This window comes from Arvicola amphibius, chromosome 1 (genome assembly GCF_903992535.2).
Source record: "Arvicola amphibius chromosome 1, mArvAmp1.2, whole genome shotgun sequence".
Taxonomy (NCBI): domain Eukaryota; kingdom Metazoa; phylum Chordata; class Mammalia; order Rodentia; family Cricetidae; genus Arvicola; species Arvicola amphibius.
The window spans coordinates 130,686,096-130,974,453 of record NC_052047.1 but is presented as its reverse complement, the minus strand read 5'-3'; the positions used below and the strand labels follow the sequence as shown (position 1 = coordinate 130,974,453).

General features: G+C 43.5%; 3 protein-coding genes and 1 long non-coding RNA gene across 6 annotated transcripts; 2 read left to right on the top strand and 2 right to left on the bottom strand.

Moving 5' to 3' along the window:
- Positions 1-48,346: 48,346 nt before the first annotated feature.
- Positions 48,347-93,673, bottom strand: LOC119812347 (SEC23 interacting protein). 2 transcript variants are annotated; one of them, XM_038326947.1, is made up of 19 exons: positions 93,412-93,671; positions 83,031-83,560; positions 80,328-80,538; positions 78,627-78,820; positions 75,754-75,843; positions 72,884-73,004; positions 70,968-71,057; positions 69,887-70,028; positions 68,655-68,863; positions 67,288-67,406; positions 65,622-65,774; positions 63,518-63,613; positions 61,630-61,827; positions 57,687-57,842; positions 57,214-57,316; positions 55,222-55,407; positions 54,441-54,603; positions 53,549-53,650; positions 48,347-50,063 (listed from the first exon to the last, which is right to left on the bottom strand). In XM_038326947.1, exons 1-18 carry the CDS (start codon positions 93,563-93,565, stop codon positions 53,569-53,571), a joined length of 2,997 nt encoding a protein of 998 aa, XP_038182875.1. In that variant the 5' UTR covers positions 93,566-93,671; the 3' UTR covers positions 48,347-50,063; positions 53,549-53,568. The 2 variants fall into 2 exon arrangements, with proteins under 2 accessions (XP_038182875.1, XP_038182884.1); XM_038326956.1 differs by lacking the exon at positions 48,347-50,063 and adding an exon at positions 50,472-53,431 and having other exon boundaries at positions 93,412-93,673.
- A 5,266-nt stretch (positions 93,674-98,939) lies between these two features.
- LOC119822025 (minichromosome maintenance complex binding protein) lies at positions 98,940-149,489 on the top strand. Of its 2 annotated transcripts, none has more exons than XM_038341115.1 (16): positions 98,940-99,263; positions 112,801-112,886; positions 113,485-113,625; positions 113,749-113,790; positions 117,769-117,870; positions 123,130-123,274; positions 126,357-126,508; positions 128,044-128,144; positions 134,681-134,853; positions 135,450-135,573; positions 137,427-137,544; positions 140,515-140,680; positions 141,733-141,866; positions 143,829-143,993; positions 146,317-146,405; positions 147,644-149,489. In XM_038341115.1, the coding sequence occupies exons 1-16, from the start codon at positions 99,206-99,208 to the stop codon at positions 147,768-147,770; spliced, it is 1,923 nt and encodes a 640-aa protein (XP_038197043.1). In that variant the 5' UTR covers positions 98,940-99,205; the 3' UTR covers positions 147,771-149,489. The 2 variants fall into 2 exon arrangements, with proteins under 2 accessions (XP_038197043.1, XP_038197034.1); XM_038341106.1 differs by having other exon boundaries at positions 134,681-134,859.
- A 1,537-nt stretch (positions 149,490-151,026) lies between these two features.
- Positions 151,027-241,720, bottom strand: Inpp5f (inositol polyphosphate-5-phosphatase F). Its single transcript, XM_038326494.1, has 20 exons — positions 241,376-241,720; positions 212,827-212,907; positions 192,796-192,932; positions 187,258-187,386; positions 186,899-187,066; positions 186,738-186,794; positions 183,092-183,290; positions 182,293-182,472; positions 181,339-181,406; positions 175,625-175,749; positions 174,414-174,491; positions 173,065-173,185; positions 171,013-171,141; positions 168,624-168,741; positions 162,212-162,410; positions 157,091-157,162; positions 155,977-156,050; positions 154,727-154,855; positions 154,144-154,231; positions 151,027-152,247 (listed from the first exon to the last, which is right to left on the bottom strand). The coding sequence occupies exons 1-20, from the start codon at positions 241,470-241,472 to the stop codon at positions 151,098-151,100; spliced, it is 3,399 nt and encodes a 1,132-aa protein (XP_038182422.1). The 5' UTR covers positions 241,473-241,720; the 3' UTR covers positions 151,027-151,097.
- LOC119812103 lies at positions 196,449-208,498 on the top strand. Its single transcript, XR_005285046.1, has 3 exons — positions 196,449-196,536; positions 205,334-205,482; positions 208,177-208,498. It is a non-coding gene; the product is annotated as an uncharacterized LOC119812103 (long non-coding RNA).
- Positions 241,721-288,358: the final 46,638 nt, after the last annotated feature.

The window sequence follows — 288,358 nt, the reverse complement described above, 5'->3', positions numbered from 1 at the left end:
AGAGAGACAGAGAGACAGAGAGACAGAGACAGACAGACAGAGACAGACAGAGACAGACAGAGAGACAGAGAGAATTTAAAGTTGAAATGTTTCCAGGCAGGGCTGGAGAGATGGCTCAGGGGTTAAGAGCACTTGCTGCTCTTGAAGAGGACCCACATTTGACTCCCAGCACCCACATAGGAGCTCACGACCATCCATGACTCCAGTTTCAGGGAACCCAATGCCCTCTTCTGATCTCTGAGGGCACCACACATGGGCAGTGCACAGACATGTGTGTAAGCAAAACACTCATACATATAAAACCTTTTTAAAAATACTTTTAAGTTGAAACGCTTAAAAAAAAAACTTTAAGTTGAAATGTTCCCCAAAAAAAGATGTGTTCCTGTCCTAACTTCTAGTATGCGTACACACAGCTTTGTTAATGAGTGGGATCTTGGCAGAGTTGATCAAGCCAAGATGAGGTCACATTGGATTAGCGCATGGAGAAGCTAGGACACAGAAGCTCACAGAGGGGGACCCCAGGTGATAAAAAGAGAGAGGGGGGCCCACCAACTAAGGAATACCAAAGATTTCCAGAATCTTCCAGAACTCAGGGAAGCCCTGGACCAGAGTTCCCTCAAAGACACCAACCTCACCTCCACCCTGAGTCGGACTTATACCCTAACATCTCTGAGAGACTAAGTCACGGCTGTGGTGACCCACTCACCGTGGTATGCTGTCATAGCAACCCGAGGCAGCTCATGAAGAGGCATGGGACACCACTGTTGGTTAGCTGCCCCCAGTGGAACAGGAGATGATGGGATGCTGTGATTGGCGGCTCCCATCCATGGTTGAAGGATGGGTGACTTTTCTCCTCAGAGAACCCAGGCATGGGGGCACACACCTTTAATCCCAGCACTTAGGAGGCAGAGGCAGGTGCATCTCAGTGAGCATTTCCAGGACAGCTAGGTCTACATAGAAAGACCACGTCTTAGGGAGAAAAAAGAATGTAAGGGAGAAAGGATTTATTTTCTCAGTTTTAGAACTGTCTGTGTATCACGGCAAGAAGGATGGGAGGGGCCTGTGAGGCTCATGGCATTGTGGGAGAAGAGAACACAGATGTTTCTCAGGCTTCCCCTTTTCCCCTCTCTCTCTATGTGGACCACTAGCCCAAGGGACAAGGCTGTCTATATTCGGGGTGGGGCTTCATCCACTCAGTCCACCCTCACACACCTGGAGTTTCGCCTCACTCGTTCTCTCGGGGAGTCCACATCCAGTTGAAGAGCTGTCCTGAAGAACAGCAAGAGGATCCAACCTAGAAGAGGGTGAAAGACATTGGTCTATGTAGAAACCACTGAATCGGTGAATAGAGTCATCCACTTTGTCTAAATTTCTCATCTGTAAAAAGAAAAATATAGTTTTGTTTCATAAAACAAAAACAAAACCAGTACGTATTCTTTCTCCCAGCTGCAGTGTGGATTCTGTCATCCAAAGCTAGGAATTCATAATCCGCTACAATCTGACCAGTTTTTACATTTTACTAGGATGGAAGGATCTTGATTTGCTTTGATTTCCAGGAAGCTTACAAGATTCATCCTGTGATGTGTTCTGCTATAAAAAAAAAAGTTTTATGAATTATATACTAAGGAATATGAAATATTAAAGTGAAGTTCATGATCTGTATTAACCGTCTATCAGCTTTAACTTTATTACAGAAATAAAATTCAAATTTATGCATCAAGTCTGATAAAAAATGTTCTATATAATTTTTATGTACTATATCCTATGAATTAAAATGAGTTGTCATGTTAATGTGTTTTTAAACGGTTTTTAATTGTTAGCATGCGTGTATTAAATGGTTGGTTCAAAGTTGGGAAGGTGTTACTTACAAGGAGGAATCTTCCACAGACACCATCAGATGGCCTGTGCTTAAAGATTCTATTTCAAGACAAGCCCCGCTGCTGTTAGAATCCTAATGAGCCTCACAGACAGAATCCTCCTGGGAGGCAAGGAATCTCCCCCACAGCCGTGCTATCTTTTAAAATGCAGATTTGTGATAAAAAGGGAAATGAATTAGTTTCGAGAATATGCATCCAGATCCTTCAACTAGCAAACCACCTACTAGATGCTACTCCCCATAGTCAAAGAGCTGTATGAAGGTAAGAAGGACCACGTGGAAGGACAGATAGGAGGATTGGCTTAGGATGAGTAGGATCCATATCTCATAACTGCGAGTCACTTTTGGTCTATTCTTTGACAGAAAACAGTCATTGTTTACTGTCATTTTGCTGGACCAGAACACACACATCACTGGAAAATGATAAAAAACCATCTGGTGACTAGATGGCTAGCTCAGGGCATCATCCAATCCAATCACTACCAAATGGATCAAAAAGTGGATAAAGGGTTAAATGCTTTCTCTTTCTTCCTCTTTCTTTCCCTCTCCTCTCTCTTTTCTTGAGCTGGGACACACAAGCGTTCCTGCCTTGGATATTGGGCTCCTGGTTCTTGGGCCATCTGTGCTGGTGTGAGTGAGAATAGCCCCCATAGGGTCATATATTTGAATGTCTGGTCCCTGGTTGATAGAACCGTTTGGAAAGGATTAAGGGGTGTGGCCTTGCTGAAGGAGGTGTGCCACTGGGCAAACTTTGAAGTTTTAAAAGTCCAGGTCATTCCCAGTTATCTCCTCCTCTCTGCCTCATGCACATGGATAAGATGTAAGCTCTGAGCCTTTGCTCTGGCATCATGCTTGAGCCTGCCTGCCTGCCTGCCACCTGCCTGTGCCTGCCTGCCTGCCACCTGCCTGCCTGCCTGCCTTGCACCTGCCTGCCTGCCTGCCTGCCACCTGCCTGTGCCTGCCTGCCTGCCACCTGCCTGCCTGCCTGCCTGCCTGCCACCTGCCTGCCACCTGCCTGCCTGCCTTGTACCTGCCTGTGCCTGCCTGCCTGCCACCTGCCTGTGCCTGCCTGCCTTGCACCTGCCTGTGCCTGCCTGCCTGCCTGCCACCTGCCTGTGCCTGCCTGCCTGCCTGCCTGCCTGCCTTGCACCTGCCTGCCTGCCTGCCTGCCTGCCTGCCACCTGCCTGCCTGCCTGCCTGCCTGCCTGCCTGCCTGCCTGCCTTGCACCTGCCTGTGCCTGCCTGCCTTGCACCTGCCTGCCACCTACCTGCCTCCCTGCTGTCATGCTTTCCACCATGATGGTAAAGGACTCTAACCCTCTGGAACCAGGAGACCCAAATTAAATGTTTGCTTTTCTAAGGTGTTTTTATCACAGCAATGGAAAAGTAACTAAGACACCACACAACTCAAGCTAGAACTTCGTTGTGTGGCTTTTCATAGGGAGATGGGAACAACACATCTATTCTCCCCAGATAGGTCAACAACAGATAAAAGAAATGACCCACCCACGTCTGGCTCAGTGAACCAATGAGATTATTGGGATAACTTTCAGGAATATAGATGAGGTTACTTGTATGAATGACTCAAAAGCAGCCACATCACCAGTAAGAACATCTAGCATGGCAGGAGGGGGCCGGGGGTGGCTGCCTCCCTGGAGCTCCCTGAACAGCTAGCAATCCGCTCCCACCCCAGGCTGGAGAGTCTCTGCTCCCCAGCAATTCTTGCTTCTTATATAACCTTGGGTAAGGGCTTTGTCAATGTCGTGAATTTCAGCTTTCTGGGACTTGTGAGTTTTGTTTATTCCTGAGTCTTAAGATCTTGCTCCCTCTTCCCTCCAGGAAGGAGTGCTTTAACTCAGAGAAAATCACAACATAGCAAATTTTCCTTGTTGGCTCCCCTGGTCTTAAGGCCTTTGGACTCAGGGGAGACTTCTCAGTCTTATAGCTTACAGAAGACAAGTCATGGCTTCAGAATCACACCAGCCAATTTCAATAACAATCTCTCTCCTGTCACTTCTGCTTCTCTGGAGAATTTGACCAATGCATCCCTCGGTAGAATAAAGTCACCATACCCTCTGAGTCTCGGCTTATCCCAGCATTGCCTGGGAGAAGCTGTAGGACCTTCAAGGAATCCCCACCTCCCTGCGTGCCCAGTTTCTCCACATGTAAAATAAAATTTCTTCAGATAAGCCAGTTTTAACACTAGCAACCAAGAAATCACTTCAGCTAACAACATTGCTAGAGGCAGGTCCTACCCACCCCCCAGTACATACATACATACACACATACATACATGCATGCACTGTGAACACAAGTACAAAGCTTTCTTATGCAAGGGTAATTTTTCACTTCATTTTTCATTTTAGATTTGAATTAGGGGCCAGAAGAGATGGCTCAGTGGAGAACCTGCGTTTGGATCATCAGCCCCCATACAGAAAGCCAGTGACCATAGGACACCTGTGGTCCCAGTAGCGGGGAGGCAGAGATGGGCCTGCAGGTCAGTTCATATAGCTGAATTAGAGAGGAAGACATCTAATGGGCACTTTTGCTTCTGTATGCATGTATGAGTCACCACACACACCTGCACACACATGGACACAGAGTGATGAAGTCATTTGAAGTATACTGTCAGATCAATTTAATCATTGTTTTTAAGGATTTGTTTGTTCGTTTATTGGGAGGTGTGTGCTCACGGAGCCTAGAAGGCCGCATCAAGTCTTCTGAAGTTGGAGTTATAGGGAGTTGTGAGCCACCAGGCATGGATGTTAGAAACCAAACTCGAGAGCTCTAAAAGGAGCAGTAAATGCTCTTAACTGCTGAGCCATCTCTCCAGTCTGTCTCTAGAGCAGTGGTTCTTAGCCTGTGGGTCGTGACCCCTGCGGGGCTTGAGCAAACCTTTGCTGGGGTCACCTAAGACCATCAGAAAACATAGATCTTTACATTACTATTCATAACAGTAGAAAATTTCAGCTATGAAGTAGCAACAAAACTAGTTTTATGGCTGGGGGGGTCACCGCAACATGAAGAACTGTTTTAAAGGGATCGTAGCACTAGGAAGGTTGAGAACCACTGCTCTAGGGTTTTAACATGGCCCCTAATTTACTACCCCCAGCCCTAATCGGTTTCTCAAACTGTGGTGAAGAGTGCCTTCAGAATAAACGAGTTAGTAAAACTTCAGGATCCTTCTCATGTGTAGCGGCCCTAGGCCTTGGGAAGGCTTGGCGGGTGTGGTCACCACAGCCAGTGGCTCTTGCCTGAGTAACTGGCCATCCCAACCCCACCACTGTGGAGCGAGCTCCTACGTAGCCACGTGAAGACAAGAGTAGAATTTGTCTAATAGACTGATTATGAAAGAAATGTAGAGGGAATACCATTCAAGCTAACAAAAGTCTACTGAGCACGGAGGCCACAGGGAGCCGAGGCTCAACCAATGTAGCTGAAGCATGAACAACTTGACTTCAGTAAAGACAAACGCTTGCCAACTCTGCTTTCTCCGTCCATGCTGAGAGCAGAGAAAAGGCTGTACCAGGTTCATAGGGAAAGAAGGTTTCCGTCGGGTTCAGGTAACTTGATGAACAGTGGACCCTGTGATGCACCCCCTCTCCCTGGAGCCCTGCTCTGACTGCTCCCGCTCTGTGTGACTCCAGAGGAACAACACCAACTTTGATACACGGTCTTTGTTTTCTGAAACACACCGCATACGCAGAGAATAGATTGGAATTGTGAACGCAGGTGCCCTTTGACCTGACTCAGCTCTGCACTCAGCTCCTGGGTTCACTTCACAGAGACAGAAAGCAAGCGGCAAACAAAAGCCCAATTCTGTTGGCCTGTCCTCTGAGACTCCCCGGGATGTGGTTCATAGTTAAGGTCACACTGCCAATCAAAGACAGAAAAATTGGAACCTGAGCAACTGAGAGCGCCAATAAATATGTTCACTTTTCGTAGCAGCAAGAAGGACATGTCTTCCTTCTAAGTCAGTTTTCTTACACAGAGAAAGTAGTTGACCCCTAACATGCCGGCTCCACTGGGGAGCAAACATTCACTTCCTGCTGAGTCAATCTATAAATTCATTGTGAATGTTTGGGATTTAGATTGCTTTAGGAACCCCTAAATATGGAGGTATCCCTGACTTAGGATGTCTTAAAGCATTGTAGAAGCAACTTTATAGACAAACCTCATTGAGTATTTAGTTCCAGAATAAAAGCAGAACCGTGTGTGCCACTAATCCCAGCACTCCAGAGACTGAGGGAAGAGGCTTGGCAACCTGCATTCAAGGCCTGGATGCGCAGTAAGACCCTGGCTCAAAAACATAAAGGAGTTCGTAAGTAATCCCAGAATAGAAACTGAATAGAGTGAATAGAATAGAGTGAAGTTGTCATGTGATTTGGGACAGTCTAAGAACGCTCTCCAAATCAAGATAGGAAGGAAGATCAGGAATTTGAAGCCAGCCTGGGGATTCTGTCTCAAAGTGGAGAAGGATAAGACAAAAATAAATCATTTTTTTAAACAAGAGAAAGTGAGGTGAGCACAAGTTTTCATGGGTCTCTTCCTGAAACAATGCAGGTGGCACTTGGCAGGAAGGGCACCTACTGCCAAGCCGGAGGATCTGAGTTCTAGTCCGGGGACCCACCAGGTAGAAGGAGAAAACCACTCCCACCAGCTGATCATGACTTCCACTCGCCAATCATGGCATGCGTGCCCCTACACACACACACACACACACACACACACATGCACGCACGCACATACACAAAATAAAAATGAATTTCGTTTAAAAATGATTAAATAAAATAGTGTGGCATCTGTGGCACAAATAACATAACACTCGAATGAAATAGAATGCGACCAGAATTAAATACACACTCAGATGGCCAGCTGTGTCTTAACAAAAGTGCCAGGGCGAAAAACCACCTTTCCAATGAAGAATACTGAAGCAACTGAGTATTTTATGTGCAAAACACACACCAGGAAAACAATCAAACATTGCATCACACCATATAGAAAAAGTAGCTCTCCTAAGACCTAAACGTGAGGATCAATATTATGAAATTTATACAACTCATAGTATTTGATGAGTTGTCAGTCTTTTTCATCTTTATTTATAGCATTTGTTGGTTTATTTGTTTAGGAGTGCATATGCACCCATGGCATATGTGGAGGTCAGAAGAGAATTCTGCAGAATCAGCTCCTTCCCGGTGCCTCACAGTTGGGGACAATCCACTGGTTTAGATCCTCTGCAGCTCAGATGTGCACATTGCCAGCCCAGACTCCAGACACAGAAGGTCTGCACACAACCAGACACGACAGGGGCCCGCAATCCCTTGTGATGGAAAGGTTAGTCTTTCCTGCGAAATTGCTCTCTCCAGCAGGAACTCTTCTCCCTCCACTGTGGAGCCACTAGTGAGGTTCTGGCACAACCTCCCAGCACCACCCCACCAGGCTCCCTCTTGCTTTGCAGCAGCAGCAGAGCACACAGGTACTACTTACTTCACCTGCGAGTAAGCACTCCACAGAAAGAAGAAAGCTTCCTAAACAGGAGGGGAAAGACTCCCAACATGATTCAACAGGACCAGGAGTAACCACCAGCCCCCTGGGGACAAAGTGAAAGTCTGTCGTGTGGGTGAAGAAAAAAATGCATAGCGTAAGGTACACCATCTTTGGATCTGAGTTCTGCCACTCGCCTGCTGTAGGACCCTGAGCATCTCTGCGGCTCAGCTTCCCATTCGTGAGGTAGGGGTGACAGCATCAACAGGTGACTCATAGATCTGTTGTAAGGACCAAGTGAATGAGTGTAGGTGACCCCCTTAGTGCCCTGCGGATGTGTCCTGTTGTCATCCATCAACAGATGCCCAAGACAACTAGAAACAGCACAAAGGCATAGGAGACACTACATCCCAGGGCCAGGACAGGCAACAAACCAAGTCCTTAGCAGGTGGCTTGAGAGATGGCTCATCAGTTAAGAAAGAGGGCTTGCTGCTTTTCCAAGGGATCCAAGTTCAGTTCCAGAAGAATCAGCTCACAACCGCCTGTAACTCCAGCTCCAAAGATCTGGTACCCTCTCATCATTGATCATAATCCATGTAGCATCGGACTCACTCACAGTTCTTAGCATCTTGAAAGCAAGTCAATCCCCAGAGCATTTCCTCCTGGAGTCTGAGTAGTTTCGGGGGGTGGGGGAAATATGGATTTTTCATGTAGGTGGTGTGTAGGGGGATCATTTGTTCTCATCTTTTTCTCCAGAATTATCTTTCATTTCTCGGCAAAGAACAGTGAACACTGGTAATGGAGAGAGATGCTCCACGGCCTTTAGCTCTGTAATTTGTGCTGTCATTGTACCGTGCAGGGGAATGATACCATAACACACAAATCAACTCAGGCTGGATTCACTTCGGAGAGGTAACACCGCCACTGATATCTCCATCATAAACTGAATTTCTGGTCTGTCTTTTCCCCAGACCTCACAAGGCACTCCTTAAGCCAAAGTCTTGCTGGCATACCTTAGTTGTACATCAGTTCATGTTTTGTTTTCAGGGTCTGAAGTTGCCCATTTGTCCTCTTAGACTGAGTTAAAGGGAGTTCAAAGTAAGAACTCTGATCCGATCATAATTCAAGGCTACAGACAAAGCAAGGGCTTTGGTACTTCAGAGATGACATTTTCAGTTTACGAAAAGATAGAAAAGATAAGAAAAATATTACCAGGGCTGGAGAAGATGGCTCAGTGGTTAAGAGCTGCTCATAAGTAACTCCAGCCCCAGGGGATCTGACGCCCTCTTCTGGCCTCCACAGGCACTTCATGCACACGGTGCCCAGACACACAGGCAGGCAAAAACACCCACACACATACAAATAAACTTTAAAAGAACACATAACAAGGTGATGTGGTGGAAAATTCCCAAACTGTCATATGCTAAAATAAAAATTTCCCCCCATGCTGAGACAGTTGCATTGAGCCAAGCCCACCTGACTCAGAGTGACTCCAAGGACCCCAAGCACTGAAGGGGTGGGGTAGCTGAATTTTAACCCTGACCAGCCACCGTTGTTTTCTGTCATGTGCATGGTTTTGCACTTGTACTCTCTGCTTGTTCCCTTCTGTTCTCCTGGATATAAAAGGATGCTGAATTTGAGGCAGGAGGCCAGCACCATTACAGACATCTGAGCAGGGCCCAGCTGCTAAATAAAAATTTCTTCTTCCAAACTGAAATCAACTCAGTGACTCAGTTTCCCAGAAATCCCCACAATATTCTGGAGACCCCCATGAGATTACATCACAGCATCTCTCATTGCCTAGAACGGCAAGAAGAAGGGTGAGTCTGATGACCCATGGCCCATTAGTCCCCTCTTCCGAGGTCACCAACACTGCTTTTAGAAGTTTCAGGGTGCAGCTCTCTATTAACTGCTTTGAGCTGACCAAAGGAGTAATGTAGAAAGGGCAGTTGGGGTGTCTTGGAGGACTATCCATTCAAGGGGCCCTAATGAAATGTAACAGATGGCAAAGATCCAAGCATAAGTCAGCCATTTGGTGATAACACATATTTGTGGGTTGTGTTATGTGAAGGAGGCAATAACTCGACACTCTGGTGGGGAACATTAGGAGACACAGTTAATGAGGAAAATGGTTTACATCAAGACTAACATAAGCTTTGTTTGGTAAGATTAAATGCAGTTATGCAAGGAGTTGGACCCTGTACCAGAGCTCTGTAGAAGGAGAAGGCAACTGTAACAAGCTTTGTGCTACATCAGAATCCTGCATGAGGCACAAGCACCTGGAAGCTTTGTTAAAAAAGTCAGGTAAATTTAGCATCTAAGTGACATTGAAAGATAAATAGAATCCTACCTTTTTAAATTTATTTAACTTTATTTTATGTGCATCACTGTGAAGATATCAGGTACCCTGGAACTGGAGTTACAGACAGTTGTGGGCTACCATGTGGGTGCTGGGAATTGAACCCCTGGTTCTCTGGAAGAACAACTAGTGCTCTTAACCACTGAGCCATCTTTCCAGCCCCTTTGACTTATTTTTAGAGGATTGTCTAGCAGTATTCCAAGAACATCACTTAGCTGTCCTGGGATAATTTTCCAAAGCTGTGTTTGTCAATAGAGTATCTGGCAGCCTCCTGTAACAGGGTCATGGGTAGTGGAGGTATGGACCCTAGAATTAGATTTTCTAAGAGAAAGAACTGAATCCCAGGGTATAGGGCATAGCCAGTTGAACTAGCATATAGATCCTGTACCAGTCTGGTGGTAGCTTAGGAACAAGGTTCCCTGTTCACAGCACTTCCCTAAGTCCGTTGGGAGGCACTGAAGACAGAGTCATTGCTGTTTGCCTCTCTGCTGTTTAAATGTTTAGGATATGAGTACAGACTCTAAGGTCATTCACTGAACAAGAGAATCCACTCCCCTGTCATCTTCCCTAGAGATAAGAAGGAGGTTTTCCTAGTCAGGCCTACATATCCAGAGCTGGTTCAACCTACACAGCTGAAAACAGGAGCAGCAGACTTCTGCGAGGTTCTATTTCCCAAGCATCCTTATCCCGTAATGAAGCAAGCATACGATCTACTCTGGATGGGTTGCACCCCATCCAAGGGAAAGGGTAGCACTTGAGCCTGGGGATGTCCTGCCATGCAAGTGTATTGTAAATTTAACACGTTTTACTCAAATGTTCAATTTTTTATAACCAGCATTTTTAAAATATACCTGGTTTTAATATTATTTTACACTAAATAAGCTTTAAGTTTACTTTAAACTTTTTTGAAGTTGCTTGCTTTAGGCGGAACTTTAACAACACATACAGAGAACTATAAAATGGAAGATGTAAATTGGCCTCTATAAATGAATTGCACTTAGGTTAGCATAACTAAGAGCATAGTTCCGAGCACATTAGCGACATCTGATGCCTCTAAGGTGAGTGGAAATTAATTTTTATGTCTTAATTATCTTAACAGTTTTCAATAAATCAGGTACTCCCATAAGGTCAGGATTTTACCGTTTTATCCCTGTTAAGATTGTGAACCTTAAAATTTGCAGTTTTGGACTGAAGCTCTTTTAGTGCCAAAATCAACTTTAAAACATTGGTGTCATCCTTAAAGAGACAGGGACTTCATTTTCCTGATCCTTTTATACTGTCTCCAAAACATCAGTCTTTTATGTGACTCAGTTTCTCCAAATAGCTAAAGCTTAACAAAATCAACAAAGACATGTAATTAGACACACATCTTTTTTAGTTTGTTTTTCTTGAGACATACATCTTTAAGTTAGTTTTTATTAATATGAATAGACAATTAAAAACTTGGGAATTTATAAATGCTAATCACCAAGCATAATATTCTCAAGTCCCATCTTCTATAGACTTTGTATGACTTATTCAGGCCTTCTGAAACTTGATTTTAATTTTTTATGGTTTTATCCTGATCTGTTATATTTTTTATTCTTAGTACAAAATTTCATTTTATCATACAAAATTCTATCCTTCTCCAAAATAGCTTTTAACTATTTTTAAACAAAAACATACAGATGTCTTTGTGCTCCTGTAAGTAACCCCTTACCCATATCCCTGTGAGTAACCCCAATAAAGTTCATTGGTTCACCAAGCTGAACTTTGGTGGTGTCTGGCCTGGGCTCCCTATGTGGGATGAGTAGACATGATTATGTAGCATCTCCACAGGAAAAGTTTGTCGCTCAACATCCATGCCCTTGCAGGAGCGTTCAGAGGCCAGAGGGAAATGCTGGATGTCCTGCTTGATCAGAGACAGGGTTTCTCACTGAACCTGGAGCAAGGCTAGTGGCCAGCAAGCCCAACCTAGGAATCCTCCTGTCTCCGCCCATCACAGCACTGGGTTTACAAGCTTTTTTTTTTTTTTTAACATGGGTACTGATGATTCAGACTCAGGTCCTCACGCTTGTGTGGCAGAATTACGTAGCTACTAAGCCATTTCCCCAGAATCTGAATTTTTAAAAACGATGTGGAAGGCCAAGTGTGGTGGCATACATTTAACCCTAATACTCTAGGAGACAGAGGCAGGTGGATCTCAGTGGGTTTAAGGTTTGGTCTCTATAGCAGGTTCTAAGCCAGCCAGAACTACGAGGTAAGACTCTGCCAAAGAAAGAGAGAGAGAGAGAGAGAGAGAGAGAGAGAGAGAGAGAGAGAGAGAGAGAGAGAGAGGGGGAGGGAGGGAGGGAGGGAGGGAGGGAGGGAGGGAGGGAGGGAGGGAAGAAGGAAGGAAGAAAGGAAGGAAGGAAGGAAGGAAGGAAGGAAGGAAGGAAGGAAGGAAGGAAGGAAGGAAGGAAGGAAGGAAAGACAGACATACAGAAGTACCTAAAGTTAGAATGTTGACTCTTGGAGAAGAGGAAGATGAGCAGAAGGGGTGATGGGATGAAGATGATCAAGGTGCATGATCGCTTGTATGAAAATCTCCCAGGGAAACCCACCGTTCTGTGTAATCATTTCCAGTGTCTTTGCCCAGCCTCTGCTTAGCCCACTCCAGGGGCATCTCTTGCTGATTCTGCAATTCTTCAAACTCTGGCTTCAAGAAAAGCCTTGAAAAGATGGCAGGATTAAGGGGTTAACAAGAAACCTGGCACCAGAGAAATTCCCAGGAATCCACAAGGATAACCCCAGCTAAGATTCTAAGCAATAGTGGAGAAGGTACCCGAACTGGCCTTCCCCTATAATCAGATTGATGGCTACCTTAACTATCATCATAGAAACTTTATCCAGCAACTGATGGAAGCAGATGCAGAGGTCCACAGCTAGCACTGGCTGAGCTCCTGGAGTCCATTTGAAGAGAGGGAGGAGCGATAATATGAGCAAAGGGGTCAAGACCATGATGGGAAACCCACAGAGACAGCTGACCCAAGCTAGTGAGAGCTCACTGACTCCAGACTGACAGCTGGGGGGCCTGCACGGGACTGAACTAAGTCCTCTGAATGTGTGTGACAGGAGTGTAGCTTGAGCAGTTTGTGGGGCCTCTAGCAGTGGGAACAGGATTTATCCCCCAGTGCATGAACTGGCTTTTTGGAGCCCATTCCCTATAGTGGGATGGATGCCTTTTTTCAGCCTAGATGCAGGGAGGAGAGCCTCGGTCCTGTCTCAATGTAATGTAACAGACTTTGTTGACTCCCCATTGGGAGGACTTACCCTCTCTGAGGAGTGGATGGGTGGTGGGGTGGGGAGAAGATGGGGGAGCTTGAGGAGGGGAGGGAGGGAGAACTGGGATTGGTATATAAAATTTTTTTTAAAAGATTGCTTTTTAAAAAACTTAAAAATTAAAAAAAAGTAAGAAAATGTGGTACGGATCCATTTGGGAGTTGTACTGTCCTGGGCTAATACTTGCAGAAAGTTCTGGAAACGTGTGGTATCATTTAGAGGTCCCTCCCTGACCATGTCAACGTATCCTACAATACCTGCAGGTCTGAAGACACTAAGGGCCTTCTTGGGAATTTTCCCAGTCTGGGAGGAAAAGCATTGTTTCTCCCATTTTCAGGGAATACAGGGGTCAATGAGAGCAGCCCTAGTGGAACCACCATGGAGACCCTGGGTTCTTTGTCCACCTTCATGGACAGCTAGAACAAGGACAGGAGTCTAACTGACACTCTTGGTAGATAGAGACCTCAAGGAGCTCAGCTTCATGTCTGCTCAGCTCCTAATCCCATTCCCAGCATTTAAGTCATCAGGGAAGTCCCAAAGTAAATGGGTAGAAGATGAGGAACAGCTCCCAGGGCTAGCTGGGGGGCAGGTCGCAGGAGAGTCCCCTTCCCTAAACTCCCATTTCCTTGAGTTCCTGGTACTTTCTAAAGCTTTCGTCAACCACTGAAGAAGCCTCAATGAATGGTGGCCACCCCATTTCTCCTCAATGCCAGCTGATGAACTTGGAGCACATTAGGCTAACCGCCTGCTGTCTGAGCGATGTCATGGCTTCCCTGGACACCATATCTACATGTGCCAAAATTTCATATAATTCTTGTTTCTCCTTTAAAAAATCACAGAACAATATGGAGAACTTTTAGATATTTACTTCAAAATTATGTAGGAATATTCAGTCCTCCTATGTACCAGGCATTGCTTGAATGACTTATGGACCTAGGAATATGACCCTAAGAATCAGCTGTTGCCTTAAAAGTGAAGACAAGGAAATAAAATATTATTAACTGTGTTTTACACAAGAGTAAAGTAAAGTGCCAGGACATTAAGAACATACATAACAAACTCTTTAAGTACTTGCAGTACAAGACATCATTCTGATCATGCATCTTAAGTAAAAACATAAATGTGAGGGGGTGTAGTGACACACACCTCTCATTCCACCACACAGACAGCTAAGACAGAAGGATCCTATCAATCTGAAGTCAGCCTGGGCTAACATAATGAGCTTCAAGCCAGTCTGGGCTACAGCGTGAGAACCTGTCTCAAAACAAAGCAAAAAGTATGTGCTGTGCTGTGCTGTGGTGTGTGTGTGTGTGTGTGTGTGTGTGTGTGTGTGTGTGTGTGCACGTGCGTGCACTCGTATGTATGTGTGTATGCACACGTACGTGTGCATGTGTTTGTATTCATATATGCCTGGTACAACCTAAGCATTAGATATTTGTTGGCACCTTGGCACTGCAGGGGCCCCTTGCTCCGTTCTCCCAACAGCCTAATGAAGTAGATGCTTTTGTTATCCCCACTTCATACATGAAAAAAAAAATCATCCCAGAAAGATTAAACATATTGTACTGCTCACATAATTCCCAAGAGGGAGAACACAGATACACCCTTGAGGAACTAGGTCATCAATGGCTACAATGCTCCGTCCAGGGTCACCACTGGTAAGCGGCAGTAAGTCACATCTGCCTGACTCTACATCCCACCCTCTTGATTGATCATCCTGATAACTTGTGAGGGGCCTCAGTTCATGCACTTGGAAGAACCAACTTTTAGGGCTTCATAAATAATACCCATGCCCATCACGTGTGACTCGTTCTGCTCCCTAGAGCACACCTGATTATCTCACCCAGTGTCTTAGTTTTATTTCTGCTGCTGTGATAAAAATAACCTGACAAAAACAGCACAAGAGAGGAAAAGGTTCATTCCACTTCTAATCCCAGGCCATCGTTCGTTACTGAAGGGAAGTCCAGACAGCAGCAGCTCAACTCAGCCACTTAGATCCCATCCAAGAGCAGAGAGAAAACAAATACAGATATGCTCTTTGCTGGCTCGCCTGCCCTCTCCTCTCTTACACAGTCTGGGGTCTAGCCCAGGGAATGGTGCTGTCCACAATGGGCTATGCCCTCCTACATCAATAAACAACCAAGGCAATCCCCCAAAGACCGACTCGGTCCAGACACTCCTTCAATCATGCTCTCTCCCCGGGTGATTCAGGGTTGTATCAAGCTGACACTTAGAACGAACTGTCACACCTAGCAGACATGAACTCTTACTCTCCCAAGCCCTCAAAGCATTCATCAGCCTCTCCACAGGATGTCTCGTATTCTGACACACACAAACATTAGCAGAGGCTCACTCCTCCAGTCTAGAGCTAGCTATGTGGTTAGAAAATAGATCTGGCTGCTGGGGAAGAGATGCCTGAAAACAAAAATGGTGTAAGCAAGAGGGAAAGATTGTAGGTGCAGCTACAGAGATGGGGCAGAAGAGAGGCTCTTCACCACAATGCCATGCAGAGATCCAAGCACCTCTCCTCTGTGGCTCTGCTACACACAGAGGCCTGTCCCCATCTGTCTACGGCAGTGCTTCTCATCTTTCCCAATGCTCTGACCCTTTAATAAGGTTCCACTCCATAACTGCAATTTTGCTACTGTTAGGAATTGTAATGTAAATATCTGATATGCAGGATATCTGATACGTGATCCACAAAGGGGTCATGACCCACAGGTTGAGAACCACGGGTCTATAGTCATGTAGTCTATAGTCACTGTGACTACAATCCACTGAGAAGGAGAAAAGGTGGCAGGAGGAGGCCAAGCCCTTGATTTTGAAGCTGTGGAGGTGGTTTAGCAGCAAAGAGCACCAGTTGCTCTTGTAGAAAACCAAGGTTTGGGTGGGGCAGTGTTATTGAGATTGCTCATCATTCAGGAGCAGTTGCTGCTTTTGCAGAGGACCTGGATTCAACTTCCAGAACCAATATGGTGCTTCCTAAGCAGCCATAACTCCAGTTTCAGGGGACCAATGACTTCTTCTGACCTCCTCAGACACCAGGTACTCATGTGTTACATATATATTCATACAGGCAAAACATACATGTAAAAAAATCAGGTTCCTGTGGAATATTCCTTCACACTATATGAATATATGTCACTGTGATTGGAGTAATAAAAAGCTGACTGGCCGGTGGCTCAGCAGGATTTGGGGCAGAGAGAATGCTGGGAGAAGGGCGGAGTCAGGGGAGACCCCATGAGACACAGAGAGAGCAGGGTGGAAAGTATCCATGAGCTAAACAAGTCTCAGGGCAGCACACAGATGAATAGAAATGAGTCAATTTAAGATACAAGAGCTAACTAAAATTTATCCTAAGCTATCAGCCGAGCATTTATAATTAACAATAAGTCTCGGTGTGGTTATTTGGGGAGTGGCTGAAAAGTTCATTTGGTGACTTACAACCATCTGTACCTCTAGCTCCAGAGATTCAGCACCCTCTTTCTGTCATCCACAGGCACCAGGCACACACTCAGTGCACATGGATACATGCAGGCAAACACTCATACACATAAAAGAAAAATAAAGTGAAGCATGGTGGTGCACACCTTTAGTTCCAGCACTCAGGAGGCAGAGGCAAGAAGATCTCTGTGAGCTCAGCCTGGTCTACATAGTGAGACTCTGTCTTAAACTCAACAACAAAAAGATAGATAGGTAGACAGACAGACAGACAGACAGACAGACAGACAGACAGACAAATAGATCATAGATAGATAGATAGATAGATAGATAGATAGATAGATAGATAGATAGATAGATAGATAGATAATGGTAGATAGATAGATAATGGTAGGTAGATAGATAGATAGATAGATAGATAGATAGATAGATAGATAGATAGATAATGGTTGGTAGGTAGATAGATGGATGGGTGAATGGATAAATAGATAGCAGGTAGATAGATAGATAGATAGATAGATAGATAGATAGATAGATAGATAGATAGATAGATAGATAATGGTAGATAGATAGATAATGGTAGGTAGATAGATAGATAGATAGATAGATAGATAGATAGATAGATAGATAGATAGATAGATAGATAGATAGATAATGGTTGGTAGGTAGATAGATGGATGGGTGAATGGATAAATAGATAGCAGGTAGATAGATAGATAGATAGATAGATAGATAGATAGATAGATAGATAGATAGATAATGGTAGATAGATAGATAGATAGATAGAGGTAGATAGATAGATAATGGTAGATAGATAGATAGATAGATAGATAGATAGATAGATAGATAGATAGATAGATAGATGACAGATAGATATTTTTAAATGTCTATTGGGCTAGGGATATCTCAGGGGATAAAGATACCTGCTGCGAGGCCTCACAACCTGACCTTAATCACTGATGCCCTCATGGTTGAAGGAGAACCTGACTCCTACAACTTGTCCTCTGACCCCACAAATGTGCAACGGCACATTCACACACGCATAAATAAATAATAAAATACTTTCAAAGGTGATAAAACTGTTACTGTCAGCAGCAAGGAAGAACATACAATTTTTTAATTTAGCCACATGGAGAGTGACCACATCTTAGGCAACACATTCAAACAATGCTATCTGCATCACAATATGTGTGCAGCACAATGCTTCTCCATTCAATAAAGAGGTAAAGACACCACCATGTGCAAGATGAGGACTTAATCATCCAGAGTCCAAGGCAAACTCCTAAATCATTGGATGAATAAATGAATGTAGCCTTCTTACAGAATCACAACCTAGAGGTCGAGAAATGAAAGTTTCAGGAAGGCAAATAATTTAAAACACGGACAAGAGTAATTTCCTCCCAGAGAGGGTCATAGATAAAAACAGACATGTTCAAAGCTGAATTTCCTGTGGCCTCCTACAAAATATGGAAAATCAATTACAAAGCAAACAAACAGCTCTGGTTCATTAGGCTGTGCTGCCACTGGCAAATGTATTAGAGTCTCAGTCCTGGGCTTTTACTCTAGAGACTTTGTCTGTGTCACACTTTGAAACATTTTTTATTTCCTCCACATACAAAACAAAAATAAGTCACTTACTGAATTTAGATAAACATGAATCAAAAATGGAACTCTTTTCTGTGTCTTCTGCAAGACACACATTCAAGGAATTTAATCTGGAAAAAGCTAAAGTTCAATTTATGATTATTTCTAAATTATTTATAACCCATCTCCAAATCCTTTAATGTCTTCATCAGTTCCCCAGCTCACCTCGGCTGAACCCCCAGATTCCATTAAGACTGACTTTCCTATCTTCCCAGATGTGTTACCCTCCACTTCTCCAACCATAAAGTCATCCAGTGACCAAGGGGAACAAACTAACCACCCGTAGCTGTGTGCAGAGCAGTCTTAAAGCAGAGAAAGCTGAATTCCATTATTAAGGAATGGTACAAACTCTGCACTGAGTTAAAATATCGTGCCTTGTACTGAATTAGACTGAACACAGGCATCAGGTCACACAGGGGCAGCAGTGAGGCTAGAATTTGAATGTTTGGCCCACATGGTTAACTCATTTTGTTTTTCTCTGCACACACTACTCCTGAGAGATCTGAGCTGATTTCTGCTGTCTTGTCTTGCCGGGCTTCAAGGAACTGCAGCTAGAATTATCACTGTGACCATTCTGGAAGCCTTTTCCCTTCAGCTGAGTAGAAACATTGATTCTCAAGAACCAAACCAGATTTTTCCCAGTCCAGGTAAAATCCTCTAGACAAAATTTCGTAACTCTTATTTTATGTAACTGAACTGAAGAAATACTAAATTAGTGTAGGTAAAACGCAATATGCCTGGTGCACAGCAGTTATTACCTGTGGAAGCCTTACTGCAATCAAACCTTCTCTTTTATTATTTATTTATTTAGGTTTTTGAGACCAGGTCTCAGGAAATTCTACAAGGGCAAGAAGTACAAGCCTCTGGACCTGCAACCCAAGAAGGCTAGAGCCATGTACTGTGCAGGCTCACCAAGCTCAAAGAGAAACTGAAGACGAAGAAGCAGCAGCAGAAGGAGAGGCTGTACCCACTGCACAAGTATGCAGTCAAGGCCTGATGAAAAGGCAATAAAGTACAAGACTGGCAAAGATAGATAGATAGATAGATAGATAGATAGATAGATAGATAGATAGATAGATAGATAGATAGATAGATAGATAGATGATAGATAGATAGATAGATAGATAGATGTTAGATAGATAGATAGATAGATAGATAGATAGATGATAGATGATAGATAGATAGATAGATAGATGATAGATAGATAGATAGATGATAGATAGATAGATAGATGATAGATAGATGATAGATAGATAGATGATAGATAGATAGATAGATAGATAGATAGATAGATAGATAGATAGATAGATAGATAGATGATAGATAGATGATAGATAGATAGATAGATAGATAGATAGATAGATAGATGATAATAGATGGATGGATAGATAGATAGATGATAATAGATGGATGGATAGATAGATAGATAGATGATAGATGGATGGATAGATAGATAGATAGATGATAGATGGATGGATAGATAGATGATAGATAGATAGATAGATAGATAGATAGATAGATAGATAGATAGATAGATAGATACGTACCTACATACATAGACTGGCATAATAAATACATTTTAATTTAATGCATTGAGTATTAACATATGGAGTGTGCAGGATAGTAGTTCTATGTCAACTTGACATAAGCTAAAGTCGTCAGAGAGGAGGGAACCTCAACTGAGAAAATGCCTCCATAAGATCAGGCTGTAAGTGAGCCTGTAGAGCATTTTCTTAATTAGTGATTGATGGGCGAGAGTCCAGCCAATTGTAGTAATACCATCCCTGGGCTAATAGCTCTGGGTTCTATTTAAAACAAACAAGCAGGTTGAGCAAGCCCGTAAACAGCACTTCTCCAAGGCCTCAGATCCAGTTTCCAGGCTATTGCCCTGTTTAAGTTCCTGTCCTGACTTCCTGCAAGGTGAACAGAGACATGGAAGTGTAAGTCAAATAAACCCTTTTCTCCCAAGTCTCTTTGGTCATGGTTTTTCATCATAGCAATAAATGTAAAACATATGTTAATTTTTTCTGCATATATTAATGAAGTGACTGTGTACCAGGCATCATGCAAAGATGGTAAAAGCAAGGATGGTTACTTCTTCATGATCTTTTCATCTCCTGGGAAGGCAGAAATCAAATACTTTGGTAAACAAATAAATAATCTATTAGTGAATGGAATAAGTGTTGCAACCGGTATGAAGTCTGGGTCCCTGTCAAAGAAATACAGCAAAAGTACCTTCAACACATCTCAGAGCTCTGTCAAGGTCGTGGCAAACAAGGAATCATCAAAATCCTGTTGCCAGAGGTAGGTGACCCTCACTCTCTTTCCTGCTTCCCAATTTCTGGTCTTGTTTCCAGCCCTGTAGCATCCCCCCCACTGGGGCTTCTCCTTTTTCTCTGTTTCCCTTCCCAGGGTACTCCTCAGACCTTCAGCCTTTAGCCATCCTCCCTCACCCCATCCCATTATTTCAGGTGCCAGACATCCACAGGCACTCGCTGCCTGGAACCCCACGGGCTGCTCTGGTCTGGAAATCCTCCCATTCCAGTTCTGTAGTCTCATCCCCTACCTCATTCTCTGAGGACTCTGCAGAACCTTAAGGTAGACCCAGCTTTCCTTCCCTGGACCCTTTCAGCCTCCTGTCTAGCTCCTGCCCATTCCGTTATGTTAGCCCACAATACCTAGAACTAGCATTCTACCCCAGACTCCAGTGGCCACTCTGGGAAGTGACTCAGAAGCACTCTCTACTGGGCAGTCCACAGCCACCACACTCTTCTAAGATCCAGAGAAGGCAACAGAAATCAAGGAATGGAACAAGCACCCAAGCAAGACTAAACCAGATATCAACAGCTAGAACCATAGTCACCCCGAGCCCAGATGCCTAAACACCAGCGCAAAAAACACAATCAGTAACAACTAAGATAATACTCCTGTACCAGCAAGCCTACTACAGTAGGTACCAAGAAATACAATATAGCTGAAGCACAAGACGAGTACTTCAAAATAGCTATTATGAATACGTTCAAGGACTTTAAAGAGGAAATAAACAAGCCCACTAATGAAATCTATGAAAACACAAACAGTGGAACAAAAGGAAGCGGGACGGGGGAGAGGGGCAGCGAACGGGACTCAGTTCAAGACATGAAAGTAGAAATAGAACCACTAAAAAAAACCCAAACTGAAATAAAACTGGAAATAAACATTTAGGAAGTCAAACAAAAACCCAGAGGTAAGTCTCACCAGCAGAAGGCAAGAGATGGAAGAAAGACTCTCAGGCACTGCAGATAAAAGAAATGGGTATGTTAGTCAAGAAAATGTTAAATCTGAAAAGAAAAAAATCAGGGGCAAAACATTCAGGAAATCTGGAACACTAGGGAAAGATCAAATAAAAAAATAGGATAGAGAAATAACAGGAAACCCAGGTCATAGGCACAGAAAATATTTTTTTAAAAAAAATCAGAGAAGAAAATGGCCTGTAGGATTCTAGGACTATAGGCTGTGCCAAATTGGCAAAAAATTAGCCAGCATACTACCCAAACAGGTTGTAAATGTGGCTCTCTGGTAGAATACTTATGCGGTGGTTTGAAAGAAAATGGCTCCCAAAGGGAGTGGTACTGCTAGGAAGTGTGGCCTTGTTGGAGGAAGTATGTCACTGGGAGTGGGGGCAGGTTTTGAAGTCTTTTTCTTAAGCTTCACACAGTGTGACAATCAGTCAACTTCCTGTTTCCTGGAAGACATAAGACTCTCAGCTCCAGCATCACATTGACCTGCACACTGCCAGGCTCCCCATTCATGATCTTAATGGACTGAACCTCTGAAATTGTAAGAGAGCCACCCCAACTAAATGGTTTTTTCATAAGCATTGCCTAGGTTATCGTGTCTCTTCCCAGCAATAGAAACCCAAACTAAGACAACTTATATACAGAACATGCCAATTAAAAGAGGACCCAGTTGGTTGGGTAGATGACTCAATCAATAAAGCAGTCACTATGCAAGAATGAGAACATGAACTTGATCCCCCTAGCAACCCATATAAAAACTAAATATAGGGACTCTTTGCACCTGTAATCCCAGCTCTGGGGAAGGGGACCCCAGGGACTTGCTAGCCAGCCAGCCTAGCCAAATCAGTGAGCTCCAGGTGGATCAACTGAGAACACCCATTGTTGACTTCTGACTTCTACATGTTTACACATATGCAGACACACATATACATACAAACATACAAACATACCAATAAAAAGAAAAAATAATATTGTGGTGGTCTGGATGGGAATAGCACTCATAGACTCATGCGTTTGAATGCCTGGTCCATAGGGAATCACATTATTAGGAGGTATGGCCTTATTAGAGTAGGTGTAGCCTTGGAGGAAGTGTGTCACTGTAGAGGCGGGCTTTGAGATCTCATATATACTCAAACCATGCCCAATGTAACAGTCTTTACTTCTGTTGCCTGTGGGTCAAGATGTAGAACTCTCTGATCCTTCTTCAGTACCATGTCTGCCTGCACGCTGTCATGTCCTGCCATGATGATAATGAACTAATCTCTGAAACTATAGGCCAGCCCCAATTAAATATTTTCGTTTATAAGAGTTGTCATGACCATGGTGTCTCTTCACAGCAATAGAAACCCTAACTAACACAAATATACAAATGAAAACGTAAAAAGAACTGAAAAGTCTCCAGGGTTTGCGTGGGCTCCTCTCCCCACCATGCTGTCTCAGTCCACCCGAGAGTGCTACATTGATTAAATGTGGGCAATTTAATTTGGTCTAGTCTGGTCTAATTGGAGTTGTTTGTGTTGATGCAGTGACTTGTCTTAAGATTAAACCAAACAATAGCCATGGCTGCTCTGGACTCTTCTAGATGCCTCTGGTTGTTCTCTCTCATCTCCACCTATGGGGCAGTCATTTCAGGGGCTCCATTGTGCTCTCAGCTACAGCATGGTGGGTAAAAATCACCGGAGTTGTAGCCCCGGGACCCATGTTAGAAGCTGGATGTAGCTGCATGTGTCTGTGGTTTCAGTGCTCCTGGCATAAAATGGGAAGTGCAGCCAGGAGAATCTCCTGGAAGCATATGGGCCTGTATCTGCAGTAAGTGTGGCAGAAGCAAAATGGACCCTGCCTTGGGAAGGTACGAAGCTGTAGCAGCTCCTAAAAGTTGTCCTCTAATTGCATGTTCACTGTGGCATGTGCATGCCCACACTTAAACACACATCACACATAGGTACAGAATGCTGAGTTTCTTACTCTGCTCTTGCTCTTGGGAATCAGCTCCATTGCTTTTGGGACTTTCCTCAGCATCATGTCCTGCTTCTATAGATGTTGTCTTAGGGTTTCTATTGCTGTGAAGACACCATGACCACAGCAGATCTTATAAAATAAAGGTGTAATCGTTAGAGAATTAGGTCGGTGAGATAAATAACCAGACCAGCTCAAGAATCACTGTTATATTTTAATAGTTGAAAAGGGGAAACTCGCGCTACAAGAGTGGGAGGTCTGACGTGTCTTATATGTCCAGCGGGCACCGGGCCGAGAGAGTGCATATCTGCATACCCAGGCTTTTCTACCTGGGCTCTAGGTGGCCACACCCTAACTAAATGTGATTGGTTGAAACTATCAGTTGGTAGTTTCCCCATCATAAAGGTTTTTCTAAAGATTCTTTTAAAAAAACACTGACTTACCTGGTAGTGTGGGTCTCCTTGTCATACTTCTTTTCCCCTAAAAAGTCTAGTTATGGGCTGGAGAGATGGCTCAGAGGTTAAGAGCATTGCCTGCTCTTCCAAAGGTCCTGAGTTCAATTCCCGGCAACCACATGGTGGCTCACAACCATCTGGAATGAGGTCTGGTGCCCTCTTCTGGCCTGCAGGCACACACACAGACAGAATACTGTATACATAATAAATAAATAAATATTTTTTAAAAAGTCTAGTTATTCATGAAACTTTGTTCATCCATCTAGTTTGTAGAATTCTTTTAGTAAGTCCCCTAAAAACAGTCTTTGAAATTTTAATTGGGATTGCATTGAATTTATAGACTAATTTGGCGAGCCTCAACAGGGTTATAATTGTCTTTCCACCCACTACTCCTCGTTTATTTGCATCTTATTTTATATCCTTTCATTGTGTTTTAAATTTTTCTTCATAAAGGTCTTGAGACTTTTTATTATACTAATTCCTAGAAAATTTACAGATCTGTTGGGTCTGGGTATTTTTGTGATTTTAATTGGTACCTTATTTTCTTTTACATTTTATGATGGGTTATTTCTAGATTAAAAGGTGCCACTAGTATTGGTCTTTTCACCCTCACATCTTGCTGAACTTTTATTAATTTTAATGTCTTCTCTATTCTCTTCAGTTTACCATATAAATTCTCATGCTATGTAAAAATTATGAAAATTTTGCCTCAGTCCTGTATTACTTGTGATATAGATTCAACTGTGTATACAAGAAACACAAATAACAATGGCTCCAGGAAGATAGAAATTCAACCAGACAGGGTGGTGCACATCTGTAATCCAAGCATTTGGGAGGCTGAGGCAGAAGGATTGAGAACTAGAGGCCAGCCTAGGCTACTTAGTGAGTTCACAGCCGGCCTGGGCTATAAAACAAACTTGGTCAAAAAAAAAAATGGTGGGGGCTGGAGAGATATAGCTCAGCGGTTAAGAGCATTGCCTGCTCTCCCAAAGGTCCTGAGTTCAATTCCCAGCAACCACATGGTGGCTCACAACCATCTGGAATGAGGTCTGGTGCCCTCTTCTGGCCTTCAGGCATACACACAGAATATTGTATACATAATAAATAAATAAATATTTTTTTAAAATGGTGAACAAAAATTTCATTCCTATGTAAAAGTCTGGGCATAGTAGATTTAGGATGATTCAGTAGCCCTGCAGTCCTCAGGCCCCTGGCTAGACCACCTCTCTTAGATGTCCTTCTCACCATAGCACTGAAGACATGGTCTCCTCATACCTTCCATGTTCAAAGACATGGTCTCTTCATACCTTCCATGTTCAGAGGCGTAGGACAGACTGGGAAGTGATACGCAAACTCTTACTTCTAACACACTAGGCAAAATCTAGCTTTAGAGGTTGTGAAATCATGTCACTCCTTTATTTTACTCTCCCACGAATTTCTGCTCATCATCATTTCTTTCAGACTTCCTGTAGTTTTTTTTCTTTCCTAGTTATTTGAATTGAAATCTGAGCCCACTCATTATCTCTCTTTTTTGCTTCAAATTACAGTCATATCTATGAATATCCCCCTTAGCCTAGTTTTAATTTTATCATAAAAATTCATCATGTGCAACTTTGGTTCATTCAGTCCTAAGAATTCTGCATTTTCCCCTGTGGCAGGGTCCAAAAGACTACGACTCCCCAGTGTCCTGTCTGCCTTGCTGTAACATTGGAGGACCTGGCATCCCTGACAAGTCACTAGGGAGGACTGCTTGAGAGGTCAGAATCCTGCCACAGAATGTCAACCTCAGACCTCCACATGTAAACATATATCACACATACACACCACATACACCACACACACACATCATGTACTACATGCACCATATATCACATATGCACACACATACACACACATGCACCACATATGCATGCACCACACACCACATGCACCACACACATACACATCATATAGTACACACATCATATACCACATACATACACACCTCACATAACATGCACACACACGCACAAAAACACACACACACACACAAAAACACACAGAATTACTTAGGACATGAAACTTCAGTAATATATAAATGTGGGTGGCACTATTTCATGGGCTTGGTCCCAGACTGAATAAAAAAGAGAAAGTTGGGGCTGGGGAGATAGTCCAGTAGTTAAGGACTGTACCCCGCCACGCCTTCCCCACCAAGGTGGACTGTACCCCGCCATGCGTTCCCCACCGTGACAGACTGTACCCCACCAGGCCTTCCCCACTGTGACGGACCGTACCCCGCCACGCCTTCCCCACCAAGATGGACTGTACCCCGCCATGCCTTCCCCACCGTGATGGACTGTACCCCGCCACACCTTTCCCACTGTGATGGAGTGTATCCAGCCATGCCTTCCCCACCATGATGGGCTGTACCCCGCCACCCCTTCCCAACCGTGATGGACTACACCCTAAAATTGTGAGCCAAAGGAAACTGTTCCTTCCTAAAGTTGCTTTTACCAGGCGTTTTACAGAGCAACATTAATCATTAATATATTCCCACAGCCACATCTCCTTCTGCCTCCAGCTACATAATCCAGGCAATTCCCCCAACCTCGACCACATCTACCTTTACCATGACGGACAACACAGTCCAGTCTCTATGGGATTTAGGTGTGGATGCCCAAATGGGCAAGCCATGATTCCTCCTGCTTCATCCCCCAGTGTCACTTTTTGTGGCTTTCTTGTATTTCCACCACAACATACAGATCACACAAAGTCATATCCACAAACTCACTGAGACTTTCTTGTGGCATCATATATACACACAGATAACTTTGCAGGTCTTCTGGATGTACTCGGATGAATATATTCTCTGTCTAGACTGTAATGTTAGATTTACCTCCACTAAATTTTTTAAAAAAGCAATCAATGTTGCTAAATTTTCTCTGTTGGAGGTGGCAAAGTTCTGATTTGTCAGCCTTTGAGAACACGCTGAAATCCCCAACTGTGACCCTTGGCGTCTGTTAATTCTATTACAAGGGGTTTCGTAGATGTCAAGGCTGTAATGCTTGGGCCATACGCTGATGATTAATGCATCTTCTAGGTTTGTTCTTCCTCTATCAGCATGAGACACCTTGCCTTGCCTGACATTTGATTGTCATTTTGCCATAAAGTAGTTTGGGGATATTGGGGGATTTTTTTTGATGGGGTTCTGTAGCCCAGGATAACCTTGAACTTGACCTTCTGATCCACCTGCCTTTACCTTCCAAGTGCTAGAAGTACAGGGATGTGCCACCAACCCAGTGTTACGTAGTCCTGGGGACCCCCACCTAGGACTTTGTGCACACAATGCCAGAACCCCACATCCACAGCTCTAATACATTTTGTGTGATGCTAGCTCACTGAGTTTTACTTTGTTCATATTTGACGGACGTATCTCTTTTCATTTATTCATTTCCATTTTGACTATGACTTTTTATGTAACAGTGTAGATGATGTATCGCTGTGTCTCAGGATTCGTTCATTCAGCACATCAGAGCCTCTCTGGTATTCGGCCACCGTCTTTCTTTCACAGAGTCTGCTCCTCGGATACTTAATTGGGTCTGACTTGGCCATGATTCCATTAATGTACGTTGTCTCTTGGCCCATGTTGGTTCTTGGGTAGACAGACAGGAGGAGTCTAGGTGCTACTGTGAACCTCTCCCAGGAAGCCCTGGTGGAGAGATAGCCCCTCTGCCTGGTTTTTGTCCCTAAGGACATCTGCCTAAGGACTCTCTGTCACTACAGAGTAGTAGCGATGAGGTAGATGGGCATATAATCGGTGTGACTCCATTTGTGTGCTCGTTGGCCTGCTGATTGATGAGCTGTTGGTGATGATGGCTTTACCCCAGTTCTGAGTCCCCCATACAAACCGAGCTCTCCTTCCACACGTGCAAGCTGTGCGCCTCTTCTACCAACACAGTCTGCAGGAAAGATGGAACCCAATAAAGCCAGTCCTAGCCCATCCCGCCTTCAGTTTCCTCCTCTACCAACTCCGCATGCCTGGCCCCGCATCAAATAACACCCTTTCACCAAAGATTTGGAGGACCAGGTGCCAAATGAGACTTGAGCCCCATCGCCCTCCTTGTCTCTCCTGGGGCACCTGCAGAGCAGGGGATCAGAAGGTGCTGACTTCCTTGATCAAAAGGTCAATTCTGCAGAGCTTTTATGATGGATTTGCTTTTCTTGTAAGAAATCATGCAGTTCGTCGCCTATAAACCAACCGAATTTAGATATCAAGAATCACTTACAGTGAAGCTGTCTGGGAAACAGAGGCCCTTTATTCTTATTTTCAATAAAAGACATGTTCACATGACTCAAAACGAAAGTACATGTGTGAAATGCTAATGTGAAGTCCCCCTCCACATGTAGCCACTAATACTTGTTTCTTATTCATCTTTCCGGGGTCTCATTAGATGAATACAAACAAGAATAAGAATGAATTAGAGATGCAGGCTTGCAAGCGCGTGCACGCGCGCGCGCACAAACACACACACTTATCTTCCCACAAATGCTGGCTTACTACCCACCCTTAGACCTTTGCTATAACTCTCTAATGGATCTTCCTCATCGGGAAGAATCGTCATTGTTTGTCACAGCTGCATAGGACCCTGGGGCGTGGAGAGCTGTCATTTATCTAACCATCTCTCTCTGACAGACATTGAGGCTGTTCACAGTCTTCTGCCATCACCATGCTACACCGAGCAACACATTTTAAAGAATGGGGTGGGGTGAGACACACTGATCAGTCTCGGCGTTTCATCGCGGGCACGTTTGCCAGTAGTCTCGCTCCCCCACTACCGTTTCTTCACCCTGCATTTTTATTTTGCTGGTATGTCAAATGTTGATGCTTTATTGCAGTTTGCACATTGCTCAGGGTCATTTCAGTGGTTAGACATGCACAATAAAATAGAAAAATGTGCATCTGTGGAAGTCTTGAAAGTTAAGAGCAACCACAACAAATCTCCCGTTTGCTGGATGCCTTCAGCAACCCTGGGGTGAAACAGCAAGGGAACAGGGGTTCTGCAAGCTCAACACAGGGGGCAACTGGATGAATATGCTTCTTCTCTGCCACAGGGCACTGTGCCTGCCAGTCTCCGCGCAAAGGAGAGAACAAAACACATAGGAACTTTCTTCTCGGTGCTCTATAGCTTTCAAAAATCCATTGCTGCACACTTGTAATCCCAGTGCTCAGAAAGCTGAGGCAGGGGCATTGATTTTAGGCCAGCGTGAGCTACATACCAAAACCCTGTCTCAAAAAGACAAGGAGAGATAATGCGGACTGACAAGCAATAGGAACAAAACACACTTCCTGTTTGCTAACAGTAACCAATCTGTATATATTGTTTTGTTTTTGTTTTTTAATTCATAACAGGGACTGGGCAGATTGACCTGGACCAATAGGTCATTCTTCAGTGGCAGGGTCCTGATGGGAAGGTGCCAGGGGATGAGAAAGATAGAGAAGATGTCTCATGCCAAGGGAGATTATTAAGAAGTACAGCGTCGAATATACTGTTTGCAGGGGAAAATGGCCAAAATCAGCATAGAGCTACGTCAGACAATGTTGACAAAGAGAAAACAGGATACCTCAGACACAGCTGCCTTAGGACTGATAATCACAGGCCAGGAGATGAGTTGAGTTCTCAGAAACAGTGACTAACTCCTTCAAGTCAATGGCTCCAGTCTCAGACTGGCCTTGCCAAGTCCACCCCTGGACAAGGACACAGAACTAAAGCTCCCTTTGTCCTTTCGTCAGGGACTCTGAGAAAGTCTTAGACTGGTCCAGTGACCCACAGCAGATGGCTCAGTGGATGTATGCACGTGTGCCATACACACAAAACAGTAAGGAAAAAATGTTCACAGGTCAAGACACAAAATACCAAAAAGGGGTTATAAAAAATGTACTGAATTTTAAAAAAATAATGAAAACAAGATAATCAATGAGAAAAGTCACCTTTTACTTGGCACATGTTCATACAGGTGTACAGTTTTCTAACAATTGTTTTGGTAACAACAAGAAAAAAAGGAGAGAGAGAGAGAGAGAGAGAGAGAGAGAGAGAGAGAGAGAGAGAGAGATGAAATTGAGAGGGTTTGTGGGAGGGGACTGTAGGGTGATTGGGAAAGGGGAAGAGTTGACAATGATCTAAATATTATTAGTATTAATGCAGGAAATTAATTAGTTATTAACTTAATTAATTAGTATTAATGTATGAAAATACCAAAAAGTACATTTAAAAATCATTCAGAGATAAGAGTGGCAGTAAATCAGTGTGAACTCAAAGGCCATTCCTTTCCACTCCGCCACCCTGGCATTCACTTAGGATGACCTTTGGCATGGATCATGTTCTGTCCTGAGAGGACAAAATGTATTTGAAGACACTGAGGGCATAAGAGAAAGACTTGACTAGACTGTAGGCTCGATGGGAGGTTCCGCTGGCCCCGTAGGGTTTCCCCTGTTGATGATGTTTATGCTGCTGTTGGAGTTTCAACATACAGCATCAACATACAGACATGGAACCCAGTCCTCCCGTGGGACATCAGCAGCAATGCACTTACTCCATGTGAACAGTGAGGCTCAGTTTCCCTGGCATGACCAGGACACCAGACGGTACCTGTGAGCAAGCTGGCAGGGCACTGTGCTGTGGTGAGTGACAGTCCCTGCACCGGCTTCTGTCCTTGCTAAAATTCCTCCCTAGAGGGAATGTAAGGCAACAACTACCTCTTCCCAACAACAAACCAAGGCACCATCCCACCCAAGTTCACTTTGGGGCAACAGAGAATGTGCTGGGCTTCCTTACAGAGCCTACTGCAAAAAGCCAGCATGGCCTAGGCAACTCTAACAAAAGCAAGCTTTTAGTTAGGTGCTTGCTTACAATTTTAGGTTAGTCCATGGTCATCATGGCAGGAAGGAGACAGGCGTGGCACTGGACTGGTATCTGAGAATTTTCCATCCTGTTCCACAGGGAGCAGGCAGAAAGAAGTAACATGAGCCTGGAGTGGGCTTTTGAGACCACAAGCCAATCTCCCCCAATGGCATGTTTTTTCCAATGCCACACCTCCTAATCCTTCCCAAACTGTTCCACTAATTGGAAGTCAAGCACGTAAATTTATAAGCCTATGGTGGGCATTCTCATTCAAACCACAACATTGTACACGCTGGCCCCCATAGGCTGATAGCCATATCATAAAGCAAAATGTGTTTAGCCCGATTCCAAAAGTCCCCATAATCTCTAACAGTCTCAACACTATTTAAAAGTCCAAAGCTTCTTCTGAGACTCAAGGCAATCTCTCAGACTGTAAAACCCTATGAGATCAAAATCAAAAAGCAGATCACATACTCCCAACATGCAGAGGCGCAGAATATACATTATCTTTCCAAAAGGGAGGGAGAGGCACATAGTGAGGAAACACTGGACCAGAGGATGGAAACCAGCAGGTGAGACTCCAAACTCTGTAACTCCATGTCCGATGATAAAGGGTTTACTAGATGGCTCTTCCCTTAAACATCTTCTCAGGCTGGCTCCACACCTGGTCTGTAGCTCTCCTTGACAGGTACCCCACAGCTCTGTTGGGATCACCAACATCTTGGGGTCTCCAACGCAATGCAGGCTTGAACCTTCAGAGTTTCATGCAATGGCCTCTTTGGATCTCCGTACAGGGACACCCTTGCCACACACCTGGCCTCAGTGGTTTTCCTTCACTGCAGAGGAAGATTCCACAACCCCATTCCTGTATGCTTTTTGACCCTAAAGCCAGAACCACATGTCTGAAGCTGCCAAGTTCTTCTGCTTGCTGGGGCTAGAACCCAGGCCCCTTCTTGAATTTCATTTGCATAAGTTTTCCATTGTTGATGGTTTCCTTTGCTGCTTAAACTTTCCTTTCATTCCTTTTCACAGGTTAGAAGCTTGGCTAGGTGGGGCCTTGAGCTGAAGGGACTACTCCCTTAATTCCATCTTTAATCAGGCCTTACTTTCAACCTTTTATCTCCTCAAGCATAGGACTTGACTCCAACATTACATTTCCTGATGCTCTTTTTCTCCTCAAACTGGACATTTTGTCTTTCTCTTCACTCCACTTGCTCCTTTTCATTGTAGATTGTCACAAGTATAACAGCTGATAACCACGTTAACACGGTCAACACTAGTGTAATGGATCAACTAAAAATGCGCGGATCCCCGAGTGGCTGCAGCGGTAGAAATGCTGCAGGTCCCTGAGCAATGGCAGTGGGCCATGTGGCAGCAGGCAGTGAACAGCAGGTCCCAAAAGCAGCCAGTCCCGGGCAGGGATGGCGCAGTTCCCCGTATGGCTGCAGCAGGTCACAAAGAGAAACAGACAGATGGGCATGCCACAAGACCATGCCATAGGTCCCCCAGCGGGGGCAGGCAGCAGGCCTCAGAGCAGTCAGTCATAGACAGGTACAGCACATGAGACCACACTGCAGGTCTACAAAGGCAGCTGGTCCCAGGCAGTGAGCCACATGGCAGACAAGAAACAGAAACATGGATAGGCATGCCCATGTAGAGTGAGGTTGAATATTTATTTAGTGGGTTATGAAGGGGGAAAGAAGTGGAGAAGAGCAGAGAGGCAGAGAGGGAGAGGACAGAAGGGGAGAAGTGAGGAGAGGCAGAGAGGGAGAGGGCAGAAAGGGAGAAGTGAGGAGAGGCAGAAGCTGCCTCTCTGAGAGGGAGACAGAAAAGGGAAGAGACTCAGGCTGCAAGCAGGAAGGAAGATCTGCCTGCCTCAGCAGACAGGGGAGGGAGTAGGCGTGGATTGTCTCTTAAAGGGACAAACAAATCATTACATTCCTATCTCTTTTTTATAATAAAAAGGCGGGAGGTTAGGCACCACAGTTTAAAGAAATTGGGGCGGTGGATTCTCAAAACTGCTTCCTGCTTTTTTGTGGGCATTGTCTTTGTGGGGGAACCTGAGAAATCTGGGTGCTGGTCAGATCCTGGTGTAGCTGGTCTGTTTGTTCCTGTCCAGTATTTGTGGTATGAAAATGTCTGGTGTCTCTTACACCTGTTTAAGGTATTGGCAGAACAGAGGACAAAGTTAAGAAAAAAAATTTAGGACCAGGGAATTGAGAGGAGTATATCTGACCTGTTTAAGATGGATCCTTCAGGGCTGGAGAGATGGCTCAGTGGTTAAGAGCATTGCCTGATCTTCCAAAGGTCCTGAGTTCAATTCCCAGCAACCACATGGTGGCTCTCAACCATCTGTAATGAGGTCTGGTGCTCTCTTCTGGCCTGCAGCATACATGCAAACAGAATATTGTATACATAATAAATAAATAAATATTTTTGAAAAAGATGGATCCTTCAATTAGGCTCCCTGGAACTCACAATAATTCTTTGGGTTTGTAAAAACAGAAGTTTTAGAGATATACAGTGTATAAACAGTAGCATATCTATGTCAGAATGACTGTGACAGATGTTTTTTTCATAGTGAAAAGTATTTTTAAGACTATGGAAGGCAGCGTGAGAGAGGAATTTGATAGCATGCACTTGTCCTCACACCTCTATAACCTGCAGTTACACACCTTAATAACTTGTAATTGTAATTTACTGAAATTTGTTTGGTTAGGCCAAACTGCATCAGAGATCTTTGAGAAGGATAAAATTTTACTTGAGTTACTGATTAAAAAATGACAGAGAACTTACTTGGTTGGCACCCAGAGCTACTCCTCAGGGTCCTCCATGGTCGCTGAAGGTTGCATTTGCCTTTTGCTGCTTAGCGCAGGGCCTGCCAGGCTCCATAAAATCCCGCGGGCTAAGAAATCTGTAGGAAGACAAGCCTACCTTGACCTGAGCAGCTAGGCTTCTGTCCATGTCTGAAGATCTTCAGTTTAGATGAAAGACAGTTTTTCCCAATGGTCAGTGCTTGGCAGTTGAATCGAGTTGCCGATGGATGTTGTTCTGTGCCCATTTGTCTTCTGTCTTCTTTGGAGGAAGTAGAGAGCTGCTGCTAGGAGCCAACCTGTCTCTTTTTGTTATGAAAAGTTTTTTAAGAATTAAATATTTAAATGCCATATTCTCCAGATCTCGGAGCATTGAGGGCTGTTTATTAGGTGTAACTACAGTATAGAATCTACCCGGAGGGCTGGGTCTGAGCTTGACTGTACTGGCTCTCAATTTAACAGGTAAGATTTACACTCGTAAAAAGACAGAAAGAAGAAAAAATTGTTTACAATAATAGAAGGTTAACAGCAGAACTGACAATAGTAGTTAACATATTTTAAGTGAGGGTTGGATTAAATATAAATTATTTTTGTAAAAGAATTAAAAGTACATACCAGTTTAAAACAGGAGACTTACTGTTTTTATAGTCTGAAATGAGATGCAATCAACAGACAATTATAACATTTAACAGCAAACATAGGTACGTTTAAGTTACATGTATGATACACAGACACACACACAGAGTGAATAGGAATTGGGTGAAGTGGATGCTCTTGGTGGGCCACTGCACAAAACACACATGCAACAGAGTCAACAAGAGGAATTTAAAGACAAAAACATAAGTAAACTGGGGGACCAGGCAGAGTATACTTTAGCAAAGATGGCAGGATTTGGTTACCTGACCTGGCTCTCAGTTAAGATGGTGGTGAAGTCACCTGACCTCAGTCAAAATGGCAGCAGTCACATATTGTATGGAAAAGACACTCAGTTAAGATGGCGGTGGAGTCATTTGACCTCAGTTAAGATGGTGGTAAGGTCACCTGACCTCAGTCAAAATGGCAGCAGTTACATGTTGTATGGAAAAGCCACAATTTTTGAGCTGCAGGGTTTTTAAGCTTAATAGTTAGAGAGACCTAGAGGCATGATTCGCCCTGTCACTGAGCTGCCATGCCACAAGCCGCAGCAGGGAACTAAAGGCTGGAATTAAAAAAGCCACCTCGTGGATCCGACCAATCTTGTTGGCAGCAGTAGTGGTGGCAGGGTCCATTTGCCTGTGTGCTGACAGTAATTAGAAAGCTCCCATAAAAGTGGAGCTGACGGGACAGCAGTGGAGTCAAGGTAGGAGCTGAAGAAGTAGGGCATTAAGGCCTGGGGCTTTAGAGCCTCTAAAATGCATCCATGGGGGGGGGAGACATGAATGACTTGGAATCCACAACTAAAACTGTGAAAACCCATGAAATGGTGGCACCACAAGGCCTCCGAGTGGCCTTTACCAAAACAAAAACAAAAACAAGCAACACAGCAGGGGGAAAAAAAGAGAAAGAAAAACTGAGGGACCCTGGGCTCCCAGCTGCATGCACTGCACAGAGTGTGCAGTGTTAGCATGGGAGGACTAACCCTGGGTCAGTCCAGTCACAATTTTAGCTAAGGGAAGCAATCCAGAGATGAATGTAAGCTGACAAGAATGGGGGAAAATCACCAACTGAAGCCAGCGGTGTGTGGAGAAATCACGCTGTAGATATGCTCGGGCATATGGAACACGTGGTTATTGTGCCAAAAAAAAAAAAAAAAAAAAAAAAAACCTGTTTCTGGATCCCGAACCCGGAAGAGGGGCTCAGGACAGGAGAGCCTTCCAAGTCTCACGGCACCAATTAAACTACCTGGGCACGAGTGAGAAGGGAACATGGAACAAACCAACTTAAGAGTTTATTAGAGGGGGTATATACAGGCTTGGGGAATCAGTGTGCAGAGAGAGAGAGAGACAGAGAGACAGAGAGACAGAGACAGAGAGAGAGAGACAGAGAGACAGAGAGAGACAGAGACACAGAGACAGACAGAGAGACACAGAGAGAGAGACAGAGAGAGAAAGGGGAGAGACAGAGAGAGAGAAAAAGGGGGTAGAGAGAGAGACAGAGACACAGAGAGAGACAGAGACAGAGAGAGAGAGACAGACAGAGAAAGAGACACAGAGAGAGACAGAGAGAGAAGGGAGAGAGAGACAGAGAGAGAGAGAGAAAGGGGGTAGAGAGAGAGACAGAGAGAGAGAAGGAAGAGATAGAAGCTGTCTCTCTGAGAGGGAGACGGAAAAGGGAAGAGACTCAGACTGCAAGCAGGAAGGAAGATCTGCCTGCCTCAGCAGATAGGGAGGGAGTGGGAGTAGGCGGGGCTTGCCTCTTAAAGGGACAGAACAAATCATTACAACTAGGCTATCTTGGACATCTCTGCCAACAACATCAACCCAAATTCTTCAATTTAGCCTCAAGCACATTTTTAGGGCAAGGGCAAAGTAAAGCCACATTTTTTTTTTGCCAAAATATCACAAAAATAAAAATGGTCTCTGGGCCAGATGGTAATATCTTCTCTGAATTTCTTGAGCTGGGACCTCATAGTACAGATTTCCCTCAGTACTACTGTCTTCCATGTTCCTACTGAGATGGCCCATGAAGCCCTACTTAAAGCATTTAACTGATTTTCTAGTCCAAAGTCCCAAACTCTTCCATATTCCTCCAAAGGACACTTGGTCAGGTCTGTCACAACAGTGACAGTTCCTGGTATCCCAGTCCCTGGTACCAATTTCTGTCTTAGTTATTGTTCTATTGCTGTGAAGAGACACCATGACCAAGGCAACTTGTAAAAGGAAGCATTAAACTGAGGGCTTCAACACACAGGTGTACACCATCTGACCCCACAGAGAGCATCTACTTTGTCTGCATCCAAAGGTGTTGAGTGTGACTATCTTATCTAGTCTCCTGATATTCCCTACTCCAATTTTGTCATGTGAAATGAAAACTGCTACTAGAGGAAATTGAGAGCAAGCAGAATGGCCTCCGCACCATGGGGGAAATGGTGGTTCCTGTTGCCATGACTACTGACACTAGTGGGCTGGAGAAAGCAATCACTCTAAGGGGCCTTCCCTGCAACCTTACCTGCCTCAAGACCCAGCATGTCACAGTCCTTGGGCCAGTAATGGCAAAACAACCAGTACCACCATTGGGTTTGAAAAGTCCTTTGGGATAGAAGAGTCTAATCCAAATAGGTAAAAGTCATTCAAAAGAAATAGTATTTTGTTTTTAATTTGAACTTTTTCAAAAGATATTAAAAAGGAATTCAATTATTACCTCCAGCAGTATTATCTCACGTCCTATGCTGGTGACAAGATGACATATTAGAATCACTTAGGAGACAAGCCTCTGGGCATGCCTGTGAGTGGTTAGTAGGTTAGGGTAGTGAAACAGGAAGGGCCCACATTAACTGTGGGTTAATATCCATGAGTGGGGGTCCTGGGTTAAACATGAAGGAGAATGGAGTTAAACTTGTCTGGAAGCAGTGTCACAGGCACACCCCAACATGCATCTTCAATGTTACTACTTGTGTCCATTGTGCCCAGCACATTTGTGACACCCATTGTGTCCCCACGTCTTTAGTGGGTCTCTGTTACCTTCAAACAGGGTTTTCCTTCCAGACTATACTTCGTAGTTGGTTTTAGCGGCAACCTCACGTGTGATAAGCTAGTTCACTGAACATGGAAATCCCCTTGGGGTACTGCAATGGAGAATTCACTGAGTTGAGTACATGCATGAATGGGAGGAAAGGCCAGAAAAGATGCACCCTCAAAGATAAAATTCCTCAGCAAAGGGGAATACTGCATGAATGACTTTGATCTGTCTCCTCTTTGATGCATAATTTGGACTCAAGATCTTGTGGAAGGAAAACTAGAAGTTCTGAGCATGTCTGTCAGGGATATAATAATACTGTGTTGGTCACTTTGCTTATCCTGTGACCGAATATTTATAAGAGCCAACCTAAGGGAGAAACTATTTGTTTTGGCTTGCAATTTGAGAACAGCTCATTGCAGTGCAGAAAGCAGGGCAGGCTATGGTGGAAAGAGCTTGCAGCAAGGCTATGACATTTAGGGAATCAGGAAGATGGAACCAGAATGGGCTGAAAGCCTCAAAGTTGGTACTCCTAGGGACCCACTTCCCACAGCAATGCTTCCACCTCCCAGCGGGCCCATAATCTCCCAAAACAATGGCACCAGATGGGAACCAAGCATGCAAGCACTTGAGCCTGTCGGGAAAAATCGTACACCCCAAATACGACAAATACCTGTAGCTAATAATTAGATTTTCCTTTTGTTAGCTTCTTGTTGTTTACTTGCTTGTTTTTGAGTCAGTCGATAGCCCAGACTATCCTTGAAGTTATGATAATCCTCCTGCGTCCACCTCCTGATGCCAGGATTACATGTGGGAGCTGCCATACCCAGTTTTACTATTAGATTTTCTAAAAGTAAGTTGTATGTTTGAGGGTGGCTTTCATTTCAACATGAGAGGAAATCAATGAAATACCAGAGATACAGTGCAAAGAATTAAAAATATCTCTGACACTAACTATATGAATCAGACGGAAGATGAAAATAAGACACTTGCGTTGGAATAAAGCAAATAACAATGATATAAATCACAATGTAGAAAACACTATTTAAGAGATTATAATTCAAAACTTCCCAGAGCATAGAGCCTCTCCAGAGATTCAGAGTGGTTCAGACACAAACCCATTAGGTTTACGAGAGCGTGTGCGTGAGTCAAGGGCAGACTGGTTTGTACAGTTGGGTGCTTCTTTTTGGTAAACTCCTCTGGCTGAATCAGAACGGAAAGACACTCCAGCAAGAGTGTTTGCTAATGGCTACCACGTTCTAGTACAGAGTGCCCGCTGCAGTCACTTGACTTTTCTGACCTATTTCTCTACAGAGCAGGCCTAAGCCATCCTGGGCCAGAATACCCAATGAAGTTGCTCACCGGTTTTAGATACAAGATGCTCAAAAGCCATGAACGGACTTGTACTCAGAAGAGTGTCCCTATGGTCCTGAAACTGTTTTGTGGTGGCCATACCTGCTTCCCTTTGGTTTCCCAGAACCAGTTATGACGCTTCCTGATCCCACTTCAGTATGAGTACAGGCTAGAAATATAAATGGTTCTCCTGAGCTGGTCTGCTTACATGCGAATGGCAACCTGGTGTTCCAGGTGACTCTCTCTGTCTTGTAATGATTTCCTTTGTCTATTTGGAGTGCTGGCTTTTTATGTTTTGTTGCTGTTGCTTGAGCCAGTGTCTCCTATATCTCAAGCTGACCTCCATCTTGCTAAGTAGCCTAGAATGGCAGGAAATGTCATTTTAAAGTCACTTTCCCTCTCCTTCCTCTGATTTCTTCCCAAACTTTTTTTTTATTTACTTTATGAGTGTTTTGTCACATGTATATAAATGCACCATGTGCTTGCTGGTGCCCACAGAGGTCAGAAGAAGGCATCAGATCCCTTAATACTAGATTGCTGGAAATGGAATCCAGGTCTTCTATAAGAGCAACAAGTGCTCTTAACTAAGCCATCTCTCCAGTACAATTTTCTCAAACTCATATAATCACTGAACATTTCCTGCTGTGGTTTCCACTGTGTAACTCTCCTAAGCCAAATAATCCAACAAGCTTTCATCTTTGTTGGTTTCTGGATCGATTCTCAAAGTGCAGTTATTAGACTCAAAGGTACAACCACCGCACGGTTCTGGTGTGACCTTGTGTGCACATCTTTCTTTTCAATTACCAACATGACCAGGGTCTTTATTTGTTGTTTGTTTATGACACAGTGTGGTGGTTTGAAAGAAAATAGCCCCCACAGAGAGCGACACTATTAGCAAGTGTGACTTTGCTGGAGTAGGTGTGGCCTTGTTGAAGGAAGTGTGTCACTGTGAGGGTGGGCTTTGAGGTCTCCTATGCTACACCCAGCTGCTTCTGCCGCCTGCGGATCAAGAAGTACAACTCTCAGCTCCTTCTCCAGCACCGTGTCTGCCTGCATGCCACCATGCCCCACCATGATGATCACGGATTAAACCTCTGAAACTATAGACCAGCCTCAATTTGTCCTCTAAGAGTTGCTGTGGTCACAGTATCTCATCACAGCAATTGAAAGCCAAAGACACACAGGGTCTCACTAAGTAGCCTTAACTGGCCTAGAACCTGCTATTTAGACAAGGCTGAACTCAAACTCACAGATATCCACTTGTCTCTGCCTCCCAAGCACTGGGATTGAAGGTAGATACTGCCATGTCTGGTTATAAGCATGTTTGGGGTTTTGTTTTGTAAGAAGAGAGATAACTCCTTTTAAATTTTATTTAATTAATTTAAAAGTTTGGCAGTTAAAGCTGATGGAAAAAGAAAAGTCCTTTATCTTTAAGGGCATGGCCCCTGGTAAGCTGAGCACACTTCAGGGGAAGGCCATACATTCGAGAATACAGGCAGCATAACTTGAACTTGATGGTGTGAAAAAAAAGAGATAGAGAATGCAAAACCGGGTGGAAGGAGAAATGGATCTGGGAGGGGGAGGAGGAAGGAGGGAAGGGTCTGGGAGGTGGGGAATGGGAAAGGAGGGAAGGATCTGGGAGGCGTGGGGGGGGGTGGGAGCGGGGTTTCTGGGAGGTGGAAGTTTGAGGCAGGAGCAGTGGAAGGGTTTGGGGGAGGAGTGAATACGATCAGGACACTACAAAATTCTCAAAGAACTGATAAAATTTTTAAATAAAAGTTTTACATTTAAAAAATGCTTTATATCATACATGTGATTACATTCACACACACCCCACAGTCTCCTCTCCTGATCATGCTCAACTCCCAAGATTTAGGCAGGCAGTTGAGAAGCCACTATGTATTCAGGACTGCAACAGCTTTGCCATGCCTACAAGACAGTACCCCATCACATTCCTCCCATCCTTCCCTTCCCATGGCCCTTTTAGCCTCTTTTATGTGATGCTCCCTGGGCCCCAGAGAGAGTGATAGAGAGATTCCATTTGGAGCAAAACTCTAGTAATCTCTTATTCTCAGTACTTTGACTAGCTATGAACCCCTGTTTAGAGTGCTGCCCAATACTGAAGAGGCTTCTCACCAAAGCCAACAGCCTCACCAGTCTATGGGTATAAGTAAAAATATTTAGAAGGCAGTTTAATGACATGCCCATCTAGGAAAACATCAGTAGAAGAGTCCTCTTCGGGGACTGTGATATCCCTGGTCATAGGACCAAATTACAGTGCCAGGCATGTATTCCGTCCCATTGAAGGCACCTCAGATCCAACCATGACACCACTTTTGTCTTAACTACGGTTTCTATTTTGTAATAAAACCTCATGCCCAAGAACAGCTTTGGGAGGAAAGGGTTTATTTCAGCTTACAATTTATATGTAGTCCATCATGAAGAGAGGTCAGGGCAGGAACTCAAGGCAGGAACTGAAGCCGAGGCCATGGAGGGGTTCTACTTACTAGTTTGCTCCCCAAGGCTTGCTCAAACTGCTACACTCCAGGACCATCTGCCCAAGGGTGGGGGCTGAGCCTTCCCAAATTAATCATTAATCAAGAAAATGTCCTACAGACTTGCCCATAGGCAATCTGATGGAGACATTTTCTCAATTATGGTTCTTCTTACCTAATAACTCTAGCTTGTTTCAAAAAGCTAACTAGCATAACCTTTCTCTTCAAAATTTTGATTATAATACTGAGGTGAGTAATATAGATGAGCATTTTAAGTTCTCTAGATTTTTCATTGAACTAATCTTTCCTGTCATTTTCATGCTAATTTACTAAAAGTTCACTGTAAGAAAACTTTGGAAGCCACTTCTCCCACAGCTAAATATATGGGAGACTTAATTCTAGAAATTAAAAAAAATAGCCTAGCAGGTTCCATTCTTCAGGGCTGCAAAAGAAAAGTAAATAAAAGTAAATTTATTTTTACTCTCATAAAAATGAAATTTTTCATGTTTCAGTTAAGTTTCCTTAAATTGTGCCACTCAAACTGCTAATTTTAAACATTTCTTCCTTACACTGAATTAAAACCATAAACTTTCAGAATTGCTTTGGGGACATGGAGACATGACTCAGTAGTTAGTTACTGTTCTGTTGCTGTAATAAAACACTTCGACCAAAGGCAGCTTACGGAAGGGTGAGTTTGCTTGGCATCTGGTTCCATAGGGGTAGGAGTCTCTGTCATGGCAGAAAGGCATGATAGCAAGCAGCAGGCACGGCAGGGGAATCAGAAACTTAAGAGCTTATGACTTCAGCCGGGCGATGGTGGTGCACGCCTTTAATCCCAGCACTCGGGAGGCAGAGGCAGGTGGATCTCTGTGAGTTCGAGAGCAGCCTGGTCTACAAGAGCTAGTTCCAGGACAGGCTCCAAAGCCACAGAGAAACCCTGTCTCGAAAAACAAAAAAAACAAAAAAAAAAGAGCTTATGACTTCAAACAAGCATGAAGCTTTTACATCTCTCAACCTTATACACTTTACACCTTTTCTGTGAGTTTCTTTTCTGAATTTAGTACAAAAAAAAAAAAACTGTACCGTAACTGCCTCATTGTCAGCTCCTTCAGAGACCTGAGAAAGATATACTATTACCAGAGTAAACAAGAAGTGCAAAGCAAACAAAACGCAAAACTATAGGAATGACAGAAACAGCTGGTTTCCTGGATAGTCACCCAAGGTTCCTCTGTAACACTGCAGCATCCATCCTCAGACAACAGGCCTAGAATATCTGATAGACTTTTCTGTGAAGCAGGAATTTTGAAGGACTGTCCTATCTTGTCTGAGCAAAGGTCAGCAGTCATCTTGTTTTCTGCCCTGCTTGTCCAATTTGGACAGCATACTGTCAGCAGTAGAGGCAAAGAAAGTTTCTTACTTTACCACAACAAAACAAACTCCATATGGAGGCTCTTTGATGTCCATCATCTTTTTTTGAAGCAAATTGATGCTGCTGGAGCGGATGTGTCTCACTGTCATGAAAAGCCTTATATTATTAAAATGTTTTAAATACTATATTCTGTAGGTTTTTGAAGTGCTTGAAGACCATCTATTTAAAATATATCTGTTTGACCTTGAAAATATACCTTACATGATATAAATTGATTGTTATAAATGACTATCTACTAACCTGTCTTTCTTTATTATCCTAAATAGCTCTCAAGGACTAGAACTTTACATTACATTTTAAAATGATCTTTATAGGTATAATACCTTAAACAACTATAAATATATATTGCAGAGGAAGGAGCAGCTTGTTCATCCTAGCCGCCAGGCTAGCTTACACCTGAAATAACCATACAGAAACTGTATTAATTAAATCACTGCTTGGTCCATTAGCTCTAGTTTCTTACTGGCTAATTCTTACATCTTAATTTAACCCATTTCTATTAATCTGTATATCACCACATGGCAGTGGCTTACCAGTGTCTGTCTCTGGCAGATCCATAGCGTCTCTCTGACCCCGCTTTCTTCCTCCCAGAATTCAGCTGTCTTCTCCGCCTACCTAAGTTCTCCCCTATCAGGTCAAGACAGTTTCATGATGTCATCTCAACCAGGTGAAGTTGTTGCTGTGGAGCCCCATTTTCTTCCTGGAAACTTCAAAGATTACCGTAGGAAAATGATCTGTAGGAAACTCTATTGCTCATTGTGGAAAACTTAAACATTATTTATATAGACATATATTCAATGAAGAATACAATATAGACAAAACAGACATGAAAAAAAATAAAATTTTTCCTAAAGCCTTCCTTCTGTCCCATACCAGATAGCTTCTGACATAAGACAGAAACTCTGAATGTTCCTCTTAACAACACACTTTGATTTAGAGAAGTACAGAGCCATTGTCTAACTCCAAGTCCAGCTCTATTTTTTATATATATATATATATATATATATATATATATATATATATATATAAATGTATATGTTTTGATAACCTGTCCTCATAAGTCATATTCTTTTCTCTTGATGATCCTTATTGGATAGTTATTTTTCCTTCTGTCAACATTCAAACATTCATAGTCCTTGAATTTTTGAAGATGTGAATTTTCCTGTAAAGACAAGAGCAGATCCCTGCCCCAACCCTATATGGTTTCCCTACCACCTGTATGGTTGTTATCATTGTGGATGAGCTGTCATTTCTCTTTTTTAAGAGGTTTCTCTTTTTTAAAACAAATCTTTATTATTTTGATGGTATCCATAGTTTTTCCCCCTGTGGAAACAAGAATGAAACCCGTTCCCCAACGTAGCACATCTCCTGGTTTCCACTGCAAGGTCAACATATCCTTGAAATACATTGGTTGATTCAATTTAGAAGTTTTTTCCAGCCAGGAGGTGATGGTGCATGCCTTTAATCCCAGCACTCGGGAGGCAGAGACAGGCGGATCTCTGTGAGTTTGAGGCCAACCTGGTCTACAAGAGCGAGTTCCAGGACAGGCACCAAAGCTACAGAGAAACCTTGTCTCAGAAAAAAAAAAAAAGTTTTTTCCATTATCCGATGTCTCTCTGCTGCCTTTGTTTCTTTCTCATTAGCGTTAAGAAAATTCAAAGTTAATAAAGCATTATACAATCTATTTCCGGGGGTATTTTCCATCCCTTTTTGTTTGTTTAGCATATCCTTTATAGTTTGATTTGACTTTTTTATAACTGCCTGACCTGTAGGATTATTTTGTATACCTGTAATATGCTTTATATTTAAAAAAAGCAAAAAAAAAAGGGTTTTGTTGGGTTTTTTTTTTTTGTTTTTTTACTTTATGTGAATTGGTATGAAGGTGTCAGATATATCCCCTGGAACTGGATTTTTAGACAGTTGTCAGCTGCCATGTAGTTGCTGGGATTTGAACCGGGGTCCTCTGGAAGAACATAGAAAACATGAATAAGTGTCTATGGTGTAGTATACATATTTTAATTTTCTAAACTCCGTAAAGTGGAACACATCCATCTGCCAGGTCTCATTCCTTTGAATACCCTTTGGGTTACTCCCTGCAGGCAATGGTGTTTGGTTATAGAAAGAGTAAGTAGGATGTCTCTTTATAATCTCTTTAGCTTGTTTCCATGTAATAGAAAACTCTTTGTTTTAACCTTTGCTATTGACATGATGTTTTTATGAAATTCTGAGGCCTGCAACATACTTCCAATCAATAATTGATCAATTTCTGCATTACCTTGTGCTAGAGGATTTGGCAGACCCATATGGGATCAGATGTGTGTTATGTATATAGGACAAAGCCTATTCCTGATTATGTCTTGCACCTGAATGAATAATGAAGTTAATTTTGTATCATCTGGTATAAATTTAGCAGTTTCAATATGTAAGAACTCTTTCTGCATATTGTGAATCAGTAACTATATTAACAGGTTCTTTAAAATCCCTTAGTACCATAAGAATGGCATATAATTCTGCCTTCTGGATAAATATAAGGGCTTGGTTCCACCTTACTTAATTTTTCTGATTTGTAACCTGCCTTTTCTGGTTTATTTGTATCATTTATAAAATGTACAGACTCCAGTTACCAGTGCATCACGTACAATTCGAGGAAGAATCCAAGAAGTTCTCTTTATAAGGTTAAGTCTATTGCTTTGGGGATAATTACTACATATTTCTCCCAAAAATTTAGCACAGGCTCTTTGCCATGGTTCATTGTCTTCTCATAATGTTTTTATTTCATCAGTAGTAAAAGGCACTATAATCTCTGCTGGGTCTATACCTGCTAATTGACAAAGTCTCAATTTACCTTTTATAATTAATTTAGAGACTTTTTCATATGTTTTTAATTTTTTACTTGCTTTGTGTGGTAAAAAGATCCATTCTAAATCAGGCAATGGTGGCACATACCCTTAATACTAGCACTCAGGAGGCAGAGGCAGGGGAATCCCTGTGTGTTCGAGACCAGCCTGGTCTACAAGAGCTAGTTCCAGGATAGGCTTCAAACCTACAGAGAAACCCTGTCTCAAAAAAAAAAAAAAAATCCATTCTAAGGTAATATCGTCCCTCTGTATTATAATTCCTGTGGAGAAATTCTGGAAGGCAGTATGACTAGAATACAATTCAGATTTGGATTCACCCTATCCACATGTGCCTCCAGAACTATCTCCTCAACAATTGCCAATTCCTTTTCCACTTCAGCTGTTAATTCTCTGGGACTATTCAAGTCTTTATCACCATCTAAGGTTTTGTTTAAGTGAATTATTAGATCAGGTTTTATCCCAACAGAAATGTCTCCTAACAATCTTTGAAAGTCACTAAGAGTCCGCAATCAGTCTCTCCTAATGTGTGCCTTTTGTGTTCTAATTTTCTGTAAAACTATTCTGTAACCTAGGTAATTAACAGAATCTCCTCTTTGAATCTAGTAACAACATGAAGTTATTTTAAAGTGCTCTGTAGAGTCAATGTTTGGGGGGAAAAACTACAAGAGATTTTACCCTGGAAATAAGGAAAAGAGGACAGAGTTTTAGAAAAGAAAATCCCCTCCTGATCCTTACCCTGAAATGAGTCTAAAGCACCAGAGCACACGGACTACATTACCAATGGTGTTCTGTGAGAGTCCTGACCTGCATCAAGGTGGGCACACAAAGACCAACCCCACCCACCCAGTTCCACCCACTTCACCTTCCCTTCACCCCACATGCTGCGCACGCCCAAGCCCCAGCCTCGGAGACTTCTGTAGGCACAGGAAGCTTCCCTCTGTTGTCACCCAACTACCAGGAGCCTGGCCAGAGCAGCACCAGAGACCAAGTCATTTACCCTTCTCCCAGCTGGTAAGATGTACTAGGGAAATCGAATCCCAACATACGAGTGCCTGCTGAGCACTAGGGGAAAACACCATAGTAGCTGTATGCCTCAAGTCAGATGCTGTTACCAATGGCAATACAAACACACAGGGCAGCCATGCTGGCTGTTTAGGACAGTTCTGGTCTCCAGCATGTCCCACACAGTCAGACCACAGTCCTGACCTCCAGCTTGTCCCCCACAGTCAGACCACAGTCCTGACCTCCAGTATGTTCCCCCAGTCAGACCACAGTCCTGGTCTTCAGCATGTCCCCCACAGTCAGACCACAGTCCTGGTCTTCAGCATGTCCCCCACAGTCAGACCACAGTCCTGGTCTTCAGCATGTCCCCCACAGTCAGACCACAGTCCTAGCCTTCAGCATGTCCTCCACAGTCAGACCACAGTCCTGGTCTTCAGCATGTCCCCCACAGTCAGACCACAGTCCTGGTCTTCAGCATGTCCCCCACAGTCAGACCACAGTCCTGACCTCCAGTATGTCCCCCCAGTCAGACCACAGTCCTGGTCTTCAGTATGTCCCCCCAGTCAGACCACAGTCCTGGTCTTCAGCATGTCCCCCCAGTCAGACCACAGTCCTGGTCTTCAGCATGTCCCCCACAGACAGACCACAGTCCTGACCTCCAGCATGTCCCCCCAGTCAGACCACAGTCCTGGTCTTCAGCATGTCCCCCACAGTCAGACCACAGTCCTGGTCTTCAGCATGTCCCCCCAGTCAGACCACAGTCCTGACCTCCAGCATGTCCCCCACAGTCAGATGAGCTCTGTGCAGGACAGGGGACCTATGTCTACCGTCCTCTTTTCCAGACTTTACCTGCACCCTGCCCTTAAGGAAGCACACTTTCCTCAAGTGTCATCATCACGCATCCTTTTTGTGTTTGTTTGTTTGAGGCAGGGTCTGACTTTGTAGCTCAGTCCTCCCTAGTGCTGCAATTACAGGCACAAACAGAAACACACTGCCTGGGACACTTAAAAACAAGAATCAGTCCAGCTTTGAGAGATCACGTCTATCTGGCTGGATTCATGCAAGCAGCACATACCAGACTTAGAAAACTACCTATCGTTGCAGACATTTGTGTGTAAACATGACTGGCAGCTGCCCCTCCCCATGATTTTGTGACTTTTACCTTCAAGTGCCTACTTTCTAAGGTCTTTGTCACAAACCCTACCAGGAAACACATCTGGAGACTTCTTCCCTCACCTGAGGAGAACAAGAGCACCAACCGAGGAGCTGCCCCAAAGCCCAGCAGTGGTCTCACCTTTCCAGATCTGAGCCACCTGCACTGGGGAAGGGGTTGGCTCACAAACCACTGATCTGGTGATCCTCCAAGGTCTCTTCCAAATGTTACTTGACTTTACAGTTTTGATTTTTAAATTCCCCGAATCAACACACGTTTGTTAAGCACCTTACTCAGTGGCAAGCTCTGAGGTCAATAAACCAGACACTAATACTGAGACACAGGAACCACAGAGATGGGACGGGATGTAGCTCAGAGACACTAATATTGAGACACAGGAGCCAGAGATGGGATGGGATGTAGCTCAGAGATGCTAAAATAAGACACAGAAAGCACAGAGATAGGGCGGGATGTAGCTCAGAGACACTAATACTGAGACACAGGAGCCCCAGTGACATTGCAGAATGTAGTTCAGACAGTATGGTGCTAGTGCAGTATCATCAGGTCCTGGGTTTGATCGCCAGCACTATATAAACCAAGTGTGGAAACACATACCTATAATCCTAGCATTTGGGAGAAGCAAGGGAATCCAAGGTTCAAGGTCATCCTCAAATACACATGGAGTTCAAGGGCAGCCTGTGCTATGTCTTGGAGGGATTAAAAAAAAAAAAAAAAGAGGTAACAGTGATAGAAAGTATGTATCTAGGCAAGATCACTGAAATAGTTTATTTTATGCTCCCCAACTATTAAAATGAAGTAGCAACAAGGGGCACTCGGCTGGCATGGACTCCTTCTCCAAATGCTCCTTCCCTGCCCACGACTCACAGGACACAAGCAGAATGATACAACTCAAACTTGTTACAAGTTTAAAAAGCTAAATATTTTATTAAAATACACATGAGGAACTTCTGTTTTCCCCTTATTCTGACAGTATTCGAAGTCATATGGAAACTAAGTGAACAGTAATTGTCCTGGTGGAGAGAAACGAAGGTCAAAAGAAACCAAGAGAACCCAACTTGGCTAAGTGCTTCCCTGGCGGGGACAGTGTCCTCATCTAGAGGAGGTGACTGGAAACTGTGCTGCCTGGGGTCAAAGGAAGCGCTATACAGAGTGAAGCTTCTCCACCTTCCTGACACTGCGTGGTCAGCACAGCTCCTCATGCTGTGCTGACCCCAACCATACAATTATTTCATTTCATAATCCCAATTCAGCTACTGTTATTGGCTGTAACACAAATATCTGATATGAAGGATTGCCTGATATGCAACCCCCGTGAAAAGGTCACTGGACCCCAGAGGGGTTGAGAGCCACTCTCTACACCCTCAGTTTAGAGGCTGCGGGGTGACAACACTTTAAGAAAGGTGAGGAACAAGTTTGCAGCTTGAGGGAGAGCACTGATGTCGCTGCTTTATTCACACCAATTACAACACATACACAAAAATGTGTATTGTATGTTACTTTAAAAAAAAGTCCATGTTCCATGAGAACTATGTGAATGACATAAAATGTTTCTGCTATGTAACAAAAGAGGAAGTCAGCATTCCCAGTGTTTGTTAGGAAATAGTTAGACAAGGAGTTTATAGTAAACAAAATGATGTTACAGAGCAGTCTGCACCAAGCAGCTCTACATCCCAGCAGCAGGAAATCCACCCTTTCAAACCCTTTGGTACAAGTAAAATTAAACCAAAGAACGTTTCGAAACCTCCCACTCTGGTTGTCTGTTAACTGGAAGCTCAGTTGTGGTGCCGGCACAGACACCTCAGCTGACAACAAAAGCCTGCCACGTGCTCATCTCTCCGGAGGTGGACAAGCAGGGGGCGGGGCCACATCATCTCAAGTGCTTCACTCCTTCTGCGACCAGGCTCTCAGTGATGGCGTTCGGCTTCATAAACTCAGGTCAGCTTGGCTGAGGAGCCTACTGCCTTGTCACGAGCAGGAACAACTCCACCAGGACGGCTCAGAGCCATTCACATTTAAAGCACAGCGCAAGCTTCTTTTCTTTTCTTTTTTGTTGTGAAGTGTCTCTCTGTGTTGTCCTGGCTGTTCTGGAACTTGCTATATAGACCAGAGATCTACCTGCCTCTGCCTCTGCCTCTCAAGTGCTGGGATTGAAGGCATGTGCCACCATGCCCAACGTAGCATATATAAGCTTCTGAAAAATCATGTTAGTACAGTTTCTCAAGAAGTCCATATTTAAATAAAAATAACATATTGCATTAATACAAAGAAAAATGTAGGTTTAATAGCCAATCGTTTCGAGAAATAGAAATAACCATTTGCAGCTACAAATATCTCTTCATTAGGACACACCTAATTTTGGTAACTACACAACTAAACGGATCTGAGAAATTTCCACAGCATTATTTTATGGTTGCAGATTTTCTTCTATACTGTCCAAATGTGGTACTGACTTTCTTCCCCGGTATCATTCTGTTCTGTGCCTTTTAAAATGAATTCCTACATCTGAGAAGCCGATGTCAGCAACTGCTGCTGAGTCACTTCTGTCATCATCATTGGAGCCAAGAGGGTGGGCCACCATGGATCCTCCCAACAATGGCCCTCATGCTGGAACTTCCTGTAAGACAACAGAGTCTTTAAAAACCCTGAGCGACTGTCACAAACCCCCAGTAATAACTGCTCCCTCCCATCGTGAAGTCAAGCCAGCCACATGCTCGACTTGACTAACCAATGCTGCTATAGTTCCAGAGCGCCATCAAGCACAGGGCCTCCCACACACCTTCCAAAAGGATCTGTGGGGTCTTGGGGATCAGTGAGGTCAAGAAGCACAACAAAGCTGGCCGTGGTGGAGCACACATTTGATGCCAGCACTGGGCAGAAGCAGGGGAATTTCTGTAAGTTCAAGGCAGCCTAAGTTATATAATGAAACCTTGTCTTAAAAAAAAAAAAAAAAAGGAAAAAAAAAAGGCTGGGTGGTGGCAGCACACGCCTTTAACCCCAGCATGTGGGAGGCAGTGAATCTCTGTGAGTTCTAGGCCATCCTGGTCTACCAATTTCCAGGACAGCCAAGGCAACACTGAGAAACACTGCTTTGAAAAAAACAAAAAGATACTAACATGTAGCCCTTGCCTCCAATGCCATATGATAAATTGATCAGAATGCCCAGAAAACGGATACTAGGCAAATGATAGAGGTATCAAGTAAAACATTCAAATACAGTACAGGAAACAATGACTTATTCAGGGAAAGTCAAGTCCCTCTCAAAACCACACGTTTTTAGAGTTAAATTAAGAACTAAAAGCAAGCAAAAGATATCTAAGAAGTAATTAGTTTTAAAAAACGTACTCCCAATCTAACCTAAAAATAAAAGACAAGTAACAAAGCAGAAAGAAACTGCAGGATATCATCCATCAGCTTCACTAAGCAACACATCGCACAGCCTCGGGCACACATCCAACAGCCCCTACCCTATACCTCCAGGAAATGCATCAAGGTCAAGAGGCAATTGATAAAGAAATGAAACTGGTAGGTTAAATCTAGCAAGGCTACTCAAGTTCACTAACAAAGGGAAAACAAACAAGACAGCTCAGCAATTTCTGGTGCTCAACTGCCAGAATTAAAAAATAGTCACCTTAGTGTTAAGAGGAAATAAAAACTGGCATTATACATTAACAGTAGATATGAAAACTGAGGGGCTTCTCGAGAATGCAACTGAGCAATAAGAGCAGACTAGAAAGCCTTTCAAAACGTGTGATATTCTAGATCTAACAGTGCCACTCACAGGCTTATCGCAAGTCAGAGACAGGCAAAAGCACGTAAAGCTACATGTCAAAGTTATGTACAATAGTGAAGGTGTATATGTTGGGGGGAGTTACCTAACACTCAAAAATGGAGGATAAACTAATAAAAAATATAACTATGAAATAAAATTTGATAAACCCATTCAAAAAGGGCCAATGAGATGGCTCAGAGTGGATAAAGGTGCTCATGACACCACCTTACAACCTGAGCTTGAGTTCTGGGACCCCATGCTGCAAAGAGAATCCTTACTCCAGCAGGCTGTCCACTGGCTTCCACATATGCACCATGCATGGCACATACACCCAAATATAAATACATAAATGTTAATTTAAAAGCTTTAAAATACCTAAACAAAATAAAGAAGTTGAACCACATGTTTGTATAATCCATTTATAAAGACAAAAATCGTACACAGGGCTGAGCATGTAGCTCAGTGGTGCAGTACCTGCAAGGCACTATGTTCAATCTCTGTACAACAAAGATGTCCATGTAAATGTAGACCCCAATGGGAAACCTAACACAGAAAGACAGCAAACAACATGAAATACATAAACGTAAGAGAAAAGCTGGGCTGGAGACATAGTTCAGCCACTAAAAATCTGATGCTCTTGCAGAAAACCAGCTGTTCTCTTCCCAGCACCCATACCAGGCAGCCCACAACCACCTGTACTCCAGCTCCAGGGATCCAACACCCTCTTCAGGCCTCCACTGGCTCCTGCATGCACATGGCACGCGCGCGCGCGCACACACACACACAATCATACATATAAAATAAATCTAAAGAAAGTTTGAAAAAAATTGCTTCCAAGTACATGAGGTATTTGTTGAACAAAGTAAGACAGCTCCAATGGACCATGTCACAGGGAAAACCAGAGCCTCAGCAATCGCTACTCCACACACACCATCCTCTGACCAAAGCCTCCCATCCTTCATATGTGGTCAGTGAGTCTCCACCCTCACTCTATCTTGCCTATCCCAGGCAAACACAAGTATTTGCTGACCTTGCCCAGGTAGCTGAGCATGACCAGAGAAGCCAGGCCACTGTAACAAAGTCATTAACTTCAAATTTATGATCAAATTATCAGCAGGCATTCCAACCTGCAATAAAATCCAATCATACTGGGCTGGTGAGTTCCTGTCTCTCACAGGAAGATCCATCGCCTCTTCTCTCTGCAACTGTCCCAGCAGGCCCCTAGTCTTACTCTCTGCTGATGACCTTTCCACACACTCCACAGAGTCAGAACCTGTCAGAGAACGCCTCCCTCCCCCGTCCAGCCTGTACCTGCACCCACATCACCCACCGCCTTGCTCCTTTCCTACAGTTCAGCTCTTGGCCGCACTTGGCTGCATGCTCTCTGCCTTTCCAAATGCCCACACCCCAATAACCCCTTCATCCAAAATTATCATTCTCCTCAATTCTGGACCATCCCTACTGGCAAGCTAACACCTTCCTATCCCACCTATTCCATTCCCCACTGCCTTACTTCTGACAAAACTCTCTCTCGTCACCTTTAACCTCTGGCCTGACAGTAAAGCAACTCTGATCCAGGTCACCAGCAATGACCTGCATCTGCACCTGCCTGAAGCCTGTCCTCTGACCCCTGCCTGCAGCAGTCCTCCCTTGCCTGGGCTCGACTTCTGGAGTCCTTTCACTCCAGGCCCTGCTTCACTCCTTCAAGGTAAACTGAAGGAGTTTAATGTATTTTAATACATAAACTCAACTAACTGAGTCTTTGGATGGCAAATTCATACTCATGCCTCTAAAGTCATCTTTAGCGCTCAGATTTCTTTTCACCTTCAGACCAACATTATCAACTACTGACTTAACAAACCAGAAGTGATTACCCACCACCCCACACCCAAACCCCTGCTCCCCCATGGGCCCTGCAGGAAAAAGCACCACCACTCAGTTCCCATTAAAACCCACAGGCATCCTCCGTAACTCTGTTGCTTTACATCACAGTGACTTCGTTAGCGGCTCTGAGACCCAAGTTCAGTCGTCTCTCATCAGTCGTCTCCTGTGGCCAGAGTTCAAGTCACCACTGTGCCAGCTTAAATGGCCTTTTTTTTTCTTCTCTTTTTTCCTTCTCTCCTCCATTCTCCTCTTAAGCTGGCATGGCCTGGTTTGTCTTTTAAACACCAGTAAAACGTCCTTAGGCTTCCAGCTGAGTCCACTCCTAAATTCTAAATGAGAGTGAAAATTCCGAGAGGACCTGATTTCCCTCTATCATTTATCACATGGGACCTACAATTTCAGCAACACAAACATCAGCATTACACATTTAATAAGGATTAACTCACCCAGTAAAATGCAAATCTGCTCAGTGCTGGGGCTGCTCTGGACTAATGTTCATTGTTCGATAAATTTCTTTTAGTAACAAGAGGGCAGTATCTTCAGATTCCCTAGCAGAAAGAAAAAAGTAAGAAAGAATTAGTAGGGAGGTAAGTGCCCCACATGCTATTCTATTCAGTTCTGAATGGGCAGATGACAGCAAAGCATGGAGCACAGAGCAGTCTTTAAAGCCTGTATAGACTCACTCCAATCAGTTCCAAAACAGTCATGCTGGAAATCTCCTCAGTGATGGGGGACATATGGAAAAATGGCTTTTAAAGACCTTAAACTTCTGCCATTAAAGATACCCCTATAGGGGCTGGAGAGTTGGCTCAGCAGTTAAAAGCATTGGCAGCTCTTCTAGAGGTCCTGAGTTCAATTCCCAGCAACCACATGGTGGCTCACAACCACCTGTAATGGGATCTGATGCCCTCTTCTGGCATGCAGGTGTATATGCAGATAGAGCACCATATACACAGAATTAAAAAATCTTAGGGAAGAAAAAGGATACCCCTATAAAAACACTGCACAAGCACCAGTGGTCTCTGGTCAGGGCAGATGACACGCTGACACACTGCCACCTTGTGGATTACTGAGTTCTATGCAGACTTAGAAAAGTTGCCAACAAGTCAGAAATGTAAACTGCTGGCCAAGTCTCTCCTCGATATCTGCATCTGGATTTAAAAGAAGCAAGCAAGCAACAACAAAAACCTAAAGGGGGAAATGTTTTTGACTGTATGAGTTCAACAGGTGAATCTATTAAGTCCTCACAAGTAGGTAATTAGTAAAAGACTCCCACTACAGTGAAAATATTGTACTAGTTAAAGCCATTCAAGGAGAATCAAAGTGAAAAATACTTACCAATAGCATAAGTGACTCTGAAGAGCGAAAAGATATTCATTAAAACTCTCTATTGGCTTTTCTTGAAGAACGTAATCAATCCGGCGGCCTCCATTTAACATCCCAACCTTGCCCACATAGTCCTCATCCTTGGAAAGTTCTGGACTTTCAACAATCTTTTCCGCTAGAATTTAAACCATTTCAATATCAAAGTCAATCATTCTCTAACTTTAGCTGACTCTCTGGGTTCAATGAATATCACTTGACACTCATAGCAACCGAGGAGCTATAAGGCTCACTCCCCAGTCCTCCAGAGAACAGGGAAAGAGGGCTGGTTCCCCGAGATAGAGAGAGAGGAGAGAGAGCCAACAGCTGACAGAAGTTGTGAAGGGGTGAGAGAGCATTGCAGAAAAAAAAGAAACAATTAGAATCCAAAAGTCACAAAGAAGGATGATCTGGCATTGCATACAGAGTCTCAAAACCACAGTTCAGCAGGAGCAGAAAGATGAACCCTCATGGATGCTTTACAAAGCCTGAACACAAATTTAGCCTCAACTCATAGTCCACCCTGGCTTAACGACCCAAAATAAAATCTTAAAATTGCAGAGAAAAGCCCAAGAACTATCAGGTAAAAACTTATTTAACAGTTAGTGAAGGGTGATGTGGAATCCAGAGGACATATTCTCCTTCACAGGAGTTACCCAATCTGACGAGGTGAGAAAGGGAAACTGTCTCCCACAGATTACACGCATTATGCTCTTCAACAGCATGGCAGAGAAAACGCTTCCAACAGCAAACATACCTTCCACTACTTGCTTTTCTTCCTCTTCTTTGATTTGATTGGCCACCTTTTCCAGTTCTTCTTGCAACTGCGTTGAAGAGGTATGAGCACGTGCAAATTCGTTGAGTGTCTGCCAAGCACTTTTCAGAGAGCTGATAAAGCCCTGCTTCAAATCGGATCCCATTCGAGAAAGGCTCTCTTTCAACTCTAAACAGATTCAGATGACACACCAAGTTAATTAGCCACTGGAATTCTGTGCCATAGAAATTAAAAGTAAACATGTCACCAGACAAGTAAGGGCCTCCTTCTCCCTTAAATCTTATGGGAGACTCTTGGAACCAGGAACTCTCAATAGAGTAAAACGCTGATTTGCACTGTCCTAGAGCCTGTCCTGGAACTAGCTCTTGTAGACCAGGCTGGCCTCGAACTCAGAGATCCGCCTGCCTCTGCCTCCCAAGTGCTGGGATTAAAGGCATGCGCCACCACCGCCTGGCTTGCACTGGATATTTTTGAGACAAGATCTCACTCTAAAGGGCTGGACTTGAACTAGAAATCCTCCTGCCACAGCCTCCAAGCGCTAAAATTAGACGTATACACTACCATGCCTGGTTTTTTGTTTGTTTGTTTTTGACGCAGTGTCTTGGAGCTTCAAGCTTAGGGTGCTCCTCACATCTCAGACTGCTGAGCATTGGGGTTACAGGCATGAGCCACCCCAACCAGCTTTTTGGGTTTTTTGTTTTATTTTGTTTTGTTTTTTAAACAATTTGATCCATCCCAAACCTACAAATTTTTTTCTCAAAAAGTTCAAATACCATAACATAGACATAATCCTATCAAATATAACACAGACATAATCCTACACTTTATTTATTTATTATGTATACAGTATTCTGTCTGTGTGTATGCCTGCAGGCCAGAAGAGGGCACCAGACCCCATTACAGATGGTTGTGAGCCACCATGTGGTTGCTGGGAATTGAACTCAGGACTTTTGGAAGAGCAGGCAGTGCTCTTAACCTCTGAGCCATCTCTCCAGCCCAATCCTACACATTTTTACCAGAAATTTTTAAAACAGTCCTGTAACAGCTGGGCATGGGGGCACAAATCTTTAAATCCCAGCATACAGGAGGCAGAGGCAAATAGATGGATCTCTAAGTGCAAGGCCAGCCTGGTCTACAGAGCAAATTCCAGGATAGTCAGAGCTGTAACACAGAGAAACCCTGTCTCAGAAAAACAACAACAAATGGAATAAAGGAACTGAGGAGACAGCTCAGGGTAAGTGCCTGCCGTGCGAGCGTAAAGGCCTCAGTTTGAAGCCAGGAATCCATGAAACCCGTTCAGAGTAGCATGTGCCGTGTACTGCGGAGCTCCTGAGGATATTCCAATTTTGAAGATAAGCCCCACCCCTTCGATACCTGTTTGTCTAATATTTAAATCACTCTGCAAGTTAACAAATTTCTAATTTTAACTTCTAAAAATTTTATTTCTTTTTTTTACATTTATTTATTTTTGTATGAAAATATATACCTTTTTAATGTTAGTCTTCTCCTTTTCAAAAATGACACACTACCATAATCTAATCACAAGAGGGCTGGAGAGGTGACTCGGTGAGTTAGAGCACTGGCTGCTCTTGCAGAGGACCTGCATTCAATCCCAGCATCCACGCGGTGGCTTACCACAATCTATAACCCCAGTTCAGGGGATCCAACACCCTCTCTTGACCACCATGGGAACCCACGATGGAAGCTCTCCTCTGACCTCCAGATGTACACAGTGGCACATCACAAAGACATCACACACAACAATACAGTTTTTAAATGTTCATAATTCACCACAGTTTACAATATCAACAGGAAAGGACAACTATGTGGGGGTTTTGTTTTTCTATTGTGCTTTGTGTGGCAGGGTCTCACGTGACTCAAACTGCTTGTGACTCATTTTGTAGCCAAGCACACCCTTGAATTCCTAATCTTGCGTCTGCTCTGCAGTAAGTGCCCAAAGCAGTTGCTTCTTACCTAAGTGAAGCCTCTTTCTGCCTTTGTGATGTGGAATGAGAACAGCTTTCAAGTCCAAATCTGGAGCCACCATGGGTTCTAATCTGTATGCCACCGGATCAAGCTGCGAGGAGGAAGAGCAGAAACCCGTGAGTGCTTATTTGGAGTTACATGCCACAGTTAGGGAGGCAAACCGCTAACTGGCAAGCCAGAGACTGACTTCTTGCCATACCTTACTCAGCTAATGGCAATTACAAGATTTTCAATTTGTAGGTGAAATTATTTTGCAAGCAAAGCAAGCAATATACATTTTCCTTTGAACAAAAGCTTTCTGATAGAAATACCTATTGAAAAGTGCATCGGACTCTTAGGAGGGACAGCTGAGCTCTGCAACTTGTGCCTGCCATTAATTTCCAAGAGCCTGAGAATCTCTTTGGAGGAAAAGGATAGAGCTTTCATCTTTTTAAAGTGCAAAGTAAATTCAAGCCGCTCACCGGATGGTAAATGTTGAAGAAGCCTTTGCAGGTAGGGAGGCGGTAGTTCTCATCGATCCTGTCTACACCGCGGAGAGTGAGGAACATGCCGATTGGAGAGCCCAAGGCAAAGAAAATCTCCGGCTCGAAGTCTAACGAGTTGTAAGTGACAGAAACCTAGGAAGGAACAACAATAAAAACCATTCTTCCATGGTCACAGAGACAAACTCTTTGAATTTTTAAATGTTCTTGGATCAGGTTCAAACTGCAAAACCTACAGTCACCCTGCTTGGGCCTGCTTCTACTCTTGGTCAAGTTTCTTTTTTTTTTTTAATATTTATTTATTTATTTATTTATTTATGTATGTATGTATGTATTATATATACAATATTCTGTCTGTGTGTATGCCTGCAGGCCAGAAGAGGGCACCAGACCCCATTACAGATGGCTGTGAGCCACCATGTGGTTACTGGGAATTGAACTCAGGACCTTTGGAAGAGCAGACAATGCTCTTAACCTCTGAGCCATCTCTCCAGCCCCCTTGGTCAAGTTTCTTAATGTCTTTTGCCTCTGCCTCAGTTATAACATGGGGATTTTCACTGTACCAAACTCAATATAGTGAAGAATGAATAACTAAGGCCACAGAAAGCACTCATCAAAACAAAGAGAGGTTCTGTGTTAATGCTATTACAATTCTGTCTTCTCCATAGGGAGTTAGAGGCAGGAGAATAAGAAAGCTCAGGGTCATCCTTGGATACAGTGATTTAAAAATCAGCTAGGTTTGGGATGGAGAGATGGCTCAGTGGTTAAGAGCATTGCCTGCTCTTCCAAAGGTTCTGAGTTCAATTCCCAGCAACCACATGGTGGCTCACAACCATCCGTAATGAGGTCTGGTGTCCTCTTCTGGCCTGCAGGCATACAAACAGACAGAATACTGCATACATAATAAATAAATAAATATTTTTAAAAGATCAGCCAGGTTACATAAAACTCTGTCTCCAAAAAAAAAAAAAAAAAAAATCACTTACAGCAAGTTCCCTGTTAGAAAATGGTTTGTCTAAAGAGCTTACTTAGGACAGCTTGCATGAAGTGTCCCAAGGGAAAAGCAGATATATGTGTGATGACATGCTATGTTTACAAAGTTTATTATTTATTTTATTTCAGGAGCAGAAAATGTTTTGCCATGTTAGTATTTTGGGAACGAAGAGCATGATCCAAGAACAGAAGTCCACTAGCAGACCAGATGAGAAGACCATCATGCCCGCTTCACAGGTGAAGACAGCGGAAGCCAGGGAAGTGATAGCCCTCACCGAGAGCGCAGTTAGTGAGTGACACAGTGCAGACTTAATCAAGTCTTTCTACAGACACTACTAGGCTGCCCTCCTAAGAATCAAACTTCACATCCTTACATTTGCCTTTATCTCTAAAAAGTCAATATTTTTTAAACTGGACAGTGGTTTCGCACACCCAGCACTTGGGAGGCAGATCTCTGAGTTTGAGGCCAGCCTGGCCTACAGAGTCCCAGGACAGCCAGGACTACACAAAGAAACCCAGCATCAAAATAAAATAAAATGAAATTCAAGTTTTGCTCCACCATGAGGAAAAAAACAAAGCGAAAAGAAAAATCAGTATATAAAACAAGTACTTACAGCTCACACAAGAGGCCACAGCCTTAACAGTTCAGGATTTCTTTCTTTTTCTATTCTTTTCTTTTCTTAAGATAAGTCCTCACTACGTAGCTTGAGCTAACCTCAAAGTGCTATGCAGCCCAGGCTGGCCCGGAGTGCACAACCTCTTGCTGTAGTAGCCTTCAAAGTGCAGGGATTACAGGCATATATCCCCATTATAGTCTGGAGAATTTGTGTAAAGGGACATGCAGTTCAATAGCAATCAGATAAAATTGATACTTTGTAATAGAAAAAAAATGTCTTAAGAAACACAAGTGAGGCTTGAGGGTGTCTGGATAGGGAAAGCATCTGCTTCTGATCCCTAAAACCACACAGAGATGCCAGATGTGGTGGTGCATTCTTGAAATCCCAGTGCTGGGAGGCAGAGACAGGAAGCTTGCTGGCCAGCCAGTCTAGCCAAATGGGTGATTGACAGATCAAGAAGAGATCCTGTTTCAAAGGAAGCAACCATTGTTCCTGAATATCCTATCCAAGGTTGTCCTCCAGACAACACACACAAACACACAATATGTTTTGTTTTGTTTTTTTTTTTAAAAAAAAGTGCTCAATAAATACAGTGTGATACCATGTTGCCATTTTCCTGTAAGGTCATCAGAAACATAAATAAAACACAAAAAAGAGAAAAAGCAATTCAATTTTTATGTTTAAAAACTACTTCTTAGCTGGGCAGTGGTGGCTGCCCTTACTTAGCTAGCCCTCAGGAGGCAGAGGCAGGCGAATCTTGGAATTAGAGGTCAGCCTGGTCTACAGAGTGAGTTCCAGAACAGCCAGGGCTACACAGAGAAACCCTGACTTGAAAAAAATAATTCTTCTAGAAGGAAGTTAGAAAAGTGATCCTAGAGGCTGGAGAGGGTGCTCAACAGTTAAGAACACTTGATGTTCTTGCAAAAGTCCTGAGTTTGGTTCCCAGCACTCATGTGGCAGCTAACAGGCATCTGTAATTCCACTTCCAGAGGATCCAAAGCCCTCCTCTGAACTCCAAGGACACCAGGCACAGAAATGATACTCATTCACACAAGCAGGAAAAATATTCACACACATCAAATAAATAAATCTAAAAACAAACAAAACCATTGTGAAGGTGATCCTATAAGCACATTTTTAAAGGAAAAGGAGGGCCTGGAGCATGTCATTTACCTATCATAAATATGTAAAGCACCAGTTTTCATTTTAACACTGGAAAAAAAAAGAATAGGGGCCGGAGAGATGGCTCTGTGGTTAAGAGCACTTGTTCTGGAGGAATATCCAGGTTCTATTTCCAGCACCCACATGGTGGCTCACAACCATCTGTAACTCCAGTTCCAGGGGATCTGACACTGACTTCTGGTCTCTGAGGGTACTGCATATAGTACACAGACATACATGCACACAAAACACCTATATACATAAGTAAAATATATCTTTTGAAATAATAATAATAAAAAAGACAAAAAGAAGACCGCTAACAATGCATGGCAAGGTCCAGGTGGGAGGTGCAAGCCCAGACTGCCAGGAAGACTGGCACTTTGTACCAGCAGCAGTAACTGAGAATTTTCAAGTGTACATCACCAGTCCAGCTGCACACATAAAAACAAACAACCGCCGGGTGGTGGTGGCGAACACCTTTAATCCCAGCACTCGGGAGGCAGAAGCAGGTAGATCTCTGTGAGTTCGAGGCCAGCCTGGTCTACAAGAGCTAGTTCCAGGACAGGCTCTAGAAACTACAGGGAAACCCTGTCTCGAAAAAAAGATAAAAACAAAAACAAACAAACGAACAACCACAAAAAAGGCTTAAAATACTGATCACTGGACTGCTCTATTAAAGGGGTTTAAAACTAGAAACTATATGTTCCATATGTGCTCAATTGTGTATCCCACCCCCAAAATACGTGCTGGAGCCTAATCTCCTGTAACTCAGAACGTGGCTTTATTTAGAAACAACGAATGAAGGAAATTAGGCTCCAGCATATATTTTGGGGTCCTGAGTTTGAGCCCCAGGTCACACACGATAGGAGAGAACTAACCCCCACAGGATGTCCTCTGACATCCATATTGAGTGTCATGACATGCATACACACACAATAAAAAAATCAATTTTTATAAATACAATCTGACCAGGCGGTAATGGCTCACACCTTTAATTCCAACACTCAGGAGGCAGAGGCAGGAGGATCTCTATGAGTTTCAGGCCAGCGTGGTCTACAGAGTGAGTTATAGGACAGTCAAGGCTGTTACACAAAGAAAATCTGCCTCAAGAAAAAAAAAACTTAAACCGTTAGCTGTCAGCACACACTCACCTGTCCCGTGCCAACGTCAAAAGACTCATACTCAACTTGCACAGAAGACACGCGTGCCCCAACTGACAGCTTCCTCTCCGACGCGTTGTTTTCTGGAGAGGGAAGAGCCACCTCCCTGGTCTTCAGGACACCGTCGTCTCGTCCTTTCGTCGCAGCAGCCATCGCTGCCTTCTTCTCTGACGCTGCTTTCCTCTGCTCCTGTGGAACAGACCAGTTGAGACAATCTTGAGGAACGGCCACTTCGTAGCTATCACTGTAAGAAATGCTGTCATGCAATTAGGGAGTTCTTAGTAATTCAGGCAGAGTAACAACACTGGGGCTATTGGGAAAAGCTACTTCTTAAAAATTATTTATTTTTTAAGCTGGGCATTGTGGTGTACACCTTTAATCCTAGCACTAGGGGACAGAGGCAGGCAGATCTCTGAATCTGAGCCAGCCTAGTCTACAGAGTTCCAGAACAGCCAAAGATATAGAGAAACTCTGTCTCAAAATGAAAAAAAAAATTTTTTTATTAGCTTTGATATGTGCATCTGTGTATGTGTCACTGTGTGAGTGAATGTCACATGTGTGTTGGTTCCATGGAGGCCTGAGAAGGGCACTGCATCCCTTGGAGCTGGAGCAATAGGAAGTTGCAGCTGCTGTGCAGGTGCTGGAAATCTAAACAGGCTCCTTCTACAAGACCAGCCAAGCTCTCTTAGCTGCATGGCAATCTCTCCAGACTCCCAAGAAAATGCACTTCTTAAAGACACATACTATCATCAGGAAAGACATGCCATGATAGTTATAATAAAATGTATAATCCTTAGAAAAATTAACATTACAAAAGACAAAATATAGCAAAATAGCTAAAATTCAATCTAATATTGGCTATCTTTGAATCTCAAAATTATTAAATATGGGAAGGCAGATACAAAACAGTACATTCTACCTACTCTACTTATGACTGTCTAGACAGAAACATTTCTATTAAAAAAGAAATCATGTCGGGTGGTACTGGCGCAGGCCTTTAATCCCATCACTCAGGAGGCAGAGGCAGGTGGATCTCTGAGTTCGAGCCAGCCTGGTCTATAAGAAGAGCTAGTTCCAGGACAGGCTCCAAAGCTACAGAGAAACCCTGTCTCGAAAAACAAACAAACAAATAAAAAAAGAAACCACAGTGGTGACGGCCAGAGGCAGGAGTAGTCAGTAAGCAGCGCAGTGGCGCTGAGACAGACACATTCCGCTTCTGTGCTGACTACACAGGTGCCTAGTTGTCAAACTTCACTGCCCAGAATACCTCAAGAGTTATACATTTCCATAAGCAAACTGCAAAAGCAACGGGGAAAATACATAAGCGATGCTGTTGCTAATGAGGTAAAGCCCATGCCCAAAGGCGGGTAAGCACACCCTGACTGCACACACTGTCAAGAGAAGGCCAACACCCTCCTCTGACTTCCACGAGCACCAGGCGTGCACAGAGTACTCATGCATACATGCAGATAATCAGTCACCCACATAAAATAAATCTTTTAAAGAATTTTTAAATAAACTAGCAAAAATGAAAAGCCCCTTTTCCGGGGAACCCTCTGTCCCTGGAACACCAAGCTGTTCAGTCAACTGCAAGATGGATATAGACCCAGTGCCAACGGACTCTGGAGCCTGGGCTTCCGTTTGTGCTCCTGGTGGAGATAAACTAGTTTGCCAACCACAGGGACTGCAAGCTTCTAAGACAAGAATGGGAGTGAAGCACGGCGCTGGGGCTGAGGCAGAAGGATCGCGCTGATGTGAGTTCTAGGCTAGCCTGGGCTACAGTGTGAGTGAGACCTTGCCTTAGAAAATAAGAACAAACAAACACAAAGGGCGGGTTACAAAACGTGCTCATTTTCTTGAGGACAGAAATGAGCCTTACCAGTTTGGCTGCTTTAAGCTTTACGAAATTGGCTATCTTCTTCCTGGGCCCAAGGGGGATCCCCATCTCCTTCAGGTCCTCAACTGTACACATAAGCTTTAAAGAGAAGCAAAAGCATATGAATTAATCAGTCTAGAGACAGATAAGCTGAAAATGGGATACAAAGAATACTACAAGAATGAACTAAACCAACCAAAAAGTCAGTCAACCTTCAAAATAGCTAGGGCTTTTTGCTTGAAATATAAGATTATTTTAAGCTTTAAAATGTTCAATCTCAGTTTGCTGGTAGGGCACTTGTCTAGCATATGTGAAGCCTTGGCTTCAGTACCTAGTACTATTTTTTTTAAATGTTTTTTGTTGGTTTTTTGAGACAGGGTTTCTCTGTGTAGCCCTGGCTATCCTAAAACTTACTCTGTAGACCAGGCTGGCCTTGAACTTGCAGAGTTTCACCTGTCTCTACCTCCCAAGTGTTAGGATTAAAAGCATGCACCAACACTACCTGGCTTAAAAAATTTTTTTATTTAGCCTCTCTATTAAAAATTCTGTTATTTTTAATAGAAAATATAATGTCATACAAAACTCTGAAGTTATACTGTTAACATAATGAAGCTCTCCCCTCAGACCTCTCCTGTCCATCCTGGTCCCAAGCACCCAGTTCCTTCAGTGGTAACTGTAGCACTCTGCCTCTTCAGAGATCTCACGTGCACACAACAGCAACATGCTCTTCAGTGTATGTCGACCTCAAGCTTTCCTCTTTTCAACCACGCACCTGACAGGTCAAGATGGATGACAGTATCCATCACTCAAGCGCAGCGAGTCCTGCTGCAGGGCTGCACAAATGACGCCACTACACCGTCCGTGTGCACTGTGGCAGCTAAGGTTCACGCTACTGAAAACTTCAGTGAGCATCCTGCAGGTATTCCCAGAGGTTTCTTAACAGAAAACATTTCTAGCAGTAAAGCCAGCATGGCAAAGGGCACACGACTTATTTTTGAAGACATTAGGAAACTCTGCAGAGACTGTGCCCATTTATACTCTCAGTAACCAGAGCTAAGTGCCAGCTCCCCCTCCTCCTGCCACATAGACTGTTACCAAGATGGGTTAAAACCAGTATCGCATTACTCTTAGTGAGCATTCTGTACTTGTTCTCCCAAGAAACAAGGTCACCTGTTCTTTCCTGCAAATCATGCTCCTGTTTCCAATGCCTCATTGCCTGCTGCTTCCTTAGCTACACAGAGTTCTGTATAAACTCTGACCATAAAAGCTGCCTGTGTCGGTGACCAGGTGCTTTTCTAATCCATCTCTGCCCATTAGGTATTGTCATGCTGTTTACTACTTTGAAATTCTTGTCCATGTATGATTTCTGAGTTTTGTCTCATGCATACCTTTAAGCCCAGCACCCAGGAGGCAGAGGCAGGCAGATATCTGAGTTCATGCCTGCCTGATCTACAAAGCAAGTTCCAGGACAGCCAGAGTTGTTATACAGAGAAACCCTGCCTCAAAAAAAACAAAAAAAAAAATAAAAAATAAAAAAATAAAAAAGCTTCACACATTTAATTTTTTTTCCTCAAATTTTAAAAAAGTTGTATTCAGAGCCAGGCCATAGTGGCACAGCTTTTAATTTCAGCACTCAGGAGACAGAGGCAGGCGGATCCCTGTGAGTTCAAGGCCAGCCTGATCTGCAAAATGAGTTAAGGGTAGCCAGAGCTACACAGAGAAACCCTGACTTGAAAAACAAAAACAAAACAAACAAACAAACAAAAAACCTGCTGTGTTTATTTTATGTGTACACATGTGTTCCTTCGGTGTATATGTGTGCAGTATGTGTGTGCTGGTGCCCACAGCAGCCAGAAGAAGGCACTGGATCCTGGAAAGGAGTTACAGACTGTTGTGAGCCACGTTGTGAGTGCTGGAAACCAAACCTCAGTCCTCTGCAAAGAGCAGCAAGTGTTCTTAACCTCTGAGCCATCTCTCTCCCCAGCCCCCTTTTCTGTTTTTTAAACATTAACTTTCTGGCTTATGTGGAATAAGTTCTGCTGTAAGAGTGCTTCATCATTCTTCAGCTTTCAACCTTAAACACAATGAACCAGGTTATTAGCAGTACCAAAGACTCCATATCCATCTTTTCCTTCTCAAAAGTGCTAATGTAATCAAGGAGGCTGAGTGCTTCCAGGGTTCCATGCAAAGTCAGGGGTTCTTCATTCTCAACATCAAGTCCACAGGATTCATCTGACATCAGCTTTGGCTCTTCGGGTACCTTAAGAAAAGAGGAAAATATTACAAAGCTCAGAAAAAGTTCGCATAAAATGTCTCGTGATCTACAGAAATCTGAAAGGGCTTTGCTCTACAAATCAACTAAACTTCAGCACTTTGCCATCTTCACCTGGACTTTAAGGAATATTTGTTAGTAAATCACTTATGCTTCCACTTTCTGTAATAATTTACTTTAAAACCAGGTGGTGGTGGTGCACACCTTTGATCCCAGCACTTGGGAGGCAGAGGCAGGCAGGTCTCTAAGTTCGAGACCAGCCTGGTCTACAAAAGAGAGCTCCACACCTTCTCCAGTTGTTTTCCCCACCTTATTAGACCACATCTGTGGCCCATTTTCCACGTTTGGTAGAGAAAAGTTAAGTGCTAGGAAACATGTTCTTGCAAGCAAGCATTGCACCAGCCTTTAAAGCAGTGAATTCATACATGCATGGACATTAGTCTCAATAAACTTTGGTTTTGTTGAGAGAGAGAGAGAGAGGGGGAGGGAGGGAGGGAGGGAGGGAGAGAGAGAGAGAGAGAGAGAGAGAGAGAGAGAGAGAGAGAGAGAGAGAGAGAGAGAGAGAGAGAGAGAGAGAGATCCAAGACAGGGATGTTACACAGAAAAAAAGTTGTCTTGAAAAATCAAACAAATAATGATAATAGTTTAGCTTTTACAATTCTAAGCCTTCACATTTACTTTATAATCCATGAAGAAAATGAACAAGAAACTCCTATTTTTAGAGATGGCATCTCACTGTGTTGCCCAGACTGACTTTGAACTCATCATCTTCCCATCTCAGCCTCCAAAACAGTCAGGTGTAGGGGCATTTCTATTATATTTTAATAAATAAAGCTTGCCTGAAGATCTGAGAGTAAAACAGCCCCACTGGTCAGCCTTACAGACCAGGTAATGGTAACACACACCTTTAATCCCAGTAACACACTAGTCTGCCATAGAAACCAGGCAGTGCATGCCTTTAATCCCAGCCCTAGAAAGGATTATAAAACGGAAGGAAACAGCTCTCAAACACAGTCTCATTCTGAGATTTCTGGAAGCAGGATCGCCATTTTGGACTGGTAAGAGCCAGTGGCTGGCTGCTTTGCTTTTCGGATCTTCAGGTTGAACCCCAATTTCTCTCTCTGAGTTTTTATTAATCGTGCTTCAGTCAGGATTACAGGTGTGTGACCCAACTTTTCTACTGTACTTCTGAGCCTCAATGTACTTTGACAATTAAAAACAATTAGAGGAGGGCTGGAGAGATGGCTCAGCGGTTAAGAGCATTCCCTGCTCTTCCAAAGGTCCTGAGTTCAATTCCCAGCAACTACATGGTGGCTCACAACCATCTGTAATGAGGTCTGGTGCCCTCTTCTGGCCTTCAGGCATACACACAGACAGAATATTGTATACATAATAAATAAATATTAAAAAAAAAAACAATTAGAGGAAACAGTACAGGTTTTGGGGAAGAGCTCAGGTCTAGCTCTAAATCTCAACGCCAACAGGATAGCAATAAACTTACCTGCTTTTCCTGAAAATCTGGCTGTTTCATAACTCCATTAGCAACACTTATAGACCCCGGAGACTTAGAGACACTCATATCTTTTTGATTAGACAAGATGTCAAACAGTATCAGAGAACCTAAGGAGAAGATATATTAGCTTTATAACAAAGTTAACTACCCCACATATTTTTCAACACTAAATAAATCCTCCTGCTTTTATTTTTCAGTCTCTAGCAGAAGTCATACAAAGATGAGCAGCTGATTAAAATCTAATAATCAGAACCAGCATGATGGCTCAGCCAATCAAAGTATTTGTCATGCAAGCTTAGTAACCTGAATTTGATCTCCAGAGCCCCTTTGTATTGGTTCTTAGATTTCTATCGACCTGCCAGGAGCTAGAGTCATCAGAAAACAGGAAGCCTCAACCGAGAAAACAACCTATCTGACTGGCATTGATTCAAGCAGAAAGACCCATCCTGCTCTGGGTGGTACCACCTCTAGGCAGGTGATCCTAGGATGTACTGTGTAGGCCAGGAGGAACAAGCCAGTAAACAGTATTACTCCAAGGTCTCTGCTTCAGTTCCTGCGCACTCAGGAAGCCCTGCCTGACTTTCCGTCATGATCAACTACAACTGTAAGCTGAAATAAAATCTCCCCTCCCTGCCAAGTTGCTTTTGATCATGGCATTATCAAGGCAGCCGAAAACAAACTAAGGCACAGTGCAAAGGTGGAGGAGAAATGACCCTACAAACTTGTGCTCTGACCTCCACACAGGTGCTGTAGTACACATAAGTACACATACCCATGCATGTACATGTGTATGTATGACTCATATATGCCCTACGTTTAGCAGCCAGAAAGACACAGAGCAACTTCTGAACAAACCAACAATCAAATCTGAAATTACATGGGACAGCTTTACCTATACATTTTTTCCTAAAGTTCTAGTAATATTCCTGTTCCATCTAAGAACAAAACAACACAGTCTAACAGCTAGAGAGATGGCTCCATGGTTGAGTGCATCCTGTTCTTCCAGAGGATCTAAACTTGGTTCCGAGTACCCACATCCAGCAGCTTATACAAGCACCTCTACCTCCAGCTCCAGGGATGAGATACCCTCTTCTGACGGCCAAGGTCACCCACATAAACATGGCATATATTCAACAGACTCACACACACAGAGATAAATAAAACAGAACCTGAAATCAACAACAACGAGAAGGCACAGCCTTCCTCCGCTACCGGACATGAAGAACAAAGGCGATCTAAACAGAGATCATCGGTTTTATTCACAAAGTCAAGCTCCCTATTTTTGCAGACAGAGGAACACAAAGCAATGACCAGCAAACCAAACAGGCACATCTGAAATTATGTGACAGCTTTACCTAAACTGTGACCAGCAACAGAGACCTTTCCTTTGAAGTTTGGGTTCCGACTCAAAAAGAGAGAGTGTAACCGGTTTATCTCCACTCCCACTTTCTGCACAATTGACTGACAGTAGGTAGGGCTGTTGTAAAACAAGACATCTAGCAGGGTGTCATTAGTGAAGTGCCGAAACCGACCAATACTTGGCAAAGTGATCTTCTTGATATTCCTGTCGTAAAAGAAAAAACAAAGTTACTGTTAGTATTTACCTTCAACCTCTAGATTTTTAACAGTTTAGATTTTTATTTCTAAAAAAGAAAAACCAGTATAAAGGAGAGATTACACATTAACTAGTACAATGAACGTGTAACTGTCACAGGCCAACTTTGACATAGAAAAGCCCTACTGCCCACTTTCTTTTGACCAACTGAAATATGGATGCCTGACAAGAATTATGGCCAGCAGACACAAGAGGCTGTCACAGTGAGAATATGAAAGGAGTTACCTGAAACAAAAATTCTCAGCATTCACTGAGGAAGCAAGCACCTCATAGCACAGTCCAGTGTGGCCAGAACAGTCCACAGGGTTAGCTTTGTTAAAGCACGAGCCCCAACACAACACAGTGGCCACTAACTGGAATCATTTTACTAGCCACATGTGGCAGCACAAGCATTACGTGTGCCTGCGGCTCTGCAATGGGAGCATTCGAAACTGAGTGGGGAGCTTCTGTCACAGTGCCGGGTGAGTGCTGCTCACCATAGGGCACCAGGGATGTTAAATGGTTCCACACCAAGAGACTAACAATCCAAATCCCAAACGGGTGGCTTTTTTGCCCCATGGGGGACATCACCTGGTAAAGGAGACCCATGTGGCTGTTAACTAGAAAAGCATGCTGCTGAGCATTCATGACAGGCCCCACCCGACCACAGCAGGTCAGAGGGTGTTTTAAAGCCAGCTGCAGAGCCAGGTGTGTTCACCACACCTGGGACTCCGAGTCCATTTTCAGCACCAAAATTAAACTGTCTAAACTTTCCTAGATCCCCTTAGATGCCTACAATGAGAACAAACCCACGAGAGACACAGGGAACAGGCAGATATTTATAGCACACCCAGCACTTCATCACATCGGAGCAAGACGTCATTCACATAAAGGCCTTATTTGCTCAAGCTAGAATAAGCCAGTTTGCATTACAGTTTAAATTTGCCTCTAATTTTAGCTACTCTTAAAAACACAGTATCAAACCCTGCAAACCTGTCAACGCCCGTGGCATGCCCACCCAGGGCGCTATGCCAGTGAACGGGAAGGAACTCCACTCTGCTGACTTTCCCTTCCTCAACAGACTTCTTGAAGTGTGTCTGCAGTAACTTGAGAGAAACCACCCTAAAGTCATCCACTAAAAAAAAAAAAAAAAAAAAAAAAAAAAAGAAGAAAGAAATATTATTTTAGCTTGGTAGCTAATAAATTAACTGAAATGTGTTGCCATTTTAATAATATAAAGATATATACATTTTTAAAGATGTATTTATTTGTTATATATAGCATATTTTCCTACACACCAGAAGAAGGCATCAGATCTTATTACAGATGGTTGTGAGCCACCATGTGGTTTCCGAGAATTGAACTCAGGACCTCTGGAAAAGCAGTCAGTGCTCTTAACCTCTGAGCCATCTCTCCAGTCCCAAGATATATACTTTTAAAAATGATGACAAAATAGTAAATAAACAAACGCCCAACTGCTAGAAAGTTCTTTTTAATTTTCGATATTTTTGAGGCCTAAAGGCCAAAAGATTGGAATCCAATTCCCTTCTCAGCATCAGGTTCCAGAACCAACTGTGGCAGCAGAGCACCTATCTAGCCAAGGCCTTTTCCTCACCTATGCTGGAGGTAACAGTGCACACCCACACCCAGAGGTGCATGTGTGAGAGACACACACATGCAACACCAAGTAGCCAGTAAATACAAACTATTACAGCAGACCTGTCTTTACATTCCCAGCCCAACTGAGAAGGCTGGTCGTCTGCATGTCCTAAACAGCTTCTCAGGCTCCCTAGGTGTCAGCTCGGGGCACAGGAGTGCCCCGCTGCAGCTGGCGCTCACGCGGGAAGGCTGTCTACCAAAGCGGTGTAATTATTCTCACAGTCCTTTCTAATTCTTCAGAATCTAGGACTGTATGCCGTAAGAGCAGATCAAACACAAATTTATACTTTCTACTGACCACAGAAGTCTCCTCAGCCACGGGTACACAGCTAGGAACATCATAAAAATGTATACTAAAGAGCCCCTCTATCAGCACTCAGTTTCTCCTATGAAATGAAATGTGACTTGCACTTACCACATTCAATAATGCTTCTAAAGCGCAAGTCACACACGGGTCCAATGCCATGCACCATGAACACCAAATGGTCAACTTGAGGCATTTCCCCTAGTAAAAATAAACAAATAATAAAAATCATCTCACACACACACACACACAAAACTGAGAATTTGGTATTGTTAATTAAATTGCTATATTCTTGACACCCCTTTTATCATAAGCTAGCCAAAGATTTCAGGGACAGAGGCAGGCAGATCTCTGTTGAGTTTGACGCCAGTATGGTCTACAGAGAGAGTTTCAGAATAGCCAGGATTACACAAAGAAATCCTGTCTCGAGAAACAAAATAAAACAAACAAATGAAAACAAAACAAAAAAAAAAAAACAAAAACAAAAAAACCTAGGCAAAGAAATCCATTACCCTTCCAATAAAATATTCCTTATTGGCCTGTTGTCAAATTAGAACAACACGTCTACCTGGGCAAATAATGGCAAACTAAATGGAGGTCAAGGAACAGCTGTTCTTCACAGCCTGTGGACCCACCACAATGTGTCATCTTCTCAGAATCCCACAGGAATAGGATGAAGGTGTGGCTTAGGAACATAAAGTGTGCACATGAACATGGCCCTGAGCTCAGTCAAACAAAACCAAAAAATCTTGCTGGTCTGGCAGCATGCACCTTTAATCCCAGTACTCAGGAGGCAGAGGCAGGTGGATCTCTGTGAGTCTGAGGCCACCCTGGTCTACAGAGTGAGTTCCAGCCATGGGTGTTATACAGAGAAACCCTGTCTCAAAAAAATAAAAAATTGAAGACCTACAAAAGATAAAAAGTAAAATACTTCCCCAGAGCACTAAGTCCGACATGGACAGCACTCTGCCAATATAAAACTTTAAATTAAATCTTTGTTCCCAAAGTCCTTCTCCTTAATTCAAAAATGTTCTAGGAGGGCCAAGCATGGTCCTGCACACCTTCAGTCCCATCACTCTGGAGGTAGAAGCAGGTGGATCTCTGAGCTGGAGGCTTGCTTAGTCTATATAACCAGTTCAAAGCCTATCGGGGCTATACACTGTGACCCTGCCTCCAAACAGAACAAAACAAAAACCTCTATGAGAATGGTTTGAATAAGAATGGTCATCCTAAGTGCATATATTTAAATGCTTAGTCACTAGAGAGTGGAAATTTTTTTGGGAAGGAATGGGAGGTGTGGCTTTGGGGGGAGGGGTATCACTGAGAATGGGTTCTGAGGTTTCAAAAGCACCCACCAAGTCCAGTCATTCTCTGTCTTTGGAACAGGATCTAAAGTTCTCAGCTATTTCTCCAGCCCCACACCTGCCTGCCTGCCTGCCTGCCTGCCACCATGTTCTCCATCATAATGGACTAACCCTCTGAAACTGAAAGCAAGGCCCCACAAATAATTCAAAACCTTTTTATATAAAGATAAAAATGAGCTGAACATTTTGGTTCACACCTTCAGTCCCAGCACTCAGGATACAGAGGCAGGTAGAGCTCTGAATTGCAGGACTACACAGAAAGACCTTATCTCAAAACAAAAAGATAGAAATGTAGGGCTGATAGCTCGGGGTTCAAAGTGCTTGCCGTTCCGGCAGATGACCCAAGTTCGGTTCCCAACGCCCACATGGTGGCTCACAACCAACCCTAACTCCCAGAGGAGCCAATCCTCCTTCTGACCTCCACTGGCACCAGGCACACACATGGTACATGAACATATAGGCAGGCAAAACACTCATACTTGTAAAAATAAATCTAAAATTAAACAAGGAACAATAAGAAAAAAGACATGTATGGCCAACATATATGCTGGATTCTGAGCACTCTGGCAGTAATTCTAGCAATGGCCTCTTTCCTTCATAGTGAATGGCGACAGTAACAGAGCAGCCCAAACAGATCTTTCGCCTTAAATGAACTAGACATACCATCAGGAATTTCATCAAGACTGTCATCAATCCCACGCTTTACAACTCTGGGCCTTGTCTGTCCATCCTGTGTTGTTCCCCACTCATCTGGCACTGAAGAAGGCTGGAACTGGACAATAACCTTCAAGACACAAGATTATGACAAGGCTCATTAGCAAAATTATTTCCCACAATAAGTTAAGTAATACTGGGGGGAGGTTGTTTCATTGGTTCTCAAGATGGGGGTCTACACATCCCCTGACTGGCCTGGAGCTTGTTACCTAGACAAAGTTAGACCAGAACCTGCAGCCATCCTCCTGCCTCTGCCTCCCATATGCTGGGGTTGCAGGCATGTACCACTAAGCCTGCTTCAGACTAATATGTTTAATAATCCTGTGCTTCACAGTACGGCTGGTTACAAATGAAGTAGAACTGTTCCCCAAGCAAATTCTGTAAAGGTCCAGCTACCATTAACTATCATATTATTATTTTATTATTATTTATTATCATATTATTAGTTTATTAAACTAAACATATAATTACTTGCAATACTTATGCTGGAATGCATATTGATTTCCTGAGTTTGTCAGCACCACAAGAATGGGAAGGGGTTAAAAATGTGTGAATGCATATCTACGCACATGCACATAGATATAAGATTTAATAGAATAGACATCACTGCTGGATGGGGGTAGGGGTCTGGATAAGGGGGTGGGGATGGAACAGGAGGGATCAGGTATGGAGAGGAAGGAGGAAGAGAGGCATCTCTGGGGTAAGCTAGAAACCTAGTGCAATTGATACTCCCAGGAATCTATGAGGGTGATCCTAGCTAAGACTACAGGGGATATGGAGCCTGGACCGGCCATCTCCTATAGCCAGGCAAGACTTCCAGTGGAGGGACTGAGACACCAACCCAGTCACAAACCCTTCACTCTACAATTAGTCCTGCCTACAAGATATGCAGGGGGTAAAGGTGGCACAGAAAGTATAAGAGTGATCAACCAATGACTGGCCCAGCTTGAGACCCATACCATGAGAAGGACTAACCCCTGAGGGCCAGGACCCAGAGGCGGAACAGTCCAGAGACATAGACTAGAAACAAACACGACTGGCAAAAAAAAAGTCAATGATTTTTTCCTAATGAAAGGAAATGATTCCTAATGATATTCTACTATATTCAGAGAATGATGCTTGGCCCAACTGTTATCAAAGAGGCTTCACAGAGCAACTGCTGGAAACAGATGCAGAGACCAGACCCAAAGCTTAGGTGTAGCTTGATGAATCCTGTGATAGAGGGGAAGAATGACTATGAGAGCCAGTGGCGTCTAGGACACAAGAAAACCCACAGCATCAACTTACCTGGACTCATAGGAACTCAGAGACTGAACTGACAACCAAGGAGCCTGCATGGGACAAACCTAGGCCCGCTGGATATATGTTACAGTTATATAGCTTGATCTTCTTGTGGGACTCCTAACAGAGGGAGCAGAGACTGTCTCTGACTCTGTTGCCTGCTTTTGAGACCGTTTCCCCTTACTGGACTACCTCGTCCAGCCCTAAGAGAAGAGGAGGTGCCTTATTGCAGCTTGACATGCAATAGCTGGATGATATCCATGGGAGGCCTGCCCTTTCCTGAAGAGTAACAGAAGAAGAGGAACTGATGGGCGGGAGAGGGCTGGGAAGAGGAGGAAGGGAAAACTGTATTTGGGACACAAAAACATACATACATACATACATACATACATACATACATACATAAATGAGTGATTGAATGAAAAGGAAAAAAAATCCACATATAACTTTGACTCTGAAAACTACTTAAAAACAAATAAACAAACAAAAAGATTTAAAACTTTAGGTAATGCTAGCATAGTGGCATATGTCTTTAATCCTAGCACTCAAGAGGCAGAGGCAGGTAGATCTCTGTAAGTTTGAGGTCAGCCTGGTCCACAAAGAGAGTTCCAGAACAGCTAGGACTATTACACAGAGAAACCCTGTCTCTCAACATTTCTACACACCCATTGGTTTACAAAATGTTGCCCCCAGCTGCTCTCACAATACAAGAGCAGAGCTGGTAGCTCAATGGAAAGCAGATAGATTGCAAAGCCTTGACTGTTTTCTCTGGCCCTCTGTAAAAGAACTGACTTCACCAAACCAAGTAAAAAGATTCACCAAGCTTCTTCTAAGGTGAGACTCAGTATCAGTAACATGTCACCAAACAGACACTTGATGAGAAAATGTTGAATTTCCATGATTAATAATTAAATTATTTCAAAACATACTTGCCAGGCATGGTGGTTTGGGCCTTTAAGGCAAAGGATCTCTGAGTTCAAAACCAGCCTGCCTATTCTGCATAATGAGTTCCAGGAGAGCAGGGTTACATAGAGACCCTGTCTCAAAAAAATAAATAAAATAAATAAAAAATAATGTTTATTACAAAGGAATCTCTGCAAAAACACAAAAAATGAAATGTTAGGGCTGGAGAGGTGGCTCAGTGGTTAAGAGCATTGCCTGCTCTTCCAAAGGTCCTGAGTTCGATTCCTGGCAACCACATGGTGGCTCACAACCATCTGGCCTTGCAGACATACAGACAGAATATTGTATACATAATAAATAAATATTTTTTTTAAAAAAAAGGGCTGGAGAGATGGCTCAGTGGTTAAGAGCATTGCCTGCTCTTCCAAAGGTCCTGAGTTCAATTCCCAACAACCACATGGTGGCTCACAACCATCTGTAATGGGGTCTGGTGCCCTCTTCTGGCCTGCAGGCATGCATGTAGGCAGAATACTGTATACACAATAAATAAATAAATCTTAAAAAAATGAAATGTTATCATACATACAGCAGCATAATGTTTAAAGGAACACCCCCCATCTCAGGAAACGCCTCACCTTTGGGTTGTGCATAACGATGGTCTCTCCACTTGGAAACTCTAGTCTGCGGTGCCACTGATTCGTGGTTACAGCTTTTTTGTACTCAGCCTGCAGTGACAAAACAACACATAATGCAGTCAGTCAATCTGACCACATCAGACGTACTGGGGGGAGGGGGTAGGATTATGCTGGCGACGCAGCACAAACACTAGTCTGGCTTATGGACTACCATTCTTTCTATCCTTTTACATAAAGTACTCCAGTGTCTGCTCTCATACATTCGCCATTACTGGGGGAATATAATGGAGGTTTAGAGAGTGTATAGTATTCAGGGCTCAACAAGTCAAGTGGCATAAAATGAACTTATTGTCTCATAGTTCTTGAAGCTACCACTCCAAAATCAAGGTGACAGCAGGACACCAATCGCCACGAAACCTGCCCAGAACACCCTCCTAACCACCTTTTACTTGCTACAATCAAGGCCATTCCTTGATATAAGCCTATCTATCTCTAAATTCTGCCTCTATCAAACCCCAGCATTCTGTCCATCTGAACATGTCTGTCTGGTTTATTATACACAAAGACACTCGCTATACGGAGTTAGGGCCACCCCACTCAAGTAACTTCATCTTAACTGATTTCATCTGCGACAACCTAGTTCCTCACAAAGTTGCATTCATGGATACTGGGGTTTGGGACTTCAACAGTATTTTGGAGTAGAGGGGGAGGAAACACATTAAATCTCTCAAGGACTCTGAGAGGACAACTTTGATGCTTTGACATGCACACATGGTATTCAGCTCTACTCCTGAGGCTACTCTGTTTAATGTGTGAGAAAGTTTTTTTTTGTTTGTTTGTTTTGTTTTGTTTTTCGAGACAGGGTTTCTCTGCAGCTTTAGAGCCTGTCCTGGAGCTAGCTCTTGTAGACCAGGCTGGTCTCGAACTCACAGAGATCCGCCTGCCTCTGCCTCCCGAGTGCTGGGATTAAAGGCGTGCGCCACCACCGCCCGGCTAAGAGAGTTTTGCCTGTGTCTGCATGTATACCATGTGCACACGTGGTGTCCTCAGAAGTCTGAAGAGGGTGTCAGATGCCCTGGAACTGGAGCTCCCAATAGTTATCAGCTGCTATGAGGGTGCTGGAAATCAACCCTGAGTCCTCTGTAGGATCAGCCAGTGCTCTTAACCACTCAGGCACCATTACAGCCCTCCCCCAATTTTTTTTTTTTTTTTGGAGACAGGGTCTCAAGCTTGCTATATAGACCAAGCTGGCCTCTCACTCAAGAGACCTACCTGCCTCTGCCTCTTGATAGAATTAAAGACACAGGCTACCATACCCAGTCAATTTTTAAGCTCTTTTTATACCTTCCCTCCAAGAAGATCACTTGTGGGTACTAATCTTGAATTTCTGCGCCTATCAGCTCATATCACACAGTGTCCAGCTTCTGCATATCTTCTCTGCTCAGAATGCTGGAGATCAGATCCGGGGCCTTGTGAATCCTAGGCAGACCTCCTACACTCAGTTGCAAAAGCCCTAGCCCTCAGAAGTATCTTTTATGGACTTTCCTACAAACTCTGGGGTTTCCCTGGCGTTATAAACAGTGTCCTCTATCATGGTCCAGACCAGCTAGTTCTGCCGCACACGAGCGCTGCTGATTCACACAGACGCTCTCTGCTCCTACCTGTAGTGGGCTAACCGTATTTCTAAAGGTTCGCCTGGCTTTCTATAGACAGTAGTGTCTGTTCTTTGTCCTGGTACTCAGACAGGACACAGAGAATCGCATGCAGCATCTGTCTCTCACTTCCCTCCTCCTTTGCCTCTACTAATGCTGTCGGTTTCTTGGGAAGCTGGGCAGGAGCTTATGCCTCGTGCTGATGGGCAGGACTTGGATAACAACCCCAGCCTAGAGCCTATGTCACCCACAAACAATATTATCATTAAAGAGAAAGTGCTTATTCTGCTTTCAGATTCTCATATTTGAACACTGTAATTTTAGCTTCAAATCAATAAGCCTAAACATCTGACTTTGGGATATTACAACTACAGTAGGACCCTATCTAAAAGTACTAACAATTATAGTATATCTTCAGTTATTTGCTTGTTTAGATTCAAAATTAAGCACTAGGAATCATCACCCTGTTACACATTTCCCTTTATCGAACTAACTAAAATTATACTTCAAGGGACATCCAGAAGGCTCAGTGGGTAAAGGCACTTGCTGCCAAACTTAAAGACCTGAGTTTTATTCCCAGGAACCACATGAAGGAAGGAAAAGAACTAACTCTGGCATGTTTTCCAACCTCCAGTCATGCACCACAGTGGGCACACACACACATAAATAAGTGCCATAAAACTGTTTCAAAAATTATGCTTTAAGAGATTGTTTTTGGCCCAGCAGCAATGGCACACACCTTTAATCCCAGCACTCAGGAGGCAGAGGGAGGCGGGTCTGTGAGTTAGAGGCCAGTCTTATCTATAGAGCAAGTTTCAAAACAGGCTCCAAACCTATACAGAGAAATCCTGTTTGGAAAACCAAAAGGAGATTGTTTTTGTAGACTGATTCTCTATCTAGCCCAGGAGTCCTCAAACTCATGATAGCCTGCCTTGAACTCATGAACGCTAAGATTAAATCAATTGGTACCATGCCTGGTTTCTACCCAAATTTGCATGAAGGCTAAGTATGAGCAGCTCAGCAGACGTGGAATGCCCCCCAAACCCCCCGATAGTCTTGACACTGGGTTGTTACATGCAGCACTTCCTGAATGACAAAACCACCTAAAGACCCTCTGTGACCAGGAATCAAGACAGGCCAGCTTGTAACAAAACCACCTGCACTGTGGTGCTGTCATAGGGTCTGCTTTGTACAAGAGCACACAGAGGAAAACAGTCGTACCTCGAGCTTCTCACTGAACTCCTCTGTGTAGGGGATAAATCTGCTATCTGTGTCCCCCTTGTAAAACCAAGTACAGCGTCTCACTTCAGCTGGCTCCTCGTCCCAATACACAGACTTCCTCATGCGGTCATAGAGGTAGACATCATAGCGCCCTCCATCCGTGCCGAGAACCACACTTTCAGGATCTGGCTGCACTAGGAACCAACAGAGGACATTTTCCCCTAATGTTACTAGGCACATTTGAAAATGCAAAGAACATTAACAATAATATTCATGATGCTACTAGTCAATACTCAAAGACAATTAAGCTTATTTTATTTAAAAATACAAGATAATCTGTAATACTCAAAATTATGACATACATTTATTCATTTGTTTGTTTGTTTTTGAGGTAGAGTCTCACTCTATAGCCCAGGCTGTCCTTAACCTCCTAGCAGTTCTCCTGCTCCAGCCTCCCATGTACGGAGATCACAGGAGTGAGCCGCCATACATACAACACGGCTCTTCAGCCTCCCACGTACGGAGATCACAGGAGTGAGCCGCCATACAGCATGGCTCTTCAGCCTCCCGTGTATGGAGATCACAGGAGTGAGCCACCATACAGCACGGCTCTTCTTGAGTAGAAAGAAAGAATGAGGGCAAGCTTTAAAAACACAACCAAGAAATAACTGAAATAGTTCATGATTTGTTTAATCAAACCATATGTACTGCCTGCCATACACCTGTAATCTCAGTACTTAAGTATGGAGTCAGGAAGATTATGAGTTCCTGGCTAATTCTTGCAACACGGTGAGTTAGAGGCCAGCCAGAACTGAATAAGATCCAATTTCAAAAGTAAAACAAAGCAGTAACATCAATGTACCACAGTGTTCCATGAAATATAGTGCTAGAGAATACTGAGTCAGGCAGTGGTGGCCTTTAATCCCAGCACTGGGGAGGCAGAGGCAGGTGGATCTCAGTGAGTCCAAGGCCAGCCTGGTCTACAAACTGAGTTCCAGGACAGCTAAGACTGTTACACAGAGAAAGCCTGTCTCAAAAAACCAGGGGGTAAAAAAGAGAATACTGACTGATATTTAAGTCCCATAATCAAATAATATCAAGATAAAAGAATCGTATCTGTACGCAAGACTTCTTAGAGTCTTAAGATACAACTATGTAGCACTCTCTCAAGAGGTAGACGTGAAAAAAAAAAGAGGTAGACGTGAGAATAATTATTTCCAAAACTCATCTGACCTCAGAATAATTTTTTCACAGAGCTTTTCCAAAGTCTACAGGAAATATTTGATGTCCTATAACTACAAATGAATAAGGAAGTAAGAAAACTAAAACTTGGATTATGTACGAACTATACTTCTCTGATTTAAAACAACCTTTTGGTTGTTTTGTTTCAATAAGACAGGGTCACTTTACTATGTAGACCAGGCTGGCCTCAAACTAACAGAGCTGCTTGTCCTAAGTGCCGGGGAGAAAGGTGTATGCCACTGTGCCCAGCTTAACAAAAGAAACTGCTAAACTATTTCCTTAAGTTCTTTGCTTAATAACTCAGGATACATATGAATCAGAAGTACCATCTTAAAGTGGGGTCTGGAGATCTACACAGACCAAGGAATCCGACAGTTGCAAAAAGTAGGCCACATGGGTAAGTACGCTTCATCTTTTCTCTTCCTCCAATGAGAAGGAATAATGCAAGTGGGTACTTACCCGAGTTATAGATCTCTTCAAGATTCAAAGAGTCAAGCTCACTGAAAGGCATCCACAGCTGTTTATATTCCACCTCCTTGCAGTAAAACCAGTGAGGCTGAACAGGTTCATACTGGTTCTGAAGCACAAAAGGAGATGGCCCCTGTCCAGGGGGTCCTGCATGTCTGGCGGGCACCTGCTGCTGTGCTGGTGACTGCACTGATGGAGGGAGCTGAGAGAACAAGGGAACCGTCACATGTGCCCAAAAGGAATTCTCTAGCTGCGTCAGAATCTAATCAATAATAATTATCTCACAAGTATTTCTAGGTAACTATTTAGTGTTATAAGTAGTTGCAAAGTAAACTGGACTTCTGCACACTAATGGCAAACTGACACCCACAAAGACATTTCCCATATTCTTAAAAATTTTCGTTGTTGTTTTGTTTATCAAGACAAGGTTTTCTCTATGTAGCCCTGGCTGTCCTGGAACTCACTCTATAGACCAGGTTGGCCTCAAACTGCGAGATCTGCCTGCCTCTGCCTCCTGAGTGCTAGGATTAAAAGCGTGCGCCACCACTGCCTGAAAATTTCTAAATTTGTAATAAATTTAGTCTTAAATATTTTCACACAATATATTATCATATTATTTCCCTCTCCTGCCCCCCCCCCAGTTCCCATCGCCCAACTAAATGCTCTTTCTCTTTTAAAAAAAAAATCCCAAAATAAAAAAAAAAAAAAAAAAATGGAGTTCATGTGATACTCAGTGTCACTCCAGGGAAGAAAACTGCTTTCCCTCTCCCAGCAGCTACCAAGCACAAACAGCTTCGTGGTTGGGTGGAACTTTGTGCCCACTTCTCCTTCTCAGTGCTGGGGTTTTGTCTGGCCTGAACTCGTGAAGCATGCACAAGATCGACGTGGTTCCCACATGTTTTTATAGGTTTATTAATATACATGGTTCTGCATCCATGTCTACAGGCCAGAAGAGGGCATCAGATCTCATGATAGATGGTTGGGAACAGCCATGTGGTTGGTGGGAACTGAACTCAAGACCTCTAGAACAGTCAGAGCTCTTAACCTTTGAGCCATCTCTCCAGTCCTAATTTTTTTTTATTTTTTATTTATTTTTTATTTTTTCCCACGCCACAAGGCACTGACGGGACACAGACGGCACACGTCCGCTCTGTGACAGAATCGGGAGAGTCGGTCGGAACCCGGGCCCTTGGGATTCGCAAGCACCGCGTTTAACAGGCTGAGCTAACGCTCAGCTCACTCTCCAGTCCTAATTTTTAAAATTGTTACAACACCCATACTTTTTGACCAAGTCATTCCACTTCTAAGTATGTAAACATGTAAATGTTAATCAAACATACTAGGATATGTGTAAGTTTGGTTGGCTACAGCCAAACTCTATAAACATTAAAATTAGTGGCAGAATCACTTGTAGTCCCTGTCCTGAGCGCTCTCACTAACTAGTATAAGATGAGAAGCAGCGGGCAGTCTGTTAAGACTGCACTGCCACACTTCTCACATCCTTAGATAATATTTGATATTATACACTAAAATCTGAGAATATCAGCATGTACCCAGGCAATTAAAATCAACCATTACTCCATTAAATAGGTGATATAAACTTGAATATGAACTGTGTGATAGCTACCCTAAAACAAATTTATGTATTTTATTTATTTGGGTGGGCATTGCTGCGCGCAAAGTGTGGAAGTCAGAGAAACAATTTGTAGGAGTCAGTGTTCTCCTTCTACCACATGGCCCTGGGGATCTGAACCAAGTCCTCGGGCTTCGTGGCCAGTGCCTTTACCCTGAGCCGTCTTGCCAGCCTCCACTTAGCTACTGTTAAAGGGTTTACCTCAAAGCACGCAGTTCACAAACAAGAGCCTCTGCGACACAGACCCAGAACACCAGTTACTTGGAACTGAGGCAGGAAGATCAAGAGTTTGAGACCAAACAAAGCAATTTAGGAAGACCCTGCCTCAAAATTAAAAGGTGTACTGGGTGTATAGCTCAGTGGGAACGCTTACCTACCACATTCATCACCCTGGTTTTCATCACCAATAACACACCAGTAACACCCTCTGTAAAAAGCCAGCCTGGCCTACAGAGCAAGTTCCAGGACAGCCAGGGCTAGCTACACAGTGAAACCCTGCCTCAAAAAACAAACAAAAAATTTTATCCTGGTGTGGAGAAATGGCCCAGTGATTAAAAGTACTTATTGTGGTTACTTACACACACACACACACACACAAAAAAAAAAAAAAAAAAAAACTGGGTTAATTTCCTAGGGCCCAAACTTCTAGGAATCAGACAACCTGTTCTGGCCTCCTGGGACACCAAGCACAAATGTGATGTAGACACACATTCAGGTAAAACACCTCTACATATAAAATTAAGTTAAAAATATATTTTATACTTAGCGTATGTTAGAATGTATAAAATTGAGCTGGAGAGATTACTCGGCAGTTAAGGGCATTGACTGTTCTCCCAGAGGACAAATCCCAGCACTCATATGGTGGCTAACACCTGTAACTCCAGTTCCAAGGAATCTGATGCCTTCTTGTGACCTCCAAGGGCATTGCATGCACATGGTACACAAACACACATGCAGACAAAACAATACACATAACAAAAATAAACTCAAAAATTTTCTTTTATCATACAAAGTTTTTTAAAACTTCTCTAAGAGAGAAAACTAGTATGGCGTCCACGTACCAGTGGCATCGGTCCTGGAGGCATTTGGTACGTCTGCACAGGGGGTCCAGAAGGCGGAGGGTAGGAGGGATGGCCTGGTGTCTGGCACTGCTGCAGCTGTGGGGGTGTAATGTAGGGATTCGCCCTGCTGCTGACAGGAGTGTGACGATATGGGTTATGTCCTTGTTGAGGAATCCCTGCGGGAGGGCTCCCAAAGTTTGGAGGGAGACTGCTCGGCTGAGAAGGCAAATAGGTATTTACTCCCATCTGTGAGGGAGGTGCAGCACCATAATGAGCCTTGGAAACCGGTGGCATAAATGCATTCGACACATCTTGGGATCCAGTTGTGAAAGGGAGTGTGGCTGGGGGCTTGGAAAACGCCGACTGTCCAGCCGACACGGCGGTAGTTGTTGAGGGCGACTGTCCAATGTTCCCAAAAGGGTCACTACTGCTTGGTACCTGAGAGAAGTAACTGAATGTCTGAGGGGTGGAGGTGACAGCAGAAGTCTGGCCGAGGAAACTATCTTCCTCACCAACATCTGTGGAGTCCTCTGCAATACAACAGGAGAGCAATGGAGAACAACGGCTTAAGAGCAGCACCACCCTCTGTGGGAGGCTCAGTGACGAAGGCGGAGCAACTAAGCCTCTTGCTTTGGTAAGCTAACTTGTATTTTCTTTTTTTTTTTTTTAAAGATTTATTTATTTATTATGTATACAACATTCTGCCTCGATGTATGCCCGCACGCCAGAGCAGGGTGCCAGATCTCAGTACAGATGGTTGCGAGCCACCACGTGGTTGCTGGGAATTGAACTCAGGACCTCTGGAAAAGCAGCCAGTGCTCTTAACCTCTGAGCCATCTCTCCAGCCCCCTTGTATTTTCTGCATTAGAGGGAAAAAAGAAAATCTTTCCCTCAAAATCTTTTCTCTTAACCAGAGGCCTCAAACCAGACCAATGACTCTTTGCAAGTAAAGACACATGAACAAAAGGATATACTGTGTGCCTTGCTATAATTTCCACAAGATTTTCTCCTTGTTTTTCTTCTATTAAATTTCCTTTCATTTCACTGTGGCAGGGAGGGTGCAAGGGCAGAGAGCAGATACAAAGGAATAGGGTGGTAAATGGGATCAGATGCGTGATGTGAAAGACGGAGAATAAATAAAAAGTTTTTTAAAAAAATGTTCTCGCCGGGCAGTGGTGGCGCACGCCTTTAATCCCAGCACTTGGGAGGCAGAGGCAGGCGGATCTCTGTGAGTTCGAGACCAGCCTGGTCTACAAGAGCTAGTTCCAGGACAGGCTCTAAAGCTGCAGAGAAACCCTGTCTCGAAAAACAAAACAAAAAAAATAAAATAAAATAAAAATAAAAAAATGTTCTCTTGGGGGCTGGAGAGATGGCTCAGATATTAAGAGCACAGGCTGATCTTCCAGAGGACCTGAGTCCAATTCCCAACAACCACATGGAGGCTCACAACCATCTATAAAGAGATCTGGTGTCCTCTTCTGACCTGCAGGCATACATGCAGGCAGAATATTATATACATAATAACTAAATACATCTTTTTTAAATATTTATTTATTATGTATACAATGTTCTGTCCCTGCAGGCCAGAAGTTATTATTGTGAGCCACCATGTGGTTGCTGGGAATTGAACTCAGGACCTCTGGAAAAAACAATCAGTGCTCTTAACCACTGAGCCATCTCTCCAGCCCAACTAAATACATCTTTAAAACAAAAAAAAAAAAAAAACTTTTTAAAAATTTGAGAAGAAAAAATTTTATTTGAAAAAGAAAAACTAAAAAATAACAGAAAAGTTATGAATTCCTCCATCAGAGACAGTCACTGTTAACATTAACTTTTGGAAAGCCAAGAATAATGGTCCATGACTTTAATCCCAGCACTCAAGAGGCACAGATAGTTCTGAGTTCCAGAACAGCCATGGCTACACAGAGAAACTTTGTTTGGGGGGGGGGGCGGTGGCATGAGCCTTTAATCCCAGCACTCAGGAGGTAGGTGGGTCTGTTAGTTCAAGGTCAGCCTAGTCTACAAAGAGAGTTCCAGAACAGCCAGGGCTGTTACATAGAGAAACCCTGTTCAAAAAACCAAAACAAAACAGAAAATGTTCATGTTTACATAAGGATTTTTTTAAAAGAAGCAATTTTTTTACCTACTTTTATATGTTAAACCTTTTCCTTATATAATTCAAATGTTACCATATACCTAAACATACCTAATTATATTTTAACAGTCATAAGAAACTGAAGCACAGGTATTAGTTGTATTGACAAGTAGAGGGTATGTCAGGGTCTCAATTACAAAGTAACTATTGTTCAGGTTGGAGAGGTGGCTGGCTCCTCAACCAGAAGACCTGGGTTCAATTCCCAGCACCCACATGGTGGCTCACAACTGTCTATAACTCCAAGACCTGATACCCTAATACATACATGCAGGCAAAAACACCAATGCACATTAAATAAATAAAAAGAAAAGAACAAACCCCTGTCTGTGAAAAAGTACCCCACAGCCTAGTTGCTGAAGTGACTATATATACTATATACAAATAACTATTGTTCAAATGAGTATGTATGGAATATTTCTTTACACTATGTGAATGTCACTGTGACTGGCTTAATAAAAAAGCTAAACAGGCTGGACACTGGTGGTCCAGCCTTTAATCCCAGCACTTGGGAGGCAGAGGCAGGCAGATCTCTGTGAGTTCAAGGCCAGTCTGGTCCACAGAATGACAGACTCCAAAGTTACACAGAGAAATCTTGTCTAGAAAAACAAAACAAAACAAAAGCTAAACAGCCAGTAGCTAGGCAGGATTTTGGGGGTCAGAGAGAATGCTGGGGAGAAGAAGAGCAGAGTCTGAGGAGTCACGAGCCAGACTCTAAAAAAGCAACACGGAAAGCACACAGATGAGGTAAACAAGCATCAGGGCAGCACACAGATTGATAGAAATGGCCTAAGTGGTAAGAGCTAGCTAAAAACAATCCTAAACTATTGGCTAAGCTTTCATAATTAATAAGGAGTCTCCATGTGGCTATTTGGGTACAAGTGAACCTACCAAAAAACTCTGCCTACATATGGTGGTGACTACAGGGCACCTACATCCACATAAATCCTGAGAAAAATGGCCAGGTAGTAGTGGCACAAGCCTTTAATCCCAGCACTTAGAGGAGTTGGTAATTAATGAGATTAATTGGTATGGATTTTGGTTTACTGATACTAATTTAAAGTTGATTTTGTTATAGTGTATGTATATTTCTACTCTTTTTTTGCGTGGTATTGTGCTTATGCAGTTCAATTAAAAATGTAATGTATAATTAAGAAATACAAATTAGTAGGTATCTATAATAATCAAATCTGTATTAATAATAGTTATGTTTTCAAGGTTAAACAGATTTAGACAGATGATCTTCAAATACTTCAAAGAGCTACAGAAAATGGCATTTAAGGTGTTTAATAATCTAAGGCTTTCCATGACAATAAGATACATCTGCTCCTAACAACACCAATTTGCTTCAAAAGAGAATGATGGATATCCAAGAAACTCCCTATGGAGTTTGCTTGCTTTATGGCAAAAGCTAGCCATTAGGATAAAACAACTACCCCTGTCTCAATTGCTGACAGCATACTGTCTAAACTGGACCAGTAGGATATAAAAGAAAGTGACCATCAAATTTTGCCAAGACAAGGTAGGACAGTCCATCAAAATTCACTAAATGTTTGTCAGATATTCTAGGCCTGTAGGCCAAAGTTGGATGCCCCAACATTACAGAGGAACCTTGGGTGACTGTACAGGCAGTCAGATGTCTCTGTTGTTAGGTAACATTATAATCTTTTGGGACCTTTAATGGAGTTAAAAGACTTAATGTTTTCCTTAGTTATGATAAAAAGTAAATTAGGTATAAAACTTTAAATTCACAAAGATAAATAATGGAGTATTTTCTCCACACATGCCAAATACAAATGGACTGGACATTGTAAATGTAATTCTTACCTGAAAATTGTTCTTATTTTCTATAGTTTTATTACATTAAAACCTTTCTTTCTTATTTAGATAAAAAGGAAAAATGTGGAGTATTCCTTTACACTGTGTGAATATGTCACTGTGATTGGCATAACAAAAAAGCTAAATAGTCAGCAGCTAGGTGGGATTTTCAGGGAAGAGAGACTGCTGGGGAGAAGAAAGGCAGAGTCTGAAGAGCAGCATGAGCCTGGGGCAGCACATAGAGTAATAGAAATGGGTTCATTTAAATTATAAAAGCTAGCTAGAAACAAAACTAAGCTATCAGCCAAGTTTTCATAATTAATAAGGAGTCTCCATGTTGTTATTTGGGAGCTGGTGGTCCCAATGAAAAACTCTGCCTACAGCACGTGCTCTTTGTGTTCCCAAGGCAAGGTAGGTAACCCATTAACTGCAGTCCCTAAAATGTAAGTAGTAATCAAAACTAGGTGTTCAGACATTACAGAACACCAAGTCACAGCCTGGTAAGATGGCTCAGCAGGTAAAGTTGGCTGCCCCAGAACCAACTCCCACAAATTATTCTCTGATCCTCCACATAAAACATACACAATAAATAAATGAATGAAAGAATTAACAAAACAGCAAGTCACTAGAAAATCATTTTTCTAAGGGAAGGTCTCCTGACTTCTCTCTGAACAACTTCATCTTCATCGTATTTTCAATTTAAACAACACCTCTGCTATCAAGTAATTCATGCTGGGTGTAGGAGCACACACCTTTAGTCCCAGCACCCAGGAGGCAGATCTCTGTGAGTTCGAGGCCAGTCTGGTCTACACAGTGAGTTCCAGCATAGCCAGGGCTACACAAAGAAACATCGTATCAAAAAAAAAAAAGGAAAAAACAAGTAATTCAGAAAAAATCCTTTTTTTTTCTAGTTTATTGTCAAGTAATTCACAAAGAATCATCTTCCTATTAACTCACCTCAAGACCTTCACCCTACTCTTCCTTGTTCCACATCAATAAACAGTTTTCAGTTTTCTCCTTCCTTCCCTTGCTTTGGTCACCTTTATCTGCAGCTGCTGGAGGGCTACAGTCCATCAGATGTGTAGTCACCCCAGTACACAGGCACGTTATGGTCCCTGCCCTTGGAAAACTGCCAAAGCTCTGGGCTCTCTGTGACCTCATGGTGATTCTGCCTTCAGCTTCCAGGCTGTTCCAATTATACTTCACACACCAATGTAGTGAAGAGACTCCACTCCACAGGTTTGTTCATAATTGCCCAAAACACAACTCTGTACAATCAGAGAATAGAGTCCGTGGTTGTCTTTCTGACCTATGATAGAAACACTGCTCAAAAGACATGCCTACAGCCCCAGCTTCTCAGAGACTGAGGCAAACAAAACACTTGAGTCTAAACATATTTGGCAACATGAAGTGGGACAGTTTGAATGTAACTGGCCCCCATGATCTCACAGGAAGTGGCACTATTAGGAGGTATAGTTTTGTTGGAATGGGTGTGGCCTTTGAGTTTTCCCCGCACTCAGGATAACACCTAGTGTGTCAACTGACTTCCTGTGGCCCGCAGATGCAGCACTCTAGCTCCAGCACCCTCTGCTGCAATGCCGCCATGCTCCCCACCATGATACTGAACTTCTCAAACTGTAAGCAAACCACCCAGTTAAATGTTTGCTCTTTAAGAGGTGGGGAGCTGGAGAAATGGCTCAGTGGTTAAGAGCACTGGTTGTTCTTCCCAAGGACCCAGGTCCAATTCCCAGCACCCACATGGCAGCTCACAACTGTTTGTAACTCCATTTCCAGGAGATCTGATACCTTCACACCACTGCATATAAAATAAAGTTAAATAAATTATTGAGTTGCCATAGTCATGGAGTAATGGTCTGTCCTGTCCCTTTAAGAGACAAGCCCCGGGCTGGAGAGATGGCTCAGAGGTTAAGAGCATTGCCTGCTCTTCCAAAGGTCCTGAGTTCAGTTCCCAGCAACCACATGGTGGCTCACAACCATCTGTAAAGAGGTCTGGTGCCCTCTTCTGGCCTGCAGGCATACAGACAGAATATTGTATACATAATAAATAAATAAATAAATAAATAAATAAATAAATAAATAAAAAGAGACAAGCCCCACCTACTCCTCCCTTCTGTGGCCACCAAGCAGGTCTTCCTTCCTCTTTCAGCCTGTTCATGCTCTCTCTTTCTTTCTTTCTCTCTCTCTCTCTCTCTCTCTCTCTCTCTCTCTGCCTATCTCTCTTCAGAAGAGGTGGCTGCGGCCTCTCCTCCCCTCCCCTCCTCTCTCTCCCTCCCTTCCTCCCTCCCCCCCTCCCCCTTCCCTTTTACGAAATAAACTATATCCAAACCTCTCTCTGGGTGGCATGCTTATCCTTCTCTGTCTCTCACCGCCATGGCTCCTCATGGGACCCGGCTGCCCCTCGGGGAGCCAAACTGTTTTATCTAAACCATACACAAGGTGTCTCTTTACAGCAACAGAACCAACCCTAACATGAAGCCAATCTAAAAATAAAAATAAAATAAAATAAAGAGGGGGGAGAAAAAAAGGCTCAGCATACCTCTAACTTCCCCCATCCCCCTAGGAGCACTTTCTAATTTTACACAGACACAAATGGATCTAGACCCATAGCTTTAGTGAGGAGTCTATACTTGTGACTCTGCCATCCCATCTCAAATTCAGACTGTCCTCCTCTGGTCCACAATTCTCACAGCCAAGCGGTCAAACTTAGTGAGCCTCACAATGAATTTATTATCTTTAATATTCCCGTCTCAAACAGAAGTTCACCAACAACTGCCCAGATTTTTATGGGAAACCTCACATCCATCAGACCGGTGTGGTCCTTCAGAAGTTCATTAAAGAGCCATGAACGCAGCACCCACTCCATGCCTGCTGCAGAGCCTGGACCTTGACACCGACACAGAACTGATAATTTCATCTCCAATGAGTCAGGAGACCTCTGTAACTTTCGAATATAAACACCTCTACCACAAATGCACCTCAATGGTAGACTGCTTGCCTGGAGGGGCGAGGTTCTGTGACTGTTCATCATGATTAAATAAAATACGTCTTGTGACTGCTCATCATGATTAAATAAAATACGTCTATCTGTCCCTTATCCCTCAATGCGGCTCACTTGGGCTAGGGTGCCATCTACTCCTGCCTGACATACAGGAGATAAAAACTGACCACATCTATGATGGTCAACCCTATTCCAGTGCAATCTTAAAAAACCCAAGCCTTTCTAAAACACACTTCTAATTTCATTGTTTTGTTAAAAATCCTTCAAAGGAGATCAGGTGTGTTGGTACCTGCCTTTAATCTCAGCATTCAGGAGGTAAGAAGCAGGAGGATCTCGGTGGCATTGAGGCCAACTTGGTCAAGAGAGCAACTTTTTATGCTCTAGACCAGTGAGAGCGACATAGTGAGACCCTCAAGCAAACCCTTCAAAGGCTCCCCACAGATCAATGAAGTACAAACCTTTTAGCATACTATGAGCCCCACAGCCCACTGGGCCACACCCTGCACACTCTAGTCAGCTATCTACACGAAGGGGCGGGGCGTGGAGAGTGCAAGAACAGTACCGGGAGAGGGGAGGGTCCGTACTGGCCCTTATCACTGCCAACTCCTGCCAAGCCTGCAGATTTTTCTCCCACCTTCAGACTCCCTCATTCTTACGGATCCTTCAAGCTCTGCTCAGATCACGTTCTATGAGACTCTGAGGCCTTAAGGGACATCATCCCTCCACTCCAGCAGCTGAGACTCACAGTGGTGGGCACAGCCTGTCCATCCCATCTCCAGCTGGGTAAACTGTGCTACAACAGATCATGGAGGCAGGTGTTGGTGTGCACAGACACACTGGTCTGTTCTGTGCTGCTCTGACCTCCGCAACAGGGTCTGACAGAGAGAGGTTGCTCAGTTCCTATCTGCTGGATGTATAACACTGCCACCTGTGTGTCTCTTCCACTGCGAGGATTTACTGTTGCTTCAGAGGAGCTGGGATCTCCTTTGTCTCCAGAAAAGCTTTGAAGAGATCTCTAATCATGAAATCTTTTAAGTGTAGGAAGCACTTGTTGTGCACTTGGGAGGCAGAAAAAACAGGGATGTGAGTTCAAGGTCAGCCCGGTTTGCACAGGGAGTTCCAGGACAGCCAGAGATACAGAACAAAGAGATCCTGTCTCAAAAAGCAAAACAGAAAAATGTACTTGTGGAATGGCAGTTCTAAAAGCTATCTATGTGCTCTCACCAAAAAAAAAAAAAAAAAAAGTTTGTATCTAAGAAGCAACGGCTTTCAAGATGGGATTGGAGAGATGGTTCAGTGACAAGGGTCATGTGGCCTCTGAGGGCAACTGTACTCATGTGCATGTACATACACACATAGACACAACATGTACACACACACACATACACAAGTACACATTTTCAAAAAGAAGCCTCCAAGAATTTAAAGAAAGCATAAAGTTGGCTCATACCAGTACTCACAGCACATGAGAGGCTGGGACAAGCAGGCTACCACAAGCTACCCTGGGCTACAAGGACACCACGTCAATTAATAAACGAGCAAATCTAAACGTAGGCATATTTATCTTAAACTTGAAAGTAGAAATGTTGGGCTGGAGAGATTGCTCAGTGGTTAGGGGCACTGGCTGCTATTCCAAGAAGGACCTGGGTTCAGTTCCCAACACCCACATCATGGCTCACGACTATCTTGCACCCCAGTTCCAGGGAGCCTGACACCCTCACATAGACACATATGCAGGCAAAACATAAACACGCATAGGATTTTTTTAACAATAAACTGATAGTTCAAGCACTGACATCACACAAATCGATTACTACACAGCAAGGAAGATGGGTGGGCATCAAACAACACTCGAGAGACAGAAAATCCGAAAACCCCAAGGCACAGCCTTCTTCATTTCTGGATCCTTCCACAGCACTCTGATCCGGCCACCACAGTTCTTTCCCAAAGGAAGCAACACCTAACCTTTCAACACTGCTTAACCCGGACAGACACACTCTTGGTATCCGTCCCCAACACTGCTTAACCAAGACGGATGCACTCGGCACTCTTGGTAGTCCCTAACAGTGTGTGATTGAGACAGACACACTCTTGGTAACCTCCCCAACACTGCTTAACCCAGGCAGACGCACTCTTGGTAACCGTCCCCCCACTCACTCAACAAATCGCCACCGGATATTATGGATCCTGTTCTCTAGGCAGTGGGCGACAGTGTTTGATGTCCGGTAGGGTAAACAGGTGTGCACACGTCACACCGCTACAAGCACCGAGAATCAGGACAGAAAGGGGAGCCTCCACAAGCAGGTACTTTCAGTTTGCCTTTCTTCCCTTCCCCAGGAACCTTCCCTTAGTCTTCCAAACAGGAATCATTTAGTGGGGAAAGGTCAGACTTGATAAGGACCTATGTGCTAGGCACTAAAGAAGACCCTGCAAATAAAAGAGGCAAGAAGTTCACAGTCCAAATGGGGAGGCAGAGGTACTCAGTTCACAAATATTTACACAACACTGTGCGAAGCACCACATTTAGAGTTCTACAAAAAAAGAAAAAAAAAACGAGACTGGGCATGGTGGTACACGCCTTTAATCCCAGCATTCAGAGGTAGAGGCAGGTGGATCTCTCTGAGTTTGAGGCCAGCCTCCTTTACAAAGTGAGTTCCAGGACAGCCGGGACAAAGTAGAGACCCTGTTTCAAAAGTGAGGTTGGAGGGGGGGGTGCTGAAAACATGAAACTTAAGCAGACGGGTAAAATGTCATGCCTGAGACCACCACAGCAAGTTAGGGGCAGGGCCGGAACACAGTCCGAACATCAGACTGCCCAGACATACACAGAGCCTAACCAAAAGGAGGTGAGAGCCGGTCTGGACGCCTAAGAGAAGGAAGAGCTCAGAGAAAGTGATACCTGGAAAAACGAGAAATGCATTCCGGACCTACACTTCATTACATTCCCGTCCTAGCAGGACGCACTGTCTATCCTAGGAGGTATCCTCCTGAGTCGTCTTCTAGCAGAGACTTTACAGTACTCTACCAGCGGGGCACTGTCCCCCTCTGAAGACAGCGTACTGTCTCCTAGGTGATGGCCTGCCCTATCACTGGGGTTTCCCAGTAAGAGGCTAGCTTGCTGTATTCTAGCACAGGGAAACTGTCTAATTTAGCTGCATTCCCTGCCAGCACTCAGCACACCACTGGGGGTACAACAAAAACTTGTGCAGTGGCAGGGGTTCCTTGACCCAAGAGCAAGCCTCATCACCTGGGCCCCTCCTCCAGGAGCGCACGGTCCCTGGCCCTCTGGAAGCTGCTCACTATTGGCCCTGAAAAGCGGCCCAAGAAGGTGTCGCTCCTGTCCCACCCTCCTCGGAGCATACACTGGCCCCCAAGCGCCCTCGGCTCACTACCTCCGGGCAAGAGCAGGGAAGCCGGGGAGGCGGCGGCCTGCGTGACGGGGATGAAGGGCACGTTGAAGCTGAACTCCGTGGCCGAGGAGGAGAAGAGTAAGTTGGTGCTCGACGAGGCGGACGCTCCGCCACCGTTAGTCTTCCTATCCGCCATGGCTGCAGACCCCCGGCCGTTACGTGGCTCTACTAGCCCGGTGCTGCAGCACAGGCCGGAAGCCGGTCAGCCAGAGTGCCACCGCACTTCCGAATCTGCGCACGGAGGCCGCAGGCTGAGGAGCCACTCAGGGACCCGTCTTCTTCCGGAAGCTGACTCCGCCCGAAAGCAAAAAGGTGGAATCGGCTTCAGGACCAAGCCGCTCACGTGACACCCTCGGCCTGTCGGGACTAGGCCAGACGCTGGAACCACAGCGAGGGGAGTGGCCGTGGGTTCTGAATCCAAGCTCGGTTGCGCTGGGCTGCATGAGTTTCTCATGGGCTGTTTTGTGGCTTGGGTTTATTTGCTTGCTTGCGAGGCCGAATCTCGCTAGGTGGCCCAGACTGGCCTTCATCCTCCTACCACCCCAGCTCCTCAGCTCTTTCAGTCCTGAGATTAATACTACCCCACGCAGCAATTCTCAAATCTTTATGGCCGGCAGTAGTAGGAAATGGCAGTAAGAATTACTATCTCCTTGGGATTTCTTTTGTTTTGTTTTTTGTTTTTGTTTTGTTTTGAGACAGGGTCTCATTATGTCGCCTGGAATTCTCAGAGATCCGATTGCCTTGTCCAAGTGCTTCAACAGTGTGTGCCACCACTCCAGGCTACTATCTCCTTGAATATATGCATTAAAAAGTGTCTTTGGAGCCACACGGTGCACTCACGCCTTTTATCCCAGCACTCAGGAGGCAGCGGCAGGTGGATCTCTGAGTCGAGGCCAGCCTGGTCCACAAAGTGTGGCAAACTCTTGTCTCTATCTCGAAAAACAAAGTGTCTTTAGTAAGGCAGTTCCAAACGGTAGGCAAGTTGCCTTTCAAAAGGGCAGAGAAGAGATTTATAATTAAAAACATTCTGCCTATTAGCAGGTTTTGGCTGGAAGAAAAACAGTAAATTCCAGCAGGGCAGTGGTGGCGCACACCTTTAATCACAGCACTTGGGAGGCAGAGGCAGGTGGATCTTCGTGAGCTCGAGGCCAGCCTGGTTTACAAAAGCTAGTTCCAGGACAGGCTTTAAAGCTACAGAGAAAACCTGTCTCAAAAAACAAAACAAAACAAAACAAAAAACCAGTAAATTCTGAGAGTTTTGAGCTTCTTTAGACAAGCATTTTAACGGGGGCTGGAAATGGGGAGAGCAGTATTGAGAATGCCTTTGGGTGAATCACAGGTAACATGGCCTCAAGCTGCTAGAAGCCATGCTAGACTAGAAGCTGGTCAAGAAGATTCTCCTGTCCTTGTACTGTACACCAGAGAGTAATGTAGGAAACAGACTTGAGATCCTTCCTTTTGGGGGGATTTACAGTCTGGCAAATCAATCAACTAAACACATAATAACAATAACCTGCAGACTTTCCTTAAGTGTGCTTCCTGCAGCACTGACATCATCAGGAGACAGAGGTATAAACATTCCATGAGAAGAGAACATGTATCTCTCTCCATCAGACCATTAGCATAGAACTTACTCACCCTGAAGTGAATAAAAAAAAAAAAAAAGCTCCCCTGAGAAAGAAAAACTAAAACCAAAACCTAAAAATTAGTTCCTCGGTCTCTTTATAAGTGAAGGGACAACTTTGTGGACAGCTTGCCTTATATGTGCCCACCTCAGAAAAACCCAAATTCCAAAACTATCACTTTGAGATTTTTGTTTGTTTGTTTTTCAAGGCAGGGTTTCTCTGTGAAACAGTCCTAACTGTCCTGGAACAAGCTCTTGTAGACCAGGCTGGCCTTGAACTCACAGAGGTCTGTCTGCCTCTGCCTCCCAAGTGCTGGGATTAAAGGCATGTGCCACCACCGCCCGGCTCTCACCATATGATCTTTAAAAAAAAAAGTTAGACCACAAAAGAAAGAAAGAAAAGCTAAATAATAATTAAGGAGAGGAAAAAAAAGACCAAAAAGGGCTCAGAACAAGATGTACCCTTCAACGTCATGTCTGCAGTGGTCTTCCATCCGGTTCCCCTTCGTGGACTCCACTCCTCCCAGTAATACCATCAGATTAATAGTTCATTGATGAGGTGGTGGCTCACACCTTTAACCCCAGTACTCAGGAGGCAGAGACACAAGCAGAGTTGCAGGACAGCCAGGGTTACACAGAGAAACCTTGTCTTGAAACTCCCCCCTCCCTGCAACAAAAACGTGTCCACCGACAGGGACTGAAGATGTAGTTCAGCCTGGGCTACATAGAGAGTTTCAAGGAAAGCTGGGCTACAATGATATAAATAAGTAAATAAAAATCTCTGTAGCCAGATATCTTAGAACATAGTTTTAATTTTTATATTGTGAGACACAAAGCTAAAATACGAAATTTCCTCATTCAGTTCCAGGAATGTGACTACTCTCTCTACTGGATGAATTAATGAATGAATGAATGAGGTGGTGATATCATCTGTCTTAGTTATTTTTCTATTGTTGTGATAAAACGCCGTGACCAAGACAATTTATGAAAGAACGCTTTTCATTGGGCTTATGGCTTCAGAGGGTCAGAGTCCATGATGGCAGAGCAGAATCATGGCGATAGGACCAGCTGAGATCTCACGTCAGGATCCGAAAGCAGAAGGCAGAGGGAGCACGCTGGGAATGGTGGGAAACTTCTGAAGCTCCCAAATCATGACATGGAGACTTAATAATAGTTATGAATGCTTGGCCTTATCCTATGCTTGTCCCACTAGCTATTAAAACTTAAACTAACCTGTTTCTCTTCATCTATGTTTTGCCTCAGGGTTTTTTACCATTCTTCATGTGGTATGTCCTACTCAGTGTCTGGCTGGCAGGTTCCAGGAGTCTCACGCTCTCCCTCGTTCTCTCTTCTCTCCCTCTAGCCTGATTCCTCCTCCTACTTATTCTCTCTGCCATCAGCCCTGCCTATCCCTCCACTGCCTAGTTATTGTCCATTCAGCTTTTTATTAGACCAATCAGGTGTCACAGGCGGGCATTGAACAAAAGCAGCATAAACAAATATAACACATCTTTACATAGTTAAAGTAATATTCCATGCCGGGCAGTGGTAGTGCACTCTTTTAATCCCAGCACACGGGAGGCAGGGGCAGGTGGATCTCTGTGAGTTCAAGGCCAGCCTGGTCTACAAGAGCTAGTTCCAGGACAGGCTCCAAAGCTACAGAGAAACCCTATCTCGAAAAACAAAACCAAACCAATTTTCCACAACATTCCAAACTCTGCCCCCATGACACATCTCCTACAACAAGACCACACCTCTTAACCCTTTCTAAACAGTTCCACCAACTAGAGACCAAGTATTCAAACTTTTTTTTTTTTTTTTTTGGTTTTTCGAGACGGGGTTTCTCTGCAGCTTTTTTAGAGCCTGTCCTGGAACTAGCTCTTGTAGACCAGGCTGGCCTCGAACTCACAGAGATCCGCCTGCCTCTGCCTCCCGAGTGCTGGGATTAAAGGCGTGCGCCACCACCGCCCGGCTCCAAGTATTCAAACTTATGAGCCTATGGGGACCACATTGTCCTAGCCTTGTTTCCCAACTCACAATACCAGAAGTAAAGTCATATTGAGATGCCAAGTCCAAATTACCTCTTTTGTCCTGAAGCAAGCCAGGAAGCGCTCCAAATCATGATATTTTGGCATAAGGATTAGCTTGAGCAGAATCATATATAAGAAACACCCCTGCCCTCCCACTGTTTGTATAAAAACAGGACATGGGTTTCCAAGGTATCCTCCCTCCCCTTTCTATCAGTTAATACAGAAGCTAATTACTAGGGAGAACTTTAGATCTTTATCAACCCAGAAGTGGAAAGATTCCACACACTGCTAAACTATAATAAGTCTTTCATATTTTGATTTGTTGCCTTTGAGGACTGAAAACCACTTTCTTCTGTTGGTTCTCTACAAATGTATTGTTCTTTGTGGATGACTGCTAGATAGCCCCAAATTATGAACCACCTTAAGTTACTCTTCCTTGGTTGTTCATAAACTTGTGGTATACATGTTCATAAACTTTTTTTAATTTTTTTTTCCGGGACAGGGTTTCTCTGTAGCTTTGGAGCCTGTCCTGGAGCTAGCTCTTGTAGACCAGGCTGGCCTCGAACTCACAGAGATCTGCCTGCCTCTGCCTCCTGTGTGCTGGCATTAAAGGCGTGTCACCACCGCCAGGCAAACTTTTTTTTTATGAGACAGGGTCATATGTACCTCAGGCTGGCCTCAAACTGGGTAAGTAGCCAAGGCTGACTGTGAACACCTGATCTTCCTTGCCTGCATCTCCCAAGTGCTGGAATTTAGAGACAATGCCTGTCAGCTTTCCTTCATCAACCTGTGTGCTGTTAAGAGCAGGAAACCAAGAAAGGCAGAGCGGCAGGTTTTGTTTCCTTTCCCTACAGCTCTATGGAGGTCTCTGGGTTCAGTCTAGCTGTCTCTGATTATCTGTTGTCACCTCTCCTCTTGTTAAGGACGGGATTAAACCCAGGCCTCTTGCATGCCAGGCAAGTGCTCTACCACTGAGCCGTTCTTATTCTTCAGCTATCTACTTTCTAGATTCCATTCAGACATTCAGAGAACCTTTTTTTTTTTTTTTTTTTTTTTGGCCAAGTAGATATAGATGATGAAACCAGGGTTTTCTGAGGTACATCCCATACAGTGGGGGAAATGGTTTCTTTATGAAAACTTGGACAATTCCTAAATTCCCTGGCTAAAGGCGTTGCCCTTCTGGGTTGGCCCTCTAAGAGTATCCTGCGCTCTCTATGTGCGTGGGTATCGTGCCACAGCTCCCTAGTTGCCAGGTTGGAGGTAGACGCTCACTTGCGTGTTTTCAGGTCAGAAACTAAACTGGGCCAGAAGAGAGTTCTGAGCGCTTGCTTCTCCATGAGGAACCAGTTCCTCTGCAATACTGAGATACCCACAAAGCCTGCATGCAATGCCTCCTTGATTTAAAAGCCTCCTTAATTAAATCGTTCAGGAAGAACTCATTGAGCTGGGGACAAGTTCTTACATAGGATTTTGGGCAGGGTGCCATAGAATTCTAGTGCCAGAAACAGATGGAAAAAAAAGTCACAGAGAAATCAGGTTATCGGACACCAAATAGAGAGTTTCACCCTTTAATTTTGTTCAGAGATGACTCTGAGGCCTGGGTTAGCTTGTGCCATTTGATCCTTCCGCAGGGACGCACACTTTGAGCCAATGAGGTAGCCTGGTAGGGTTTCCCATCAACGCGCTCACACCGCGACTACTCTGCACAGCCCAGGCTCTTCCCTGTGCCCATCTCCAAGATGGCGGCCGCGCCACTGCCCGGTCTCTACCCGTTTCCAAAATGGCCGCCCCGTCCCGCCCACTCCCTCCCCTCCGGGACTGCGCAGCACGCTCCCGCCGCCCCTCCCTCCCGAACTCCACCCAGGTCGCTGGCTGCGCGGTCGGTGGCCGCGATTTCCCGCCATTGTGAGAAGTGGAGGTGGGGACCACCGCGCCGCTACTGTCGCGGGCCAGCAGCTCCGAGGCGCTCGTCACCGCGGCAGCGTCTCCCAGAGGCCCGCGGCTCGCGACGACCCGCGCGTGGGAGGGCGCGGACGAGCCCCCGAGGAGCCGCCGGGTTCCGAGCGCGCTCGGCCCACGGAGAAGCGCCGCACGGGCCGCGCTGGCCCCGGCTCTCAGCGCCATGCCCTGTGGAGAAGACTGGCTGAGCCACCCGCTCGGCATCGTGCAGGGCTTCTTCGGTGAGTGGCGCGCGGCGAGCGAGTTGGCGTGGCCGGGCCTGTGGCGCGGCCGCCACCGGGACGACGGTCCGAGGGATCACCGCCGAGGTGATCGCGGGGACCGGGGCCTGGCAGCCGAGCCGGGGACAGCCCTCTCGGGTCGCGACCGCAGGTGCCACCACCTGCCCGCTGCCCGGCTCCCGCTGGCGGGCGGCGGGGACGTAGCTGCGAGCACTGGCTGTGATTGACGGCCTGGCTCCTGGCTGGTGGCCTACCTAGCCCGGGTGCTGCAGGCGCGGACAGGTCCCCTTGCCCACCGAGGGCCCCGAGAGCGGCGGCGGAGGGAAGCCACTCTGCCTGGGGGAGCCCGCAGGATATTTCAAAATTTCCGGTGTGTGTGTGTGGGGTGTGTGTGTGGGGTGCTCGATCCATCGCGCAGAAGTTCACTGTGCCCCTGTTTCCACATGCCCCCCTTGAGATAGGTGGCAATGCCTCGTTTTTCTGCCCTGTTGACTTTAGAACGCGCCTGCTTTGTGACCCGCTCGCGTGCCCCTGCGGGGGCTAGCGAGAGATACTCAGCTGTTTACAAGCGTTTCTCCAGAGCGCGAGCCGGGAGTGCTGCAGGCAAGCGGAGTAAATGTTAGCTGTCATTGTCGTCGTTACTCTTGTTGTTAACTAGACCTTCCGATTCCCACTCTCATCCCTATTTTCGTTTTGCTCAGGGACGACGGAGGCGGACTTTACTCGAAACCACTGATAGATCGGCAGCATTTGACTTGCATGGAATTAAAGGGCTGTGGGATTGTCTCACATCATTTTAAAATATAGTGAGGAGGCAGAGGGGTGTTTCATTGTAAAGTCCATAGTTAGGATGTGCAAAGGCCCTGGGTTCAATCCCTACACACACACCCTGACATGTTAGCGAAGGGTTAGTAAGAAACTACAGTCCTCAGCAGCCCGTAACCGATGTCATGAAATACATTCTTTTAGTCTCCTAGACAGCTGCAGACTGGCCTGGGACTCATCGTATAGCCCAGGCTAGTTGAACTCCTGTCATTTCTCTTGCCTCAGCCTTCTAAGTGCTGGGCTCTCAGTCCTATGCCACCTCTCTCCGTGGAAAGTCTCCTGTATTAGGGCCTTCATGCTCCCGCAGCAACCGTTCATTCTGCCTAGAATTCTAACCAACCCTGTTGTTTCCCAGGGTGAAACTATAAAGCCGCAGATAGAAGTACTGTAGTCAGAGAACACAGACTCTGATGAAGAGGGGGAGGCGGTGTGCAGCCCCAGGAAAGACTAAAACATAGGCATGGGATGTGCTCTATGGGAGAATGTGCCTGGCTTGCCGGCTGGTCTGGCTACAGTGCAGGTGGAGAGAAGCAGATTCCTATGTAGCAATCTAGGGTGGTTTTCAAAGGGAATAGGTGGCTTACCTGTGATTCTGGCACCTGGAAAACAGACCTATTTGCTAGTTTGAGACTACCCTATAAGGGGAGACCCTACCTCTAAGAAAAGGGGAGAAGTATGTTCTTTCACTTAATGCTAGTAATTAAAGTTCAAAATATTAAACCCAACAATTGGTGTTGAGAATAATAATGGCTCCAGAATGTCAAGTGAGGATCCGATTCCACACTGGCTGAAGGTGCAAATGGCATAGACACGCTTTAGGACAAGTCCTTCCATAGTTAAAGGTTTGGGCCATAAAGGGTTAAGTTCCCATGACTGTTATTCAAATTCTCTTCCCATTTCTCTGAGACAGGATTTCTAGCCTCAGCCCATGGAGTGCTGGCATCACTAGCTGACCACCTTGCCCATCCAGAGAAATGTTCCAGTACCCTGGACTGCTGTAGGGATAAAGTGGTTTTAAATATAATACTATTAGATATATTTCTGTCATATTTTGTTCCTTAAGTATGATCCTAAGGTCACACATCTCTTCATAGTGCAGAGAAACCCATAATTTGGTTATAAATACTACAGTATTTTGCATATTGAATGAAAAGCAAATGGAAGGACATGACTGGTTCTTTGTATGGTGGAGAGAGTTTATTGTAGATAAAAGGAAGAGTGTAACCAGAGGCAGGGACATCGGGAAGAGTCCAGAGAGGACATGACCAGACTGAGCTGGGCCTTGGGAGGCGGGGGTTGGGGGGCACTTTACCAAAAGGCAAGGAAGGCAAAGGATAGATGAAAGAGACCCAAAATGGTTGGATTGTGTAGGGAAGGGCAGCTTGTGAAGTTTGGGTGGCAGGATGTGACAACCACACTCTGTAACAGGTGGGGACTGGGAGATGCTGGGAGAGCCTGGCAACCAGGTCCGCGTTGATATGTTAAATAGGCACCTTGTCTATGTATCTCGGGTTTGAGACCTAACATAAATCTTGTGGCTTGTTTTGGGGAGGTCATCCTTGTCCTTAGAGTGACTCTCCAGAGAAGTGTAGTCTGCTCTTTGTGTTGCTGTTTTCCTGTCTTTAGGGTTACACTAAGTTACACAGAAAAAGCCTGTCTTGAACAAAAGGATTACATTAAGCACCTGCATAGTAAAAGCATTGAAGGCAATGTATGCGTTAAGCTTGGAGACAGTGTTTGGTTTGTGTTTCCGGTGCTGGGGATTGAACCAGGAGCAGGCACGTATTCCACCTCTCAAACCATAGCCTCTGCCTCGGTAGTTTTAGCTCTCTCGTTTGCTCTTCAGATAGAAAGGTAGTTGGTGTCTGTTGTGTTGTTTTAAGTGGGGAAATAGGAAGGCCTCTGTCATGTTTAGGGTAATCACTGGTTTATTATGGTTGTCTATTTTGGCTGTGTTGGGATTGAACCTAGGGCCTTGGGTGTGCTAGGTAAAGACTCTACCACTGAGCCATACCCCTAGCACTCAGTTTCTTTTCTTTACGTGGAGTTAGCTTGTAACAGTTCTAGATACAGAACCCCAGAAATTCACACGTGCTAGACAAATCCTCTATGACTGTCACATCTAGTCCTTGGCTTTTTGAGATAGTGTCTCTCTTTGTAGCCCAGGGTTCTAACTTGTCATTCTCCTGTCTCCAAACTGTGGGACTACAGTTGTGGGCCATTATACCCTGTTCTAGAGCTTCTTAAAATTGAAAGATGTGATGTTTATGTTGTCTTGATAGATGTTTTCATATTTATTTATTTTTGGTTTGGGGGGGACAGGGTTTCTCTGTATAAAAGTCCTTGCTGTCCTGGCACTAGCTCTGTAGTGTCCGGCTGGCCTCGAACTCTCTTAGATCAATATGCCTCTGCCTTCCAAGTGCTAGGATTACAGGCATCCACACCACCCAGCCAAAAAATGTGTTTCTTAGTGTGTCTTAAACATCTTCCCATTTTAGGGAATTTATTTCGGCATTCTGAATGTTCCTGGTGTATATTGTTAAGCAAATTTATTATCCTGTCATATATTTTAAGTTAGGTGACTAATCCAGAACTGTTGTCTGATACAGCAGCCACTTATTTAAATTAGTTAAAATTACACAAAATTAAAGGTTAAATTCCTTGTTGTTACTAACTACGTTTTAAATGCTTATTAGCTTCTTGTGGGTAGAGACTGTAAGAGGCAGCAGAGCTGTAGAATCTCAGACATGTTTTTAACTGTCTGTGTGCTAGTGTGTGGATCTGTGCCTGTGAGTGGAGTTGCCCCTAGAAGCCAGAGGTATTGGAACCCCTCCCCCCACATGCAAAACACACTACTGGAGTTACAGGCTGTTGTGGGCTCCCAACATGAGTGTTTGGGAACCAAGTTCAGGTCCTCTGAAAGAGCAGTTCTCCATCTTAACTCCAGGGCCATCTCCCTAGCCGCATCCTGTGCTTGTAGGTGGGATCTTGCTGTGGAGTCCAGGCTAGCCTTGAACTCAGTGTGTAGCTCAGGCTGACCTTAGACTTCATCTCATCTGTCTCACCACCTAAATGCTGGTATTACTGGCATGTGCCTCCACACCCAGTATCACCTTTAATTATTAAATATTTCTTGTGCAACCACACCCAGCTTTGGTCAGTGTATTGTATCAGCTTTAGATTTACTAAATATCTCTTGACCCTGTCCAGAAATCTTCATCTTCAACAGTGTTGTCATAGCCCAGGATCTGCGACAGCCTCCTTTCTTTCTTTTTTTTTTTTTTTAAATATTTACTATTTATTTATTATGTATACAATATTCTGTCTGCGTGTATGCCTGCAGGCCACAGGCCAGAAGAGGGCACCAGACCTCATTACAGATGGTTGTGAGCCACCATGTGGTTGCTGGGAATTGAACTCAGGACCTTTGGAAGACCAGGCAGTGCTCTTAACCACTGAGCCATCTCTCCAGCCCGACAGCCTCCTTTCTTGTTTCTAGTATAGCTTCTCTGCTGTACTGGAACCAGTGGCTTTGAGTTGCTTCTAGAGACTTCTCCCCTTGAGTTTTATTTTCTTTAGGTAGCCCCAGCCCCATCCTTCCGCTTCAGCCTCAGTGCGGAGGTTATAAGCATACCCCCCCTACACCCAAACTTTTGTTGAACGTGGTATATTATTACATTAGTATGTGATCTATTCACCTTTTCCTTCTCTGGTACCCACTACCTAACCCAGGCTGGTCTTGAGCCTTCCTACCTCTGGGATTCTAAGCATGCACCATCACTTCTGGCTTTTATCTACATGCCTTCTGAGGTGTTTTTTATATCTACTTGTATATTTCTCTAAGGATATATGTCCATGCCCTTGGATAGCAAAAGTTACAGGCAGTTGTGAGTCTTTCTCTGTGGGTGCTAGGAAACATTTTTTTACTCTAGCTTTCCTCAGTTTTTTTTTTTTTTTTTTTTTAGACACTGTTTGTGGAGCTCAGGTTGGCCTCCAGCTCACTCTAACCAGTGATGTTTCTGCTTCCATGTGCTGGGAGGCATGTATCACCATGCCTGACCACTCTTCCCCTGTATTAAATATTTGGATTATTAACCATTCATTTACTTTGAGGCCAGATCTTGTCAGACTGGCATCCAACTCCTTCAGCTTCTAAGTAGCTGGGACTAAAGGCATGTGCCACCTCCTATCCATAACTTCTTGGGGAGGGAGGAGGGAAGACTGTGTGTACACACATGCATGTGAAGACCAGAATACAGCTTTTGGGGTTAGTTCTTTCTGTCCCATGTGGCTCCAGTGTTTGGACTAGGCCCTCAGGCTTGACAGCGAACAGCTCGACAGCGAGCAGCGAGCGAGGTCTTGCTCACAGAGCCATCTCAGAGGCCACACGGTGGCTGGCGTGGTGTCTTGGTTGAGTCTGGTGTTCAAGGCTGGCAAGCCTGTAAAGGAGGGGAAGTTTGTCGGGTCACTGGTCCTTTCAAGCGTTCCAAGCAGTGCCGAGACCCAGTGAGAGCTAGTCTGATCTTGTTCACAGTCTCACCGTCTCTGCCACTCTGTTCTCGGTGGCACTAAACACTAATAGTGGTAAGGCTAGAGCCCCAAGGCCGTGGGAAGGGACCTGGGTGTTTTGAGGAACTGAGCAGAGTCAGGTCCTAGGTTTAGGAAGAGGAAGTTCAGGCAGCTCTCTCAAGGACGCTCAGTTTTGTTTTAACTTGCTGTTTTTCTTCTCCATAGCCCACAGATTCACTTGTTCTCAGTTCCAGCCCACACCTACCTTTGTCCCCAATTCTAGATTTTCTCTCTTCTTGGCCCAGCAGAGAGTCAACTGTTACCTCATGATTACTGACAGCTCTGATGGCTGTAAGAGTTCTGTGGGATAGTCACATCTCTCGAGGCCTGCCTTAACAGCGGGGAGAGTCTCAAAGGAGTGAATTGAGCAACCATGGCAAAATGCATATTTAAGTTCTAATAAAATCATGTGCTTAAAAGGCCAATACAGACCTGTTAAGTAAGTTATGTTCTCCTGTTGAGTAAAACTCCTTTTATCATTTGATTTTTTTTTTTTAAAAAACAGGGTTTCACTTGCTATGTAGACCAGGCAGTCCTCAAACTCACAAGAGGTCCATATACTTGCCTCTGCCTACCAAGTGCTGGGATTAAAGATTTGTAGTACCAAGCCTGGCCCAGGTTGAGCTGGAAACTTTCAACTGTTCTTGCTTTCTAGTGTTTTGGGGGTGGCAAAACATTTTCATTCAGATATAATTCACATAAAATTTGAAATTTAGGTGTGTATGTTTGACCTGGTGATATAAGGCCTGCCTGGGCAACCAATGAAAATCTGTCTCAAGATAAAACCCTGGGGATGTATTCTCTTGAAGCAGGGTCTTGTACCAGACCCAAAGCTTCCAGCTTTGGCTGTAGGGGCTGACTCGCCAGTTCCTGACCCTACATGTCTCCACTCCTCGTGTTAGGGTTGTAGGCTCCCATGGCCATACCCAACTTTTTTGTGTGTGCTTGTGATTTGAATTCAGGTCTTAGCCTGGGTCAGCAAAACCCCCATCTCAAAAAATGACACCTGTTATCCTCTGGGTTCATACACATATAACCTGGAATCCCAACCCTCAAGATGGAAGCAGTAAGAATGCTAATTTCAAGGCCAGCCTGGGCAACACAGTGAGACTCTAAATAAATAGGTTGGGTGAGAGAGGGTGGAGATTGAGGACTGCAACTTAGTGGAGCGTTTGAGACCCTGGATTCCATCTCTAGCATTCTAGGGGAGGGGCAGCTAAGCCTTTGCTGTTATTGCTTATAACCATTATTCTAACCAGTACTTGATTTTACAGCCATTTACGACTGCTTCCATCCATTCTAGTTTTTGTTATTTGTATATGATTTTGAGGAATTTATTTAGAACTGTTTTAAGTTCACAGGAGATATGAAAGGTAGAAGATTTTTGTGGAAGACCTTCCCTTCCTCCAAATGGTAACATTTCCAAAGAGAAGTGTATTTGTCATAATGAAGAAATTCTCATTGGGCCAGGAAAATGCTCACTATGCTAAATGAATGGCTTGAATTCCATCCCTGGAACCCAGTCTAAAGGTGGAAGGACAGAATGAATTCTAGAGTTGTCCTCTGGACCCGGATTAGATTCCCAGTAACCACATAGTAACCACGACTCCAGTTCCATGAACGCGAATGCCCTCTTCTGACCTCTGCCAGCCCTCACAGTGCTACACATACATTCAGGCACCACAGCTACATATAAATAAAATGAATAGTTATTTAAAAACTTGTCCTGTGATTTGGGGCATACAAGGCCCTGCCCCAAATATATGTATATAAAGCCTCCATTAACATGGTGCCATCCAAAGTCCACAGTTTCTCTGCATCGCTGGGGTAGAGTGATAGGAATGCATTAGCCAAGTGCCAGACTCCAGGCTGTCTACTGTAGCAGCACAGCAGTGAATGAAAACTGCTGCTCTTCACAGCTCCGGCTGCCAAGGCAAAGCGTTCTTTGCTGATCTGCATCCCGGGACTTGTTCTTTTTACGGAACAGTTTGGACACTTTCTCATCTGCATGTAATGTGGTTGGTGTTCTGTATAACCACTACTCTATAGTGCTTACTCTCAATCTGTGTATGTGTGTACACATGTGCACGAAAGTGCACGCACATACATGGATACATGTCTCTTTTTTTTGACAGTTTCCTTCATAGAAGAGAAAAGTAGTAAGTCTGTCTTATCCTTATTTTCTTTTGTGGAGTGTGTCTTTGTTGTCTTATTTGAACAGTTTTAGCCAAATTTTTGTCTATCTAGGTTTTCTTTCGTGTGATACTTTACGAGTTTTATAATGTTACAGTTTTTTTGTTTGTTTAGTTCTGTGATCTATTTATTTATTTATTTTTTTTTGGTTTTTCGAGACAGAGTTTCCCTGTAGTTTCTAGAGCCTGTCCTGGAACTAGCTCTTGTAGACCAGGCTGGCCTCGAACTCAGAGATCCGCCTGCCTCTGCCTCCCAAGTGCTGGGATTAAAGGTGTGCGCCACCACCGCCTGGCTTAGGCTATTTATTTTGTTTCATTGATCTGTCCTTTTGCCAGCACTATACTTGGGCTTTTTTTGTTTTCCATTTTTTTTTCTTTTTGGGGACTAGTTGTCACATAATGCAAGCTTGCCTTGAACTTGTTAATAGCCAAGAATGATCTTGAACTTGATCCTCCTGTCTGCCTAATGCTTCAATTACAGGTATATAAAAGTGTTCATCACCATTACTCAGTATATTTTAATTAAATTGTGTGTGTGTGTGTGTGTGTGTGTGTGTGTGTGTGTGGTTTTTCGAGCAGGGTTTTTCTGTAGCTTTGGAGCCTGTCCTGGAACTAGCTCTTGTAGACCAGGCGGTCCCCAAACTCACAGAGATTTACCTGCCTGCCTCCCAAGTGTTCAAGTGCTGGGATTAAAGGTGTGTGCCTCCACCACCCAACATTGTAATAAAATTTAAAAATAGAAAAAGTCAAGTGTACTGGTGAACAATTTTAACCCCAGCATCTGGAAAGCAGAGACAGGTGGATCTCCGAGTTTAAGGCCAGCCTGGTCTATAGAGCGAGTTACAGCCTGCTAGGTCTGTACACTGAGATCCTTTCTCTTTAAAATGAAAAGAAAAAGGGAATGGTCTTTTGGCCAGCAAGCTTGCTCAGTGGATAAAGGTGCTGGCTGCCATCCCTGATGACCTGAGTTTAATTCCTAGGACCCACTTAGGAGAGAATTGACCCTTGAAAGTTGTCCTCTAAACACACACACACACACACACACACACACACACTCGCTTGCTCACCTCGGCAGGGTTTCTCTGTACAACAGCCCTGACTGTCCTGGAACTCACTCTGTAGACCAGGCTGGCCCAGAACTCCCAGGGCTCTCCCTACCTCTGCCTTTGGAAGGTAAAGGCGTGTGCCGCCCGGGAGCCTCCCTTTAAAATAGTTTTCAAAGCTGACTTAGATGAGAATGAGAGACAGCTTCACGGTGGGTCTGTTCACCAAGAAGATAAGACTATATGTGTACCATCAGCAAAGCTTCAGAGCTCACACAGATGCCGGCGAGCTGATGGGTGTGGAAATGTAGCCACAGCTGAAGAGTTTGCTGCTGCTTATAGTAGCTGGAAAATTCGTAGAGCTCCTGAAGGTCTGAGAGTGCCCATCCACCAAGCAGCTCATTTAGTGTGCTCACCTCCCAGTCCCAGAACAGGCACTGTCCAAGCGCACATGCGACTTTGGCCAAAATAAATCATTCTGAGTTATGAAGGGAAATCATGGTGTGTGTTCTGCAGGAAGAGGATTGGAAATCAGAAAGATGACAGAAAAATTCAGACTTGTAAAACATAAACAGTCAACAGATCAAAAAGAAGTTTCTATGAAACTTAAAATTATTTTCGTTTTCTAAGCACAATCAGAGACATTGCTGTATGTGTGTTTAAAAAGAAAGCTTCAACCCTTAACCCCAGCACCTGGGAGGCAGAGGCAAGTGGATCTAGAACTCACAGGGACCCACCTGCCTCTGCCTCCTGGGTGCTGGGATTAAAGATGTGCCCCACCACCCGGCCCCTTTCTGAGTCTGGCTACGAGACAGGGAAACACTCAGTTGGGAAAATGCTTGGCTCACAAGCATGATGACCTGAGTTCAATCCCCAGAGCTCCCGTATAAAAGCGGGGCTTAGAGTGCACGTCCTTAGTTTCCACACTGGGGAGGTGAAGTGGAGTGAGGCAAATCTCTGTGGTTTGCTGGCTAGCCAGCCTACCTACTTGGCAAGTTTCAGGCCAGTGAGAGACTCTATCCAAAAAATAGTGGACAGTGCCTGCTTGACAAATAACTCTCTGGGTTGTCATTTGTCCCTTACACATATGTGCACACATGTGCATACACACATGAATGCACAAGCACATCACCTGTCCCATAAGAGTCTGCCTATGTTAAAATGGCTTGGGCCTCTTCAGCCTTTAAAACCAACAAATTGTGCCATTTTGCTATCATTCTGACTTTTTGACACAGGTTATATCTGTAGTCTGGGCTGGACTGGAACTCAGCCACCTCCTCCACCTGTTACCTAGCTAGTTTGTCACACATCCGTCCTCAGTTGCCCTCCTTGATAATTTCTTTGTTTCAGGGTTGCTGGTTTTGGACTTCAGATATGGGGAGTAAGCACTGCCGGGGCATTCTGTGTACCATAGTCACAGACAATCCAGCTACCTTTCCCTCCCTCCAGCGTCTCACTAGTCTCCACTGTGCTGTCTGTCTTTAGGAACTGGCCTGGGCTAGTTCCCATGTTAAGTGGAACCATCCTGTTTGTCTGCTTAAGTCTCCCTTTAGCAAAATGTTTTTAGGATCTATCTCTGTGTCCGTCCGTCCGTCCGTCCTTCCTTCCTTCCTTCCTTCCTTCCTTCCTTCCTTCCCTAAGGAACACAGGGTAATCCAATGAATAAAGAAATTTTTTTTTGGAGATAGGGTTTGTTTGTATAGCTTTGATTGTCTAGAAACTTGCTTTTTAGACCAGGCTGGCCTTGAGCTCATAGAGATGCGCCTACTGGAGTCGAGCTTTCTTTGGACCGCCAACTCCCAAATATCGACAGAGACTTTTTATCAATTATGATGAAAGCTTGGCCTTAAAATATGCTTGTTCGCAGCTAGCTCTTAAAACTTAAATTAGGCCATTTATATTAATCTACGTTCTTCCACATGGCTCAGTACTTACATCCAGCTTCTCTGCGTCTAGCTAGCAAATCTCCCCACCCTCCCACCAGATTTCTTTCTAGGGTTCCTATCTGTCCCCGGAAGTCCTGTTTATCCTCTCCTGCCTAGCTCGTTATTAAACCAGTCAGAAGGTACCTTAAGCAATGAGGAAGGGCAGAGACACATCTGCACACCATTTACAAAAGATTATCCCCAGCAGCCTACCTCCTCCTCCTGAGTGCTGGGATTAAAGGCATGTGCCCACCAGGTGTAAGGATATTCTTTGACGCAAAACTGAAACTATACGCAAAAATAGAAATCTCAACCTAAACCTCATACTTTACCTAGAAATTAACTCAGCTGGTCATAGATCTAAGAACAAACCTGGAGTAGGACACTCAAGTTGTGTGTTCTTCATTTCTAATTGAATTGTATGTGTGTGTAAATGGTGGTGCACGTGTGGAGGTCAGAAGACAACCTGGGGAATTCACTTCTCTCCCTCCATCCTGTAAGCCCCGGGGATTGAACTACAGTCCTCAAGTGTAGCCCAGTTAAGGGGAAAATGTTTGGAAACTGCGAAAGCAAGGTTTTTGTGTTTCTGACAGACTCAGCTCCATCACAATTAGAAACAAATTCCTCTTATTTGGCATCTACTTAGAGCAACCATGTGGTAAATAAAAAGGCTTGCCAGACATGTGCGCTAGGGGAGTTAGTTGTATCCTGTCGATAACTGTTTGGTCTTTTCACCACCTGTAAGCCGCTCCTGCAGATGGCTTACTCATGTAAGAGCTGAAGAGATACTGTATGTGGAGTGGAGAAATGGCTGCCACTTTGGGTGACGAGCCCCCCTGCTAGACAACAACAGACATTCTGCCTCTTAGCACTGCTAGAAGGCTAAACCATCACTTACATGGCTGTACAATAGGTGCTGAAGGGCAGAATTACAATTTTCAAGGTTTTTTTCTTTTTTTTCCTGTTCTTATTTCATTTGATACTGGCTCAAGTAGTTCAGGCAGGCCTTGTTTATACCCACTATATAGCTGAGGACCCTCCTGCTGCCGCCTCCCAAGTGCTGAGGTCACAGCCGTGTCATTCACACCCCCGCTTCTCTAGGATTGGGAGCTAGACCGCGGACCTACATCCATAGCCCTTATTTGGCCTTATTTTTGATTTCTAGAGTCAGGCAACCCAACATAACTTAGTATGGTATGGTTACTGGTGTCAAAAGACAAAAGTACAACTTTAGTTTATTGATTAACTTAATTTTTGTTTTGTTGTTATATTTAGAATTCTAGGATTGGGCAACACTTTATATTCCATTAGATAGTTAAGATTTTGATAGGCTGAGGAGAAGAATTTGTTGAATTTTATAGGAAGCCTAAAGAAAGCAGAAATAAAGGGGAAATAGATTGTTCGTTTCCAAGGTACTTCCCTTGGCAGGTGGGCAGCAGGACTGGACAGCTGAGAAAAAACTGATTAGTGTTCGGAGGCCTAAGGCCACTGGTATAAAGAATACAATGAGGGGCTGGAGAGATGGCTCAGTAGTTAAGAGCACTGGCTGCTCATAAGAAATAAATCTTTACAGAGAAAAATGAATACGATGAGAGAAACTGAACGCCAGGCCAGTTCAAACTGGTTGGTTGGAGATTTGTCTGTGCTTTTCTCCTGGCTTCTTGGAAGATCCGGCAAAAGCTTAGTTTCCTAGTGTTTTGGTGACATAGAACTTTAGGTTTTAGCATGATGATCGCATTTTATTTTAGTCATGCTTTCTGTGCATTTGCCTCCTCAAATGGTTGAACGGTGGTGGTGTGGATCTTTAGTCCCAGCCCTTGGGAGACAGAGGCAGACCTTGGATTTACTGAGATCCACCTGCCTTTACCTCCCAAGTGCTGGGATTAAATTCTGGCGCTCCTATCACCCAGCACGAGGAAAGTATTAACTGACATTGCGACATACATGGTTGGTTGTATCAGGGCCTGCAGAGATGTTTCAGTGGTTTAGAGCACCTACTGCTCCTGCAGAGGATCCAGATTTAGTTCCCAACTCTTACTTAGGTAACTCACAGCTGATTGTAATTCTATGTCAAGGAGATATGATTCCTCTTATGGCCTCTTCAGGCACCTGTGCTCAAGTACATACCTACACATATACACATAATTTAAAAATACATCTTTTAAAAAGTATTTTAAAGTATTATTACAGCTGTTTAAACTACGATAATCTGAAGAAACACACTGAAATATTAGAAGGCAAGTGTACATAATGCATGCAACTTAAATGGGTTAGAAAGACTTGTGATAATCAAACAAATGATAAGACAGGCAGAGCAAAGATAGGTGTTCTTTTTTTAATAATTTATTTAAATTTATTTTATGTGCATTGGTTGTGAGGGTGTCAGATCCCCAGGAACTGGAGTTACAGGACAGTTGTGAGCTGCCATGTGGGTGCTGGGAATTGAACTTAGGGTCCTCTGGAAGAACAGTCAGTGCTCGTATCTGCTGAGCCATCTCTCCATCCCCCCGATATAGGTATTCTTTATACTGTTTATGTAGGTTAAAGCTTCAATTATTGCCAGATTCCCTTAGTTAGATCCTCAGAAAACCAACTCTGGCAAATTGTTCTCTGGCCTCCATGCATGTGTGCGTGCACATACACACACTAAGTAAATAAGTGTGATTTAAGAAAACTCACCATTTTCCAGTTCAGGGTGTATTACCATAAATAAAAATAGTTTGAGCTGAATGTTTATCTACTGTAGCTTGTGCTGGTCTAGGTGAACCACATATTCCACAAGTGTTGGCTCTCAGTTGTTAATGCTGGAGAGCCATGGGGCCAGCAGCCTGCGTTTGTGGTACCCAGAGTCCAGCAGGGAAGCTCCTTGGCTGCCTGTGGATGTCCCAGTTGCACTTGTATGAACTATTAGGCTTACATGGTACTGACTTGAACATAATCTCTCGGTCTTTGTTGTGCTTTGATGATCATATTTCTCTTTCAGCCCAAAATGGAGTTAATCCTGACTGGGAGAAGAAAGTTATAGAGTACTTCAAGGAAAAGCTGAAGGAAAATAATGCTCCTAAATGGGTGAGCTGGCTGGCTATAGTTTCTCTCAGCAGAATAGAACCCCCACCCCCACCCCAGTGTGAGGAGAAGTGGTTTAGTGAGCGCTGCTCCTGTGCCCAGTACATCCTCATTGGAAGGCTTTGCGCTGATGCTTGTGTTGTGCCTCTAGGTGACAGTAAATGCTTCTTCCTGGTGAGCTGGTTCTAGTAGCTGTCACCTATGTTTCTGTTCCCTCCTAGAAGAATTGGCATGTTGCTAATGTTCAGAGGACTCATAAGGTGCATGCCTTTCTGTTGATTGAAAGGATCAGGAGTCCTTTGTAGTAGGGGATGTTTGTAATCTGGGGCCTTGGGAGACACAGAAGGGGCTAGCCTCTGCTATTAGTGATTTTCAGACCATTCTGAGCTACAAAAAGAAGTCTGTCTCAAAAGAAGGAAAAGAAGAGACAGAACATAAAGAAGGCAGACTGGGAGGGTGCACATGCTATGTTGCTTTTGGAAGGAAAAGCATCCCGTATGGTCAAGTGTTACCACAGGAACAGGGCTAGATTTTGAATGTGTGTGCGCTTAACAGTTACAGATGACAACTTTGCTGACTTCCTTGTTTGTTTTCTTTGAAGGTACCGTCATTGAATGAAGTTCCCCTTCATTATTTGAAGCCTAATAGCTTTGTCAAGTTTCGTTGCATGATTCAGGATATGTTTGACCCTGAGTTTTACATGGGCGTTTATGAGACGGTTAACCAGAACACAAAAGCACGGGTATGTGTTGCTTTCTTGAGATTTTCTGTTTATAATTTGTAATATTATGTGTGTGTGTGTGTATATGTGTGTATATATGTATATCTATCTATATATAATACTTTTTGTTTGTTTTGGTCAAAGGTTCTTCATTTTGGAAAATACAGGGATATAGCAGAATGTGGGGTATGTATCTTTTATGATATTTGAACTTTTTTTAGCATGATTTTTTTCACCTAAAAAGAGAATTTATTTTTCTTTGGTTTGTCTTTAATGTTGTTGTTTTGTATGTGAATGAGTTCTTAAAAAATCAGACAGAATTTTCTTTTTGTCTTTAAGAGTTTTCTGGGGGGCTGGAGAGATGGCTCAGTGGTTAAGAGCATTGCCTGCTCTTCCAAAGGTCCTGAGTTCAATTCCCAGCAACCACATGGTGGCTCACAACCATCTGTAATGAGGTCTGGTGCCCTCTTCTGACCTTCAGGCATACACGCAGACAATATTTTATACATAAGAAATAAATAATTAAATTTTTAAAAAGAGTTTTCTGACATAATTTCTTACTTGTCTTTAAAGATTCCTAGCAAGATTGTAAATGGTGAGATTTTCCCCCAATATTTGTGACTAAAAGCACGATGTATGATTGTTTCTTTTTCTTTTAAAGGTTTATTTATTTGTTTGTTTGTTTATACATACAGTATCCTGCCTGTAGGCCAGAAGAGGGCACCAGATCTCATTATAGGTGGGCATGTGGTTGCTGGGAATTGAACTCAGGACCTCTGGAAGAGCAGTCAGTGCTCTTAACGTTTCTTTAAACGAAAGGGAAAGATGAACTTAGACTTAACACTTTCTTGATTAGATATAATTAAATGTTTGTGGGTTCTGTTGTATTTATTTATCTATCTATTTAATTTTGTTGGGGCAGAAGATCAGAGGTATTCATATAGGCTCTAACTCAGGTAATTAGGCTGGACAGAAAATGCTAGACCGCTGAACCATCTTGTCACTCCCTTATAGATACGAGTAAGTCTCACCCTGTTTTCTAGGGTAAGGTTGTGGGGTTTTGGGGGTTAGCGAGTGTCAAATTAAAGAAGCATAGGCCTTACTAAAGTAAAGCATACACTTTTGGTAAGTTGAGCAGTACCCCCCAACCTTAAAAATACACCGTTTTGTGTGAGGATCTCACTGTGTAGCATGGCTGGCCTGCCTGGAACTTGTATTCTTCTGCTTTTACCTCCCAGGTGTTGGGTCTGCAGGTGTTACTAACACACTTGACTCTAGATACAGGTTTTAAAACAAACCTTTCATTGATAGAAAGAAGTAATGAAAGCGCTCCTCCATATACAGGGAAGGGTGTCATGTGGCTGTGCGGAGTCGGCTGAAGTTCATTTTGACTCAGCTGGAGCTGTGAAAGCTAACTTTTATTTTAACAGTAAAAGAGACCATTAGTGTAGCTAAATAAACCAGATAGCTAATAATGTCTCCTGTCGTTTGCTTTGTGTTTTTTTCATGTATTCTGTTTAAGCACATGCCCTGATTTGCAGTTGTTGACGGGAAGAAAATAAGAATTCCAGGCAAGGGTTAAGAACACTGGTCGGTAGGAAAACTGAGGCCTTTGCTGTTACTTTTTGGGATCTAGCTTTCTGTTTTATGGATCCAGAATCTTGTTCCATCAGTTTTGCGGGGAGCTTTTTACTTTTTATTTTCTCAGATCTCCCAGGAATTGATGGCTAACACTAATTATAGCTGTGTTTACAAGTATTAGTACACTTCTGAAGAGCTGATCTGGCTGAGTCAGTGCTCTGGTTAATGGGCGCAGGGACAGAACCCCAGCTCTTACTGGGAAACTGCGGTAGCTTCGGACAGTGACTCAGAGTCGTGGACTCAGTCAGAGATGAATTTTCTTGATCTCACACATGATGAACTTCAGGCTGTGTTTGTTGTGTCTTTTCCATAAGACAAATGTGATGCCAAGTTAGTGGATTGACTTCATCGATGCTTCCTTAAGGATGATTATATTACTATTTAAGGTTCCCTCCTCAGGGTATAGTAGCATAAATTGACAAGTCACTAATCTTGGCATGACATTGCCACAGACTTAGTTTGTGTATCTGCCTCCCCTCCCCCCCAAAAAAAATTCTTAAATGAGAAAGCCCATTCTGATGATAGGGACCTTGCCCCTAGAGAGAGAAAAAGAAAAGCAAAAAATTTAGTTTGAAGGTGAAGAATATAACTGAGAAAATAAAATGCTTGCCTAACATGCTGAAAGCACTGGGTTCAGTCCCCAGCACCCAGGAAGTGGATCAGAAACTCAAGGTCACCCTCAGTACATAGTGAGTTTGAGGTCAGCCTGGGGTACATAAGACCTTGTTTCAAAAACATAAAAACAATTTCTAACTTAAATATAAATAAAATATGTGATACATGTGTGATGAAAACAGTGTGGCGAACTGGTTGGTTTATGTGCCTGTTTGGAGAGGGGTAGGTTTTCAAGAGAGTTTCTCTGCGTAGCCCTGGCTCTCCTGGAACTTATTTGTAGACCAGGCTGACTTCAGATTCACAGAGATCCACCTGACTCTGCCTCCCGGGTGCTGGGACTAAAGGCGTGTGTTACCATGGCCCAATTTATTTGCTTTTTTAAAAACCCATTTTGTGTCTTATCTCAGTTTCAAACTTGCTGTCACAAGGGACTGGTTTTCCATCTTAAGGCTGTTTCTTTTTTTTTTTTTTTTAGCAGAACAAGGCAGATTTATTAAGGAAAACTCACAGCTTTCTAAGTATTATTTAAATAGAGTGCCTTCCCTGGGGAGTAAGGTCTGAATTTTAAATCCATTTCAGAGGTAACTAGAATGAGTATTTACTAAATTTTGCTGGCAGAGGCCCGAACTGGATGGTTCCTATAGAGAGAGATTATTGAGCACTTTGTCATTTGGGAGGCTCAGTATGCTGGGCATCAAACCAGGGCATCATACACATTAAGCAAGGACCTCTTACCCACCGAACTCATGCGTTATCTTTAGAAGGATTTAATTTCATAACTGCGGTACTGTGTATCACGGCTTTGAGGAAGGCATTTTTTGGGCTATTGTGTTTGAAAGATTTCCCTTGGTCTTGTTTTTAAAATTGGTACTATGAGGGCTGGTGAGGATGACTCGTGGGTGAGAGCAATTGCTGTCAATCCTGATGGCCCTGAGTCAGGCTCTGAAACCCACTTGCTGGACTCCTGCAGGTTGTCCCTCTCACTTCTGTGTATAACCATGGCACACACGTGTCCCCTGCCACAATACGCAGTAAATAGGTGAATGAATGTAGTAAAAGTGGATGTTGGAAAGCTTGATGTAGTGACTACACTTCTGTAATCCCTGACTGTGGGAGGCTGATGCAGGAGAATTGCCAAATATTAGAGTCCCAACACTGGTTATCATTTAGAAGAGGTGGGACCCCAGGCCAGTCCATGAGGGGCATGCACAAATAGATAGGCCATGCACAGAGAGCTTGGGTATAGAGTTTATTTAATGGGTTAGGAATGGGGAAGGGGGGGAGGAGAAGAGAGAGTCAGAAGCTGCCTCTCCAAGAGGAAGGTGGGGAGTGAGGGAGAGAGGAAGGGAGGAGTGTTGAAGAGAGGAGGTGGGTGATGATCTTAGAGAAAGGAGGGGGGCGGCTGGGATGTGGGCAGAGCTTGTCTCTTAAAGGGATAGGGTACCCCAAGGGGTGACAGACAAGGCCAGCAGATTAAACAAACACAAGCTACCGAGTGACAGCCCCCCGCACCAAGAAAAGAAAGGAACGGGAAGACGAAAGAAAGAACAGAAGAAAAGAGAGGGAGGAAAGAGGAGAAAGAAGAGAGGAAAGAAGAAAGAAAGAGGAAAGAAAAGAAAGGACAGAAAGAAAGAAAGAAAGAAAGAAAGAAAGAAAAAGCAAAGAAAAGAAAGAAAGCAAAGAGGGGTAATTTTGGAAGCATGTGGGGTGTGGTAGCAGCATCTGCTTTACTACTCGTCCGGTACTTGGGAGTCTGAGGCAGGGGACCACAACTTCATGCCAGTCAGAGTTTGAAATTAATTGCTTGTTAATTACATTAACTTGAGATAACAACATTTATTTTGATTTTATAATATAAAAATACATATTTCTTAACAAAACTTTAAAAATGCTTTCTGTATATCACAGCCTCAACAGGAGCTTGACTTAAACTCTCCACGATCTACCACGGCAGAAAGACAGACCTTCTACTGTGTCCCAGTGCCTGGAGAATCTTCATGGGTCAAAGAGATATCCTTTATCTGAACCTTACTATTTGATGAGTGATTCTTAATTTTTTTTTCTTAATTTAAAGGGTAAGTTCAGATTATAGATTTGTAATCCTTTTACCCTGGGTGACATTAGTGTAGGAAGAAAAAAAGTGTTTATATACAACATATGTCCTAATAAGACATAAATTTAAGTATTTATTACAGAGAAATGCCTAAATTCTGGCATATCCCAATAGTGAAACACTATTAAAATAGGTTGAGGTAGATTTATAGGTACTTAAATATTATGATAACAAGCGAAGGGTACAATCAAATTAGAATGCATTCTCATTCTTAAAGATTATTTTATAGTTTTTAAAGGTGTTTGTTTGTTGTTTCCTAAATGAAGTTTATGTGCACTACACACTCACAGCAGCCCAGGAGGAAGCCGAAAGAGAATTTTACATCCTTTGAACTGGAGTTAGGGTGGCCAGCTGGGAAGAGAACCTGGTCCTCTGCAAGAGCAGCAGTGAGTTCTTAGCCAGTTGAGCCGAGTCTCCAGCCCCAGTAAACGGTATCTTGATATGTTTCAGTCATTTAGTAAAAACGGGTTGGGTTTTGGGGTATGGTTTGTTCTGTTTGTTTTAGTGGTGCTCATGTTTTGAGGCAAGGTCTTACACAGCTCAGGTGCTGGCCTTCAGCTCCTGATTCTCCTCCAGTGGCTGGGATTACATCCTATTGCCTCCAAGCCTGGCCAGACTTTCCCCCTTAACCTTGCATAGCCCTCCCTGTCTCCTCTAGTGCCCATGGGTCTCTAGTTCTAGGCTCTTTCATTCCTCAGTGCTGTTACTTTATTTCTCTTCCCTGATCTGTGTTGCAGGAGTTTGTCAAATGTCCTCTCATTTTTGCTCCTCTGACTCCTACCCTTTCCTTTGTGTTTAGCTTTTCTTTTTTTCTCTTTTTACAGAACTGAGGGTTGAACCTAGCCCCTTTTGCATGCTAGGTAAACCTCTGTCCCTGACCTCCAGAGTTTGGTTTTCTGGCTTCTAAGCCAAACAGTTATTGATTTCAGATTCTCTGGTATTGGCAGAATAAAAATAAAAATAAAAATAAAAATTTCCTCTCTAATATTAGAGCAATAGATCCCTGTCTAATCAGCATTTGGTTTCTAATCTTCCTTGTGATCTCTTTGCCTGTCTTCACAGTGTCATTCTGTGATTTCCCTCCCGTTCTTTGTGTTACTGTCATCGTGTATTTCATTGTATATAAGCTATAGAGCCTATGTTAATGGGTATTTATTTGTTTATGTGTATGGTTTTTTTTATTGCTTTCATGTGTCTGTGCACCATGGACTTGCCTTTTGCTTCAGAGGCTAGAGGGGTAATAAGGTCCAGCCTTGAAGGGGTTCACACATTTCACCCATTACAAGGTAGAGGCATACAGATTAGAAATGTCGGTAGTGCACACTTTAGTCCTAGCATGCGGGAGGCAAAGGTAGGCGAATCTCTGTGGTCTGAGGCCAGCCTGGCCTACAGAGCGAGTTCCAGAGCAGGCTCCAAGCTACACAGAGAAACCCCGTCTTGAAAAATCAGAAAAGAAGGGAGGAAAGGAAAGAGAAAGAAAATGACAGACAGAAAGAGCAGAGATAGTAAAGAAATACAGAGACATAGGATAGAATCGGGAGGGCAATTCAGTGAATACTGAATTTGCCTGCGTTTATTTTCCATATGCTCATATACCCCAATTCAAAAAGGGGAGGGAAGAAGGCAATAGACTGCTTTAACATGATACAGAGAACAAACAGGGCAATTACCTCTTCCATATCTGAAGCATACCCTGTTGATTTAGGAAGGAGCAAGAATAGGCCTGCGCCACCACCGCCCGGCTCAGAAACTGTATTCTTTTAAACACTGCCTGGCCCATTATCTGTAGCCTCTTATTGGCTAATTCTCACATCTTTCTTTAACCCATATTTAGTAATCCATGTAGCACCACGAGGTGGTCGCTTACCAGGGGAGATCTTAACCTGCGTCCATCTCGGAGAGGAGAGGCATGGCGACTCACTCTGGCGACTGCCTGAAGCGTCTGCCTCACTGCCTTCTACCCAGCATTCTGTTCTGTTTACCTCCGCCTACCTATTTTCTGTCCTATTGTGGCCAAGCAGTTTTTTTTATTAATTAACCAATGAAAGTAACCTTCTCCATCATACGGGTGCTGGCAGTGGAGCCACGGCCCTCCACAAAGAGCCGTCAGTACTCTTAACTACCGAGCCTCCTCTCCATCTTGTTGTAAATTAATCGATTAATCAGTTTGCTTATTTATTTCTGAAGTTACATTTAGGAGAGGGCATTGGCTACCCTAGAGCTGGAGTTACAGGTGGTTTGTGAGTCATAGTCAATGTGAACACAAGGAACTGAATTGTGGCCTTCTGCAAAAACGGCAATAGGTGTTCGTACTGTTAACTCTGGCCCCCTGGTTTGTTTACCAGTACAGTTGCTTGTCTTCTATATAAACTGAGAAAAAAACTACATCATCTCTACTTGTGAACAATATATTCACTATCTGTTTCTCTTTGTTCTTTGTGTGTGTGAAATTATTGCCCTTAGATTCTGCCCTCCCCCCCCCCCCCGCCTCCTTCTTTAAAACAGGGCTGAGGGTGGTGAATTCCTTCATGAAAGTTCAACTCTTTTCACCTTCACTTTGAAGATTTTCACTACATGTAAAAGTCTTGATTGACACACTTCACTAGTGTGTTAATGGTACAGAGCTGTTATCTCTTAGCCTTCATTCTTTTTTGATGAACGGTTGGCTATCATTCTTATTCCTCTTATATAGTATGTCTTTTGCCTCTTTTCGCTGCTTCTAAAATATTCTTTCTATTTTTAGCCTTTTAACTATGTTGTGCCTGGGTGTGGAGTTTTTGGTTTGGGAGTTTGGGGTTCCCCTGCTCTTTTTGGGGGGAGACATATACTTCTCTTAGTTGGATTTTGTTGAACTTTCCAGTTTGTGGATATTTTTCAGCAACAATTTTAGTCATTTCTTCAAATATTTTTTTCTTTTCTAATCTCAGTACATGAAACACAGACTAGACTGTATGGGCGGCTGTGTGTGCCCAGCTGGAGTTTGTTTGTTATTGTGAGCTCTGGGGAGGCAAGCACTTTACTGGCTGAGCTCTCTTCCAGCCCCTTTGGGGAATGTCCATCACATATTATAAGACTATTCTATCTTTTCTTTTGACAGCCATCTTTTCATTTGTGCTTTTTTTGTGTTTTATCCCGTTGCTAGAAGTCGAGCCCAGTTCCTTCGAAGTAGGCAAAACATTCCTCCACAGAGCACACCCCAGTTATTGTTTTGTTTTATTATTTGATATATCCCCCCTCGTTTTGCTTTAGTTGAATTGTTAATGTTAACCCGAGTTCATGGTCACTGAATTTTTTTCTCCATCCCTGGTTTATAAGCAATCACTTGTGTCTGTGTGTGTTTCTGAGGGGTTTGGGTGGGGGCAGGGTCAATAGAAGTAGTTTGAGTTTTTGTTGTTTTTTTTTTCCCCCTTGTTTCACATCTTTTATTTTTTGGTTTTTCGAGACAGAGTTTCTCTTGGAGCCTGTCCTGGAACTAGCTCTTGTAGACCAGGCTGGTCTCGAACTCAAAGAGATCCACCTGCCTCTGCCTCCAAGTGCTGGGATTAAAGGCGTGCGCCACCATCGCCTGGCTCACATCATTTATTTTCAGATCTTATTTTCTTCTGCTTATTTCAACGTTTCTCTTTCTCTGTGAATATTCCTCATCTGTTTGCTCATCATCTCTTTTTTTTTTTTTTCCTGGCAGTTACCCTGTAGATCAGGCTGGCCTTGAACTCACAGAGATCCCGCACGCCCTCCTCCCCTCCCCCAGTGCTGGGATTAAAGACGTGAACCACCACCACCCGGCTCTACTTTTTGTTTTTGAGATAGCACTTCAGGTCACCTAGCCTGGGCTTGAATTTGCCTTATCTCCAAGGATGGCATTAATTTCTGGTCATTCTAGCCCTAGAGAGCTGGGATTCCAGACAGGCACCACCTAGGAGCGGCAGGGAGTAACTCAGGGCTTTATATTCCTGCTGGGCAACATTCTGTCAGCTGAGCTGCACTCCAGCTCTGCCCTGTAACACAGCGAGTTACCTTTCGGTTAAATCCCTGCCCGCTAATTCTGTTATCTCTGGGTTTGTTTGCATTGATTTAAAAATCTGATAGCAGGTCTGATTTTCCTCTTTATCTGCTTAACTACTGTTTTATTATCTGCTAGAAAGCAAACATTGTGGTAGTGCTTTGAGTTTCCTGCCTTCAAAAGGGTTGACTTTGGCTTTGGCAGTTTGTATGCTGGATAGATAGCATTTTTTCTTGTCGAGGAGTGGTGTAGAAATTGATCAAGATGGGTAACAGAGTTCCTCTGGTTCCACAGACATAGCCCCTAAACGACCACACAGGCTGTGCCAAGCTCTTAGCTGCCTGCGATGCTCTGCAGGTCCATGTGTGGTGCTTGCGTGCACAGTCTCCCTTTGAGTGCTCTGCTAGACCTTCAGGAATGAAAAGCTTGAGTTAGAATCTGCAGCTTGGTGCTCGGCTAAAGATCAGAATTCCTGGGTCTTGTGTCTACAGCTGTTCCTCTGGATACTCTTTTGTAAATTTCTGCTGCTTCTGTAACTCTGAACTCTGGGCTTTGTTTTCTCCATCCAGCAAAAGATAGACTGCCACTCATCTTTGCTACAGTTTGGAAGGTCCTCCTGCAGCCAGAATGATATGGAGTTTTTCCTTGGGTTGTGTCTCCTAATCAAGGATTATGACCTTAGGTTCATTGTTGTCCACTGCCTGAGGACAGATACTTTATCTGTGTTGTCCAGTTTTGTTGTTTTTACCAAGAGGATGTGCAGCATAGAGAAAAACCTCTTATTTCATAACCCAAACTGTCTAGCCTCCTTTCAGAAGTGTTTTAGGATCTGAGAGTTGACTCAGCTATTAAGAACAATGGCTGCTCTTGCAGACCTGGGTTTGGTTTCCAGTATCCAATAGCTGCTCAGAATGGCTTGTAATTCCAGGTCCAGGGAATCTGACATCCTCTTCTGACCTCTAAGAACAATATATGTATGTGGTTTACAAACATAATTTTTAGACAAACCACTCAAAAGAAAAATAAATAATTTTTTTAAAAAAGTACTTCCTTTAACTGAATTGTCAAATTGGTGATGTTTTAGAACCGTGTAATTTACATAATTTAGGATAATCTGGTTCAAGATTATTGTCTTCTTAACCTTTTATTTAACGCCTATGTCAATGCAAACCAAGCTCGAGTCAGTCCCTCGACTTCCTATACTCCCAGTCGGCACAAGAGGAGTTATGAGGATGATGAAGATATGGACCTACAGCCCAACAAACAGAAAGACCAACATGCAGGTGCCAGGCAAGCAGGTAATGTGTGCTTTCACCTTCCTCCTGACGTCAAAGTTCGCTTTCAGGCTTGTCCTCTGACATAGTTCTCTATCTGGGAGCTGTGTGGTGTGAGAACCCTCCTTTCACCTCATCATCGTGGGATGGTGTTGGTCGGAGTGACGCTCGGGAGTAGAACTTTGCCCTTAACGTATAAGGCCCCTGTTTCCATCCCTAGCCACTTTTGAGCATTATTACAATGAGTTTCCTCTTGGAAGCTCTGCTGGATGCTTTTACTTTCAAGTGGTTGAATGAAGGAGATCTTTTACTGTCTCGTAATTGTTATCCCGATTCTTGAACAATAGAAAGCATGGTGTATGCTCTATCCTACAAGTGACTTAGCTGAAACCATCCTTTCTCGCTTTCCTTTTGGAACTACAGTATTTCTGTTGATTTTTGTTGTTGATATTGTTTGTTTTGTTTTTCAGGATAGGGTTTCTCTGTGTAACAGCCCTGGCTATAAATTTGTGGAACTAACTCTGTAGACCAGGCTGATCTTGAACTCTCAAACTCACAGAAATCTGCCTAATTTTTTTATTGGGGGTAGGTGGGTGGGAAGGTGTTGTGTTGTTTTTCTAGACAGGGTTTCTCTGTGTAGCTCTGGCTGTCCTGGAACTCACTCTGTAGTCCAGGCTGGCCTCAGTCTCAGAGATAAAAGAATTAGCTATACTTAAGAAAAATTGAACTACAAATTCATCCTGCAGTTTCACACTTTTTCCCTTGATATTTCTGCCCCCCCCCAAAAAAAAAAGATCAACAAAAGCCAGGTGGCAGAAGGCATATGCCAGAGGCAGACAGATTTCTGTGAAATGAAAATATTGAAGTTAATATTTTGTTTGTGATCTTTTGCCTGCATGCCTGTCTGTGTATCATGTGAATGCTCTCAGAGGTTAGGGGTCCCGGAACTGGAGATAGGGGATGACTGATAGCCAGGTCCTCTGCAAGAGAAGCCACTGTTCTAGCCCTGGAACTGTTTCTAGACCCTGAGATTAACTTTTTTTTTTTTTTTTTTGGTTTTGTTTTGTTTTGTTTTTTTCGAGACAGGGTTTCTCTGTAGCTTTTGGAGCCTGTCCTGGAACTAGCTCTTGTAGACCAGGCTGGCCTCGAACTCATAGAGATCTGAGTGCTGGGATTAAAGGTGTGTGCCACCACCACCCAGCTAGAGATTAACTTTTTATTTAAAAAAAAAAAGTATATTTTATTTTATTGCTTATTTTTAAGTTTTTTTTAAATATTTATTTATTTATTATATATACAATATTCTGTGTTTACACCTGCAGGCCAAAAGAGGGCACCACACCCCATTATATATGGTTGTCAACCACCATGTGGTTGCTGGGAATTGAACTCAGGACCTTTGGAAGAGCAGGCAATGCTCTTAACCTCTGAGCCATCTCTCCAGCCCTTAAGTTTTTTTTTTTTTTTTTTTTGTTTTGTTTTGTTTTTTTGAGGCAGGGTCTTACTGTGCGGCACTGGCTGTCTTGGAGCTCACTGTGTAGAGGAGGCTGGCCTCAGACTCAGAGATCCTTACACCTTTGCCTCCAGTGTGCCAGGATTAAAGGCTGTGTTACAATGCCTGGTTAAGATTGTATTTTAAATACATTTCTCCCTTTTCCTCCCTCCAAACCTACTCTTATACCCGTCCCCGTTCTCCTTCAAATTCATGGCCTCATTTTCCTCAGCTGGTATTTTGTGCATTTATGTGCTTATATATACATATGTCTTCCTAAATACAACCTGTTGGATATATACAATGTTGATCGTATGTATGTTTTCAGGGATGACTATTTGGCACTAGATAACCAATTTGTGTGCTCTTCCCTGGTGAGGGCCAGCTCTCTGTTCCCAGTTTTACTCAGTTGTATGTAGTTCTTTGTGTGGGATTGAAGTCCTCTGGGCTTTTTTTTTTTTTTTTTTTTTTTTTTTTTTTGGTTTTTCGAGACAGGGTTTCCCTGCAGTAGAGCCTGTCCTGGAGCTAGCTCTTGTAGACCAGGCTGGTCTCGAACTCACAGAGATCCGAGTGCTGGGATTAAAGGCGTGCGCCACCACCGCCCGGCTCAGTCCTCTGGGCTTTTATCCCATGCAATTTAGTGTGCTCATTGGTGTCCTCCTTGTTCAGCTCACATTTATGTAGTCATATTGGCGAGAGTTTACAGGTGTAGTTTCTGATGTTATTAGAAGACACAGTGTCACTGCAAAGTCCCCGATCCTCTGGCTCTTAAAACTTTTCTGCCACCTCTTCTAGAGTGTTCCCTGAGCCTTGGGTGCAGGAGTTGTTTTGTTAGATGCGTCCATTGGCATTGGCCTCCACAACTGCATTTTGATTGGTTGTGGTTTTCTGTAGTGGTCTTCATCTGTTACAAGAAGTCTCCTTGAGGAAGAGTGAGACTACACGTGTCTGCGGGTGTGAGGATATCTTCTTATAGGTTGTTAGTACGGATTAGTGCTGCTTTAGTAAATCAGTGGTTGTAGCTTCTCCTTCAGGAGCTATAACTTCACTAGCACTGAGTAGTTAACTAGGATTCCAGTACCAGGCTTGGTCTTCTTGTTTCCAGAGAGGGTCTTAGGTCCGATTAGAGCTGTTGGTCACCACCAAGGTGTGTGTGCCACTACTGCCCCCTAGGGTTGTCATGTTGTCCTGGTCGTGCATGTGGTTCATAAGTGTCATAGCGGGTGGAATGAAATGAACTTGTAAAAGTACTGACCTGAGTTGGGCATCATAGCTTGATCTGAAATCCTAACACTAACGCGACTAAGACAGGAGGAAGGCCTCGAGTTCAGTGCCAGCCTGTACTACATAGTGAGACCCTGTCTCAAAAAAAGGAAAAGAAACAAAATCCTTCCAATATGTTTGATGAAGTATTTGTTGCTATTTCACAGTAAGAAAGCAATGAAATATTTTATGTGTCTATCTTTGTTCTGGTCTAAATCAAATAATGTTATTAAAACTTGACATGAGCCTTTTCAACTCATAAACATGATTTATGTCAACATGAAAAGCACTTTTAGAATGTTCTTTTCTTTGGGCTTAGAAGTGACCGCATGCAATGCTGTTTGAGTCTAGGGGGCCTCGGTGGTCTTCACTGGTGCGGAGAGCCAAAACGCTTAGAAACTGAAGCTTCCACTGGGCAGCAGTTGAACTCCTTGAACCTCTCTTCCCCATTCGATCTGAACTTCCCCCTGCCAGGAGAGAAGGGTCCTGCCTGCCTCGTTAAGGTACAGCCTTTCTTAGTTCTTTCCACAGATGCTTCTACCTCAGAAATGAGGCATTAGAAAAGCCTCAGCATGTCTACAGGCTGTGCTGTCCTCTGGAGGCTCTAGAGGGATGGAGAGGGCATTAGAAAAGCCTCAGCATGTCTACAGGCTGTGCTGTCCTCTGGAGGCTCTAGAGGGATGGAGAGGGGACAGGATCTGGTTTGCTGTGTCTTTTCCTTGGTCCAGCTTCGAGAGGCTGCCTGCATTCCTTGACTTGTGACTTCTCCATCTTTAAGACAGCAACACTGTGTCTATCTGACCATTCTTTTGTAGTCACATTTCCATCAGAAAAGGTTGTCTCTTTGACACTGAGCCCACTCCAGGCTATCACCACCTCAGGGTCCTTGAGTACAACTGCAGGTTTCTTTCCATGTGAGGTCGTGTACTCAGCATTCAGAGATTGTGCTGTTGTCCATCTTGGGGCTCCTTATTTGGCTGCCACAACATTCTTAAAGAAACTGGCCAGTGGGAATCTGGTGTGGTGGCATATGCATGTAATCCCAGTGCTCCGGGAATTAGAGGAAAGAAAGGTGGAGAATTCAACCCATTCTGAGCTACATAGTGAGACCTTGTGTCTTAGTCAGGCTTACGTGGCCATGATGAAAACACAAGACCAAAAGCAAGTTACGGAGGAATGGGTCTATTTAGCCTACTCTTCTATATTAGTTCATCATCAAAGGAAGTCGAGGACAGGAGCTTAAATAGGGCAGAAACCTGGAGGCAGGAGCTGATGAAGAGGCCATGGAGGGGAAGTACAGTTTACTGGCTTGCTCCATGAGGAACAGGCTTGCTCACCCTGCTTTCTTATAGAATCCAGAAACCACGAGCCCAGGGGACAGCCCCACCCACAATAGGCTGGATCCTTCCATATCTAACACTAATAAAGAAACATGCCTTGCAGGCTGCCCATAGCCCAGTCTTGTGGAGGCATTTTCTCAACTGAGGTCCTTCCTCACTGCCGAACTCTGTCAAACTGACGTGGATGCTAGCTAGGCAGCGCCCCTGTTCACAAACCAAAGGGATAAAGTCATATTCAAAAGTGGACCCGCCTTTTAAATTAGTATCTACTTCCTTCTATGTCATTCTGTTATTTACCTTTCAAAATCCACTTCTCACTTGTATTTAAAATAAAGGGTGTTGCATCACATGCCAGTCCTGCCATTCTAGAAGCTGAGATGAGGAAGATCAAGAACTCAAGGCTAGCATGAGCTACAATAACATGACCCTGATGCAAAATCAAACTAAACTGTTTGTAGTGCTTTAAAACATCAATTCCCACACTTGGGAGGCAGAGGCCTGAGGATGCTCTTGAGTCCAAGGTCACTATTAGACCAGCCAGGAAGGCTCTGTGGACATACCTGGCTCTGGTTTAGCTTTTGCCTGACTGCCGGCCTCTGCGGGAGTGTGGCTGTTCACGTGCTTGCTGACTTTGCTGTCTCACTGGCAAGTACCTGGTTATGTCATTCAGTGTTAACCTGATTTTGTGTTGTTGTCAGGTCTATGAAGACTGGGACTGCTTCAAAGTCAATGACGTTCTTGAGTTATATGGTGTGCTGTCTGTAGATCCTGTCCTGAGCATACTGAATAATGAAGAAAGGTGAGTCTGTTTGTTGGGTTTTCTTTGTTACTTTTTCGTTGGATATAATTTCAAACAGTGGCAGAGAGTTAGAAAGAACGTCCTTTCCTGTCTTCAGATAGATACCAGTTACACCACCCGTGCCATGCTTGTCATTACTGCTCTCTGTGCTCTACCCTCATCCCATCCTGAACCCTCGGCTGTGGAAGTAAACGAGGCACAGCAGTCTTCCCAGGGCTGTGCGCTGACGCCCGAGAGTGTCGTTAGTGTCCATCACTCAGTGAGGGTGGTATTGCTTGTCCCGTGAGCGCTTTTCACTTTGTCATTAGTAATTTGAAAGATACTTTTGTGCATCTCAGCATCTGTTGGCTTGTGTTGTCTCTCAGAGGCACTTCATTAACTTTGTCTCTGCTACAGTAGCCATTTTCTACGTGTCCCTCCTACAGTTGTTTTTCAAGTAATTAATTTCTTTATGTCAGTATGAACCAATGAACTCTCATTCTATTCAATATCAGCATGTATTTTGAGATTCAAATTTTCCTAGATTCAGCTAGTAGGAGCCACAGTGAGCAAACTCTATGCACAACATACTTTCTTTTGGCCACCCTATGAGCTCTCAAATCACAACAAAGAACCTTATTACTTATGAGTGCTTGGCCTTGTCTGGTGCTGTCCCTCTAGCTCGTCATAAACTTATTAACCTGTTTCTATTCATCTGTGTTTACTTCTGGGCTTCTTACCTCTCCTTCATTCGTATGTCCTACTCCGTGTCTTGCCTGGCCCTGGGTATTCTCCTACTCTTCTCTCCCTCATTCTTATTTTCTTTTCCCTTGACCCTACATCCCTCCTTCTACTTATTCCCTGCTTTTCAAGCCCCATCTATCTCTCCTCTGCCTAATTATTCAGCTTTTTTATTAGACCAGTGAGGTGCCTTAGGCAGTCAAAGCAACACATCTTTATTATAATTAAACAAATGCAGCATAAACGAATGTAACACATCTTTGCCCTAGTTTAAAGTAATATTTCACATTTCCACCTCTTGTCCAAAAGGAAGGGTTTTAGCTTTAACATAGTAAAACTATATACAGTAAGAACAATTATTAGGTAAGGATTACATTTACAGTATCAAGTCCATTTGTATTTGGCAAATTCAGAGAAAATATTATTTATCCTATCTTGGTGAGTCCAGAGGTTTGTACCTAATTTACCTTCTATCATGACTAAAGAAACCTTCAACTATAACTATCTAGTCTTCAACTGAGTAAACATAAAGTACAGTGCAAGCCACTTCCAAAAACTATAGAAACGGCAGAAACACCTGGCTGTGTAGACGGTCACCCGAGATTCCTTTGTCACATCGGGGCATCCATCTTTGTTTACAGCCCTAGAATATCTGGTAGCCTTTTCTATGAAGCAAGAATTTTGAAGGAAGGTCCTGCCATGTTTTGGCAAAGTTCGTCAGTCTTTTCCCTTTGTGTCATCCCTGTCCAGTCTATGCAGCGTACTGTCAGGAATCACAAGGGAAGTCTTGTGCAGCGTACTGTCAGGAATCAACAGGGAAGTCTGTGCAGCGTACTGTCAGGAGGTCAGGCAAGGGAAGTTTTTTTGCCCAAATGTCTAGCTTTGCCACAGTGAAAGCAAACTCCATATGGAGATTCTTCAATGTCCATCATCCTTTCTGAAGTAAATTGGTTCTGCCTGAAGCAGACATGTCTCACTGTCATGAAAAGCCCTATGCTAACAAAATATATGAAATGCCATAATTTGTAGGTTTTTGAAGTTTTAGAAGATCACCTATCTTTCTAAAATATATGTTTAACCTTGAAAATATACCTAATATGACTACAAGTTTGATTTTTTCCAAGTTTTGTATTGTAGATGACCAATTACTTATCTGCATTTCTTAATTATACATTGCATTTTAAATGAGCTGCATAAGCACAATACCCCAAACAAGAATAGAAACATACATACAGTATAACAAAAATAACTTTAAATTTGTATTAATATATCAAAGTTCATACCAATGTACAATATTTGAGGTTAATAGTTGTCTTTTTGTTCTATATTCCTGTATCTCATTTTTTCACAGAACCCTCTAACTAACCTCCTTTTCTTAGTTTCTTTTCTTCCCATGATCAATAACAGTTTTGCAACCCAACTCCCCTAAATGATGACAAATATCTATAACCCACCAAATGAGCAAAAAAACACCCACTCTACCTCTTGGGAATGTGGGCATTGTGTTCTCTAGACAGCTTCCTGTTGTCTGAGGGTGATGCAGTCCTTTGGGGAAGCCTGAGAAAATTGAGGTATGGTCAAATTCTGGGAGAACTAGCTAATACCGTTGTGCAGTCTTGGAGCTGCCTCATGCAGAGGGACCAGCATACACGACACCTGCCTTGTAGCTTTTCTTGTTTTTTTGTTTTTTTTTTTTTTGTTTTTATGTCTATAGCCAAAACTTCAGGAGGTCTCCTCCATCCAACCTGATCTCTTTTAACCTTGAAGGAATCCTTAGCCTTTGTTTGCTGTGGATTCACAAGCATGACCTCTTTCCCAACGCAATGCAGTCTCTGGTTTCCATTTTAAAGTTAAGAATCCCTGAAGTAATCCAGGTGGTTTAACTCAGCAGACCCTTTTACACACAGTGTCCTCTCAGTAGCTGTTGTTCTCATCAGCATTCCAAAAATTCAAATTCAACAAGCATAATACTCCCTTGTATTCCCATCTTTATGTGACTTATTTTTATACTATTTTACTCTGTCTATTTATAAACTGTTTTTTTCTATGGCTGTCTATCTATACCCATATTTTTTTCCCTTAAGCCTATGCACATTTAAACACTGTAACTGTGTGTTTCTAGCCTTATTCTGACTATGTGAGCCAAACCTTGCTGTGCAGCTCTGTGCTGGTGAGTGGCTCTACCCCACTCATGTCTGTGAAAGCTGAGCTTTATTTCCCCACGAGTGTGTCCTACTGGGAGCTGCAGCTAATGACCCCAGCTCTAGAAGTTGGTACCTGCACAGTGGCAGGCATTTTTACTTAGCTTTTTGCTTCTGCTTAAACCTTCTAGCTACTCAGGTGCTTGAAATCCGTAGATCTCTTAAAGGAGCCCATATTCCCACACCCCCCCCCCAGCTTTCTCAGGGCCTGTACTGGAAATTCAGGCCCCATGTTGGGCACCCAATGTAGCAGACTTTATTTGACTGCTAGCCCCAGATCATTGACATGGAGATTTACTATTAGTTATGAATGCTCAGCCTTAGTTATGCTTGCCCACCTAGCTTAATCTGTTTCTCTTCATCGGTGTTTACCTCTAGGCTTTATACCTTTCTTTCATTCTATATGTTCTACTCCATGTCTGGCTGGCAGGTGGATGTATCCCTCTCTCCCTTGTTCTCCTCATTTTCTTTTCCCTCAGGAGCCCTCCACTTACTTATTCTTTCTGCCACCAGCCCCACCTATCTCTCCTCTGCCTAGTTTTGACTGTTGAGCTTTTCATTAGTCCAATCAGGTGTCTTAGACAGGCAAAGCAACACATCTTTACATTGCTAAACAAATGCAGCATAAACAAGTGTTTGCCTAGTTAAAGTAACGTTCCACAACAACTGTAGGTCCTTAACAATCATAGGTAACCTTACATTTTCAATATTTATTTTCTGTCACATTAAGCAACTTGAGCTTTGTATTTACCTGCTTATTATTCTTTAGTTTTTCCAGGAAGGCATTTCCTCTGGTAAGTAATTTTATTTAAGTGGAGTTAAGTACTGATAACTGGGTTTGGTTCAGTTTTGGATCCTAGTGATGGACAGAGCTAGGAAGCTGTTATCTTTCTGTTCTTGTACCTGAGCTCTTCCACTTATAAAGAGAGTCACTGTGTGGCTCGCAGCTGTGGCGTTCCCATCACGTGCACTGGGCTCTTCTGTTCTATATGGAGGTATTGTATCATGCTGGGAAGTATAGCTGAGAAGAAAATACTCATCTAGTGGCTAGGACATACAAGACAGGGAGAAGAAAAACCCAGTTCCATAATCTCCCATCAGGCACTCTGGTTTTCTAGAGACCTCTACTTTTCCCTGCTTCTTCAAGGTTGTGCCATCTCACAGGGCTTCATGTGATCCCATCTGTCAGTTGTTACTCTCAGTGCCTGTCCTCTGGGCTCCTGTTAAGAAAGTGGATGTGGGAAGTCCTCCTGAATATGTGTTGCTTTTATTGGTTGATAAATAAAGCCGTTTTGGCCAATGGCTTAGGTGTATTCCTAGCTAGCTCTTAGATTTTAAATTAACCCATTTTTATTAATCTGTGTATTGCCACAAGGCTGTGGCTTACTGGTGCGGCATGTTACTCCTTCGGTGGCTACGTGGCATCTCCTCAACTCTGCCCTCTCTTCGTCCATCCATCCATCCATCCATCTCTGTTCAGATTTCCCGTCAGGCTTTACTCTGCTAAGCCATTGGCCGAAACAACTTTATTCATCAACTAATAAAAGCAACACATATACAGAAGGACATCCCACATTAGAAAGTCTTCCTGAACCTGTAAATTCAAGTATACTCTGCTTGATTCATTTGGAGTTGAGTTTTATGGAGGGTAATAGATAAGGATCCTCACATATTAACATTTTAAATATATTTCTATATTTTCTGTGCAAAGCTATGAATTTGTTGTGCAGGTGATACACATGCATAATACCAACACTTAGAAGGCTAAGACAGAAAGAATTGAGTTCTAGACCAGCATGGACCATGTAATGTATGTAGCAAGACAATCTCCAGAAAGAAAAAGCTGCGAGTTCATACGCAGCCAGCACACGCTCCACCACTCCAGTTGTCTTCCTCCTGTGGTCATATAGTCATCGTCTCAGTGCCTTGTTCAGTTCTACAGCGCGCACAGAAGGGATTACAGAGTTGGGGAGCGGTGCCACTGTGGCACGGCCATTGTCTGTTCCAATGTCTGGTGTTCTCATTTGTTGTCTTTAAGACAGCACGCCACTCTGGACCAGGCTTTCCTCCGACTGTGTCAGTCCTGCCTTTGCGTGCTGAATGCTAGGGTTGCAGGTCTACGCCAGCACACCTGCGGCTGTGCTCTTTTGTTTCAGAGGGAGTCTTTGTGTGCAGGTGCTGCCCTCTGCAGCGGCCCACGTGTCTCTCTTGTCCATTTAGATTCTGGTGTTCATTTCATGTAGGTTCATTTGTGTGGTTACATTTCATTTCCCAGCTGTTCTTCACCCCTACAGAAGTAGAGGGCTGTGCTACCCCAGGAGTGTCTTTGTGTGTTCCCAACCCCTGGGAACCTGAGTCCTAGTCTCTGACTTTCCTTTGAGAAAACATGTAGCTACATATTTCATTCCTACCCCTTTATTTGTTTGATAAGGGATGGTATAGTTGTGTTTTTTCCATTTTTAAAAATTATATAATGAAATGTGGAAATCTAGACCTTGTTCAATCTTTCCTTTTGCCAAAGGGAAGGAAGGACTGGCACCGTCACACCTGCAGGAGACTTGCTGGATGCTGCGTGGTCATTGGCTTTCTACATACACTTAAAAATATTGGAAAAAGCCAGGGATGGTGGCGTAGGCCTTAATCTCAGCTCTCAGGAGGCACAGGCCGGTGGACCTCTGTGAGTTCAAGGCCAGCATGGTTCTACATAGTGAGTTCCAATACAGCCAAGACTACAATAGTGAGACCCAGTTTCAAAAAAGAAAAGGAAAAAAAAAACAATGCAAAAACATTGACAAAAATTTTCCCCCTCAAGACAAGGTTTCTCTGTGTAGCCCTGGCTGTCCTGGAACTCACTCTATAGACCAGGCTGGCCTCAAACTCATTCACTGTCTGCCTCTGCCTCCTGAGTGCTGGGTTTAAAGGCATGTGCTACAACACCCAACAGCTTTCCTTCTAAATTACTTGATTTCTGAGGCTTCTTGATTCAGAGGGGAGACTGGGGTAGACTTTGTGAACTGTGAGATCTGATGGAGTTTGTATGTATAGTGTTGACGTTGTGCATAGTATAGTCGAAGACTTTACACATTTTAGTCATTTGTTCAGTGGCTGCAGAGTGAGTCTATCATATTTGAATTGATTAGCAAACCTCAATGTTCACACCATTTTAATCACTTGCCCACACTTTGAAGTGAGGTGGAGCATCACATAAGAATAGAATTTAGCAAAGATCATTAGCAAGATAGAGATGAATGAGTCTCCACACTCAATAATAAGCACTTGTGGCTTTGGAGGAAAGGATCCCAGGGTTGTGATGTGATGAGAATTCAAGGAACCCCTGATTTGAAATGATCTTGTGAATGACATCCTCTGTCGTGCGCATGACACTGTTCGCTCACTGAGTTGAACACAATGGTCCTGGGCAGTAGAGGACACCCGTTGTGCTGTGCCATCACCCAGCACTTCTGAGTGATAAAAAACATTTTAGATTGAGGGACCGCATTCTGCCTTGGGAGATGGAGAATCCCATGAGCAGGATTCTGAGTCTGTCTTCAGAGTTCTTGTTGTTTGTACTTCTTTGCTATTTGGTATCTCTAAACAACATCTCCCTCTCCACAGGGATGCCTCTGCACTGCTGGACCCCATGGAGTGCTCAGACATGGCAGAGGAGCAGAGGGTGCATAGTCCTCCAGCTTCATTAGTGCCAAGAATTCATGTTATTTTAGCCCAGAAGCTGCAGCACATCAATCCTTTGTTACCCACTTGCCTTAACAAGGAGGAGAGCAGAACCTGTAAGTGTAAGTGTTGGGCCCATGAGTGGCAGGCAGTTTCACCTCCATGTGGGCCATAGTCCCTGCTCAGCAGAGTGAGTTCTCTAGTAACGTTTGTGGCTTTGCCCCATTTCCTCTTCTATTAATTCTGTCATTGACATGAAACCTAAGGTCAGGTGGTGGTAGTGCACGCCTTTAATCCCAGCACTCGGAAGGCAGAGACAGGTGGATCTCTGTGAGTTCGGGCCAACCTGGTCTACAGAGAGAGTTCCAGGACAGGCTCCACAGAGAAAGTCTGTCTTTTATTTGTGGGGGGATGTAGAGCATGCATGTGCCAGGGCGTGCATGTGGACGCAAGAGGAGAATATAAAGAAGTCACTCCTCTCCTTCCACTCTGTGCGTCATTGGATCAAACTTAGGTTATCAGGTCATTGAACTTGGTGTCAAATGCCTTTATTTTCTGAGCCATCTTGCCCACTCTAATAATGGCCTCATTTGTTGACGATTATTCTAAGTCCATGCTCACTGTCCCCAGAAATGTAGTGTTCCTTCCTGCTCTTGCACTGGTGCAGAGCTGCCATGCGTACTCTCATTTCCTTTACTCCTTCCTTCTGCAGTTGTGTCCAGTTTCATGTCTGAGTTGTCTCCAGTCAGAGCAGAGCTGCTTGGATTCCTCACTCATGCACTCCTGGGAGATAGTTTGGCTGCAGAATACCTTATATTGCATCTCATCTCAACAGTGTAAGTGCTCTCCTCTTCGTGGGACCTGAGGTGTGGGGTAGAGAGTGGAAGGGAACAAGTGTGGCTTCAGTTGTTTGTTGTAGGTGTCAGCTCCATATTCAAATGGGATTTTTTTTGTTCCATAGAACAAATGTTGCACCAAATACAGATTCTTTTTCACCTTTTCTTAGTTTCACACAAAACATTTTGATTGTGTCCTCTTAGTAAACATTAGAGGCAAGATCAGACAGTACATGACTGATGAGTGAAACGAGCTGTTGCATCTTTTCTGCATTCTTTTCCGCCTTCTGTATGGGAATGTAGCTTAACCCAGGGTCCCCTTGTGCGTGCCCACACCATTTGTATTGTACTTCTCCGGGCTTTGCTTTTCAGCAGTGATACTGTCTTTGTTTCTTTTTAGTTTGTATGTTGACTTTATCTCCTCCACACACACACACCCTTTTTTCTTTTTTTTTCTTCTTGAGATGAGGTTTCTCTGTGTAGTCCTGGCTGTCCTGGCTCTTGCTCTGTAGACCAGACTGGCCTCAAACTCAGAGCTCTGCCTGTCTCTGCCTCCTGAGACTATTAAAGCATGTGCTGCCACCCCCCAACAGGTTTTTTTTGTTTTACTTTAAAAGGTAATGTATCCTAATATCAGGAAGAAAATTGCCTGCTCTCCCATGCCAGTCTCTTCCCATTTACTACTTGTGTGTGTTCCTTGGTTTATATCCATGTGTTATGTTTACTAATGTGGGTGTCACTTGTGGTTAAAACACAGATCTTTATCTTGTTTTTTTCCATTTAATTTTCTCTCTTTGTTTTGTTTTGGTTTGAGTTTTCTTTTTTTTTCTTTTTCTTTTTCTTTCTTTTTTTTTTTTTTTTGAACATAGGGTGTCACTATGAAGTTCTGGCCTGGAACCTTCTATATAGTCCAGGCTGGCCCTGGAACTCATAAAGATCCTTTTGCTTCTGTTTCCTGAGTGCTAGGATTGAGGGCATGCCACCACACCCTGCCTTCTTGACAAGCTTTCTAATGACTGTGTGCCATTTCATCATATTTGTGCCATACTGTAACCATTTCCCAAAGACCTTCACACTTTGTGCGTGCGTGTATGCGCGCACATCTGTACGTAAATGCTGTTATAGTCAGCATCTTTCCATTGTAACTCTTCCCTTTCTCCCGGTGGCATCTAAGGCAGTATGCAATGCTTGGAAACAAGGTTCATGTCAGAGCGCTGTCATGGTTTGACTGGCTGGACACCCCTAACGGAAAAGCATGAAATGTTGGGAAGTCTGAAGTACCTGAGCCACAGGCATACTGCTGAAGTCAAACTGGGAAGCAGTAGCTACCAGCTCACACTAGGCATGCTTAGCCAGGGAAGTTTGCAAACGTTCTGAAGCACTTAAGTCTCAGTGTTTTGGATAAGGGTGCTCTACCTGTACTTCAGAGTTCTTAATACAGCCCACCTTGAAATGTTTGGAGAGGGGTGAAAAGGCATGTGAGTAGTCGCTTAAGTATTGGTTATTATTTAACTGCTGCTGTTTGATAGATAAAATAGCTGGTGTTCTGCAAAAAAACATTGAATTTATTTTTATTTTTTGTGTATGGCTGTTTTGCCTGCATATCTGTCCATGCAGTGCTGCTGGAAGCCAGAAGAGGGCATCTTATTCTTGGAGTTCCAAGGACGGCTGTGAGCTCTTGTGTGGGTGCTGGGAATTGAACCCTGGTCCTCTGGAAGAGCAGCCAGTGCTCTTAACCACTGAGCCATTTCTTACTGCTTCTGCAAAATGTCTAATGCTGGTATTTCAGTATCTTACCTTTGTTTTTGTTTGTTTGTTTGTTTTATTTTGTTTTTTCTTTTCCCCTCTTCTAGATATACAAGAAGAGATGTTCTTCCACTAGGAAAATTCACAGTTAACCTGAGTGGCTGCCCACAAAATAGCACCTTCACAGAACACCTGTATCGGATCATTCAGCACCTTGTCCCAGCAGTAAGATAATATTCTGATTGTGAACAACAAAGCCAGTTATGTTTTACACACCTCAAGCACTAACTTTGTGCTCCTTGTGGATCTCATTGACAAGCGACAACCCCACCAACTGACATAATTTAAAATGTACCCGCAGCATTGACACTGATCGACCAGCACAAATCTGTAAATCTAAAGATTAATGCAATGGCAGTAACTCCCTCAAGATCATGCTTCCTGCCGATGCCAGTTTGGCCCTTCAGTTTGGCCCTTTGTGTGCATATTAAACTTGAGATCTAAATAAGCTCGAAATTCTACCAGCTCAGTTCTCTCAGCTGCCCATCTCCATGGCCCAGTTAGGTACTGTTTGGAACCATTTGGAATGTACTTTTTGTGTGTTGGGATCTTGGGGATAGGGGAATTGCTCTGATGAGTGCTATATCTAAAAATGCTGGCCACTTCTTTGGGTCTTAAAAAGTGAAGCCAGGCAGGCCCTTCACTGAACCACCTCTCATGCTGTGCTTCAGGCCCTGCAGAAGCAGCAGAGTCCCAAGGTCTTGGGACCACTTACTCAACAGGCTATGCTTTCACTAATTTCTATATTGAATAATTTATTATATTTATCAAAATAATCATAAAACTGACACTGTTTTGGGTTTTCCCAAGCTCTTGAATTTCTAAATTAGTAGGAGACCCCTAGATTTTCTAGTCCATTTCCGCATTTGCACCTGTGGTGATGTGTTTTGATCTGGGGTATTGTAGATGATAGCTGGTGTAGTATCTGAAAACCTGTTGCTTGCGTTTGTACATTCTCTACAGTAAAACTCATCTGTCTTCCATTTCGAAGGAATTAGGGTAAATGTGTGACACATTCATAAGCCCTGTAACAGTGTCTTAGCAGTTCCCAGCGCTCATTCATAAACCCTGTAACAGTGTCTTAGCAGTTCCCAGCGCTCATTCATAAACCCTGTAACAGGGTCTTAGCAGTTCCCAGCGCTCATTCATAAACCCTGTAACAGGGTCTTAGCAGTTCCCAGAGCTCATTCATAAACCCTGTAACAGGGTCTTAGCAGTTCCCAGAGCTCATTCATAAACCCTGTAACAGGGTCTTAGCAGTTCCCAGAGCTCATTCATAAGCCCTGTAATAGGGTCTCAGCAGTTCCCAAAGCCCACAGCTCCTGAAATAGGCTCTCTGAGTTTTATGTGTTTGTAGTACAAGACCAAGAAAGTAATTGCTGGTGTGTGCTTTAAAAATTCATGGCAGGGCTAGAGAGATGGCTCAGAAGTTAAGACCATTGCCTGCTCTTCCAAAGATCCAGAGTTCAATTCCCAGCAACCACATGGTGGCTCACAACCATCTGTAATGGGGTCTGGTGCCCTCTTCTGGCCTGCAGGCATACACGCAGACAGAATACTGTATACATAATTAAATAAATAATAAAAAAAATTCATGGCAGAGGGCGGAGAGGTGGCTCAGAGGTTAAGAGCACTGACTGCTCTTCTAGAGGATCTGAGTTCAATTCCCAGCAACTACACAGTGGCTCACAACCATCTGTAATGAGATCTGTTGCCCTCTTCTGCCCTGCAGGCATACATGCAGGCAGAACACTTTATACATTTAAAGATTTATTAATAAGTAAATAAATCTTTAAAAAAAAGCCATGGCAGGACAACGAAGCACTTGAAATGGGATAGGAGACACTGGTGGTGCCCATTTGCCTATCTATACAGAGTGGCCTAAGACTCATGGATGGTTTTGGAGCTGACCTGGTGGCTGCCTGGCTGGGGTCATGTCCTTCCTCTCTCCTACTTGGAGTAAGGGATGTCCACAAAGAAGCTGGTGTAGTACCAGCTCTCAGACACAAAGTGGCGCCAAAGGCCATCCAGCTGTCAGTTGTGAGCCCAGAGGTTCATAGGCTACATTTTTCATGGGAGAGGGTGGAGGAAGGAGCTTAGAAGTGACAGTGTGGTGTGTGTTTGCATTTTGTTCTGGTCACTTTTCCTTGTTTTGTTTTTCACTGACCCTGTCTCCTCTTTCATCTGGCACTAGGCCCTTTCTCAGTGCTCTTCTCTGTAATAGAACACTCAGTTTGACTACTGGTTATATGTTTCCTGCCTGTGGTTTTGTCTCAGTCCCAGCACATGGCCACTTTTTTCTTTGTTTTAAGATGTATGTGTGTTTACCTTGCATGTATATCGGTGCAGCATGTACATGCCAGGTGCCATGGTGACAACAGAGGGTGTTGGGTCCCCTGGAACTAGAGTAATGGACAGTTATAAGCCTCTGTATGAGTGCTGGGAGTAGAACCCATGTCTTTGCAAGAACAAGTGTTCTTAACCACTGAGCCATCTCTGCAGCCAGCCACCGTTTTTGACAAGCCCCACCTCTTCTGGGACTTCTTCTGTATCTATAAACAATTCCCACCCTCCTTTCTAAGAAAATTAAGCCAAAGTATTTAAAATTCTCTTAAACTTTAGCTGTGATCTTCCTCTTGCACAGACCCCTACCCTGTGCTTTTCTGAAGGCTGCACCGTGTATGAGTAGAGGGGTCCAGAGCAGACAGCAGACTGCCGAGTGCGGTGGGGGCTGGAGGCAAGGGGGAGGCCATGCTCTGTGCTGCAGTGTGCACCGTCTTAAAGGAATAGTGAAGTTCAGCCTCTGGGTATCTGATATTTGAGCTGTCTACCACTTGTTTTAGAGTAAAAATTACTTTTTAAAGTCAGCAAGACTTTAAAAAAAAAACCACACACATACACACAGAAATTTTCTTTGTGTCTGCGGCTGGCCTTATCTCCCCAGCGTGCACCAGGCCCAGCTGAAGACGGAGAACAAGTAGCCGTAAGAAGCATGGTTTGAGGTGTGGCCACAGCTTCTTCCCTTAGAAATGATGTCTTACCATGTGAAGCACACGTGTTTTGACTCAATATGTGTCTGTGTGTATTTTTTAATAGAGAAACTTGGATCCTTCCTCATTATAATGTCTGTTTCAGTCTTTTCGTCTACAGATGACAATAGAAAACATGAACCAATTGAAATTCATTCCCCACAAAGACTATACAGCCAACCGATTGGTCAGCGGTCTCCTCCAGCTGCCCAACAACACGTCCCTGGTCATTGATGAGACTCTTCTAGAGCAAGGGCAGTTGGACACCTCAGGTAGGCATGCAGACCTCCTGTCCTCTTGTGGCTTTGCTCCATTTAGTCAGACCTAGCAATGATTTCTAAGGCAAACTTATAGTTACCATGTTTTAAAACATGCATGTACTACAAACTGTGTATACTAACTTTTATTATGATATTTTGTTGGTTGTCTGTTAGCTCAAAAAGGATAGAAAAGATTTAATGTAATATTTTTTAAAATATTTATTTTTATTTTGTATACAATATTCTGTCTGCGTGTATGCCTGCAGGCCAGAAGAGGGCACCAGACCTCATTACAGATGGTTGTGAGCCACCATGTGGTTGCTGGGAATTGAACTCAGGACCTTTGGAAGAGCAGGCAATGCTCTTAACCGCTGAGCCATCTCTCCAGCCCCTTAATGTAATATTTTATACATCCCATAAATAGTTTTTAATGATTTCTGGGGGAAAAACATAGACCATTTGGTTTAAACTAGCCTCAGTTATGGAATATGTTAAAAAAACAACAAGAAGCCAGGAGATGGTGGCGCACATCTTTAATCCCAGTACTTGGGAGGCAGAGGCAGGCGGATCTCTGTGAATTCGAGGCCAGCCTGGTTTACTACACAGTCCCCTGCCCCCTCACAAAGACGAGAGAGCTGCTGGGTCCTGTTCCTGTGAGGAGTGTGCGGTGCTGGAGTAGTGGCGCTGTGCTGGGAGGAGGTTGGGCACAAAAAATAGATGAAAAAATAATGAACACTGGGAATTTAAGGCAAAGAGGAGCCTAAAATCAGGAAGGTTTAGCCAGGGGTGGTGGCACCCACCTACATTCCTGTCACTTGGAAGGTAGAGGCAGGAGAACTAGGAGTTCAAGGCTAGCCTGGGCTTCATTCAACCCTCTCTCAAAAATATATAGATTGAGAAAACTCAACAACCTTACTTTTTAAAGAAATGATTCCCATCTTATAACCATGGCCTAGGAAGTAAGAACTTGCCAGAAAATCACATGTGTTAAGATTATTGTCAGCCAAACTAATTTGAGTGCGATTAAAATCACATCACTGCCAGTAACGGTCTTGCTCTTGCAGGTGTTCATAATGTGACTGCCCTGAGCAACCTGATAACCTGGCAGAAGGTGGACTATGACTTCAGTTACCACCAGATGGAGTTCCCGTGCAACATCAACGTCCTCATCACGTCTGAGGGGCGGTCCCTGCTCCCGGTATGACAGACAGCTCATGGTTAAGTGGAGGGGTTACTGTTGTCACTTTGTTTGTTTTTATTGCTTATATTGTCCCTGTGTGCAGATGCATGCGCTTGTGCAGTGTGTGTCAAGACCACAGGTCGCCCTTGGGTGCTGTTTCTCAGGAACTGTACACCTTGCCTTTTGAGACAGGGTCTCTCTGACTGGCCTGGACCTAGCCAAGTAGGCTAATTGGTCTGACTGTCCAGCAAGCCACAGATTCACCTGGGATTACAAGGGTATACCAACACACCCTTCATTTTTATGTAGATTCTAGGGATTTAAGGCTAGTCCTCAAGCTCTCTCTCTCTCTCTCTGTGTGTGTGTGTGTGTGTGTGTGTGTGTGTGTGTGTTGAAGGATTACAAGAGTATACCAACACACCCTTCATTTTTATGTAGATTCTAGGGATTTAAGGCTGGTCCTCAAGCTGTGTGTGTGTGTGTGTGTGTGTGTGTGTGTGTTTTGAAGGTTTAATTTTTTGGGGCCAGGTGTGGTGTTGTACTTCTCATCTCTGGGAGAGGCAGAGACATGCAGATCTCTGAGCTAGAGATCAGCTGTTCTCCATAGTGAGCTCCAGGACTACACAGAGAGACCCTTTCTAAAAAAAAGCCAAAACACATTTTATGTGTGTGTACCACACTTTATTTTATATTTTATTTTATGTGTATGAGTGCATACATGTATGTATGTTCATCACTTACATGCCCTGGTGCCCATGGAGGACAGAAGAGGGCATTTGATCCCCTGCAGCTGGAGTTAGGTTGGCTGTTAATCACCATGTATGTGCTAGAACCAGACCGAGGTCTTCTGCAAGCGCACGGCAAGTGCTCCTAACCACTGCGCCAGCTCTGCAGCTCCAAGTGTTACTATTTTATCAGTGTGGGTGTGTGCCTGTGCTCATTCACAGCCATAGAAACCAGAACTGGGGGATTGGAGCCTTGGAGCTGAAGTTAAATGCATTTGTGAGCCACCCAGTATGTGTGCTGGGATTCAAACTGTCCTCTGTAAAGTAGTTAAGTGCTTTAAATTGCTGCACCATCTCTTCCTCTTCTGCCCCACAAGGGTATTCCTTCACAGGCTAAACCATTTCCTTAGCTCAGTGCTGCTTATTATTTTAATAAGTTGTATTTGTTTATGAATTGTGGGTGAGCTTGGAGTGTTAGTCCATGCCTGTGATCCTACACTGAGGAGGCTGGGGTGAGAAGGTGGCCAAGTGACATCCTTCCTTGGTGGCATAGTAAGACCCGTACCTCAAAAGACCTGTGAGTACAGCTCAGTAGTAAAGCACTTGCCTGTCTATGTAAGGCTCTGAGTTCCACTGATAGGTTACAAAAAAGGAGATGGTAGCTGCTAATTATTAATAAGGGAATCTGGTGTCTCATTTTACCTCATTGTAAAAATTTATAACTGTTAAGAACCTGAACATCACAAGATAACCAAAGCTACTAGTAGGAGAGCCTATAATATCTAGAAATAAAGAGAAGCTAATTTCCCTTAATAATCCAGACTGCTGTTCTTACTCCCTTTGTTCCTCTTTTGCCAGTCATGTGATGCGTGTGTGCACATGCAGTGGCTGGAGGACAACTTGAAGGAGTTGTTCTCTCCATCACGTGGGTCCTGGGGATCAAGCTCAGGGCATGAGGTTTGGCAGCAAGCATCCTCACCAGCTGAACTATGTCCATCTCAAATGTTTGTATATTGACTTAAAGGCTAGCCTGACTTACAGGATAAGATCTTGTCTTGAGCCAGATAGAAAATCACACTGCAATGGTTTCATGTCTTTTGTGATGCAGTCAAACAGATTGAGTACACTAAGATTTTAAAAATACTTCCCTCCTCAAATACCTGCTATTTTCTAATTCCCTTCCAAGTTGAGAGCTGCGTCTTCTAAATGTAGGTTATCATAGGACCTTGGAAATCAGTTCATTTCCTCTTTCCAGGCAGACTGCCAGATTCACTTACAGCCCCAGCTGATCCCGCCCAACATGGAGGAGTACATGAACAGCCTTCTCTCAGCTGTGCTGCCGTCTGTGCTCAACAAGTTCCGCATCTACCTGACCCTCCTGAGATTTCTGGATTACAACATTTCAGATGACATAACCAAGGTATGTCTTAGCACAGCAAGAAATCCTGTAGTTTTGGGGTTCACTCTATGTGACTTAAGCGCAGTTACCTGTAAGGCAGAGTTGGTGTTTGCCGTCTCTTGCCTTTAGTATGTCATCTGCTGCGTGAAGCGGATTCATTCTCTGTCCATTTACTTAGTTGCCTCCTCCTTTCTGCATTTGAATTGCTTTTGGCTTTGTTTGCTTGGTTTAATTATTTTCAGTGCTAGGGATCAGAACCAGTTCCTTTGTCTATCAGAGCAGTGAGCAGTCTGTCTCCTACCTCATCAGGTTAGGCGCCTTGGTCTCTTTAAGATTGGCAGATGGTGTAACTACACTTATACATGAAAGTTTGCTCTTTTCCAGTCTGTTCTTCATCCCCTCGTTCATGTTATTTCACAGATTATATCCTTGTGTGTTGTATATCCATAACACTTAATTATCGCTTTGTTGCAATTCTCTTTTAAACCAGAGGGGAAAAAGCTTAAACAAGAAAACAAAATTTTTAGCCGGGCGGTGGTGGCGCACGCCTTTAATCCCAGCACTCGGAAGGCAGAGGCAGGCGGATCTCTGAGTTCGAGGCCAGCCTGGTCTACAAGAGCTAGATCCAGGATAGGCTCTAGAAACTACAGGGAAACCCTGTCTCAAAAAACCAAAAAAAAAAAAAAAAAAAAAAAAACCAAACAAACAAACAAAATTTTTATTGCTTTTTTGAGTCATCTATGGTTTTGCTATGTAGCCCAAGCTAGACTTGGACTTGGAGGGAATGTGGGGTTAGGCAGACACCACCCTGCCTATCTTTACACTGGTCAGCATTTCCCTGTGCCATTGCCTTTACTGGGCTTTCTGTTCCTATCTGAAGGACTCTAGTGTCGCTTGAGGGTGTGTTTTCTTTGAAACTCAGGGCCTTCATGAGGTTAAGCACCTGCCATTGAGCCTTTTTCTAAAAAAAAAAATTAGAGATCTGCCTGCCTCTGCCTCTTGAGTGTTGGGATTAAAGCTCTTATCCCATCCCACAGTCTGTTCCCCAGGTTGTCGGCAGCAGTTCCTCCTTAAGGGGCACACCTCCAAGACCCTGAGTAGATGCCAGTGGGCTTCTATTGAGTCTGTCCTGCTGCAGTTTGCTGAGCTTGGTGTGCACAGTATTTTGATGATGTCTTGAACAAGCACCCTTCAGGTTTAAGGCCATTATTTCTTTCAGTTCCCCTGCTGCTTCCTCTCTCCCGGTAGCCCTCCTGTCACTTGGTCAGTGAATTTGGTGAACCCCATGCCTTTGGAGCTCTGTTCATTTTCCCTTTTCTCTTTTTATCTGTCTTGAAGTTGGTTGGTTGATTTTTGTGCCTGCTTAAATCTATACCTAGAAATTTGTTATTGCTATTAGTTACCTTATTTTTTTTCTATAGAATTTCCTATTTGCTTCTTTTTAATCATTGTTTCCTTCTTATTGATATCTCCTTTAATTCTTTATATAGTGGCTCACCCCCTCCTCCATCCAAGAGTGATGCATGCTCAAGAGTCCCCCCAGTAGGTACTTGGGACTGGCTACTTCTAGATCTTGCATGCACATAATGGCATAATAGTGTGTTGTATACAACCCTTTCCAGTGCATAATTTGTATAGTATGCACAGCAAAATATTAGCGGTAACAATAGTAGAACATGTTTAATGGGCTTTAAGTTTGATTAAGAAACGACAGCCTTGCAGACAGAGCAGCCGTCCTCTGAGTGGAGCATTAAAGAGACTCCAGCCCTGCCCGCTCCGCTGTTCCCAAGTCTGCTAGGCTGTTGGTTTTCAAGGACATTACCTCAGGTGGGGGTGTGGAGTTTGGAAACAAAACAAGTTGAACTGTCTTACCCAGAGCCACTTGTGTTCTTGGTTCCTGAGTTGCTGGAGGAGTCGGGTCTGGCAAAGCCAACTGCAGTCATTGTGTTATGCTCTGTGGCCCCGGCAGCCCTGTCACTTGTCCTTCTCCCTCAGCTTCTGAATACTGGGACTACAGGTGTGCGCTGCAGCCCCCATTGCCGGGCCAGCTTCTCTGGTGTCTCTTCTGTTTAATGGCATCTCCATGGAAGATGCTGGCTTCTCTGCCTGTTCGGCATTCTCAAATGGGACTGGGCTGCATGTAGAATAATTTCCATGCTGCATTTTGTAATGGAGGTTAAATTTGGTTTTTCCTCTTTTTACCCATCTTGCCTCATTTGTCCATCTATTTTTACTTGAGTCAAGGACCATGTTTCTTTCTCTTTATAAAAATAAGGAAATAGTTTGAAATGCACTTAAAGAGGTTTGAAGGAAGACTTACAAGTATATTGCTCTTTTGGTAAAGGCGGTTGAAGATGACTTCGTGGAAATGCGTAAAAACGACCCTCAGAGTATCACAGCTGATGATCTCCACCAGCTGCTTGTGGTGGCTCGGTAAGTGGCTCTCCTCCACAGTCCCCTTCTTCCTTTTTTGGTTTTTTGAGACAGAGTGTCTGTGTAACAGCACTGGCTGCCCTGGAACTCACTGTAGACTAACCTGGGCCAGAGAGATCCGCCTGCCTCTGCCTCCCAAGTGCTGGGATTAAAGACCTGCACCACCACCGCCTGGCCTCATAATTCCCTGTTTTCTTGGCTGTGTGCAGTTCTGATTTATTCAACAGTATCTGAGGCAGACTTCTAAAAGCAAAAGAACTTTTCCTTCAAAGACACCTTCCTGGGCTGAGGGGATGCGTAAAGCTTTTGCCTGAGGACTGAAGTTTGAGATTCCACCTAAAATCTGGGTATGCATGGCCATGAGGAATCCAGAACAAACTGACCAGCCCGCTCATATCAGCAAGCTCTGGGTTCAGTTGAGAGACCTTGCTTCAATGAATAAGGCAGGGAGTAGTTGAGGAAGATTCCTGATGTCAGCCCTGGGCCTCCCACAAACATAGACAAAACCCATTAGGAGGAGCTCAGGGAACCCTGTGGAAGAGGGGGTGGAAGGAAGGTAGGAGCCAGAGGGTTCAAGGATACAAGAAAACCCACAGAAACAACTAACCTGGGCTCATAGAAGCTCGTAGAGACTGAACTGACAACTAGGAAGCCTGCATGGGACTGACCTAGGCCCTCTGCTGTATGTTAGGGATGTGTAGCTTGGTCTTCTTGTAGGACTCCTAACAATGGGTGCAGGGGCTGTCTCTGACTCTTGCCAGCTTTTGGGACCCCTTTCCTCATACTGGGTCACCTTGTCCAGCCTTAAAACGTTGCGGGGGTGGGGAGGGGGGAGATTAGTCTTACTGCAATTGATACATGGATTGATATCCATGAGAGGCCTGCACTTTTCTGAATAGAAGAGGAGGACTAGACAGGGGTGGGTGCAGAGTGGGAGAAGAGGCTGGGAGGAGAGGAGGGAGAGGAAACGGCAGTCGGGCTGCATCATCAATCAACAAGAACACCCACCTGCTGAAAGTACTTATTGCAGGGTTTACATTCAGCAGGGGAACAGTCTTTTAAAGAGTGAGCCACCCTCTCATTCTGGCTCCTTGGGGCTTCTTTGTGAGGTCACACCTGGCCTTTGCTCGTGTGTAGTAACCGTGTTCTTGTCTCCTGATGGGCTTCAAAGCTTTCCTAGTTCTTAAAACTTTAAGTTAATCTTCCTAACTCTAGGTAATTTTTAAATTTCACACCAGGTTTCTGTCCCTGAGCGCTGGCCAAACCACACTGTCGCGAGAGCGATGGCTGAGAGCAAAGCAGCTGGAGTCGTCCAGGAAACACAGGCTTCAGCAGCACAAGTGTGTGAACGGGAATGAGCTTTAGAGCCTGAACTGGAGAAGAACGGGCAAGCTACAGCCTCCGTGCTGCACAGTTCAGATCTGTTTATACCATACTGTTTTATAGATTATTTGTAGGCAAAAAACAGTGACTTTTCCTGAAATCAAGCCTGGTGACACCTAAAGTTTATATGATTCTCTGTAAGGGCTTTTACCTTACTGGTTTTATGGAGTTTTGGAGTTTGTTTTATAATTAGTTATGATGTACAAAAATGTATTTGATATTAAAGGTTTAATAATGATAATGTTGCTGATCATACCATTTCCTTAGCCGTAGCTACATCTTAGGCCAGACTCTTGGAGTGCCGGCTTCCCCTGAAGCTGTGCATCCACGTCTGTGTGAGTGCAGTGTCTGAGTATATCTAGTCGGGACGCACTTGCCATTCCCCTGAAGCTGTGCATCCACGTCTGTGTGAACACCGTTTGTCTGAGTCTATCTAGTCGGGACGCACTTGCCATTGATTTGTGAGCTCTCTAGTGTCAGTGTCCACTTCTGGACAGATACTTTCCCCACTTAGCAGCTGTTAATAACCTGCAGAAGTAGGCTTTTCCATGGCAGGCGTCCCCAACTTTTAGATTTCATACACTAGTAATACTTCCAGAGATTTCTGGGGTAAGGTTGCCAATTGATTTTTGCCAAGTCGTAAGAAAGCACTGTGATCACCATTTTGTTTCCATGAAAGACAGGAGGCTCTCGGAACAAATGCGGCTCTGTGACTCGGGTCACTACATTGTTCTTAGCTCTTCTCACACCCTGTATTTGGGAACTGTCATTTTAAGGGACTCTGAAGGGAACCTTGTCCGAACATGAAAGACTTGATTTAAATGTAAAGTTAGAGTCAGAATCTTTTTTTCTGGTGCTGTGTATTGAACTCTGGCCTCTCATACATGAGACGTGTTCTCTACTACTAAGCTACATCCTTAGCCTGTTGTGTGTGTGGGGGGGGGGTGACTTTGAATCATTTTCCTCATTATTTAGCTGATTTGATGATCATACTGGATTTTGAGCTTTTAATGTAAGTTTATCAGATAGCTTCCAAGTGTGTTAGATGGGTAACATCATTTGCTAATGCGGTAAAGGCCCATACATTACAGGTATGTTTCCTCAGACCTATTCATTTTGATATGCATATTTTCAAATAAAAGTTATTACTTATAATTTGCAAATTAATATAGAATTGTGGCAACAGTAATCTTCAGAAAGGTTAGAACAGTGCTTTTAAGTTCTCTGTGGTGTGCGTGAAGATGAATTCATTTGGAAACAGGTGAGTTTAGTGGTCCCTTATCTTTTTCCTACTAAAGAGGCTTGCATTGACATTGTTAACCAAGGAAACAGGGTCAGCCTTGATACATCAAGGAATTAGCCTAATGAGAGGAAGTACAGACTACTAGTTGTTCAGCGTTCTTTCCTAGCCTCAAATCTATTTTTCTAAGCTAATGTAAATAATGTTCATATTAGAATTCTAACTGGTTTTCATTTTTATAACTGGTAGACAAGATCTTCCTTAAACCTTTGAAAATAAGATGTTCACATAGATTTTTGAAAATACTTTTTTGTCCTAGAACAAAGTTTTTAGTTTGTCTTGTCAAACTGTACCAATGTAAACTGTAATTTACCAAAGAGAAGTCGTAATTTTGCTTGATCTTACAGAAAAGTTCTCTTGAGTAACCATGTCCAGTAAATAAAACTTCCAAATTACCAGTACTCGTGGGCGTTTTTTTCATGAGTTATAAGCACAGGATGTCGTCTACCCAAGTCACACTAGAAGAGACCGGAACCTTCAGTCTTTTGAGGCACCATCTCTTCCTGGCCTACGCAAAGGATGTTCATGTCCATAGCTCTGCGTCAGGGCAAGCTGCAGCCCTGACCAGGCATCTGTGGCCTCTTTGGAAATAACCATTGCCTTCGCTTGTGTTGCCAGATTTTCCTGTGGGTCACCTCTGTGCAAACCCAACCCCCACCCCAACCCAGATGTCAGCACTTAACTACCTGGAGAGCCTGAAGGAAGAGATGGGAAAAGACAGACTGCAGCATCTAGTTTTTAATGTTTGGGACTTAAAATACAGTTTCCATTTTTTAAATAAGAACACTTTAATCAAAAAAGTTCAAAACAAGTGTTTGGTTGTAGTACACTTGCCACTTATGAATTCTTTGAAAACCAAAGTACTGTTAAATGCTGTACAAGGAATTCTCATACACATTGATGCTTCGAGCTACAGTGGTACTTTGTCACAGGACTCGACACTTCAATAAATAACAAAGACGGAATGCTTATCAGGGCACAGCAGACAGAGTATTCAACTGAGTCACTTCACAAGGGTAAGGCTCTAAGGATGCCAGACGTCGGTGCTTGCTGGAATGTGCCTACAGCCTTCTCACTCTGGGATGCAGAGGCCCGTGATCTTAGTGGCCAGTCACTTAGAAAACCAGTATTAACCTGCATTTTAAATGGTTCTTGAACCTAAAAAAGATGCTAAGTGTCCCTCTTGAAAGAGTTAAAACTTGATTTTCTAGAGATTCCTAGAGTCAGTTAGTACACATGATCTTCTGTTCCTGAAGCAGGTGAGCTTTATGACAGGCAAGCCCGTGTGTGTTCAGGAATTTGGGAGACAAAAAAAGAATATGGGAGAAATTGGATCAAAGAAAATACATTGCTTACCATTATTCATTCTCAACTTCATAGAGAATGGTTAAGCTGGTAAAACTACTTAAAAAAAATTTAGATACTCCTGTACACTAGTAAAAGTCTCTAAAATCTAAATGTATAATTTCCCTTATAGGGGCAGTCAGTGTACAGGAATGAACTGATGGAGCGGAAGAATTTAACCAATTTTAAATGGGTGTATCCACATTGCATCTGCTTCTAGACTAGCTCCCCTTCCCCTCCAAACACCAGTTTGGTCCTTTTCCTGAACCTTCCCAAGTGAGATCAACAAACCACTCTGTTGTGTATTTGCTAGGCTGGCCTACAGTCTAAGATGGTCACTTGTAGTCTGGACATCTGGGAGTTTGCTCAGGTTCAGATTCCTTGTAAAACAAGTGCCAGTCAACAATGTAATTAGAGTTTGTAATCCATAAATGCAGTACTGGTTAAAATAGCCTAAAAGGGCTGGGCGGTAGTGGGGCAAGCCTTTAATTCCAGTACTCAGAAGGCAGATGGACTAAATTCAATTGCCAGCCTGGTCTACAGAGTAAGTTCCAGGACAGTCAGGGATACACAGAGAAACTGTTTCTTAAAAAAAAAAAAAAGTTCAGTAGGTGAAAACTTCATTTTGAGTTTTTAAATAAAAACCAAAAGATTATGACTAAAATCTAAATTTGAATTATTCGTGTCTGGCATTGTGTAAACATATTTTTAAGTTCATTTTGCTGAATTTCATTGACCACTTCAGGTTCTGCTGGACTCTTTTGAACTTTGGCCACTGCCAAATTTATCCCATGCGTTAGCCCAGCTTGGGTGATACTAGCAACCTGGACCATGGAGCTGCGGATCTTTGCAAAGGGGGAGACTGCTCTGCTGCCGCTCTCTGGAGAAGGGGTCACACAAAGCCCTGCCTCCAGTTCCAGCAGGCTGGACCCGGAACTGGGGCTCTGCTGAGAGACCCCTGGATGTGCTGGTTCAACGGACAAAAACTGTGGGCCTGCCAAAGAACAGGAGACATTTAACTGGGACGGTCGAGAAGGCATCAGGCTGACAGGTTCCAACTGGTTTTCTTCATTAGAAACAGGGTTAGTCTTTTGATTTTCTTCCTCACTGTTGTGAGACACAGACCTGGTCTCTGACAGCGTGGTCATCTTGTCCTGTGCATCCTGTACGAATCTGTGGCAGTAGACATCCACAGGCTTGGCAAAGCCAGTCAGTACTCGGATGTTGTCAGCAGAAGGGGTTTTCTTCAAGGGAGACGCCTGGCCTTTTCCAGGTCCACTTCCATGACCAACAATAGCTTCTGAGGGGACAGGAATGCTGACGTCAGTGCTGCTGGCAGACTGGGATCGACTGCCTAATCGAGGAGCTGAAGCAATAATACCACAACTTGGGAGAACATAATCTATGGGCCCTACACTCTCTAAAGAATCAGCTAGCTGCCTGTCTTCCTCAGACTTAGAATTGGTAAGGAATTCATCGGAGTGGTAAGAATCATTATCTGAAGACATGTCCCCATCAGACTCCCCTTGGGCCTTATTATTATCCATTGCTCCTGGGTTTTCCATGGTTTCAAGACTGCTGTCTGACTTCCAAAGATTGACTTTTAGGTTTGGCTTTAGAAAGTTCACTTTCATTTCAGGCTTTGTAAAGTTTCCTAATTTCCGTAGGTTGCCGATGTTCACATTGGATTTGGTCTGCTTCACTTTTTGATTTAAAGATGAAAATTTGCTCATTAAAAAGTTTTTCCCCTGGGTCAGAGAGCCTTGGTTTTGAGATCTGATCCCAATGATGTCTTCATGAGGCTTACTGCTTTTCCTGTAAGTTAGAAGAGAAAAAGAAGTTAATTTCTCATTTGTAAGTAGCCCAGATTTCTTGGAAGCAGGGCACTGCTAACTGATAAATCCAAATAAGTGCAGTTGACACTAAACACAGCCGATGGAGAGACAGGGACATAACTAAAAACTGTAGCAGCTACATCAGAGCAGGTGGAAGCAGAGGTTTGCTTACACAGACATAAAGAGACGCACATCTTGATCCTTAGCACGAGGTCTTTAAAATGGTTAGTGTGATTACGGCATAACTGAACTGGGACCCACCACATTTCAAAGGCCAGGGCCTCGTGTTGCATGAGGCTGCCGTTCTGAGACATGAAAGTCTAGTGCAGTGGCTGCACCACACATGCAGGTCTAAGTGCAGAGCACTTGCTGGCTGCAGTGGGAACCTGCAGGAATCCCAAGCCTCAGGATAGATCTGGGAGATCTAATATACTTAATCTGTGTTCTCTCCTTTGTCATCAAATGTCCCTGTGTGCACATCAGCGCTCAGCTCCTGCAGGATCACCTACCACGAGCACTGCAGGAAGAGTGGGTGCCCGAGTAGCTGTCGCCATTAAGAATGGACAGCAGGAACAGCTCTCCTACCCTGGTGGAGCAGGGGCATAGAGCCCGAGCAGTGCTCAGGAGAAGGGACAGTCCACACAGTGTAAATGTGAAATAACCTGTTGGTAGGAATATCTGCTTAAAACCCTGCATTCCTCTGTTGCTCATGACATTGGGATGTGCCCTCTGGTTCCTGAGCTCAGCATCGCCTGTGGCCAAGCAGAGGACTTTGTCTTAGGCCCCGTGAGCCTTGTTTCATTGCAGTTTCTCACGCACTGCTTAGCTGAGTACTCAGGGCAGGGCTAGTGTGTGCGCTAAACACATCTGGATAGCGAAATAGGAGTTCCATGTCACTTGAGAAAATAAAAACCTGGGTCAGTTAAGAATTCCTTAAGCTGAGAATAAGGTCTCTAAGGTGCTGCAGGGTTAAGAGTGGCAAACGAGGAAGCAGTCCCCCTCAGAGTGCATTCTCCTGGTCCCTCTTCCAAGGAAATCCCCCTCAGAGCGCATTCTCCCGGTCCCTCTTCCAAGGAAATCCCCCTCAGAGTGCAGTCCCCCTCAGAGTGCATTCTCCTGGTCCCTCTTCCAAGGAAATCCCCCTCAGAGCGCATTCTCCCTGTCCCTCTTCCAAGGAAATCCCCCTCAGAGTGCAGTCCCCCTCAGAGTGCATTCTCCTGGTCCCTCTTCCAAGGAAATCAACTAAGCATGAAAAGATAAAAGGCGGCAATCAAACTTTTTACCAGCTGGATTTTAAAGCCATGTGCTAGGTGTTTCTAAGTACATTACCATTCGATCTGCAACCTTTCTGACATTCATATCTCATTTTAACAGGAAACAAAACAGAAGGACCCTGAAGCTTCAGGGTTCCAGTTGAGTGAGAATGTGCAGTCAACAGAGGGCTAACCTTATCACAGCTAGGCATGTGCACTCCAGCCCCTGCATTCTAGGGCTGAGGCAACATCAAGAATTGAAGCCTGTCTCACCAAAACAAAGGGCCTTTGGCTCAGTTGGTAGGAGACTTCCCTGGCATGCATGAAACCATGTGCTCAGTCTCCAGCACAATATAAATGGGCCTGGTGGCATAAGCCTATAATGCCAGCACTCTGTGGTGTTTTAAGTTATATTTCTTAAGAATCGTGATATATTAGTGCATTTATGCAGTGTGTGAGATATGTTGCTGCTGTTTGGCTGGCTGTTTTCTACTTTGGGGTTTTGTTCCTGTTTTAAGTCTCTATACCCAGTCTGGCCTTGAACTTGTCCACCTCACAGATGCTGGATTTCAGGTGTGCACTTCTGCATCTGGCTCTAAATGATGTCTTCTCTTGATACTGACCTCTCAAGCTTCTTCTCAACTATGGGAACATCCAGCCCCATGGCTTGCTTGGTGATCTGCAGCATCTCTGCGATGCACTGAAGAGTATCTGGAATTCAAACACAGTCCTTACTAATTGCCCAAACACTACAATATAATAGTCTCAGCTTGAATTTGACTTGGGGCCACAGGTTTAAATACTAGTTTGCCTACAACCTACAGAAAACTGCTGCTTGTTCACTACCCTCCACCTTACTAAATCAAAATGTTCTAAATGGTGATTTTAACAGAACAGAGTCAAGAGCTAAATGAGAAGCAATTAAACACCTGGTGGCGCTCCCAGGGATCTAATGACTGTGGGAGGTGCCAGGACAGCACCTATGAACAAGGAGTGGTCCATGTCTGCTGCCTCTTAAGAATAGGTGGGAAAAGCCTCAGAACCCATATAACCTCCTTCAGGACCAAGCACTACAACTCTGCCACACAGCTCCTTGCCCAGACTACACCACCCATTCAAACAGGAACAGGGTCAGCTCTGACCAGTGTCCCAAGCAGTGAACTATTACTGATGTATCTGAATAGTTTCCCTTTCCCTCGTCCATACCTTTCCCATCCTCTTCCGGACTGCGTATCACAGCTCTCAGTGTGTGGAAGTAACCACTCGACCCTTTACACCTGTAGTGCAGTCGCATGCAGGAAAACTTCGGTTTGCCGAAAAGAGTAGGTTCAGGACCTAACACAAATGAGGATGTTTAAACTTTTGTTTCTGCATTTAGCATTCTCTTCCTTTACTTCAAACACACATGTATCAGTTAACTGTGAGCATATTTCTTTTCATAATCTAAATAAAAAGGTATAAACTTAGGACAATTTGTAAAAATGGGTTGTCTTGTTTTTGTTTTTCCAAGACTGGGTTTCTCGGTGTAACAGCTCTGGCTGTCCTGGAATTCACTCTGTAGACCAGGCTGGCCTCAAACTCATAGACATGCTTCTGCCTCTGCCTCCCAAGTGCTGGGATTAAAGGTGTGCACCACCACTGCCCAACATAAAATCGTTTTGTTTTAGGGCGGGCAGAGGCAGGAGAATTTCTGTGAGTTTGAGGTCAGCCTGGTCTCAAGAGCTAGTTCCAGGACAACCAGGGTTGTTACACAGAAACAGCCCTGTCTCGAAAAACAATAAAAAGTATGTTTATTTACTTATTGATTATGTGTACGGTATTTTTCCTGCATGTATGCCTGCAGGACAGAAGAGGGCGCCAGATCTCATTATAGGTAGTTGAGCTACCATGTGATTTCTGGGAACTGAACTCAAGACATCTGGAAGAAGTGCCAGTGCTCTTAACCTTTGAGCCATCTCTTCAGCCCCATAAAAAAATTTTTTTATGCATGTGTTACTCATGGTTTCATTACTACATTTCATGCATGCCCATGCCCTACAACCATAACAAGGTGCCCCTGTTATGGTTCTGTCACAACGTGACTTAAAGAGGCCATAAGAATACTACTTCAAGCCCAGCAGTGGTGGCGTGTGCCTTTAATACCAGCACTTGGGTGGCAGAGGCAGGCAGATCTCTGCGAGTTCAAGGCCAGCGTGGTCTACAAGAGCTAGTGCCAAGACAGGCTCCAAAGCCACCCTCAGAAACCCTGTCTTGAAAAACCAAAAAAGATAAAAAACAAACAACAAACAACAACAAAACACTACTTCAGTGGTGATTGCTTATGCTTTCTGGTGACTGGAGTTCTCACAAGGCACAAGATGAAAGCAACTGTGCCCATCACTAGTCTCTAAAGAGGAAAGGGAAGTCTGCCACTACAGGTGGCTTGGATTATTCTTAGTCAATGTGTTTGCATTTACCTATTTCGATTTTTTCCAGGTCTTCTAGGCTCAGCCGTTGATACTGGTTTACTTTATCAACTTCATCATCATAACTAGGGACAGGGAGTGAAAAGAGGGTTAAAAGCAAGTGTCTATCTGGCTGTGACTCCAAAGCAGAGGTAAATATAACAAGCGACCACATGCAATTATAATAGAATCTTCCCTGCATGCGTTCTAGAACATAGTGTTAAAAAGTATATATAAAACAAGAGTAACAGCCCAGCACTCGGGAGGCAGAAGCCTGGATCTCTGTGAGTTCCAGACCAGCCTCGTCTACATATTAAGTTCCAGGATAGCCCTGGCTACATAACAGACAGAAGACCCTGTGCTTAAAAAAAAAAAATGTAGTTTTACCACTATTGGAGAATTTTACATACAAAAAGGAAATGAATTACAAGGCAAAAATAATTTCAGTTTTATAAACACAAAACTGAAAACTAATTAATTAAAATGAAAGTAATACACATATTGGAGCACCTTAGTTAGGGAATAATAATAAGGAATAATGGGCCTGATGCCTGAATCAAGAAGGAAAAGGGTCATTATGTATGCTAAAAGGCTTTGAGAATGACAGGAAAATGGCAGCTCAAACTGTGCCCAGAGTAAAGGAAATATTTACTCAGGAAATGTACGCTGCACCTGTATTCTGGAGCTCCAGAAATAGGCACTTCGGTTTTGGCAGTGTCACGGTTAAATGCCTGTTTGGAGATGGTGCTAACAAACCACCAAAGTCACAATTCATCATATGCTTGTAACCATGGAGACACTGGCGTGCGCGTGCGCACACACAAGCTATGCATCTGCAGAGCTGCATCATTCAGTGACAAAAAGCTGCAAGGAGTTCAGTGTCTCACAGTAAAGGAACAAATACAGCAAAACGAGCCATGACACGCAGCCATTCATGAAAAAAAATCTATGCGTACCGCCCAGGCTTTGATGAACACCAAATAATACTAAACCAGTGATAAATCAAATATGATGATTTAAAGGACTCAGTGAAATTTCATATATTAACATGAAAACAAAAAAAAGTTAATTCTCAAAACCAAATTATTTACCAAAAACCAAAAGCTTTAAATCAATGCGAACTTACTAGGCCACGTAGTAGGCGGAGTTAGAGAGCAGCAGCAGCACGTCCACATCTCTGTGAGCGGCGTCGGTGAGACTGCGCAGACATGGTACCCAGATTACTTTCATCCACATTTTTTTTAGCAAGCATATTTCCACTTATGATAAAAGATTGCCCAGGGGGAACAAACGAAAATGGAATGATTCTACTTCTGAAGTTAAATGTAATACAAAAACATCTATCCATTTTGGGGGGAAAAAAAATCTTAAAACAACACCTCCCCACCCCCACCTTTGAGTGGGGGTGGATTTGGTTAAAGGGCCAGAGCTGAAGGAGGGCTGTTCCTAGACACGGCCAGAAGGGGGCAGAGGCTTCAAAGAAAAGGGGATAATGTAAGCGCGGGAACTGGACAGCGATAGAGAGGTGGCTACTGGGAAGAAGAAAAACCGTGACACCCAGAAAGAAAAATCTGTTCATTTACACTTGCCAGTGTTCAAAATAGCACACTAGACACCAAGGATATTTCTGCAGCACTAGGAAACAGCTATTTTGAAAGCGCCTTAGATAAATGAAACGGTTGTGAACACGGAGGGGGCACGACGAGCCACGCTCCATTTTCCCAATATAGATTACACTCAGCTTTCAAGGAATCAGTAAACACTGCCCAAGGCCATTTTGTCTCACTCCCCCCACCACTCCAAATACCAAAATAGATTAGAATATAATTCAAGTGAGTGTTGAGCCATTAAATCATTATTAAACCATTAAAGACATCAGTGAAATGCACATCTTGAAATTTTTCTAATAAGGAACTGCCCAAGGATTAATACAGTCAACAAGCAGGCATAATCCAAACTCTAAAATTTTAACATAATTTCTAATCTGGCATGAGAAGCTTTTCCAGCCAAATCGATAAACCCGCGTGCCGATGGCTGACTTTTACATTGCAAGATATTTGCGCTTTAGGATTTTAAACCCATCTGCTATTTCTATCAAAGCAGTGACAAAAGCCAAAACAAACAAAACACCAAATAGGAAATATCTACTGTAGATGGAACTTAAGCCACTAGCTAACTTGCCCATGGGGACGTCATTGTTAGAGGTGCTGCAGAGAAAGATGAATTTACAGAAACCTTCCCTTTGGTTTTCTGCGTCAGCAGCACCTTGTTGCAACCTCAATCCAACAGTTTTCATTTTAAATGAATTCCTCAGGTTTCGCCTACACTTAAGACCTCAATGAATGTACTAGCACGGAAGCACCTAATAAAACCGATGAGGGCTGATTCTGGCAGCCAATATCTGAACACGAGAACACCATTCAAAGCAGCAATCTCGGCAGCTTCGCGGAAAATGACGCAGAACGACACGGTAAAAAGAATCGAGCTTTTCGCACGGATACTTACTGTATTGTAAAAACTGCCGCTGAGTCGAGTCACACCACGCCACAAAAATCATATCACGACACAAATTTTACGAAAAAAACATCTAATTACAGTGTTACTTCCATCCTGGCTGCCTATTCTAGAGTTAGTATTTACATCAGACAAAAACATTATGTCCTTATCTAAAAGCATTTGGCACGAAACAAGCGGTCGAATGTTGTCGGCCTTTCCCCCCCACCCCATTTTTACTGCATTCTTAGGTGCAGTATATAATTCTCCCTACCCACCCCCTACCCTTAAAAATTAAAAAAAAGCACATTTGATACGAACAAGAAAGAAAAAAGGAAAAAGAAAAAAACCCTTATTTATAACTCCCCCACCCCCAGCACTGCAGCTCTTCCCTGCTGCCCTAATCATTTTTGTTTTCCCGCCACTGTGGCAAACCCTCCTTCCATACTATAAAAATAAAAATTGCCAAAACCACATGCAGCCCGACCACGGAGACAATGGTAGCATAAAAGGCGCTGTCTTCCGGGGACATCAACATCAGGCTTTGGAAAAGAAGCAATTTACAAGAAAAATACAGCCCCACAGGTACTTTAACCATAAGTCCTGCAAAGAGGAGGAAAATCTTAAAAGTCATGGCGAGAACACCATCGGACTTGGGCTCCGCAGCACTGGCAGGTGGTGCGCGAGGCGCAGTGGGCGGCGGCCGATTGAAGCGCGGCATCCTCTGTCTGCAGGGCAGACAGAGCGCAGAGGCAGGGCGCCGGAGCAGGGCGCAGGGCGCAGGGGACCGCCGGCAGCCTCAGCAGTTGCTCAGGGACCAGTCTGCACGTCTCCTAGTTCCTTCCAAATCTAAGCCTCCTCTCTGCGGTCACTGAAGTCCGGCTGTTCTACAGCAACTGGGGCGGCCAGGGCGCAGGCAGGAAGGAGACAAAGTCCGGGAGAGCTGCTTCGGTCCCGTGGCTGTGCTACGTTGTCGCACTGCGCAGAGACCAGATGCGGTGTGGACAATTCCCACAGCCGCTTCTGGCCTCCCCTGCGGAAGGCTCGTAAACTGCTTTCCAGAACAGTTAACACTACTGATACTGCAGTGAATGCAGCAAAATCCTGACGCGTTGCCAAAGCAGTCTTCAGGACAACATACCACGGCCGTATTTTAAAAATAATAACAGTAACACAAAGAATAAAACATCAAATACTTATATAAAGACCACCTAACTCCTAAATTTGCATAGTTCTGCCTTACTCCCCAGACTCGAATCCTAGGCCTGGTCTTCAGCAAAAAACTATTATAGCTCAAGGACAAAAAGACAAATAGTCTGACCGTGAGGTCACTGAAAGGGCACTTGCCACACAAGTCTGGAGACCTGTGGTCCATCTAAACCTACCCTTTCACACAGAAGCAGTCATGCTTAGGCGTTCTCTCTCTCTCTCTCTCTCTCTCTCTCTCTCTCTGACACACACACACACACACACACACACACACACACACAAATAAATATATTTTTGGTGATGTCACACTGTGTAACAAACTTGCTAGGTAAACCAGGCTGGTCTCAAAATCACTGAGAGCTGCCTGCCTCTACCTCTCGGTGCTGGGATTAAAGCTACCTTGTCCTCCACCAGGCACCCGACAGTTTGGGAACCTTATGTGCATTCAGTTAGCAAACATACAGCGATTCTATAGAGAACTTAGATGCCCACAGCATGTTTCCCATGAAGAGAAAGGGGGAACCATGCTGGAACTCGTTCCTAAGCTCACACCCACACTGAAAACCAGAGCCTGCAGAGAAACCCCTACAGAAAACAAGCTGGGCAGTGGTGGCACACACTTTAATCCCAGCACTGGGGAGACAGAGGCAGGCAGATGTCTGTGAGTTTGAGGCCAGCCTGGTCTGCAGAAAGAGTTCCAGGATGGCCAGGGCTGTTAGACAGAAAAACCCCGTCTCAAAAAACAACAACAACAAAAGTACATAATCATACCTGACAAGTGGTTTTATGAAAATTAATGTAAATCAATAAAACCCTGGCATTGGGTCTGCAAGAAGAAGAAGCCACCAAAGGCTAAGGCTTGTTCTCAAGAAACAAAAACAATGGCCTGGACAACTCAGGAGAAAGCTCAGCCTGAGACCCAGGGGCATAGCAAAGCACATGAAGGATTCTGGGGCTTAATTTGTATGTGGAGTATCTCCCTGATAGTCAGCCAGCCTGGTCTACATAGAGATTTCCAGGACAGTCAGGGCTACACAGGGAAACCCTGTATCAAAAAAAAAGGAAAAATAAGAAGAAGCCCATATAACTACTAAGCACTGGGAAAGGGTGGGAGAAGAGGAGCATTTCACCCTGCTAGTAACGAATGGGAACAGAGGCTACTGTGTTCCTCACGTAAGTGTTCACTGGCTGAAAATGTGAATCTGAGGCTCTCACCACTTCAAAGCTGAGGACAGCCTTGAGCTTCTGATCGTCCTGCTCTGTCTTCCAAGCGCTGAGATCGTAGGCGTGAGATGCGAGTGTCTGAGCCCAGAGCTTCATGTACGTGAGGGAGGTCTCTACCAACTGAACTACGGGCCCAGCTCGGCGGCCACCTAAACACCTACGACTAGACGACCTTGATCCACCACTGTTTTCACACCAGTGCCAGTGTTCCCGTGAATCTTTGCAAGAGGTTTTAATGAGTCTTCACATAGCATGCTTGCTCTAATCTCGTTACAGGTGTTGAGTATCACCATTACTAACAAATTATTTTTAAGATTTAGTTTTGTGTATGTGAGTGTGTTGTCTGCATATATGTCTGTGAGCACACGGGTACAGTGACGGGTACAGAGAGTCTTTAACAAATGTAGCTGGTTGGTGTGCAGCTAACCTTGTGAGTCCTCTTGTATACTTTATCTTGAGAGTCCAACTTATTATATTTAAGCACACAAATGTATATCTGTTAAGAGGTACAATGATGTTTGTTATTTTTATTGGTACAAAGTGGTCTCAGACTTTCACAGAATAGGCCAATTCCTGCTTGACTTTTTTTTTTAAAACAGAAACACTCAGTTTTGAGTGTTCTTTAAAATATTGATGCAGCTGATCCATTTGTGTGCTGCTCTGTCTTATTTCACTTTTTGAGACAAGACTCTACTCTGTAGCCCAGGCTGTCCTGAAATTCACTCTGTAGACCAGGCTGGCCTGAAACTCACAGAGATCCATCTGCCTCTGCCTCCTGAGTCCTGGGATCAAAGGCGTGTGCTACTATCACCTGACCCTGGAACTCTAAATTTCACCCAAGCTGACCTTAAACCCAAGCAATTTCTCTGCTTCAGCTTGCCAAGGGCTGAAATTACAAGTATGAACCACCATTCCAGGCTTGAATTTTTTTAAATCAAGTATCATATTTAAGGGTGGGCGGTGGTGGCGCACGCCTTTAATTCCAGCACTCGGGAGGCAGAGGCAGGCAAATCACTGTGAGTTCGAGGCTAGCCTAGTCTACAAAGCGAGTTCCAGGACAGCTAGGACTGTTATACAGAGAAACTGTGTCTCGGGAAAAAAAAAAAAAGGATCATATTTAAGCATTTCTTTTTATGAGTGATTTTTTTTTCAGTACCCTTTATTTCTGTACCAAATATGATTGCGCCTTGCACTGAAACTGCCATGCTCGATATGATCAGGTCCACACATTATGGACAACTGCCAGCATTAACGGTGACAACTTATCCACCGGAAGGTTAAGAAGTTAAGTCCTTAGACCCCATGAGGGGCTCCAGCTCACCTGGGGTCACAGTCAATGAGGGCCCAGCCCCCATGGAACTTCTCATCACCCGGCAGCAGCAACTTCATGTAACTCTGTAAGAGCTGGCTGATGAGCTCCTGGTGGCTTCTCTGGTTTTCCTTATGCAAAGCTTCATGCTCTTTCTCCTTGGTAAATATGGAATAAAGATCTTCTGTCACTGGGATGCCTTGCATCAAATCTAGGGTAGAAGGGTTAATACTATCATCACCTTAGCTTCACTAACGTATCTTTTAGAAAACAAAAGAGAATCTACAACCCCAAACAACAGGTATCATAAAAGAAAGCATAAGTGTAAATCTTTCCCACCTTAAAGTAGGTTCAATTTTTTAGACTGGAAACTAAAAGTATAAACAACAACAAACAAACTGGATGTCATCAAAACGTTTTGTGTTTCTGGAAATATTTCAGGGGTGAGAAAACTGAGCTTTCTCTGGCTTCATTCACGTCCTCCCTGGGGCCTGGTGACCCCTAGCCCTGGTGCTGGCAAACTCTGGAAACATTCTCATCAGCCACTTCCTACTGTGTACTGTGTGCAGTGCTGTGAACTTCTTTCGCAGGCTCTGCCTTCTCTGTTTTCCATGGCCCCTGGGAGTCTCTACTGCACAGGAGGATGGACCTTTCAGATGTGAATGGTACTTACCCTGTGGACTTGGGTGAGGAGTCTGATTGGCCACGGTTAGTACCTAATAGGAAGATGGTACTCTGGGTGACAGGAAGCATAATCCCACGGGGCACAAAAAGTTAGAACAGATACTGTGTATAGAGTATGTGGGACTAGGGAAGACACGGCAGCACAACCCTCTTACATATCTTATGGAGGAGGGTATTGCTCAGGAGGTGCAGGTGAGGCCAAGAGTCTGCACTGACCTGATGAAGACACTAGCCTGTGCCTTTCAGGTCTTGTGAGAAGCCAGCTTGGCTGTGGAAGTCATGGGCAAAACCTAATCCTGAGCGGAAGCTGCTGCCCACTTGTTAATAAGAGATGAGCTCTCTGCCTGCTAGTTAGTGTGGACTCAGGGGAAACTGATTTGCAGGGATAAGGTTCAGTGGGAGAGATCTAAAACAAATCAAAAGTTATTTTGTGTATGTGATTTTTCAATAAAATTTGACTTTTTCAAATTAAAAACAAATTGCATTTCAAAATGCATCATCACAGAATTGAAAAAGTCCACAAATACACGAGAATATTTACAACTCATTCATTTTGTGGGAGATTTGCATACTTAATACATAAAGAACTCCTAACCACTCAGCAATACAAAGCCAATCCAACTTTAAAACAAAAATCGCTGGGCAGTGGTGGCACATGCCTTTAATCCCAGGCAGAGGCAGGTGGATTTCTGTGAGTTCAAGGCCAGCATGGTCTATAAAAGCTAGTTCGAGGACAGGCTCCAAAGCTACAGAGAAACCCTGTCTTGAAAAACTAAAAAGACTTCCTCCCAATGAGGTATACAGCTAAGGTTTTAATACACCATTATGAGTCCATTCCCTGTGAAGAGATCCTGGACACTGAGATCTCAGGCAGTTTATGGGAAAGAAGACCTGCCAGCCACTGGCCTATCCAAAGGACTAATAAGCTTCTACTGCGACTGCTCTCTCTTTCAGCTGTGAGGAGACCAAGACAGACAGCTGAACTCAGAGCTCAGGTTAGAGTCACATAATAAATAGGCACATTAACCAACGAAAGGAAGACATCGTCTTCCCCTTTCAAAAAACTACTAAAATCCAAATCTCAGCTAGATGTGGAGCATGACTTCAATCCCAGCACTCAAAGACAGGGAGGTGGATCTCTAAGCTTGAGCCCAGCTGGGCCTAGATAGTGAGTTCCTGGCCAGCCAGCACTGCAGGGTGAGATCTTAAGAGATCCAAGTCTCTAATCATACCATATATTTCTCATTTCCGGCAAATAAATTCAACATTTTTTGTTTTGTTTGTGGAGATTAAACCTAGGGCCTCCTATTTGCTAGGTAAGGTCTCTAAAACTGAGTTAAAACCCAGTTCTGAATCCAACTTCTTTATATTAGATTTTTCCAATTCCTACCTGGTATTTGGTTAGTGATATGGGATTCCCCTCTGTATGCTGTGAATATGTTTTATTGCCATTGGTTAATGAAGAAGCTGCTGTGGCCTATGCTATGGTAAGGCAGAATAAAGCCAGGCAGAAAATCCAAACAGAGATACAGAGAGACAGTAGGTGGAGTCAAAGAGATACCATGTAGCTGCTGAAGGAGGAGGATACTGGAACCTTACCAGTAGGCCACAGCATAATGGCAATATGCAGATTCATAGAAATGGGTTAATTTAAGATTTAAGAACTAGCTAGGGATATGCCTAAATTATTGGCCAAGCAGTGTTGTAATTAACATAGTTTCTGAGTGGGCAGCCAGAACAAAAGAGCAGTCTCCTTTTACAAAATGGCACCAATGAGGGCCAAATGTATCCACATAAAACCAGAGAGAGCTTGGGAAGGAATTCTAGACACAAAAGAACAGAGTTAAGCATGGCTTCTTGGTAGCAGCATTTTCTTGGATAGGCTCTATTTGCTGGCAGTGAGCAGAGGCATGGCTCATTTAAGAGAAGGCTTCCTGACTTGGCATTAGCAGCAAAAACTGCAGCTCCTTTTTAAAAAACAGCTTCCTGGTTTGTGCTGGTGGCACGAATGGCTCTGGCTCTTTCAGAGCATGCTTGCAAGATTCTTGGTGGCAGCATTGACCAACTGCTTCCCAGAGAGGTGGTGAGCATAGCTCCCACCTGGCAGTCCTACCTAGAGCTGGTGGCAAATGTACCTCTGCCATGTTAAAAGGCCAAGAGAGGTGGAGCCAGCATCCAGGGCCATTGTGACCACACTGCTTACCTTTTTTTAATTATTGATTTTTATTGAGCTCTACATTTTTCTCTGCTCCCCTCCCTACCTCTCCTCCCCCCTTCAACCCTCTCCTATGGTCCCCATGCTCCCAATTTACTCAGGAGATCTTATCTTTTTCTGCTTCCCATGTAGCTAAGATCCATGTCTCTCTTAGTGTCCTCATTGCTGTCTGAGTTCTCTGGGATTGTGATTTGTAAGCTGGTTTTCTTTGCTTTATGTTTAAAAACCACTTATGAGTGAGTACATATGATAATTGTCTTTCTGGGTCTGGGTTACCTCACTCAAAATGATGTTTTCTAGAGCAATCCATTTTAAAAGTGCCTCTTGTCAGGAAATGATTTCAGATACACACTAGGAAAGATTCTGATATAAAAGGCTTTTTAAATGAGACACAGTGTGTTTAAAAAATGTATGCAGGCTTGGGAGAGAGAAGAAAAAGTATAAACAGTTATAAAAAGAAGTAAATAGTCTTTAAAAATAAAATAAAGTCTTTAAAGAAACAGTAAAAGTAATATAAAAGAGTACAGACAGTCATAGACTAAAGGAGTAAAGATGACAAAAATATTAAAAAGCAACAGAGTAAAAAAAATGCCATGTAAAGATGGAAAATACACAGTCTGGATTATGAATATTATCTGTTTATATTATTATAATATTATAATATTATATTGTATTTTCTTTGAACTTTTTTTTTTTTTTTTTGGTTTTTCGAGACAGGGTTTCTCTGCAGCTTTAGAGCCTGTCCTGGAACTAGCTCTTGTAGACCAGGCTGGTCTCGAACTCACAGAGATCCGCCTGCCTCTGCCTCCCGAGTGCTGGGATTGCCCGGCTTTCTTTGAATTTTTTGACAGTGAATGAGCTAACTACAGAGAGACATTTCATTGCATGGGCTGCTAAACCAACATATATATATATATATATATGTATATATATATACATATATATATGTATGTATATATACATACACACACATACACATATACATATATATGTATATATATTAAAGGTATCTTGACTTCAAAATTTGACTTTAAGGATATGTTGCTTTTGTTTCCATAGAAGATGATAACCTGTGGATTCCTTCCAGGATAATGTGGTTTGATTGAACAAGTTCCCCTAAAAGGTCTCCATGAACCTCCAGAATACTTCATCCAACAAACAGCAGGAAGCAGATTGAAGAAAACTATGCCTAAATTTCCAAAATGATTGTTTATAAATGTTTATTTTCATTTAAAGGGCATTGGGTATAAATCATTAATGGTCATAGTCAATCTACTTTTTTTTAAGAAAAGGGGAGATATGATATAGAAAGGAATACTTTGCATTGGTATGGATCTTGGTCTATTGATACAAATTTAAGGTAGATTTTGTTACACTGTGAATATGTATTTCTGCTCTTGTTTAAGGCATTATGTTTATATAGCTCATTTAAAAATGTATAATTAAGAAATAAAGATTAATAGATAGTCATCTATAATAATCAAACTTTTAGTAATGTTAGTTAGGTTTTCTAGATATACAGAGACATATTTCAGTTAGATAATCTTCAACACTTTAAAGACCTACAGAATATGACATTTAAAAGGTTTTAAAAACTTAGACTTTTCTCAACAGTGAGACATGTCTGCTTCTGGCAACATCAATTACTTCAGAGAGGTAGATGGGCATTGAAGAAATTCTTTTTTTAAAGATTTATTTATTTTGTTTACAGTATTCTATCTGTATGTATGCCTGCAGGCCAGAAGAGGGCACCAGATTTCATTATAAATGGTTTTGAGCCACCATTTGGTTCTTGGGAATTGAACTCAGGACCTCTGGAAGAACAATCTCTTAACCTCTGAGACATCTCTCCAGCCCTTGAAGAAATTCTTTATGGAATTTGCCTTCAATGTGACAAGGCTAGGTATTTGGGCAAGAAACTGTTCTTGCCTGGACTTCTTGACAGTTTGTTGTATAAACTGGATATGCAGGACCCACAGGAAAGTGACTGCTGAACTTTCCAAAAGATGGAATTGTCCTTCAGGGTTCCTGCTTTACAGAAGAAACTTCCAGACATTCTGCAGGACACAGAAGAAAGTAACTGATGAATTTTGCCAGTACAAGGCAGAACAGATCTTCATATTTTCTGCGTCACTGAAAAGTCTGCCAGATACTATGGGTCTGTAGGCTGAAGATGGATGCCCCAATGTTACAAAAGAACTTTGGGCGACTGTCTAGGCAGCCAAATGTCTCTGTCAATTCTATAGTTTGGAAGTTCCTTATAATGCACCTCCTGTTTACTTGGTAATATTATATCCTCTGGGGGTCTTTGATGGAATTGAAGACTAGATAGTTATAATTATAGTTTTCCTTAGTTATGATCCTTAATTTGCCAAATGTAAATGAACTAAATATTTTAACTATAATTCTTGCTTAATAACTGTTTTTATATGCAATTTTACTATGTTAAAGTTAAAACCTTCCTTTTTATTTAGACAGAAAAGGGGAGATGATGTGGGATTCCCCTCTGTATGTTGTGAATATATTTTATTACCATTAGTTAATAAAGAAGCTTTTTTGGCTTATGGCAGGGCAGAATAAAGCCAAGCAGGAAATCCAAACAGAGATACAGAGAGATAGTAGGAGGAGTCAAAAAGATGCCATGTTGTTGCCAAAAGAGAAGGATGCCGGAACCTTACTGGAAGACCACAGCCTTATAGTGATACACAAATTAATAGAAATGCGTTAATTTAAGACTTAAGAGCAAGCTAGGAATATGCCTAAACTATTGGCCAAGCAGTGTTGTAATTAACATAGTTTCTGTGTGATTATTCGGGTCTGGGCAGCTGAAATGAAAGAGCAGTCTCCGCTCGCAGGCTAGGGTTATTTTATGTGTCTTAAAAATCAGACGAAAGAATCTGAAGTTAAAAAATATTCTTAGGGGCCATAGATCATTCATGTCATATTTGTTTCTGATCCAAAACACTCTACTTTCACTTTAGTCCCATAAAATAACATTTTCTTGAATAGTAAATTAACATGTTAATGCAGGAATTTTTATGGGTAAAATCTACCTTCCTATTTCCTCTTCTACAAAGTCATCAGTTGGTTCAGATAACCTTAATACCCTGTTAAATCATGGTTATGGAAAACAGTGGTGTATTTGGATAATAAATGACTATCAGGAAAAGAAGAAAACCATCTGTTTACATGGCTTGAGCAATAGGAAAACCAATGCATCATGAAGATTCTGCATGCTGAGGTTTGGGTACTGCACCCCACACACTGGGAGCTTCAATCCTGTTCTTCTATTACTTGAATAACAAACTGACTAATACAAATGGAATTATGTTTCCTTTTTTGCTCCAGCTGAAAGCATTTGTCAAGTGCTAAGCCTGGAAAAATTTGAACTTGATATGTTAGGTAAGGTGCTCAATGTAGGAACACAAGTACATTTCAAAACACAATAAAGGCAAGAAGCTGAATTCTGCCAAATAGCATCCCCAGAAGGAACTACAGTCTTTCAGAAAGACTTTCTGCTCTTACCTATGACAGCTTGCCTGTAAGCATCTTTGAACCGACTGAGGTAGTACCTATTTGCAGAGTTAACGCCATCTTTCATAACTCCAGCCAACTTCCTTTCTCCTGTTCTTGTAAAGTCGCCCTATCAAAGAAAAGGCAATTGTGGAAATTTATTCATATTTGAGAATGTTCTCAAAATTCATTTGAGACTTTCTGTTCAAGACAAGAACTCTACAGGCTTCCAAGTTGTAAAACTCTTAAATTAAATTGTAGTTAAAATATGTAGTAGCAATTGACTCTGATCTATGCAGGCCAAATATCTATATGCAATATTTATTCATGGCATCAAGTGTTCAGTTAGATGGCCCCTTTAGGGCAAAGACATTCCTGGCAACTTGTAGAAAGAAATTCCTAAATAGAAAACAATTATTTGACAAATACTATAAAGATAAAAACATATTTTTCAAGGCTCATACTGGTATAAAATCAAAACTAAAATTTTAAGGGGAGAGGAGGGGATTTGAGACAGCCCCAGTAGCCCAGACTGGCCTTACTCTGTAGCCAAGAGTGACCTTGTACTCTTGATCCTCCTGCCTCCACATCCCAAAAGCTAGAATCACAGGCTTGCACCACCATACCCATGAATAGAGGGGTAGTGACTTATTCACAGATAAGGAAGGTCCAGCCACTTTCCCTGCTCCAGCCCACTGTTTTTATACAAGACAGTCTCAGAAACAGGTGTGCTTCTCCAACCTTGTTGGAGAAAGTGTGTTGCTCAGAGTGGGTTTTGAGTTTCAAAAGCCCACGTCCCAGTCTCTCTCTGCCTCCGGATCAGGACATAGCTCTCAGCTACGTCTCCAGCACCATGCCTGCCTTGCCTGCTGCCATGTTTCCCGCCATGATGGTAACAGAACAACCCTCTGAAACTGTAAGCCAGCACCCAGTAAATACTTCTTTTTATAAGAATTGCCTCGGCCATGGAGTCTCTCCACAGCAAGTTTAGGACACAGGCCATATCCTAAAACTGACAGTTTAGGAGGAACATCCTGCCAACAAGCTGCCCGCTTTCCAGAAGTCTTAGAACAATATCACATACAGATAGCAAGGCATGCATGTGGAATCCACAGCATTCTAACTCAAAGGAAGAAAAGGAGGTAGTGCTTGGATAAGGAATTCTAAAGCTCATTTTCCTTAGTTATTAAAAATGTCTTCTGGGACTGGCTTAGTAGTTAGGATTTGCTGCTCTTGTGAGGGGCCTGGGTTTAGTTCCTAACACCTAACTCAGATGGCTCACAACTGCTTGTAACTCCAGGACTAGGGATCTGACATCCTATGGCTTCCTCGGGTTACTAAATGTATATGATGCACATAAAGTCACACATACATACATGGAGTCAGACGAGATGGCTCACTTTTGTAATTCCAGCTGAGGGTGTACAGTACCAGTATGGCCTACATAGAGGCCCTGTCATAAAAACAGGACAAGTTTTTATATTTATTACTTAACTGGAACCTACAGAAGCAGATGTCTATTGAGTCCTTAGTCTGAGTTACTTTGTTTGCTTGGGTTTTGCTAGGAATCAGTTTCTGGGCCAGTGCTCCACCAAACAAGCTACATTTTGTTAGAAGAGATATGGTCCTAGATGAAATAGTAGCTTCGAGGAAAATCAACATAAACCTAATTTAAACACTCATCCACTTCCTACTGCCCATGAAGAGTACCCACATGTTGAGAATTCAGTTGCCAGCAACTGTATTTACATTGAAGGTTCTATGAAGAAGAGTTCTGTAGGCTCTTCAAAACACTCAATCCATTAAACAAACACCAAGACAGCATGCCGTCAGCACATACCATGTGTCAGGGAACAGTCCAAGCCTGCATACCCTGTAGCAGTCTGTCTCAGTGGGCCTATTATCTCTACTGGACAACTAGTAGAACCGAACAGGTGTCTTGTCCAACGTCATACTTTATAAGAGGCAAGATTAAGATTCACACTCAAAGCAGACAAAAGTATCCCAGGATAGGTCAGGTCCCAGTAGGCATGTCTTATTTGTATGTAGTTTTAAAATGAATGCACGGCCAGGCATGGTGGTGCACAGGGAGGCAGAAACAGGAGGATCTCTGTTTGAGAATGGCTAGGACCACGTAGTGAATTCGAGGACAGTCAGGGCTACATGTAGCAACGTGGGGCCTCAGAAAGAACAATCTTCTCCAGAGACAGTACACCCCCCATCATGTCCACACAGGCCACTATGCCCTGATCTAACGGTGAGCTCCTGCAATAGTCAGACATTCCAGAAAGAAATCAAGTACACAGACCCATCATCTGAGTCCAGATACCTTTTAATCAAAAACAAGATTGATTTAGAACCTCAGATAAAATGATTCGCAATGCCCATTATAGACAGTTACCTTCAGAGCAGCTGTCCCAGCATACTGTCTGCTGATAGAGTCACCATTGTTAGCCCACATTATCTGGTAGATACGATTGCATTTCACAGGTAGTGGCTGTTCTGGAGGCATCACACCTAGTTTTTTAAGCTAAAATAAACACATTGGTGGGTAAATGATGTATGAGAAACTATAGCATGAAATGTATACTACAGAAAAAGAAAACAAGCTGTCATATAATTTAGGTTCCTCTATAAAAGAAGTGTTTTCAGACTTTATTTCCTTAACTATAGTTGTGTGTATCGGGGGTGTGGGTGTGTTCATGTTATAAGAACATTGGGCAGTCAGAGGACAACTTTTGGGAGCCAGTACTCCCTTCTACCATGTGTGTCCCCAGAGATCAAACTCTGATGGGGGAGGGTCATCTGTATATGTGTTACTTTCATTGGCTAATAAAGAAACTGCCCTGACCCTTTAATAGGACAGAAAATTAGGTAGGCAGAGTAGACAGAACAGAATTGTGGGAGAAAGAAAGCAGAGTCAGGCAGATGCCTCAGGCAGATGCCATGCCTCTTCTCTCTGAGACAGATGCAGGTTAAGATCTCTCCTGATAAGCCACCCCTTGTGGTACTACACAGTTTACTAAATATGGGTTAAAGCAAGATGTGAGAATTAGCCAATAAGAGGCTGAAACTAATGGGCCAGGCAGTGTTTAAATGAATACAGTTTCCATGTAATTATTTTGGGTAAAGCTAGCCGGGTGGCAGGAAGCAGCCCACTGCTCCTTTCTACAAAACTCACATTTTCAGGCTTGGTGACAAGTACTTTACCCACCGAGCACCTCACTGGTTCCCTTAGACTTTATTTTTAAGACGGTCTTGTTATGTAGCCCAGGCTTGCTTAGAGTTCTAAATCCTCTGGACTCAGGCTCATGAGTGCTGAGATGACAGAAGTGTGTCACCATGCCCAGCTCATTTTTAAAAAACTAAACCCGTGGCAGATATGGTAGCGTACACCTTTAATCCCAGCACTCAGAAGGCAGAGGCAGGGGGATCTCTGTAGATTCCAGGATAGCTGGAGTTACATACAGAGACCCCGTTTCAAAAACAATTATTATTAAATGAAATACTGCTATCAATTACTATAGCTGAATAAATATAACTGTGTACACTGTTGTAACTTTTTAATGTATACGCTACTACTACTACTATATTTTGTCTGTTTTAAATTTGTCTGAGAAGTGAAATCAAATACCAGAAAAACATGAAGAAACAATAGCACAAACAATATCTGAGTTGCAATCCCGAGGGCAAGGGTTCTGTGTGTTTTCTGGATATGAATCAGCTCATTTCCTCCTCACAACAACACTGTTCCAAAGATGTTGGGACTCAGGTCTGGGGAGGTTTCCTAGAGCCAATACCTTCCATGCGGTGAAGACAGGGTGTAATTCAAAAGCTTTACTGACAAATACTACTTCAAAAGAACAGAACAGAGTCCTCAAAGACCAGTGGGACTCCATGTGGGGCAGGATGCAAACCAGCACTACATTAGACCGTAGCACAGGGAGTTGGTGACCAGGTGTTAAGGGGACATGGAGGTAACCAATGGCAGGGATACCAGGGGATGGAACTGCTTCTGGGTTGTCAAAGGAATCAACAAATCCCAGAGAGCCACCTACTAACAGGAATGACACCTCACTCGTGGCCTTCTCTCGTTCCCACCCCCCACCAGCCCCACCCTACCATCCTGCCTGTGCTGGCCAAACACAAACTCACAGTCCAAAATACAAAAAAAGTGTGTTTGAAGCTCAGCAAAAAATGGAAAAAAAAAACCTATAATGCCCCAAACAGATTTAAAACATTTGCAAGTTGAGTATTTAAGAAAATGCCACCGCATCTACATCCACTTCTACTAAGTTATATTTCCCAGGCTTTTATGCAAGACAAATATTTGCATGCTAAAAAATGTTCCACAAAATATTTCAACTTCCAAACGATGTTGCACTATTTACTCATGCACGAAGCGCAAACTATTTTAAGGTGAATATTTGGAATCAAAGGGACTCCTGCTTACCTGATGCTCCATGACCACTCGTGCAATGGCAGCTTGGACCACGTTGGTGCGATCCAGGCAGTCCATGCAATTAACTCGGAAAATTCCTTCTTGCTTACATATTACCCCAGCTTGATCGACCCTTTAAAAGAAGCATGGGATTAATTTACAACTCCAAAAGGTTTTCAAGAAACACAGCTCTTAGAAACATGCAACAGCAGCAGCACTAGCTGGCAACGACGCAGGCAGAGCTGTATACTGCAAGCGTGCTCTGCAGACTCCACTGCTGAGGTGCAAAACACCTTGGTGGTGGGGTGCTGCTACATCCATCTGAAAACTCAAAAGCAAGACAGGAGGAACCAAGAGAACAAGCGACTCCCCTCCCTCTAAAGATGGCAGAGCTGCCCTGACTACATTTGTAGGTGCATTTGTAGGTGATTATAAACCAGGAGGCATTTTAAAGCCCGTCTTGTTCCCCCCTTTCTAAGTCCAAGTGGAACTATCTAAAACACACTAAGCAGCTTCTCTACCTGCCATGGAGTCATGCAGTAGGCCTCTGTCCTCTAAGTTCTCAGGCCACCCGTGTGTGTAGTCTTAATGTCTACTCAACTGTTCTCTCCTGGCCTTTAAGACCTTGCTCCCCCTCCTTACGTCTACCTCCTGGAGTCTGGGCATCTTTTCTTTCTCTTTAATCTCAAAATGCCTAAAAACTGAATGCCTTTATGCTTTTCTTCCCATACGAGAGATGGCCAAAGAGGAAGACAAAATGGAAGCCACAGAGAACGAGAGGGACAAGCGTAGGTCCTTTAAATGCAGCGGCGACACTCCACGTCATCTGACGTGTTCCCCATTCACAGAGAGCACTTCCTAGTCTACTGGTGGCACTCAGGGAAAGGAAGGAGACTGAACTGGCAGCATAACCATGCTGTGCTGATGTTTCAGTTGTGCTAGATGAACACACGACTTCACAGGCCAAGCTCAAAACAACTTTTTATGAAATACTGTGCTGGTCTGAACGAGAATGGACCCACAGGCTCATGTATCTGAGTGTTTGGTTCCCAGGTAGTGGAACTATTTGGGAAGGCAGAGGAGGTGGCCTTATTGAAAGAGGTATGCCACTAGATGGGTTTTACGGTTTCAAATGCCCAAGCCATCCCCAGTTAGCTGCCCCCCACCACCTTGTGTCTGTGGCTCTGATGTAAGCTCTCAGCTACTGCTCTAGCATCATGTCATGCCTGCTCCTCTGCCTGCTGCCATACTCCCTGCCATGACGGTCATGGACTCTAACCCCAAATTAATTTTTTTAGTAAGTTGCCTTGGTCACAGTGTCTCTTCACAGGTACAGGAAAACAACAAGTATAGATACATACCAACACCACTTCATGTCAAGAATAATGTCGTAAATGGCATCCGTCAGGATTTGAACATTCTCAAACTTCATTCCTCGGCTAAAACCCATTTCCCAAAAAAACAAACAAAAACCAGTCTTTAGTATTATAACTGACTTATTCTTTAATTTACTTAGGCTAAAGGGGGCTGAGGGTATAGCTTAGTGGTAGAGCAGTTGCCTAGCATGCATAGGTGTCAATCCCCAGGAGCACTGAAACAAACAAAAGCTGAGAATGGTGGTGCACACCTTTAATTCCAGAATTGGAGATGCAGAGACAACTCTGTGAGTTTGAGGATGCCTAGACTATTCAGTGAGACCCTATCTCAAAAAAAAAAAAAAAAAACCCCAAAACCCTTAAGATATTAGTTTTTGTATTTAAATCACATTTTTGTTTACCTATTCTGTGTGTGTGCATGCTTGGGATGTGGGGCACACATGCCATGGTGTGCACACGAGAAGGTCAGAGGACAACCTTCAGGAGTTGGTTCTCTTTACCATATAGATTGTAGGGATCAAATTCAGGTCAACAGGCTTGGCAGGAGGCATCTTTATCCACTGAGGCATCTTGCCAGCCTCTTAAGATCTTTAAAGTGGCTCAAAAATCTTAAAAAGAACTGTTACCACATATACATGGTTTTAGTACTACTGTATATTAGGGGATTCTACAGCAAACTTGCACTTGAAGGCACAAGTACAAACACAGATGTGCTTGAAGCAGTCCACACAGATGCCTCTCTCCCCACAACTCTTTCCAATCCAGGTAAACTCCCAGGCAGAAGGGGACTGCAGCGAAAGCCCCTGCTCTCAGAATATATGCCAACTGAGGGTGTCAGCAACAGGACTCACTTCCTGCTGATCAACCAAGCACACCAGGAGTTTATCTAGAGGGACAGGAGCACTGCTCCCAGTGAAGAAAGCCAGCAGGACAAGGACATTCTACCACCTCTGCTACGAATGCGCTATAGTCCCCCAGCAGCTGTGACCACAGCCAAAACCGGAACTTGAGTTCTCCACACGATTCAGAACAGAAAGATTGTAAATACTTCAGCAACAGTTTCCTCAAACACGTAGCAGCAAGTGAACATTGCACCTCTCCCTTCGGAGCAGGGAGGAAGGGGCATTGTCCTTCCCAGGAGAGAGCAGAGAAGGACGCCCCTTTAGCAATAGCTGCCTCCCAGGAAGACGCCTTACCAGTGCTCGTGAAAGTCAAAGGAGACGTAGGTGAGCTGCGAGCTGTTGAAGAGCAGCACCTGCTTCAGGTAAGCATCACCAATAATCTTCTCCCGTCCAGCCTGGTCGACCAGGTTAATAATAACCTGTGAGAATGAAGGGCAAGAAAAAGCTAAGATCAGCTAGACCTCAGAATCGTAATGTGGAATTACAGTTAGCAAATATCTTATAGTTGTGCTTAGAAATCAATCCACTCAAGCATCAATTTTCCCATAAAATTATTTGTTATATAAATTTAGTTTTATAAGAACTATTGACATCAATGGTGATAGTTCTATATATTTGCACTAACCAACAAAAACACAAAGTAAAACATGTTTCTTAATAGCAAATATTTTTAAAGTTTTTTTATCATGTGTGTATGTGTGTGCTTACACTCCCGGGGGCCCAAAGCATCAGATCTCCAGGGAGTTGAAGTTACAGGCAGTTGTGAGCTGCCTTATTTGGGTGCTGGGAACTGACTTGGATCCTTCTGGACCTCCATGGTCTTGACTGCTGAGCCATCTCTTCAGCCCAAACAGTAGGTATTTTAAATAAGCAGAATAACTTTAAAAAAATCTACAAACTAAACATTGGAAAACTACTGAAATATGTAAAAGAAAATCTGAACAGATGGAAATATGTACCATGTTGCTGAATCTCAAGGTCCAATGTTGCAAAGATGTCAAGTCTCCCTAAATTAATCTATATATTCAACAATCCCAATCAAAATTCAACCAGAATCTTTCCATAGGCAAGACAAGTTAATTCTAAAGTTCATCTGAAAGAGTAAATATTTGGGAAAAAAATTTGGAAAGCAATAAATGCAGAGGAATTTTCCCCATTTGGAGCAATTCTATGTATACTACATAGCAAGCAAGCCTGTAGAACAAAACATGCAACTGACTCAAGAGAACAGGCTGATGGCCAAAGACCTGAGTCCATGGAGCAGTGACAGGCATACTTAGCACACCACTGGGGACAAGCACACAAGACTATGCCAAGGGCACTGGGAAAACTGTCCACAAGGAAAAGGGAATTATAGTAGCTCCCTGCATCTCTTTAGTGAAACACAAAATAAATTCTAGATGCATCAATGATCTACATGTTTTTCTTCAAGTTATATTTTAAAAATAGTAATTTTTCACAGCTGTAGGTGGGAGCATGACCTTCTAAGCATAATATAAAATTTAGAAGACAAAGAAAAATACAGATGTGATAACAGAAAAATTTAAATCTGTGTACAAGTGACATTATAAGCAAGGGTCAAAAAAAAAACCCCAACAAACAAAAAACAAAAACCAAGGAACTCTCATGAGAAACTACCACACAAAATCAACAATTTATAGAGTACCATAAATAGAATAAGAAAAAATATAGGTAAATTCAGTAAATAAAACAGTAAACTTGATACTATAATCCTGTTAATAGTCAAATGCAAATGTTAAGATATAAAAGTTTTACCTACATACAAGTAAATTTAAATACTAAACACAGAAAGCACTGGTGAACACGGGAAAATAGAAACACTGTTTCTGGGAGTATAAGTTGTATGATCTCTTAAAAGTGTTTTTAATTTACTATTGTTTATGTTGGGTGGGTGGATGGGTACATACATCATAGTGCACAAGGCAGGGATAGAGGGCAACTCTGTGGACTTTCACTGGCCCTGGTGTGGTATCTCTGAAAGCAACTGAATGGTAAATATCAACTTCAAATGTATATACTGTTTAATTCAACAAGTTTGCTTTCACAAATATATTGTGTAGAAACAAGTACCCTAAATACACATGAAAGATGTTTTCTTGTATTTACTATTACTATTAATATTAAGGGGGTATGTACATGTCGAGGTGCGGGGCGGGGGGAGTTAAGAGAGCAGCTTTGTGGACTGTTCTCTCCCTCCCCTGTACATGGGCTCTAGACAGCCTTCTGGGACATCTTGCCAGCTCTCCATCCTCATTTAGCTGATTTGTTGTTCTTCCCTTTTCTTTTCTTTTTTTACTTTCTTTTGAGGAAGGGTCTCACTATGTAGCACTGGCTGTCCTGGAACATGCTATGTAGACCAAGCTGACCTCAAACTCAGAGAGATCCACCTGCCTCTGCCTCCGGAGTGATGAATTAAAGGAGTGTGTCACCCACCACACCCAACTTACTATTTTTTTAAACTGAAGTTTTATGTGGCCCAGAGCTTGAACTTGCTGAGTAGCCTAGGCTGGCCTAAACCTTGGAATCCCCTCCACAACCTCCCAGGTTCTGGGATTATAGACATGCACCACCATTCCCAGCTTGATGATTTCTTGTAATAGCAAAAGGTGCTAGTATATCCTAAGGGTCCGTCAATGGGGAAAAGGCTGGCAGCCAGAGATCTTAAATAAAAACAAAACCACTGCAGAACAGAATACACACAGAGTTCTTTGTGAATTCAGGGATCCCAGAAGCCCCTGGGCACTGGCTCTTTCCCCCTTCACTATTGTGCCACTCTCTCCATTGTTTCTTCCCTAGCAGCACATTAAATAACATCCTGCTGGTTCATTCACAGTCCTGATACAGCTGTAAAAGTCCTCCATCAAATCCAGACACAACAACCGCGGGGCACTGTAGGTCCTGGGATACCTTTTATTAGAAGAGCAGGAAGCTCTGCCCACACCAGACATCACTGTTAAACAGTCCCAGCCCAAACCAGTCACAGGCAAGAGCAATGCTGTCACCATGGCTGAGTCACACTGACCCCGGGCCCTTCACCCACAGAGCAATTACCCAGAAGGACACAGATAAATAAACCCTGCCAGGCTACTGCTGGAAACCAGGAAGTGTCTGCTCAGTACACACACCTAGAAATCGATGTCAGAGTCAATAGGAAGCAGAGAACGAGTGTGGGAAGACATTGTTCCCTCAGCTTGCACACCTCAGTACTGCTCCTCTTCTCAATTGTGTGCTACTTTGAAATGTGGTTTATTCTTTTTAATGTTACTTCCAATTAGGAATATGACTCATGCAAATCAACTCACACTATCAAGGGACTGAAATGCAGAGTGAGACCAAATCATTCCTGACCACATCCGATCCCACACGCCTCCCTGAAAGCACCTTGTTCTGACGCCGCAGCGCGTGTTCTTGCGTAAGCACCCTTGACTGAACACATTTGTGGACTTGTTTTCCTACTGAGTGCTAATTGCCTCCATCCTTTCCCAAATTTGATGTTTCTCATCTTTATTCCTGCAGCCACTCAGTGTGTGAGTCATGGTTTAATTTGCATTTCCCTGATGACTAGTGAGCTGACGCACCTTCTCACTTGTTTTTACGACTTTGTAAACTATCCTTTTACATAGATGCTGTTCAACTCTTTTGTCCAGCTTTCCTTTGAATGTATGTCATAAATGGGTATAGAAGACACTTAAACGCACTGTAAGATATAAGACCAAATCCTAACTATTAAAGATTTACTTTATGTGTGTTTTGCCTACATGAGTCCATGTGTCACATGGATGTTACAGAGATGGCAGACACATGGCATTGTGCCTGGCTGCACGTGAGCTCTAGGGATCACGCCCAGCTCCATGCCATACCTGTGCATCGTGTACTTTACCCAAGGAGTCGTCTCCCCAGTCACTACTTTATTTTTTTTAACAATTATTTCTGTTTTTGTTTTGTTTATTGAGACAAGGTTTCGCTATTTAGTAACGGAACTCACTATTATAGACCAGGCTGGCCTCAAACTCACTGAGATCCTCTTGCCTTCGGCTCCTGAGTGCTGGCATTAAAAGTGTGTGCTATCACATTTCTTCCTTTCTTTCTCTTTCTTCCTAAATTATGTGTGTTTGTGTGGGGCTTGTGCATGTGAGCACAACTGCACAGGGAGCTCAGAGATGTCAGCTCTCTCTTGGAGGGAATCACAGGTTGTGAGCCATCTGATGTGGGTGCTGGGACCCACACTCAGGTCCTCTGCAGAGCAGTGCACTCTCTTCATCACCGAGGCATCTCTCCAACCCCAAAATAACTGTTTCCTAGGTGGGCACTGTCCCTTATTAAATGACAAATAAAATGCGATAGACAATCGTACATCGAAACACAGAAAGATAAGGTAACAGCTTTTGTAAATCCTGCTTATGACTTAAAGTCAAAGACATTATGCTGCCCCCTGAATCTTCAGTGCTTAACCTTTCACATCCAGATCCAGACCTTTCTCAAAACTGTTCTTATGTATGTTAAATGGATAGTGGGTATCAAAAAGAAAAGTACAGCTATATATATAAGCATATTTTATTTTAATTAATAATAACATTCAAAATGCCTGTGCCAACTTACGTTGCTGCTAACAATATTTGAATTTTCATTATAAAAACAAACACCTGCCTTTAACTATTATAAACCTTCTAAATTTTAATATGATCATTAAATAATAATTGTTTGTTCCTTCCTATTTTTTCTTCCTACTCCCTCTGAGACTATGGTTGAAACTACATGAAATCTAAACACTAATTTGGGAAGAGCTGACACTCATTCACTACTGAGTCTGTCCATGAACCGGGAACTCAGGATTTTCTCTCCTTTCATGCGGTATTCTGCTTTCCTGAGGGGTTTTTTTTTGGTTTGTTTTTTCCTTTGAGACAAGATCTCTCTATATTGCCTGGCTAGCTGGCCTGGAACTCTGTATGTAGACCAGGCTGGCCATTCATTCATTCATTTATTTATTTATTAGCATATTTTATTTTAATTAATAATAACATTCAAAATGCCTGTGCCAACTTACATTGCTGTTAACAATATTTGAATTTTCATTATAAATTATAAAAGTCCTCCATCAAATCCTGGGATACCTTTTATTAGATCTCTCTATTTTTTATTTATTTATTTATTTATTCATTCATTCATTTATTGATTGATTGGTTTTTTTCGAGACAGGGTTTCCCTGTAGTTTCTAGAGCCTGTCCTGGAACTAGCTCTTGTAGACCAGGTTGGCCTTGAACTCACAAAGATCCGCCTGCCTCTGCCTCCCGAGAGCTGGGATTAAAGGCGTGCGCCACCACCACCCGGCTCAGGCTGGCCTTTTATTTTTTTCTTTTTTCTTTTTTTTTTTTGGTTTTTCGAGACAGGGTTTCTCTGCAGCTTTAGAGCCTGTCCTGGAACTAGCTCTTGTAGACCAGGCTGGCCTCGAACTCACAGAGATCCGCCTGCCTCTGCCTCCCGAGTGCTGGGATTAAAGGCGTGCGCCACCACCGCCCGGCTCAGGCTGGCCTTTTAAAATGGCTCCCATATCATTCATTACACAGTCAGATTGGTCATCCCTAATAGACAAGAGCATTACTGACTTTCATATCTTAATCTTGTATCAAAGTTATTGAACTTGTTTTCCATTAGTGATTTCAATCCATTCTGCTTGATTGGACTGCATTTCCATGTGTGAGCATGTGGACAGAGAAGAGAAATGCAGGAAGACATGAGTCAACCATGCTCTCCAGCAGGGCACAGCACCGAGATGCCTAGCTTAGTCTGCAATGGCTGACAGCATCTAATCTGCCTTCTCCAAACAACCCAAGGCAACAGGCGCCACCGTCATTCCCAGGAACAGGAAGAGTATCCTTAGCTTAGCACACTTAACCTTAGCGCGAAATGTGACTGTTTAGTTATGAACAGTACATTGGGTTTTAATTCTACACATAAGGAAATTTTTCTTACTACAAATCAAAGCCCACCTGTTTTTTGTAAATTTTCAGCTGTTCTTCAAAATGGGCACAGAAACAGTCAACCGTTTCCTTCTCACCTGCAAAGAAGCAACACGAGATCCAGTTCTCCTCCGAGAGCTGTGACAGATGAGGGCCCACTCCTTTACGCTGGCTTTTTCATCATTTACTGGCAGTTTAAATGTCAGGCTGCCTAACCACCATTTTAAACTAAAATTTGTTTCTTTCCAGTTAGACTGAGCTAAACCGCATCAGTAAGTGCCATCTGTGAAATTATAAACACACACGTGCAGGCACGCATGTGCACTCACGCACACCTTACCTTTCAGTAAAGGTTTCACGTGACATAAAAAATAAAATAAAAGATGACATTTGATACTAAAATTAAATATTCCAAGGAATTAAAATTTAAATGTTTCAAAAATTTTTTAAAGTTTTCAGAAGAGCCACCTGACAAGGCACCTCCTCACTGACTTCCTGCGCACTGCCCTTTGGCGCACACAGGCCCCGCTTCCGCAGACACTGGCTACAGTCGTCCTTCAGAAGCCAACTGTGCGGGAGGATAAGCGGCAAGGCAACCGCAGGCCAGAATGGGAAGTGAGGAGCTTTCCTGCAGAGCCAGAGAAACTGCAACATCCAGTAAGGACACCGCCTCACCTCGGTCAGCAGGGAGGACACAAGGTCACAGTGAGAGGTGTGGCCTTTGTCGCTGTTGGTTGTAGCACAGGGTATTGAACAGGGCCTCCAGCAGGCTGGTCAGGAAACCATATCTCGGCTGTACCCTATCCCTGGGAATTATTATTTTGAAATGAAACAAATTCAAACCTAAAAAAAATCTGGCACCCAGTTTTTATTTTAAAAATTCTCATAGAAGGAGAAACCCTGTCTTGAAAAACAAAAAAAAACAAACAAAAAAAATTTCTCATAGAAACCTTTATTTGCAAACCAAATAATTGATATGCTTACTTTTGTCTAGTCGAGGTCTTGGATTATAGCGATACCCAACCTGGCTCCAAAAGACTGGTACAGAGCCTCGAGTCTGAATGAATGACAGAGTGTGATTATGAACGTGAATTAACTGCTCAGTCTCCACATAATTTGCGACATTTCCATTTTTATCCACTCCCCTTCGTTTATAGCGCATTCCTGAAGGAAAATTAAACAGAAAGCAGCAACAGTTATAAAATGTGTTTAGCTTGGTTTGGTGCCAAGCTGTGGCGCACGCTTGATAGTTCAGTGCTCTGGAGGCTGAGGCAAGAGAATTGCAAGCTCGAGGCCAGCCTAGGCTATATAGAAAGACTCTCAAAACCAAACCAAACAAAATGAACCCCTGCACTCCGTCTGACTAGATTATGCTTCCTAATTGAACGTCTACAGGAAGCCTAGACACAGCAGACAGGTAAACAACAACATATACAAGACCACAGCTGTACCCGTCACTGTTGAGCTGAACCCTTTGAATGAAAGGCAATGGTTTTCCCAAAGGGGTTAGTTACCCTGGAAGGCTTTATCACTGCGACACAGGCTTTCAGCTGGAACCCTGTACTCAGACACAGCCAGGTGACTTTCTTATCTTCTGCATGCAGCTGCCATTCGTCTGTTTTGCTAACTCTGCCCGCCCCTTGACTGTAGAAACCAGGCTCTAATTGCATCACAGCATTTGGAGTTTGGAGCTCACTGTGCTTGCAAGACCAAGATTGTTATTGGCACTCAACACAGCTCGTCTGCGTGTGATCTGCATGTCTTACAGCAGCCCCCCACTCACCGGCTCTGTGCCGACTCCTGCGAGATATGAGTGCCACTAGAAACCGTGGGTGGACATCATCCACACAGGTGGGCTCCTGAAGGGGGGTCTCTGGGCTGCTCTTCTCGTCATCGGATGACTCGCTGTAATTAACCACAAGTTCTTCAATCTGCACAAAACCCTGGATAATGGGGATGATCCAAAAGTCCACATCCGGGGTCTAGAACGGAAATGAATGGCATGTCGTTCATATTCCACACAACACCGCTACATGCTCAAACCCAAGTGACAGTCAACACATACTGCCCTCAGCTTGCTACAAGCAAAAGCCTTTCTCAGCCCCATTCTACTTACTGAACACTAGGGTGAGAGCCAAAGGGCCTTCCCTTCTCTTCACAACTATTTTCCTAGGAGCTGATTGACAGGGAACACAGCACAGGTGCTAGACTGTTCCGTACAAGTTCAAGCTCCACGACCATGAACTCACTGACAGACTCTCGCTCACCTCACCAGGCTTCAGTCTTCCTCTGTGAAATGGGACTACTACTGCCTCCTAGGGCTGCTGTGACTAATGAACAGTACATGTAAATAGGGCACAGGGCCTGCCCAGAGCAGTCAACAAATGCAGCTCTTAGTCTGGGAAAGCAAAGCATTGAAGTTGATGTCTGATCCTCACTTGCATCCTATAACAAAATGGAACCAGTCCTGACCATTTCATTACAGAGCACACAGTTGGCTTTAAAAAAATAAAAAATAAAAAACTACTTGTTTATTTTCATGTGTATATGCCTGTTTGTCTGTATGTGCACGGGGTTTTTACAGCGCCTGCAAAGGCCAAAAGAGGGTATCAGATCCCCTGAAACTGGAGTTACAGGGGATGAGGAGCCATCTAGCAGGTGCTGGGAACCAAAGCCAGGTCCTCTTCAAGAGCGCACAGTGCTTTTAACCACTGAGCCATCTCTCCAGACCCCTGCATCTTTTGTTTGTGAGGGGGCTTCTCTCTGCAGCTCAGTCAGGCTTGGAACCTTAGGAGATTCGCTTGCCTTGGGCTCCCAAGCACTGGGATGGTGGGCATTTGCTACCATGCTCAGTTTTCTTGTTGTCATTTGTGGCACTGGGGTCAAACCCAGAGCCTCATGCACACGTGAGATGAAGCTCCACAGCCGGCTCTCCCTCGGCCCCAGCTCCACTTCACATCCTGCTGTGGAGAAGCACGTGTGCCACCAGCTTAAAATTCCAACAGGAAATGAACGATAAAAATCATTTCCATAAATGTCTCACTTGAAATGTCCTCTAACAGAACTAGGAGGGCACTGATCAAAGTCAGAGCTTCCTTCTCCTGTGTCTTTCAAACTAAATGCACTCAGATTTTAAACTGTAGACGGATCAGAAATTCAGTGCCATTCTCACTGCATGTTAAGTTTGAAGCCAGTCTGGGCTACATGAGATCCCGTCTCAGGAACACAAGAATAAGACCCAGGAGGCCAGTCAGTAAAGAGCTTCTGGCCACGGTAAGCCAGGCATGGGGTATATCCTTGGAATCCTAGCGCTGGGGAGGTGGAGAAAGTGGCTCCCTGGGGCTCACTGGTCAGCTAGCCTGGGCCTACTTGCTGCACGCCAGACCAGCGAGAGACCTTGTCTCTAAATAAACCAAGAGCCTGAGAAATGACAGCTGAGGTTGTCTTCTGACCTCCCCTCAAGTATACTCAAACACACACACACACACACAATGCCAAAATAATAATGAAATAAAACGAATATTCAAAATATTGTTTGTTTTGAGATAGGGTCTCCCTGTGTAGCCCAAATTGACCTGGACTCACAATCCTCCTGTCTCAGCTTCCAGAGAGCTGGGATTATAGACATGCCCCACCATACCCACTTTCTAGCATCAGTTTCAAACCTCCCTTTCCTTCTGCCACTATGCTCTCTGGGGGCCGTGTGTCGCCAGCTTCATTCTGCTTTGCGGTCTCTACTGGCTCTTCGGAAGGTTAGGGTTGGAAGCAATGCGGTGAAGGACTGGCCTGCATTCATCATTTTCACCACCATCCTCACTACTTGTACTTTTGCTCTAGCAACAAATCCAAGATCCTTGATGGGAACATAGAAACATATGTTGCCAACTGTCACCTTTATCCTAAGTCAGGAGCTTTAAACAATAATGTGCGAATGCCTGGCAAAAACTCTCCAAACACTGGAATTCCACATTGCCCACATAAAGACAAACATTCATTACCAACACCGTATCAGAGCGCTAAGAACAACCATGCCTCAACCTCAGTAGAGACAAGCTAGGCATCTGTCTAGAGATGCCACTGCATAAAATGCCAGTAACTGTTAGGGATCAACAGTGAGGAGGAAATGGGAAGAAAGAAAATAACTGAAAGGCTGAGAAGAAACAACAGAGGACCATGCTCCATTACTTCTGTCTAGAGCTCAGTGTCCGAAACACGGAGCACACAGCAGCCCTCAGGCGTGATTCTCTGACAGATGATAGAATCTAACGGTTAATCTTCAGTCAGCTGGACAGACTCACCTCTGGCTGCATCTCTGCATGTGTTAGAAAGAGTTTACTGCAGAGGAGACAAGCACCTTGAATGTGGGCGATCATCCCACGGTGTAAGGCCCAGACAGTAGAAGGGGAAAGATGAGGGTCAGTATTCTGTCTCTACGCCCTAGACCCCCAGGACAAGATGCTTTCCCTGACAAGATGATGTACTGAACTCTCTGAAATCATCATCAGAATCAATCCTGCTTCCCTTTAGTTTGCCCATCTCATACATCCTTCTCACCGTGACCAAAAGTAACTGTACTCCAGTATTTCTGCACAAAGGAAACAAAGAAAGGAGCCATCGAATCAGAAAGAGAACAGGCAAGGTGGCTCAGCAGGTGAAACACTGCCAAGCAAGTCCAAGGACCTGAGTTCAATCCCAGGGTCCCACAGTGAAGAGAGAGGCCCAGCTCCAGATAGCTGCTCTCTTACTGCCACACATGTCGTGGCAAGTGTGTGTGCACACACACAAGCATGTACACACACACACACACACACACACACACACACACACACACACACACCCCAATAAAATATGTAAACAAATATAAACAAACCAGAGAGAGCTCCATGCAATCATCTCACCATATCCTGTGGTTTCCCCAAATACCTCTTACGATAAAACCCTGGGAGTCCTGGTCAGGCCTTAAAGATCCATTGACTCCATACCCAGAAGATAAACCAGAGTGGTATCATCACAGAAAAGTAGGGCTCTGCATTCCCAATGGATGTAAACACAAACAAACAAACACACACATCTTTTCAGGCACTCTGAGGATATTTTTGGGTCCATGGGCTTACTACTCCCCTGCCTTCTTTTTCTGGAGCCCTCTTTTTCTTACTGTATAGCCTAGTATGGAGTTGGGACAAGCCTCCCAAGTGCTGGGATTACAGGTGTGTGACATTACATTCACGTAAATAACTGCTGTCAGGACAGGCTGTCTGCAGAGGTGGTGCCACTGTAACAGGCCTGAAAGCAATGTCTTCACTTTTTTCTTGTTAAATGCTCCTCTTCAGTGGGTGGAAACACCCTAATAAGATTTCAAAATTCATCTTGATATAAGGGACATTTGCTTAACAACAGCAACTAATGGGATTCTAGAAGCATCTACTCACACCAATCTCAGTGAGATCTTGGATCATGTACTTATTCCAAAAGAATCGGTCATCAACCTAGAAGAAGCAGAGAGGAAGAATCAGCTCAGCACACATGACTTCAGGTTCCTACAAGAGGCAAATAGGCAGAGATCCAAGAGCCAACACTGTCTGCACTGTACCTTCTTCCAGAGGGGACGGCCATCGCTCTCCCCGGTGCTCTGCCTCTGTACCGAGTTGGTCAGGTCATAGGTCAAGCTATAATAGAAAGACTCTGAGTCCATGAACATCTTTAGCAACTCCTCAAGTAACCGCCTCTCCAACTTCTCCTTCTCTTTACTTTCCTTAACCTGTAAGAAGTCAGTCTGTAAGTACTGGAGTCAGATGGAAAGATTACAGATAATACAAGCCTTCAAGTAAGGACAACCCCCAAGCTCGACAGTCTTCTGATAAAAAAAGAAGGCTTCCAGATTCATCTAGTTACCCTCAACTTACAACTAATCAAAGATGGATTTAAAGCCCATGCCTGTCAAACTCTTACTTTTTTTTTGTTAGGAGCAGACACATTGGATTTGATGTGCGTCAATGTCTTCAGTAGGAACTTGGAGTCATCAGGAGATGGTATAATCTTCTCCGGCTTGTTAATTCCAAAATGATGCTTCTTACAGAGCTAAGTAAATTTTCAAAAGGATGAATCATTATTAATTATCATCGACTTTAGCTGTCCAGAGTGAACACTACTGCTCACACATGGGTTAAAAGTGACTCCGAGAGCCGGGCGGTGGTGGCGCACGCCTTTAATCCCAGCACTCGGGAGGCAGAGGCAGGCGGATCTCTGTGAGTTCGAGGCCAGCCTGGTCTACAAGAGCTAGTTCCAGGACAGGCTCTAAAAAAGCTGCAGAGAAACCCTGTCTTGAAAAACCAAAAAAAAAAAAAAAAAAAAAAAAAAAAAAAGAAAAGAAAAGAAAAAAAGTGACTCCGAGAGTTAATGAGATGACTAGGCAGGTAGTTCCAGTAATTAGGAGCCACACCACAAATAAAACATAGGAATACAGGTAAGGATGGACTTAGGACTAAAGGCAACAAACCCAGGTTCAGCACAGTTTAGGCTTATCCAACATGTCCAAAGGATGCAATGTTCTGGTTGAGGTTATTAGTACTTTGAAAACTGGCATCTAAGAACAAAACATTGTGAAATACACAGCTGCTAGGCCTCAAGGTCATTACAAACATCTGCGTTAAATATTCATTTATTCTAATTACCTGAGTTTAAAAAAAATGCCCTATGTCGGCTCTACAGGGAATGTTAAAAGCTGGGCCTTTCAAAATTCTCTCTTCCTATCTTTACACACAGTAAGGAAATCAGCAAATAAGATGATTTGGGTCCAGAGATTAGTTAAATTTAAAGAGCAGTAATTAGGGGTCATAAAAAAAAAGTTCAATCCATCTGGCAAAGGTAAGAGGAGGGAACATGAATATAGATGTGTTGAGATAAGAACAGGGGACAGACAGTTTCAACAAAGGAAGGCTGGTGGGAGCCAATTAAATGTTTTATTCTACAAGCTGCCTTGGTCATGGTGACCCACAGGTCAATAGAACAGTAGCTAAGACAACTGTCTTTGTTTTTATTTTCTTCATCTGCTTTACCTCAGTTTGGAGGAGTGTTCATTTGGGCCTACTATCCCTTAGCTTCTTATCAGAAAGTCCAAGAACTCTGAGAACTGAGCATATATTTTTAAACATTATTAAAAATTCATTTAATAAGGGTTGGAGAGATGGTTCAGCAGTTAAGAGCACTTCCAAAGGACACAGGTTCCATTCCCAGCACCCACATGACTGTTGGGAACTCCAGTCTCAGGGGATCCAACACCCTCTTCTGGTCTCCAAGGGCACCAGACATGCATATGGAACGTAGACATACATGCAGGCAAAACAACCATATACATAAAAATTTTTAATTAAAATAGTGTGCATTTATAAACTATGCCCTGAGAATACATGGCATTCATCATTTACTATTTAGCATAAATACTTATTTATGAGTATTTAGTATAAATACTCATGTTTCTTATGAATTATTAATGTCTTGTATCGTGGGATACGGTTTTAGATTCAGTTGGGGCATAGATAATACAAGAAAGAAACTTTCTGATGTAGTCTGAATGATAAATGCCATCCATAAGATCATGTAGTTGGTGGCACTGTTTGGGAGGTTATGAAACTTTTGGGAGGTGAAGGCTAATGGATGAAGTGCATCGCTGGGGGCGGCTTTGAGGTTTTGGAGCCTTGCCCCATTCCTGCTCTCTTTCCTTCTTCTTCCTTCCCCAGTCTCCTGGGTGAGGGAGGATGAAAACAGGAGCAGTTGGCTTCCTTGTCCAACTGAAATCCTTACCTGCTGTTGCTACACCCTCCCCGACATGATGGACTATGTCCTCTGGAGCACAGCCAACAGAAGACCTTTTTAAATTTGCTTTTGGTTATGGTATTTCATCCCAGCAATAGAAAGACAACTACTATACCGTGTGGGGGTGGGGGGATGGGGGAGCGTGCACGTGCTTGCATATGCATGCATTCTGGGGGTGGGGTGACAGACAGGCTGACTAACTCAGCTATGTAGCCCCTGGATGGCCTGGAACTTGCTAGATAGATTAAGCTGGACTTGAACTCACAGAAATCCACCTGCCTCTGCTCTCAAGTGCTGGGATTAAAGGCGTGCACCACCACGCCTGGCTAACTAATGCACTCTTTTTTTCTAAGATTCCTTTGGAATCACATGCAAGTGTGCACACAAAAGTAAATAGAAACTGAACTGTAAAACAAATATGTCTTCACAGAATTCAGATAAGAATTACAGACATATGTAACAAAGCATAAACTCAATGAACCCCCTTAACCAAAAGGCATTCCAATGAATATTCTATATAATTACTGTTAGAAAAGACAAGTATAGACCACTATCTTTCCAAAAGGGTTAAAAATCATTGCTATCAGAAAACAATGATAAGAGAAAATTATTTCTTAGGAACTTTTCCAATCACAAAATGTTTTGTTTGGACACAGCCCCAGGCAGTCCATAGCACTGACAGTAGAATGCTGGCAGTAGGATCATCTCCCCTTTTCCAGAGGTCCAGGAGTCCTCTAATGGGGATGATGCGCCCTTATTACAATTTTGATTAAAAAGAAAAACCACCCACTACTATAAACTCCCTCATTTTTTTATTCTTCTTGCAACTTATATTTCACAACCAAGATTAAAAGCTGATGTTGCCGAAGGAAAACGAATGGTTTTACTTTCAAATTTGTTATCTATATCCATCCTGAGATAAAACTTTAAACAGCTTTCTGATAGGAAACTAAGCACGGAAAAAGATGCTCTTCTCGATTACAGCAATGGGATACAGCACACAAGACATGCAGGCATGGAACCTAAGCCTTTGATGCTTTAAGGGTATGTTCTCAAGATGCATAATGCATTTCTTCTCATTTGTTTGGGCCCTGAAGTTCCACCCATAGCCATACACATATGCACACACACACACACACACACGCACACGCACACGCACACGCACACACACACACATAAACGATACTCTACATTAGAAAATAGTGAGGTGATTCCTAAAAGAGTTAAGCAGAATTACCAAGCTGACCCAGGAACCTTATACTCAGGGAAATGAAAACCTCTGCATACCAAACCTTGCATGGTACAAAGATTTACAACAGCGTTATTTCTAGTAGTCTATGAGTGGAAAGAGCGCAAATGTTCATCAGCTGATGGAGAGTTAAACGCAAACGCACACTCAGCCAACGCAATACACCTGACCGTAATAAGGCGTAAGGTACTGATGGGTGGGTGCTACAGGTGAAGCGGCAGGCAAAGAAGCCACAGCTGCCTCAGCAAAACACAACTGAGGCAGAAACTACCAATTCTAATATTAGAATCTGCAAGAAAACTGCTTCTGCCCCAGTTACAGTGGACAAACCGGGCTCAGCAAATCTGAGGAAGCTGACCCACTAAACAGCTGGAGGCCTCTGCTGGAAAGGATGACAGCCATGGGCCATGCAGAGCAGTAATCAGAAAGGATGCTACAGGAGACACGAGCCAGCGTCACCTGACAGGCACTTGTTTATATGGATGCCCATAGAAAACAGTAGGAGTAGGGGAAAACATTACAAGACAAGAAGCTTCTGAAAATCCCTGCGGGGAATGCAGCCAGGTGCAAGCACACACTGACGCTCCAGCTGAATCACCATTATCCAGGATTATTTCTGTTTGAAGACGTATTTTATTCCCGTGTGTGTGTGTGTGTGTGTGTGTGTGTTGGTGTTACAGAACCCATTGGATTCTCTGGAGTTGGCGTAAGAGGCACTTGTGAGCCATCTGACAGGGATGCTGGGCACCGAACTCAGGTCCTCTAGAAGAGCAGCAGAAACCATTAATAATTCTAAGTGGTATTATTTTTCCTTCTCCTTTATAATCAAACAAAAAAATTAAGCTTCTAAAAGCTTCTTTTGCTCATTTAACTTAAAATTTGAGGCAGCATCTGTGGAGCCCAGCCTTGTCTCAAGCTCACATGTAGCTGAGGACAATCTTGAATTTCTAGTCCTGCCTCCACAGCACACACCACCACTCCTGGCTTTAATAGCTCCTTTTACTGGAGTTTATATGAACAGAAAGGAGGAGATGACAGATTTAAATGGCTATACTAGAAGAAATTTTATGATTATCAGGATAGCTCTCCTTGCTCCACAGTTGGGAAGGTCCTACCCTGTGGTATGGATTTAAAGTAAAGGGAGAAAGGCGTAAGAATAATATCTAAAATATTCACCCAAGGTACGGAAATACTTTCTCTATGCTTACCACAGTGGTTTAAATGAAAACATCCCCAATAAGCTCTCACATTTGAATACTTGATTTCCAGTTGGTGGCGCTGTTTGGGAAGGTTTGGGAGAGTTGACCTTGCTGGAGAACATCACTGGGGACAGACTTTGGTGTTTCAAATCCATGACATTCCTAGTTCACTCTCTCTGTTTCATGATACAGTTTAAGACGTGAGCTCTTAGCTTCTGTTCAGGCCAACATAGTTTGTGCTCATTGCCATGAAGGACTCGTATTCCTCTGGAACCAAATAAACTCTTTCTTCTATAAGTTGCCTTGGTCTTGATGTTTTAGGACAGCAACAAAGAAGTCTTACCCTTCACCCTATCTAGCACAAGTTATAACATATATTCCATTGCTAACTTGAACCATAATCTTTGGTGACCCTAATAAGCACTATAGTTCGAGCAGCCCGATCATTCAAAAACTATCCAGTTATGCTGGGGAGATGGCTCAGTGAGCAAAGTACCTGCCACATAAGTCCGAGGACCTGGACTTGGGTACCTAGCACCCAAGTAGGAAGCCAGGCATGGAGGTCTGTGCCTGCAACTCCACCACTGGTTGGTAGAAAAGGCAGATGTACTCACCAGAAAACAATCTAGCCAACCTGTGAGCACCAGGTTCAGTGAAAGACTATCTCAGAAAAACAAGTGCTAAACTGATCAAGGTGGCGCTCGCCTTTAATCCCAGCACAGGAGGCAGAGGCAGGAGGATCTCTGTGATTTCAAGGCCAGCCTGGTCTATATAGGGAATTCCAGGACAGCCAGGGCTACATACTAAGACCCTGTCTCAAACCCTCTATACCCTACCAAAAAAAAACTGAACAAAAAGAAAGTGCTAATGGAACATACATGATGGTGAACTGTCTTCCACATGTGCACACACAGCACCTCCATGAGCACAAAGATGCACACACTCACACACACACAGGCAGAAGCTAATCATGACATGTGACAGAAGCTTCATTTTCATGTTATTTGAAGATATCTTTCCCTCAATACTCAACACCACCTCAACCAAAGCAGTTCTGCTTCTGTCTTACATGTTGCAATGCACAGGTTCTGATGGAGCCTGCTGCTGACACAAGGTTCAAAGACTACATAAATTATTTTAAACAACATCCAGAGTTGACTGAACCAGATCCTCAAATCTGCTATCACGTCTCATCGTCTCCGCAACAGTCCTTTGATGCCAGCTTACCTCCAGTTCAAGCTCCTGTGGTTCCATTTCAGAAAGTGACAATACAGCAATTTTGGTGACTTTACAGACCTCATGGTCTCCTGGGAGTTTGCCCACCAGTGCTTTCTGCCGAATTAAAATAAGCCACCATGGAAGATCTGAAAGAAAAAAAGATCTAATGAATGGATGGTGCTCAGAGTGCTGCTGGCCTGGCAATAAACGACCTAACGGAAACAAAACGTAAAACACACAAAGTCCCTTCAACAGAAGATGTCCAGTCTCAGAGAAATGTGCATCACACAGCCGACTCTTGTGGCGAGGCCACGGGGAAGCAAGAACTCTTACAAGAACTCTTTGTACAAGTAGTGCTGGTAGGATACCAACTGACACAGCCTAGCTGAAAAAGTAATGTATAATGCCTGAGAAACATCGAAGTATTCCATGATAAGACATGCTTCCTGCATGTATTAGATGAAAAGTATGTTACTAGCGTATGTAATGTAGCTATGCAGTCATGCGCCACACTATGTGTATAATATAGCTGTGCAGTCATGTGTCACACTATGGTATATAATGTGCTGTGCAGTCATGCGCCTCACTATGTATATAATGTGCTGTGCAGTCATGTGCCTCACTATGAGATGCATCCAATGACACGGTTCTGTAAAATTATAATTGAGCTGGGAAACTCCAGCTGCCTAGTGACATGATGGTATATGGCTCAATTTGTCATTCATTTTGATTTGACCTACATCATGTTTATAGTGATGACAAATTCTGGCATAAACAAACTTACTGTGCTGTCATGGTATAAAGTACAGTACACAATTATAGACAAAACACAGGACTTACCCGAATATATACAGTGTGTTACATTTGCCATTGGTTTATCATGGAGGATTTACTATAGCGGGATGGTGCTGAGGACTGAGTCCAGGACTCTGCACATTAGGCTCATACTGAGCTGCATCTCCAGCCCTACCATCATTTTAATTTTACTCTCACACTTGCTTCTCTTGCAGAGGACCTAGGTTCGGTTCCCAGCACCCACAGGGCATCTGTAACTCTAGTTGCAGAGGATCTGATACCCCTTCTGACCTCCACGGGCACCAGGCGTTTTTAATTGTTTTTAAGTTTTCTATAAAACATCACATCAAGATAACACTGGCAGCAGCCTCTTATGTCATACTTATGTCATATTTACCACAGCTCTGGACCGAATCAGGAGGCTATTTGAGCTATATCAAGAGGTTTGTGTCCTAATGATGTCCTAAAGAAATCCTGCAATGATGGGTAGCTTCACAACCTGCTTACAGAACATATCCCAGTCATTAAGAAACACATATTGCAGCCAGGCGGTGGTGGTGCACGCCTTTAATGCCAGCACTTAGGAGGCAGAGGCAGATAGATCTCTGCGAGTTCAAAGCCAGCCTGGTCTACAGAGCAAGTTCCAGGACAGGTGCCAAAGCTACAGAGAAACCCTGTCTTGAAAAACCAAAAAAAAAAAGAAAAAAAGAAACCCATATTGCATTATGATAATCTAAGATATATTTTACTAAATTAAACACAAAGAAGCGTGACAATTCCTCCTCAGCAGTGAGTTTCCTTTCCACACCTTCAGTCACTTGTGGTCAGCTCTAGTCTAAAGCACCAACCAGAAAATTTCAGAAATAAACAATTAGAATTTTTTCAATTCTAGGTCATCAAGGGGGGCATGGTGGTGATCTGTAATTCCAGCTGCTCAGAAGGCTAAAGCAGGATTATTGATATAAGAGTCTGAGCAAAAGACTTATATCAAAATAAAAAGTAGGGACAGGCGTACTGGAGAGAGGGCTCAGCTGTTAAAAACCCAGCTCCCAACACCTGCATGGCAGCTGATGACTGTCCACAACTCCAGTTCCAAGTGAGCCAAACCCACTAGCCTTATAGGTGCTGTGTTCATATAGTGAACAGACACACATGCAGGCAAGACACACATATAAAACAAAAATAATATAAATCTTGGGTTTTTTTTTTTAAGTAAGGACCAGTGAGGTGGCTCTTGCCACAAAAGCTGGACAGCCTGTTTGATTTCTAGACTCCATGATGGGAGAAGGAACTGATCCTTGAATGTTGTCCTCTAATACATGCACGCACACATGCACACACGCACGCACACCAATAATAAATAAATTTTAAATAAAAGGTAGGAAGAGACTGGAAAGTAGCTCAGTGATAGAGCACTTACCCATCAAGTACAAGATCCCAGGTTCAATCCCTAGCACTTCAGAAATAAGTAAATAAATTGCATGCCATTCTGAACAGTGTAATGACATCACAGGACATTGCACTTTGTCCAGTGTACCCGTGCTGTATACCTTACCCGCCCCTTTATACTCAGCAGGGCTATCAGACTGACGGCTGCAGTATCACAGCACTGTCCAAGCAGCCCCACAGAGTATCCTAATGCTCTTACAATATCAGCTGTCATTCACCTCACTTCATCTCATTGCTTTTAATCTCTTATTAGGCCTAATTTGCAAAATAAACCATATCAAGGTATGTACAATTAGGAAAATTATAGTGCAGCCATGAACTGTTTATGACGGGGATACATTCTAAGAAGTACGATGTTAAGTGATTTCATCACTGTGAGAACATTAGGAATATACATCCAAACTAAGACAGCTATGATACCAAGAGATCACGCTCTTACTGGACCACTGTGGCATCATACTGTTGACCAAAATGTTGCTATTGACAGCACCTGACTGCACAGAACAGAATGGTGGCACCACCTGCTATTTCAGTATCTACTGGGGATGGAGTAGACCACCCCACAAAGAAAAGAAGATACTGAACCTATGCTGCTCTACCCTTGATATAAGAAGGAAAGTGTGATTGGGCAGCTGTGGCCTTTAATCCCACCACTTGGAAGGCAGAGGCAGGTGGATCTCTACGAGTTAGAGGCCAGCCTGGTTGAGTTCCAGAACAAAGGAGGCTACACCGAGAAACCTGTTTTGAAAAACAAAACAAGAAACAGAAAGGGAAGGAAGGTGTGATAAGATCATATACATATGTAGATTCTTTTATACAAACACCAGAAGTTAATGTGATTGATTAATGAGAAGAGGGAAAGTAGAAATGAGGCAGAGAGGGGCAGAGAAAAGAAGAGGGGAAGGACAGCTCGGAGGAGCACATTCTTAAAGCTGCACGGTCTCCGAGTGGAGCTGCAGTTCCTAGAAGAACAGAAACACTTCAATCAGCCAGAACGGGAGGCAATGAAACACGAATGAAGTGGTGAGCCGTTCTCCGGCAAACTGAAACACAGCCACACTGCAGAACCCGGGAAGAGAAACAGAGCCTCTAGTACTGGGTCTTGGGAAATAAACCCAGGTCCTCTACAAGGGCAACAAGAGCTTTTAACTACTAAACCATATCTCCAGCTCCAATATACCCCCCCTTTTTTGTAAAAATGTTTAAACATTACAGATAAATTAAAGTTCTCTTGACATGCTTTGACGGCCATCCTTACTCTACGACAAGGCTTTGACCCTACTCCAAACTCCACTCTGTTAGTTCTCGCCTGTGAGGGCAGCAGAGATAGTAAATGATTACCAGTTCTTGGCATTAGACCTTTTAATTTTGTTTGAGGACTGAAAAACAAACAGTATAACAATTACTGATTTTACAGGCACCACTTGGCTGCTCTCTTAGATGCTTTCCAGTTCATCTCTCCATATAACCGCCCTCCCTGCTATTAACGACAGTGAAAATGAACAGGTAAGCATATTGCTGGTTCTCACATGTTTACTCGTATTTATGGCCTAGTGCTGCAGGCTAGATTCCCCAGGCCACAGTTCCCTCTCCTAGGTCCGCTCCTCCTAGAAACACAGAGTACACTGCCATAACACTCACACAGTGATGTGGTTTTGAAGACAAGTCACAGAAGTTACACTCACGTTAATCCAAAGATGGGGTGGGGATTAGCTATCCTTTTATAGCATAAGATTTGAATACAAAGATTCAGACTATTATTGTTGATGTTGTTATTACTGAGATAAGGCTCCACATAACCCCCACAGGCCTGGAATTCAGCAGGAAGATGACCTTGAACTGCTGATCCTCTTGCCTGCACCTCCCAAGAGCTGGGATTAAAGGTGAGAGCCACCACACAGTCTCAAACACTTGGAGGGTTTCTGCAGTTTATACCTCAGACAGACACAGAACGGTCTCTGTGTTGTGTCAGTGACTTCGGGGAGTGAAATGTACTGGTAAAGGGAAAAGAGGATGAAAATCTGTTCATCTTTCCTTTGTTCTCTGTGAAGAATACGAACATTTACATGTTTCTCTGTCATTTCAAACTGACATCTAAAGTAAGAGATGTGAGCCAAGTGACTAGCTGCTCTCAGCACTTGAAGGCTGTTCTCAGATGCTCACTTTTTTTTCCAGTGCTGAAGATCAAACTCAGGACCTCCTGCATGCTAAGCAAGTATCGGCCACGGAGCCGCAGCCGCAGCCCCAACTACAGTTTTTAATTATCTTTCTGGTGGCTTGAACATCCTGTGGGATCTGAAATGTTCTTTCTCTATGCCTCTTGCCTTGAACTTATTTTGATATTAATGCAGCTATACCAGTATTCATTAGGTTAATTTTTGCAATTTTTCTCTTCTTTGAAACAGGGTCTCACAACACAGTCCTGGTTTGCCAATAACTGCCTATAATTCACTACTGTGAGAAACAACTTGAGGTAGCTTAACCTGGCAAGTACTCCTATTTCCTGAAGCTTCTTCTTCCCCTTTGTGCTGACCAGACAACCAAGTCAAATTGAGAAGTCACGCTTGAGACGGAGAACACCTACCTACATCAGGCACAGGAGACAGAACCCATCTTGGCCAAGTGTGGGTCTTGGTGCATCCTTTTTACAAAAACAATTGTCTTGCCACACTACTTCTACTCTGTCCATGTGTTTCTTTGTGCAATGCTGAGATTTTGTTTGTCTCTAACACTATGTAGACCAGGAAAGCCTAGAACTCAAGATATGTCCCCTGAGTGCTAGGATCAAAGGTGTGCGCCACCATGTCTGACCCTTGGAGCTTCTTTTGCAGGACTCTACTGTCTGCCTTTCTGTACCTATAATTCATGCTGTGTACAGTATCTATCTTGAAAGCAGCATGGAAAAGGATTTTGGTTTTCCCGTGTGAAAAATCTTTGGTTTCTATACGAAATGCCACTTGCAATGTCAAGACTAAGTCTATCATTTGTTTACTTTCTCAGCCACTCCAAGTATACCTTTTACTTTCCCAACTTCTTTTGTGAATGAAGTCTTTAATTATTATTCCATTTTCCTATTCTGAAAGATTTACAATCTTTTGTTACCATTTGCCCATATACAATAGGAAATAAACCTGAACCTATTAAACCTAAATATAAATTAGAGTCCTTACCAATTCCTAGAGAATAAAAGGACCTTGCAATATTAACCTTTAAAATTATTTTGTGCTTTGTCGTCTTCCTCCTCCTCCTCTTCCTTCTTTTCCTCCCCCTCCTCCTCTTCTTCTGTGTTTCCTTGTTAAATCTCTAATGTGGCTGCTACTGTTGTGCTTTAATTCTCCATTAAATTTGAACTCCATATGAAGCCAAATTCATCTACATTTACCAGCTTATTCCCTTGATCTTCACGCCTTCCTATATCCCCATCCTTCCAGGGGCAATCAGTTTTCTTTTGACTGGAGAATTTCCCTTTTATTCTGGATTGCTGGGGATTGAACCCATGGCCTTGTGCATGTTGCTAGCTCTCTGAGCTATACCTCCAGACCCCGAGGTCTAAAAGACCATTTCTCTCAGTACAGAGATGTGCTAGTGACATCTATCTTATTTTTCTCTATTTCTTAGAGCCTTTCTTTTCTAAAACAGGAGGGTGCTGCAGGCAGGACAGTAAGCCAGGGAAATGAACAGGATATAGGGGAACAGAGTCTAGCTAAAGTGCTGGCAGCTGAGAAGCAAGAATCCCAACACAATTATTAACATTTGCGTGAAGGCTGCTGTCAAAGATGAAATTGCTTTCACTGATTTCTTTCCTTTTGGTGTTTGTAGTGTATGTGTACATACATGTCTATGTCTCTCACACACAGTAATGATAGTAATATAAAAAGAGAGTGTTAGAACAGCAAGAACCATGCTTAAAGGCCCAAGCCTACATGACTCTCAAGCATGGCCTTTCTCCTTTCCTAGACATTTTCTGTAAACTTCACAAATGAATCTGAACCTTTGTTTATAGTAAAGACATCCTAACTTCTCCACATCCCTGTGGTCTAGGACTTACCTTTTCGGCTGTAACTTCATCTAAAGTACATCAGACTGAAAAGAAAACAACCCTTAGCAACCCCTCCAAACATAACTTCAGGAGCCATGAAAAACAATATGAGTGCTTAACACACAGACTCGTAACCCTGACTCTTGAGAAGCCCACATCAAAGACTCCTGGTTGATGGGCTCTCCCTAAATGCCTCTATTTTCTATTAACCTTGTGTTCACATCTGTTTAAAACCTCTTCTTACCTAACTCTGACCTGGTGTAGGAAGTCCTTCTGTATATGTGTTGCTTTTATTGGTTAATGAATAAAGAATCTGCCTTGGCCAGTGACAGGGTAGAATAGAGCTAGGCAGGGAAAACTAAACTGAATGCTGGGAGAAAGAAGGTTGAGTCAGGAGAAGCCATGTAGCCCCACCAGAGACAGGCGCAGGACAGAATCTTGCCAATAAGCCACAACCACATGGTGATAACAGATTAATAGAAATTGGTTAAATTAAGATATAAGAGCTAGCCAAAAGGAAGCTAGAGCTAATAGGCCAAGCAGTGATTTAATTAACACAGTTTCTGCGTGGTTATTTTGAGCCTGGGCAGCCGGAAACGAACAAGCAGGCTCCTACAACTCTGAGTCTGCTTCATACAGACTTTTGCTGCACAGTAGAAAAGCAAGGGGGATGGCTGAGCGGGTAGAGTGCACTGCAAGCTTGAGCCCACACACAGAAGCTTGACAGAGGGTCAGAGAAACGGTTCATCAGGTCAGGGCACATGCCACCCAGCCTGCTCCATACACCATAACGCAGAATTAAGTAACTCTTAAAAAAAGCTGGGCTAGCATGGTGACTCTCCTGTAATCCTAGAGAGATTGGGAGGCAGAGAGCTGGGGCAAAGCAGTTAGCTAGTCTAGTTAACTAGGTTCAACAAAAGACCGTACTGCTGAGGAATAATTTGTGTGTGCACTATGAAAATGTGTTGCACTCATTACTAATAAAAAGCTGATTGGCCGATAGCTAGGCAAGATTTTCGTGGCAGAGAGACTGCTGAGAAGAAGAAGGGTGGAGTCTGAGGAGTCTCAAGCCAGATATGGAAGAAGCAACATGGGAAGTTCATAGATGAGGTTAAAGATGATCAGATTGAGGAAGATCCCTTGAAAATTCAGACTACAGACATAAAGAAATAAATCTAAAAAACTACAAAATACATAATAAATTTTACCTGCTCAAACATAAAAAAACAAAAATCATCTTTAACTGACTTGTACACACTACATACTCTATATTGTAATGTATGTTACCTTTAAAAGAGTATGTGTTTTCAGAACAAGGGAACCAACACCAATGACAACAGATGACCAGGTGATCCAGCAACTCAGAATACCTCTGTTACAGTCTCCTCGGAATTCTGCATCCAAAACAGCTTCAAGGCTGCCAGCTAAGATGGTCCAGCCTCACAAACTACTCTAGTCAAGACAACATTATCCTGATTTTTCTCAAGGTTCCCCCAAAGATACTAGCACTCACAAACAACAGGAAGTAGCCTAGAGAATGATGTCCATATTCCCAAAGGATGGATTATGGATATTTATTACCATTTAAAGGGTGTTGGTTACAAGTTGTCATTTGTAATGATTAGAAAAAACTGAACAAAGGAGATTAGATTCAGGGACCTTGTTCTAAAAAAAGGGGGGGGGATATAGAAATGATAGGATAAAAGGAAGATTAATGAATCTAATTTAAACTAACAAAGCAAGTATTAGTCTTAACTATTTTACATTGGTATCAATTTTGGCTTATTAATACAAATTTAAAGTTATTATTTCTCTGAAGAGAAAGCCTCCGTCTTCTTGGGAAATGCTTATGTATCCCCAGCAGGTGTCGGCAGACAGGAAGATGCGAGGGCATCCTAAGGAGTCCTAGATGGAAATAAGGGACGAGGACAATGAAGAAGAGGCCAGCTTTGTCACAAAGAGAGAAGAGACCTTGGTTGAAGTATGTTCGGGCTTTACTGTTTTGTAGAGGGAGAACTGAATAATAATTAAACGGAATATTTAGCTGAAGCTATTCCTAAGTAAAATGTGATTGCTAAACTCTTCCTGACTGATTACGGTAAAATTTAAGAGGACAAATATGATTCAAAAGCACAACTGTTAAGTAAAAACAAACAAAACAACAACAAAAACAAAAACAAACCCAGAACTTTAGAAGAATTGAATATTTCTCAGCCTATCTATGTTGCACTCTGGAGAAAATGCTGAGGCCCAGCATCTGCTTGACAAAGTATTAGAGGAGATCAGATCATGTCAGAAAATGAATGAAAAGGAGAGTGTGTTATGAGGCAAACTGGCTGGCTCTGCCATAGAAGAATAGGCTGGATACATAGTAACAACCTCTGGGGGCTCGGAGCCATGGGTCACATTCGTGTGACTGCATCAAGCATTGCTCTACCAAGGAGGAGCAACCATCGGCATAAGAAGACCAGAGTTCAGTCTCAAAGGAGGCAAGAAACCCTGGCACAAAAAAATCATAGAACAACTGAGAGAAACAAAGGAATGAATAGGACATGCAGCAGCCCTGGCCAGGCACCTGGGGAACGTGAGGGACAGAGAAGCAAAAAGGAATGGAAGAATGGTCTGATGAGCTGATCATTGAACATCAGGTGCTACTTCCAGAACAGAACCACTAAGAGAATGGGGCAGCTAAACAATGCCAGACATGGCAGTCATTGATTTTTACACTTAGACAGAGAGAGGGAGAAGGAAAGGAAGGAGGAGAGATAGATAGATAGATAGATGATAGATAGATAGATAGATAGATAGATAGATAGATAGATAGATAGATAGATAGATAGATAGATGAGTGTGTGTGTGTGTGTGTGTGTGTGTGTGTATGAAGAGGGCAACCCATAAGAGTTGGTTCTTCCCTGAAGTGGGTCTGGAGATGGGACTCAGGCCACCGGGCTTGGAGGCAGCTGTCTTTACCTGCTCTGTGTTATCTTACTGGCCCAAACTTCTTTAAAAATTAACGGGGAACCTATTTCCTCGTAAAAATCTTACATGTGGATGAAATAAATAATTCTAAGATTATTGTGAATAAGAAGATGAATATAAAAATCTGTATTTGAACAACATTTTAGATCATTTACATTTTGTAGATATGTCATACTATAAATAATAGTACAGATTTAAGAAAAATATTTTAAAGAAACTTTAGTATAAGGGGTAACCACCTAAAAATATGAAAATAGATTTAGTTGTTTGGATTTTTGTTTTTGTTTACTGTGTCAGAGATGGGACCCAGGACAATATGCATACCAGCGAAGAACATGCTCTCCACTGAGCTACATTCCCAGCACTACTTTGGTTTGGTTTTGTTTATGTATGTATGTATGCATGTATGTATGTATTGTGTGTGTGTGTGTGCACTCGCTGAGTCATCTCATCAGCCCTACTGTTTTCATCTTTAAAGAGCTTTTTAAACATGTATGAGTGTCTTGCCCACATGTGTGTCTTTTGTGCACCATGTGCACGCAGTGCCTGAGGAGCTGCCACGTGGGTGCTGGGAATTGAACCAAGAGAACCGAGTACTATTTTCCTTGGGGGGAAGGGGAGTTCAGGGGGTCTCGCTGTGTAACTTTAGAGCATGTCCTGCCATTCACTCTTTAGACCAGGCTGGCCTTGAACTCAGAGAGTCTATACACTCCCAGCACTCAGGACACTGCAGCTCGTGTCTATACAATCCCAGCACTCAGGAGGCTGAGGCAAGAGAATCACAAGCACAACACATACAAACGAGGAAGAGAATGAGAAGGAAGGGAGGCAGAGAGGGAGGGAGGAAGGAAATGAGAAATATTGGTTCTACGCAGTGCTATCTATGACCCAGAACTCAATTAGCCAGTCCGGCTGCTTTGGAGGCAGGGCATCTGGCAACTGAGGATCACGAAGATGACCCAAGGTGGTCATCCTGTTATCTAGTCTACCTCCTCCCCGCTTAGCCAGTCACATTCAGAAAATATGCCACCACCCAACAGAGACTGTTGGCACTGAAGAGAATTCTCTCCAGTGCTTCATAACAAGTGTTTCAATGGAACATTAGGTTTTTGCTGTGGGCTGAGCCATCTCTTATATTTAAGTCTTGACCCTGAAATGTGAACATATTTGGAGACAACCTCTGAAGAGGAATTATATTATAATGAATTCATTAGGGTGGGCTTTAATCCAGTAAAACTGCTTTTATTATTTTTATAGATTTATTATTTTAGTTATACATAATTATGTGGAGTATGAGTCTGTACAAATGAATGCCAATGCCCCAAAAGGTCAGAAATATTACATTCCCTGGAGCTGGAGCTGCAGGCTGTTGTGAGCCACCTGACATGGGTACTGGAAATCTAAGTCAGGTCCTCTGCAGGAGCAGTATGTGCTCTCAACTGCTAAGCCACATCTCTAGCCCCACGACTAGTTTTATTATAAGAAAATTTAAACACACAAAGACACAAAGGAAGGAAGCCCAAGTCAGGGATTGCAGTCATCTATAAGCCAAGGAAAGAGAGCTCGGAAGAAATGAGTCCTGCCCACACTGTAATCTCTAGCATTACAGGAAAATGAAATTCTGTGTTTAATGCCTCCCCCAACCTGTGCCATTCTGCTCTGACTGTCCTAGTAAACAAGTATAGTTCTAAAAGTCACGAGGGCCTGTTCTATTCCTTAGAGTCCAGAGTTCAGTGACAATCGTGAGCAGCAGCATAGCTCGCCCACGCCATTTTTAGATTGACAATGACATCTGTTCAAATAAAATCATGTTCCCATCGTGCTAGGCAAGAAGAAAAATGCATGCATTAATATGTAGAGAATCAGTAGGAGGAAGCAGGAGGGAAAGAGAGCTTAAGTACAGATGTTTTATTCCCCGCATCTCCTACTCCCAAATGATAAGATGCTCCCATGGGAAAATGCCCCAAAGTATCAGCTCAATTCTGACGCACCAGGAACACAGCTCCTTCCTTCGGGCCAGTCTAAATCTGAGCAAGGACTTCAGCTACACACTAGGAGAGGAGGGATGGGGCCTCGAGGACGGAGGAAGGAAAGGAAGAGGACTGAAGGATGGCTCTTCCAAGGCAAGGAGCTGAGGACGGAGCAGCACACAAGGCTGTGGGGAGCAGAGCAACAGAGTCCCAGACATCGCCACTTGCTTCTCTCCTGGTTCCTTTCTTTCAAAACCAAACCTTTTAGGTGACCATGACAAGGACACAATAAGGACAATTAAGAGACGCCCTTTTTATATTTTCTTTCCGCAGTTCACTCCCCTCTTCCAAATGTCCCGTATCACTACTTCTCATTCCGCCTACACACAAACAAGGCAACCACAGGCATGGATGCCTTCAGCATGGAGAAGAAAAGTCAGCAGGCATTAACTTCAATTTGGCCAGGGCTGATAAAAGACTTGGGATTGTTTGCCCAGGACTACGTGCTTCCCTGACTGCTCCCTTTATCTAGGAAAGTGGCCCTGTGATGCACTTTGAACTAGGTGACTTTGAAGGCCCTTGGCCAAGCTGGACCAAGCTTCTTCTCTAGATGTGTGAATCAATCTGTTTTGATCGCTGGTCAGTCTCCACTGACTACAGGGAACCTCAGAGTAGGCCTAAGGGATAAGAAAGAATACCATCTTTTGAGCAGAACCCTCCCCTTTTTTAAAAAATATAAATAGGGTCTAGGGCTGGAGTTTGGCTGACAGAGTGATTGCCTAAAATGCATGAGGCTCTAGGTTCAATCCCCAGCACTTCGGGAACTCCTCCCCGGCACTATCAGAACTTGGTATGGCTATCTCATCTCTCAGGAGGGAGGCAAGAAGATCAAAAGTTCAAGGTCATCCTTGGCTACAGAGGAAATTTGAGGCCAGCCTGGGCTACACAGACCTCCATCTCAAAAAAAAAAAAAATCAAAGAGAAACAGGTGAAGGAGATATGCAAAGAGAAACGCTATTGACAAGAGATCTGAAATCCCATAAACATCCACTTTCAGTTTCAGAACCCTGGTTCTAATGAAAAGTGTTTTTTTGCACAAGCTGATAGATTTTTCCCTTTAACATAAGCTGACAGATCTGTGTAAGTAAAAGAGCCTTGATAAAAGAGTTTGTAATTCAGTAAGAAGCTTCAGGTACACTATCTCATTCGGGACTACCAGGACCTGAACACAGAATGAGGCAAATTACTCTGGCTTTTGTTTTACAACTTAGAAAGTAAGGTCCTTGACCCAGGGATTTGTCTTCTTGGCTTCCAGGCACTCCCTGAAAAGATGCCCCCACAGAGAAAGGCATGGATACCAGAATAGAAAGGAGGATCCCAGAAGAGAGGCCCTGTAAGATGAGAGCCATGGGGAGAGGTAAAAAAAATGACACGGAGGCAGTGTGGCAACCCAGGCAAACTCAGGTGAGTGTGGCTGCTGGTCTAGCCAGCACGCAGATGAGAAGAACAGAACCATTAGCCCACAGGATCCTGGAGGACTGTGCACTGTTGCTGTCTTAAACCATTTGGAAAGTCTTTAGGCAGCAGATGTTAGAGTTCTCTAATAAATAATAATAAATATTAACAAATGGAGCTTGACACTTGGTCTCCTGACTGACTTCAGTAATTTACTCACTGCTCCAAGATGTGACTGAAACTGGAGAAAAATAATTCAGAAGTTTCATACATGTCATTTACATAATAGAAAATGAATTTTAACTCAGAACATCCAGCTGTGAAATTATCTTGTTAGTATGTAATTGAATTATAGATATATGTAATTAAATATGGACAGGTAGGAGTGTGTAAAGATACTTAATAAGGGTACACAATGACTAAATGCTTTTCTCCTCTATGCTGAAGGAAAAATTAAAGCCTACCAAAAGCAGAATACACAAGACTCAGAGCAATATTATTTCCAACAAGATGAAAGAAAGAAAGAGAGAGAGAGAGAGAGAGAGAGAGAGAGAGAGAGAGAGAGAGAGGGAAGAAAGACAGACAAATCATGAAATATTCATATAGAGGAAGAACAAGGAACTCTAGTTTCATTTATTAGCATAGGTAAATCCCAAAACAGTTTTTGGGAGAGATTAAAACAACTATTCCAAAGTTATAGAGTTAGACTTATAAAGAGAGCTAACTGGATCCTTCCTCGCACTGTATGAGACACACCAATAACTGGAGCCCATACATTCTATACTGATACAAATAAATCAGGAAGGGCAGGTTACAAATCTGAAGATTTAAGTAAAGTGGAACCGAGGCCTTATGAGTCTGTCCAAAAGTCAGAATTATATGCTATTCTCATGGTACTAAGGGATTTTAAAGAACCTCTCAACATAGTTACTAATTCACAATATGCAGAAAGAGTTGTTTTGCATATTGAAATCAGTGAATTTATACCAGATGATACAGAATTGACTTCATTATTTATTCAGGTTCAAGATATAATCAGGAAGAGACATCATCCCAATATACATAACACACATCTGATCCCAAACAGGTCTGTCAGGTACAATGTAAGTAAGGCAGGAATTGATCGATTATTGATTGGAAATGTGACGGCCTCAGAAATTTCACAAAAAAACATCATGTCAATAGCAAAAGTTTAGAAAATGACTTTTCTATTACATGGCAACAAGCCAAGGAGATTATAAGGAGATGTCCTATTTGTTCTTTATATAACCAAACACCACTACCTTGAGGAAATAACCCAAAGGGTACTCAAAGGAATGAAATCTGGCAGATGGATGAGTTCTATTTTGTAGAATTTGGAAAACTAAAATATGTATGCCACACCATTGATACCTATTCAGGTTTTAAATGGGCAACTGCCTTGAGCTCAAAAAAGGCTGATTCAGTAATCACATGTTTACTAGAAGTTATGGCCATCATGGGTATTGTTGTTCTTTTTTTTTTTTTTTTTTTTTTTTTTTTGGTTTTTCGAGATAGGGTTTCCCTGTAGTTTCTAGAGCCTGTCCTGGAACTAGCTCTTGTAGACCAGGCTGGCCTCGAACTCAGAGATCCGCCTGCCTCTGCCTCCCGAGTGCTGGGATTAAAGGCGTGTGCCACCACCGCCCGGCTTGTTGTTCTTTAAAAAAATGCTACGGAGTCCCATGCGGCTTCTGCCTCTCTCCCCACTTCTCTGCTTCCCCCTTCTCTCCTCTTCTCTCTCTCTCTCTCTCTCTCTCTCTCTCTCTCTCTCTCTCTCTCTCTCTCTCTCTCTCTCTCTCTCTTTCTCTCTCTCTCTTCCCTTCCCCCTTCATAACCCCCTTGAATAAACATTCAACCTCACTCTGTAAGTCATGTCTACCCATGTCTGTGTCTTCTGCCCACCCGCCATGTGTCTCCCTGCCTGGGACCAGCCACTGCTTGGGGACCGGCAGCCGTCTCTGCCTGGGACTGGCTGCTCCCAGAGCCTGCTGTCTGCCACCACATGGCCTGCTACCACCATTTGGGACTTTATAGCATTCGCTGCTTGCCTACAGCTGCCGCCTGGGACTCCGTAGCATTTTTTTAAAGAACAACAGGTATACCTGCACAAATCCTACAGGTTATAAGGAAACCCCATAAGAGTTGGGGGCAGGGCTATGTTTTTGTCTTTGCAGGAAAATACCCATCTTTGAAAAGTCAAGAGACCTTGGACATCTAGATGCCTAAAGAAGAAAAGATAACTATCCAGAAAGAATCACCAAGCAAACAGAAATCTGATTTATGATACCAATATCTTCTGTAGGGTAAAATCTCACTTCTTAAACATACATATCGCCCTACTTTTCAGTATAATGGTAGTCACAACTCACTTAAAAATCAAAGCTGGCTTTGGAGTTGGATGGTGGTTCTCCTTCTCTACATCCAGCATGCTGTTAAAAGAAAAATTCAGAGTTTCTGTCTCATATCAGGAGGTACCTGGTGTAGGACAGAGGAAAATAAAAATCTAGGAACTAAGGTTATCAAAACTCTGCTTTCAAAAATTCTACTTTTCCCCCATATTTTTTCATCTCTATGGTACTTTTCTTTGAATATATGTCTATTGAAATTCAAACTTTCTGCTTTGATATAAATAAGTTTTCCACAGTGAACAACAAAGATTCCTACAGTAACCTCTGATGTCTCCAGGAAGAAGATGATTCCACCTGGTTCATATGATGCCATTCGGATGACAACGCCACTTAAAGATCAGCTTTGGACTACAAACTGCTCAGAACAATCTCAAGGTGGCTAGCTGAGAGGATCTAGTCTCACAGACTACTCTAGCCAGGACTTGAGACAGCCCTGCACTTTCCCATGATGCACAGACTGAATGGCACACCTACCTCTCCCAGGATTTGATAATTAACTCAAGTTTTTCTTTCAGAATCCCCTAAAGATATCATCGCCTCCAGACAACAGGAAATAAATTTAAGATTACGATGCCCACATTCCCAAAAGGTGGGGTGGGTGGTTTTGGTTGTTCAATGGATTATGGATATTATAGATATGATAGGATAAAAGGGCAGATTGTTGAATCTACTCTGAAAAGAAAAAGGGAGGATATATAAGATAAAAAGGCAGATTATTGAATCTACTTTTAAAAAGCAACTACTAGTTTTAAATGTTTTATATTGGATTGGACTTTTGTATGTTGTATACAAATTTTGTATATTGGTATTAATTTTGTTAAAACATACTGTACATACATTTCTAATCTTATTCAAGGTATTGCACCTATACAACTTATTTAACAATGTAATGCAAATTTCTAGTCCTTGAAAATTATTATTACCAACTGTTTAGGATAATAAGGAAATATATGTTAGAAGTTAATCACCTAATATCAAATTTGTAGTCACATTAGGTATGTTTTCAAGGTCAAACAAAAATATATTTTAGATAGACAGGTCATCTTCAAACACTTCAGAGATCTACAGAATATGACATTTAAGATGTTTTAATAACCAAGTTCTTCTTTTTTATGACAATGAGACATGTCTGCTCCTGGTAGCATCAATCTACTTCAGAGAAGATAATGGGCATCAAAGAAACTCCACATAGAGTTTACTTTCTTTGTGGGAAAAGTAAGCCACTGGGCAATAAAATGTCCCTGCCTCAACTGCTGACAATATGCTGTCCTAATTAGACAAGCAGGTTATAAAATATCCTGCTTCACAGAAAAGTTTGTCAGATATGCTAGGTCTGTAGGCCAAAGATGGATGCCCCAACGTTGCAGAGGAACTCTGGGTGACTGTCCAGGAAGCCAACTGTTTCTGTCATTACTCACATCATTTTGGAAGTTGCTTGCTTGCTCTTCCTGTTTAGTCAGTTAGTATTATTTCCTTCTTGGGTCTCTGAGGGAGTTAAAGATTAGATAGTTGTAGTTATAGTTTATCAGACACAGAAGGTAAGTAATAATAGAAAGTAAATTAGGTTAAAAAAACTTTGAATTCACCATGATAGGACAGATATGAAATATTTACTCTGAATTTGACAAACGCAAATGGACTAGACATTGTTGATGTATTTATTGCCTATATATATTTTACATAGTCATTGTACTTATTGTATATAATTTTCTAATATTAGTTATAGCTTTTTTATTTTAGATTAAAAAGGGGAAATGTAGTGGGATTTCAATTGTATTTTAATAAAGGGGTAGATAGGCATGGTGGTACACACATGTAATCCTGGCACTCAGAACAGAAATTCAAGGTCATCCTCGGTTACACAGCAAGTTTGAAGCCCACCTAGGATACTATGAGACCTCATCTTTAAAAATAAAAAATAAATAATAAAATTGCCAGGCATGGTAGTACATGTTTTTAATCCCAGCACTTGAAAGGCAAAGACAGTTTGGTTGCTAGAACAGCCTAGCCTGGTCTACAAGTGAATTCCAGAACAGCCAGAGTTACATTGTTAGACCCTGTCTCAAAATAATAAAAATTAATTAATTAATTAATTAATACAAAGAAGAGGTCTAAGCATTATGTCTCACACCTTTACCTCCAACACTCAGGATGCTGAGGCAGGCAGATCTCCAAGTTCTAGACCAGTCTGATCTACATAGCAAGTTCCTCAGCCAGCCAGGGATACATTGTAAGACCATGTCTCAAGAAAAAAAAAAGGAAGAAAATATTTAAAAGTAAGAGATTAGCTGTGCCGGAGTAACTTGCCAAAGAATGTAAAAGGTATTTTCAGAATAATGCATCACCACAAAACATAGGCAAGGGAGATGGCTCAGTGGTCATGAGCCTGAATTCAAATCCCCAGAATTCACGCAAAAGCTTTAGGGGTGGTGCATCTGTAATCTCAGTTCTGGAAGGACAGAGACAAGAGGATTCTGGCGGTCCACTGGCCAGCCAGCCCCGCTGAAGCCATCAGCTCCAGGTTCAGTGAGACACTATCTCAAAAAACAAAGTGAAAAGTACAAGGGAGATACTCAACATTGACTTCTGGTCTCCACAAACACCCATGCACATGCATGCACACACACACACACACACAAACACAGGAGAGAGAGAGAACACAAATAATTGAATGGAATTTAAATAAAAATCTCCAAAATATAAATCTTAGCAACAACTGTTTAGGAATATATATCCAAGAAAAGCAATCATTTTCAAGGGAATAACAAAACTCAAGTCGATTCCCTTCATGGGAAGGACACTCTCGAAGAAAATGGCAAAGACACTTTCTGAAGCCACTGGTTGTGTTTTACTTCTTAATCTGGACAGGCGATAAAGACGTACACTTTAAAACACCCTCTACTAGCCGGGCAGTGGTGGCAGGCACCTTTAATCCCAGCACTTGGGAGGCAAGCAGAAGCAGAAGCAGAAGCAGAAGCAGAAGCAGAAGCAGGTGGATCTTTGTGAGTTTGAGGCCAGCCTGGTCTTCAGAGTGAGTTCCAGGCTAGGCTCCAAAGCTACAGAGAAACTCTGTCTCGGGGAAAAAAAAAAAAAAAAAAACCTATATTATTTGTCTGTGATAAGCAGTCCCTTATATTTATAAATTTTTTCATAATAAGAACACTATATAAAATATAATCAAAAAACCTAGTAAAAGAAAGTTACAAACTGTCTCCAGCAAAAAATTCACAAAATTCAACCTGTGCCTAAATGCTCAATAATTTTATTTTAAACTTAAAAACAGCTATTTGTAGTGGCTCATACTATAACCCCAGCACTTGCAAGGCTATGGCAGAATCGTCATGAGTTCAAAATAAACCTGAGCTACAAAGTGAGGCCCTGACATACAAAAAACAAAAACAAAACAAAAAACAAACCAAGGCCAGCAAGATGGCTCAGTGGGCAAACAGAAGCATGAAGACCAGAGTTCCACCCCCTGAACCCACAGTGGAAAGAAGAACCAACAAAAGTTGTTCTTGACCTCCACAGGTGCACTGTGTCACACATGCACCAATTCTCTCTCTCTCTCTCTCTCTCTCTCTCTCTCTCTCTCTCTCTCTCTCTCTCTCTCTCTCTCTCTCTCTCACACACTCACACAGACACACACACACACACACCATACACACACGTACACACATCATAATCGTAAAGGAAAGCGAACAGATGAACAAAAGTCACAGCAGGTATACTACAGAGATGTAACTGACTTCAGAGGTGGTTACACAGTAACAATGCCAAAGTCTCCTACAGTTCACAATTCATACTAAAGTTATTATCAAAGGAGGCAGCTGTAATGGTACACGTCTGTAAACCCATGGTTCAGCAGGCAGAGGTTATCAAGTTCAAGGCCACCTAGGCTATATTGCAAGCTCAGGCAAGCCTGGACTGGAGTGAGACCCTGTCTCTGAAAATCAAATGAAGGAGCTGAAATGATGAGTCAGTGGTTAAGAATACTTCCTGTGCTGGGCAGTGGTGGCGCATGCCTTTAATCCCAGCACTTGGGAGGCAGAGGCAGGGGGATCTCTGTGAGTTCGAGGCCACCCTGCTCTTCAGAGCGAGTTCCAGGACAGCTATGGCTCTTACAGAGAGAAACAAAACAAAACAAAAGGAATACCTCCTGCTCTTCCAGTTCCTGGCATACACATGGGCCTGCTCACAACTGCCTGTAACTCCAGCTACAGGGGGATTAACACTCTCTTCTGGCTCCTGGGGTACTCATGTATATATGTAGCATGGATACTCATACAGCCGGGAGATGAGGTGCCTGCTCTCCCAGGTGGTGACCAGGTAAATGACTTAGACTTTCCATTCATTTGCCTGCCTTGGACCAAGGTCCCAGAATGTACCACACTACATACTAAAAGACCCTTCCCTGGCAGAGGTGACTGACTCAGGACTAGGCAACCAACCCAAATCACATTGCCACCTGCCCACCCTTCCAGTTTTGTTCCAGCACCTTCCCCTCATGTCCATGAACTTGCTGTACCTTTCCTTAACAGAACGCACTTCCAGGCCCAGAGACTACACATGCATCGTGTGATCATGCATTCTGTATTCCCTCTAACCAGAAGCTCTGGGAGGGTAGGAAAGGGTGAGTGTGGGCTCACAATTGTGTTAAGCCAGTTAGTGCAATCCCTGGCACCAAGTAAGGAATATATCAGAACTATTTTTAAGAAAAGAGCAAAACAATTTTAATAGCATGTCTTCTTTTCTCAAAAGCTTTATTTTTATTTCATTAAACTTAAATAGAAATATAGTTGCTTTAAGAAGACCCAAAATTATGACAAAGGAACCACAGTCATAATGGAATCTACATACAACCCGGAAAGGACAATGTCACAGAATGTCATGTTAAATTTTACAAGTATAAGGAGTTTGTAGAACATACCTGAATGAAGCTGAATTTTCCCAATAACTCCTTCTACCAATCCCAGACAAATCGGGTTCCAGGCAAGAAGCAGATCAGTGGCTAAAATAAAGCAAGAAGCAATCGTGAGAACGTATTTACCAGAAAATATCAAACTATCGCAGCATATTTGAGAAGGATCAATACACCCCCAAAAGCAGTTATAAACATCCCCACAGAGCACATTACCATAAAGGACTCTGAGGTAAAGCACTAACTCTGGGTACCAGGGCAGCTACGGGGTGAGAAAGGGGCTGAAGAACTCCCCGGATGGAGGCAGTGCCGAGCCCTGCACTGTAGAAGGTAAAGGAAGCGCCCACCCAGGGGCCCCAGACCCAAAGACAAGGCCTGAAAATGGCCACGGTGCTGGCCACTTCCTGATCATACTCTGAAAAAAACACCTTTTCCCATACAGTCTATACACAAGGCAAAGGAATCCAGGAAGCCACTTCCCTTACACATGACTCTAGGACAAAGCCAATAGGAGCTGCTTATTTTCTGAGCGCTACTGCATGTGTGTCTCTTATTGGAAACCACACAACAGGCTACAGTGATACTAATACCATTCTAGACATCCAAAAGAGAAGCAAATTACATAACAAACATGTCGAAGGTCAAAGGGCATAATTTAACTCTTCTCCAACCTGAGCTGCAAAAGAGTGCTATGTGCATAGATAAATGTGACGTTTCTGATAGTTCAACAGCTGCAAAAGATTAGCAAGAATTAATGCCCACTGGTTCAGGCTAGCAAGATGGCTGAGAGGGTGGAAGCACTTACCATGAAAGCAGAGCATATGCCCAGAACCAACTGAAAAAGGGCAGAGCCAACAAGCTGCCCTCTGACCTCCACATGTGGGCTGAGGCACATATGCTAAAAAGCTAAAATTTAAATTTTTCTGCTGACAAAATTACATTTTGATTATAACCACTTAAATTTTTTTGACTGAAATATTATCTGTTGCTAGTAGGGTAATTATACACTAATAGTTCAGTTTTCAAATTCATTTACATTTTGATTTTTTCATTATGTATTAATTTCTTGAGTTAGGAGCTCTCTATGTAGCCATGGCTAGCCTTGAACTCATGGTGATACTTCAGCTTCAGCCCCTATAGCTGGACTGCCATTTCTTAAATGTCTTTACTGCTACATTTTCACTAAAAAACAAAAACAACAAATTTCTTTGTTTGGTTGTTGCTATTTTGGAGTGCTGGGGTTAGAACCCAGGGTTTCACACATACTGGGCAAGGTGTTACCACCAAAGATACACTCACTCCAACTTCCTTGTTTTTATTGTAAGAATTAATGGGGGAGGGATTTAAAGGCTCCTATATATATTGTCATTTCTAATCGTTTTGTTTTATTTATCGTGTGTGTGGGGGAGGGGTGGGTGGGTGTGGGTGTGTGAAAGCAGGGGCACAAATATGCCTTCGTGCACACATGGAGGTCGGACAATAAGTGGGGAAATCCGTTCTCTCCTTCCACCATGTGGGTTCAGGGATCAAACTCAGGCTGCCAGGCTTTTGAGGCAAGTGCCTTTGTCCACTGAGCCCTCATTTCTAATCATTACAACATTATGAGGCTGACATCAGGAGTCCCATTTTACAAGTGAAGAAATGATGCTGAGAGAAGTAATAGTAATAGTAACAGTAATAGTAATAATAGTAATAGGCTTGCAGGCCTGCCTCCACAGGCCAGGAGGCAGGCCTGCAAGCAAAAGAGAAGTCTAGTAAAGCTCAGACTCAAAAACTTATATTAAATCAAAAACAGGTGTGAGTTTCAGGCCATTCTGGTCTACAAATTGAGTTCCAGGACATCCAGGGCTGTTGCAGAGAAACCCTGTCTCAGAAAAAATAAAAATAAAAAATAAAAATAAAAAGCAAACAAACAAAACAAGTGTAGTGGCACATGCCTTTAATCAACACTTTGAGGGCAGAGGCAGATGGATCTCTGTGAGTTCAAGGCCAGCCTGGTCTATATAGTGACTTCCAGGACTGCCAAGACAAGAGAGTTTTGAGATCCTGTCTCAAAATTAAAAAAAAATAATAATAATATAAGTTAATAAAAGTCTAGAGTCAGTAATGGTGATGCACTCAGCCACAGGCAAGAAGATCTTCATTCCAGGCCAACCTGGGATACACAGAAAATTTGAAGCTAGCCTTGGATAATGGCAAGCCTGTGCCTCAAGAGAAAGAAAACCAAAGAGGTCTGCCAGTATGATTTGGGTTATACACCTCTGCAAACTTGCTCTAACACCTCCCTCAGAAACTACCCAGGGAGCTACTGAAACAGGAAGTTTTAAATGCCATGTATGATTACAAAGTAACACCACAAAGCTGAGAGGAAAATTGGCCTCAGAGGTTAAGATTCTTCACTTCAGGCCTCTGTCTGCACATTAACTAAGTGCCACACACAACCAACCACCCACTTTTATAAGCAACGTTGCCTGAGGCCAAAATTTTTTTGTTTGTCTTTTTCCAGGGCTGGAGAGATGGTGTGGTGGGAACCAGGCTGATCTCTGGCTTTCTTTGAGGCCCTGATGGATAAAAAAGGAAACTTCTGGAGAAGGCCATTAATGGCCTGGAGCCAGGACCTTGGGGTAGTTGAAGTTTTGGATCCTGAGAACCCAATACTTCCCCCAAGAACAGTGGTTCTCACCTTCCTAAAGCTGCAACCTTTTAATACAGTTCCTCATGTTGTGACCCCCAACCATAAAATTATGTTCATTGCTACTTTATAACTGTAATTTTGCAACTATTATGAACTATAGTGTAATTATCTGTGTTTTCTAATGGTCTTAGGTGACCCCTACGAAAGGGTCATTAGACCCCCCAAGGGGTTGCAACCCACATGTTGAGAACCAACAACCTAAAGGGTTATGGACACTGTATGCTTGTGACAAACTTGAGTTGTCCTGTGTTCCCTCTGTGCAACATTTCTTGATTACCACCCAGCTGACTCTGACCCATTGCATGACAGTTTCTATTTACTGTCCAGCTTTCCCTGCAAAATGTATGTACGTGTGGTGCTGTATTTCCTAATAAACTTGTGCTGATAAGACATAGTTTATATGATCCCTTCTAGGTCCCAACTTTCCTGTCTTCCTTATCTTCTGATCTCCTGGTCTTCCTTTCAGAAACCTGTCCTGAAGAATGACCTGTTGGTCCAGGTCAACAGTGCAGCTGTTAAGAATACTTGCTGCTCTTACAGAGAACCAGGGTCCAATTCCCAGAACCGACAAAATGGCAGACAGTCATCCATAACTCTAGTTCCAGGACATCTGACACCTTCTTCTAATCTCCACGGGCACTGCACACTGTGGTGCACTTACTTACACTCATATGAGCAAAACACTTAGACACATAAACTAAAAATAAATCCTATAAAAATCTTTTTTTTCTTTTTTTTTTTTAAGAATGAAAACATCCTTAAAATCATGACTTCACCTGGAGGCATAATTTTCCATTTAAGAAAATACTTCCTTACTTAAACGTCAAGCTTTTTTTATTATAAAAACATTGTAATACAAATGATGAGTTTTAAATAAGCATTTGCTTCCAACCTCATTAGCTTTAGGATATAAATTCCTAGGAAAGAAATTAGTCATTACAAGCCGGGCAGTGGTGGCACATGCCTTTAATCCCAGCAGAGGCAGGCAGATCTCTGAGTTCGAGGCCAGCCTGGTCTACAAGAGCTAGTTCCAGGACAGGCTCTAGAAACTACAGGGAAACCCTGTCTCGAAAAACCAAAAAAAAAAAAAAAAAAAAAAAAATTAGTCATTACAACATTAAAAGAATTAAGGCTCTCAAGTGATGTGGGATTCCTTTCTGTATGCTGTGAATAGGTTTTATTACCACTGGATAATAAAGAAGCCTATGTCGGGGCAGAATATAACAAGGCATGAAATTCAAGCAGAGATAGACGAGGAAAGAAGGCAGAGTCAGGAAGTCACCATGGAGCTGCCAAAGGAGAAGGACACAAGAACCTTACTGGTAAACCACAGCCTCATGGTGATACACAGATTAAAAGAAATGGGTTGTTTTAGGATGTAAGAGCTAGGAATATGCCTGAGCCATTAGTCAATCGGTGTTGGAATTAATATAGTTTCTGTGTGATTATTTGGGTCTGGGCAGTTAAGAAATGAAAATGCAGCCTCCATTTACAAATGGCACCCACCTTCTGGCATGGATCCATGTAAGACCTAAAAAAGCTTAAGGGGGAGAGGGCTTCTAGACCCACAAAAATGGAAGCCAAACACAGCTTCTTGGCAGCTGCATTATTTTTCAGACAGGCTCTGTTTGCTGGCCACAAGCAAAGGCGTGGGTCCTTTAAGAAACAGCTTCCTGTTTCATACTGGCAGAATGAACGGCTCTGACTCTTTCAGGAGGTTCTGCTACAGAGCACTTAGGGTTTGTGAGCAGAGTGCTACAAGTTACTTAATGGTGGAGACATAGAACCACTGTGTCCCTAGAACTAGGGGGTGAACATGGCTCGCAGAGCTGGCAATAAAGGTACCTCCGCCATTTTGAAAGGGGAGAGAGGCAGAGTCAGCACTCAGGGCCTCTGTGTCAACATTGCTTACCATTTTAAAAATTATTCCTGTTCAGAAAAGAATTTCAGATACACAACAGGATACACAGTGTATTTTTAAATGTACGTAGTTGGGAGAGAGAGGAAAAGAGTAGACAGTTTTAAAAAGAAATAGTTTTAAAAAATAAAACAAAGTCTTTAAAGAGATAGCAAAAGTAATATAAAATAGTACAGACAGTCATAGATAAAAGTAGTAAAGATAATAAAATAAATATTAAAAAGTAATACAGTAAAAAAGCCAAATAAAGATGAAAAATACACAGAGAGTCTGGATTATGTATATTATTGGATTTTCTTTGAATGTTTTGATTGCAGATTATTATTTGATTCTGGGGACTGCTAAGCTAAACCAACATATATATTTTAAATGTATCTTGACTTCAAAATTTGAGTCTAAGGATATGTTACTTTAGAAAAGAGGTTCGGATTTTGTTTCCATAGAAGATGAGAACCTATTTTTTTCAGGCTCCCCTAAAGGTGCTATTGTCCCCAGACAGCATGAAGTAATTTTAAGGACACAATGCCCACATTTGTAAGAGGTAAGGTGAGTGGTTTTTGGTTGCTCAGTGGATTATGGATAATTGTCATAATTTTAGAGGGTTGGTTACAAGTTGTTATTGGTTGTGTTCAAGAAAAAAAAGGCTAAACAAAGGAGATTAGAATCAGGGATCCCATTCTAGAAAGGGGGAAGAATCTAGAAATGATAGGATAAAAGGATAGATAATTGAGTATACTTTTGAACCAAAAAAGCAACTACTAGTCTTAAACAGTTTATATTGATATGGATTTTTGTATCGATACAAATTTGAGATTAGTTTTGTTAGAACATACTGTATATGCATTTCTAACCTTGTTCAAGATATTGTACCTATACAGCTCATTCAACAATGTCATGTAAATTTCTAGTCCTTGAAGGTTATTATTACAAACTATTTAGGATAATAAAGAAATGCAGGTTATTTGTCACCTATTACAATCAAACTTGTAGTCATGTTAGGTATGTTTTTAAAGTCAAACAGAGATATATTTTAGACAGATGAGTAGTCTTCAAACACTTCAGATATGTATAGAATATGGCATTTAAGATGTTTTAATAATATAAGTTCTTTTCTTTTTTATGACAATGAGACATGTCTGCTTCTGGCAGCACCAATCTACTTCAGAGAAGATGATGGGTGTTGAAGAAACTCTGTATGGAATTTACTTTCTTTGTGATAAAAGTTAGCCACTAGGCAAGAAACTGCCCTTGCCTCAATTGTTGACAGTATGCTGCCCTGATGGAGGAGAGTTATCTGTCTATGTTACTTTCATTGGTTAATTAATAAAGAAAACTGCCTTGGCCCTTTAAGAGAACAGAAAATTAGGTAGGCGGAGTAGACAGAACAGAATGCTGGGTAGCAGGAGTGGGGAGACGCTTCAGGCAGTAGCCATATGCAGTCGCCATGCTTCTCCTCTCTGAGATGGACACAGGTTAAGACCTCTCCTGGTAAGCCACCCCTTGTGGTGCTATATAAATTACTAAATATGGGTTAAAGCAAGATATGAGAATCAACCAATAAGAAGCTACAGATAACCAGGCAGTATTTAAATGAATACAGTTTCCTTGTAATTATTTCAGGTGTAAAGCTAGCCGGCGGCCGGGTGGCGGGACGCAGCCCCGCCGTTCCCTTCTACACTGCCCAAATCAAACAATCAGGATACAAAAGAAACTGACTGCTGAACTTTGCCAAGACAGGGTGGGACAGTCCTTTAAAATCCTGTTTCACTGAAAAGTCTGCCAGATATGCTAGGCCTACAGGCCAAAGACGGATACCCCAACACTGCAAAGGAACCTTGGGTAACTGTCTAAGCAGCCAGCTGTTTCTGTCATTTCTTAGTTTTGAAAGCTGTTTGCTCTGCACTTCCTACTTACTCAGTTAATATATTCTTCTCAGATCTCTGATAGAGTTGAAGACTATATAGCTATAGTTCTCCTTTTTATCGAATTAAGAAAAGAAACTCACAAAAGAGATGTAAAGTGTATAAGGTTGAGAGACATAAAAAGATAGTTTTGCATTGGTAATACAAGTTAGGATATAAAGTGAATTAGGTACAACACTTTGAACTCACCAAAACAGAATAGATTATTGAGTATTACTCTGAATTTGTCAAATGCAAATGGACTGGACATTGTTAATGTAATTCTTACCTGTATATATTTATTATACAATAAATATAGTTAAATAAGTTAGTTAAAAATCTTCCCTTTCTTTTAGACAAAACAGAAGAAATGTGTGATATTTTAATCGTGTTCTGATAAATAAAGCTTTCGTGGAGTCAGAAGGTAGAGCTAGCCACTAGCCAACCAAAATTAACTACAGAGGTTTTGCATAGTAGACAGGACAGGAAGTAGTAAGGCGGGACATAGAGGGATTTGGCGCTCTGTTTGGAGGAAGGAACAGACCAGGCAGGGAGTACTGGTGGCTTCTCTGCTTCCCTGATCTTTCAAGGCTCTTACCCCAATATGTGACTCCTGAATTTTTATTGATAAAGAATAATTGGAATAACACTTCAATTAACTGCTTTTATCTCCACTACTTTTAAATGCTTTAACTTTTATTTCAATAGCAAGCTTGTCAACCCTATATCAGACATGTCAAGTCTCACATCTGCCAACACAAATGTTCCTGCTGAAGAAACAGGGTCAGCTTCCCTAACCCTGAAACTCTGACCTCCAAAGGTCACAACTGTAATGAGCTTTATGGACAGGAAGTGGGACTAAGATGTGTTCTGGAATCTGTCCTTTTGTTAGGGAAATACATATCAAATACTTGCAAGGACACAGACTCAGAACATATAAAAATACAGAAGCAGGACAGGAAATATCATTAAAAGAAGGGTGCTTGCCTAGTTTTAAACAAGCTGGAGAGATGGCTTAGGTGGTTAAGAATGCTTGTTGCTCAAACATGAGGTCTACAGTTTGGATCCCAGGACCCATAACAAACCAGGTGTCCAGCCCCCAATTCAGGGGTGGAGGTGGAGACAGAAGAATCTATAGGGTTTAGATTCTAAGAATCTAGCTAAGAAAACACAGCCCCAGTTCAGGGAGAGACCCTGACTCACTGGAATAGGTCAACAAAGAAAGAGAAATACAAATACCTCCTTCTGGTCTCTATATGCAACCCCCACCCCTCCCACAAGGGCAGACACAGATATAAGCAACACATAAATAAATTTAAAATAATATTTAATACAACAGCAATAGATCAATATTTAGGTAGCATAAGACCAGTGGGTTAGTGAAAGTATGAGTAGGACCGGGAGTTAACTGAGGCCAGCTGACGAGAGACTCAAATAAAGGACAACGGGTCAGCACTTCCTGCAGACAATGGCATAACTGAAATAGTATTACAGCCGTGGATTTTAATCTCAGTTGACATAATGAATGCTCACCCAAAAGTTAAATAAGGCTCTCAACTGTTTGAGGGCCACAGGGGAAAATACTGTTCACACCATGGCTTGATGATCACATTCAAATATGCAAGTGCCAGAAACAAGGCTTCATGGACAGAGGCGGGGGACAGGGAAACCAGCAGGCTACTGCAAAGTCGTGGCTTGAAATGACAAAGGAGCTTGGGAAGTGGGTTGGCGGTGCTGTGAGTCACCGTGTAGTTTTCCAGCATCTACATGTGGCTCTCAACCACCTGAAACTACAGTTCCAGGGGACTTGATGCATTCTTTGGATGCCTGCAGACACCAGACATGCATGTGATTGATGCACATGCATACATGCAGGCAAAATACTCACACACTGAAAATAAATAATCTAATTTTTTTTTTTTTAAAGAATGAAGAGAAGGTTGTGATGGCTTGGTGGGGCCAAGTGCTTGCTGCAGAAGCATGATGATCTAAGTTCAGCTCCCCAACAACCATGTAAAAAGCAGGACACAGTGGTGCACACCTGTGACACCAGTGCTAGGGCAGGGGACACAGTGACGACAACAGGATCACTTGGCCTTACTCACAGCCATTTAACTGTGGCAGGGGGAGGAGGGCCTCCAGGTCCAGTTGGAGCCCTGATCTCAAAGTTAAGAAGGCAGAGAGCAACAGTGGACACCTGATAACCTCTTCTGATCTACACACACACAACAGGATACACACTGGCACACATACATGTGTATACCACACACTCAAAATGAATAAATAAAAAATAAAGTATAACACACACACACAAAAAAAAAAAAAAAAAGTCAGTCAGTGGTGGCACATGTCTTTAATCCCAGCACTTGGGAAGCAGAGGCAGATGGATCTCTGAGTGCGAGGCCAACCTGGTCTACAGAGAGAGTTCCAGGACAACCAGGGCTACACAGAGGAACCCTGCCTCAAAATAATAATAATAATAATAATAATAATCTTTACTTGACTACATCTTTGCAGTAGCAGCTTCAGGATCAGGTTGTGCTTCCGGCTGGCTGGCCGCTGGAGGATGAGGTTACCCTAGGCCAGTGTGGCATAAGGGCCCTGATCACTCTGGGAGTAGCTCTACGCATGCAGGGAGGTAAAGTTCCCTGGCTCACACTGGAAAATCGAAAGGTCAAACTCCCAAGGTGGTCAAATGAGAGAAGAAGAAGACAGGCCGGGCCAAGGGGCCAAAGCAGTACAACCATCACTTTGTCAACAACGTGCCCACCTTTGGTAAGAAGGGCCCCAATGCTGATTCCTAAGTCCTATTGTGATTCTGGTACTCTGACAAAGCCACTTTGTCCAGAAAAAAAAAAAAAGGAAAAATATGCAATACCTCAAAGGATACTGTGGGAGGGACAGGGAAGAGCAATGACTGTACACCAGAGATTATACTGAAGTCTGGGGATCCAGCTCGGTTGGAAGAGCGTCTATGTAGCATGTACAAGGCCCTGGGTTCATCGCAGCAGTGCATAAAACAGGCATGCCTATGATCTCAGCACTCAAGGGGTAGCAGTGGGACTAGGACTCTGCCTCAAAAATAAAAACCCATGAGAGGAAACAATGAAGGGGAAAAAAGAAGGTCGAAAATGATATCCAAAGTACAGGCACAAAAGTTAACCTTGGGAAGGAAGGAAGATATTTTTCTGGAAAAAAAAGATGAAAGGCTAAATATAGAAACAGAGAAGCCAATGAGTGTATCCAATGGCACTGGCTGAGTGAAAATGAGAAACAAAGTCCTCTTTGCTTCAGCGAGGGGACAGACATGGCAACAAGATGAGGATCGGCACAGGGAACAGGACAGTCAGTTTGTAAATATTCTATGTGGGCTTATGTGCATACATGTTTTAAGATTAGTTTCAGTATTTATTTATGTATGTCTATGCAGAAGCATACGGGTATCCACTGAAGCCAGAAGAAGGCTCTGGATCCTCTGGAGAAGGAGTTACAGGAAGTTTAAGGCACCCAGCGAATGTGCTGGAAACTGAGCCCAGGTCCTCTGCGAAAGCAAAGCACCTTCAACTGCTGCACCATCTCTCCGGACCTACATGTGCTTTTTAATTCAGGATTTTGAAGAAAAATGGTATCAGTCCATCAATAAATCATGAAATCAATTGTGTGTAGTGAAATAAACACTAACAGCAGCAAAACAGAATTAGAACAGGAAAAATGGCACACTATAAAGAGAAATAAAATCAGGAGCCACGCATGGAGGCACAGACTTGCAATCTCAGCCCTCAGGAGGTGGAAACAGGAGAATTGATGTAGGTTCAAAATCAGACTGAGCTATACAGAGAGGAACAGGTTATCCAGGGCTTTATAGCAGGACCCTTTCTTTAAAACAAGAGAGAGAGGAGAGAGAGAGGGAGAGACCACTCATTAAGGTTGATTCTGGTAAACACACACATATATGCATCTAGTCACCAGATCATGACATCAACATACTGCTTGGGCTGGGGATATGACTGGGGATATGAGAGAAGGTTCCTAGCATACACAAGACCCAGTACAGCCAATTTTTAAAAATTTTTTAAGATACTAAGGGTGTCTGGAAAAAGCCTCATGGAATCATGTCATTTATTTACCTAAAATTACATACAATACATATAAATCTGTGTGAATACATACACATATATAATCCAAATGAAGTTATCCCACTTGGGCTAGCAATGTTTCCCACAAGAGCCACAGACTAACCAAATCCCCAATACCAGACATGTGAAACCGCCTTTCAAATTGTTGGTCAGGGGAGTACAAGAGACTCCTCAAACAATATGGGCTTTTGTTGTTACCCTTATTTACCTCCCAGAGACTGAAGGTAAGTCCTGTTGCTGAAGACACCATGCACTTTAGACACGAGTCCTGGAAGACTTGAGCTGGATCTGACTTGAAAGTCTCCTACCTGAGGACTAACTTTCATAGTACCAGAAGGTGCTATGAAAGCCTCCAAGGGAAGGAAATAACCAAACAGTCTTACCCAGATATAATACCTATGATCACAATGGCCAGTATGCACATAAGGGTGCAATAGTGGCATTCATATTTTGGCAGTAACCTACAGCATGGACTTAGGGCATGTTCAACAGGAGGGAATACATGCTTGGTACTAAAAAACCAGCCACCTACCCAGAGCTAGTGAGGTCATGAATCGTAGAATCTACTACCACCTCTTTACTAAACCAGTATAATGCCTAACTGCATTCTAAATATGTATCCTAAACAAACCTTAAACAAATATATCAACAATAGACAAGCTAACGTAACACAGAAGAAGGAACTATCATGGGGCCCCATTCGTAGAAAAAGAACTACAGGCAACTTGGGAATGCTAAGAGTGGAAGAAACATCCTTTCCCAGGGATGGGTCTCCTAATCGGTTATCCAATAATATCAAGTGTTCTGCCCTGAAATCATGCACATACAAGTAACACTAACTGCACTAAGCAAGTTGTAAATATATTTTTACACACACACACACAAAACAAAACAAAACAAAAAACAAAGAAAAAAAGAACACCATTTCAAGAGGGAACAAGAAAGTTACATGGTACATGGGAGGAATATGCTGTAATTATATTTTAATCAAAAATTATAAAAATTATTTGGGAGTTAAAAAGAGTACTTTTCACCATGTACCTCAAAAAACTGAAAACATTAAATGCTTTTTGCATGAAGGGTCATTATATCAACCTTGTAAGTTATTTTGCTCAAATCTATATAGTTGCTAAATATTTTGACCAGTTAATTATTAAGATCGTTTTTAAAATCCCATGCTTTGTTTACTTGTTCCTTCATAATTTTTGCTTTATATGATTTTTAAAGCTTTATTTATTTCATTTTATGTGTATGATAATTTGCCTGCATGTATGTATGTTTACCATATGTGTGCCTGGTGCCAGCCCACAGAGTCTGAAGAGGGAGTCCAATTCCCTGAAACAGAAGTTATAGATGGTTGTGAGTCTCCATGCAGGTACTGTGAGCCAAACTCAGGTCCTCTGGAAGAACAGCCAGTGCTCTAACTGTTGAGCCATCTCTGCAGCCTCATTGCTTTATATTTTTGAAACAAGCAGATATAGTTTTGGGATAATTCTCTCTTCCCAGTAAATTTCTGTTTATCAAAATTACTGCCTTTACATCAAATAAATTGTTTGCCTAGTTTAACATTAATGTGAAAGAAACACATTAGGCATTAAAAAGGATAAATACAAACATGGTTAATCCAGTTCTACACCCTTTATCCTTAAAAACAAAGTCCAAAATTCCTTAGAAAGGCTTTTAAGCAGATGGGAGGTGGGGAGGATATGGGCTTGGTGGCCTTTAACTCCAGGATTCTAGAGGCACAGGCAGGGAGATCTCTGTGAGTCCCTGGGCAACATGGTCTAAATAGTGAATTCCAGGACATTAAGGGCTACATAGAGAGTCCCTGCCTCAAAATAGATAAATGATTCTTAGAAGAAAGCCTTTTAAGCCCTTGTCTGAGCTATCCCTGACTGCCTTTCTCTGCCTCTCCACTCATCCAGGCTGGGTCTGGAATGCTGCTCCCCAACCACTTCTGCCTGCTCTTCATTCTAGCCTCAGGACAAGGGTCACTGGTCTTCAAGACACATTCCTCAGTCCTCCCACCCTAAGAGTTGGTCAGACTTTGCATAACAAATGTCTACCTCAGCATCTTGCTTTGGTTTAGTGTATCTAATTATTGACTTGGCTAACTCCTTGACTTCATTGGAACGCATGAAGAACAGGGAGCTCACTGAGTCATTTGTAGGTTCCGTTCATGTTCCCAGTGCATGGCACAATAGGTCCTGATCAAGCCTGATCAACCACATTGGAAAGACTCACTATTTAAGCCGACAGAAACTGAATTCATGTGGTCTAGTTCAGATATACCCATCAAGGCTGACAAGTAAAGTGACAGTCACCGTCATCCAGCTGGTTAACATCTGAACACAGTTTCCCATTCTCAGTCCAAGAGAGCTCTAACATATCTCCAGTACCACAGGTCTCCTTACCAAATAAGCCCTGATGTAATACTCTCATTTTTGCATGGGGTGTGAGCTCACTATCACCATTCCAGCTGCCCAAGCCAAAAACCTGCAAGACATACAGAATGCCTTTGTTGCTCACCAAGACCTACTGATTCTCTCCCCTCCACATCTGATGATCACCACACTTCTCTGCATACCTAATGCCACTGTCCTTGTTTAAAACCAAGCCTTTCACCCTGTGGACCACAGAAAATGCTGTTATCAAGACTGAAGAGATAGCTCAGCAGTCAGCAGTTAAGAGCATGCCTCGGCCCTGTCTTACAGAGGAGAGGACCTATACTCAGTCCCTAGCATTCACGCCAAACAGCTCATAACCTCCAACTCCTAGGGAATCCTATGCATCTGGCCTCCACAGGCACCTACACACACTCTCTCACACACACACACACACTTAAATAAAAGTTAAAACTTAAATAGCCTCCAAAAAACTAAATCTTGTCTCTCTCTCTCTCTTTGAAAGCCAAGCAAAGTTTACTCAAGGTAATCATTTTATGAGAGTCTAAAGCAAACACTCAGGGCAGAGAAGTTGCTAATTTTAGCAGCTACCTGTTGGAGGAAAATGGAGAGGGGAAAAAAGCCACACCATTTGAGTTGATCAGCATGGAGGGCAGCTATAAGGGAGGAAGTTTTAGAGAGAGTAAGGAAGACCAGAAAAGACACACTTGGGTTCTGGCCAGCATCCGAAAGAAACAGAAAAAAAGGGAAAGGAAGGTTGCATCTTTCAGAGTCAGCTGGGCAGACCCAGCAGAAGCTCATAGAAGCTTACAGGGCCTATACTATCGGGTGGGTCTGGGAAACAAAATCATTCAGCCTATCTCTAGAATAGCTCAAGGTGGGCCCTGTGATAGGCCAGCAAGATTAGATTAATACTTATGTTTTGGTAGCACAGAATGCTAGGATCCAGCAAGTTTCTTAACAAATAACAGGTACTGAATGTACTGAATGCACAGAAGACTTTGGCACACTTTAAGAACTCTTGGGTCAGGAGGCAGAAAGCAGTGAGCTGTAAGAACACACATAAGCACCACCACCTGGCTTTGTTTTGTTTCTTTTTTGAGACAGGGTCTCACTAGGCTGGCCTCAGACTCAAAGATCCGTCTGACTCTAAGTCCTGAGTGCTGCATGTGCTACCACGCCAGGATGATTTTTTGTTTATTTTAAGGGGGTGCTGGGGATCAAACCAGGGCCTTGAGCATATTAGGCAGGTACTTTACCACTAAAATATGTTCCCGGCCTCGGGTTTTACTCTGCAGTTCTTCCTGGCCTATTCTCCTACCATATTTGACCTTAGAATGTGCAATATTTTAAACATATTTTAAAAAATCTGATGTGGAGGCCAGAAATGGTGGCTCAGGCCTTTAATCCCATCATTTGGGAGGCAGGCAAATCTCAAGGCCAGCCTGGTCACAGAGTGAGATCCAGGACAGCCAGGACTACACAGAGAGACCCTGTCTGGAGAAACAACTGAACAAAAAGGAAAAATTGGTGTAGAGGTCAGAGGACAACTTGCAGGGGTCAGTTCTCTCCTAACACTCAGAGGAGGAAAATTAGGTCATCGGGCCTGACAACAAGCACCTTTACCCAGCGAGCAACCTCGACAGCCCCTGGGTGTCACTTTTAGTCAGCGACACAAAGATACCCAACAAAACCTGCGCTACCCAAGGAAAGACAGAGAAAACACTGGAAAGGGAAAAGAACACGATACACTTAAAGGATACGTAAGAGGCAGAAATAGCACATTAATTGTTATGATAAATGTAATCACTTTCAGCTAACCAAACAAAGGGCTATTGACCCCCAATCCTGTTTCGTTCACCTGTGTGAACCTGGGACCTGGGACAGTGTTTGGTGCCTAAGAGGCATTCACTCAACAGTTACTCAACGAAATGAATAAATAAAAAGACACAAAGGATGAAAATGGATTTCTCCTAACAACTGGTTATTTCCATAAACTACTAGCAAGACTAACATTTTAAGGGTGTTTGTTTGTTGTGCATACTACTAGAGCATAAAAGCAAGACCTCGCATATGCTAGGCAAAAATTCTAACACTGAACCACAACCCCAGCCCAAGATTTTATTATTTTTAAAGACAAATCAAAACACTAGTCTTTGCTATATTGGCACTTTTAAAACAAATGCATTGATGGGCCAGAGAGATGGCTCAGCAGTCAAGAGCATTTGCTATTCTTGCAGAGTGTCCAGTTTGGTTCTTAACACCCATGTGGCAACTTACAACCATACTTAACTCAAGTTCCAGGGAATCAGACAACCTCTTCTGGCTTCCAAGGGCACCAGGCATGTACATAGAACACACACATACATGCAGACAAAACACTTATACACATAAAATAAAAAATAAACCTTTAAAAGATAGTAATGAATAAATTTATAAATGCATTAAGTCAGGCAAGGAGGTGCACGCCATTTTAATATCAGCACATGGGAGGCAGAGGCAGTAGGAACTCTGAGAATTCCAGGCCAGCCAGGGTTACCTAGTGAGACTTTTTCTCAAAAAAAAAAAAAAAGTGGTTGGTCTATCAATAAAAATAATAATTAATGATCAGATGTGATCCCAAGAGACAGGAACCAGTGAGACCTGAACAGACTCTATAACTGGTCAGGAAATGGAGGATCCATGGAGTTTTGGAGCTGCTGGAATTGATCGTTTAGTATAGAATGCAATGGACAAGCTGTATGTGTATGTGAATGTATGCATGCATATGCACATCTCATGTAAACACGAAATACATTATAATCTTATTCTTCACTCAAGAAATAAAACAAGCTAACACTAGCAAAGCCGAGCGTATAATGTGGTAGACAGTAGTAGTCTGGGCATACGCAACAATGAAGGAGTTGACACTGTCAGCATTTTTAATGGCTAGTCTGGGAACAGAAAGGACCAGAATGGCAGAGAAAGTGGCCGTGCCTTGTGCCATCCCTCCACAAAGAACACCCATCTAACTGAACTGCTCCAACCATTTATAACCTGTCCTTCAGCTAGTGACAAACAAATTCAAAGACGAACATTTTAAATTCACAAATAAGCTTTAAAATTTAGTACTACCAAAGTTACATAATAAGAACTCTTTACAAACTACACTAGTGTAGCATTTTAGAAATAATGTCAAATTTTAATTTGTGAAATAATAAAGTGACATATAGTCAAATCCTGTCATTGAAACAAGCTCAGCTATTTGACCCATTAAGTCAACACTTCCACTAATTTCAAGACCATCTGGCAGGAGTGCACAGCTTCTATTTTCATATGCCCTTCTCTTCCTGGTACACAAAAAACAAGTGATTAAGCACTGTGTGCCTGCAGAGAGCATGAGTCATTCATTCCAAGATCCCAGAGCGAAGGCACTCCCTCAGACCAAGAGCCCGTGGATTCTATACAGCTCAAAGGCAAGTTTCAGCTGCGTCTTTAAAAGGGGGCAGATAGTTTATGCATATCTAATCAGACCCCAGTTTCACTTCCTGCTCAAGACAAAAGCTATTATTCCTCTGACACTCACCAAACCAAAGTCAGACGATGAAGAAAAGAGCCTTACCTTAGGATGAGGAACTGAAAGCTCCGATTGTTAGCATGTCACGCTGTGATTCTCAGAATTTAATGAGGCGGGAAAGCAGGTTAAGTAATAACTTCATTCAGGCGCCATCTTAAAGATCAAAGTTTGATCCATAGTTCCTCAACCTTCATAATGGTAATTATTTCTCTGCCAGGCAGCAAGCTGAAGAATTCATCCAATTCTGAAGTTGTGGCAGGTTGTGATTTCCCAGCGTAAAACCAAGCTCTGGCTATCAATCCAGGCTGCTTATTACTATCATCTAGGCGGCCTATAAACTACTCATGTCTGGGCTCACCTTGGAGAGATGCACTTAACTGGCCGGGATGAAGGGGAGGGTGACAGCATAGATAGAATTGTTAAATTCTTCTGACATATAGGTGATTCTGATATATAGACAGGTTTAGAATTAGCTGCCTAAGTGATTACAGATCCCTGGGAGGAATTCACCTGAGTTTTACTCTATCAGCCTGACTCATGAATGATGCATGGGACATGCCATCCATGGAAACTGTAAAGATCAAACTCCACAGATATTACTTAATATAGAGAGCTGGCATTAAAGCTGGCCTAAGGTACAAAAAAGAAACACACATCCAAAGACAAGGGGAGGGGATGTCAGTCAGTACATAGAAAGTTAGCCTAGCACCCACGAGGCCTTAGGTTTAATACTCAGTGCTATATAAACCAACAAGGTGAAGTACTCCTGTAACTCCAGTACTTGGGAAGGGGAGACAGGTTATCAAAGGTCAAAGTATCCTTGGCTGTATAGTGAGTTCGAGGCCAAGGAGGGAGATAGTAATCTGAGAGAAACCCCCAGTATTTCCCTTTCCTCATTTAGACACAGCCATTAACATTCAACAGACACAACCTTTCTCTCAGCTGGTTTTTAAATAATTGCATCTTTTTCTGAAAAATTTGAAAAGTTTATTTAAAACTCTTCTATATTTTGTTCTAGGATTTCTTGTATAGTGTATACTACTGTGGGCTAACAAAAAGCTATGTCTTCAAACCCACCAAACCCACCACCACTGTCTTGAATTCACTGTTTTATCTGGCCTTAAATGAAGAACAGCTTCCATTTCAGGAAAACAAACAAACAAAAAACCAGGTGTGGGAAAGTAGAGGAAAGTGGTACATCATCTTATAGTCTGCCAGTTAGACCCTACTTGTTCTCATAGGCTCCCCATCTGGTGCGGGAGAATTGTCTGTATTCTGTCAATCATGTTTTAAATAAACGCTGATTGGCCAGGAGGAAGTATAGGCGGGAAAAACAGACAGGAAGTAGAAATGATGCAATGAGAACAGGAAAATTCTGGGAAGGAGGAAGTTGATTCCCTCCAGTCCTGCGCAGACCACCGAAGAAGCAAGATGTGAGCCTGCCAGCTAAAAAAGGTACTGAGCCATATAGCTAAAATAGATCAGAATAATGGGTTAATATAAGTTACAAGAACTAATAAGAAGCCTGAGCTGATGGGCCAATCAGTTTATAACCTAATGTAGACTCTGTGTGATATTCTTTGGGGCTTGCCAGCTGTGGGGAACCAGGCGGGACAGAAACCCTAACAAGAGAGCTGGTCCTCGTGTTACAAATGGCTAATCAGCTTTATAACTTATAGAGATCTCTGTGTGATTTTCTTTGAGGCTTGCTGGCTGTGGGGTACCAGGCAGGATGGAAACCCCAACAAGCCAGCCCCTCATGTTACACCCATCGTCTGTGGTATTCTGCTAGAAGGAAGGCATTATAACTAAAAAGTGTTATTTCAGCTGGACATGGCAGTGCATGTCTTTGGCCCCAGACCTTGAGAGGCAGAATTCTGTGAGTCAAAGACCAGTCTGATCTACATAGGGAGTTCTGGGACAGCCTGGGCTACATAAAGAGAGCCTATCACATGAAACAAAAACAAGGTATTATTTGTGGTAAGTTAAATTCCCACAGCACACAAGCTTGGTGCCTTCAAAAAGCCTTTTTACTTTTATAGGGTGATGTGATCTGGCTATTTAGAGCTGAAGGAATGTCACAATTCAACCAAGGAACACCTTTCTTCCCATTTATTAGGAAGGAAACAGGGGTAAGAACCACTTAGAACTCAAACCTCAAGACTCAAATTAGTGAGCCAGCACTCCACTTTACATTCACCCTAGTACTGAGAGACAAGAGGATCAGAAAGCCAGTGTTACCCTCTGCTACCTACTGAGTTCAAGGACAGCTAGGGCACATGACACCCTGTCTCAAAACAAACAAACCCAACTCAATCTTGCACATAATTTTGTGTAAAGGCTCTAAGTTAGTGTCTGTCTCTAGAACCCATGTGGGTTTCCTCCCTGAACCACACTTCCTGCTAGTCTGATAGCAGGGTTACCCATCTTTTTATTTTGGCACATACCAGGTAGACAATCTCCAATCAATACTTGCTTTTGTTTAGTTTGAGACAGGGTTTCATGTCACCCACACTAGCCTTGAAACCCCTAGGTAATCAAAGTCATTTGAATAGGTATGACCCCCATAGCCTTATGTGTTGGAATGCTTGGCCCATAGGGGAGTAGCATTATTAGGTGGCCTTGCTGGAGTAGGAAGTGTTCCTTGGGGTGGGCTTTGAGGTCTCATATGCTCAAGCTACACCCAGTGTAGCAGTCTTCTTTTGCTACCTTTCTATTAAGATGCAAAACTCTCAGTTCCTTCTCCAGCACCATGGCTGCCTGCATAAAGCCACGTCTCCTGTCAAGATGATAGTGGATTAATTAGATGTTTTCCTTTATATGAATTGCCATGGTCATGGTGTCTCTTCACAGCAATAGAAACCCTAACTAAGACAGTGAGAGAGGATGACTTTGAATTCCTGATCCTCCTGCCTCCACCTCCCAAGTTCTGGGATTACAGATTTGCATCAGCATTTTACACTGGGTTTTATGCAGTACTGAGGATAGACCCCAGGGTTTTGTTCATGTTAGGCACAAATTCTGTCAACTGAGCTACAAACATCTCCAGCCCCCAACCAATAATTTTTTTGAAAGACTAAATGACTTCACAGTGTAATTTAAAAGACAAAAGACAATGCTAAATTAAATGGGAGGGCTCTTCTTCAAGAAATGAGAGTACTGGAAAGTTAGGGAAATGTCACAGCTCTAGAAATGAGTCTGAGAAGGCAGGCTAGCATACCACCATCCTCAGAAGGTCTTAGTGTGCCCACCACAGCCTTCCTGGGCAAAGACAGTTACCCTGAGCTCAGAGAAGGGTGAAAAAGGTTTGTATCTGGCATAAAAGCAATGTTTAATTATGTGAAACACCAGGAATCTTATACTCACAAAATAGGTGGAAAAAACTCCTTAATGTTACAGTTAGATATTATAACTGTCTAAATGAGATATATTAGTACTGCATAAATTATGAAATTTAAAGCTCAGTATTACTTTAAAAGTAAGTGAAAAGTTGTTTGAAAAAAATGAGATCCTTAAACAAATTAGTATATCCTGATGCATCTTACTATTAAGTTAAGGAAATACAAGAGTAAATTTGAAAGAACCTAAAACCAAAATAAGCTTTGGGTTTTTATTGTTTTTTTTAAATACCTCACACATGGGTTTATGTGTGTATATAAAAGACAGAATCTCACTATGTAACTCTGGCTGGCCTGAAACTCAGAGATCTGCCTCTCTCTGCCTCCCAAGTGCTAGGATTAAAGGTGTATCACTATTTGCATCTTAATTTTTTTTTTGGTTTTTCAAGACAGGGCTTACAGAAGCTCTGGCTGTCATAGAACTTGCTCTGTAGACCAGACTGGCCTCGAACTTACAGCAATCATCTGCCCCTGTCTCCAGAGTCCTGGGATTAAAGGCATGCACCACCACCATGCAGCTATAATTTTATTAAATCTTTGAGAGTTTAATAAAATGTATTTTGTTCATATTCACCCTCAACTTGATGCTTTGGTGTTTCCAGACAGCAGTTCAGCATGTAACTGAAGATAAACTTGAAATACATATACATATATATATATATGTATATATATACACACACATATATATATAAATATACATATATATACATATACATATATGGTTTTTCGAGACAGGGTTTCTCTGTAGCTTTGGAGCCTGTCCTGGAACTAGCTCTTGTAGACCAGACCTCGAACTCACAGAGATCCACCTGCCTCCGCCTCCCCAAGTGCTGGGATTAAAGGCGTGGGCCACCACCGCCTGCCTAACCTTGAACGTCTAACATTCCTGCCTCCACCTCCCAAATTCTGCAGTAATCAAAGGAACACTGACCTAAAATCCACCTACATTTCTCAGTTAGCTTTACCAAAGAAAGTATGACTGATTTTTTTTTTAAATGAATGGAAGCAGTTCCATTAAGGGTCTCTCAATATCTGCAAGATGAGCCATCCTACAGAACATGCAACTAAATGAAGACACTATCAGTGAGTGCCAATGCTTGATGCTCAATGTTTAGCCTCATTTTCAAAACACTATATATACATTATTACTTATATATCACCGCCAGCCAGAAATTGTAATGGGAGCTTATTCTCCTGCCCGCAGTTCCCAAATAACCACTCAGATGTTTACTATTATTTATAAATGCTTGGCTGATGACTCCAGCTTATTTCTAATTAGCTCTTACATTTAAATCAGCCTGTTTCTATTCATTTATATATTGCTATGAGGTCGTGGTGTTACCAGTACGCTGGCATCTTACCTCTTGAGTGGGTGGCATCTCCCTCGATTCCACCCTTCTCCAGTATCTTTGTTTGGATTTCCCACCCAGCTCTATCCTGCCTTGCCAAAGGTCAAAGCAACTTTATTTATCAATCAATGAGAGCAACACATATTCACAGTGCACAGAAAGACCATCCACAGCAAGAAATAATGACATTTCCCCCTATTTGATTCAAATGTTCTCCGCTCACTTATGGCCAGTTGACACACGATGACTGTAACTTAGATCAGTTAACACGTCATGATTTATCAAGGCTCTGTGACATCACTGTCACCTCACACTTGTATACGCAAAGCTAGATTTTAGAGTATTGTTTTAAAACATTTGAACAGGAATAGAATAGTCTGTAAAACAAACAACAACAAAAAAAATTCCAGAGAGATAGCAATGCAGTTTGTAAAGACCTAACACATTTAAATCTCCATAAAGTCACACCAAAATTAGAGCATACTGAATCAACAGTACAGCTGAACTAGTATGATTTTTCCAATAGTCTAGAATCTGTGTACAAAGACATGAGCCTACTGCACCTTAAAGTCCAAGAAGAAAACGAGCACGAGCAACCTTTTTGGCAGAAGGGCTAGGTGGGAGAAAAATAAAGACATCTGTGTGTCCCACTCATTTTCATTTAAAAAGAAACCAGATCTACTGAACTCCACAGGTTTGTAAGACAGAGTCCCCCTTGACAGGAAAAAAAATGTCAACAAGAAACAAGCACAGTACCAGAGGCAATGTTTGACAATATACTCGTCTTTGGTCCTGGCCACTATTTAATCCTCCCAACAAGCCTTGGATGCTCAAACTACACAAGGTGAACAGGGGACAATAATTATTCCAATAAACATGACTTTCTGAGGGTCATCCACCATAGGTCTGGAGACAGATATATTCTTCCTCCATGCTAGAGCTGTGTTAGCTGGGAGGTCCCATGATGCCGGACACCTTGGAGAGCTCTAATGCAGCCAGGTTCCTAAAACGCTACACTGAGGTCACCTGGGTCTGGCACCTGGCAGCTCTACTCTGTCAGTCTTTGTACCCTATGCCACTCCTTCCTCAATGTTCTGGCTTGATGGTACTCTCCTTTGGCAGGCTCCAGCCAGAACACAAGTATCTAGGAATCAAGGATTTAAAAAAAAAAAAAAATCCTCCCATCTTTGAAGGTGATTGCCTTAAATGTTTGTTCTCTTCCATTCTCTCTGCTCTGTGTACTCTGAAAGGTCACCCTGAAACTGGATCTAGGATTCTTGCAAAACTACACTAAGACAGGGTTCAGGTTGCTCATCGCTGGAGAAAACAGCTCCCATGCAGTACATACCAAGATCTACCCCATGATCTATCCCCACTTTTTCCACAGATGCTCTAAAAACCCAAGAAGGAAAAACCTGAAAACCTGAAGCGGCTAGAAAGCTATTTGTCAACCTACCACATAACAACACTGTGGAGTTCCTTACACCCACATAAACTAAGTTTGCAGGAAATGAGACAAGGCAAGCACAGGGACAAGAACAAATGAGAAGCCCCCGTTACCAGCCTGTGCAGCCTGCACTGGCCTTTCCTTAGTGTGCTGGCCTTCCCATTTGAGAGGCCTCTTATTCTCCTATAGGCTGCATTTCATAGATGCCCATGAAACACAAATCTTACAGCCTCACAGTCTACAAGGTAGAGAGGCTTATTATTTATTTATATATTAATTACATTTGTTTTATCAAGGCAGGGTTTCTCTGTATTGCCCTGGCTGTCCTAGAGTTCCTCTGTAGAAAGGCTGGCCTTGAACTCACAGAGATCCTTGCCTCCGCCCCCGGAGTGCTGGGATTAAAGGCGTGCACCTCCACGCCCAGCTTTATAAAACAATATTGTCGGTACTGAAGAATATGACTGTGGAGTCATATACTGGAGCAGAAGCCTTGGCTCTCCCTCTTCCTCCAAGAATTTGGAGAAATTATCCCGTTATGTTTCAACGTTCTCATCTGTAATAGAAGACTAATAACAAAATTATCTTCCAGAGTTTTACTGTGGGATGAAAATGGAATAATAGATAGAGACAGAGCACTGTCTGGCTTAGAAATGCTCAACAAGTAAAAGCTGCTACTGTACGCTGGTGTTAATCTTGGGTGAAGATGCAGATAACAAACTAAATGTAAAGACTCATTCAGCCCAACTGCTACCATGTTGACAGTATACTATATAGGTAACAAAAGTAGTACACAATCCAAAACGGGTACTTTTCCAAAGAAATTAAAGGCAAAAAACACTAGTAAAGCTGGTTACAACAATAACAAAAATTGTTAGAAAGCCAAGCATGGTGGTTCATGCCTGTGGTCCTGGAACTCAAGAAGCTGAGGCAGGAGGATTAGGGGTTCAAGGCCAGACTGCACCAATTGAGATCTTGCCTCAAAATGTGTGTGTGTGTGTGTGTGTGTGTGTGTGTGTGTGTGTGTATACACACAGCAGGACACAAAATACTAAATAAACTGAATACAGTTTCACACAACAGCTCTCCAGAGGTTAGTATTCTATATGGATTTCAATTCTATAATAATTTCCAATTTTAAAAAGTTAACTTCATTTGACAGTGGAAAAAATAACTGGCAAAATGATAAAGGTGATTGCCACTAAGCCTGACAATCGAAGTTTGATCCCTAGGTGGAAGGAGAGAATAGGCCACAAGTTCACAAGTTGTCCTCTGACCTCCACAAGTACAAAGAAACATGTAAAAGCCACTTCCCTCTAAAAGGAAAAATAATTGGATTGTCAAACCTGTAAGAAGGGCAGGAAAACTTGGTGTGAATTCTGACAGCTAGTATCCCCTGGGGTGGTGGGGAGAAAGAGAAAAGAAAAAGGAAAGAAAAAAATGTTCACTACTGTGTATCATTTAAAGTACCATTTTGCTGTATATGGACCATATGCTTATAAATGCTGTGTGTACAGCAGGTGCTGAGATCTTTCATGGTCACTCAGTATCGGAATAGAATGAGGTAACACACAGAAATAAATTATGTAACACTGCCCCATCACACAAAGCCGAAAGAGTGGAAGCAATTTTAAATGGAAAAAGACTACTTAACTATTCTCAATAGTGGATTATATATTGTTTTTTAATTTCTTAAACTAAAATCCTTTTAAATATATATGTAGTATATATATTTTTATTTTTAATTAACATACAAATTATTGGATTTGCCTCTGTGTGTGTGTGTGTGTGTGTGTGTGTTACAGCATTTTCAAGCAAAATATGTTTCAGCTGACTCTCCTCCTCCCTGATCTTGTCCATGACCCTGGTCTTCCCTTGTGCCCTCTGACCCAACTCCCAGAACCTCTTTTCTGTTTTGCTGTCTCATGTGTCCCATTACCCTCCTCCTTTCTCCCCTTCTCCTGGCATCCTTTCGATTAAACTATAATTCTTAGTGTCAGACATTAAACTCGACTCTCTGGAGATTACTGAATATTTACACAGCACTTTCCTGGGAGAAGTTAAAACAACCTAAATACTTTTTTTCTGGTGGCCATTAACTTGCAATAGTGATAAGCATCTTAAAAAGAAAAATAACAAACCAAAAGCCCAATGATTTACAAAAACATAGACTACTCTCTTCTGTTAGGAAAATAAAAACAAATAAATATTTACATTCAATTTTTTTCCTTAAAAAATTAAAGTGGAAGGGACTGGGAGGAGTGGAGGGAGGGGCAACTGCAGTCAGGATATAAAATATGAGAGAAGAATAAATAATACCAATAAAACACAAGGTGTATAAAAGGTTCAAGAGTCAGCTCAGTCAGTGAAGTACCTACCATATATATATATATATATATATATATATATATATATATATATATATATGTATGTATGTATGTATATATATGAGAAACTCAATTTGGATACCCAGCACTCATGTAAAAGAAAAAAGCTAACCAAATAATGACTGTGTCTATAACCCTAGTGCTAGACAGCGGTCCCTGGATCTCATTGGCTAGCTAACCTCATCAAGTTAACGAGGATCAGATTCAGTGATAGATGCTATCTCAAAAAATAAAGTGTGGACCAATTGAAAAAAAAAATTAAAGTGTCAAAAAAATAAGGAATCCTATTACAAAAAAAAAAACCCACAAGTTTAAGTTCTCACATTTCTCAATGAACTGAACAAAGATTTTCCACTCAATTACATAAATCTTTTTTTTTTGTTTCTTTTGAGTGTTTGTTTGAGACAGGGTCTCTCTATTACGTGGCTTTGGCTGTCCTGAAACTCAGTATGTAGACCAGGCTAGCCTGAAACTTACAGAGATGAGATCCACCTACCTCTGCCTCCTGAGTGCTGGGATTAGAAGTGATCACTACCACTATCGGCGTATACAAATCTTTAAAAAGAGTCACTCAGCCCAGGAGTGGTGGTGCATCTTTTTAATCCCAGCACTCAGGAGGCAGAAGCAGGAGGATCTCTGTGAGTTCAAGGCCAGCCTGGTTACAAAGCTAGTTCCAGGACAGCTAGGGCTGTTACACAGAGAAACCTTGTCTCAAAAAGAGAGGAGAGAGGAGGGAGGGAGGGAGAGGAAGGGAGGGAGGGAGAGAGAGAGGGAGTAGGAGGGGGAGGGGGGAGAGGGAGAGAGAGAATCACTCAGCTAGGTATCACAGGTCACACTATAACCCCATAATCCAGGAGGAGGCAGAGGGCAAAGCATTGTGAGGTTGAGATCAGCAACACAGTGCATTTCAGGCTAGCCTGGGCTATAGAGCAAGAAGGGGATGGAGAATCAGAATGAGGCCTAAAATGAACATGAGATCATCTTATTTTTACAACAAAGATTTAAATATAAGGAAACTTGAAGTTATGTTTAATTCAGGTTAACTCAATCATAAAGTATGTTCTGGATTGATTACAATCACTCTTCAGCCCATAGATACCAAGATTATTAGCAAAGCAAAGCCTGTGATGGGGAAATAATGCCCACTGGAGAAGACACGGGCTAATGTAGAAAGGGAGGATTATAACTGCAGTGTGTACAAAGTATAGAAAACATCAAGAAACAAAACAAACGTGACCAATAACTCTGTCCCATGGATGCAGGCTAGACTAGTACAGGGTGAGTGGCCTCGAACAGAAGTCTCACACAATGACCTAGGCAGGCAGGAACTGAGAATAACAGGGATCCTGAGCTATGGAAATGCTCATGTTAACCTTAACTATCATTATCACTCGTTTTTCTTATGGCTCCAAGAAAAAAAAAAAAGAAAATTTCTTGTTTCTGGTCATTCAGTAGTCACATGTTAAAAAAAAAAATCACAATTCCCAGCACTGTTGGTCCTATAATACCACCCAAGGTGAAACAAACTTGGTCAGTAGTTTGCTCAGTTGTTGAATAACCAGGGGAGACAACTAAAGATGTTAACTGTTGTCACTTCAAACAAGAGCAAACCTGGCTATCAAAACAGAGGAGAATGTTCAACAGAATAAACAGGATTTGAAATAACTGTACGAATAAAAGACCTGAAGAGCATTCACGCCAATTAAACATTATTACTAAAATAGCTATTCTTAGAATCGTGAGCATTGAACAGACTAAACTAGTAACTACAAGGATGCGCCATGTACTCAACTTGAACGCCTAAGGCTCACAACAACCTACTAATTCTGAAATATGATGGCTTCTGCCTTCCTCTAGATTTGTGGTCCATGTTTGTGGGTAATGGGCTACATGTCTAAAAAATAAAAGAAATTTAATTGTAATGGCTAGAACAAACTTTTTTATTATGGGGGAAAGTTTTAACTTTGCTTTCTGATATGGACTTTGGACAAAGTGTAATCCAAACCAAATGGCTTATTCCAAAAAAGGCTGGGTTAAGCTTCTGGTAGAGGAAACTGCTGGGGCACAGGAAATTTCGTCTTGTCTGATGAGCTGATAAGGACTTCAAGTTCCATTCAGTCCTGCTTTCCAGCTCCCAGGAACTGGCTCTAGGGGATTTCACAGCCTAATTCTCCTTTCTCTAAACCTCACACGGGTGGCAGGCGAGGAAAGCAGTCAAATTGGGGTAAAGAAGAAAGTGAGACTAGCCAAAACTAGCCTACTTATATCATCTATCTCAAGGTCACCAGAAGTCTTGTGGATAAGGTAGTGTCTCTGTTCTGAAAAGAGGACATAAAATACAGTGGCAAGGAAATACAGCCAGAACCATATTTCTGAAGAAGAAGAAAAAAAAAACGTTCTCCTTCAGAGCAACATAGCAGGCCTTCGTGATGACACAGGAGATTTGGCCGAAAAGTGTCCGGGAGGTCACTGAAGTGCCCTTCTGTATTGAATGTCCCTTGGAAAGGAATATCCCGACCCTGCTCCTCAGGCTGCCATGGTGAGTGGGGCTAACACACTAAAGGACCTGTTACCTAAGTGGTAACAAGATGACCCCAAGAGTCCCTTTGAAGCTGTTACACTAGATGCACTCCAGGAACGCAGGTAAACTTCCGAGGCTGGCTCTTTCAAGAGTTCCAGTCTCACTTTTCCTAAAGTCAAAAGCTCTTGAGTGGATAAGAAAAAAGCACTGGCAACTAAGCAGAAGTTGCCCAGACTCCCCAGAGAGATACGGAGACAGCAGCTGTCTGAGGACAGGTGCTGCTGCCTAACCCGACTGCAAAGTTTCCCAAGGCAAAGGATGAAGGCTTTTGACCTCTCCTAACCGTTTAAGTGACAGCCGACATAATTTCTTCTCGAAAATGGCAAGTCATACACGGAGCTTTCGATCAAGTGCTGTGAGGTAACCCTCGTGAAGTCACTCTTTAATAAGGGACCGGGAACAACACAAGGACGTCAACAGGGAGAGTCCCGCCAAGGCTTCCACAGAACTACGTGGAATTCGAACCCAGAACTTTCCCGCGCTGGACAGCGCGAAGCCGGCGCAGGTGAAGGCGCAGGGGCTTCCTGAGGGACCCGGTCTCCACTCCCCAGGCCCCAGATACTGGAGGAAGCACACTAAAGGGGGTGACGGGCCTTTCCCGCCGCACAGAGACAGGAGTACGCGCCAAGGAGGCGGCCGCGCCCCTCAGGACCGGAGCTGACAATTCCAAGCGGCCCGCCCAGCCTCCCAGTCGCTGCTCCGGGGGAGGGGGGGCGCCCGGGGCCGCGCCCCCCCACAGCGCTCCAGCTGGCCGGCTCGCCCCACCCAGCCCGCGCGGAGCGCCTCACCCGGTCGGAGCTGCAGGCCGCCGTCGCGCCGGCTGCACCACAGTGCGCGCTCGCCCTGCTGCAGGATGTAGTGGTCCTTGGCTTGGAAGAGCTCCATACCGGCCCCACGCGTTCCGGGGAGGCGGCGGTCCCCGGTCAGGGCACAGCAGCGGCCCGCCGGGGAGCTGTGCAAACGTCCTCCTCCACCGCGACCACCAGAGTCCTTGCCTGGGGGAGAGGCCGAGGACCCAAGGCTCGGAGGAACGGGGAGGGGAAGCACCCCGGGGCCTGACCTGCCGGCAGAGAGCACGCTTGGGCGGCCGCGGCCCTAGAGGCCTCTCCCCGCTCCCCCGCAGCTACCCTACTCAGGCCCCGCCCCCTAGCCTGAGGCTCCACCTCCTTTAGTTCATCCTGGCTCCCCCTAGACTCCGCCTCCTCCCAAGTTCCTCCCCTTGCCGTGCAACTCTACCTCCGGTAGTCCCGCCCCTCTCCCCTAGGCACCGCCCTTCCTCAGGCTCCTCCCCCGGCCCGCCGACTCCACCTCCTGTAGTTTGTCCCGGGTTCCTAGGCTCCGCCCCTTAAGTTCCTTTTTCCCCAACCGGTCGACTCCGCCTCCCTCTGTAGTTCTCGGAACGGCGCCCAAGCCCCGCCCTGGTCCCGCCCATGGGGCCCCGCCCTCTGCCTCAAGCCTTTCTTCTTTCAGCTCTCAGCAGGCGGTTCCGCCGCGCCTGCTGCAGCTACTCCCTCCCTCTCGGTCGCTCTCCTCCGCTCCTCAGTCTCTTCCACTGGCCCCTCCTGTGTCCTGCCTGCAACCTACACAAGCGACCTCGGGCGGACCCTGTGCTAGATTAAGTCTGGTTAGACTGGCTAGTCACCCTCTGTGCAGCCCTTGGGCCAGAGGCCCATTTCTCGAATCTTCCGTGACATGCAAACCGGTCCTTCCTTCCTTTAGCTCCTAGAAAAGCCTGGACAAGTCCCGAATCCACCTGACATTCCTTTCTTACCTGGGTACATTTCCTACCACTCTAAACATAGACAATACCGAGCTCAGAAGTGCAACCCAATAGACTGGCTCCTCCGCTACATAGACTACATTCCAAGTGGGCCCTCCGCTGAGCAGAGGCCGCTTCTGTTTCGGTGATTCGTATTAGAGCCTCGACACCAACAATCATTTAGTAAATGCACGTCAATGGTGATGTGTGAATCAACAGAAAATACAGCAGAGTTAGCAGAACTGATGAGAAATACAGGACAGTCTGAGAAGCCTGACTGCAGAAAGTCAGTTCATGAAGTGAAAAAAAAAAAAAAAAAGGACATCGCTCAGAGATAGTAAAATCGCCAGGTGGCCAACTTTATCAGAAAGGATTTAGGAATAAAGCTTCCAATTCTAGACCCTTCTCCCAGTCTTCAGACCCATCTTTGGGTCTGTCCTGCTGTGTAATCTTGGGAAGATTTTAGTCTCAAGAATTGGTTGAATTCGTGACCTTAAATTACACCGAGACTCCCAATTCTGTACATCAATGAGTCTTCTTCCTTTTTTGTCATCTTTAAGGCCTTAAAAAGGATTTTAAATAGAAGCCTAAGGGGCTGGAGAGATGGCTTGGCGGGTCAAGAGAACTTGCTGCTCCTGCCGAGGACCTGGGTTCGGTTTCCAGCCGTCCCAGGGCAGCTCACAGCCATCTGTGAATGGACACCTCTTCTGGCCTCTCTATAGGCTTCTGTATGCACGTGGTACACAGGCACAGAAATACACAATAAATGTACTTTTTTTAGAAAGAAGCCCAAGATACTATAGAGGATGTAATACTTTTAACCTTTTGCTCAAATGAAACAGGAAGGAGCTCTCGTTACTAATTATTGTGAAGCCCACACTGATTTCCTTGTTGAATTTCCACAGACCAACCGAAGTCTCGTGACAATAAGATGCTCTGGAATCTTTCCCCATAAGCTCAAGGCCTGACAGGCTGCCCCAGACAACACAACATAAAGGGCAAAGGGGGATGGGATTACTCTGCCAAACCTCTGTGATGTGATGTGGACAAAGGCAATGGCAGTACAACGTTTCAACAGAAATTTAGAAGAATAAATCAACTACAGATTTGTCATCGAATTAGTACCGAGAAAGTTCTATGAAGACAATGTGTCCTGAAAATAATTTCATTATGTATTAAAGAATCACATTAAACAATACTGTTTAAAATTGACAAAGCCAGGCATGATGGTACATGCCTGTAACTCCAGCACTTGGGACATTGTAAGTGGAAGTTTTTCTCCCGCCTATTAGTTTCTGAATATTAGCTTGGGCTTATTAATTAGCTTTTACATCTTAAGTCATTTCTAGTTTATATTTTACCACGAAGCTCGAGGCTTGTTACCTCACCTGTGGCTTCTCCAGTAGCTGCTGGTGTCTCCCTGACTCCACTCCCCTTCCTCCATTCTCCTCCCCTTGGATTTCTTACCTAGTTATATTCTGCCTGGCTATTGGCCAAATCAGCTTCTTTATTAACCAATGGTAATAAGGCATATCCACAGCCTACAGAAGGGCATATCACATCAGGAAATGAAATCAAAGAGGATCAGAAGTTCAAGGCTAGCCTAGGCTACATGAAACCATCTCTCAAAAAAATTAGTTGATTTAAACTTCAAATGTTTAAACCAGTGGTTCCAACCTTGTGGCTACTTACTAGAATCACCTGAGACGTTTGTAAAACATACCAATACTTAGCCCTCAGACCAACCGAAGAATTTAATTCATGAAGGGAATTGGCACTAGTATTTTTTCTGAGTTCCACCAAATGAGTCTAATGTGCACCTAATGTTAAGTAGCACAGTTCTGAATGAAATTCATTAGAAAACTGCCTGACAGTCTGGTCAAAAACGGCAGTCACTCTTTAATGCCATTGTACGAGGTTGGCTACCTATGAATCAGACTTCAGCCTCACTAAGAGAGAGGAACCCCGGGAAAAATCATACCCCTGCTATCTGTCTGACTCAAAAGCATACTGTCCTCTCCTTCCCAATCCAACTCCATGCCAGGCCCTGGGGTAGTGGCACGCTTGCCAGGCAAAGCAGAGTAAGTGAGAAGAGACGGGGCTTTGTTTCTGGGGCAGGCCTCAGCGAGTCTCCTGCCACAGCTGACTTCCCCTTACCCTGCTTTGGGCTTTGTGGACCTTGATTCTGCAGTGTTCCCAACCCCTGGCTGACCTGTCCTTTCTTGGCTCATAGATACTTCCCAACCTGTATCTCTCTGCCAAACTTGCTGATTCAAGGTTCCCCTGCTCTGGGTGTCACTCAGATTACAAAGAAAAAAGATCCTGCTGTTTTCTAGCTTTTGAACAGTAATGACCATTATACATCGGTTATCTTTTTGCATGTATGCTTATATTTTATTTATTTAATCATTTGTTTTGATGGAGGATTCTCATTGGCTAATAAACAAACTGCCTTGGCTTTTTGATAGGGCAAGATTTAGATAGGTGGAGTAGACAGAACAGGAAAAAGGAAGTGAGGTAGATGGCTCAGACAGACTCCACGCCTCTCCTAAGTGAGACAGATGCCATGCCTCTCCTCAGGGAGAGAGATGCGATGGAGCCAGCCGCCAGGTCAGACATGCTGAATATTTCCCAGTAAGACACCGCTCGTGGTGTTACATAGATTATTAGATATGGGTTAGTCAAGATGTGAGTAAGAGGCTGGAACTAATGAGCCAGGCAGTGTTTAAAAGAATACAGTTTCCGTGTAATTATTTCAGGTGTAAAGCTATCCATGCGGGAGCCGGGCGGGAGGAAAAGCAGGCCTGCCCGCAGCTCCTCACTACATTGTTTATTTTGGTTCTTTTTGTTTATTTGCTTATTGAGACAGGGTTTCTCTATATACCTCCTGGCTTCTCCTTGAACTCACAAAGATTCACCTATGCTTGCCTCTGCCTTCTGAGTGCTGAGATGAAAGGCAAACACCACCGTGCCCTGCCTTTTATTTTCATTTTTAACTGTGTATCTGTGTGGGGTGGGTACATGTGAGCCTGGTGCCACAGAGGTCAGATCCCTTAAGCTGGACTGGTTATGGGTACCCCCAATGTGGGTACTCGGGACCAAACTCATACCCTCTGCAAGAGCGGTCTGTGTTCATAAATGTTGAACCATCTTTCTAGCTTCCCATTTTCTTATTTAGAAAGACCCTCACCAGAGAGTCCCTGCTGCACTGAAGTCCCTGTGCACTGATGTGCACAGATCTATGTAAATGCTTAATCCCACCCAAGGAAAATGGTAAATGACCCAACGCAACTGAAAACTTTGGGCCTTCAATGTCAGGTCCTTTTGTTTTGTTTTTATGGTAAAGGGAGTGAAACCCCAGGCCTCCCTCACACATGACAGACCAAAATCCTCACACAAGCTACAAACCCAGCTTCTCGATATGTGTTATCTGGCACTGAGGTTTTTGAAGTCGGATTAGTCTTTGTTGTCCTCTGGTGAAATATGACTTTAACGGGGCTGGAGAGATGACTCCGTGGTTAAGAGCACCACCCACTCTTCCCAAAGGTCCTGAGTTCAATGCCGAGCAACCACAGGGTGGCTCACAACCATCCGTAATGAGATCTGGCGCCCTCTTCTGGCGGACAGGCATACGTGGAGGCAGAATGTTGTATACATAATAAATAAATAAATCTAAAAAATATGACTTTAACATCATTTCCTGTCTTCCGTCTACACTGTTCTAGATGTGTCTGTGAGAGCTCCCTTATAGAGAGCCTTTCTCTGTGTAAGAAATATCCTAATGGAGAGATTGTTTTTGTTTAGTTGTTTGGTTTGGGATTTGAGGCAGTGTCTTACTCTATAGGCCAGACTGTGCTCGAATTCATTATGTTCCTCGAGTGCCTCGAAATTGCAGCTATCCCCCTGCCTCAGCTTCCCAACTGCCAAGATTACAGGGGTAAGATGCCATACCTGGCAATAAGAAGGTTTTTGTTGTTGTTGTTGTTGTTGTTTACAAGTATTTTTCCACCTTCTTAGAGGCTAATTTCTTAGATCAGCAGCCTGATGATTTCTTTCTTTCCTGTTTGTTTGAGATGGGGGTCTACAAAGCTGTGGCTGGATGAAAAATTGCAGCAGACCTTAACCTCTGAGTGCTAGAATTATACTTTTATTCCTATGTAGATAAACTGTCAAAATATTGAGTTCAAGGTTAAGGGCCCACGACACAGCTGCAATGGTTTGGCCTTTTGGGTAGTGTGACAGTGTTTTCTGTTCCCAGAGACGTTACCCTCACCAGTGTAGATGGTTGTATCTGATTCACTGGGGGCTGAATCAGGACCAGAAGGGCTGAGACGGAGTGTGGGGAGAAGGGGAAGTCCTGGGTGAACATATATTACTGATATGAGTGCAACCATGTTAAAGACCCCAATGCCTCGGACCTATGGAAACAGAGGGATGGCAAAGCCTCCATCAGTCCAGGCACGAGTGTTTATGTTATGAATCATTGACCAATGTACAGTTACTATTGGCCACAGCTTCCACTGCCCAGATTTGTACAGCCTGAGGCTGCTCTCCCTCAGAGACTTCCACTGAGAGGAGCTAGCCCCTCCTCCTATCATACACATGTGTCTGTGTGACTACATGAGTACGTGTCACATGTGTGCGGGTGACCATGAAATCAAGAAAAGAGAGTCAGATTCCCTAGTACTGGAGTGACAGCTGGTTCTGAGCTGCCTGACATGGGAGCTGAGAACTGAACTCGGGCTCTCTGGAAGTGTTTTTAACCACTGAGCTGTGTCTCTAGCCCCAAATATTTTTACATATCTATTTGAGACGAAGTATCACTAGGTAGCTCTGGCTGGGCGGAAACTTTCTTTGTAGACTGGGCTAGCCTTGCAGTCACAGAAATCCCCTACCGCCGTCTCCCAAGTGCTAGGATTAAAATCATGTGCCACCATGCCTGGCCTTACACATATTTTTGTGAATACTATTGGTTCCATTTTTCCACACAAACCAAACCCAACATGAACAAAACCTGGCAGAATGGAACGTGAGGGAGACAAAGACAGGGAGCTACTTGGGGCTTGCTGGCCAGCAATTTTAACTGAATCAGTAAGGTCTGGGTTTGATAAGAGATGCTCCCTCAGAAAATTAAAGCATAAATGTTGCATGAGTTCTAATTGGTCTTAATAATAAAAACCCGGAGCCAGATATCAGGACAAATGCTGAAAGATCAGGGAGAGAAAGGAGCAAGCCACAGCCAGCTCTTACCTTGCTAACTCCTCAGCTGAAAAAAAGACCAAACTACTGTCTCCTCCCCCAACCCCCTTATATTCCTCTCTCAGGCCAGCCATATCATTTCCTGTCTGTCTGTACAGACCTACAGACCTCTTTGGCTAACTAGTGGCTAGCTCTGCCCTCTGATCTTCAGGTAAGTTTTATTTGTTAGATTACAACAAGATATCACATTTCCCTTTTTTTGTCTAAAATAAAAAAAGAAGGCTATAAGAAAAACTATATACAATAAGTACAATAACTATATACAATATATACCTGCAATAACCACATCAACAATTTCTAGTCCATTAGCAACTGACAAATTCTGAGGAAATACTCCATATATATCCTATCTTGATGAGGCCAAAAGGTTGTACCTAGTTCACTTTCTATTCTAACTTGTATTACCAAAAGTATCTTTTAATATCTCTCAAACCTCATACATTTTTCACCTCTTTAGTGAAATTTCTTTTCTGAATCTGGTAACAAAGGAGACTATAACTATAACTATAAAGTCTTCAACTCCATCAGTGACCCAAGAAGGAAATAATGTTACCTGAGTAAGCAAGAAGAGCAAGCAAGCAACTTCCAAAAAATGTGAGAAATTACAGAAACAACTGGCTGCCTGCACAGTCTCCCAGTGCAATGTTGGGGGATCCATCTTCAGGCCTAGCATATCTGATAGCCTTTTCTGTGAATCAGGATATTTTGAAGAGCTGTCTTACCTTGTCTTGGCAAAGTTCGGCAGTCCTTTCTTTTGTATCCTGCTTGCTCAATTTGGACAGCATACTGTCAGCAGTCAAGACAAGGGCACTTTCTTGCCCAGTGGCTAACTTTGCCACAAAGAGAGTAAACTCTCTGTGGAGTTTCTTTGATGCCCATTATCTTTTCTGAAGTAGATTGGTGCTGCCAGGAACAGATACATCTCATTGTCATAAAAAAAAAAAAAAAAAAAAAACCTGTCCTATTAAAATATCTTAAGTGCCATATTCTGTAGATCTCTGAAGCATTTGAAGACAACCTGTCTTTCTAAACTATATCTATTTTTGACCTTAAAAACATACCTAATATGATTACAAGTTTGATTGTAATGACTAACTACTAACTTGCATCTTTATATCCTAATTAGTTGCTAAAGATAACTTTAAAAGACTAGAAATTTGCATTGCATTGTTAAAAGAGGTGTGTAGTACAATACCTTGAACAAGATTAGTAATGTATGTACAGTATATTCTAATAAAAATAATCTTAAATTTGTATTAATATATAAATGATGTGAGAGTCCCCTCTGTGTGCTGTGATTACCATTAATGAATAAAGAAACTGTCTTGGCCTACTGATAGGGCAGAATTTAGGTTGGTGGGGAAGACAGAACTGAATGCTGGCAGAAAGAAGGGTGGAGTCAGGGAGATGCCATGGACCAGCCACCAGAGTCAGACATGCTGGAACTTTGCTGGTAGGTCATGACCTCGTGATGACACAAAGATTAGTAGAAATGGGTTAAATTAAGATGTAAGAGTTAACCAATAAGAAGTTAGAGCTAATGGGCCAAGCAGTGATTTAATTAATACAATTTCTGTGTGTTTATTTCAGTTCTGGGCAGATGGGACAAACAAACAGACCCTCCTCCTACCTATAAAGATCCTTATCAATGTAAAATATTTAAAACATGAGATTCAATATTCATATAGAGACCTAATTCCATCATAATAGTGTTTCCCATTTTTTAACGTGGGCAAAACTCTTGCTTTTAACTAATTCCTCTCTCTAAGAATCCCTAATTGTCTCACCAAATCTGCCGACAATGATGGTGAAATGTGAGGCGTAGCGCATCTGATGGTGGACTCTGCCCCATTTGGCCTGACAGACCCAGTGGCTTCCAGCCGCTCCTAACCACCCAGTCACACCTAAGTGTCCCAGCTCTAGGAAGCTGCTGTGTCCTTGACGCAGCAGCCGGCTGTTCAAGTGCTCTGGTGCACTTTAAAGGAGCTGCACCTCTGCGTGCCCCCAGCACTGAAAGACCAAGTCACCAGGAAGCCAGGGCGAACGCTGTGTTCGGAACTTTTTATTTTCAGCTTTCTCCGGCCCTATGTGGATTTATGTACCACATGTTGGGCACCAAACGTAGTAAGTCTTTCTTTGTACCACCAACTTCCAAATAATGACACAGAGACTTCTTATTAATTATGAAAGCTTGGCTTAGACATGTCCCCAACTAGCTCTTGCAATTTAAATTAACCTGCACCTATTAATCTGCATTTTGCCAAGTGACTTTTTTAACCTCTACTTCATTCTGTGTGTCTGACTTGGTCCAAGTCTCTGCAGGTCTAGATTCATGTCCTCTTCCTTTCTCTCCTCAGAATTCCCGCCTATCTTCTCCTGACTCGCTCCTGGCCATTCCGCTCTTTATTAAACCAATCAGAAGGTGCCTTGGCAAAAAGACACATCTTCACAATATACAAACAGATTATCCCACAACACATAACCACATAAAGGACAATAGGAAATTATTAAGAGCCATTCTGGAGCCCTCTGAAGTAGAAAGAATTGTTCAAAAAATGCTGTATGGCTGGAGAGATGGTTCAGCAGTTAAGAGGATTCACTGCTCTTCTGGAGGTCTGGAGTCCAGTTCCCAGTACCCACATCAGGCACCTCACACTGTAACCCTAGCTCCAGAGGGAACCAATGCTTCTCTGGCCTCTGTGGGCACTTGCACATGCACATACTACACACATACATACATATATACATACATACATACGTATGTACATACATACATACAGAGAGAGAAAGGGAGAGAGAGAGAGAGAGAGGGAGGGAGGGAGGGAGAGAGAGAGACTTAAAAGTAAAATAAAATCTTGAAAAATCACACCGGGGGCTGGAGAGATGGCTCAGTGGTTAAGAGCATTGCCTGCTCTTCCAAAGGTCATGAGTTCAATTCCCGGCAACCACATGGTGGCTCACAACCATCTTTAATGAGGTCTGTTGCCCTCTTCTGGTCTGCAGACACACACAGACAGAATATTGTATACATAATAAAGAAAGAAAGAAAGAAAGAAAGAAAGAAAGAAAGAAAGAAAGAAAGAAAGAAAGAAAGAAAGAAAGATCACACCAAAAGGAGATGCCCTTCACGGGGAGATGGCTGGCTTTTCTATTGTATGGCCTGATAAAATTGTCAGGGACCCAGGTTATTACAGTCAGCTTCATAATTTATTTATTTTTATTAATTTTATTTTGTTGTGGGACATCCACCAGAAAAGACTGTTCAGACACAGATTTCAGCCAGTACAAAGTCTATGTTAGCTGGCTGGTGACTATGGTGTGTGTTCAGAATCCCAGTGTCCCCCAGTCTTTCTCAGGGTGTGCTTTAAAGGACACAAACCATGTCCTGGGTCGACACACTTCAGTTAACAAGAACAGTTAGCCAGGAGCGGGACTATAAAAGCCAAAAGGCAAGGTTAGCTCATTTTGAGACTTTCCCAGAACAACGGATTTGATGGATTAGATCTTTGTTCTAATTCTGGACGGTGGAGCTGTCTATGTGCAGAGTTTTATGGCCTGAATGGTACGTTCACTGTGGAGTCAGTTGTACTAAGGTCTAAAGCCTATTAAGATCTGGGACCCTGTTACAATTTTATTTTACATATATGGGTATTTGGCCTGTGTGTGTGTCTGTCCTGGAACCCTTCAAGTCAGAGAACACGTCAGATCTCCTAGACCCGCAGTCGCAGATGCCGTAAGCCACTGTTCTAGGGTCACTATTGCTGTGATGAACCACCATGACAGCTTGGGGAGGAGAAAGTTCATTTGGCTTCCATTTCCACAGCACTGTCCATTATCAAAGGAACTCAGGACAGGAACTCAAACCGGGCAAGAAACCGGAGGCCGGAGCTGTTACAGAGGCCATGATGGGAGGCTGCTTACTGACTTGTTCAGTCTGCTTTCTTAGAAAATTCAGAATTAAGCCAGGCATGGCCATAAAAGCCTTTAATCCCAGCACTTGGGAGGCAGAGGCAGGCAGATCTCTGTGAGTCTAAGGCCAGCCTGATCTACAGAGCTAGTTCCAGGACAGTCAGGGTTTTACACAGAGAAACCCTGTCTTGAAAAACTACACATACACAAACCAAAAGCAAAACACAAAACAAAACAAAAAAGAACTCAGGACCACTAGCCCAGGGGTGACCCCACCCACAATGGGCTGGGCCCTCTCCATAGGAATGAGTAATTCAGAAAATGTCCAAAAGGTTTGCTGACACCCTGATCTTACGGAGGCGTTTTCTCAGTTGAGGCTCCCTCCTCTCAGGTGACTCTAGCTTGTGTCAACTTGATATAAAACTAACAGACACCATGTGGGTGCTAGGAATTGAACTCAGTGCTTTTTTTGTTTTTTTGGTCTTTTTGTTTGTTTGTTTGTTTTGTTTTATTTCATTTTTGAGACAGAGTCTCTATGTACTCCCAGCTATCCTGGAACTCACTATGTAGACTAGGCTGGCCTAGAACTCACAGAGATCTGCTGGCCTCTGCCTCCTGAGTGTTTGGATTAAAGATGTCTACAACCAAGGTGGGAAGACAGCTAAGCCAACTCTCCACCTCTGCCACCCCCTTAAATATTTTTATTTAGTGTGTTTGTGTGTGTGCATGCATGTGTGTGTGTGTTCATGAATGTGTGTGTGTATGGGGTTGCATATTTACATATCACAGTGCATATGTGGAAAACAAAGAACAACTCTTTGTCTATCATATGTGTCCCAGGTATGAAATTTAGGTCATCAGGCTTAGGGACAAGCACTTATATCTGCTGAACCATCTTGTAAGCTCCAGCTTCACAATTCATGTGTATGTATGTATGTGTGTATAAGAGAAACAGACTTTCCTGAGTTTAATATTTTTCCTCTCCCATTACAGAGAAAAGATAATTAATCTTTTCTCAAAAAGAGATGTTTTTAATTAGTTTTCGTTTGTTTGTTTTTATTTGTTTTGCTTTTTGTTTTTCAACACAGGGTTTCTCTGTGTAACAGCCTTGGCTGCTCTGGAACTTACTTCATAGACCAGGCTGACCTTGAACTCACAGAGATCTGTCTGCCTTTGCCTCTTGAGTGCTGAGATTGAAAGAGTACACCACCAAGCCCAGCTAACTTAAATTAGTTTTAACATGTATTTTTTTTGTATTTGTATGAGTGTTTCTTTGCTGTGTGTGTGTGTGTGTGTGTGTGTGTGTGTACCATGTGCAGGCAGTGTCTGTGGAGGTCAGAAGATGGGATGTTCTAGAGCTGGAGCTACAGACGGTTGTGAGCTGCCACGTAGGTGCTGAGAACCAAACCCTGGTTCTCTGCAAGAGCAGCTGGTGCTCTTAACTGTCGAGCTGTCTCTCCGGCCCACTTATTTTTGTTTACATGGATCCATGAGTGTGTGAATGTATGCCACGAGTACCTATGCCCTGAAGAGGATGCTGGATCTCCTGGAGCTGGAGCTATGGGTGGCGGTGACTTGAGTCTTCTGAAAGGATCTCCCACCTTTCCAGAGGCTAACTAGCCTTTTACAGGAATCACTTCATATTTGCCTAAATGAGGCAGGTGATTTTCACTTTTTTTTGTTATACATTTACTTTTTTGTGGTTTTGGGTATTTGTTGTTGTGTCGTGGTTGTCTCGGGGCCTCACTAGCCCAGGCTAGCCTCACTAGCCCAGGCTAGCCACAGACTATCATCGCTGAAGCAGGTCTTGAATTCTGATCCTCTGCCTCCACCTCCCCAGTGCTGGGATTGAAGATGTTCGTCTGTGCATACCCAGTTTTACATCATCCAGACCCTTGTATAGATGGACAAACACTCTACCAACTGCCAAACACCTAGCCTGTGGGGCTTTTTTGTTGTTTTGTTTTGGAACCATGAGCTTTTTAATCTTTTAAGTGAAAAAGAGGGGTTAGGAATTTAGTTCAGTGATAGAGAGCACCTTGCCTAGCAATACAAGGCTCTGGCTTCAGCCTTCAACATTGGCTCAAATATATATATATATATATATATATATATATATGTATGTATATATGTATATATATAATTTTTTAAAAAATAAACACACCCTCCCTAGTCAAGTGTGTATGTGTGTATCATTTCCTCTGGCACACACAAAGACACATTCTTTCTGAATGTACCACCTAAGGCTCTATAACCTTTTGCCTTTGCACACGAGGAATTCAAGGACATAGCTCTTCTTAGTCATTCCTCACACTGCCTGAGAGCAATGCTCCTTCTAAATGGAACAGATGGAGCAGAGCCTCCCCCTTTCTCAGCTAGGGCGTTTGCAGTCGCTTCTGCCTCTGCTGACTGTAATTCTCACATACTGATGGCCTGTCAGGGCCCGTACCATCACAAGTCAATAACAACTGTCAAAATGCCTTCTGCGGGATCATCGTTGCCGAGGTTTCTTCTTTCTTTTTTTTTTCTTTTTTTCTCCCAGCAATACTTTGTGTGCTCGGGAGGCAGCAGGGAGGGGACGGCTCTGGTTTAGGGAGCTCAGTGCTGGAGTGGGGGTGTTTGCAGGGCTCTGGCCGAAGGCTCAAAGGCTTGGGGGTGGGGTGCCCAAGGGGAAGGGCAAGAACAAAATGTGACTTGCCAGATTTCCCAGCTGGTATTTTTAACTATGAGGGGAAACCAGGAAGCAGCTGAAAAGCTCGCCGAATAGACTGGCTTTCCTTCCATTCTTTTTTCTGCTTGAGACAGGATCTCACTAAATGGTCCTGGCTGGCCTGGGACTCACTATATAGACCAGGCAGACCTAGAATTCATAGCGTTCCACCTGCCTCTACCTCTCCAGTGCTGGGATCTGTTGGGAGCAGTGAGACCCCAGATCCTGAATTTCTGGTAATCCCCTGATCTGAGTGCCTACAGCTGCTCTGAGCACGAGACCTTCAGGAGTTCCTGATGGCAGGAGAGTGGTTTCTGGTGGGTTTGGCTGGGGCATGGCTATCTCTATATAATCTGCCCCTGAACACAATAAAGGGGGCATTCTTGGGGAATTCAAGGATGACCCCTGTCGCTGTCTTTCTGTTTCTGTCTGTCTGTGTTTGTGTATTTTAACCTCCTGCCCCTTGCCCGAAGCTCGGTAACTGGGTTCAAGCACACCGAGCGCAGACACAAGGGTGCGGTGCGGTGCGTGGCAATTGGAGGTTTCCACCGAGATTTCGGCGATTGGAGGTCTCCACTGAGATTTTGGCAGGGATCAATGTGCCAGGATGTCTGTGTAGCTTGTGGATGTGATGTTTATAAAGCTATAGTGAAACAGGTTTAATCCAGGCCAGGCAAAAAAAAAAAAAAAAAAAAAAAGAAAAAGAAAAAGAAAAAAAAAGAAAAAAACAATGAAAACTAAAAGTCCATTCAACATCATTAAAAATAATATAAAGAAAATGGATAGAAGATTTAAATTCTGTAAAGTTCTGCCTGTGTATTTTCTTTAAATCTTATTTTATATATTGGTTTTCTTGTTAACCATTGTCTTCTGTAACAGCATACCCACTTGGGCTTCTTTAAAAAAAAAAAAAAAAAGGCACTAAGCTTCCTCCCAGCCTCTTCTCTTCTCGAGCTCTCTACTGTAAAATCTAAAGTGTTCTTACTGCAGGGAAGGGAAAGGCTCTTCCCTGAACCAAGTCTCTCTTGTCTTCATCACAGACATGTATGTCTAGAGGACTGGTGAAGTCCCAGGGAAGGTATTTTCCTCTTGAACGGGAACAAAATGTGAACTGTAGACCACTTCATTTGGATCCTCACATGCTGCAGACTAGTGCCTGAACCTCCCCTCCCCTGCGATTACCTGACTGCTGCACAGCTCAGCTCATAGAACGGCTGTTGCTGGCTGTTTCAGGGCTGTTGCTGGCTGTTTCAGGGCTGTTGCTGGCTCTTTCAGGGCTCTTTCAGGGCTGTTGCTGGCTGTTTCCAGGGCTGTTGCTGGCTGTTTCAGGGCTGTTGCTGGCTGTTTCAGGGATGTTTCAGGGCTGTTGTTTCAGGGATGTTTCAGGGCTGTTGTTTCAGGGCTGTTGCTGGCTGTTTCAGGGATGTTTCAGGGCTGTTGCTGGCTGTTTCAGGGCTGTTTCTGGGCTGTTTCAGGGCTATTGCTGGCTGTTTCAGGGCTGTTGCTGGCTGTTGTTTCAGGAGCTGGGAGCCATCCACAGAGACAGACAAGACCCAGCACAGGAGCAGTCCCACAGGGCTTCACCCATCCTGGTTTACTCATGATCCCATCTATTTGTAGCAAATTCCTTTCCGTTCTGCCGATGAGGGGTGGAACTGAAAGACAGGAGAGGAAGGGAGAAGAGCGGCTGAGGTGAGCCCCTCAAGTAGCTCCACCCTGTTTTCCACCCTCCCGTCTGCCTGGCCTAGGCTGGGCAAGTAGATGTGCTTGCCCACCGTAGTTCCCCCTCTATCAGTGCTGATACCTGAGTCCCAGCCCACCTTTCTCTCTCCTCAGCCAGCCAGATGTGCTTAGGCACATCTCACTGAGGTCAGTTTCTCCCATATATTGAAAAGAAAATGTATCTCTCTCTCTCTCTCTCTCTCTCTCTCTCTCTCTCTCTCTCTCACACACACACACACACACACACACACACACAAAGTGTTCTTGTTGGGATTAAATGAAAGAAAGATTTTGAAAGAATTTCCTAAACTATAATGTTACAGAAGTGTCCTTTTATGGTTGCCGATAGTATGTGACCTGTTTGTTTTGTTTTGTTTTCCCAGACAGGGTCTGATGTATCTCTGTCTGGCCTCCCACTTGAAAATGCCTATAAATTTCTCATCCTCCTACCTGTGTCTCCTGTTGCTGGGATTATAGAGGTATACCTGCACACCTAGACTCCAGGCTCCAAGCGTGGGAGCATGGGAGGCAGGCACTTAACCAACAGAGCAAAAAGTTAGCCCCTCAACAAACATTCTTATTTTCAAAGAGAACGTTTGAATTTTATAGTTTTCTTTGGGGGGTGTGGAGGGGGATAGGGTTTTGAGCCAGGGTTTCTCTGTGTAGCCCTAGCTGTGCTGGAACTCGCTCCATAGGCCAGGCTAGCCTTAAACGCACAGAGAGTCACCTGCCTCAGCCTCCCAAGTGTATGTACCACCACTGCCTATTTGTGTGGTGTGTGTGTTTAATTATTTTTATGTTCAATGGTGTTTGGCTTTATATGCCAATATATGTCTGTGTGAGGGTGTCAAAAGACCTGGAACTGGAGTTACAGACATTTCTCAGCTACCGTTTGGGAACTGAACCGGGGTCCTAGGGAAGAACAGCCCCTGCTCTTAACCACTGAGCCATCTCTCCAGCCACTATAGTTTTTTTTTTTTTTTTTTAATTTACTTTATGTAGAGGTTGAAGAGATGTCTCAGGAGCCGAGGGAATACTGCTTTTCCAGAGGACCTGAATTTGAGCCCCAGCACTGAAGTCAGACAGCTCACAATCACCTGTAACTCCAGTGCCAGGGAATCTGATGCCCTCTTATGGCCTCTGAGGGCACTTGCTCTCAGGTGGCACACACACGCACACACATACATACACACACACACACACACACACACAAATAAATAAGTATAAATCTTACAAAACAAAACATGGCAGGCTGTGGTAGCGCACATCTTTAAACCCAGCACTAAAGAGAAAGAGGCAAGTGGATCTCTGTGAATTCAAGCCCGGTCTATTCATAGTTCCAGGCCAGGCATGGCTACATAGTAAGATCTTGTCTCATTACATACATGCAATATATGTTTAAAATTTCTCCTTTGAGATTTATTATTTATCCTTTGAGAGTTCCCAAACATTTTAACTGTGAACAGAAATCCCCAGGACTAAAATTTCAATGTTTATGGTAATTTGGAATGTAAGGGATGAGTCAGATCATCTTGGGCCATTTATTCTCCCTCTTTAATAACAGCTAATTTGCTACCTTTGTGTTCAACATAGCATCCATCCTTGTGACTATCCAGTATGTGGTTGTGTGTAACACACACACACACACACACACACACACACGACTCAAATGTGTCAGTCATCACTGGGAAATAAGAGCAAATTTTGATGTTCCTCTGTCAGCTATATTATCAGAGCCTTGATTCTCAGAGGTAGGGAATGTGCCCTGTGAAGAATAAAATTAAGCGTTGAGATGTCTCAATTCCATCTGAAATTCTGATTCTGTGTTTACTGTTTTGTATCATTTCTAAAGAACCGCCCCCCATTTGAAAGAGTTGAGTACCACAAACCTAATCTGAGCATGACCACTGGAGAATTCTCTGTGCTTCTGTCCCTAAAGACTTTTGTGCCTGCTCATTATCTCCTTCTCTAGTCATTCTCCTTTATCATTGTAGCCCTTCCCCCTTTCCTGAGCTCAGACTTGCCCGGCAGGCCTCTAATGCACTAATAATTATATAGCTGAGTGAACACACACACACACACACACACACACACACACACAAGTTCTATTAGGAGATATCGGAAAGCGAGTGTTCCAGAGAGGCAGCACTCATCCCAGTGATTCAGACAGCTATTTCCAGTCTGCATGGAGCCCTGATAGTGAAAACAGAGCTAGGAAGAACCTTTGATTCAATAATGCTAGGGTTATAGATTCCCCATGGGTGGATTCAAGAGCACTATAAATAGGAGGAAATATAAACATTACATATGTGATATTGGACTAAGTGGCCTTAGGAAGAAATGAAATACTCAGTGGCAAGGTGAGCTTGTCCTTGGGTGATTCAGGAGCCTGGCGATAGCTGTGCTGTGGCTGACAGAACAGGGCTTGGAAGCAGCATGGTATCACTGTCCTCCTCCTCCAGCGGTGTGTGTCCAAGCTACCTCTGCCCATCCCCAGGACAGGGCTAAATGGTGAAGAAGCCTGAAGTGGTAGGCATCTAGAGTATAGGAGGGCTGGCAAGATGGCTCAGTGGGTGAAGGCACTTGCCTTGCAATCCCAGCAGCTTGAGATCAGCCCCCAAGGCTCACATAAAGGTGGAAGGCAAGAACCAACTATACAAAGTTGTCCTCTGAACCTGATGTATGATCCCATATACACACTAATAAATAAAAATTTAAAAATAAAGGTATAAAGACTGCAGGATACTTGGGGAAATAAAGATCAAGCCCCCACCTGTAGGAAAGGGTGGGATTTCCAAGGTAGGGGTTAGGAAATGTCTCACTGGGAGGCGAACTGAAGAAGGGTAGGAAGTAGAATTCAGGTAATGAGTAGTTCCCATTCAGAACTAAACTAAACCAGTCCCAACCCTGCTAAATTATATGAGGAAAACAACCAGTTAGGTGAAGGTACTGTGTCTAGTCCCGTTACTGAGTGGTCTTAGGTTGCTTATCTGGTATTCCGTAAAAGTACCACCAAGATCTCTGTAGCCAAATGAGCCATCAGCATCCTCAAAGATGCTAAGAACTTGGGGTATTGTGATAGCTTGTTTCATTTATCAGATTATCATGATCTAGAATCACTGGAGAGGAGAATTCTAATAAGGAATTGACTAGAACAGGTTGGCCTATGAGTATAGCTCTAGGGAATTTCCTTGATTCTTAGCTGATGTGGGAAGATCAACCCTGAAAGCAGGCAGCACCATCCTCTGGTTTTGGATGCTGAACCACATAAGAGTTGAGAAAGCTAGTTGAACATGAAACATGTATGCATTCATTTTTCTCTGCTCTTGACTGCGGATGTGATTTTGTTATAGGGAGCTGTGTTCGTTAGGATTTCTAGTGCTGTGAAGAGACACCATAACCATGGCAACTCTTATAAAGGAAAATATTTCATCATGGTGGCTCACTTACAGTTCAGAGGTTTAGTTAGAGGTTTATCATCAAGGCAGGAAGGAGAAGGAGCTGAGAATTCTTACATCTTGACTTGCAGGCCACAGGAAGTGGTCTGAGACACTGGGCATGGCTTAAGCATATAGAAGACCCCAAAGCCCTCCTCCACAGTGACACACTTCCTCCAACAAGGCCATACCAACCCCAACAGAGCCACAGCTTCTAATAGTGCCACTCTCATTGGGGGCCACTTCCTTTCCAACCACCACAGGAGCCCACCAGAGAGGACCACTCAGACACAGTGTAGAGCCAACTGAAAGTCTTTATTCCGACGGGCTGGGACCATATCCAAGGGTTCAGAGGCCTAGGTGTGGCCACAGGCTTTTAAGAACAGAGACCTCAGTATGCAGTTTTGTTGAAGGAAGAAGTTTTTTTTTTTTCTTTTTTTTTTTTTGGTTTTTCGAGACAGGGTTTCTCTGCAGCTTTTTTTTAGAGCCTGTCCTGGAACTAGCTCTTGTAGACCAGGCTGGCCTCGAACTCACAGAGATCTGCCTGCCTCTGCCTCCCGAGTGCTGGGATTAAAGGCGTGCGCCACCACCGCCGGGCTGAAGGAAGAAGTTTTAACAGAAGCTAAGATAAGTGGTTAGCCAGCCCGAGGGGGTTCTGCTCAAACAGTCAGCTGAGGTGAATGGTTAGCAGGACAGAACGCACAAACAAACGGTTTTAACAAAGGCAATGATAAGTTAGCTGGGACGTCCTGATCTTTGGTCCCTAGAATAGAGTTGGGTAGTTTTCCATTGAATTCCCCATCAAGGAGATCAGATTAAAGTTAAACCCAGAAGTGGCCTCAGCAGGAATACAAGATGGAGGAACCTCTGCACTCTCTTGCCCTGTCACAGTGTGACTAGCTTCTTCAAGTTCCTGCCTTGATTTCCCAGTAATATTGAGTTGTAGCCTGGAGCAATTTAACTACTTTCTCCCAGATTTGTTTTTGGTCAGAGCATTTTATCATGGCTGCAAAAATGAACCTGGGGCAGTTGCTGCCTGGGAAGGGAGTCTCTGTAGATATGATTATATAGTTCCCTGGACTGTCCACGTGAGTATTACCTGCAACCACAGGCATCTGTGTTAAGAGAAGCGCAAGGAGGTGGCACAGAGAGAGAAAGTAACGTACAGACAGGAGATGTGGGCCACAACCCGAGGAACACTGGCCATCATCAGAGCTGGAGTTGGCAAGAACCGGTCTTCCCTTACAGCCTAGGCAGGAATCCTTTGGTCACGTTGACCTTGGCTCAGTGAGTCCGGTGGTGACTGTGACGGTAAGACTGAACTTGTGTGTTCCAGAATGAGCTGACACCACCAGGTGTGTATTCATTGTTACACCAGCCTTCGGAGGGAATACAGCCTTTGTTAGATTCCAGATGTGTCTGACCCGGCTACAATAGTCAGCAATGATGCTTACCTTTGGGTGACCATGATAGACTTTTGTGTCTTCCTCACTAGTGGGGACAATATCACTTGTTGGGGTGGGGGTGGGAGGGGGGCATGAGAATGGCCTCCAATTCCGGGGAGTGTGTTAAAACATAAATTTAGAGGTGGAGGAAATGGCTCAGTAAGGAGACACACTTGCCTCCAAGCCTGTCTGCCTGAGCCTGGTTCTTGCAACCCCCAGGGTAGAAGGAGAACACCTATAAGTAGTCCTTTGACCCCGCCCCACCCCCAAGTCAGTGATGAGAATAGGAGATAAAACTGGCTAAGGTGCTGGGTGGTGGCGGTGGCACGGTGGCACATGCTTTTCACAGTCTTTTCCTTGCCAGAAGCTAGAGATGACAGAGTTTGTAAATCCCAACGTCTTTGATTCTGTCCTAGGCACAGGCCAGAGAAGCCAGGATGGGGAGTCTCGTTTTTCATGATCTTTTCTTCTTTCCCTCTTTTTATTTTCTTCTAAAGGAGGACCCCATTCCTTAAAACAATTCACAAGGACGTGACTAAAACTGAGAGGCACCGACACCTAGTCTGACCTAGAACTCACTGTGTAGATCAGGCTGGCCCTGCCTTCCTCATCCTCCAGAATGTTAGGGTTGTCAGTGTGTGTCACTGTGTCCAGCCCTATTTCCCAATAAAGTGACATTCATGGGGCCCTTTGGGGGGGGGGATCCTATTCAACTCATTATGGGAACCGACCCCTCATTTGCCCTTTCCATGGAGGATAGATAGAAAACTCCAGCAGTCATCTCTGCAGCTCCATGAAGACCCAGCAAGTTCTGGCTGCTTGCCTACCTCCTCCAGGGAGTAACTCAGTGATGACCTCAGGCCTCCTAGAGACTGAGCTCGGAACATCTGGTCCCGTCCACTTTCCACTACACTCCCAGCCTCCCGGTGAGCTCAGACTCTAAAGGATGATGCTGTTTCAGTTGCAATCAGCAGCTGCATATCTGGGCTTACTAAACCACCCAGTTCCTTTGTAAGAAAATACTGCGCGCAGTAGGCCACCACCAAACACAGAAACCGGGACGTCATACTTTATCTCTGAAAGATTTAAGGGAACCTTGCCAGGATGGGGCCATGATCCAGCAGTCAAGAGGGCTTGCTGCTCTTGCAGAGGATCCACATTGTGTGGCTTAAATTCACTGCAACTCTAGCTTTCTGGCTTTCTTGGGCTCCTGGACGCACATGTCCAGGTACACACACACACACACACACACACACACACACACACAGAGATATAAAATTTTTTTAAAAAACCATTGAAGTTCTGATGCTTAGTTAACTTCCTATACTTTTATTAAATAATAATTCTGCCTTATAAAGGGAAATTTCTCAGCAAGGAGCCTAATTGCATGGCCAGGCAGCTTTTAGGGTGGTTGAGAGCACTGTGCAGAAAGTCGTGGGCGCCAGAGGAAAAGTAATCACCCCACAGTTGGGGGACACACTCTCTAATTCTAAAGCTCCCTCTGCTATCTTTCTGTGCTGATGAATTCTCTCAAGAGCTGTCCTCCTGGGACCTCAGGCAGCAATTTCCATTTCCATGAGTATGGGGGTGGGGGGAGGTGGACTGCTCCTCAGGGCCTGTGCTAGACACTTCACATTTGCATAATCCGCAACACAGGTTTGACTTTTTGTGCAGCTACTGTGCTGCCCCACCCCCACCAGCCACTGGCCTTGTCCATTCCCTTATCAGTGCCTGAGGGGTGTCAGGCAAAGCACCAGGTGACTTAAAACAACAGAACCTGTTCTTTCACCTTTCACCACCCGGCTCCCTCCCCCCTTTTCCTTCTTACAATCTGCACTGGCAGGTACCTCATTCCAGCCTTTGTTATCATGTGGCCTTTTCCCCTTGTCTTTTCTTCTTCTTCCTTTTTAGATTCATTTATTTTTATTTTTTATCTTTTTACATAAATGTTTACCCATATGTACATCATATGCATGATTGGTGCCTACCAAGGCCAGAAGATCCTCTGGAACTGACTGAAGGGAGCCACCCTGTGGGTGCTGGGACCCAAACCCAGGCCCCTCTGTAAGAGCAGCCGGTGCTCTTACTGCTACGCTAGCTCTCCATTGTCATTACACGGACACTAGTCCTGGAATGTAATGTCCATTTCATTCAGCAATGAATTATATCTGCAAAAGCCCTATTTCCAAGTAAGGCCACAGTCAAATGTCCCCGGTTGACAGAGTGGGGTAGACCCACAGGTCCCGAGCAGTTCTTCAAGGGCACTTTTCAACTTCTGTTTCTGATGGTTTTATTTTCCTTTACTTCTCTTACTCTTGTAAATTTTATTTAGCTATTCTTTCTTTCTTTATTTGTTTGTTTGTTTGTTTGTTTGAAACACGATCACACTATGTAGCTCTAGCTGGCCTGAAATTAGCTATGTAGACCAGGCTGGCCTGGATCCACCTGCTAATGGCTTTAGAGGGTTGGGGTCAAAGGTGTGTATCACCATATATGGCTTTCTTATATCTTTTTAAATGAATGAATAAATGTGTTGTTAATAATTATTATTAATTATTACTTAATAAGTATGGAGAGGCCAGAGAATGGTTTTGGGGAGTGGTTCCTTTCACTGCGGTTCTGGAAATCAAACCCAGGTACTAAAGCTAGAGCAGAAGCACTTTTTACACACTAAGTTATCGCTTTGCATCCCCCCTCCACCTTTTTTTTTCGTTTTTTTTAAGAATATTTATTTATTTATTATGTGTACAGCATTCCTTCCATGTGTGCCCACAAGCCAGAAGGGGGCGTCAGGTCTCATTATAGATGGCTGTGAGCCACCATGTGGTTGCTGGGAATTGAACTCAGGACCTCTGGAAGAGCAGTCTTAACCACTGAGCCATCTCTCCAGCCCCCCCCCCCACCTTTTTTAAAGACAAGGAAGGTCTCCTGTAGCACAGGCTAGCATCAAACTCACTATGTAACCAGAGGCTAGCCTTGAATTCCTGCTAATTCTGCTTCCTAAGTGCTAGGATTACTGGGCATGTCAGCATGCCTGACTTTTTATGGCTCCTACAGACCTGTTCATTCCCAAAGAAAAGAGCATCAATGCTTAGGGAGCAGAAGATGTTGCAACCATCTGCCCCATCCCTACTGATGCGCATGTGGCTTCTGTTGTCCGTATCTCTCCACTTCACTGTCTTCATAAGGCATTCCGTCTCCTTCAGCCAGCCTGTATCCGATGACTTACTAGGAACTCTCAAAGCTGTACTCTGAAGATGTCCAAACCGACAGCTCTGCCCGCCTCCTTAACAAAGTACCACAGGCTGGGAGGCTGAGACAACAAAAATTCACGTCCTGACAGTTCTGAAGACTGGAAGTTCAAGGTCAAGGTCTCAGTGGGGTTGATCTCTCCGGAGTCCACCCTCTCCAGCTCCTAGGTGGGCCTTTCTCACTGTGATCTTGTGTGTTCTATGTGCCTTAATCCCCTATGCTTACAAGGACATGCATCAAGCTGAATCAGGGTCCATCCTACTGACCTCATTCATTTAACTAGCTTTTTCAGAGTCCCATCTCCAAATGCAGTCACTTCAACAGGCAGATCTTACCAGTACAGAATTCCCATGACCCCACCAGTGAGCTCGCGGCCAGCTTGCCTACTCCTCCCTTCTGCCCAGTCATCCATGACCCATCCTTGTAGTTAGGGATAGTTAATCTTCATCGCCAACATGACTGAATTTGGAATTGCCTATCAGACACACTTCTGGATGTGCCCGTGATGGGGTTTCTAAAGAGGTGTAACTGAAAGGAGAAGACCCTCCTTGAGCGTGGGTAACACTGTGCCCTAGCCGAGGGTCCCAGACTTAAGAAGACGGGAGGAAAAAAAAATTTGCTAGCACTCATTGCTCTCTGCTTCCTGCAACAATACCTCCCTGTTATAGAGGGTTATACCCTGACCATGAGCCGAAATAAGCTCCTCTTTCCTTAACTGGCCATTGCCAATTGTCTTGTCACAACAAGGAGAGAAGTAACTAACAGAAAGGCCTTTTAGACTGTGACTCCTTCCTCTAGGCACAATGTGAAACACGAAAATCATAAAGATACAGATCAGCCGGATACTTGCCAAAATGTATCCATGATGGATAGACTGGATAACGTTGTTGGACAAATGAAAATAACTATTAAAAGCAGCTGCTTCAGAGACATCATACAAATGCTTATTAAGCAAGTGAATCAAAAAAAAAAAACATAGCTAAGAAACTGACTTAATTTTATAACCCTGTAGAACAAGATAAAGGCTCTGAACAAGTGAGAATAACCATAACCAACAAACACCATAACCAACATCAAAAAAAAAGTCATAGCCAACATCAGTTGTGAGGCAGTATTGTTCTTTTATTATTGTTTTATTGAGCTGTGTTATAGTTTGAGACAGGGTTTCACTCTGAAGCCTCAAAGTTAAAAAGCTCCTGCTTTAGACTCCCCACTGTTGGTGTTAGCATAGGCACGCACCACTTGACAATGCAATTGTCCCTTTAAAATGAGAAAAGAGGGGCTGGTGTATAGCTTTGTTAGCAGATGTAGCTTAACATGCACAAAGCCCTAGATTCTATTTCTAGCACCAAATAAACCAGGCAAGGTAGTGTATGCCTAAAATCTCAGCACTCAGGAGATGGCGGCAGGAAGATCAAAAGTGTACGGTTATCCTAGGCTGCATGGAAATTTCAAGGCCAACCTGAACTGCCTGAATGAGACCCTGTCTCAAGAAAAGAAAAACAAGAAAACAAAACAAAATGTAAGACAAAGAGCTGTATGCACACACACACACACACACACACACACACACACATACACAAAAACAAACACACATACACAAACAAAAACACACACACACAAACACATACACAACACACAAACACAAATACACACACAAATTATTCATATTTTTCTTTAGAACAGGAAGAAAAGGAAATATGTACAATATTCCACAAAAGGGTTAACACTGAGCCCAGAAAACCAGCATACAAACATCTCTAGCACCAGAACAAATGAATCCTCTTTCAACCAGTAAAATAGGATCTTTGCAGTAAGTAGGAGGCCACAGAAAGTCTGGTTAATGGTGGTGCCATTAACCCGTGGCTAGGTCACCAGCCTATTGTGGGTCTAGGCTCTTTGTGACTCATGATCGTAGTGGGAGGTGTAAAAACACATCGGCCCACGGGGTTTACATCAATTTCACAAATCAGCAAAAGAGCAAAGCAGGATGCATCCCATTTACAGTCATCTTTAAAGCCTAACAAGAAAAGGATCTATTAAACAGAAATTCCCATCTCCTGCAAGCTCTTCAGTGGACAGAAAGGGATAATTGAATTTCCGATGGAATGGAAAAAATAACACCTTTGCACCAATGTATCAGAACACAATGTCCTGTCTGGTACAGAGCAGAAATGAGGAGAATAACAAGTCTGAATGAGAGTCAGTTAAGATAAAGAAGAGATGAAGGAAGGCTGCAATACTTCTGACTTCATGGCAGCCCCCACAGAGAGGTAAAAAAATTTTGTAAGGGCATATTTCATTCCGAGTGCACAGGAAGCCGGGTAAAGTGTGGGTTTCAGCACCAGATGTATAAAGTGAGGATATGGTTGATTCAAAGGTATGGTTGAGGGGAAGGTTTTTATCGTAGATAGGAAGGAGAGCACAGCCAGAGGCATCTGGAAGAGTCTAGAACAGGGAGAGAGTAATAGGCTAAACATGGCCAGCAGGATGTACCAGGTCATGGGGGTGGAGGTGGAACCAAGAGAAAGGGAGCTAAGAGAGAGAGAAAACCAAAAGAGAGCATGGCCAAAACAGCAGGGCTGTAAAGGAATGAGAAGCCAGAGGAAGGGAAGCCCATGAGCTGGAGAAGTCTAGGGTAGGGGGTGGGGTGAGAAAAGCTGAGTGAAGGTATACAGGTGCTGAGGGAGCCAGGAAGCCAGCAGACACTTTGGTATGCTAATGGGAACCACAGTTAGCCATTTGTCCTGAGTTTCTTTTGGAGCTGACAGAAGTAAGTGGCAGTGTTCACACAGGATGTAATAGAAGCTCCTTGTCCTAATTCATGATGGTGCCTGCAGTTTTCTTGTGACTGTCCTGGGTGGGTCCTGAGATGGGACTCTTTCTCTCTCTTGCCAACTCCTCAGTTAATCAGAAGGCTTTCCCAGGTTTCATATAGATTAAAGAGAAGATTGTAGATGGTGCGGCGGGCTTGTGTCCCACCACCCGGCTAGCTTTACACCCAAAATAATTACACGGAAACTGTATTCTTTCAAACACTGCCTGGCCCATTAGTTTCAGCCTCTTATTGGTTAATTCTCAAATCTTGCTTTAACCCATATTTAGTAATCTGTGTAGCACCACGAGGTGGTAGCTTACCAGGATAGATCTTAACTTGTGTCTGTCTTGGAGAGGAGAAGCATAGAGACTGACTATGGCGACTGCCTGAAGCATCTCCCTTCTCTCTCCCAGCATCCTGTTCTGTCTACTCCACCCACCTATGTTCTGACCTATTGGGCCAAGCAGTTTCTTTATTAATTAACCAATGAAAGTCCTCCATCAGAAGATGAAATACATGGGCTAAGGATGTAACTCAGTTAAGAGCTAGCTTGCTTGGCTCTAAAGCACAGAGCCCTGGGCTCCACCCACAACACAGAGCTGGTGGCGTATCACAGTGCTCAGGAGGTGGGAGCAGGAGCATTGGAGTTCAAGATCATCCTCAGCTACATAGCCAGCTGGAGGCTAGCCTGGGATATAAGAGGCTCTGACACCCCCCCACCCCCGTACACACATGCATACACATGCACACATGCTCGCTTGCACACACACTGAAAAGATGGTAAAGTGTTTTGCATGTAAGCATAAGGACCTGAGATCATAGCCCAGCACCCATGTAAAAGCCACGTGCTATGATGCATGTCTATAATATCAGCACTGAGGTTGGAATAAAGGGCTAATAAAGTCACAGATCTTGGAGAAGTACCTACAACCACCCCTTTACTAAATCAACACCATCCCTAACCACACTCTAAATATTTGTCCTTGTACCCGCAGTCCACACTCCTCATCAAGTAAACAGCTCTTTGTAGACAGATACAGAAAACCCCAACCAATCAAAACACAGTTCTGGAGCCTAATCCCAGTGGATACATCTACAGTACAACTCACACACCTAAGGCTCAGGGAACATTGTGTGAGAGGGGTCAGAGGATCAGGGAGTTTGCTGTGAGACTGTGTCTCCTCGTAACGTCACCAGCTACACCCACAAAGTGTCACCAACACGACTGCCTGAACATGAACTGAACAAGGACTGCAACAGGGCCCCCAGACCTTAGCGTAACTGACTCCATGATGAAAATACCATTGAGACCATAAAACTCAGTAGACAGCGCCACCAGCCAAAACAAAAACAAAGACCTAATCCATCAAAGTCCACAGTTCTGGGAAAGTCTCTAAATGTACTAACTTAATGTACTAACCTTGCTTTATGGCTTCTGCAGTTTTACTTCTGGCTAACTGTTCTTGTTAACTGAAGTATGTCAACCCAAGACATGTTTTTTGTGCTTTAAAAGGCTTCGAAAGACTAAGGGCTACCATAGGATCCCAAACACCCAGGATAGTTGTCTGGTGACTTCCTATTGGCTGAAAGCCATGTCCAAGTGGCCATCTCTGGTGGATACCCCACCGCAGACCAACAGATGTCACCAATAGACACGCCAAAATGGAGAAGAAAATCCCACTAGGCCTCCCCCTACACAAAGAACTACACAGCTAAGGAATAAGGAATTCTGAGAGCGGGAGAAATAGTCTTCCCAAGGGAAGAGCACAGCAACTGGTTATCCATTGCCAAATGGTCAGCCCTGAAAACATACATATAAGTAATATTATACAGACTGAGCAGGTTATATAAGTACATACATACATACATATACATATAAGCATGTAGCAATAATTAATGAAGAAGAGGTCATAAATTTGAAAGAGAACATGGAGAGAAATATGGAGGGAGGAAAGGAAAAGGAGAAAATGATGCAAATATAATATAATCTTAAAAGTAAAAGAAAAATCTAAAATAATAATAACAATAATATCAATCTCAATCATGGAATAAAATTAAAGATAGTTTTTAAAAAGGCAGATGATACGGTTATACTGGTGTTTCCTGATAGAATAATCCAGAAGCTTTTTCAGAATAAATTTCCTAGGGAATCTTTCTTGCCTTTAGGACCCAAGACCAAGATTCTAGGACTAGGAACCTAGGATCCCAAGGGTTCGACATAAATCCAGCAGCACTTTTCATTACAAAATGTCTGTCTTGTTGGTAGAGTTTTCCAGAGGAAACTTCTGAATTGGGATTGTCTACTCTAAGTAACTCACCAATTTTTTAAAAAAAAGAATTGATTTTTATTTTTAAAATTGTGTTTATATGTGTTTATGTCTGTATGTGGGTATATGCACATGAGTGCAGGGGCCTGAAGAGGCCAGAGGTGTTGGGTCTCCTGGAGCTGGGGTTACAGGCTGTTGTGAGCCACCTAACCTGGATGTTAGAATCCAAACCCAGGTCCTCTAGAAGAGCACTAAGTGCTCTTAACCTCTGAGCCATCTCTCCAGCTTCTTCGTCTTTGCATGCATGAGTGTGTGTGTGTGTGTGTGTGTGCTGTAGGTATGTGTTGTGCTGTATGTATGTGTTCTGTTGTGTGTGTTTGTTGTATGTATATGTGTATCATATGTATGTGGTGTGTTGTATGTATGTGGCGTGTGTGTGTGTGTGTGTTGAGAAGGGTCTCATGAAGCTGAGGCTGGGCTAGAATTACTGATGCCTCGGCCTTCACCTCCTCAGCAGTCCTGGGATTATAGGCAAGCAACACTATGCTAGTTTCTGTGATGCAAGGGATACAACCCAGGGCTTCTTACATGCTAAGCAGGGACTCAGTATCCCCAGCACCTCATCTATGCTGATTTACTTTTAATTATACTTTACTTCTCTATTGGGAGGGTACACATGGAAGTCAGAGGATGGTTTGGTTCTTTCTTTCTACCTTGTAAGTCCCAGGACTTGAACTCAGGTCGTCAGGCTTGGCAGTAAGAGCCCTTACTCACTGAGCTGTCTCACTCATTTCCTGGCTGTTCTTTAGAAGAAAAATCCAAACGTCCATAAAGGGAAACACATAAGAGTAATTAACATGTTTGAGCTTCCTTTCTGTATAAGGCTTTGCTGAAAGCACACTTAGTCGGCTTGATACGGTTTTACGTGATCACTTCCTGCCGAGGATGCAGGAGACAGGAAGCAGAGCACAGAAGAAGGGTCTTGCTAAGATCTTGTGGGCCCTTAGAACAGTAAGGGCAAGCCACGGAGATGCTCCTACTTCCAGCCCCAGGAGCAGGACGGCTGTGGGAGCGGAAGGATGGGGATACATAGCTGCTTCCTCTTTCTGTCTGCGCCAAGCCCTGGTCTGCTTGGGAGCAACAGCTTGCTCTTGCGGTATAGTCTCTAGCACCTCAGCAAATCTCTAACCACCCAATAGCACCAGAGCAAGCCAATCGCTCATACAGCACCCTCTGAAGTGACTCATTGTCACACGGGTCAGGTGACCACCAGCTAGTGTTATTTTTTTGATCAGCACCAACCATTGTTTTTGAGGATTGATGAAATCCTGAAATGTGAACGTTCTTTGGAATTTTCTGTAAGAAAACCAGCAACATTGCATGAGTCATTCTCAAGTGACACTTTGAGGTCTGTTTCCCCTCCACAACATTCTTCCTCCAGCGTCTCCTCCAGAAGCATCTACTCACAGGGTAACTACAGGGCCCGTGGAGAGGATCGACTCCTACAGGCTGTCCTCTGGCCCCCACCTCTTCACTACTGCTCGCTGCTTGCCCATCAACACGTAAATAAACAACAGAAAAGTCATCTCATACCCCCAAGCCTGCTGATCTCTCATGCTGATGGCAATGCCAGGTCATAGACTCTGGGTCATCAGGTGAAGATTTAGAAACATTATTGTTGCATACATGCATTTATTTATTTTTGAAATACCAGGCAAATTCTCTACCATTGAGCTAGATCCACAGCCCCCTTGTAACTTCTTGTTTGCTGTGTTCGGGATCATATCCAAAGCCCTGTGAATGGCGGGAAGGTGGTCTACTACTGACTAGTTCCCTAGTCCTGACTAGTTCCCTACTCCTGACTAGGTCACTACTCCTGACTAGTTCCCTACTCCTAACTAGTTCCCTACTCCTGACTAGTTCACTACTCCTAACCAGGTCACTACTCCTGACTAGGTCACTACTCCTGACTAGTTCCTTACTCCTGACTAGTTCACTACTCCTGACTAGGTCACTACTCCTGACTAGATCACTACTCCTGACTAGGTCACTACTCCTGACTAGTTCCCTACTCCTGACTAGTTCCCTACTCCTGACTAGTTCACTACTCCTAACCAGGTCACTACTCCTGACTAGGTCACTACTCCTGACTAGTTCCTTACTCCTGACTAGTTCCCTACTCCTAACCAGGTCACTACTCCTGACTAGTTCCCTACTCCTGACTAGGTCACTACTCCTGACTAGTTCACTATTCCTGACTAGTTCCCTACTCCTGACTAGGTCACTACTCCTGACTAGTTCACTACTCCTGACTAGTTCCCTACTCCTGACTAGGTCACTACTCCTGACTAGTTCCCTACTCCTGACTAGGTCACTACTCCTGACTAGTTCCCTACTCCTGACTAGGTCACTACTCCTGACTAGTTCCCTACTCCTGACTAGTTCACTACTGACTGACTAATTCACTACTCACTACTTGTGATTTTTGAGACAGGTACTCAGTAAGTTGCCAAGGGTAATCTTAAACTTATTCTGTAACTCAGGCAGGCCTTGAACTTGCAGCTCTCTTGCCTCTGCCTCTCTGGTAGTTGGAACTCCGGGGTTGTGCAAGGCTTAACTAGTGACTTAGCACTCCTGAAGAGTCATCTTTCTGAGTAGATGGCAGGAGATTTTATAAACGTTTTTAAAATGTGGCAACATTATTGTTTACAGAAAAAAAAGAGAGATACAAAGAAAGGGGAGGGGGCAATTTTTAGGCAGTGTCGCCAAGAGTGACAGTGTTGAAAGGTGACGAAGGAAGTGAGACCTGGCGAGAGGAAGCCCGACTCCTGGTGTGCTCAGACCTCCTTCCCAGCACCTTCTACTGACAACACAGTAAGGTCACAGGCCAGACAATGGGGGAAAGGACTCTTTCTACACAGCAGATTGGGACCAGATTTCATTCAGTGGTGTAGTTCATCAGCTCTGTGTTCCCCAAGCACCCTGAATGCCAAGGGTATGTCACCTGATGAATGCTAGCCAGAGCAGTAAAATATATATTTGTGATGTTTGTGGGGCTGGACTGATGGTTCAGCAGTTAAGAGCATTGGATGTTCCTAAAAAGCACCTGAGTTAAGTTCCCAGAACTTATATGGTGGCTCACAACCATCTGTAACTCCAGTTTCAGAGGATCCAGCCTCTATGGATATCAGACATGCATAAGTACACACATACATGTAGGCAAAACACTCAGACACATAAAATAAAAATAAATGCATATTTAAAAAGAAAAAAAAGAGACTTATTTGGGACCTGCATGTGATGATTCATACCTTGAAATCCAGAAGTTGGGAGGCAGGGCCAAGAGGATATTTGTGAGTTCAAGGCTAGCCTGGTCTACAGTTCCAAGCTAGCCAGAGAGACATAGTGAGAAACACTATTTGGGGTACATGAGACCCTGTCTTAAGAAAAAAAAAAGCAAGATCATTGGCTCATTAGGTAAAGGTGCTTGCTACCAAGCCTGATAACCTAAATTCTACCCAAGACTCACATAGTGGAAGGAGAGAACCAATTCTTGTAAATTATGCTGGGATCTCTGATGGAGGAGAGTTATCTGTCTATGTTACTTTCATTGGTTAATTAATAAAGAAAACTGCCTTGGCCCTTTAAGAGACAGAAAATTAGGTAGGTGGAGTAGACAGAACAGAATTGTGGGAAAGAGGGGAGACGCTTCAGGCAGTCGCCATAGTGAGTCGCCATGTTTCTCCTCTCCGAGATGGACGCAGGTTAAGATCTCTCCTGGTAAGCCACACCTCATGGTACTACACAGATTACTAAATATGGGTTAAAGCAAGATATGAGAATCAACCAATAAGAAGCTACAGATAACGGGCCAGGCAGTATTTAAAAGAATACAGTTTCCGTGTAATTATTTTGGGTAAAGCTAGCCGGGTGGCAGGAAACAGCCCCGGTGCTCCTTTCTACAGATCTCCACATAAGTACCTTGGCATATGTGTGCTAAAAAGCACACATACACACACGACAAATAAATAAAAAGTGTAGACAGATTTTTCTTGGGGCCACCAGCTCACACAAAACAATATGGAGACTTATTAATCACGAAAGCTTAGTCTATAGCTTAGGCTTGTTTCTAACTAGCTCTTAGAACTTAAATTCACCTATTTTTGTTCATCTATGTGCTGCCATGTGGCACATGGCTTTTATCTCTCCTCCTGTGTGTCTTGCTCCATCTGCGTCTGACTGGTGACCCTCCTTGCTTCTTCTCTGAGCTCTCTGTCCAGAAGTCCCGCCTAACCTCTTCCTGTCTAGCTATTGGCCATTCAGCTCTTTATTAAACCAAGCAGGAGGTGCCTTGGCAAAGACACAGCTTCACAGTGTACAAAAAGATTATTCCACAACCAATAAGGAAATTTTTGAATGGGCTGAGGATGTAGCTCAGATGGCAGCGGCGTGCTTGCCTAGAATGTACGATGCCCTGGGTTTGCTCCCTTATCACTGCATAAACACAGCATGCTGGTACACGTCTGTAACCCCATGATTCAGGAGATAGAGGCAGGGGCGTGAGAAGTTCAAGATCATCCTCGGCTACAGAGTGAATTCGAAGTCACCCTGGACTACACAAGACTTTGTCATAAAAAAAAAAGTAACAATGAATACAGAAGCTAGATTTGGGTATGTGCTTGTTTTGGTAAGACCAGACATGCATGTGACTAGCCTGTGGTATGCACAACATGCATAGTGCTGTGTTGCCAAAGAGTGAGCCAGAGACCCAGCTCAGACCGAGAAATGTGAGTTTCTACTCTGGTACAGTTAACATGGTATTGACATACAGCTTCCTTCAAAACATGAAAATAGCAACACTTCCTCAACGGCATTGATAGGAGGATACAATAAGAACCGTACCTAGCTCATGGGTGTGCAGGGTAAACAACCATTATTCTTCTTAAAGGAGGTACAGCCTGTGTTGAAGTTGCCAGTTCCTGTACCCAGTCCATGTCTAACGAGAGGCCGCACTGAGTGCCAGAGTTGATGGTGCTGGGAGTCCTCTGTCTCCTTCTAGGATTCATACCAGTAGAAAATGTATTCAACCACAAGTCTCTGGCTGTATGGGAAACGGCACACCAGTCCTGAGGAAAATTTTAGCGAAGGCTGGGTTTTAACATGACGTAGAACTTCAGTGACAATGGAAGAACCAGAATGAAGAGAGTGATAGTTATACTCTCCCTCAGAAGGCGGTCCTGGCCATGGGAGGCAAACTCACAGGAGCTCCATTCTAAACTCAGACAACGGAAGAAGCAGTGACTGAGGCCTGACTTCGAAGACCAGCAACTGACAGTAATAATACAATCAGACTCTCCACCACCACCACCTCGGGCCCAGAGAAAGCAAGAGATAAAAGCAGGAATCGTATTTTCTCCATCCTGCGATGAAAAAGGAACTGAAATTATCTATCGTTCTCTTTAAGCTGTCAGTTGTTTGAAAGTTGAAGATGATTCCTCTGGGACAAAGAAGAAGTCACACAAAGACACGGAGCACAAAGGAACCTGTAGTTTATTTTCCCTATGGCGCAAGCGCAGTGAGCAAGGGTATCCAGACGGGAGGATTCAGAACAGGAAGGTTTTTTTCAAGACGGATTAATTGGAAGAAAGGTATTGATTAGGACCCGGCAGCAAGTGTGGTATCCATCTGTGAAATGCCTCCAGCATTCTCATTAGGTGAGGGAACGTGACATGTAAGCCTCCCAGGGTAAGACGTTCTCACCAGACACTGTAATAGCCGACTAAGAAAGGCTAGGGGCCGGGTAAGGAGCGCAGAGAAGGCAGAATGGTGCAGTTATTGGTCCCTTGCTTTGTGGCAGGAGCAGATGGGGCTGAGATCATCTTAACAGAACAAAGAACCATAATACCCCGTAGCTGGTACAGACAGAACAAAGCCAGCGCGTAGAGGGTGCTGTTCTAGAGGCTGGCCATCCAAAGTCAAGGTGACAGATGCTCTCTCCCTGGGTCCTGGCGAAAGCAGCAAGTGCTTCTACCTGCTGAGCTACCTCTCCAGGTCACCCTCTCTGTTTCTGTAAAGACACTGGCTCTACTATAGTATGGTCCCATCCTGTGACATCACTTTTGTCAGCTACTGCTGGCTGGAGTCACGGCGGGGTTTGGGTGGGGGGGACGGACACGGACACGGATGGGACACACACACACACACACACACACACACACATACACACACGACTCAGAGTAGCCTGGGGGCTGCTCTTCAAACAGTTCTACTCAGGCGAAACTCAGTTCCTACCGTCACCACAGGGAAAGGTTTTGGGGTGAGCTGGTGTTAAGTGCTGTTAGAGTTCATTAAGCAAAGGCTTCAACCTAGATTTCAGCACAAGGCTTAAAAGAAAGAAGGTGCTTAGGGAACTCCAAGTGGGTGCAGCTCTCTCTCCAGTCATATTTATGTGTCTTTACAGAAGTTACTGCACTATCTTGGTGGCTTCTGAAGTTGCATTTCAAAGGGTTACTAAGGTACTTTTTTCCACTCTTTTTTTTTTTTTTTTTTTTTTTTAAATAATGTCATAGGGCCATTTCTGAAGTTCACTGCATGGCTAGTTACAGCTGGTAAGGTGAAATACTTGGTCACAGGGTTCTACAAGGGGAATTGCCAGGTTCGATTCTTCGGTTGGTTTTGTTTTTGAGACGGGGGTCTCACTAGGTAACCTTTGCTATTCTGGAACTCACTATGCCAGTCAGGTTGGCCTCGAACTCACGGAGAACTACCTGCCTCTGCCTCCCAGGTGCTGGGATTATCTGCGTGCATCATGAAGCACACCTAAACATATTTTGTCTGATTTGTTTGTGTAAGTGTGGTTTATAGCCTTGTTTGTGAGATCCCCAGGAAATTGAAGGTTTTCACCAGGAGAAGAAGTGAGGCCATTATGATTAGTCAGAGTTCGTTGTTTGTTTTTTTGTTTGTTTGTTTGTTTGTTTTTGTCTTTTTTTTTTTCAAAACAAGATTCCTCTATGTAGCTCTGGCTGTCCTGGAACTCACTCTGTAGATCAGGCTGGCCTCAAACTCACCAAGATCTGCCTGCCTCTCTCTACCAAGTGCTGGAATTTAAGACTTATGCCACCACTGCCTGGCTTGGTGTTTTAAATTCTTATTTGAACTATTTCTATTCACCAGGAACATTGTCTCTATGTAGCCAGCTGAGAAACTGAACATGGTTATTAAGGAATTACTGTTTGTTCTTTTAGGCAAATCCTTATCTGTTAGGACTCTATATTGAAATATTTATGAATAAAATGATTAGGTAAATTGCACTTGTTTCAAACTATTGTGTGAGAGGTAGGAGATTTGGATAGGCACAGAGCAGTATTGGCCCACATCATTCATGCTTATGAGGGCCATAATCTGTACTACATAATACTTTGCCTTCTTTATTGTTTTTGCCATGCCAGAGATTGAACTCTGGGCTTTGTACCTGTTAGGTAAACAGTTCATCACTGAACCACATCTAGCTCCCAATATTCCGTTTTCTTTACCATATGTTCAAAATTCTGAATAATCAAATGCTTAGGAGTAGTTAACATATGCTTAACTTAAAGCAAGCCTGCCTCCATTTTGTAGTGATGTGAGCCTCTTTGTACATTTAAAGTCTGTTTTAAAAAGGAATGGGAGCTGGAGAGACAGCTCCTTGGTCAAGAGAGAGCATGGCTCTTGTGGAGGATCTGAGATAGGTTCCCAGCACCCATACTGGATGCTTCATGCCTGCCTTGGTGCTTCAGTCTCGTAGGGTGAACTAAACTGGAGAGCTGGAAAACTGAAGGCTGGAAGCCTCGTCCGGAGTCTAAAGAACCCTGGGAGTTATGAGAGTGGCGGGAGGGCCAAAGGAAAGAGAGACACTTAGAGACTGGAGTGCTGGGTGTTTAACACATGGAAGCGCCTGCTGTCACTAACTCTTAGGTGTGGTCCTTGGATTTGCTGCAGAGTGAGGGAAAGGTAGACCTTGAGTAGGTGCTACCCTCAGTTTGAACAGGTGAATGGAGCCACTTGTTAAAATCAGCCCCATCACCAGAGGAGGACTGTGGGGCAGAGGGTGCTGAGTTGACCTGAGTGTGTAGAGACCTGGGGGGGTATCTCAGCAAAACTGTCTATCCAGTCTGTTAAACAGTCTAGGAAGCTGTCAGTCCAGAGCAGGTGACTGAGGCCATGTGGGAAAATGATATTGCCAGGGGAGGAAGTAGGGAAAACTCAAAAACGAAAACAAAAAACCCAAGACCCTGGGGAAGAGAGTAAAATCCCCATGCAGAAGAAGCCTGGCTTTGAAGCAGAGAAAGAGGAAGAAAAGTCCACAGATTGCCTGGAAAGAAACAGCAAAAGAGTCGAGGGGAAAGGGAGGCAGGGAGATTACAAGGAAAGAGTCAACAGCTTGGAGAACCAGGGAACACTTGGGCACAGAAAGCAATGAATACCACCCATTCGGTCCAATAACAAAGGCGTCGCTTATGCACGCAGTGAGAGCAGCTTCCGGGCTGCTGAGCACATGGGCCAGTTACTTTAGATGTAAGAGTGAAGAGGCTCACAAAGATGCTCTTCAGGGCTTGTTCTCCCCTTCCACAGCCCCAACTAAGCCAGGCACCACCCCCACTTCCGGATCCTGGAGCCCTAAATAGCCCTAGCTGGAACTTGAGGCCAGTGATCTACCCCTTGTTTCCCCATCCAAAGAAAGGACTGGGCTAACTGGGTTCCACCCCTCTCTGGCATCTGTCTGCTGACAATCAAATCCTGAGGTAGACAACAGATTAGAGGGCCCACCGTGGAGGGCGGGAGGAGGGAGGAGAGGGAGGGCAGAAGACTAGAGATGGGCAAAGGAAGAGAAGAAAGGAGAGGTGAGGGAGGAAAAAGAGGAAAGAGAGGGAAGCTTTGAGGAATGTCTGGTCTTGATAGGCTTACATACTCTCTACAGCAAGTTTCCGCGAGGCCAGCCCTGATTCAGCATCTTGTCTCCGTGCTTTCATGTGGTTGTTAAAATGATCTCACAAGATGTAGGACCCAGCCAGTAAGTCTGCACCGTAAAAGAACTCCAGCAGAACAGAGAGTGAGAGAGCAGAGGGATTATTAGAGTAACGAGAGCCATTTAAAGATAACTTTTTAAAAAGATTTTATTTTATTTTTTATTTATGTGTATGTGTGTTGGAAGGGGTGCTCACAAAGACCAGAAGAAAAATGCACTAGGCCCCCTGGAGATGGAATTATAGGGGTGGATCCTGGGACTCAAACTTGAATCCTTTGAAAGAACAGTAAATGATTTTAACCATTGAGCCATCTCTCCAGCCCCCTACTCAAACATATCTTAACACTGCTGGCTGTAATCAGTATGGAGGGAGGAGCTGGGAGAGCTGAGCCAACTGATAAATCCCAGAGCAGGGGTCAGTGCAGCTCCCTTCCTTCCAGGAAGGCGGTAACTAAGGAGGTAGATAAGGGAGACTCACTTTGCCCTGGCCTGAGTCCCAGTGCTCTTAGTTCACAGGATGTATTTAAGAATGATCCTGTCTCAGAAGTGTTTCCCTGTGCTGTAGAACCTCCATGGCCCTTCCCATACATCGCCATAATCATCTTGCAAGAAGAGCCCCTAGCAGGGCAGAGGTGGTACTGCACACCTTTAATCCCAGCACTCTGGAGGCAGAGGCAGGTGGATCTCTGAGTTCGAGGCCAGCCTGGTCTACAAGAGCTAGTTCCAGGACAGACACCAAAGCTACAGAGAAACCCTGTCTCAAAAAGCCAAAAGAAGAAGAAGAAGGAGGAGAAAGAGGAGAAGGAGGAAGAGGAGGAAGAGGAAGAGGAGGAGGAGGAAGAGGAGGAGGAGGAGGAAGAGAAGAAAGAGGAAGAGGAGGAAAAGGAAGAGGAGGAGGAGGAGAAGGAGGAGGAGGAGGAGGAGGAGGAGGAGGAGAAGGAGAAGGAGGAGAAGAAGAAGAAGAAGAAGAAGAAGAAGAAGAAGAAGAAGAAGAAGAAGAAGAAGAAGAAGAAGAAGAAGAAGAAGCCCTACAGCCAACGGCATTGATTAAGGGTTAGAGAAGATTGCATCACAGACTCCACTGATCCTGCTACATACTCCAAGGATTAACACTTTTGTGGCAAAAAACAAAAACAAAAAACGCAAAGAACGCATACATGCCTGTATCCCCTCCCCCCCCCCCCACAAAATTTCCCTGCTGAGGAGTAGCATCAGTTATGTTTTTTCAAAGATCTGTGTGCTGGAAGCTTGATTTCCAGCATGTTCATCTTGAAAGGGAGTGGAGCCTTAGGAGGGGAAGCCTAGTACAAGGTAATTACCTAGTAGAAGGTACCTAGTACAAGGTAATTACCTAATAGAAGGTACCTAGTACAAGGTAATTACCTAGTAGAAGGTACCTAGTACAAGGTAATTACCTAGTAAAAGGTACGTTAGGCCATGCCGTCATTGCCCTTGGTCTCAGAAGAGATAAGTGCTAATCCTGTAGAGTATGTTAGCCACTGTGATAGCATATTATAAAAAAGCGAGGCCACCATCTTTGCATGTGACTGCTTCCCTTTCCTGCTTCTTTACCACACTGTGACATAACTGAGTGACAGGGATGGGGGTGGGTGTGGGAGGTGGGGGTGGCACAGGCTGATCACAGACCTTCAGCTTCCAAAGCCTTTAAGAGCCTTGCCTCCTATGTTTTGTTATAGCAACAGAAAACAGACTATGATGTCATCCATCCATGGTTAGATCCAGAAGTTCAAGTCATGTGGTTAGGTCTCAGGCTTACTCTTCACCTCTTGTGTCTATTTTCTTCTGGTGGCCTTTTTTGGTGGCAGGCTTTCTCTATATAATGGTCATTGGGTGTTCTATTATTCTGCCAGCTAAAGAGCTCCAGGAAAAGACAGCATCTCCTAGATGCAGCAAAAGCCTCACAACTGGCCGGATGGTAGTAGGACACACCTTTAATCCCAGTATTGGGGAGGCAGAGGCAGGCGGATCTCTGAGTTTAAGGCTAACCTAGTCTACAGAGCAAGTTCCAGGACAGTCAGGGCTGTTATACAGAGAAAACTTGTCTCCAAAAACTAAAACCCAAAACAACAAAAGCCACACAAATGATACTGGGGCTCTGATTAGCCATACTGAGAAGTGCTATGGGGAGGGAAGGCATGGTGGTTTGGGTGAGAACGGCCCCCACAAGTGCACATGTTTGAGTTTGGTCCCCAGCTGATAGAACTGTTTTGGAAAGGACTAAGAGGTGTGACCTTGTTGGAGAAGATGTGTCACTGGGGATGGGCTATGAGATTTCAAAAGTTCCCACCAGGCCCAGCCTCTCAGTCTCTCTCTGTCTCTCTCCAGCTACTGCTTCAGAACCATGCCTGCCTGCTTGCTGCCTTGCTTCTGCTGTGATGTCATGGACTCACTCCCTGAAACTGTAAGCAAGCCCCTAACAATGTTTTCTTTATAAGTTGCCTTGGCCATGATGCCATTTCACAGCAAGAGAAAAGTAGCTAGACAGAAGAACAGTCCCATCTGAGTTACGTGGGGTGATGGTAGAGGACCAGACGCCTCCTAAAACTGAAATGAGGGACTTCTATTAGCCAAAGGGGCAATGGACAGCCAGTCACAATGTTGTACACCCATGTTAGTGATCAGGTGTGTTCTGAGACCTACCATCCCTGTGGGGAAGTCATTTAACTTCTGTGCACACTGACATCCACATCAAAATGACCATGCCAAACAAATATCACCAATGTTCTTTCCAGCTACGCACGGTGTTTTTTTTTTTTTTAAGGGGGGGGGGCGGGCTATAGTGATTATGCTTTTACAAAAACAAGTTTGTTTCTTTGTTTAAGAAAATGAAAAAATAGAGTGGTGGTGGGCAAGGAAAGAACTTAGAAAGAAATAACCCCAAATATTACAGCTAAGACGTAGTCCCCTGAGCAGAGCATCAGCCTGAGCCCTGCTGATCTGGGCTTCACAAGCAGTGGGCTTCAAAGGACACCATGATACTAACAAGGGACCCCACAGCCCAACCTCAGGGCTCAGTGTCATTCTCCTGACCACACGCACTGTATGGGCCCCTCCTCCTTAGTGATGATGGTAGGGGTACTTTGTTTTGTTTTGTTTGATTTTTAATATTTTTCTAAATTTTGCATATTTGTGTGGGTATGTGCATGTGAGCATAGGTGCCTGCAAACCGGAAGAAGAGGTCGGATGCCTTGGATCTGAGTTACAGACAGTTGCCAGCCTCGGTGCAGAAGGAAAGTCAAGTCTTCCACATGAGCAGCAAATGCTCCTAACCACTGAACCACCCCTCCAGTCTCCAGAGACCAAGACTTAATGTGCTTGCCTGCATAACCTGACTCTTCCCTGAAGGAGAGCTTTTCAGATGTTCTTTTTACCTATCCAGATTGACCAAAGGCCACAGTATGGTTCTCACGTACCCTGAGGTTACACAGGAGCATAGAAAACGTGGGAACCATACGACACCCCAGCATACACACACAAAGCAACTGTTTTCCGTATGCTTTGAGCTCCAGCTACTCCTGACAGCTCCCCGAAGAATGTTCCCCATTGAAAGCAATTACCTGTTTGCAACCTACCGTACTGGACAGACTCCAAGGGGCTCAGGGGAAGGACTGGGGCAGGGTATGTATGTCTGTCCCATTGCTGTTGCTTATTGGCTATTTTAAGTTTGTTGTGTGGTTGGTTTTTCTTTTTAGTTTCTATGTATAATTTTATTATCAAATTGTCACTGATAGAAATGAAAATCCAACATGTCCCTAACAAGCAAGTTGAAAACACTAATTAAAAGCACCAGGGCAAGAAGGTACATGAAGCTGCCTCAAAGAGAGGGAAAAACCCAAACCAAATGAAATAAAATGACACACAGGAAAAAGCAAACAAAGACAAAAACCACCAAAACAACCAAAAATCTCACAACACGACATGGGTTGGACAGCACAGTACCTGGGAGGTAGAAGTTCCAAATCCTAGGCCAGAAACAAAACAACCACAAAATAAAACAAAGAAAACCAAAATGGGTGTGGTCGTCATCCTCAGCCACACAGAGCTGAAGGTCAACCCGGGGCACGCGTGCACTCTCAGAAGACAAACAGCAGCTACAGCAAGCATCTCTAGATGTCAGATGTGGCCCCTGCAGGCTCTACAGGACGCCCTCCCTATGGACTCAGGATTCCCATGACATGCCTCCTCCTCTTTCATAACCAGATGCCAAGGCAGAGAGCATGCACTTCTCTGTGCTGTCAGACAAGCGAGGAGCTACAGTGTCCTCGGAGGACTGCCTTGCATGGCTGTTTCTTCACCCTTGCTGCAGGCCTGGGCAGTGAGGCGCCTTGTGGTGGTGGCACTGGAGGCTGAGCAGGGTGGGACAGTTCCTGTACTCTGGGTGGTGTTTTGGTTCAGGGGCATCAGCTAGCTAGTAGGACGAGGCTCACACAAGAGCTGCTTCTTCGGCTTCTGCTCGTTTCCGAGCCCAAAGAACCGAGTGTGAACTTCCTCCTTCTTGAGGTCGAGTCTGTGGGTGAGGACTTTGCAAGCCTCCCTATGTGCTCTAGCTGACCTGAGACTCACTATAGAGACCAGGCTAGCCTACAACTTATTCTCCTACCTCTGCCTTCCAAGTTCTGGAATTACAGGCAACGCGCCACCATACCTGACCAGGACTGAGTTTTGTTTCCAGCTTCAAGTACAGTACCTGGTACAGAATAGGCTCTTCATACCAACCGTGAATGAAAATCTCTCTAACACACACCGGAAGGCTTTTGTTCAATATGGCTGCCAGGCAGAGTCTTAACTAGATTCCCCTACTCCTCCCTCTCTCTCCTTTTCTTCCCTCCTCTCCTCCTTCGAACCTCTCATAAAGTCCCAATTACATTTACCCCTCATTAACCAATCGTGTTCTGTCCTGCTGAGGCTTCTGCAGTGCCTTTGAACTACTGGTTTATTGTTCCACAGACGCCCATCTCCCCACCTAACCACAGCTGAAAGAGCTTTCCGACTACAAAGAGCAAGTCTGAGCCATCCCTACCTTCCAGTCTCAGTCCTTCTATTTGTTAGCAGAATTAAGAGTCTATCAGCCAGGCAGTGGTGGTGCACACCTTTAATCCCAGCATTCTGGAGGCAGAGGCAGGAGGGTCTCTGTGAGTTTGAAACCAGCCTGGTCTACAAAGTGAGTTCCAGGACAGCCAGGACTGTTTCACAGAGAAACCCTGTCTTGGAAAACCAAACAAATAAATAAATAAAAGAGGAAGGTCTATTATACAGTAGGGATCAAAGACACCTGGGTAATCAATCCAGTTGAAAGAGTCCCCGCTTCTGTGTTTGGACTACTTCTGGGGAACAAGCAGGGACAGTAATTGAATATTCATTTTTATTATTGTCCAGTATGGAAACCACCTTCAAGCCACAGGACTCTTTAATCTGGAGGCCCTGGCAGCACTTCCCTGGCCAAGATGGGGGGACAAAGCTGTGCTGGAGACTTCCAGGTTAATTAGCAGAGGCTCTCCCCTCTGCCTGGTGGGCTAGCCTTTGCCAAAGCAAACAGCAGCTGTTCCAAAAGTGCGGGCAGATCTCACAGAGTGGCCAGGATAGTTTCCGAAGGAAATAAAAAAATGGAATGCCTGAAAACCAGGCCCAGTGACCCTGCCTGTAATCCCAGCACTCAGGAGGCTAAGGCAGCCATAAGAGGTCAAAGGTCAGTCTTTAAGAGATCTGCAGGGCTGGAGAAGTGGCTTTGAGCTTAAGAGGCCATTTTGCCCAGCAGGGGACACATTTGGCAATTTGTCTGGAGATTCACTTAAGGAAGGGGACTAGCAACTGGCGTGTGAGTGGCTAAAAGCCAGGGATATTGTTAAGCCACATTGCAAAGGACAACCTTTGATAAGGTTGCTGTCAGTGTTGGTGGCACTGGGACAGGGAAGGACAGTCTTAATTGTGTCAGAAATGATGCTGACTGGAACCCAGGCTGCTATGTGGTGAGGTTTCTGTGTTCACTCTTGCTCTTCGGACAGGGGACCTTGGAAGTCCCAGATGAGTACCCAAGTTGGTTGCCCAGACTCCCCCTTGGGTGCCCAGAACTCCAGATACCCATCCTTTTAACACAGTGGTTCTCAGCCTTCTCAATGCTGCAACCCTTTAACACAGTTCCTCATGCTGTGGTGATCCCCCATCACAAAATTATTTTGTTGCTACTTCATAACTGTAATTTTGCTACTGTTATGAATCTTAATGTAAACATCTGATATGCAGGATATCTGATATGTGACACACACACACACACACACACACACACACACACACACACGGCCATCCCCTGCAAAGGGGTCATGATACATAGGTTGAGATCCTGGAAACTTCTCCATCTTCAGATAGGCAAATGCCTCAACACACAAAGCTCTGCTAAGTCCTCTCTCCAGGGTCTTAGTTCACAAATCCTCCCCACTCATGAATTTGCCTTCAAACACAGCCTTGTATATGTTGCCAGTTTTTCTGAATATACACTTCTTTGTATGTGGAGTGCTGTGTCTGGATGAGTGTATGTGCACCATACGTATGTGTGGCACCTTGAAGGCCAGAAGGGGGCGACAGATCCCCTAGAACTGAAGTTACAGATGGTTGTCAGTGCCATCCCGATATTAGGAACCAAACCCAGGTCCTCTGCAAGAACAGCCAATGCTTTCAAACCCAGACCCATCTCTCCAGCCCCTGACTGTTCTTTGTTAGATCTGGCGATGTGTTGTTAATGGGTTGTATTGTATTTTCTGAAGTCTTTAGGATAGAAGCTTCAGACCACTCTGTGATGTTGATAGAACATCTTCTCTGCCCAGTTGTCTCCCTTCTGCTGAAAAGAGGGTACCAATAGTCCCCAGAGAGAGAATGGTGTCAGATCTTCATTTCTCATCCTTACCAGCAGTACCAGAGCTCCCAGGTGTGTGTGATGTGTGGGTGTGGGTCCCCTCTAGGTATCTAAAAAATTTATCCAATCCCTAATTTTTCTTTCTCGCCCAAGGGGAAGGTTGTGAAGTCTCATGGTAGGAGTCACATTTTCCTGTTTTGATTCTGCTCCTTAGGAAAGAGTATGGCTGGAATTAAAGTGCCGTGAATATTAACCTCCCCCCCCCCCAAAGTCGGTTTACTTTGCTGGAAAAGCTCCCAAGTCGCAACTGCACCCCCTGTCTCAGCAAGGGTGTGGTCGCTTTCTATTATCGAATGCAACTCTCGTCAGGTTGTGGATTCGATTATTTCAAATCCATCAATCCCCCCAGTTTTAGAAAATGACAGTGTCTCGTTGTTACTGGGCCCTGACAGCTCCAATAAGCCAGGCTCAGCCACCAGTCTTTAGCTGGCCACTTAAAGAGAGAAGCTAGTGGTAAAAAGCAGAAAAGAGAGATGTAGTCAGTGTGACCGCTGTGGGAAAAGGAACAAAGAGGCCCAGTGACCTCCCTAACAAGCCCATTGTGATTCTCATGGGACAAGGACCACACCTCCCAGAAGGATCAGTTTCACCCTGCCGGTGTATCCAGAGGTTCTGTAATAGATGGGTAGGGGGTACATGGCTAAGCAGCCCTGATCCCGCGGTGGTTCCAGCGTCGTTCTTGTCCCCCCGCACTGTGGTCTGATAGGTTGTCAGAACTGTGTGGAATTTCCTTCCAGAAGACAAGGTCCCCCTCTGGCCGGCACCGTATTTCAGCCATTTCCTAGCATGAGACTGATTCCTCGGAACATCTATCTGGAGACAGGAGGCAGTGTTCCGATTGTCCGGTAGCTGAGGGGTGTGTCTGTCCCTCTTCCTCTAGGGATGGTTATGCCATCTATTCATGGTCTGAAAGAGTAAAAGATGCCCAGCTGCACTCCTATGGGCTGATAGGTCAGTACTGAGGTTGTTTCCTCTGCCTGGTGTTCCAGGAAGGCCCCTCTCCTCGCTTCTATGTCACCTGCATTGTGAAAAATACAAACTGTTTCGCTGGCTCATCTAAAAAATGGAGCCCACCGCTATAGGAGTAAGGCGCAAAGAGAAGGCACAGGCAGGATTGCCCCCTACTGGCCAGTCTGTGGCAATCCCTGGCCTCCAATCTTTATCGTTGCGATTCTTTATTCAGACTCACAGAACTGAAGAGATTTCGTGAACCCAAGGGGAAGATAGCTTGCTGAAACCACTCAGTGAGTTCCTACAGATGCTGGATGGATGGCAGGGCTCTCAGAACTCCAGGGCCTAACTTAGCAATTAAGTCGATCAAGATCACAAGGAACCTTAGTCTTATATTCCTAAATTAGTCCACCTGAAGACTTGGAGCCTTCAAACAGCTTTGAGCTATTGGGGGGAAAAGATTTTTAGTGCCAGTGGATTACAGAAAGATCACAGTTATCCAAAGGCAGCCATTAATCTTTTCTACTAATTGATGTTATTTTGGGGACCCAGGTACTTGTTCATATCTCTTACACATACTTTCTGTCACCCTGAGTTCTTTAAAATTGTTCATAAAATAGTAACAATATTTCGTTTCAGTTTAACTTTGTTTGTTTTGATTTATTTTATTTTTTATTAGACAATGTTTCTCACTATATAGTCCTAGATGATTTAGAATTTGCTATGCAGACCAGATGGGCCTCAGACTCACAGAGATCTACCTGTCTCTGTCTCCTGAGTGCTGGGATTCAAGGCATACACCACTACACCCAACTTACTTTGAGATTTAGGAACAGCATCTCACTATGTAGCCTAGGATAGCTTCAAACTCCCATTCTACCTGCTTGGTTTTGGGGAGGAAACCATCCCACTCAGCTTCATTTCTTTTACAATTTTATGTTTTTCTGCTATCTTGATTATTAAGGTGAAATACAATGGGTGAAAAATCAAAGTGGAAGAATTACAATGTTTGCAATAGTTTCACGTTTTGAAGGTTTAAAATGTATATATTTAGGACAATTGCCGAAGGTATGGGTCCTTGTGTTCACAGATGACAGTAGGGAAACCAGGAACATTAAACTCACGGGTTTTTATCTTCAGTGACAAGAATTTACACCTGTTTCTGCCCAGAAAGCTGGGATTGGATGTTGTTAACAAGCTGGTGATCTTTGGCTATTTGTAGAGCCAGGCATCACCCAAATCCCACAGACTGTTTATCCCAGATTTCTGAGCATTGTTTCTCGGTCAGTAGAAGCCATTCTTATGGAAGAAGTCATAGGTAATTTGCAAAAGGCGTGTACTTTGCAAAGGAGTTTGGGTAAAAGCCTTAAGATTTATAGTAATAATTGTTGTGGGGAAACTTTCTCCCAAAGTTATACTGTATTTAAATATGTCAAAAGTCCACTGCTCTCAGGGTCAGAATCTAGAAGTCTGACCCAACACTGGCTAAATTGTGTTGAACCAGAGTTTCTTCTTGCCCCATGTGGAGTACCCCTCTGCTGGCTGTAGCATTTGCAGGGACCCCCCACAAACAATTATCTGTTTTTATTGTTCTGTTTTTGTTAACAGAATTTTGTGATTTGATAATTAACCCAAATTTTCTCCAATTACTTAATGTTGCTAGGAATGGACTGGGAGGTAATTTTAAATGATACCAAATACTTCTATATCAGAGGGTGGCATTGTGGAATATTATTTTAACTAGGTAAGGATGCGTTACATTTGTTTATGCTGTGGACTGTTACTTTAACTATGTAAAGGTATGTTACTTTTGTCTATGCTGCATTTGTTTAACGATGTAAGGATGTGTGTATAATTACGTAAAGATGTGCTGCATCTGTTTCACCTTGCCTGCCGAAGGCACCTGATTGGTCTAATAAAGAGCTAAACCGTCAATAGCTAGGCAGAGAAGGGATAGGCAGGGCTGCCAATCAGAGAGAATAAATAAGAGAAAAAAAAATCTAGGCTCAAGGAGCAAAAGAAGGTGAGAGGAGGGGAGAGGGGAAGGGAAGGGAGGGGAGGGGAGGGGACAGGAGAGGAGAGGAGAGGAGAGGAGAGGAGAGGAGAGGAGAGGAGAGGAGAGGAGAGGAGAGGAGAGGGGAGACACACGTGGCCAGAAGCCAGGAAGTTGCCAGATATAGAGAAGCAGTGAAAGTAAGAGATACAGAAGTAAGAAAGGTAATAGGTTGTGTGCAAAAGATAGGTAAAGAGAAACACATGAAGTTAAAAGAGCTAGCCAGAAATGTGTCTAAACTAGGCCAAACATTCAAA

Bases quoted from the DNA above. Each gene is read 5' to 3' on its own strand.
- LOC119812347 (XM_038326956.1), bottom strand. From the start codon at position 93,565: ATGGCGGATAGGAAGACTAACGGTGGCGGAGCGTCCGCCTCGTCGAGC. The intron at 70,029-70,967 runs GTAAGTGCAAGT...TTTTTTTTTTAG, and splicing joins TAGAAGCATTATTGAATGTG to TGGATGACTTTAGGGTGGTT. The intron at 63,614-65,621 runs GTACTGCTAATA...TTCTCTTTAAAG, and splicing joins AGATGGATATGGAGTCTTTG to CTTATGTGTACAGTTGAGGA.
- LOC119822025 (XM_038341106.1), top strand. From the start codon at position 99,206: ATGCCCTGTGGAGAAGACTGGCTGAGCCACCCGCTCGGCATCGTGCAG. The intron at 113,791-117,768 runs GTATGTATCTTT...TGTATATCACAG, and splicing joins GGGATATAGCAGAATGTGGG to CCTCAACAGGAGCTTGACTT. The intron at 117,871-123,129 runs ATATCCTTTATC...CTTTTATTTAAC, and splicing joins AATCTTCATGGGTCAAAGAG to GCCTATGTCAATGCAAACCA.
- Inpp5f (XM_038326494.1), bottom strand. From the start codon at position 241,472: ATGGAGCTCTTCCAAGCCAAGGACCACTACATCCTGCAGCAGGGCGAG. The intron at 168,742-171,012 runs GTAACTGTCTAT...TTTCTTTGATAG, and splicing joins CTGGGACAGCTGCTCTGAAG to GGCGACTTTACAAGAACAGG. The intron at 152,248-154,143 runs GTCAGTATCAAG...TCTAACTTACAG, and splicing joins GTTGAGAAGAAGCTTGAGAG to GAAAAGCAGTAAGCCTCATG.